Source organism: Heterocephalus glaber, unplaced genomic scaffold (assembly GCF_053883595.1).
Source record: "Heterocephalus glaber isolate CG9 unplaced genomic scaffold, H.glaber_assembly_v1.0 deba00001457, whole genome shotgun sequence".
Classification (NCBI taxonomy): domain Eukaryota; kingdom Metazoa; phylum Chordata; class Mammalia; order Rodentia; family Bathyergidae; genus Heterocephalus; species Heterocephalus glaber.
The window spans coordinates 3,411,431-3,699,788 of record NW_028258305.1 but is presented as its reverse complement, the minus strand read 5'-3'; the positions used below and the strand labels follow the sequence as shown (position 1 = coordinate 3,699,788).

At 38.3% G+C, this 288,358-nt stretch overlaps 2 pseudogenes; one reads left to right on the top strand and one right to left on the bottom strand.

Moving 5' to 3' along the window:
* Positions 1-61,401: 61,401 nt before the first annotated feature.
* On the bottom strand, positions 61,402-183,701 carry LOC110350263 (uncharacterized; annotated as a pseudogene).
* A 66,864-nt stretch (positions 183,702-250,565) lies between these two features.
* LOC110350262 (chorion-specific transcription factor GCMa pseudogene) lies at positions 250,566-252,180 on the top strand (annotated as a pseudogene).
* The last annotated feature ends 36,178 nt before the right edge of the window (positions 252,181-288,358 follow it).

Genomic DNA, 288,358 nt, shown 5'->3' with positions numbered 1-288,358 from the left:
AAAAACTGCCTTTACAGAGACATCTAGATTGGTGTTGGACTGAACACCTGGGGACTATTGCCTAGCTAAGTAGACACATAAAATTAATCATCATAAGACTTAACTTTGAGAATATTGATTTTGGTTGTTTTTCCCCCCCTGAAATGGGTGCATAAGAAATCATAGAACCAAATTCATTCACCACACATCCATACATAGGCACGGGGATGTGCATACCCACCGCTGCTATATCCATGTAAAAAAGCAAATGGACCTTAGAGCAATAAAGCAATCAGTCAAGAAAGGAAATCAGAGATGCACAAATCCCTACATTCAAATGTTTTTCTGTCTGGATAAAAATGGATAAATTGGCCCTGAAAACTCTCTACAACCTTTGCTCTTTCCTGTTGAAATTTCCTAAGGTGAAAGTCTGATTTTATAAAAAAAAAAGTTGCAGCTCAAATATCAAGATGTCCAGGGAAGAAAGCTTTGCACGTGATACTCCCTTCTGCTTATGAAAGTCCTCAAGAATGATAGATTACTGTAATGGGAATTCTTTTCAAAGAATCCCAACTAAATGCTAAGGTGCAGCCGTGGTCCTCATTCCAATCCTAAAGCTTTCTAGGGAAGACACCCTTAATCTGAGAAAAGGACCAAGATTGTATTTTATACACCCATACATTTTTGTGGAATTTGTTATACTTTATAGTACATTTAATAGTAAATGAGGAGCTTTTTATTTTTTCTTAGCACTTAGAAGAAAGCATAGCAAATGTTGGTGATATTAAAAACAAAACAAAACAAAAGTGAAAACAACTTATCTGGGTTTTTTTCCCTCTGACTTTTGGCCAAGATTTGGACTGTTGGTCTGTAGGGCCAGCTCCTAGAGACTTAGTCTGTGTCTAGAGACCAAATAGATGTCTAGGGACCTATGTCCAGCCCCCAGAGCAGTGACCCCCCCCCCCAATCTTGTTACAACTAAGCCATAACCATGGCCATTTCTTTAAGATTCCTTCAAGGAATGGAACTAAATGGCTTGTTAGGCCTCTTCTCAGGCTCCAAACAATTGATTCTATTCTTGAACAGTCTGCTTTCAGCCTCCCTACATTTCTAATGGCAGCAGCATCCCATGCTCTTTATGATCATTATCAGTACACTATGGAGCATCTAACAGTGAGGTGGGATGTCTAGCACCCCTTCTCCACCTTAGAATGAATAAAACCTGCAAGTTGCCACCATGTTACTGGCTAATTGTCTCTTGAATAATCTGGTTGCCAGATTTATCAAATCAAAATTCATAATTCCCAGTAAAAATTGAATTTCATATAAAGAACAATGTCTTAATGTAAGTATGCCCAATACAATACTTGGGAATACACGGAAAGCATTTCTAATTTATTCAAAATTCTAATTTAACCGTAAATTTTATAGTTTATCTGGGAGTCCTATCTTGACAAGTCTCATTTTGATGGAACTCCAGGACTGTGCAGACAGGAAATTTCATTTTACCCGTGGGTTTTCTCCCTAGTTATTTTTCCACGAGAATATTTCACTTCTTACTATACCATAGAGATGCCTGGATTCTCTGCTGTTTCCCTATCTTGACTTGTTGCTTTCTTGCTTTCTAGTTACTGCCTAGACTCTGTCTGGGCCAGGAATATTTAAATCACCCACTTTTGTTTTTTCTTAGTTTCTCCTGAATGTAATGAAAATTTCATAACAGAGATTCTGTTTTGTGAAAAGGGACTATAAATGTAAATGCATTCAAGTGGCATTAAGCAATAATGTTTGAAGCATGACCAGTGACATCAGGAGAGAGTGGTGTGGGGTGTGAGGCTATGAGCTGAGAATAAACTCTTCCTAAAGACATTTCCAAAGATTGTATAAATCATAACATTGCCCAAATAAGGCACATCTGCTCAGCTAATCCATTGTCATCTTGTGTCTCCCAATTCATGGCTAAATACTTCCTAAATTTTTCCTGAGAACACTTGAAAACTATTGAAATAATTTGAGGAAAATATGGAAATAAGTTTGAGGAAAATTGCATATGTATCTCTTGAAAAGAACCCATGTAGTGGTAAATAACTAGGCCTAATCTTTGAGGAACCATAAGACATATGTATTGTGTTCATTGCTTTAACACCAGAGCCTGGTACGTAGAAGAATCTCAGTTAATATTTGTTGAGTGAATAAATGAAGAATGAAGCCTTCTCTGGGTTGGGGATGTGGCTCTGTGCTACAGTGCAGGGCCCTGTGTACACTCCCAGCCCTGAAAAAAAAAAAAAAAGAGAGAGAGAGAGAAAATGAAGTCTTCTCAGCCATTTTCTATCCTCACTGTCTCATTCATCATAAGAAACTAATACTTTTAACTATAAATTTTGGATGAAAACCAAACTGCATGAGATTATTAAAGATTCTTGTGGTTGAGAAATTAATTTAATTTAACATACGATACCTAAACTTTGAACCTAGGTCTCTCTAGCTAAATCTGGTTCTGGGATGTGTTTTATTTGGCTAGGACAGTGTTTTAGAAAAATGTGAACTTTTATGCCTTGAGACAGACATTAGTTGATAGCTCACCAATGTCTTCAGAACTCCCAGTTGTCTCATTAGCTCTCTCCCCTTACATCACATACCTTGCCTCTGGAGGCATTTGAGTTTCATTGTCTGCAAGGGATGATTCATCAACCTTAAGAACACAGGTTTTGATGTAAGACAGCTTCAGGTTTGAGTCTTCGATCGCCCACTTACTGATGGCATGATTTTGGAGAAGTTATTTACTTCTCTAAGTCTTAGGATACCTATTTGTAAATAAAACAAAAAGAGCTGATAGCTGATAATAATAGTATTTACCTCATAGAGTGATTGAAGGATCAAATGATAAATGTAACATGTTTAGTACATAGCTGGCACATAACAAATGTCCAACAAATGTTATTTATGGAATAAGAATAATTATTTCAGTTTCACATGAATTAAGACTAAGTTCTGAAATTAGCAGGATGATTTCAAGAAACTCAGAAATCAGAAGATGTCAATCCCTCTGGTGTTAAATGTAGAAAGAGGACTGCCATGAATGCACACCTGTCTTAGCCTGTGCTATACTAAATGCTTACACCCCAAGAGTGGTGCTTTTGGGAGGTTCTGTGAACCGTTAGGGGGAGGGGCTTTGTGGGAGGTCCTTAGGTTATTGCGGGGTTATGGGATCTCAGTTCCTTCTTTCTCTTTTGCTTCTGGGCCATGAAGTGAATGGTTTGCCCTGCCACTCGCTTCTTACCTTTGTTAATCTATATACCCACCAGGGACCTAAAGCAATGGGTCTACTTTATCTTGGACTTAAACCTTCAAAACTGTGAGCCAAAATAAATCTTTTCTCTATATAAGTTAATTATCCCAGATATTTTATTTAAGTAATGGAAAGCTGATTAGCAGCAGCTTAATGCTGATAAAATTAACAACTGTATATCCAAGATGAAGGTCAAGAAATAGAAGTTGTCTGAGTGTCCTTCTCTAGTTCTATCTGATGCTCTTTCAGATTAAAGTACTTCTCTAATGTTTGTTTTCCTCATTCCTTTGTTTTCTTCTTCCTTTTTTAGTAGTTATTTCACTGCTTCTGTGTTCCTGTAAAAATGTATGCACAGCGCGTGCGCGCGCACACACACACACACACACACACACACATGAGGAGCCATAAACTTTCAGCTATTGTAAGGAAAGCATACAGTCCACTGGCTGATAGGGTTCCCAGGTAAAGATAATCTGATTAAAATATCTGGGCTTTGCCTGGTTCAATCTTTGCTGAAAATTTACAAGATCCCTTTCCCATTATAGGGAAAGTCAGTGGCCTGGGCATCTAATAGGGCTGTTCTACAGTCAAATATATATTCAGAGGAATTATTTGGGGGTGAATTGTGTTCCCTACAAAACTCATATATTGAAGCTGTAATATCCAGCACTTCATAATGTGATTGTATTAGCCATTTGGGTGGTAATTAAGGAAAATGAAGTCATATAGGTGGGCTCTAATCCAGTCTGACTAGTGTCCTTATAGAAGGTGGAAATTTCAGCACACAGAAAGTTACTAGGGATGTAAATGCACAGAGGAAAGACCAGGTGAGGACATAGTGAGAAGGCAGCCATCTGCAAGCCAAGAAGAGAGGCCTCAGAAGAAACCAGAGCTGCTGACACCTTGATCTTAGATTTCTAGCCTCCAGAACTGTGACAAAACAAATTTCCATTGCTTACATCCCCAGTGTGTGGTGTTTTGTTATAGCAGCCATACTAAGCTAATAAAGGAATGGGTGCTCTTTATACTCTGATGAACCTCCAGCTCTCAGGAGAAGGTCTTCAATAGGCACAGTATTTGATCCTGGGAACAGGACCTGGAAAGGAGAAACTTGACTCACTCATAGTAAAGACAAGCTAAGTGCAGACAAGGATCTGGGCCAGGGGCACCTAGATACTTTGTCTTTGGGCTAAAAAGACAGCTTAGTGGTATTAGAGATCATTGTGACAAAAGCTTTCAGTATATTAGATATTTTTTCCTTAGCTCAAAGTCATTCCTGGCTGGAATGGTTTTACTATGTCTGTTTCTCAGGTGTTATACTGGGACCTCTTCTTTATCCTGAACTATCTTGGTAGAAGCTTGTGAGATCCACTTTCTGTTCCTGGTGTTCTGAAAATTTTCAGTGACATGCCTTGACGTGAGCCTATTTTCACTCCATGTGCTAGGTGCTTAGAAATGTTTTCAGCCTTGCAGTTTATTCAACCCTGTAATTATCGGCTTTTTCTTATTATTATTTTGTTGATCTTTTCTTCTGATCTATTTTATTTCTTCTCCCTTTGAAATGCTCATTGTTAGTGTGTTCAATTCCCACAATTAGCTTATGATTTTATTTTTTGTTTTCCGATTCATTTCTTGCTGTTTTTTCTGAACAGTTTCTTCAACTTTTTATTCCAGCTTGACATTAAGTTTTTCATATTTCTGCTTATATATTTTTTATTTTAAGAGCCCCTTTTCTGAGTGTTCTTTCTAAATAGCATTCTAGTTTTGCTTCATATATATAAGCTGTCTTATCTGTTTGAGGATATTATTGATTTTTTAAAGTTTCTTTAGTATACTAGTGGTACGTGTGTGTGTGTGTGTGTGTGTGTGTGTGTGTGTGTGTGTGTGTGTACATGTGATCTTTATAGTTTGGATCTTGAACATTTCCCAAGGCCCCATGTATTGAAGTTTTTGTCTCCAGTTCATCATGCTATTGGGATCTGGCGGAACCTTTAGGAAAAGGAGCCTATTGCAAGGAAGTTAGGTCATTGGGGTTGTACTTCTAAAGGGAATATTGGGACCCTAGCCCTTTCCTTTACCTATTTGCTTCCTGGCCTCCATGAGGTGAACAGACCTCCTTACCTGGTGCTCCCACCACAAGGTACTGTGCTGCCACAGATCCAAAGCAACAGGATCAAATGACAATAGACTAAAATCTCTAAACTGTGAGCTAAAAATAAGCTTTTCTTCCTTTTAAGTTGATTTATCCCAGGAATTTTTTCACTGGGATGGAGAACTGACTAACACTGGTTGTGTGTGTGTATTTGTGTGTTTTTGTGTGTTAATGTCGAACTTTCAATTATAAGTTTTCCTTAGATATCCAGTAACTCTGGTCCATCTGCTCATGTCTAAGATTGGAGAACTAAATAGATGATAGACATTCTGGGTTTACAAAGAGTGGCTTGCTCACTTTGAGTTTCACTGTATTTTGGCCTGTTTTGGGGAGGAGGGAGGAATGTCTGATGTCAATATCTGCAGATGTTTCTTCTTGAACTAGTCTGATTCCTCAGAGATTTTCTAATCTCTCATATGAGGATGAGAGTTTGGCTGCCAGGTTCTGGGATCCAGTGGAACAAGAAGGCTGGGAATCTCATCAGCTGCATGCAAATGGTCCTTTTGTGGAAATACTTGTGCTCCCAGCTGCGATGGCACCTCTAACCCAGAGACCCTCTGCCACATCTTCTTCAGAGAACAGTCCTCCAGGCTTCTTGCCTAGCCAAGGAAGGGAAGTTGTACAACAGCTTAGAGATGGGAAAAAATTAGGGATTGTGTATAATACACTTTAAAAATAAAACAAAAATAGTCATGAAACAGGTTTTTCCAGATCTTCCTTACATTAAGCCCTTCTTCATCCCCAGTTCCAGAGAGACTTGGTGTTGCCCTTCACTGAATACAGGATTTTCAAGATTCTTCAATATGAATAGAACTAGTTTCTATCTTTTTCCTTTGTTGGTATTAGGTCTGCTTAGTTACTCACTTTCTAGCCTTCAGGGTTTAATTGTCTTTGTCTATTCTTTATCTCTTCTGCAAAAGAAATCCTTTGACTCTGGTGTTAGGGTTTCAGGACAGAGTGAACCCAGAGTTGTATTCAATTCATTGTGTTAACCCTGTAGTCGTCCTCCTTCCTCTTTGTGTGCCCTCCTCACCTGGATTATTTCACTCTATCTTTAGCCATTAAAATCACAGCTATTATAAAGTTTCAGCTTAAATGCCACCTTATCCACAAAGTTTCCCAAAGTGTAAAAGCTTTGCTATTTTTCTTTTCTCATGGCATTTACTTTACTCTGTTTGATACCACCATGCCATTTACCCACACACACACGCACACAAAGGTGGCAGGTAAATAATAACAAATGGTTTATTGATGTTACATTGATACATGAACAAATTAGTATGTTTCTAGAATTTATGGTCACTAACTTGTTTATAAATTCTGAGGCTCATGGATACAGCATGAGGATTGAGTCTGGCTCCCAGATCTGACAATTTCTATTTGTGAATCTTTGGCCAAATAAATTAATCTCTCTGTGCACTTATCTCCTCATCCTTAAATTGGGCCTAAAAACTACAAAAAGGTAAGATGCAAATACATATGGAAGGTATGCCCTTGATATACTTACTATTATTATTATCCTCCTCTTCTCCATAGTGTTCAGGTGATCTTTTGAATGTAGCAGACACCATGCAAATGGTGAGAGAGATTAAGTGGACATTTTTATGACTCATCTGGATCCTCACTGAAGAACACTGTAGAGTAATTTTCACATAATAGGTGGCTGAGGAAAATTTGTTCCATTGACAATAGGTTGACAGTTAGATGTCCTATATGAAACCACAGATGCACTGTCATGCATGTGTGTTTTGGTCATTGGAGAGGCTGCTGTGCTCAATCTGTTCCAGAGTATTGAGAGAAACGAATTTTTGTGGCCGCTTAGCCTGTTTTATTTGAAGGGAAGATCTTTTAACTGTATGCCTTTGGCTCCAATGCTATACAGTAGTTCTCCAAACCCAGAAAACACAAAAAGCAGTTTGATCTGATCATGTGCAAAAGTAGGATAATAGCTTTCCACATTGTTTTGGAAGGGTTATAAACCTTGAAGTTTTGAAGATCATTTGCAACTTGGAAACACCTGGAATCATGATGTCACTCTCCCTCCCACCTCGAATGCATGCAATGGCTAGCAGTTATGGTTTCCTGTTTAATAAGGTATTTACAGGAACACAGGGACATTGGTGCTTAGGAACACATCAGCTCTTGTTGCACATCCTTTGGCTGCAATCTTAATTCTCAGTTTTTGAAATCATAGTCAATTGCTGTGGTGACATTCATGATGTCATAAGAAAGCACAATAACTTCAGATGGGTAAACAACTCAAGAAACAGATGGACATACAAGTGTCAAAGAAACTATGATCATGTAAATGTTCCAAGTAACCAGATTACAGAAGAGACACATAATTTAAAGACATTGGCACATCAGCTTCTACTGTGCTGCTCCATTCCATCATTGTCAAAGCTTTCCATGCAAGATCTGTGTATTGTTAACAACAGGTAAGAGGTAAAGGAGGAAACCATAATAAAACTATCTTTCTTTTTGAGTAGCAGAGTCCAAACACTCTGTTTTAAAGAGCCTGGTTAGTGAGTGTGTAAAATAGCCAAACCTCTTAAATTGTTAAATTTTCACACTTGGTTTTGTTTACCCATCATTTCTTCTCCTTGTAGTGCCTTAAAATAGTGCCTCTCACACTTAAATATTCACTTGAATCACCTAGGGTGCTGTTAAAAACAGATCCTGTGAAATGCTGTCTGCAGTGGCATGTGTATTAATCAGCGTACTCATGTCCAGGACCCAGTTCCCTACACCTGCAAGTTAAAGGAAGAGATCTTTGATTTGGCTCATGATTTCAGGGGATTCTGTCCATGGTCAGCTGCTCCAGGGCAGAAACATCATGGTGGAAGCCCATGGCAGAGCAAAGATGCTTGGTTCATAGTGCCTGGGAATCAGAGCAGGGAATATCTCCAGAGAAGAATGGGTGAGGGACCATATGTAGTACCTGTATCAGTCAGTGCTTACTAGAGAAACAGATTTAATGCAAGAAATACAAATATAATATAAGAGAATTTGCAAGATTGACTTACAATGGTCACTTATTGAGTCAGGTGTGGAAGAGTGCAAAAGGTCTGCCTGTGCACTGAAGATCCCAAGGATCCATTTGAAGGCCTGGAGCTCACTACAGTGTCCTGTGCAAGTCCATATCATGAAGTCAAAAGGTCTGCAATGAAAGGAAGAAGGGTCTATGCCTGAGGCTGAAGAGTCTGTGCTGGAAGCCAGGAACTGAGGTCCAAGGTGAAGGTGAAGACTGGAGCTCCTCCAAAGAAACAGAAGCGAGCCTTCCTTCTTCATTTCCCTTTTATACCATTCTGGTGATAATCCTCCCTAAGGTGAGTCTTCCACACCCAGAATTATGCTGAGCCAATTTAATTGGGTGTGTCTTACTCAATTTGACACAATCAGTTAACTATCACAGTACCCAAGGTCACATTCCCATGACCCACTCAAACATATCCAGAGGTGTGCTTTCCTAATCCCCTTTGAATTCCTCAGTAGTGTTTCTAATAAGCTTCCATCTGATGTGAAGCTACTGACCCTCAGAACAAAATGAGTGGTGAAATCAGAATCCAAAATTGAATCAAAATAAATGTCTGATGGCTGAAAATGTATAGGGATGCTTTACTTTCTGATTGCCATAACACTGCATTTCCAAGTCCTCAGTCACATGGTTCTTCACATTTTAACTTTTTGCAAATTAGTATGTGGGAATTATATAAAAATATTTTGCAGCAACTAAACTGAAGAGTAAATTGTGACATATGTGTTTTTACAATCATAAGTATGAAATGAGTGGTCTGTTCAATTTTTTTATCCACTTGTTACTTCAGTTATCTGAATTAGTACCATGCATGGGGGCCAAATTTTAACTTACATTTGTTCACAAATACTTTTATAAAATCTTGTCTCCACACTGAATTCCTCTGGAAACTTTAAAGATGTGTAGGTTTTGATGCACTTGTTCTCCCCAAATGATTCTAATATATAACAAACGTTTAAGAATTGAGGTGTGTTAGCTCTCTTCAAAATGATCATGCAATTAGAAAACACCGAAGCAATATTTCACTGTGTACACATAATACACCACTAAGCAGAAGAAAGCACCACCTCTTAGAAGATATCACAGATTTCTCAGTACTTGCAGAGGTCGGTTAGCTGGCTGGTAGGTTGAGCAGGGATCTCAGCTGGGTGTTGTTGATAAGACGCTTCCTATCTGTGCTTCAGAGATGTTTTACTCCCAGTGAGACATCAAAAAAGTTTAGTGAGTTTCATAAAGATTCTGGTTTTAAGCCTTCAAATCACATCAACTCTCAGGATGCAGAGACCAAAGTCATGAGCACAGCTTATGAAATCCACATGTCATTGTGATACTGTTATAGCTACACAGAGGCAACAGTGGGCTCAAAACTTTCTAATTTCTAAAGTGAAAAAGCTTGAATTCAAAATTAAATTGTGATACTAAATTAAACAGTCATGTGTCATCATACAGAAATATTCATCTTAATGTTTGCTAATAAAGCAGAGCATTTCCTTTCTGTTAAATTGATGGTATACCTTTGGATTCCTGATGTCTTAGATTTGGGGACAAAATGAGGAGCAGAACCTCACAGCATCAACATTTACAGTGTATCAGAGACTGAGCTAGTCATTTTACATTAAGGTATCTCATTTGAGTCTCATGACATTCCTGCTATGTTAGTAACGTCCCCTTTTTATAGAGGCAAAAATTAGGGCTCTGGGGATCCATTTACATTTTCTATAAAAATCTCCAGAAGCAAGCCATGCAGAAAGTGTTTATGGGTGGCTGAGATCCCAGCTGATAGCTAGGAATTATTCTGTGGTGAAGCTTGTTAAATCAGTCCTTTGCAAACTGTGCTCTCCAGAACTCTGAGTTTTGGAGGAGGCCCCAGGGATACAGAGAAAGGGCACATGGAGCAAAGAAAGGGCATAGTAACAGGTACAGAAAATCACTTACTTGCAAACACTTGCCAAGCCAGTGACTTAAAATACTCCAGCCAGACACTTGTCAATTCCCCAAAACTTTTTGTTTTCTTTATTCCAAGATCTATAGAAATTTGTGCCTGATATTTCTTATCATGTTGATTATTTTGCTGGGTATAAGAGGAGTTATCTTATAAAATGTATCCATAAAATTAATATAAATAATTAATGATGATCTTAAGAATAACAAGAGATTATGGAACCAAGAGGTACTCAAATTTATTGTGAAGCCAGGTGTAGTAATCCCAGCACTTGGGAAGCTGAGGCAGGAAGATCGCCGAGAGCTCAAGGCCAGCCTGAACTACATAGTGAGACCTTATCTCAAAAAACCAAAAAAGACCCCACAACAACAACAACAACAACAACCAAATATCAAATTTATTGTGAAGAGTGATGTATTTTTCTAACAAATCTTATGTAGAATCCTCATAGGAAAAAAGCATAACCCTGGTGAGGCACACAGCCAGATTTCCATCTCATCCTCTACTGCCTCTTTACCAGAGAGATAAGAGCTCTCTCCAAAAGTACAGGTCTCTCCTCCTTCTTGCTTAGTTCCTGGGGCTTACAATATTTGTGTGTGTGTGTGTGTGTGTGTGAAGTGTGCATGTGTGGACTTGGTTATAACATCTTACTGGCTGCATCTTTGTAATAAGAACATTAGGATTAATTTAATACTCTAATCTAATTCACAGTCCTTATTCTGATTTCCTCAGTTGTCAAAAAAAGGCTTTCGTAACTTTTTTTTAAAGCCATGATTCAATCAAGGTTCACAAATTGCATTTAGTTATCATGTCTTTTCTAGACTCTTTTAATCTAAAACATTCTTTGTGTTTCTTTTTCTTTTTGTGGTGATATTGATCCTTTTTGAATCATCCAGGCCATGTGCCAGTGAGAGGCATCCACTGAGATTTTAATGTTGACTATTTTTCATTTTCATAAATTCTATTTGTTTTTTATTTTAGAATTAGTCATTTGAAATTCTGATTCTTTTCTCATATTTTTGTTTTCCATTTTAACACATCTAAATATCTTACACAGTTTTTTATATTCTGTATTTGGGAATTCCATCATCTGAAATTCTTGGAATTCTAAGTATTTGTTCTTTTTGGTATCTCTTCATTTAGTAAGTTAGTAATTTTTAATCAAAAGCTTCTACTTCAATAAAGCAGCATCTCGAGGGAAGAACCTGAGTAGAAGGTGCATTCCTCTAAGAAAATCTATAGTTCCTTTTACAGGGATCAAAGGAAAAGACATAGGGCCATTTTAATTTCATTTCTTAGCTTGAAGTTTCCTTTCTATTCAGAATAGAATATATTTGAACTCCAAACTATTCTTTTTTCAACTGGACTAGCAATTGAGAAATCCAAGTTCCCATTGCGGCTGCTTTTTCTAGTCTGTTGTTTCACGGAGCTTTGAGGTTTTTCAAGCTCTTCTTCCCATCTGTGTGTATTCATCGGCTCTCCTGTCCCCCGTGTGACCATTAACCCCAGAGCTCTAGATGCCTAATAGCATTCGCTCCAGGGCAGACCCAGACTCCCGATTAGCTCACCATCCTGGTTTCAGTTCACCAGGCAGCTTTTCACCCGTGTAGATCTACCTTACTTTCATGCAATGTCAGCTATGCATTGAAAAATATGTTGTAATTGATTCTGCACTAGGGGTTCTGCGGCAGGGGTATTTTCAGAGTAGCTGATCTGCCACATGGCTGGAAGCAAAATCCCCTACCTAACTCTATGACCTTATGCCCCCTGAGTCCTACCTTCTTCATTCCACTTAGCCACACTGGCCTTTTTTTTTCTGTAATTCACACACATAAAAGCTCACGGCTGTCTCAGAATCTTTTCACCTGTTATTTGTTTTCCTTAAAAGGCCCTTTCCTCCAATTCTTCACATGGTTGCACTTTATCACCAGTCAAGTCTCAGCTCTAATGTCCCACCCCCTGATTCTTCCCTTACCACTCTCTGTTACTTTCTCTTACCTTAGCTTAGTATGTCCTCTGAATGGAACTTTCCAGGACATACAGTTGTTTTGCTTATTAAAATATTGATGTTTGATTCTCTCAAAAAGTAAACTACTTAGGGGCAAGGATCCTGTTCTGGAAAAGTGCTTGGCACACATAAACACACTAAAAGTAAATATTTGTTAACTAGCTGGGTGATATCCCTGCTCTTTATCCCTAGCAGTGGTTTCTCCATATTGTCTCTTGTAGGCTGGAAACCAGGACCACGTTCATGGCTATAATAGGCATCACCCTACTATAGCAAGGTCACCATGGAAGTGCCATTCTGTGCATTCTAAGGGGCAAATACTTAACCTCTGTTTGTGTGTGCACTGTAAGTCTAGAAAAAAAAACACATCTAGTCACATAACCCATGTCCATACCTTTTGAATAATCTGGCAATCAAAACGTATGATTTCATCTCTGCTTTGGCAGCCTAGGGAAAACTTAGGGAAGGGATGCAGTGGAATGATTTCTTCTGTAACTCATGTTAAATGCCATTATATAGATTTTTAGAATGCTCTAGTTATATCTACAAGGGAATCTCTTAATTTCTCCCAATGCACAAAACACTGAAGTCTTTCTGACTACAGCTAAGAAATTTACTCATTTTAGAAAATCTCTTTGAAACTTATGCTTGATTTCTGACTATGAATGAATAAATGTCTTTTCATTTAAAATACTAAATATTTTTGTATGTTTGTAATGACATCAATGATACTGATGATCAAAAGAATATTTGTGTTAGCTTTTCATTGCTGTGACAGAATACCAGGGAAAGTCAATTTAGAAGAGGAAAGGTTTATTTTCACTCATTGTTTCAGAGGTTTCAGTCCATGGTTGGCTGGTTCCATTGCTGTAGCCTTGAGGTGAGGCAGAACATCATGGTGGAAGGCCATGATGGAGGAGAGCTGCTCACCTCACGGCAGCATGGAAGCAGAGAAAGGAAGGTGAGAGAAAATGAGGGAGGGAGGAAGGTAAGGGAAGGGGCAGAGGGACACTTCAAGAGCTCACTCTCAGTGACTTGCTTCCTCCAACAAGGCTCCACCTCCTAAAGGTTCACTGCTTCCCAATAATGCCATCAGCTGGCAACTAAGCCTTTAGCCCATGGACTTTCGGTGACATTCAGGGCCAAACCATAGCAATATTTAATAAGAGTTTTGAGTCAGTGTAGATGTATGATCCATATCTTATACAGAAGTATTAAAAGTATTTAATAGCTATTGGGGTCTGGATGCCAGCCATAGCACAGGATCAGGAAGCTCCCTACAGTGCCAGGTTAGGCTGGTGGAGAGGCATCCATAGATTCAAGACAGCAGTTGCCCAGTAGTGGAACAATATGGAAGGGATTTTTTTTTTCTGATATTGAGAATTGAACCCAGGGTCTTTGTACTGAAATACATCTCTAGTCCTTTTTTATTTTGAGACAAGGTCTTTCTAAGTTACTAAGTTATCCAGGCTGGGCTTGAACTTGCAATCCTCCTGCTTCAGCCTCTCTAGGTGCTAGTATTACAGGCATATGCCATGATGCCTAGCTTATTTAAATATTTTATCGACAATATGTACTGGCCAAATACCAGCTCTGTTCTCATGGGATCATGGCTTGTCTGAGCTTCCAGGGGCTGTAGAAAACATATAGTTCTGAGGTTCTCATTTATTCTTAAACTATGAAAATTGATAAACTATAGTTTATATTTATCATTCTTAAAAAATTTTCAAACAATGCTTCTTGGTTCCTTCTTGGTTTTATCCATGTGTGATCATGAATTTGAGGTAACTTAGTTTTTATAAAAGGTTTCTCAGAAGTACGTCTGCTTTTAAAAACCTTTTTAAAATGACTGAACATGGATAATCATCTCTGCAGACAACCTACAAATATAACCTGCATCTTCTCCCATTATGGATGAAAATAGGGCACAGTAAGCCCCAAAGCCTCATTTTGGTCATGAATTTAAGTTTATGACCAAAACTGCACATCATAGAAAGAGTCTGGCTTCTAGAATCTGAAGAATTTTGGAGAAGACCAAAGAGGCAGTTCCTAGCACATACTTGCCATCTACAGTAGTCGCTCAAAAGTGTTTGTTGAATTTGAGGTATGAATGTCCAGGAAAAGGTTCAGCCAGGAAGAAGTGAAGTAACATAGACGCTCTCAACCATTTACAGTTTGATGCTCAGACGCATATGTGATATCCATGAATTCATTCAAACTTTCAATGGAATACAGGTGTGCAATAGGCTTACTGTGCTGTTGTGTGTATCTTATAACTGAGCGACTTTTCCTGAGTACCCTTGGGAGATCTTCCCCATGCACTAGTAGGGGTACAATTATATACACTTTTTTTTCTCAAAATTGAACCAACATGGGGGAGTTGTTTAATAATTGTATGTAGGGGAAATGGAAATATCTTTCTTATAATCAAACTGGATCTTTGGTTAAGAAAAGAAAATAACCTTTTCACTTCACCAAGTGCAGAGGAGTCATGAGAAAAGGAGATGGGTATTGGTTTGACATTTTATAGCAGGAAAGAAACATTTCAAAGTAATTCTCCATTTGTGGCCAGAGGAACCTCAGTTATAGTTTGAGACAGTGTGTGCTAAAGAAAGGGTAGGAAAAAGAAACTGTTTTACAGATGAGATTGTTTTAGCTTCCAGAAATAGGGAAAGTAGTTTATATACTCCTGCACATCTGTGTAGACTTGAAAGATGTGCTTTACCTAACTCTTCGGTTGTGCTGTTTATGCTGTTGTTATGCAGAAGACAAATGCCGTTTTAATATTTATGCCACTAAATTCTTGCCCCAGTCTGCCTACAACAGTGGATCAGAACAAGCAGTGGAATTTAAAAGATATCAAATTTAGAATCAGAAAGAATATTAGGTATCAACTCTTACTTTGTGGAGGGAAAATCTCTTTTCTAACTTCAATGAAAACTTCTTTTCATCTTTTAGGAATTAGAAGGAATATGATCACAAAACATATCGAAGGAAAATTTCTCTATTTGCAACTACAGAATTCTGTATTGAACTCTGGGCTTGGATATTCAGATCTACATTCAGTAAAGGGCAGATTAAGGTGATCATGAGTATATTTGTATAGAAAAGGAACTTCCTCCCAGATGAAATGTACCTTCTGGATTTTTCTCAAGTTGTTCTCATTGTTGTTAATTGTTTCCTTTTCAAAGATTCAGAGTACTGCAACAGTTTCAAATTCTTACTGTATTTCTCCTCCTCTCTTTGGGATGTCTTAATTAGGTATTCATGTTTACTTGTGCTCAGCTGCTTCTCATCTCATTGGGGGGCCCTTTGCTCCACATCTTTCCCTGACAATCATCAAAAGTTCCTCATCTTGACCTAGAGTTTCTGTGACAGCAAAGCTGGATCACTTGGCTACCACTCCTGTGCACCTCTTTAGGGAAGGCCCTCCCCGCACCTCATCTCCTTGATCTCACCCTATCATCGAACTGAATATCAACCTTGCTACTTGTGGGATGATGCCTAGACAAGACTGTCACTCTTTAAAAGGAGGACTTTGCTCACTCTGAGTTGTTCCATGATGTTCCGGGAAATTAGAAGGGAAATATGGTGAACTACTTAATGCATTTACCAGTTCATTTCACTTTTGATCGAACAATTATGTGTAATAATATAATGAGACATTTCGCAAAAGATTGTATGCAGTGAAGGGTTGTTCCTGTGTGTAAATAAAGAGCTGATGATCTCAAGCTTTGACAAGCAGCCTCTGCCTATGACCCTCCTCACCTCCAGCTACAGGCTGCCTTAGCGATGCAGTAGATCATAGGTTTTGCCTTGTTCATGTGTCTTGAATTATATTCACACATTTTTGTGGGCTTCACATTTCTACAACATTCCTCTCCAATCCTAAATTCCTTTTCCCTCCTATCCTCTATTAGTGCTTTATCTGGGAATAATTTGCAAAACAAATGAGAATAGCAGCAAAGCAACCGGGTCTTTCCTTTTCCTCACCTTTCTACCACTTTCCTGTTCTCTTTTGTTTTCTACTCTCTTTGTTTTCACCTTTGGTGTCCCAGCTTCTTCCTTGTTCAATCATAATCTCTGGGGTACATTTAAAGCTCATCATAGCAGTGCTGAGAAGGAGGCCAGACTGAGTGGGGAAGGTCATTTCTCTGACTTTTTGTCTCCATGAGGCTCACATTTAGAAGTTATCTCCCAGCAAGGACGTGTAGACACTACAGAGCTACACCAAAGCACTGAAAGAAGGTATGATGGCAGGGTCCCCCTGGAGAGAGCTATGAGTTAATTAAAACAAGTGAAAATGAAACAAAACTTTAGTTATCTTGTAAAAAGCACAATTCAAATACAAATATACAGAATATGAATTTTTGAAGCTTATTTTGATATTTATTCATTTATTTAATATATTTCAAGCTCCTGGATCTCCTTAAATTAAAAAAAGGAAACAAAGGAAGGCAGGAGGAAGGGAGGGAGGGATAAGGAAGGAAGGAAGGAAGGAGGGAAGGACAAAAGAAACGAACTGTTTTTCTCTGTAGTCTGAGAGACCCTGGGAATGCAGGAAGGGGGACAGGGAAGGGTTGGCTGACTCAGTGGTCCTCCAGGCTCTACCACGAAGCAGCTTAGGACCTTGGAAATACCTTCTGTGAGCCTCAGTGTGCTGAGGTCTGGATTGAGGTGATGGACTGGAGGTCCTCATGGTCTCCTTTAGAGGTGGCAATTTTCCATGTTTCTGATCAATCCTTTGAAAAAGTAACTTTCTAAAAATGTAACTTTCTGGCTTTACACTCCAAATTTTTGTGAAAAAGGAAAAAAAATGAACCCAATTATTTTTCTGTGCCTTGCTTTGGACACTGTTAGAGAGAAGGCACTTGTCAAACATCACTTGGAGCAGCAGGTTAGCAATATGGTTCAGAGAGGCTACAAGAAGTGAAACCATCCAAAGGATCGAGGCCTTAACTAAATTCTCCAGCTGAATCCTGGGAGACTCAGTCTTTGAGAAGCATTGACTGTATCAGGAATTGCAATGAGCTAGAGAGGCTGGTGAAAGCAGGATTTTTCATGATGAATGCAGATGTGACCAGCAGAGTGGTTTGTCTACAGGAAAATACAGAAGGAGATCCTTTGAGAGACATCCATCATACCTGCAAATACGTCCTTAAAAGCTACCTTTAAATAATGAAAAATGCATTTTTATGTACATGGACAATGGAGCTTGGGCAGGTCTCCTATTATACAGTGAGGAATAACTGAGCCTCTATGTCCATTGAGGGGCAGGAGGTCTGCAGGGACTAAAGCTGACTGTGAAATCTGGCCAGCTTCTCACTTTGTCCATCATAGCAATTCTGACAGTGAGTAATTTCTCATTCCATCTTCAGGCTCTGCCAATTCGACACTCTTTAAACATTCACCTGATAGTGGGTTCCAATGTTCTATTGAATCTTCCTCACCAGCCGCATGAGTTAGCCTGAAAGTGCTGGGGTGTGAGCAGAGGGAAGCTTACAGGTGCAGACAAATGGGATAGTAGTGGTTGGATGGGGTCATCTGAAGTAGGAGTCTTTGTGGAGCATATTCCAGCACTGTTTATACCGATGGTCTACTAAATTAGGTTGCCCATCAAGAAATCCTCAAATGAGAACAAAATGTGAATAAAATGAAAACAAATTAGGACCTGGGTAGGATTGAATGTGGCAATCATTATATCATTGTAACCACAATAATGAGACTATCTCCAGCTAGAAAGTGGAAGCCACACCTGGATATTCTATAGTCCCTTTAAAGGTGAGGATTTAAACACTCATCTGTATTCCTGAAGTCAGCCAGTGCAAACAGAAAGAAAATTGTATTTCTGTTTAATTTATCCAGGGCTTTCTTTTTTTTTTTTTTTTTTAAATCTTTATTGGGACATTTTAGGTACACAACACAATTACATTTCTCATTGGGAACTTGTACCTTTACATGATGCATCTTGGTTCTAATTTTTCACCCTTGCCCAGCCCTCCCTTCAACCCCTCCATTCCTCCCTATTTACAAAGATTTTGTTCCTATTTTTCCATTTTCTCATATTAATTCCATTCCCTTCTTTCCTTTCCCCTACCACTCCCACTGCCCCTTCCCCTTTGCCCCTTTTCTTCCTATTTCACATTACCTATTATACGTTTTATCAGTTTCTCACACCGGAGAAACGATTCGGTATTTATTCATGTGTGTCCTATTTATGTCACTTAAGAGTATCGCCTCAATGTGCATCCACATGGTTATAAATGTCTCTAATTTCTCATTTATTGTGGCTGAGTAGTACTCCATTTTATTTTTTAAAAAACCACATTTTCTTGATCCAGTCTCCAGTTGATGGGCATTTGGGCTGTTTCCAAATTTTAGCTATCACAAACTGTGCTGCTATGAACATGGGTACATATATATTACTGTGGTAGATTCTTTTAATTCTTTGGGGAAGATCCCCAGGAGTGGAATAGCTGGGTCAAATTGGACTTCCAGTCCTAGTTCTTTGAGGTCTCTCCATACTGATTTCCACAGTGGTGGCACCAGTCTACACTCCCACCAGCAGTGGAGCAGGATTCCTCTTTCCCCACAGCCCCACCAGCATTTGTTATTGGTTGATTTCATGAGAGCAGCCATTCTTTCTGGAGTGAGGTGGAATCTCAGTGTTGTTTTCATTTGCATCTCTCGAATGACCAGTGATGTTGAACATTTTTTCATGTATTTATTTGCTATTTCTACTTCTTTGTCTGAGAAATGTCTGTTCATTTCAGATGCTCATTTTTGGATTGGGTCTTTAAATTTGGGAGGTCTGATCTTTTTAAGTTCTTTATAGATTCGAGATAGTAGACCTTTGTCTGAGGAAAAGCAGGTGAAGATTTTTTCCCACATTGTGGGTTGTCTCTTCACACTGTTGGTGGTTTCTCTTGCTGTGCAGAAGCCTTTTAATAAGAAGAGATCCCACTTGTTGATTGTTTGTGCTAGTTCATGGGCAACTGAGATTTTGTTCATAAAATCTTTTCCTACACCGATGTCTTCAAGAGTTCTACCTAACCTCTGTTCCATCTGGTTCAGAGTTTCTATTTTAATATTTAGATCTTTAATCCATTTCAATTTCAATTTAGTGCTTCGTGAGAGATATAGTTCTAGTTTTAATCTTTGGCAAGTTGAAACTCAATTTTTCCAGCACCATTTATTAAAGGGGCTATCTTTTCTCCAGTGAGGGTGTTTGGCTCCTTTGCCAAAGATGAGATAGCTGTGTGTGTCTGGCCTTGTTTCTGCATCTTCTAATCTGTTCCACTGGTCCCCAGGTCTGTTTCTTTGCCAGTACCATGCTGTTTTTATCACAGGAGCCTTGTAGTATAGTTACAGGTTGGGGATTGTGATACCCCCTGCCATGTCTCTGTTACCTAGAATTGCTTTTGCTATTCTGGGTCTCTTCTTGTTCCAAATGAACTTTTGGATTATTTTCTAAAGGTCCATGAAGTATGATGCTGGGATCTCAATTGGAATTGCATTGAATCTATATAGCGGTTTTGGAAGTATGGCCATTTTCGCTATATTGATTCTTCCTATCCAGGAGCAGGGGATGTCTGTCTATTTTCTGGTATCATCTTCAATCTCTCTTTTCAGAGTGCTATAGTTTTCAGGAAAGAGGCCTTTGATTTCTTTTGTTAGGATGATTCCTAGGTATTCCAGTTTTTTGAATGCTATTGTGAAAGGAATTATTTGCCCTATTTCTCTCTCAGTGAGTCTGTCATTGGTGTAGAGGAAAGCTATTGATTTTTGTGTGTTGACCTTGTAACCAGCTACTTGACTGAATTTGGTTATTAAGTCTAGAAGACTTTTGGTGGAGTTCTTGGGATCTTCTGCATAGAGTATCATGTCATCTGCAAATAATGACAATTTTACTTCTTCATTTCCTGTCTTTATTCCTTTTATTTCTTTCTCTTGTCTAATTGCCGTGGCTAATGTTTCCAGAACTATACTGAACAAGAGTGGTGATAGTGGACATCCTTATCTTTTTCCTGATTTTAGTGTGAAGGATTTCAGTTTTTGACCATTTAGTATGATATTGGCTGTTGGTTTTTCATAGATGGCTTCTATCAGTTTGAGGTAGAGACCATCTATTCCAATTTTTTGTAGGGTTTTATCATAAATGCATGTTGGATTTTGTCAAATGCTTTTTCTGCATCTATGGAGATAATCATATGGTTTTTGTCCTTGGCTCTATTGATATAGTGTATTACATTGATTGATTTTCATATATTGAACCATTCCTGCATCCCTGGGATGAATCCCACCTGATCAGGATGTATGATCTTCTTGATGATCTTCTGCATTCTGTTTGCCATTATCTTATTAAGGGTTTTTGCATCTATGTTCATTAGTGAGATTGGCCTATAGTTCTCCTTTTCGGTTGTGTCTTTCTCTGCTTTGGGGATCAAGGTGATGCTTGCTTCCAGGAATGAATTTGGGAGTATTGCTTCCCTTTCAATTTCATTGAAGAGTTTAAACAGTAGTGGCAGTAGTTCCTCTCTAAATGTCTTGTAGAGTACAGCAATGAAGCCATCAGGACCCAGGCTTTTCTTAGTTGAGAAGTTTTTAATTACGTTTTCAATTTCATTGGTTGATATTGGGTTGTTTAGAATTTTTAGGTCTTCTTCGTTCAACTTTGGTAATTCCTATGTATCTAGGAATCTGTCCATTTCTTCTGTGTTTTCCATCTTATTGGCATTAGGTTCTGGAAGTAGGTATTGATGATCCTCTGGATTTCTGCTGGGTCCATTGTAATTTCACCCTTTTCATTCCTAATTGCATGGATTTGGGCCTTTTCTTTCCTTTTTCTGATAAGGTTGGCTAAGGGTTTGTCAATATTGTTGATTCTTTCGAAGAACCAACCCTTGGCTTCATTAATTTTTTTGTATCATTCTCTTAGTCTCCATTGCATTGATTTCTCCTCTGATTTTTATAATTTCCTGCCTTGTATGAGCTTTGGGGTTGTCCTGTTCTTTTTCCAGAAGCTTGAGGTTCAGCATCAGGTTGTTTAATTGGGCTCATTCTGTTTTCCTAATATGTGTATTCACTACTATGAATTTCCCTCATAAGACTGCTTTCATTGTGTCCCATAGATTCCAATATGTTGTATTGTCATTGTGATTTAATTGAAGGAATTGTCTGATTTCTTCTTTAATTTCCTCTGTGACCCATTGGATATTCAGAAGTGTGTTGTTCAATTTCTATGTGTTTATGAAATTCTTGCAGTTTCTTTTGCTATGGATCTCCAATTTCATCGCACTATTGTCTGATAATATACAGGGGCTAACTTCAATTCCTTTGCACTTACTTAAACATGTTCTATGTGTGAGTATGTGGTCTATTTTTGAGAATGACCCATGTGCAGCTGAGAAGAATGTGTATTCTGATTTTGTGGGATAGAAGGCTCTGTAAACATCTGTTCAGTTCATTTGTTCAAGAGTTCAGTTGAGTTCTAGTATCTCATTACTTATTTTTTGTCTAGTTGATCTGTCTATTTGTGACATTGGGTGTTGAGGTCCCCCCTACAATTGTATTAGTGCATATATGACTTTTTGTGTCCATATTTGTTTTATATAGTTGTGTGCACTAGTGTTTGGTGCATAGATATTTATGATTGTCATCTCTTTCTCTTGGATTATTCCCTTTACAAGGATGTAGTGTCCTTCTTCGTCTCTCTTAATCTGTGTTGGTTTGAAGTCTACTTGATCTGCAAAGAGGATAGCTACACCTGTTTTTTTTCAGGTTCTTGTCACATGAAGTGTTGTTTTCTACCCTTTAACTTTCAGTCTATGAGTTTCCTTTTGAATTAAGTGTGTTTCTTGTATGCAGCATATTGTTGGATTTTGCTTTCTGACCCATTCTGCCAGTCTATTTCTTTTGATTGGTGAATTGAGACCATTAATGTTGATGGTTATAACTGAAACGTATTGACTTATCATTGCCATGGCTTTTTCTTTTTGTTGGGTTCTCCCCCTTTACATTTAATTTCTTGTCATGCCAGATAGGTTCATTCTGCTTTGCTTCCTAGGGTTGTGATCCTCAATGTCTCTTCCTATGATATTGTGTAAAATTTTTTGGATTGCTGGTTTGGTATTCACGAAGTTCCTAAGGTGCTCTTTGTCATGAAAGTATCTTATTTCTCCATCCATTTTGAAAGATAGTTTTGCAGGGTACATCAATCTGGGTTGGAGGCTGTTTTCTTTTAGGGCTTGGAATATGTCACTCCAAGCTCTTCTTGCCTTGATGGTTTGTGTTGAGAAGTCTGCTGTGATTCTGATGGGCTTTCCTTTGTATGTGATTTGTTTCTTTTCTCTGACTGCTTGTAGAACTTTGTTCTTCTGTTGTGTTTCTGGAATCTTAACAATTATATGCCTATGTATCATTTTTTTTAATCAAGGCAATTTGGAGTCCTATGTGCCTCACTCATCTGTATGTCAAGTTCTTTTCCTCTGCTTGAGAAGTTTTCTGCCATTACTTTTGTGAAGAGTTTTTTTATGTTGTCTGCACTCTCTCCTTTTTCTTCTTTGACTCCAATCAGTCTTATGTTATTCTTCTTTGCATCTTCTAGCAGCTGCTGGATTGATTTATTGTGTTTCCTTATAATTTTAAAGCAATTTTTCTTTTCCTGGTCACTAATTGCAATCTTATCTTCTATATCTGAAATTCTGTCCTCACATTGGTTCATTCTGCTGTGTAGACTTTCAATGGAGTTTTTCATGTCCTGGAAATCTATTTGTATCTGTTTTATGGATTCCATTTTTTTCCTATGTTGGGATTCCATCATGTTCCTCAGCTCCTCTCTAGATTTATTAATCATGTCTTTCACTAGGAGCACAATTTCTCCTGTTATCTGAGAAACTATTTCTGATTTCATTTTTTCCAGATCCCCTTTTGTTGCCAGTTCATTGGGTCCAGGTGGTTGAGTATCAGAGTGTTCCATCTCATTTCCCTTTGGGGTTGCTGTAGGTGATCTGGAAGTCTAGTTTTGAGACTTATTTACGTGTCTTCTCATTTCAACTGGGGGGGGTGGGGGGTGCTGTTGGGGCCTGCATGGCTCACCTCCTCTGAGCTGGGAGAGGTGGGACAGGGGCCAAGGGTGGCAGAAGGGATGTTGGCCTGGAATCCCTTTCCTCTGGGCCAGGAGCAGTGGCACAGAAGGCGGCCCAAAAGCCCTTTCTTTTGGGCTGGGAGTGGCAGGAGGGATGGTGGCCAGGAAGCCCCTCCTCTGGACCAGGAGCAGTGGGACAGGGGCTCAGAAGCCCCTGCCTCTGGGCTCGGAGTGGCGGGACAGAGGCCCAAAAGCCCTTTTCTGTGGGCCGGGAGTGGTGGGATGGATGGCGGCCCAAAAGCCCTTTCCTCTTGGCTGGGAGTGGTGGGACGGATTATGGCCGGGAAGCCCCTTCCTCTGTGCTGGGAGTGGTGGGCTGGGTGGTGTCCCAGAAGGCCCTTCCTCTGGACCAGGAACAGTGGGACGGCAGCTCCGAAGCCCCTACCTCTGGGCCAGGAGCTGTGGGACAGATGGCGGCCCAAAAGCCCTTTCCTCTGGGCTGGGAGTGGCGGGCTATCTAGGGCTTTCTATGAGCCAGGCATCTTCCCACTTTATCTTTCTCCATGAATTTTGTACAGTTATTGTCTGTCTGGAAGAATGCTTTCGTCTTCTTACATAGACAGGAAGGGGGAGATTCAGGACTCAGATCCAGGCCTAACTGTGTCGCTTTCCCTCCAACTGTGAATACTACCATGTCACCTTAATTCTCACATTCTTTCAGAGGAAACAGACTAGATTTCTGGAACCCAGGGTCATAATTGAGGGCCCACTTTGAGTTTCATCCTTGGGATATCTGCAAAGGGAATGAAAGGGCTCCTCAGTCACTTGTGATTTTTTTTTGGTACCAGGGATTGAACTCGGGTCCTTCCGCTTGTGTGGCAGGCAGTGGAACCACTGAGCTAAATCCCCAGCACCTGTCACTTGTGATTGTGATTCTGTTCTCCACAGAGTCTGTTTGAGTGATGCTGACCAGGACAATCAGTCTCCAAAGCAGGCTATCCAATCAATTCTCCATGCTGGTTTCCCATTATAAAACAATATCAGGTAGCAGGTAAACACCTGCCCATAACCCATCTAGTATCACAGGAAAGGCTTCAACTGGATAGGAAGAACAATTCTTTGGTAGTGAGCTGGTATAGGTAAGCAACAAAGAATGCCAATTCCATACCGCGAGATCTTTAAGAAGGGATAAGATACTTCTGCAGATTGAATGTGTCCCCTGAATGTCATGTATTTGAAATGTATCCCTCAAATTCATATGGTGGTGGTATTTAGAGGTGGTATTTTGGGAGGTAATTGGGTCATGAGTATAATGAGCTCTACCCTCAAGAATGGATAAATGGGTTACTGAGATAGTGGCTTTGTGATAAAAGTGAACTCTCACTAGGATGCTTGCTCTGTCTTGCCATGTGATGCCCTTTGCCATGCTATAATAGTAAGGGGAAGAAAGAAATCCCCCACCAAATTCCAAGCAGATCCCAACATCATGCTATTAGATGTCCTAGACTCCAAAAATTGTAAGCTAAACACACCTCTAGTTTCTATACACTATCCAGTCTATGGTACTCAGTTATAACAACAAAGAATGGAGTAAGACAAATACCGTCTGTTTACTATGGGACCCAAAGGCTAGGGGGCAGGCACTCATGTTCCTTTCCAGTTCTGGAATATTTCACCAAAACATTCCCATTTGTGCTCTGAAATCTTTAGTAAAGTTTCCTTTCTCTAAACACCTCTCAACATGATAATCATTGTTTAAGAGTCACCAATAGCTACACATATCTACTTCATTTGTTGTGACATTTTTATCGGCCACTTGATTTTTTTCATAAGCATAGCTTTTACCTTTTCATAAATTGTAAGGAACTATAGGATAGGGCCTATTTCTTAAATTCTTTTATAAGTATTATTCCCCAGTACCTAACATTTAATCATTTAACAAATATCTACTGCATGCCAACTATGTGGCAGGCACTGGGCTTATGAAGCAGAATAAGGTTTGGCTTCAATGATTGGAAAGCCTACATTTTAGACACAGACAAGAAAGTGGGATCCACTGTGATTAGCATTATGGATGAAAAGTACTTATGGCACAGGGGAGGAACTTTGATATTACCCAGAAAACAGATACTCAAGGGAAACATGCTAAATAAATGAAATATATGTTTGTGAAATATAACAAATAATGAAAGATGTGTTATGCTTGGGGTTATTGTATAAGAAAATGTTCTTTTTGGGTAGACAATAAAAGATCACAAGTTCATATCCCATGTATGCTGTGCCTCACAGGATTGTATCACTCTAAGGTTAGAAGGAGCTTTATAGTATTTAATTTAACAGCTTCATTTTTATGAAGAAGAAAAAGTGAGACATAGAGAAGTTGCCATGCCTCAGTTTACCACATCATCATAGCAGAAGTAGTATTTTTTCCTTCCTCACCTGTTCTATCCTCCAGATAACTCAAAGGACCACAGGCTAATGCAGCATCCTTAATAACCCTGGTTATTGCCTTGATTGAGCCTCCCCTAATCAAAGCACAGCCTTCATGGAAGGGAATTTCCAAAAAGCTGCCTGAGGCTGCTGATCAACAATTCATTTTTAGCATTTCTTTTTAAATCACTCTAAGTTGCTGCACCTGGGTCACAGTGACAGCTGAATAAGGGGGCTGAGCAGCAACGTTAGGGGTACCAGGTTGGTGAGCCCCCTCCTCCATGTATATGCATGAGCTCACCATTTGCATAAAGTGAAAAAAGCATCACTCCCATTAATCACCGCATTCATCTTAATAATTAGTGGCAATAATGTTGAAGAGCGGAGGTCTCCACATTGATCTCTGCGGCACCATGGGCTATTTCTGTTGCAGATGAATGATCATCGAGAGTGACAAGTTGATGTCTTTGGATCGACCACCCCAGTTTTACGTGTGCTTTACAGCTTGACAGCTGGTCGGGAAGCTCCAGTGATCTGTGGGGCTAATGCTGCTCCTCTAATAAGACCAGTAAAAAGGAGCGATGTGACACCTGGGAAGGGCTTGGGAAAAAGTCCCTGACCACTTTAAGGGGCACTCACTTAGCCATATGCATAGTAAACTAGCCGTAACTGCAAAGCAAGAGGCTCTTTGTCATAAAGATGATGACTCCACAACTAAGCACTTGAAAGGCTAATACTTGCACTCAGACCTTCTCCATAAAAGATTGGCTTGGGGTCTGTAATTTGCCAATACTTCTGGGTTAAGAGAAAGCCATATCAGATCAGAAATGTAATAGAATGTTTTAAGGCTTGTGGTACCGTGTCAGGAAGGATGGAAGTATTAATAATTTTTATAGGTTTAAAAAAAAAGCCCTATCAGGTAAAAACAAAACAAAAAAAAAACAGCAGTCACAAAGGAACCCACTGGAAGATTTGAAGAGAAACTACAAAAGACTTCATTAATACAAAAGGGGAGATTAGTCAGAGAACAAAAGAATAAAGAAGGAGGCAGCAAATGGAAAGCCTGGGAAGGAATTATAATAATGTGGGATGGGGAGAGTGGCAAGGAAAAACTGCAGAGGAATCCAAACAGAGGTGCTTCAACTTCTTCCATCCCAGAGATCCTCCTGGCTATTTCCCCTCTGTGAAGAGACCAAATGTCTGTGACTGGGAGATTAAAGTTTTAGAAGCAAATGTTTTTAAAAATGTAACAATTAAATTGCTCCTGTAATCTGGGTTAGCAGAAAGCTAGCCACACAGCATGTGGATTGATTTGGGAAATGTGATACTACTTTTTCTTTTGCTTTCTCAGTTTGTATTCACCACTGAGTGACCAAACTTGTCATCTCACTTTCTGCCTTCATCAGATGGGGAGGTTTGTAGCATCCATGTAAAATTGATAAAAAGCTCTTAGTTTGTTTCTGGTAGATGTTTTCTTAGGGGTATATTCAACTACAGCTGCCCACCGAGAATAGAAACAATCCTTTGCATACCTTCTAATGCTTATTTGGCTTTTGCACTTGCACATTCTCTGAGACAGGGACAATCCAGTCAGTATCTTCATATAAATCATCTTGGAGAAAGAAAAGGTTTAATTTAAGAAATTGCCTATCTTGTATGTAACTAGTTAATCTCAGCAATTCTTTTTCTAAGGTAAATGTGGGATGTGTGTGTGTGTGTGTGTGTGTGTGTGTGTGTGTTATAAGCAGTTATGTGTGAAATACAACTGACTCAACTTTTAAACAAGATATATGATTCAAAACAGCACGTGAGGATTTTTTGTCTGTTGCTACACATCCTTTTCTCCTCTTTGTAGCAGTATCTAGCTTTGGTATCTATCTGAGAGAGGCTCTGTTATACCTGGGTTTTGAAGGGAAGAGAAAGAAACAACTGTAAAGCATCCATAAATACATATGGATAAGCACCAGGGCTGATGCTCATCTTCTTCAATGAAGTCCACAAAGATCAGGGCTTGTACAATCCCCTGAACCAGTTCCTATTCTTCCCTGGAGCCAGAGGATGCTAAGAAGAATGGGTCTCTTATAGATGGGCTTGGAAATGGGACAAGGGTGCTGGGCTGTGAACAATAGTATCCCCTTGCTATGTAGTAGGAGGGAAAAGAGGGGGCTGAATGATGGCAGGACCTGGGCATCTTTGACCTCAAGAATTACAGCATTTGAACCAACAAAAGAGGAACACAATAGGCTCCCATCTGGGGTCAGTGGTCTGTCCACTCTGGCCTGAGAGTAGTTTGACCCTCATCTGCCAAAATGGATGCAGTCCATGGGAGGAGTACTTGCATTTCCTGGGTAAGGGTTGGGCATTTTCAAGGCTAGGTTTCCCCTTCATATCCTTCTCCTGAGCATGTCTTCCTGAGCCTGGTTTCTTTGCCCTGCCACTCAGTGTCTGGCATGTGTATGGGTGTTTTTAATTGGATCCTCTGCAATGCATCTCTGATACTGATTTGGTTACATTATATCCTATTCTGTTATCAAACAAATTTGCTGTCAAACAAAAGATCAATGTTATTGTAATGTCCTACTTGATGGATTAAATAGGGTATTATTCTACTCTTATTAAACAATCAAGAAAAACACACTGGGACACGCTTTCACTCACAGCTGCTAACAAATACAGTATATCTGATCTGTGATTAAGAAACAAAACAGGAGCAGTTATTTTCAGATTAATTAAACAAACAAGTAGGATTTAGGGACTAGGATTTTAAAAACCCAGTACAATTCTTTGAAAGATGTTTGGAAAAGGACATAATTTACTTTAACTACATGAGTGAACACTTAAGAATATAAAATCTTTCAGTGACGCAATTTTGGATTAATTGTCCAGAACTATCGCATTGCCATAAACAAAACCATTCCGGGGACAGACCTTTCAGTGCAGTTTTTTTTTTCTTGTGAGTAAATGTCCATTTAGAGAGCCCTTCTAAATTTAGAAGCAATGTTCATCAATCATTTATAATAAGCACGGAATAACTGCACTCAATGGCCTAAGATGCATCTCCCTTGCACAGGGTGCTCCCCACAGAGTGCTTATGTTGCCGGACTGGCACCCACTCCATTACCAGGGTCTGACCTTTCTGTTTCCCTGACTCCACTCTCAAGATGCCCAGAGAAAGCAAATATTAAATCAGTAGAAATCTCCCTCTTATCTCAGCCTGCCTGGCTCTATATTATCTTTAGACCTTCCCCCACCCCCATCACCCAGCTTTACATACAGTTGGCTACATTTTGGCTCCTTCTGTCTGATGCTGTTTCCGCTAATGGCTGAAGAAATGGAACATTACACCATTTAACGTGTGTGGGTCACATTAATCACAGAAAATTCTTTTAATGTCTCAGAAGTAACTGTCAAACTGGACATACTGAATCTATTTAAACTAAAGCATGCCATTTTTTATCTACAGTGATCTTTAATTCCCATAAAAGGGTCAAGAAAATGTGATTAAGTGACAGTTTTAAAATGTACTATAATATTAAATAGCTTGATTAAGTGACAACTATAAAATGTAATACAATATTAAGTATCTGGCTATGTCCCAAAAGAACTTTAAAGTATTTTTGAACGGTTTGGGAATTCACTAACCCATAATGGGTTACTAAAGAATTTTGTGTGTGTGTGTGTGGGGGGGGGGTAGAGGCATAAAAGCAGTTGGATTTAAAACACACTCAAAACAAAACAGAACAAAAAAACCAAACCAAACAAATCAAAGAAAGCTCCCAGCATATATAGGTAACATAGAATTAGAAAGTTTCAATTTGGAGCAATGGAGACTAATTTTTTTGGTCATATGGAGTGATCATTTCAGGATTCTGTGTATAGCAGTGTCTGACTGGACTTATAATGCCTACACCAGAAAGACCAGGATCAAAGAGAGTATGGTGGGGAGAACTCTGTGGATGGAAAGGCTACAGGCTAGCTTTGCCCTCAGGTATCTCCAAGGGGTTGATCCTCAGTTCTCCAGGTGCTGGGCTTACCTTGTATATCACCTCTCAGCTCCTATGGAAGACACAGTAGGAAGCACCAACTTAGCTGAGCTCAAGCCCTGGAGCTTGCCAGCTCTCTCCTAGAGAGTAAGCCAGGGGAGATGCTGAAATCCAAGATGGGGCTCCTAAATGGGCCTTGCAATGTCAGGACTTCAATGGGGCAGTCAGGGGACTCCCTAGCAGAGGACCAAGGCTGGAAGAAAAGTCTATGCAATGCCTGGGGTACCTATCTGGCTCAGGTGCACAGGCCACATGATCAAAGACATCCATGCCATTTCTCAAGACAATCTAATAACTCTTCTCCCTCACTTAGTTGGTCACACATTAGCCTGAGTTCCCCTGGAAAGTGGAACTCTAAACAAAGGTTTTCTTGCTATTACCCTGTTAGCAGGGACAACCTTGGGCAGTGGGATGAGGGGAAAGAGAGTGAGGCAATGAAGGAGGGAGAGCCAGTATGAAGATGTCTAACCCTCTTGGCTGCTACTAAGACTGGTTGTTTGCTTTTGTAGGACTATCCTCTGCCTGCAGGAACCATAAAAACCATGTAAGTGGACAGTCCATCTGGGAAGAGGAAGGAGAATAAATTTTTCCACCACCTCCCATTTCTCATGGGCAAATGTCTTCCCCACTGTTCATCAACTCATCATCATTTCCAAATCGCATATGAGTGTGTGCTTGGTGGGTATGTGCACATCCTGTCTTTCTGCAGCAACAGGGAAGCCCAGGTTAGTAGCTGAGGCAGGACCAGTTTAACCTGCAGGTTGATAGCTGGAGCTCATGCAGAACTGGTCCTTACAAGGGCACCTGGAGGAAAGAGAGTCTGAGAGGACCCATAGGGGCACATAAGAGGTTCACCCACCAGGTCAGAATCTGTGGTGCTCTGCAGGGGGCAGAACTCAGCAGAACATTTCGACAGGACATCAGTGGAATCATGGAGTATCCCCCTGGCTTTTCACCCAAAGATTAGCCTGTCTTCATTCCTAGGGAGATTCTGGGCTGGGTACAATGGGAAAGTGCATTCTATCTTCTCTAAAAATTGTAAAGTAGATTGTAAGTTTTGATGAAGATTATCAAGTGGCTATGTCTAGAATTGCAGGCATGGGCTATGTGCCCTTTAAGAGCCTTCCAGGACCCATAGAAATCTCAGAGAAGGGTTCATTTGGACTTTTAAGGATACTCTCTAAGAGAAAGATGAAAAGCTCAGCTAGATATCATAACTGGTCCCACAGTGACAGAGACAAATGGCCATGACACATTTATGTAGGCTCTATCTTTCTTGGGATGAGGATGAAGCTTCATTTAGAAGATTTGCTCATCTGCCTAATAAATCTGTGCAGAAAGTTGCCCTGATATTTACTCAGGACTTTCTTTCTCATCTTCATTTCATTCCATTCCTCTGATTGCTCAACCTCGTACCAGGCTACATAAATCTCTTCTCTTTCTTCTGCTCCTTTGTCAACCATTAGCCTACTCCCCCTCTGTCATTGTTTCACCAGACTATAGATGTAACTCTTCTAATCTTCCATGATAAATCAGGCTCTCGAATCACTCCTTCTTGTTCCCTCAAACTCCCTAGAGCTGGGATATAGGGCTCTGAGGGCCTGGTGCAGACGTTTCTTTTATAATGGGCCCTGAAAGGTTGTCAGCTGCAGATAATTAGGATCTCACTTCCCGCCATTGAGCTGCATATATCTTCCATGCAAAGAACCCCCATCACCTTCAAAAGAATTAACACATGCAGAGGAGATATATGAGGGGGCTGGTTGGGGGTTGGGTGACCAGAAGATGAGGCCCGCCCTTCTGAAGGCCAAAACTCTTCTTATTTTTTATGAGAGAGGCATTCTCTCAGGTCTTTTTACACTATTCATGGCAAAAACCTTATGCTGTGTGTCTGGACTGTGTGTCACAAAGTAGTGACAAAAATATCTTTTTAAGTAAATTATAAGAATGCTTTTTCTTTCTTTGTTCTTTCTTTCTGTGTTCTTCCCTACAATCTCTTTCTCTTTTGAAATAAAATTTAGTCTGGTGACAAGAACTCAAGCATACTTGGTGTTTTAAAATTTTCTAATTCTGATGATAATTGGCTTCCATCACTTTCAGACATATTGTTCAGATTTTCTGTAACAGTTTTGCAGAAATATCACTGATGTAGCTTCAGAATTTGGTTGGGTTGTCAAGTGGATATGACTTCAGAATACAATCTTGCCCCCAAACTCATCCTGGCAGAGAGAGAACTCTTCCCAGGAAAGTAATCCAGGAATCCTTGGGTCTGTCAGGGTTAGAGGTGGGGATGAAATCCAGAGAGGAGGGAGGAAGCATGTGGGATAGATCTGAGATTTTCCCTTCAGTTGGGTCAGAGCAGTTTTATTTGTATCTAGGTTATATGTTGAGATTCCCTGTAGCCATCCATATTTTGAAAGAGAGAAACTGCGACAATTGATGATGCCATCATCTCGAACATGGGCAAGGAGGCCCATAGATGTCACAGTCACACAGCTTATTAGCCCTATGCCAAAGTTAGAATCCGGGACCTCTAATTTATGATATTTTTCATTGTTCTCCACCCTTCACTATGAACATTATTATAATGTTCTTGAGTATTGTATTGGAATAGCTAGGAGACAGACAGGTTCAGATGGGCCCAGGAACTAGTGCTGATGATAAAGTGCTTTTATCATCTGAGATGCCCTTGTTGACCTATGCATTTGGAGTGATTTGTCTTTTTCTGGTGGTGGGGACAGTTGTGCACTGAATCATCCTCATGATCAACATCATTCAGGAGATGATTGCTGAGTCTCAAGGGTATGATATTTGACCATGAACCTTAGCAAAAGAAACTAATACTTTGAGGGAGAAAACACACTTTGGCCTGGCCCTCATCAGGGTTCCATGAAGTTTAACGGTTCATGACAGGATGGAGCTTGACTTTCCTATTTTCCTCCCTCTTATTCTCCCTGGACCAGCACAAGAGAATGGTGTGGGTAAAGGTGTCTGCTCTGCAGACTAAAATTTCCCTGTTCCAAAGTCTAGATGGAAGAGAAAGGGCATGCTGTGATTTATTAAGGATACTTACTTCTCACCCTCACCCATGATTTCCCTTGGGTGTTATCAATGCTGAGAATGTTAGGTCCTTTTTCATTGGGTTCAGGGGTTCAGTGAGGAAGAAGGCTGCCATTTATTGGATACCCTATACTCCAAGTCTCAATGTCCTATGTTTTAGTACTTATATTACCAGCAGTCTGTTTGTTGGCATCTCTGTGTATCTAACCCAACTTCCCTGTGGAGAATGGAACCAGTTGGTGTCATTCTTAGTAAGAAGCCCGGTGGTTGGTGTCATTCCTTGAAATGGGTGAAGACCAAAATCATAGTGGGTTTTGACTGAGATTCTTTTTCTTTTATAAACATTTCTTAAGAGTAAAACTTGAAACAAATGGGAGGACTTGTTCCCACCAGGACTTAAAATACCAACATGTGGATCAAGGAATCTATTCATTTTGATAAGCCAGTTCAAAGTGACCAAGAAATAACAACAAGAAGCCAGGCATGGAAACCAGCACTTGATGTTTAGTCAACATTAAACATCATCTGTACATAGGTTATACTCCAAAATCCTAAAGTTCTGAAGCATTTCTTTTTACCTTCTATTTTTTCTTTCTTGTCAGACATTCATTTACTTTTGGAGATGCAGAGAGCTCTCCCTGATTAGATCAAGCATACATACACAAACACATACACATCCAAACACACACACACACACACACACACACACACACACACGGGCAGTGCAAAAGGAGGTCCAGCCAACAACAAGGCATCTTGTCTTAAGATGGATGAAGGAGGGATGCCCTGGAGGTCATAAAAAGAGGGAGCAGCTAATCAGTAATTTTAAGTATCTCTGGGAAAGCCATGCTGCTGTACAAAGAGAGTCACTTATCATGGGGAAAGGTAAATTTTAAATGAATTTCCTCATCTGGAAGGATGCTAATAATAACTGACCCTTGAAATTGATAGTATGATTTAGATCTAAAATGCTCCTCAAAACTCTCATGAGTCAGAAATGGGACTGTTGGAAGGTGCTTAGATCATGGGCTTACTATATTTATCAGTGGATTCATCTACTAATGATTTCAGAAGCCGAACTTGCTGTTAGGAGGCAGGGTTCAGTTGGAGGTGGTCACAGAGAATGTGACCTGGAAGGGTTCATTCTTTTCCAGCTCCTCCCTTCTCTCTCCGCTTCCTGGCTGCCATGAGTTGAGCATCTTTTCCTCCACCAGGCCTCTCTCCCACCCTGTTTCTGCCTTGGTGCCAGGTGACCATGGATTAAGCTGTGAACCAAAATGAACCTCTCCTCCTTTAAATTTTGGGCGTCAAGTATTGTGTCCCAGTGGTGAGGAGAGTGACAAAGATAATTGACATCAGGGTAACATGTGATAGTTATGCTTAAATTTCACAAACTGGAAAATGCTGTAAAAATACAACATAGGATTATGAGTTGTTACTCAAAACCCTGAAAACACCACAGCCTCCTGAAAGGGTGGAGAAGGTGTTTGACAGTTTGTAGGGGATTCTATGAGCTGACTGGCCAGAAGTTTCTGGATCATCTTTCCTCTTTATAATTTCATTGAAAGTACAAAGCACCCATACATATGCCTTTGCTGGGAGCAGACACTACTGTAGTCTGGATCTTGAATGTCTTCCAAAGCCCCAGATGTTAAAGGTTTCATCCCCAGTTGATAACACTATTAGGAGGTGGGAAAACTTTTAGATGGTGGGCCTTAATGGAAGAAATTTATGCCACTTGGGGCCGGTGTACCCTTGAGGAAGATATTAGGATGTTGGCCACTTGTTTCTCTCATTCCTTCTCAAATGCTATGGGATGAACAGACTTCCCTTCTCCTCCACAATATCCTGCTGTGAGGTATGGTGCTGCCACAGGCCCACAGGAACAAAGCCACAGAACCATAGACCAAAACCTTTAAAACTGTGAGCCAAATAAACCTTTCTTCTTTTTAAATTGATTATTTCAGATATTTTGCCACAGTAGCTGAAAGCTGACTAACACAGGCACTAACTCTGAGTGTTTCTGTTATCTAAAAATAAACTTACTAAGAGCAAATAATAGGCCTGGTACCTTTGCATACTGCGAATTTCCAGCATCCTTGGTGGAACATCACCTTAGAACCTGGGAGATGGGAAGGAGTCTCCATAAATGTGAGCACTCAAAGATGCACAGGATCTGCAGTGCTGAAGTTTCAATGTAGTCCAGACCAACACCAGAGAAGATGAGTGATAGAACCAATAGGCAGGGAAGACTTCATTTGACTTGCTGTCTGTATTAAATCATAGCAGGGGTCAGGATGACTTTAGGTTTTATTTTGTTTTTGTTTTTGTCTTGAGACTAAAAATGGTATTGATGATAAATGAAATAAAAATATTGGTAACATTTAACAAAGATAGAACCCCTTCTCAGGACATAAAAGTTTATTCACACCACAGATATTTATCAAGCACTTAGTATGTGCTGCTTGCCATGATAGGAGCTGGGAAGATACAGCTGTGAAGGAGGACAAGAGCCCCCATGGATTATTTCCTAGTAGGATGACAAGAAGGGTGGCACTGTCCCAAACTGGGGCACAATCTGAGTTTCCTACAAACCCTGAAGGGAGTTGTTCTGTTGTTCTTAAGTAATGTAATCTGTGTGACTACATTCTTGCATCTAAGGCGGGTAAGATTTTTCAATTTTCTCCTGTCACCCATGTGTTCTTTTTTTTTCTTTTGTTTTTAAAATAAAAGAAAACTGTTAACTTTTCAGTGCTGTTTTAACTTGTTAAGAGTGAGTGAGCATCTGGCCTGGGTGTTTTCTATTAGCATGAAAATTCAGAAGGCTACAGAAGGAAATGCAACTAAACAGAGAAAGAGAGAGAGAGAGAGAGAGATTGAGATTTCATCATTCCCTCACCAGGCAATATGTCTTGCATTTATCTAGTGTAAATAAAATGATAATTCAAAGAGTGGTCCCCATTAATGAGTATCTGATTTAGAATAAAATAAAATCCATGCTGGGAAGTTGATGAGCTTGATTTTGCTGAATTGCTTCTAGCACGGAGTTCATATTTATTGGTCCTTTCCTTTTGACAACTGTACCAAGTTGTCTGCTGTTCTTTCCGCTGGAAAGGGAGAGGGCTTGCAGGTTAATTTTTGTTTGCTGTAACTGAAGGTGACATTTGAAAGCTCAAAGCTATTGAAAAGATAGGTTATTATTACAATGTAACATGTTTCTGTTTTCCTGATTGTGACCTCCTGGCCTTACAATTTGCTGCCAAGCACGTGCCAAAGCTGGAACACAGGTGGTGATGCATCTTCCCAGTTTAGGGAGAGTTTTAAAGGATTTTCCCCACCAACTTGTTCACCATTCCTAATCATTCTCAGCAGCATACATGCAGAGAGGGAGAGATACAGGGGTATCTATGGTGACTTTAGTGAAGAGAGAGGGAATAGATGGTTAGAGTCAGGGCAGGGAGAAAGTGAGAAATTTGAAGGGAAGGAGGGAGATGGGGGGGAGGAGAGAGACAGAGACAGAGAGAAACAGAGAGAGAAAGAGAGAGAGAATCAGAAATAACACTTAAAAACAATTAGTGTGGAAGGGAAAAGCAATTGCTCCCTCTCTGAGCCCACGTTCACTTGCATTAACCATATTCAAGTCAGTGACAATTTGTTTTTTTTTTCACATTCTGTATTGATTCCTGATTAGATTTCAACTGACCACTCTGATGTGCTGTTCAGAAGAGAATGCTTGGAGTAGGAGGCTCTGGAAATGCAGAATGCCATGTGTTACAGACAGCAGGAATCATAGTTAGGTGGGAAAAACATTTTGCTGGAGATAAATGATGGGTTCTCTGTACAGTTGCCTGGAATGCATGACCATGAGGTCACAGATTCCTTCTAAAAGTGCAGATGGAAACAAGTAGCCAATTAGAGAGCTGTTAGCACTGAGCAAGCTGAGCCAATGAAGAGAGCAGGAGCTTTGTCCTACTGCTAGCTAGCTGAGTGACGATTCTTTGCCTTCAAAAAAACCTCTGTTTCCCTATCTATAAGCTGGGACAAGCTATATTAATGGAATGAAGAATGCTCCCAAGTATTCACAGTAATTCCCGACACACTGTGTGTACTGGGTACAAAAATCTGATGCTTACTAGTTCTGAGGCTCTCTCCACGGAATATTTTAAAAACTCAACCCTTTGGTATTTCATCAACAGACAATTCAGATATATAAATCAGGGAAGGTTCCGAAACAGAATGTATCCTCCTACAGATAGTCTGTGTCTATAGGGACAAAACAAAAGAATCCATATCCAAAGCCTCCTGCCTTTCAGCCTGTTTTCTATTCTTATTCTTATTCACTTGATGATTGATTTATTCTCATAAATCCCAGACTCACCACCCATTCTTCACCCCCTACTAACCAATATCAAATTAAAAGTTACCAAGCTGTAATCTCTTCTGAATTGGATGAGGTGTGCAAAGACCTAGACCCTTTGAATAAATGCACATAGATACCAGGGACAAAGCTATTTCATACTTAGTTCACATTGCTTCCTCCTGTTTCCGGACCCAATGCTCTTTTCACACACAAGGACATGGACACTTTAGGAGGCTCTTCTGCACATCTGGGCAGGGAGCATGGGGCCCTTGCAGTTTTCATGTGTATCTGCCTTGGCTGATCAATCCTTCCCTCCTACACATTGTGACTGTGCTGCAGGCTGGGCCAGGCATCCCAGGAAAAGAGCATTACACGGGACTCCTGGAGGGAACATGCACACAACAAAAGCCACCCCTTCCGCGTAATCAGATCCATCTCTACCCCTTGGGGGCCTAGTGGCAGTTGAATGTGCTCAGAGATGGCATAAATCACTTGCAGAACTTCCAGAAACAAATAGTTCAGATTGAAAATAGCTACTAAGCTTTCACCTCCTTGAATGTTTATGTCTCTTCATTTCAGCTTTTAGTTTTGGAGAAAAGAGGCTTATAATTGTTTCAAGGGCCATTCCTTAGCGGTGGCATTTGTTTCCCATTCTAAGTAACGTGACCACTCACAGGTTTGCCTTAAAGTCAGTTTATGCACCTACCCTACTAGCCACATAAACACCAAAAGTCAACCTGGCAGTTTAGAGCAAATCAATGGATTTTAACATGGACAAAGAGAGATGGATAGATAGCTAGATGATAGATGAAAGATAGATTCCCCCAAAATATCTTCTAGGAAGAAAGCAAGCTAGGACCAAAGAAGACTTGCATGTTTCCCAGGCCCCATCCACACCCTTGTGACTCCTTCACTGTCGGCGACAGGCACCATGACATCACTCTCTACCATTGTCCAATCCAGGGAGAGCTCAGGAAAATGTTGAGGGCTGGAGCATGTTTCCTTTTGTACAGAACTATCCGAAGAGCCATTGCCTTTTGCTTGGAAGAGGTCTTAAGGATTTTTTTTCTAGTTACAAGAGCAATAGAAATTCATGAAAGAACTTTTGGAATACAAGTAATATTGTATTTTAAAACACAAGAATCATCTGTAGTTCTCCTCCCTGACATTTTGATGCATTTCTTTCCAGCTGGAAAGGCCTCACACACAACTGCAGTGGAAAGGAGCCGGAAGTGGATTAAAACTTTTGAAGGACTGGGTGAGGCTCAGGATCCTGACATCCTGCTTTCTGGTTGCCCAGCTGAGACTTTTCAGCTGAGAGCTCCTGACCATTTCTTTATCCAGAGGAGCATGCTTGGGCCACATTCTTCCCACAGTTCCAGCTCTTAAGGTCTGCAGTTCTTTTTTTTTTTTTTTACTGGGGGATCAAACTCAGGACCTTGAGCTTGCAAGGCAGGTGGTGGCACCACTAAACTAAATCCCCGGCCCAGTTCTGCAGTTCTTTATAAGCAGCTGTGATTGTCCTAGAGGTGAGGGAAAACTGAATCTGATGCTTAATCTTTATTGTTTGTTTTCTTTTCTTGGAACCCTCTTTTTTATACTCTTTGTTCTCTGGCATTACCTAAAAGCCCCTGTCTTACAATGGAAGGAATGCTTTGGTAGCAAAAGCATAGAGCTCTGGATGAGGGGTCCTGGGTTTCCCCAACCCAGGAAGTTGCATTCCTTTCTGGAGGTGGGCATCGGGATGGCAGGTAGAAATGAAGCCTAGGGTTCTTGCATGGGAATGGGAGGACAGCAGTATATCACAATCACCTGTGGAGCTTTATTCAAACTAAAAAGAAAAGATCTGCTAATGTTCTTTCAGGTAAAGCCCTTTGTGACTCATTGGGAGTGTGAAGTATGTGGAGCGGGAAGGAAGCAGCAGGTGGGAACATGGCTAGGAAACTGGGAGACCACAAGCTCCCAGGGAGGAGGCACTTACTCACTTCTGTTTCTGTTGAGCAGCTGTGTCACTGGGGCAACCCTCAGTACCAGCCATCTGAAAGTACCAGGAGGAGAAAAAGAGCAAAGATGCTGCTGTGAAGCAATTAAGTAGGAAAAAAGCCAACTCTCAACTCTGTTTTCTGTTGCTGTGCAGTTTCTTGCCTGGAGACACGGGCCATGGGGAAGGGTGAGAATCTTCCTTTCTCCTATGGCTTTAGTGCCCATCAAGACAGACTATTTCTTGACTCTGGTTTTGAAAATCTCTATGAAGAAAAGAAACTAGGTCTCTGGAGTAATCATTCTTATTTTCCTCGTGCTCTACGTTTTTTAAAGTTGTTCGTCTCCTTTCTCTGCTCAATAGGGTTGCAGAATCTAAGTTTTGTGGATGTTCCTTAGCAAGGCAGAGGAAGACCTAGCTGATGTTACTGGATGGGGAGTGTGCAGGACATAGGAAATTCAGGAAGAGAGGCACCATGGCCCATGTTATTTTGGGACCCAGTTATAAAAATCCAGGCTAATTTTGAGTTTAGCAGCTAGTTTTCCATTTCAAGATATGAAATATCTTCTATAGTCATAAAACATAACCTTGTTATTTCCACCAAAATAAACTTGTGTTCAATAGCTTCACAACTGAGGAGGCTGGTAGTGAGACAGGGAAGAAAGTTTTAGAATCTGCCACAATTCTTTTAGTTGGAGGCAGAAAAGAATAACTGGAGAAACAGAGCTTATAAGATCCTTGATTTTTGTAAGATTTCATGCTTTTTTCTTCTCTGAATGAAGAGTCCCTGGCCATTGTTTTGCCTCAGCGACAAAGACTAAATACTTAGTAACTTCTTAGTGATATTTATGCCTTGAACTTTTATATTTAAATAAGAGGTCTCTGATTTAGTTGCTCAGTTACAGATGTAGTTGGAGGCCCCTAAAACAACAATTCCAGGCAACAATTGTACATGCTTGGATGTCAAATCATGATGGGTGCCTCTGAGTGACTTTCAGTTCAGCTTGAACCAAGGTACTAAGACATGAGGCCACATGAAGGGGTCCAGTGACTGAATCAATGAAGAAGTATCCTGACTTTGGACTCAATGGGGAATAGATTTGGAAAGTAGAGTTACCAAATCCTTCATCATGTTATAGATCAGATAATCCAAAAATGATGGCAGGTAATTGTCGGGAGCAATTCTACATGATTTTGGGGAAAAATCATTTCACAATTACAATGATTTGGCCTAGTTCTCCTACCTACAGGCCAGCTATGGCATGTTGAGACATAACTCCATTTTGGCCTTTGACCTAAAACCTCAATGGTCCAGTGATGCTGTGATGTTCCAGGACAAGATTACACCAGCTGAAGACATCCTAGAAGAAACAAAATCTTCATCTGCATAGTTCCTCACTGTTCTAGGATTTTCACCCGCTGCTGCACTCTGAGTCATCTTTTACATTTGTTACTCTCCTGATGTACTGAACTCCCTGTCCTGAGTCATCTGTTACATTTGTTTCTCCTGATGTACTGAATAAAGGTGTGGCAAGCTTAGGGGCTTTCTGTTTGCTGCCCAGAGCAGCACTGATCAGGCCCAAAAGCTCAGCTTCATCTCTAAGTCTTATTTCTTCTATCTTTTCTGTCTAATAAGTTAATTCACCATGTGCTGCTGTGGCTTGCAGGAGACTAGGACTTACTGCAGAGGTTCTAGTAACATCCACTTTCCCTGTTCCCTACAGGTAATAAATTAAAGGATGTCAATACTGTATGGGGGTTAAATCACATGTCTATGCCTATATGAACTTCAGCAAATTATCTATTTTTCTTGAGACTTTTATATTCACTTATAAAGTGGAAGTAATACCAACTTTAAAGATTGTCCTAAAAGTAAAGTGATATGACCAGTGCTCTGCACTTGGCATCCAGACTGGTCAACAAATGCTCAAAGTGAAGATTATTACTCTTTGATTACAGATGTTAGTATTGATGTCATTCTTTATTCCCAAAGTCAGACAGTTGCCAGTCATGATGGGCTTACTTCAGAGAACTGCAAGAGCTTCAGGGTTTCTTTTTTCCCCAACTGGCATGGTTTCCATCTTGTATTTTCATCAACAAATTAAACCCTTCCACAGACTGCTAAACAAACAAGTACTGTGCTTGACAGTAGAAGATTGTCTCGTGAGACTTCTGAGTCTGTGCTGGACTTACGGGAAAGCCTCAGCCACTGATTCTATCACTTTAGTTTACAAAGCAAGAGCTGAACATGGCTCCAAGTGGACAGTTGTCTTGAAGTTGGAGTGGATGGCTGCTTCCTACCATTCAGAATGTCATCTACAAAAGTGAGCTGTGTGAAAAGCAGTAAGGAAACCCTTTCTGTTCTCACACGAGTCAAGGTCTCACAGCTCTCTCTGTGATGATGTCTTTATAAACTGAATTTTGATAGTAGGTTTTTTGTTTGGTGTGAATATTCTCCCTCAAGAAAAAGCTTACTCTTTAAACTATTTAATCATTACACACTTTATATGTATTGAATTATGAGACTATACCCTATGGCCTGAATAGTTAAAGGATCTCTTGCTCATAAATAAACTTTATTTTAGTTACATCTGTCCTTAGAGGTAATGCCATGATTGATCTTATAGACTTTATGCTGCCATACATTTTTTAAGTGAAATGACTAAGGAATATATTCAAGTATCTAATTCAATTCTTCAAAGCATCCTGGTCAAAACATTTTTTATTATTATAGTAGAGCTCCTTCACAAAATGGCTCAAAAAACTCCTAGTTGCATCACATTGAGCCTGGAATAGATTTTTGCTCATGCTGGTTTGTATTTATGTCATGACTTTGTAGATAGGTTCCTTATCTGAACTGTTGCTACTATACCTCATTATATCTTGAGAAAATGGACAAGTGAAAAGGGAAAAACATGAAAAGGTATGTCTACACTGAGTTCCCAAAGTCTTGTCACTCAACATTTTTGCTTGCATGAATGGAATCAGTTCAGTCAAATTAACACTAGAGTCATATTTTATGACTTCTCGTGATCACATTTCACTAGCTGAGACGTGGATTTTTATAACCAAGAGTAATATACTGTTTTGACATGGTGTGTGTGTGTGTGTGTGTGTGTGTGTGCATGTGTGTGTGGATGTGTATTTAAAAAATCTCTAATCTGTCAGACTAAGTTAGGCTTTGCCACTAGGAGCAAGGTGACTGAGTCGAGCCATTCCTGCCTGAGAGCAGATTGGACAGTGTGGGGTGTTCCCTTGAACTCCAGGAATGTTTCCCCGAGGTGGCAAGACGACCATACAACCATAAAGGAGACTCCTTTAGAGCCAACTAGCCTTGCATATGAAGTTTTACCCTCTGCCAATTGTCCAGGGTCACGAAGAAAATGAAACAGAAATTCTGACCTGACCTCCACAAGTACTGAAGTGCCATCACCTGCTATTTCAATGCTCCTTTGTCAAGTCATCCTCAGCATAGAAGTGCAGCAGAATTGCCTGGTGACATGTTACAAAGGAGATTCCCATGTCTCCTCAGATACAGCAACTTGAAGGAAGAGCTAGAAATTTGCAATTTTAATAACACCCAGAGTGTTTCTGATGTGTGCTGCAGATGAACTTTTGGAAGTATCAATCTAACAAAGTAGTACTCAAGCCAGAGCATTCATCAGAACCACCTTACTGGTTTGTTAAAACTCAGATTGCTGGGTTCACCCCCTAGCAACACTCATTCAATAGATCTGCAATGTGGCTCAAGGATTTGTGCACCTATCATATTCCCAGGTGCTGCTGCTGCTGCCACTGCCAGGTCCTACATTTTGAGAACCAGTAGCCTAGTAGATAACAGGAAGAATACCTTTTTTTAAAAAAATGTTGTCTAACTTCCACCTATGAGAGAGAACATGCAGTGTTTCTCTTTCTGAGTCTTTATTCCATCTGACAAATGACCTCCAGTTTCATTCATTTTGGTGCAAATGACAAGTATCATTGTTATTTATGACTAATATTCCATTGTGTACCACATTTTCTTTATCTGTTCGTCCTCTGACAGGCATCAGGGTTGATTTAATATTTTTTAAAATGTCAATTGGAATATATAATAGAGATTACTACAGGCTGAGAGGGGAGGGGAGATAGAGGGAAGTTAACTGATTGGTACCAAAACACAGCATAAGTAAGTTCTAGTGGTTTATAGCACAGTGGGGGGAAATGATAGGTTTCAGTGACCTATTATGTATTTTATGAATAATTAGAAGAGGGGACTTAAAATTTCCAAACATAAAAGTAATGATAAGGGGGTAGAAATGTTAATTATTCTAATTTGATCAGTATATACTATATACATGCATCGAAATACCATACTGTACCACATAATAAGTGCAATTATTGCATGTTAATCAAACATTTGAAGGCCCAGGTACTAGGGGAGCTACTGGTGTAACTCTCACTCCGAGGTAGAAGGGTCAAGAACCAGGGCTCCAACGTCTGAGGTCAGGAAAGGATGTGTGTACCAGCTCAAGAAGAGAAAGCAGAGCTCTGGGAAAACAGCAAATTGGAGCTAGCAGCACTCACAGGTTGCTCAGAGGTCACTCATCAGGATCTGTCCATACTTAGAAATGGGAATCAAAGAAAAACTCTTGTATGGATAGGCAACTTAAAAGAAGAACCCACATCCAGTATCAGTGGTGGCTAGATGAAAAAGCAGGGTATTTTCTCAGCTCTGGCATTACTTATAGCTCAGGTCCAGTGAACACACCATTTGGGGAAGATATCTAATTTCCAGACAAAAGAAGCTGAGGGTAGAGAGAAGCCCAGTGGAATAGCAGCAGCTGGTAGATGTGATCCACAGCAGTGAACTGAGCCCAAGGGGTGGAGATCTGAGCCCAGGCATTGGTGAGCTATACCCAGGCAGGTAGTGGAGAGCTGTGCCCAGGCAGGAGCAACTGGAGCCCAGGCCAGGTGGCAGGGCAGCAATTCAGGCCCAGGAACTGGTCAACATACTTGTCCTAGCTCCCTTCCCAATGGGAGACTGGGCCCAGTGACAGAGAATGACTCCTCAGTTTAGGGCACCTAAGAGGGCCAGAAAATGAACCAGACTGTAGTCATTGAGTTGAGACCAACAAATGCATGGGGCAGTAAGAAAGAAGGGCTTGGATCTTGATAAGGAATCAGAAATAAGCAGGGGTACACAGTGGCCATAATCAAAATGATTCAGGGATACAGAAGAGACATTTGAACAATGCCAGAGTGGGCACATTTCCATCAACACTTCAGATACTGCAAGGTTCTGTGTCCTCCCTCCCACTGTCTAGGTTTCCAGATGCCACAGAGCTTGTTGCTCACCTGGGACCCATTACACCAGCCACTAAAGAGTGATGAGCAAGGAGCCTAGGTGAGCACTGTCTCATTGAGTCCTAGACTCTGCTGAGTTCCATGCACAGGGGCCCTCCCACACCCAGCTCCGGGTACCACTTACTCCTGGGGCAAATAGAGATTCTGAGAGAGGCATGGTCAGAGAGCTTGGAGAAGGGAAGGACAGAGAGGAATGGTGGGGCTAGAGGGAGTTGTGTGCCATGCCCAACTGCAGTGGACTAGAGGGACTAGACTCAATTACAGAGATTGCCATAGAGGGAAGGGGGCTGAGACTGAAGAAGTTCCCTTAGAAATCAATGCAGGACCAAGTGCTTGACCAGTCCTACTTCACTGCCCCTCCCAACCAATGAAAAGTTTCAGTGCATAAGACAGAGACAAAGCATCTGGATAGTCATGCCCACAGGAACACAGCTGAAATATAACAGAACCCAGAGAGAACTTGCTACTTCTGTGTTTTTCATTTTTTCTTCTTTTCTGTTTTTCATGTATAATTTTCTTCTATTTTTTTTACTTTTTAAAATCTTTCTTTTTCTTTTTTATTATTTTTTTTCTCTTTTTTATTTCCTTGGTCTCCTTTCATGTGTGTGTGTGTGTGTGTGTGTGTGTGTGTGTGTGTGTTGTTTAGGTGAAATGGACAATAAGAATTAATTAGTGCATTAAGAAGATCTTTAATTGTAATATAAGGATAATTGACACAAAAAAATTGTGTATAGAGGATCCAAACACAAGCTTCTTATGAGTTTATTAATTGGTTACAATCCTCCTACAGCTTCTCCCAACCCCCAATCACTTTCCTCTCTCTCCTTTCTATACCCCCCAACAAAGAACTTCTCATACCTCCTCTCTGCCCTCCATTTCAGATATAAAAATATCATTCCAAAATTCTCTTTCTTTACTTTTTAGTTGCTGTTATCACTGTTTCCCTCTTTCCCTATTTCTGACATATTTTCTCCCTCTTTTCTTCCTAACTGCATCCCTCATTTTTTGCATACTTGTCATCAACACCAATCCATTGTCTTCCTGGATTATTGAAAGGTGAAAAATACGGAACTGTCAAAACAGGTTTTAAATTACGTGACTAACACAGGAGTGCTTCTGTAGTTGCTGATACAACTGATAGATGTTCTCTCCTTGTAACACAATGATTGTGACTGATTTTATTACGTTGTTTAGGTTGAAGAGGGGTATAAATAATAGAACATAACCAAAAATGCAAGGACACATCACAGAAAGAATTTAACTAAAGAAATACCAGTGGCACTAACAGAATTTCTCTGCCCTAACTCATCTTCAACCCACAGTAAAGCAGTAGAAACATGAGAAAGCAAGATGACTCTCCAAACCTTTAACTTCCCAAAAGCTGATTGCATAGGCACTGAAGTAGAGGAAGATATAGGCAAAGATCTGAAAAAACCCAAATCAAGACATATAAATACATTTATAAGATATTTGGTGAGTTCAAAGAGAATTTAATAAAGTATTTAACTAATGTTCAATGTGCTTAAAGAACAAGCAAACAATAAACTGAGTTATACAAGAAAATACAATTTATGAATGATTATTTTTATCAAGAAATAGAAACTATGAAAGGAAAGCAAGCAGAAATCCAACTTATACTGCATTTGATGGCCAATAAATGACTCAAAAAACCCCTGAGAATTATAGGAATATAGCATGTTAGAAGATGACTCACATATATAAAAATTTTAAGAACCAAGATATATCATATACAGGTACAAATTTCCAATGATGAATGTGATCATAATGTATACCTAAAATGTACCAATACATTTAATGAATAAAAAAAAATTTATGCACTGAATTCATAGCAGAAATATTCTATATTTAGGGAAGTAATTCAATATTCATGAATAAGGAGGATATAAAATGACCAGAAAAGTACCTTTCCATGACACATCATAATCAAAATTCTAGAAATTTAACAAAAAAGAGAGAATATTAAAGGCTGTCAGAGAAAAATAGCAAGTAACCTATACATGCAAGCCTATCAGAATGAAAGATTTCTCAGCATGAAATTTAAAAGCCAAAAAGCTTGGAACAAAAGAAAACAATTGTCAACCTAGATTTTTATATCCTGAAAAATCAGCCTTCAAAATTGACGGAAAAGCAAAGACTCTCCATGATAAAAAAATCCTTAAAAAACCCTACATAACCACCAAACCAGCATTGCAGAAAATAGAGAACAGAATCCTGGACAGAGACAGGGAGGCCACCAGGACTAAAGCACCTAAAGAAAAATACTTTATCTAACTGGGAGAGTAGTTAAACAAAAAGAAAAAATTAAAAAATCAGCACTGGAAAGTAATGCAATGACAGGATTCAGTAAATACCTTACAATAGAACTCTCAGTATCAATAGCCTTAACTCCCCAGTCAAAAGGCAAAGACTGGCAGATGAGATAGAAAACAAAAATAAACAAAAAAACTAAAACCCACTTTATGTTGCTTACAAGAGAGCCCCCTCATCCAAAAGGAAGAAAATAGACTGAAAGTGAAAGGGTGGTAAATGATACAACTGTAGCTCAAAGGCAAGTAGGAAGAGCTATCTTGTTTTCAGACATAGCAGACTTAAAAATCAAAACTAATCAGAAGGCTTCATTTCCATTTTTTTCTTTTCTCATAATTTTTCCCTTCCCTTCTTTCCTTTCCCCTTCCCCTCCCACTACCCCTAACCTTTTGGACCTTTTCTTCCTTTTTCAAATTATCAATTATTTATTTTAATCCTTATGAACGCTTTCAATTCTCACACTAGAGAAACTATTCGGTATTTACATATGTGAGTCCTATTTATTTCACTTAAGTCTATGTAAATAGGGAAGGGTGGAGTTGGGGGGAGGGGGGAAAGGCCCACAGGTAATGGGGAAAAAATAAGAACCAAGATACATCATACAGGTACAGGTACAAGCACCGAATGATAAAAGTAAATGTATTGTAAACCTAAAATGTACCAATAAAAGAATCTAAGCCAAACAACAACAACAACAACAACAAAAAACCCCAACTAATCAGAAGGGACAAAGCTGGCCACTTCATACTGGCAAAAGGAACAATTCCAAAGGAAGAGACAACAATTTTAAACATATATACACCAAATATTGGCACACCCAAATTCACAAAACAAAAACTACTGGACCTAAAAGGATAGAAAGACACCAATACAATCATACTGGGTGACTTCAACATCCTACTCTCACAATTAGGTCAACCAGGAAAAGATCAATGAAGAAATACAGATTTAAACCACACCATTGAACAAGAGGGTTTAACATATCTACAGTATTTCATGCAACAAAAGCAGAATACATATTTTTCTCAGCAGCACACAGAACTTTTTCCAAAATAGATCATATCTTATAAAGTATTCTTAAATAAATGTAAAAGAATTAATCTCTTGCTTACTATTGTATCATAGCAGAACAAAGCTAGAAATCAACAGCAAAAGAAATCACAGAAACTACTCAAACACATGGAGATTAAATAGTGCACTACTGAATATAATAGATCACAGAAAAACTCAGGAAATAAATTCAAAAGTTCATAGAATCAAATAATAGAAATACAACAGTGCTGGTCATGGTGGTGCACACCTGTAATCCCAGCACTCAAGAGGCTGAGGTAGAAGGATCACCATGTGTTTGAGGCCAGCCTGGGCTATATAGTGAGTTCAAGGTCAACCTGGACTACAAAGCAAGACTCTGTCTCAAAAAAAAAAAGTGTAACATACTAAAACCTGTGGGGAAAAGTTAAAGCAGTTGTTTTTTCTTGTGTATGTGGACATTTAGTATTATTGTAATTAAGCAACATGTATACTTTAAAATTTTTAAATTAATTAATTATATTAGTACGTGTTTGCAGTACATAATATTTGTATTTCTTGTGTGGATTTGGTACATGTACATAACACATCTTAATTACTCTTTTCATTCCCTTTTCCTTCCCTGCCTTCCTCCTCCCTCCGTCTCTTGATCCCTTTCCCATTTGAGAAAGATCTATTTCTCTATTTCCTATTATCTTTTTTTTTTGGTACGGGAGATCGAACTTGGGACCTTGCGCTTGTGAGGTAAGAGGCAGAACCACTGAGCTAAATCCCCGGCCCCCTATTATCTATTTTTAATTTTTGTCTTCATTTATAATTTGTGTTTCTCTTATAAGAGAAATCATGTGATATTTGAGCTGTGGGTCTTATTTATTTCACTAAACTTTATGGTATAAAGGTGCATCCATTATCCTACAAATGATTCCAGTTTTTCTTTATGGCAAAGTAGCATTCCATTGTGTGGAAATACCACATTTTCTTTATCTATTTATCCATTAATTGATACATAAGCTGCTTCCCAGATTGAACTATTATGAGTTGTGCTATTACAAACACAGGTATGCATGTATCACTATAATACAATGTGTTTAACTCTTTCAGGAAAATACCTAGAAGGGGAATAGATGGGTCAAATAGAATTACTACTTTTAGCTTTTTGAAGAATCTCCATACTGATTTCCATAGTGGTTGTACTAGTTTACGTTCTCACCAACAATGTCAATAAGTTCCTTTTTTCCCTATAGCCTCACCAGGATTTGCTATTATTTGATTTCTTGCTGATGGCCATTCTTTCTGGGTAAGATGGAATTCCACATTCAACTATTTGATCTTGACAAAGGGGCCAAAAATATAAATCAGAGGAAAGATAGCCTCTTTAATAAATGATGTTGGGGAAATTGACTATCCATATGCAAAAGACTGAATCTAGGCCCATGTCTCTCACCATGTAAAAAACTAAACTAAAGTGGACCAAAGAACAAATGTTAAAAGAGAAACACTTAACCAGGTGAAAGATAAAATAGGTAAAACTCTTGAGGTCAGGCATAGACAAAGACATTCTGAACAGAACCCAGGTTCCACAGAAAATAGTACTAAGAATCAACAAATGGGATCATGTCAATTTCAAATCTTCTATACAGCAAAAGAAACAATGAACAGAATGAAAAGACAACCCATAGCATGGAAATTTTTTTGCCAGCTATTCATCAGAGAGAAGACTAACATCTACAATATATTAAGAACTAAAACAATTATACTCCCAAAATAAAAGATCAATTCAAAATATGGGCAAGTGAAATGAATAGACACTTCACAGAAGTATAAATGGATATAAATACATGAAGGAAAGTTCAACATAATGGCCACTAAAGAAATACAACTTGTGTAATTTTAACACTTAAAATTGAGCATCAGCCATTCCACCGCTCCCAGTGAAGAGGAAGGGGCCTCCCGGCCGCCATTCCACCACTTGCAGCAAAGAGGAAGGGACTTCTGGGGAACCATTCCCCCTCTCCCAGCTCAGAGGAAGTGAGCCGCATGGGCACCAACAGCGCCCACCCCTGGGACGAAATGAGAAGACACGTAAATAAGTCTCAAAACCACACTTCCAGATCACCTACAGCAACCCCAAAGCAAAATGAGAAGGAATACTCTGATACTCATCCACCTGGACTCCCTGAACTGTCAACAAAAGAGGATCTGGAAAAAATGAAATCAGAAATAATTTCTCAGATAACAGGAGAAATTGTGCCCCTAGTGCAAGACATGATTAATAAATCTAGAGAGGAGCTGAGGAACATGATGGAATCCCAACATAAGAAAAAAATGGAATCCATAAAACAGATGCAAATAGATTTCTAGGAGATTAAAAACTCCATTGAAAGTCTATGCAGCAGAATGAGCCAATGTGTGGACAGAATATCAGATATAGAAGATAAGATTGCAATTAATGACCAGGAAAAGAAAAATTCCTTCAAAATTGTAAGGGAACATGAGAAATCAATCCAGCAGCTGCTAGACGATGCAAAGAAGAATAACATAAGACTGACTGCAGTCAAAGAAGAAACAGGAGAGAGTGCAGATGACATAAAAAATCTCTTCACAGAAGTGATGGCAGAAAACTTCCCAAGCAGGGGAAAAGAACTTGACATACAGATAAATGAGGCATATAGGACTCCAAATAGCCTTGATCAAAAAAAGTCTACACATTGGGCTGGGAATTTAGCTCAGTGGTTCTGGTGCCTGCCTTGCAAATGCAAGGTCCTGAGTTTGATCTCCAGTACCAAAAAAAAAAAAAAAAATCTACACATAGGAATATAATTGTTAAGATTCCAGAAACACAACAGAAGAACAAAGTTCTACAAGCAGTCAGAAAAGAAACAAATCACATACAAAGGAAAGCCCATCAGAGTCACAGAAGACTTCTCAACACTAACCATCAAGGCAAGAAGAGCTTGGAGTGACATATTCCAAGCCCTAAAAGAAAACAGGCTCCAATCCAGATTGATGTATCCTGAAAAACTATCTTTCAAAATGGATGGAGAAATAAGATACTTTCATGACAAAGAGCACCTTAGGAACTTCGTGAACACCAAACCAGCAATGCAAAAAATTTTACACAATATCCTAGGAACAGACATTGAAGATAACAACCCCAGGAAGCAAAGCAGAATGAACCCATTGGGCACCACAAGAAATTAAATGTAAAGGGGGAGAACCCAACAAAAAGAAGAAGTCATGACAATGAAAAGTCAGTACGTTTTATTTATAACCATCAATGTTATTGGTCTCAATTCACCAATCAAAAGAAAGAGAATGGCAGAATGGGTCAAGAAGCAAAAGCCAACACTGTGCTGCATACAAGAAACACACTTAATTCAAAAAGAAACTCATAGACTGAAAGTTAAAGGGTAGAAAACAATACTCCATGCAACAGGAACCCAAAAAAAAGCAGGAGTAGCTATCCTCTTTGCAGATCAAGTAGATTTCAAACCAACACTGATTAAGACAGACAAAGAAGGAAACTTCATCCTTGTAAAGGGAACGATCCAACATTTAGAGATGACAATCATAAATATGCACCAAACACTAGTGCACCCAACTGTATAAAACAAATACTAATGGACATGAAAAGTCATATATGCACTAATACAATTGTAGTGGGGGACCTCAATATATCAATGACACAAATAGATAGATTAACTAGATAAAAAATAAGTAATGAAATATTAGAACTCAATCAAACTCTTGAACAAATGAACTTAACAGATGTTTACAGAGTGTTCCACCCCACAAAATCATAATGCACATTCTTCTCAGCAGCATATGGGTCATTCTGCAAAATAGAGCACATACTCATACAAAGAACATTTTTAAGTAAGTGTAAAGAAATTAAAATTATCCCCTGTATATTATCAGACCACACTGAGATGAAATTGGAGATCCATAGCAAAAGAAACTCAAAAAATTTCATAAACACATGGAAATTGAACAACACACTTCTCAATAACCAGTGGGTCACAGAGGAAATTAAAGAAGAAATCGGACAGTTCCCACAATTAAATGACAATGATAATACAACATATTGGAATCTATGGGACACAATGAAAGCAGTCTTACGAGGGAAATTCATAGTAGTGAATACACATATTAGGAAAACAGATGAGCCCAATTAAACAACCTGATGCTGAACCTCAAGCTTCTAGAAAAAGAAGAGCAGGACAACCCCAAAGCTCATACAAGGGAGGAAATTATAAAGATCAGGGGAGAAATCAGTGCAATGGAGACTAAGAGAATGATACAAAAAATCAATGAAGCCAAGAGTTGGTTCTTCAAAAGAATCAACAAAATTGACAAACCCTTAGCCAACCTTATCAGAAAAAGGAAAGAAAAGGCCCAAATCCATGCAATTAGGAATGAAAAGGGTGAAATGACAGCAGACCCAGCAGAAATCCAGAGGATCATCAATACCTACTTCCAGAACCTAATGCCAATAAGATGGACAACACAGAAGAAATGGACAGATTCCTAAATACATATGAATTACCAAAGTTGAACGAAGAAGACCTAAAAATTCTAAACAACCCAATATCAACCAATGAAATTGAAAATGTAATTAAAAACTTATCACCTTAGAAAATCCCGGGCCCTGATGGCTTCACTGCTGTACTCTACAAGACATTTAGAGAGGAACTGCTGCCACTACTGTTTAAACTCTTCAATGAAACTGAAAGGGAAGCAATACTCCCAAATTCATTCCTGGAAGCAAGCATCACCTTGATCCCCAAAGCAGAGAAAGACACAACCGAAAAGGAGAACTATAGGCCAATCTCACTAATGAATATAGATGTAAAATGCCTTAATAAGATACTGACAAATAGAATGCAGAAGACCATCAAGAAGATCATACACCCTGATCAAGTGGGATTCATCCCAGGGATGCAGGGATGGTTCAACATATGCAAATCAATCAATGTAATACACTCTATCAATAGACCCAAGGACAAAAACCATATGTGTATCTCGTAGAAAAAGCATTTGACAAAATCCAACATGCATTTATGATAAAAACCCTACAAAAAATTGGAATAGATGGTCTCTACCTCAAACTGATAGAAGCCACCTATGAAAAACCAACAGCCAATATCATACTAAATGGTCAAAAACTGAAATCCTTCACACTAAAATCAGGAACAAGACAAGGATGTCCACTATCACCACTCTTGTTCAGTATAGTTCTGGAAACATTAGCCAGAGCAATGAGACAAGAGAAAGAAATAAAAGGAATAAAGACAGGTAATGAAGAAGTCAAATTGTCATTATTTGCAGATGACATGATACTGTATATAGAAGACCTCAAGAACTCCACCAAAAGTCTTCTAGACTTAATAACCAAATTCACTCAAGTAGCTGGTTACAAGGTCAACACACAAAAATCAATAGCTTTCCTCTACACCAATGACAGACTCTCTGAGAGAGAAATAGGGCAAATAATTCCTTTCACAATAGCATCCAAAAAACTGAAATACCTAGGAATCATCCTAACAAAAGAAATCAAAGACCTCTTCTCTGAAAACTATAGCACTCTGAAAAGAGAGATTGAAGGTGATATCAGAAAATGGACAGACATCCCCTGCTCCTGGATAGGAAGAATCAGTACAGTGAAAATGGTCATACTTCCAAAACTGCTATATAGATTCAATGCAATTCCAATTGAGATCCCAGCAGCATACTTCATGGACCTTGAGAAAACAATCCAAAAATTCATTTGGGACAAGAAGAGACCCAGAATATCAAAAGCAATTCTAGGTAACAGGGACATGGCAGGGGGTATCACAATCCCCAACCTGCAATTATACTACAAAGTTACTGTGATAAAAACAGCATGGTACTGGCAAAGAAACAGACTTGAGACCAGTGGAACAGATTAGAAGATGCTGAAACAAGGCCAGATACACTCAGCCACCTCATCTTTGATAAAGGAGCCCAACACCCTCACTGGAGGAAAGATAACCTCTTTAATAAATAGTGCTGGAAAAATTGGGCTTCAACTTGCCAAAGATTAAAACTAGAACTATATCTCTCACGAAGCACTAAACTAAAATCGAAATGGATTAAAGATCTAAATATTAAAATAGAAACTCTGAACCAGTTGGAACAGAGGTTAGGTAGAACTCTTGAAGACATCAGTGTAGGAAAAGATTTTATGAACAAAATCTCAGTTGCCCGTGAACTAGCACAAACAATCAACAAGTGGGATCTCTTCTTATTAAAAGGTTTCTGCACAGACAGAGAAACCACCAACAGTGTGAAGAGACAACCCACAATGTGGGAAAAAATCTTCACCTGCTTTTCCTCAGACAAAGGTCTACTATCTCGAATCTATAAAGAACTTAAAAAGATCAGACCTCCCAAATTTAAAGACCCAATCCAAAAATAAGCATCTGAAATGAACAGACATTTCTCAGACAAAGAAGTAGAAATAGCAAATAAATACATGAAAAAATGTTCAACATCACTGGTCATTCGAGAGATGCAAATGAAAACAACACTGAGATTCCACCTCACTCCAGAAAGAATGGCTGCTCTCATGAAATCAACCAATAACAAATGCTGGTGGGGCTGTGGGGAAAGAGGAATCCTGCTCCACTGCTGGTGGGAGTGTAGACTGGTGCCACCACTGTGGAAATCAGTATGGAGAGACCTCAAAGAACTAGGACTGGAAGTCCAATTTGACCCAGCTATTCCCCTACTGGGAATCTTCCCCAGAGAATTAAAAGAATCATACCACAGTGATATATGTGCACCCATCTTCATAGCAGCACAATTTGTAATAGTGAAAACTTGTAAAGAGCCCAAATGCCCATCAACTGGAGACTGGATCAAGAAAATGTGGTTTTTTAAAAAATAAAATGGAGCACTACTCAGCCATAAAAAATGAGAAATTAGAGACATTTATAGCTAAATGAATGCACATTGAGGTGATACTCTTAAGTGAAATAAATAGGACACATCTGTATAAATGCAAAATAGTTTCTCTAATATGAGAAACTGAAAGTGTAAATAAGGACTAAAAGGTATAATAGATAATGTGAAATAGGAGTAAAAGAGGCAAAGGGGAAGGGGAAATGGGAGGGGTAGGGAACAGGAAAGAAGGGAATGGAATTAATATGAGAAAATGAAAAAATGGAAACAGAGTCTTTGTAAATAGGGAGGGATGGAGTGGTTGAAGGGAGGGCAATGAAAGGGGGAAAATAAGAACCAAGAGAGATTATGTTAAAGTGCAAATTTCCAGTGATGAATGTAATTATAATGTATACCTAAAATATACCAATAGAATAAAAATTTTAAAAAATAAAAAAATAAAGTTGAGCATCATTTGCCTTTCCAGTGAAAAAAAAGAATTTAAAAACAAACGAACAAAATTACAATATAAATTCCAAATAAGATCCTGTGGATTCTGAAAATTCTCCCATTGAGTGGCACGGCTCAAGTCCTCATTAGCAGAGAATTTTATTTTTAAAATGTTATCTTAAATTGCAAGGATGTCCATTAAACATCACATGTAAACATGTCAAAGGAAAAGCTATGTTGTGAAAATGCCCACTTAACTCACCCAAACAGCTTATAACTACCCTTTGCTGACTTTCTATATCCCCATTTTAAAGGTTTTTTTTAAAAAACCAAACAAATAAAGTAGATACATGTTGATACTTGCTAACTCTCCATAATCACATGAAGACACAGGGTAATCTCTGAGCCCGCTATACAGAGAAAGGAGGAAAAAAGCTAGAAATCTATGTACTGCTCCAAGGGGACCTAGCACTCTGCACCTTCTAGCAAGGTGAAGGGAGAAGAAGGTTTTTCACACAGAGCATGATGGTAGTGATTCTAAACAGTTTTTTTTGAGACAGAAAGGGATAAAGTGGGTTTAGAACAGAAGATTGTAGAGATTCTTTTTCCATTGCATTCTGCTTGTTATCTCCCCACCAAATAAGTCAAGATCCATGGTGTTTGAGAAAAGAGACCTCAAGAACAGGGCGACTGAACAGAAGAGGAAGGAAAAAGGCTATAACATACTCCCAGGGACTAGAGAAAAAGGTTTTAAAAAGAAAAAAATGATTGGAATCCATCAGTGTTCAATTAGTCATGTCCTTTATCTTTTCCTTCCTCCCCTTCAGTTATCATCATCTTCACTGTCATCCTTATCCCCTTCCTCATCAAGACCTTCCAATTGTCCTTCTTTGTCTTTCATTTTCTTTCCCCCTCTGCTCCCTGTCTCTTCTTCCTCTTCCTTCTCTTCTTCTCCCTCTTCCTCCTTTTCCTCCTCCTCCTCCTTCTTCCCCTTCCTCATCATCAGTATCAGGAACCAAGTAGTACTTCAATGGATTTGGCCAAATATCATCTTTGATGACATCTTACTTATCTGCACCTGCATCAGAATTCTCAATAAACCAGGTAAAGAAGCTCTCCAGTTCTTCATGCTGCCTCTTTCTACTGGGTTTATTCTGCATTTGATCAAATCCTCCCCAGATTTCCAGTTTTCACTGGACTTTGAAGCTGGATCACCATTCTCATTCAGATGAAATTTTTTGAAGAGAACTTTATTTTCAAAGTAAGAATTTTCATCAAATAAATTAAATATATTACTACTTGAAAATTTAGCTACAGCAATCAGGCAAGAGAAAGAAATAAAAGTGATATTTATAGGAGGGGAAGAAGTTAAATTGTTCTTATTCACTGATGACATGATGATCCTTTAAGTGAAAGTATCATAAAGAAGACTCTTAGAGCTAATAATCTAATTCAGTAAAGTAGCACGATACAAAATCAACACCCAGAAGTCAACAGTTGCTGTATACCAAAAAATGAGCTCACCAAGAAAGAAATCAGTAAATCAATCAAATTCATGGCAACTTAAAAAAATTAAGTATCTAGGAATTAACCTAACCATGGATGTGAAAAACTTCTATCATGAAAACTGTAGTATGCTGGAGAAAGAGATTGAAGAGAATATTAGAAAAAGGAAAGACATCCCGTAATCCTGGATAGACAGAAATAATGTTATCAAAATGGCCATATTGCCAAAAAATGATATATAGATTTAATACAGTCCAATCAAAACACCAATAGTGTTTATCACAGAACTAGAAAAATCAATCCTAAAGTTTATATGGTACCAAAAGAGACTTAGGATGGCCATAATAATCCTGAGTAACAAGAGTAAAGCAGGAGGCATTATAATCCTGCTTTTCAAGTAATATTACAAATCTACAGTGATTAAAAAAAACAACAACCAGTACTGGCACAAAAGCAGACACAGAGGATCAGTGGAACAGAGCTGAGGATGCAGAAACTACTCCAGGCACCTATCTTCAACAATGGTGCCCAAAACAAAACAAAACACCTCTGGGTGAAAGGTAAACTTTACCAAATGGTGTTGGGAAAACTGGATATTCACATGCAAAAGAATGAATCTAGATTCATATCACTCACCCTGTACTAAACTCAAATCAAACTAGATCAAAGACCTACATGTTGAAACAGAAACACTGGCTGCTCTAGAAGACAAAATAGGTAAAATTCTTAAAGATATAGCCAGAGGCAAGGACTTTCTAAATAGAACCCCAATTGCACAAGAAATCTCATTAATAATCAACAAATGGGATCATATCAAATTAAAAAGCTTTTGCCTAGCAAATAAAACAACCAACATAGGGAACAAACAATCTACAGGATGGGAAAATTTTTTCCTAGTCATTCATCAGACAGAAGAATATTATCTAAAATACTTAAAGAACTGAAAAACATTAGACCCACCAAAATAATAGGCCTAATAAAAACTGGACAATTAAAATGAATAGACACTTTTCAAAAGAAGAAGTACAAATGGTCAATAAGTACATGAAAAAATGTTGAGCATCTTTGATCATTAGAGAAATGCAAATCACTCCAACACCGAAAAGTCCATCTTACACCAGAAAGAAGGGCTATCTTCAAGAACTGAAAAAACAAAAAATCCTGGTGTTCTAAGGAAAAGGGAACTCTTCTACATTGTTGATGTAAATTAGAACAGCCACTAGGGTAATCAGTGTGGAATTTGCTGAAAAAGCAAGTAGAAATTCCATTTGACTCACCTATATCTCTTTTGGGTATCTTCCCAAAAGAGCTAAAGCCATTATATTATAGTGATACATGCATACTCATGTTTATAGCAGCAAAATTCATAATAGCTAAATCTTCAAAGCAATCTATTTGCCCATCAACAGATAAATGGTTAAAGAAAATTATCCCTCTATCTATCTATCTATCTATCTATCTATCTATCTATCTATCTATTTATCTATCTACTACTCTGCCATTAAGGAGGATAAACTTGAGTCATTTGTAGGAAAATGACTCAAAGGCACCTGAGATCATAATGCTAAGAGAAATAAATCAGACACTGAAGGTAAAATATCACATGGATTCTCTTATATGAGAAACCTGAAGTATAAATAATTTAAAGAGTAAAATATAGAAGGAAGGAAACAGGGAGGTAGACTTTGTAGAGATGGGAAGAGAATCTGGAGATGGGAGAAAATAGAGGGATGGGAGAGGAAAGGAGGTAAAAAGATTGAGATGTGATACATATATGCAGCAATTCCCATGATGAATATATTCATTATGTATCACAAATATATTCTAATAAAAAAGAAGATAGGGCAAGTTTGACAATTGTAGACTCTGAGCAATACAAAATCCCTGCCCTTCTCCAAGACCATCTTCTCTCCTAAAGGACTTGTTCTGGGACATAAGAAAATATTCTATTTTCTTCCTTCATTATCAAGAGAGAGAGCTTCTGATGGGCCAAGCTTCATTCATTAATTTATTCCACCACAATCTCTTCAGGGCCTACTTTTTGGCATAGCAAATGTCTTCAAAGTTGTGAGGGATCACCTTAGTAATTATGCCCAAAGCAGGCGGTAAGCAGTGCAGGCTGTAAAGAGTTCACCCCACAATTAGCTTGTTTTTAGAAACAAGTCAGGCCAAAGCCTACGTGATGAGGTCAGAGTGAATCAAACCCAAATTCTGTTCCCAAAGTTAAAACCTTCTTTACTAAAAAGACAAAGCTAATTATTAACTACAACCTATATGTCTGTTCTGTTCCTAATTCAAGAATGCTTTGTTTTTTCCTTTACAAGTCTTGCCTGCATAAGTAACATGTCCATAGCAACTACATGTCCTCTCACATAGCTAGCCCCTTTACCTTAATCTAATTATGATGTCATCAATAAATATCAGCAGCTCAGGGTGCTCAGAGCCTTTGCTTGTTCAGCCTTGCTTGCGTGAGCATTGGTCATCCTGGCTCCCAGTATCTCTGCCTCTTTAACTCGGTCTCTAAGTCGCTCTTCTTGGCATGCATCATAGCACTGAGTAGATCATCAGAACCTACTGCAGAGATCTCTGATAAAAGTGAAGCTCTTTATTGATTGCTCAGATGTCCATTAAAGCTCATAGTTTACTATCAAACCTATTGTGTGGCAGGTTGTAATCCATTTTACTGCAAGCAGATAGAGGGGCCTTCAAGAGCCCTGTGTAGTAGAATGAGTTCTGGGTTTGTGAATTAAATATGGCATCAGAAGAACAAGGCAACAAAGGATTGTGACCACTATGGAAGGGGTCAGGTGTAAGAGGCCTAACAATCCAGGAATGTCAACTGAAACAATGGTACCAGTGAGGATCCCAGATGTAGACTCCTGTTCAGGGTCAGGATCTTCTTTGAGAAAAAGAGAAACCAACAGAGTAGGGCAGGACCTGAAGGACCTGGGGAGCAAACGTGAGTCTCAGGCAAGGATTGGGCATAAGGATCAAGCAGAGGTCCAGGTACCTGATATAAGGAGCAAGAAGAGCATTGATTTCAGAAAAAGGAAAAGTACCCTGCCTTGATCAGGAATAAAATTTAGGTAGAAGCAAGGAACTTGCCAATAATCAGAACGTTGAGATAGAAATGCTTAAATTCTACTGAGATCAGAACCCTTTCTTTGTGTTCCATGAAACTGTACTTATGTATTAGGGTACTGAAGAAAAGTAGAATTAATTGAAACTGTAATTATTAGGTAGGCTAATAGGGTCATAGATAGGAGAGTCCACAACAGCTGTCTAAGCACTAAACAGCTAGTGGATCTAGTAGTTGCTCAACACAAGAAGATGGAAGCTGTAGAACATGATTGAGGAAGGATGCAATGCCTATTGAAGGTCAAAGGCCTGGAAGTTTAGTGGAGGGTCACCACTGCAGTTTGCGTTAAAAAGCTGAAGAAACAAGAAACCCATGTCCAAAGGCATCAGTAACCACTGGAGCTCTTTGGAAACAGGGACATTTCTGTCTTCTTTTCCTGTTTATTCTATCCAGGCTATATGTCTATTGGGTGTGGGTCCAAGGTGGGTCTTCTTCCCTTAGTTTGTTGACCTACATATCAATCATCCACAGATGCAACCAGATCTGTGCTTTACTAATCTTGTAGGCATTTCTTATTTCATCCAAGTTGACAATTCATCCCTTGTCAACTTGACAAGACACATCTCCTTAAATCATACTTAATCTCCATATACAATAGTAAGTTAATAATTACACTTAGCATGATGCAACTGTACTGTAAACAAATGGGAATGGACTAATTCCCTCTCCAGAATAGAAGGCAGAGTTTTCTTCGGGTGATACTTATTTTTCTCTTGACATTCCATTACTTCAACATTATACTGTGAATTTAACAATACATAACTACAAATATTAAGTCAATTAAAGTTACGTTGCAAAGGAAGAAAACAAGGATATCAACTTGATATATGTGTATATATGAACAAGCATATTAACACTATATGAAAGAAATAAAAACAATTAGCCTTAGTTTTGTAACTAGTTATGTGGTCATAGCTAGTATTTATAACTATCTTCTACTACCTCTTCTGTATTGTCCTGACCTTCAGCAAGCACCACACCAGGTCTTGTTTTTTTCCTGGTGGGTAATGCATACCTTCATTCCTGAAGGTTCTGAGCCACTTGACACTCTGCCTAGATTGGGTTGTTGTAGCTTTCCACTGTCCTTAATAACAGAGCATTGAAAGATTCCCTATGGGATCTCCTGAACTCCAAACATATTTTTCCTTATCTCCATTGTGGAGTAGTAGTTCAGTTTCTCTTTGGTAGTCTGGATTAGTAATCCTTGCCAATAGTGTTACTCTCTCTTTTTAGCCTGTTAACTCAGAGGCATGAGGAGCCCAAAATAGCCAGGGGGAAATCTTAGCTTTCAGTTCAATGTAGTAATTGTTCTACCTCCTGGTAGAAGCCTTCCTCACTCTGTAACTAAAATTTCTAGGCCATCAGAGCATAAGGTGGCAAGAACAGAAGGCAAAAATCTTGCTAATAGGCCATTAGGACTAATGGTGAGTGTTAAAAATTCCATTTGCACTCCTTGATTTCTGGAACCATGAGTCTTAGCTATGGGAGAAAGAGTACCATATATTGGGCACTGATTATGAGCATGTACCACCTGAAGAACAGAGCATGTACAGCCTTCTAGAGAACACCACCTAGCTGGCACTGTAATTGCATCTTCAAAAGATCACCTTACTGTTCTATCAATCCAGTTGTTTCTGAATGGTGTAAGACCAGTGAATTCCATAAGTATGACCCCATTGCTGCACTTCTTTGGCCATGAAGTACATTCCTTGGTCACAAGCAATGCTGGGTAGAATACCATGATGGTGGATAAGGTATTCTGTAAATCCATTCATGGTAGTATTAGCAGAAGCATTACTTGCAAGAAAGGTGAATTCATAAGTGTCTATTCCCATAAGGACAAAGTTCTGCCTTTTCCATGATGGAAGTGGTCTAATATAGTCAACCTGCCACCAAGTTAAAGGATGAGAACCCCCAGGAAATGGTGCTATATCAGGGACTCGGTGTTGGTCTCTGCTGCTGCCGGCATCAGGCATTCAGCAGTGGCTGTAACCATATCAGCCTTCGTGAGTGGAAGTTCATGTTGTTTAGCCTATGTGTAATCTCCATCATGCCATGATGGACACTTTGCTCATGAGCCTATTGTGCAATGATGGGGTGACTCAGGACAGTGGTTGACTTCTGTCCACCGAATGGACCATCCTATCCACTTGATTATTAAAGTCTTCCACGGAGTCTACCTTTGGCTGAGCATTCATCCTCCTCCATTAGGAGGAGTATCTTCACATCCTTCCTCCATAAGGAGAGGCCTATCTATGTACTTTTCCCTCAAATGTCCTTGTCATCAAATTTTTGGTCATGTTCCTCTCAAATCCCACATCTGGCAATTTTTTCTTCTAAGCAAAATGTACAACAGGATACACAGCCTAAAGTTTGGCTCACTGTGAAGAATTCCCTTCCTCACTGTCCTGAAAGGCTGCCCTAGAAAGGGGCTGTGGTGCTTCAGCTTCACTTTGGGTGGTACTTGCATTACATGTGGAACCATCTGGAAATGAGACACTAGTCTTTTCTTCCCTTGACAACTGATCATAGAGTGCACCTTAGGAGGCCATAGGTGTATGCTGTGGGACAGAATGCAGTATAACAAAAAAGGAAACCATAGGGATTTGGGCCACCTCTTCATGTAACTTACTTATACATTCAGGACCTGTTTGAGCCCAGTCATTTATATAACCACTTCCATTTGATGATGGACTAAGGCTGTGCATGTCCAACTTTATGACTCAGTGGGTTAGACAGTAACCAGTTTATTATGGGCAGCTCAGGTTGCATGGTAACCTGGTATTTCATGGTCAAGCATTCAGTTTCCACTATGGCTCAGTAGCAGGCCAGGAGCTATTTGTCAAAGGGAGGGTAGTTACCTGAATATGATGGGATAGCCTTGCTCCAAAATCTTAAGGATCTCTGCTGTGACTCACCTATGAAGGGCTACCAGAGTCTCCTTATCATTTATTGACAGCTCAAATACCATTGGATCTGCTGGTTCATATGGTCCAAGTGACAGAGAAGCCTGTACAACAGCTTTGACCTATTTCAGAGCCTTCTCTTACTCTGGGACCTGCTCAAAACTAGCAGGCTTCTGAGTCACGTGGTAAATGGTTACACAGCCATGGGAGGAATGTGTTGCTTACAAAATCCACATAGAGCCACTAGGTATTGTGCCCCTTCCTTAGTTGTAGAAGGGGCTAGATACAGCAAATTATCCTCCCATTAAAAGGGCTACCTCTTGATATGCCCCACATCACTCTACTTCTAGAAATTTCACTGGGGTAAAAGGCCTTTGAATTTTAGTTGAATTTATTTCCTATCCTCTGACATACAAATGCTTTACCAGTAGGTTCACAGCGATTGCTCACCACTTGCTTGCTTGGTCTAACCAGCAAATGTCATCAATGTGATACACTAGTAGAATATTTTGTTGAAGACAAAGACAATCACATTATCTGTGAACTAAGTTTTGACACAGGGCTTGAAAGTTGATACAGGTAGGACAGTAAAAGTGTATTGCTGGTCTTGCCAGCTAAAAGCAAATTTCTTCTGCAGGGTCTTATGGATAGGTATGGACAAAAAGGCATTTACTAAATCAATAGCTGTATACCAGGTCGCAGAAGATGTATTAATTTGTTCAAGAAAACAATCACATTTGGTATAGCAGTTGCTATTGGGGTCACTACTTGATTAAAATTATGGTAATCCATCATTGTTCTCAAAGATCCATCCATATTCTGCACAGACCAAATAGGAGAGTTAAAGGGGAATGTGGTAGAAACCATCTCTCTTGAATCTTTCAAGTCTTAGATGGTGGCAGTACTCTCTGGAAGCCTTCTAGGGATGCAATATTGTCTTCGGTTTCCTATTTTTCCAGGTAAAGGTAAATCTAATGGCTTCCATTTCACCTTCTTCACTATAATAGCCTTAACATCACAGGTTAGGGAATAGATTTGGGGATTCTGCCAATTTCTAAATATAACTACCTCCATTAGGCATTCTGGAACTGGGGAAATAACCACAGGATGGATTTGGGGACCCACTGGATTCACTGAGGGCCAGACCCTGGCCCAGACTCCACAGATCACCTGGACTCCATAGGCTCTTACTTTCACTGGAAGGCCACAGTGATTTTTCAGAATGAGAGTTAGTTCAGAGCCAATGTCCAGTAGTGCTCCAAGTGTCTGACCATTTTCTTTTTCTCATGCACCATTACTCTGATAAAAGGCTGTAGGTACCTTTATGGAAAGATAGGAGAAAGAGTGATAACATAATTTTTCATTATGCATGAGGGTCTTTCCTCAAGAAGACCCAGCCTCTTCTTTATTCAAAGCATTTGGAGCCTGTAAACTAGCTCATCTGAGATTGGTTGAGGAGTTGTTTTTCCTTGTTACTATAATTTGAAATATATTTTTGTTCAGTTGCCCTGAATTTTTTCTGTTGATATGATAAATCTAGTAAAAATTTAGCGGGCTTTCTCTTTCGCTTTTGGGAACACAATGCTTATTGTCCAGTGCCATAGGTTTACACATAGGCCATTCAGGTCATTGCTTTGCTTCTGCTGTCTAGTACAGTAACTACTCCCACCTTTCCTTTGGCAGTTGAGCACTGGCACCTGTCCCCTGCCACTCCAGGATATAATTATACCCATCACATTTGAGTTTCCCAATTGAGTGACTGTTGTCTTCACCATAAAAGTCTAGCATAGAGAGAAGAGTAATAGAGCTTTCTAAGAATTCTGATGCTCTTCTCACAAATCTTTCTTCTGGTATCAGTGAAGAGTATGTGTTCTGGACCCTCTTGTTGTGGAGGATTATGTTTTACCTGGCAAATAATGCCACCATTTTAATTTCCCCGAGCCTTTGAATACCTTCATTGACACTAAACCAAGGAACATTAGACTTCACCAGCTCATTTGCCATGAGCCATGCTTTCATCAGTATCTCAACCAACCAACTAACCAACCAAATAAACTATTAGCACCTGTTTTTAAACTCCACAAACTGTGACATTCAATCCAGAATCTTTATTTAATGGGCCCACATTGAGAAATTCAGCTGGATTCACGGATATATGTCTACCACCATTATTTCACACCATTAAAATCCATTTTTATATTTGTTCTCCAGATCTCTGTTTTTGAAAATTAGAAATCTAAAAAAGTTCTTTAAGAATATAGCATCCCTCTTCTTGGGTTATGCTATGTATCTCACCGTTAGAACCCTTCTGAGATTTGACCCTGGTTATAGACCTAGAGATAAAAGTGGGTGGAGAGTATGGGTCCTGAGAAGCATCAACATTATCTCTCTTGGTACCTATATTAGGAAAAGTTATTACTATTTCCATAAGCAACACAGGGTTAGCTTCTCCAGGGAGAGGTAGAGTTGCCAGAGCCATAAGGGGTAAGGGTAGAGATGCCTCTGCCAATGAGGGTGGGAAGAGTTCTTTGTCTGGCAAAATTATTTCATCAGAATTTAGGAGTTCAGTGTTCCCAGCATGGTCAGGTTGCTCCTCAAAATCTCCATCCCAGTCTTTTTAGGGTAGCTCTCTCACTTTAACTGCAGATACCCTTCGAGACTGGGTATTAAACTTGCATTGTAATTCAGATAAGATCAGGCACTTTTAGGTTAGTATGGTTATAGACTAGGCTGTAATTCAGCAAATGACATTATGTGGGCTTATGTTTGGGTTTTGGCACCTTCAACCCTATGACTAAAGGAGAGAAGATTCTCCTTCAGGACACTTACAAGTCTTTAAATTATTTATGCTTGTCTGAAGCTAGGAATTTGAATCTTTGAGCTCATTATTTTCCTTTGTATTTTTACTCATCCAAAAATGTACGAAAGTATTATATATAGAGTCACTAAACTCTGCTCTTCTCACAAGTGGCAAATTAGGATAATCAAATAGATCTCTGTTGCGTATTGTTTTAAATATTTCATACCATGGGCTATCAGTACTTTTTCTACATTGTCAGAAGGAGAGATCATAGCAACTTCAGGTCTCATCAAATTAGAGCGCTATTTCCAGGAACCACTAAGCTGGTAAGAGAAATGCATCCTTAACAATTCTGTTTCTCTAGAACCACTGTCACTACCAAGATCTGTATTAGTTAGGGTTCTTGAGAGGAACCAGATTAATTGAAAATATATGTAAAATTATGTGAAGGGATTCATCAGGTAGGCTAACAGGATCAGAGGCAGGAGAGTCCACAATGGCTGTCTAAGCCCTGGAGAGCCAGTGGATCTACTAGCTGCTGAGCCCAAGAATATGGAAGCTGTAGAACAAGAAGGGTCAAGGATTCAGTGCCAGTCTATGGCCTGAAAGCCCTCTGGAGGTCACCAATGTGAATCTTCATGAAAAAGCAAAAGAACCTGGAAACAGATGTCCAAAGGCAACAGGAAAGACCAGAGCTCTTCAAAAACAGGGACATTTCCTTCTTTTTTCCCTTTTTATTCTGCCTGAGCTACAAGACTATTGGTTGATACCACCAAATCTAGTGTGGGTCTTCTTCCCTCATTTTGCTGGCCTGTATATGTCAATCATCCACAGATGCAACCAGAACTGTGCTTTACTAATCTGCTAGGTGTATCTTCATTCATTCATTCATGTAGAAGTATCTTGATTAAAAGAGCCAGATGGCATGGATGGGAGCTGGGCAGGTCCTGCCATTACTATCAGCTCCTTTTGGATTTTCATGATCCTAGACTTTTAATGACTGTTCCAGGCATTGAAAATGATTTCCATTGAGTGAATCAATCCAATCAGACTTGATATTTGGAAAATTTACAAGGCAGAAAATTTTAAATTTCACTCAGATTGGAGAAAGAGAAGAAGGACTGGGCTTCCTCTGGAAACAGGGATTTTTTGTTATTGAGCAAAGAAGCAAACTAGGAAATGACCTTGAAGGAGGTCACTGAAACCTGATCCTAGTTGAGTTAGGATACAGGTAGGCATTTGCCAACCTGAAGTGAGGTCTGCTCTCCCCAGATAGCAAAGCTCTTTGCACAGCTAAGGGCTCACTGGAGGAGCCCTGATGGGCACAGACCCTGCAGATGAGTGAACAGGAGATAGTCCCATCACTGGCCCATAAGCCAAGCAGGCAGGGTCTTCAGTGGTGCAGGAACGAATTGCCAGCAGGTCCTCCCTTCTGGGTCCCTGAGGTCAGCCTTCCAAGCAGCCAGACATGTCTCTGGTGTTCAGTGATGGTTATCAAGCTCTTCAGAGCATGGAGCCATCCAAGCACAAAGATCAGCCTACGGATGAGTACAGGTAAACAGAAATGCTGGTGCCCAGCACTGGCTTGAGGGGCTAGATTAAAGATGAGGAAAAAAACACCCAGAGATCTGAGTCTCCTCTGAGAGGGGAGGAGCCAGTGAGGCAGTAGGTGGTCCTGTGCCTTCAAAGGCTATGGAGAGCAAGAGTGATCCCCTACCTCTTTACTGAGTGAGTACATATTTGTGGCAGCAACTGGACCTTGCCCTGATGCTTTATTCAGAGAAGTCATACATCCAGCCCTGGGTCAGAAGAGTATCTAAGATATTACACACTCTTGGGACTTGGGTTGGTATCTTTAAATGTTTACAAATAGGTATTTACAGGTGAGATGTGTGAGCTCTCCCTTGCTGTGACAAAATACCTGAGAATATTAACTCAAAGGATGAAAGGTTTATTTTGACTCATAGTTTCAGAGGCTTCAGTTTATGGTTGACTGGCTCCATGGTTTTTTGCCTGTGGCAAGGCTGGAGGAAAGCTGCTCACCTCATGACAACCAGAAAAGGGAGAGAGAGAGAGAGAGAGAGAGAGAGAGAGAGAGAGAGAGAGAGAGAGAGAGAGAGAGAGAGAGAGAGAGAGAGAGAGAGAGTGCCTGCCTTTCCTGGAGGATTTCCTCCTCCTTCTGCTATCATTTCATCCAGGTCCCACATTCTGCCCTCCTGGCAGTTTGCTGTTCCTTATGCCAATGACCACTGGAAACTCCCTCACAGACATACCCAGAAGGGTGCTTTACTAATTTCCTAGGTGTTTTTCAGTGCAGTCAAGTTGGCAATCAAGATTAACCATCAGCTTCCCTTAGGAGCTGTGATGACCACTTACATTACATGATCTATAAAGGTCACAAAACACATGTATTCACATCTTTGGATGAACAGCTACTCCAGGTAAACAGCCAGGCTGGCCCATCTCATGCAATGGCCAAATTCTGCTGCTCTGGGGCTGGAAGGCAACAGACTTCAGTTCAACATTCTGGCAGGCAGAGTCACTGTGGTTGTGCTTTATTCTCACATGCTGAGCCAACTTAGTGCTCCAGACTGGAATGTGTTAATACAATGTCAAAAGATGCTTAGACTAGGAGAGAGTATAATAAGGTAGTAATCCCAGACACCTGCCTAAGTCTTTTCACTTTTTAAAACTATAATGACAACTAATAGCTCCACTTGATTCTCATAATAATCCCATGGAGGAAGTCAAGTCATTATTATCTTAATCATTTGAGGGAGCTAAGGCCCAGGGGGGTTGAATAACTTGCTTGAGGCCACACAGCTGACACAGCTCAGGTACTTCTTGGCACACTGGAGACTCCAAAAGGCAAGGACGTATTTCAGACCCTCATGGGTGCTTGTGTGTGTGTGTGTGTGTGTTTGTTTGTTTTGTACTCTCTTCCATGAGATCATTTAGGAGAAATGAGCAGTGTTGCTGGCCTCATTGCCTACACTGAGACCCCCATGCTGATTTTCTACAAAGATTTTGGGTTTTGGATTCTTCAACTGAAGGATGTTGATGCCTGAGACTCTTTTCTCTTTCTCATTTCATTCACAGCTTTAATCCTTGGCAAGAACCTTAATTTCTATCTAAGCTCTTGTTCTATGTAAGACACTGTTACTAGTGCTATACTAATTCTTACTCATTTAGATTTTATAATAACCCTCTGAGGGAAAATGATCATCTTTATTTTGCAAGTATAAACCCAGGCCAAGGACATAAACCATCATCCAAGGTCACACAGTCAGGAAGTTGCAGAGGTGGGATTTGCATGTAGTTTGGCAGGCTTGAGAGTCAGCTGTCCTAGCCACCATACTCTGTCAAGTCTTTTACACTGAAGCAGAGGTTTGTAAGCCACAGTGTTCCTTAGAGTCTCCTCTCAGATGTTCTATCTAGCAGGTTTGAAGTAGAGGCTGAGAATCTGCATTTCTAAAGAAGGATCCTATTCATGCTGGGGGTGGGGACCTCACACTTTGAGAAGCACTGATGTAGGAGATCCCAGTGCAGTGACTTGTGAATCAACTGGGTGGGTTTTTGAAAACCGAAGACTGTAAGACCCATTCTAGATGCTTTGGTTTAATAGGAGGAGGGCCTAGGAATCTTTAGGTTTACAAAGACCCACAGGAATACAACCTACTGTAGAGACTTGGGTTGACCTCTTAATACTCAGTTGCCCATCTAGAAGGTAAACCTAAGAATTGGTCTACCTATGTGGGGTTGTTGACTAGCTCAAATGAGGAAAAAATGTGAAAGGTCTTTGTAAAGATCATTCTTCATCATAAGGACTAGTTACAATAATGCTTCTACCAAGTTTAGCACACAGTGATTGCTCAGTAGAGTGTGATCTATGTGTTTTAAAAATAATTATGATATATTGTCTTTCATTCAGGCTACTAGTTGTATCTGGAATCCTTGGCTGATTAACCCACCTTGATAGACTCCCTCTCACTTCTGAGAGCTTCTCTGTTCCTTGAACTAGTTCAATTCTTTCTCTACTTCACTATATGCTGGTTGATCTTGTTTTGAGCATCTGTCCATGTATCTATGATGTCAGACTCTTGTTATTTATCTTGTTTGTCTAATTTTTGATAAAAGCAACATGAAAAAATAACAACTCTTGTGCCTCTGTTTAGAATTTTGCAAAACAGTTTAATATGCTCTGTCTCACTGGACAAAGAAGCCATATAGAAAAAAAAGTCCTTTGCATTAAATTTCCAAACTCTAGTGTTGGAGTGAGGACTCACCTGGTCTATATGCCAGTCTTCTACTGGACTACAGAGAGAGAAATGTTTTCTCTGTTTTTTCCTTGGGATAAAGTTTGATTATTCACACCAAAATTTTAAATTGAATTCTAGTAAGTTTTTCAGTTACTTTTTGCCGTACCAAATCTTTCTAACCAAATATATAGTTTGCCTTATCACTTATTCAAGATTTCTATACACTTTGGTCAAACATTATCATTTTTTTGGATATGTGGCATACATATTCCTTATGAAGTTTATTTTTAGACATCTGATATCATATATATACATACATATATATACATATATACATATATACACATACATATATACACATATACACATATATATACATATATACATATATACATACATATACATATATACATATATACATATATATACATATATACATGTATACATATATATACATATATACATATATACATATATATACATTTTTTTTTGGTACCAGGGATTGAACTTAGGTCCTTGTGCTTGTGAGGTAGGCAATGGAAAAACTGAGCTAAATCCCTGGCCCTGATATCCTATATTTTATCTTTATTATATGGGCTCATTTTCTCATTTTGTTCCCCTGGATGATTATTGCTGAATTATAGAAAATTTATTTATTTTGTAAATGTATTAATTGTGATAAAAATTTTATAAGCAATTACTTTAGCTAAATCCTATTTTCAAATAATCATTTTTTCTATAAATTCTCTTACATTTCATAGGCATAAAAACTATATAATTTTCAAATAATAATAGTTTTTTATTCTTTCCAACAATTTAATCTAAACTATTTTCTTATTGCTTTGGCATGAATACTTTAAAGAATTTGAGAAAATGAAAAAATTGACTTCACTTTACTTTTTATTGGCAAGACTAAATATGCTCTGAAGACTAAGTCACTTGGATAAAGTTAAGCTTCATGTCTTGCCACAGTCTTTAAAACAAAACGTTTTGAAAGGCCAGCTTGCTCTGGTAGGTTCTTAATATGTGGTTGGGATATTCTTTAAACTTGTTCAGCAGCAAACAGGAAACAAAGAAGATACACTTTCCACATCTAAGTAGCCAGTGTTCCCTGGCTTGATAGCAGGAAGTAAGCAAAGTTTACTTCTGGAACATTGAAATAAATCTAACTGAAATTAATTTACTGACTGAAATAAATTCACTGACAATATGATCAAGTTTACCTTTCCTCGGGGAAAAAGAAGTACTGGGGATTGAACCCAGGGTCTTCACCCTGAGCTACATCCTCAACCTTTTTTATTTTGAGATAAGTTCTTGCAAAGTTGCACAAGCTGGGCTCAAACTTATGATCCTATTGCCTCAGCCTCCTAGCATGCCAGTATTTACCACCATGCCTGGCTAAGCTTACCTATTTTTTTTGCATTGATAGTAGTTGGTGTGTTTTTCATAAATATAGCAAAAGTGTAATTGTGTGGCACTTTGTTTTCTGTGTTCTTTGGAATGATATGATTGTCAATTTTAGGAAAAATAATGATTTCTTTTGATGAATATTTGAACATGTGAGTAATTAAAGTATAGGCAAGTACTGTAGAAGTTTAAAACTTTAAAGGAGGCCAGAGTTTAAATGAAGAAACTGAGGCCTAGAGAGCTGAAATAACTTAGAAAAGTTCACACAGGCAGCAGTTATAGAAGATAAATAGGAGCTGGATTTCTTGACTCGAATTCATCTATAGTATATTCCGACAATTTCTAAAACACTTCTTGTAGATGATTACCATTTTGTTGACGTAAGATATGGGCAAATAGGCTCAATTCTACTGAATAGGGCCACCTCATTTGTGACTTGGAGAAATAAGGAATAGCTATGCAAAGAGAAGTTGGATCTTCTGGGTAAGAAGGCTTCTTCTGAGGTATCAGAGGCCAGGTTTTTGCATGTGGTCTCACCTGTGGCCAGAGGCTGGACGTGGGCAGTGGAGTTTCACTGGAATAGTCTTGAATTAGAGTTGCAGGTGTTCCTGGCTGTTTTGGCTCTGGCTGTATAACAAGGAAGCCTGCGCTATGATTATCCTGGAGAGTCGATGATGTTCTTAATATTCTTTAATGTCCCTTTTTGTGTAATTTGGCTAGACTCGACTCTCTTGATTACAATAAAGAAGCATAATTTATTCAGTTTTAGTAATATAATAATAACCAATATTGTAAGGTATTTTACATTATATAACATTATTATGTACACAAAATAATAGTAACATTGTTGTGCCCGGTACTCTTCTAAGCTTTTATCATGTATTGATTTATCTAATCTTCACCTCCATCCTTAGAATTTTGCTACTATTATCCTCATTTTAACAAAGAGAAAACCAAAATTTCGAGATGATAGGGTGCTTGAAATCACAGCAAACAAGAGGAGTTTTGAATTTAAACTTTGGAGCTTTGATTTTGTGGTCCATGATTTGATGCCCTGGGACTCTGCCACCTGCCAATCTTATGAGATAGGTGCTGTTATTATTACCATTTTCCAGAAGCAGAGGTAAGGTACATTCAGAGAAGTTCATTGGAGGTAGTTGTTTGGCTGGTAAGTAAGAGGGCACAAATGGACTAAAGATATCCACACTCTACATCCCAGAGGTCTTTTCCTTATACCCACTGCTGGTCAGAATTTCACTCTATTATTTGTACATTCATTTATTCATACTATCAACTATTCAAACATCTATCCACTCATTCAGCTATATTATTCCTTTGAAAATACTCTGGTCTTTTCTATTTGTAGAAGAATATGGAGCTTGTGGTCCCAGGGCCGCTTGCTATAATGTGCTGAGACCCACACCTCATTTCCTTTGGGGCCCTATAGAGGTGTAGCATGGCCCATAAACCATCTCTGCTCATATCTCATGATTTTTGCAAATTAATGATCTAAGTAAAATGGACCATTGGCTTTAAAAGTGTGTAATAAAAAATGATAATAAATGCTAGGCTGAGGATCATAATGGAAAAACAATTGTTTGGGGTATTTTGCCATGGTACAGTTCTCCAGCCTGAGTGCATTATGTAGAACTGGCTGGGGTTTTTTTGGGGGGGGGGGTCCTATGTTCAATGCCTTGAGTCTTCACACTTGGCTGGGTGCAGAATAAGAACTGCCTGTGGAGTCAGAAGAGGCTTAAATCCAAGGCCTGCCAATAGGCATATCAATTAGTCAGTGACCCAGAAATTCTTGGAAGAATGATTTTTGTGCTTCCTTCTATGTCCTTGAGGGCTCCTTCTCTACCTTTCTTCCTTTCACCATTCCTTAGTAAAAAGTTGGAAGAGCTGGGAATTTTGCCAAGGAAGGTTTAGAAAAACAAAAGTTAACTGCTATAGCCTTGAGAAATAAATTGGTCCATGAGGCAAAGGAAAAAAATCAAAGATCTTGGGAGAAAAATGAAGAGACAGTTTCAATTATAACCGTTAGCAGGTTTAGATCCAACTTTGGGCCAAAATGTCAAGCAGACAGATGTTCTTGTAATTTGGTTTCCATAATAAATGTTGTACTTGTGAAAATATTTTAATGACATTTCAGCTCTTTACCAGCTCTCAAATTCTAGAAGATTTTCCAGGTCAGGCGAGTACTATTTGCACCATCTCACCCACTGACCTCTTTCATTCTGTTGGGGCTCATGGAGAACATTAAACTTGAAGATACAATTATTGCCTAATAAAGTATTGATTTCCTAAGAAACCCTATAACATTTTCTCCTTCATAATTAGCATTTACAAGGAATACATCCAAGAACTTTTATAGAGGATAACCACCTATTGCCACTTGAATGAGACACTGAGTACTTTAGTTAAAGAATAAACAACATTAGAAAGTAGTTTCAATTCAAAGATTTGCAAATTAGTTGCGTAGTATATATAAGGGTTCTCACAATGTCTTAGCTCAGATTAAAAAAATTGTTCTATACGTAATATAAGCTAGTCTTGAAGATATCATTTAAAGGCAAATTCAATTATCTTCTCACAACTGATAGGCACTTCAGTTTTGGTTGGCGATGTGACAGCTTACTGAACAGTTTTCAGTAGTTAAAGCATTAGAAACAAGAGAAATGTGCACTTATAAAATGAAAGACCTCCTAAAATAAAATATATTCAAGTAAAATTTAAAGTTAATTTCTGCTATGTAGTGGTTATTTAGTGCCTCTAGTGAAGACTTTGAATATATCCAGGGGAGGAAAAAGAAGATTTATTTAAAAAGTTATCTTGACAAGACATTTTTCCATGTGTTTCTGGGTTTCTCCTGATGAAATTGAGGGAGTGCTTTAATGTCCTTCATATATTGTGTTGAACTTCTCTCCTGAATGTATTGAAGTTAGAGTTGGGAGAGCTTCAGACCTAGGATTTCTGGATCTTGAGAAAGAGCGTGCTAACCTCAATAGACCACCAGCCAACCTGCACTCCACTTCTGATCACACCAATGATAAATTCTGCTACTTAAATATAGTGCTTGCCTTTGGCTCTGTACTTCACCTCTGATGTCTGGGCAGCAACTTGGAATTGGCCTTAAAATCAAGGAGACATGATATCATTTATTCCTTCTGTATACTGACCCCCCTCTGTAGAAGGCATTAATTCAATTAACAGAAGGATTGCTGAGCTTTCCCCATGTCCTCAGGACTATGTTGAGTGGGGTGTGGAGTCAGTGTGGGACTGGAGACTCCTGTCCTTAGGTTGTGGGCAATAACAATCCAACTTCATGTACACAGATGACTGATCATGCAGCTATATAGGTAGAGATTTTGTTCATCCTCTCTGGGCCTGAAAGGGTGGCTCCTTATTTCTTTAACCAACTAACTTGAATCATCCTTTAAGATATAGTTCAAATCCTCTTCCTTCCAGGAAGCTTTAGCTAAACCTGAAACACATAGATTTAGTATTTTCCAGATATGTTAGGATGATCTTTTCTTAGGTATGGCTCAGTTATTATAATCTGGCTCAAGGATTAGTTATAGTCCTCTTCATATCCCAGGACCTGGCAACTATCTCTTCTTTCATTTTTTATTTTTGGTAACTATCTCTTAATGGCAATAGATAAACACCTGGTGGGTACTCACGTCCACCCTCTCTGCACACCTATGGAACAGTCTTCTTGAGGCTAAGGACTTATGACTGCTTTACATTATATTATAGTTATATGGTTATATGTTGTATTTCTAATATAGTGAAGGATTAGCAGTTCTTCACAGCAAAAAGTCACATGTTTGAACCCAGGGCCTACCATATGTTGGCCAAGGGACTTGGGCATTTTACTGACATGACATTTAAAAATTTATATGACAGCATTTGGTAAGGATCTATATTATGTAACTATTATTCTCTATCCCTATCACACCTTGATGGAAGGAAAAATATCTAGAATTATGCACCTTACACATGGTAGATACTAACAAATAATAGATGAAAAGATAAATTTATTGTACAGACAATCAGTGTAATATAAGTTCAGAGAAAAGCAGTCCATAATTAACTAGCCCATACTCTTCTGTTGTATTGTGGGAACAGAGACAAGGAAATTTCAGTATCTATCACATCACATGTGCTAATATTTGATTAGCCACAGCAAGTCACATGGCTAATCCCATAATCAAGGGATGAGTAAATTCATGCTACCTACTATGCAGTCAAAATAAGGGAATGGACATTTCCCTGTTGTAGGCAAGTAAGGTATGGAATCAATAATTCATTTCCACAGGTAATAACTGGCAGAGCTGGCAATGAATCTACATCTGTTTGACATTAGTACACAAGATCTTATTCTTTATCATATACAATCTCCAGAAAGAGAGAAAGAGGTTTCGGGTGGAGGAACAGCACATAAAAAAGGAATATTAGAAGGAGGACGAAGAGGCTGACCACTTGGAACAAAGAAAATGGTGAAAATATTAGAGTTGACCAACTACAAAGTGCCTTGAAAGCAGTGGCTACAATGCAAAATTTGTAAACCTCATAATTTTATTAGTGAGCCTGTCATGAAATCTCAGACATCCTTCAGTGACGTGGGTAACATTTGTTCTAAATTTCATGTACCCAGAGGCTCTGCTAGTCCATATGGCTCATCTATGGAGATTAGAAAAAGGTTTCCTGTATTTGGCAGTCTCTCAACAAGAAATTGATGACAGAGTCTAAAGGTTCAATTTAAGAGAACTGAATAAAAGGACCATTTGCGGAGGTGTGGCCAGGAAAAGAGAATCCACAAAGAAGATGTCCCCAGGCATTAAGGGATGTGCAAGAGTGAAAGACAAGGCTATCCCTAGGCCTAGGAGGTCTATGATGGGGAACAGTGTCACTGGAACCCAGTGAGAGCTGGCGCGGAAGAAGGGCTATGCAACAGAACCACAGCCACTCTCTTAACACCAGTGAGGCAGGGAGGAAACACGTAGTGTGGGAGTGGGAAGGGGGTGTGTGGCAATGGAAATAAGTAACTTGACCTCTTTTTTTCTCCACATTTCTCATCTCCTATGGGTGATTTTACTTGGCTAAGCCCAGCTGGAAGCTAGAAGAAAAGGGTGCCTTCCGGTTCATTTTACAGAGAATAACAATGAACGAAGATTGGAAAGAATGGAGAATACTCAGCATCTAACCCCCTGCCCTGTGGAATTAACAAACATTTCCTCTGGATAGACACAGTCCCAAGGATGAGTAGCTTAGCAAAAGTAAACCACTAAGAAACAAAATACCCAGCAAATGGACTCATGACTTTGTGAGTGGTGACCAGGCTGAATTTCAATCCCCTCACCTCCTAGTAGAAATTTATCCTAATACCAAAGCATCTAGTTTAGGTGGTGCTAGCTTTAAGTCTTTACTAATCTGCACAAAAAAGCCTTGCTTTTCTGGTAGTGATTGCATACCTGCTCAGGTTCTTGGGCTTTAAAATGTAGGAGTGTTTCCACTTGTGTTTATTTAGCTGCTTCTGAAAACTGCTCTTGGCTGGGTCCTTTGGTATGCAGAATTGTCTGCTTGAATCTCATTCTTTGCCAAAAAAGCAAAGCAAATCAAAACAGAAAACCTCTGTTAATTGGGTAGCTGCAGTGTGGCTTATTTGCAAGAATGCATGTTTTTCCTAGGCATTATAATTATATTTATTTAGTTACTTATTTAATCTAACATGCATGAGTCCTTACCATGTATCAAGTACTGAGGTTACTGAAATAAATTCAATATCTCTGCCCTCATGAGCCCATAAAAATATACCTTGAATTCTAGATCTTTGAACTGAGAAGAACTTAACAGCTCTAGTGAGTTAGGCTCTTTTCAGCTTTAAGATTCTGTCTCCACTTATAGATAACCCATGGAAGGGTCAGAAAGTTAACAGTTTAACTAGTGCAAAGCCTGGTAGCTGGTTAATGGTAGAAGGAAAGTTTGAGCTCTATGCTTTCTCTCTTGCCACGAGACCTTGGTTAACAGGAAAAAAGTATTACCCTTGAATGTGCTGAGAAATTCCCATTACCTAGGTGGGAGTTACTAAAGCCTATGTCACCTCATTCACAAATGGAACCATACACAGGCCATGCCTGTTTAAGGTTGCATTGCTCTGTAATACTTTAAGATTTAATAGGAAAATCCAAAAATCTGAACTTGGTAGTGACCTCATTTTCGAAGACAGATGTAAAGCCTGCAGTAAAATATTTCTGGCTGGATGTATTTCATACACTTCACTTTTTGGGCTACAGGGGAAGTGACTTTTGGCTTACCTGGTAGACCAGCTGCCTCTGAGCTGCCAGCATTGGCTCAATTCTTGGCCAAGGGAAGGCACTTGACAACCTCTGACCTAGAATCAGGTCCCTGACCCAAATAATGCAGCCCTTACAGAGGATCTGCCCTCCTTCTCCCCTAGTCAACTGTTTGTGCCCCAATGCCCTTAAAACAAGAGCAGAAAATTGCTCCACAACTATGTGGTTATACTTAGTTACATAGCAGTGTAATTAATGCCACTTAATGTAAAATGAAAACAGAATTTCTGCAGCTGCCAACTTCCTCTGGCTCAGCCAGTACTGTATGCTGACTTCATTTATAAGCATTATTTTCTTTTCCATCATGCTGATTGCAGAAAGAAAATCAGTCCAAGAAAGAGAAACAGACATCAAACTTCAACTGACAACACACCAAATACAAAATTTAGATTGTAAGTATTGATTTCCATGTAGCATCATGCCAGTTGCTCCATAAAATTGAAGCCCTCCTCATATCTTAGTCAATGGTAAATTTGAATGCATCAGGCCCATGAGGTCTGGTGGACCCCAGGTAGGGACCTCACCCAGCCCGGGCATCACACTTCCTATTTCTTGAATTCATTATCTACTTTCATGCCAGATTCTCTGTTGAATGTCTGAGAAAATCTTCATGAAAATGAATGAACGTTTGGTTTTCTGATCATTTAATCATTGAATGGTTTCACCAGCAAGAGCCTGACAGCCCCAGAGGCATTTTTGTACATCACATCTCCTGTGCTTGAGTGTGGGATCCATGAGTCAGCAAAACCTGATGCAGCAGAGTCTAGTGTGCCTCCATGGGAGGCAGTGCTATCTGTGGAAACCTTCAGAGTCAGAACAAAAATATTTAATGCTCGGAAAATAAAAATAAAGACTTCCTCAACTCATGCCTAATAATAACAGAGAAGATATAAATTTTGACATAAGGTTATGATAAGAGCGAAGTTGATTTTTGTTTGAGCCAAGCTGCTAATTAATGCATATGGCTTGGTGTTGGAGAGATGACAGGGAGGGCCTTACAAATATATAATAGCATTTTGTTCATAGAAGTCAATATTGTCTCCAAAAATAGATGACATTTGACTGGGCACCATGTTTCCAGTCAAAATCCCAAATCTAGCTTTAGTTCTTTTGAGCAATTCTTGATATATCAATTGCTCCAAAACAACTTTATTTCTGCAGTGATGACACAGGCTTAGACAAAATGATTAAAATACAATCATCAGCATAAATCATAGTCTGACTTTACCATTCAGCATCTTTTCATTTACTCTCTGAATCCTTTGAAATCAGTGGAAGCTTTCCTGGCAGAGCAGATATACCAGGGTGGGAGTGTGGATTGAAAATCAGGCCATCCCTGGAAATGAAACACCACCTATAATTAAATTAAGCCCTTTGTCAATGCACATTTTCCAAAAGTACTGGAAATCTCTGAAGAGTGCAATTAAAGAACTCTGCCCTTCAACAATTGAATTTCCCACATCTTGCTTTAACTTTCAAGACATATGAAAACACTAATGCCTATTGTTATATAGAGAGAAAGATGGGAAAATTCCAGAGCAGACTCCAGAAAATAACAAAAAAATGGCCTCCACGCTCTCCCCCAGCCCTTTGCATCTTAATTGGTGTATCATTAGAGTTGCACAGTTTATGGCTGCAGTAATCAGCTGCATTCCAACTTTCATCATTGGAGCCCCCAGATCCAGGGCAGACCCAGAGCAGGCTCCCAGAGCAGCTGAGATTCATGCAAGAGAAGTCACAAATTTCATGATAGCTATCTCCACATTAGAGGAGGATTTTCCTGTCATTTTGAATGCATGTTCTGTGAGAGAATTCAGCTATGCTTATACAAAACTGAAACAATGTCCTGCACCAGCAAAAATGGACAAATTTCCTTCTCCATGATCTCCCATACCTGTAGGAGATATAGTTCTGTTTGTCTTTCCCTGCCATCCCTCTTGCTTCATTCTCTTGCTATGGAATTTTGTTGTATTCATATCTCTATATGTCCAGGAGCTTTCCTTCTGTTCTTTTACCCTGGTTTTCTCTCTTGCAGCAAAACATGCTTCCCCCACCTCTTTCTTTTATTCTTGCTTCCTTCAACTCATTTGATTAAATGATGTAAGGTAAATATTAATGGCTGAAAGTGGCTTAAGTTATTTGATGATCTATATATGAGAGAGATTGAAGATTTTATCATCTTAGCTATTAGCACAATCTCTCTTAGAGAATGGTCACAGTTTGAGGGACATAACTTATTAAAGCATTCAGGGGTAGAAGGTAAGACTCTGAAGAAAAGTTTTAATAGAAGCAAGTTTTTGTGATGGAAAGAAGTTATGGTGATGGATAGTGGTGGTATTAGGACAACAATGTGAATATATATACTGCTTTCGGGCTGTACACTTAAAAATTATTTTATCTCTTTTCCCATCAGAAGGAAGATATAGAGAAGGTCTCTGAAGAAGAGTCAAGAAATAGTGTAGGAAGAAGATATACACAATAGCAAATATCACAAATAGGAACACAAATTTTTAAAAGGGTCCTTAGAGTACTCTGCATGATAAACTAATGAAATATATGTTGTTTCTGAGAGCAAGAAGAGAGATGAGAATAGATGAGTAGAAGTAGAGTGGAGGGAGGAAGACAAGGCTACAACCTGGGCACTTTGTGAGATAAGGAACTAGAGAGATCTCCACATAGGAACAGGGCACAGTAGCTCTCAAGAATGAGTATTGAATTTAATATTTTTTCCCCATTAACTTTATTGGTACATTTTAGGTATAAAATACAGTTACATTCATCATTGGGATCTTGTACCATTACATGAGTCTCTTGGTTCTTATTTTCTTTCCCCTTCCCTTGCCCTCCCTTCACCCCTCCCTTCCCTATTTGCAAAGACCTTGTTTCCATTTTTTTCCTCTTCTCATATTTTTTCCTTTCCTTTTTTTCCTTTCCCCGTCCCTCACAATTCTCCTGCTTTTTTAGACCTTTTCTTCCTGTTACACAATATCAGTTATACATTTTTTAAATTACAATATTAAGATCTAGAAGACATTACCACAGATTTTACAGAAGTTGAAAGGATATAGAAAGCATATTACAAAAATCTTTTTTGAAATAAATTTGACCACTTCTAAGAAGTACCTTGGAAGACAAATAATGAAAGTGACTCTGGAGGAAATATAAAAATTGAAGAGCACCTATTAAAGAAAGTATATTCCTAGCTTGAAAACCTACCTATAAGACAACAGCAGGCTCATAAACATTTTAACTGATAAATTATATCAAACAATTAAAGCAGAAAAAAGAAGGAACACTTCTCCCCTCATTTTAGGAATTCAACATTGTGCTAATCCTAAAATTGAATAAAGATAATAGAAGAAAAAAGCATGAACATAAATAGAAATTTGTTTAACAAAACAAACTCTTAGAAGTCAGATCTGACAGGATGTAGAAAGTGGTTTTGTTATAGGGATGGCAGTGTTGGTTCAGTATTGGAAGATCCACCCCCCCAAAGTCATCATTTTAACAGAGGAAAGGAAAAAGCCATATGATCCTGTCACTAGTTGGAGAAAAAGTATTGGACTAAATTCTACAGCTATTCATGGTAAAAGCTATCAGGAGACTAGAAGTAGAACAGAACCTTCTCAACAGATTAAAGACATGTACTCCATACTTCTGGTGAGAACGCCTTATAAGAATGAAGAAGATACAATGCTTTCTCCTTAAGGTGGGGAACAAGGGAAGATATGCTTACTCTTTATCTATCCATTAAACTTTGAAACCTAGGCCCTACCAAAATAGTCTGGCAATAAAATGACACAACTAGGATAGGATTGGCATGGCAGAAGCAAAATCTTTATATGTAGATGAAATGATCATCTACAGAGAAAATACTAAGAAATCTCTAGGAGTCCCTAGAACTTGGACTTGAATTTAGCAGGATTAGAAAACACAGGGTATATATAAAAATTCAGGTCTGTGTATACTTGCTATAAATGAAGAATTGGATATTGAAATTTAAAAGTTATGTAGGAGTACAAAGGACCTAGAAAAGCTAGAAAACAAAAACAAAAACACTGTTTTAAGATGTTTAGTACCTAATTTTAAGACTTCTTCTAAAGCTACAGTAATCAAGGCAATATTGGTGTAAGGAAAGACATATAGATCATTTGAATAAAACAGAGAATCTAGAAATAGAACCACACATATATGGTCCACTGAGTTTTGAAAGATTATTTAACATTAGCATTTTATAGAATATAAACTCAATTCAAGAGCCAAGGAAGAGATAGTGTTTTCAGCAAATGGCACTAGAACACCTGGTATCCATATATAAAAAATTAACCTCAACCCTTTTTTCCATACATGAAAATAACTTGAAGGGATCTATGAACCTAAATAAGAAAGTCTAAAAGTATGAAACTTTAAGAAGAAATTATAAGGGAAAATATTTATGAATTCAGGGCAGGCAAGAACTACTAGTATACAAAAGACATGATGATGTATAAAAGAAAAAAAATTGATAAATGAGATTCCATCAAAATTTAGAACTTTAAATGACATCATTAAAATGAAAAGTAGTCCTTAAACAGACCATATTTCCAATGCATATAACCTATGACCAGAATATATAAAGAACCCTTACAGCTCATTAATGGACAACCCAATTAAAATGTAGACATAAGAAGATGATAAATAGCCAGTATAGCACAAGGAATGGTGTGCAACTCTAGAATCAGAAAAATACTAATCAGTACAATAATAGGATTAAATTGCACACTCATTAGGGAGATGAAGTTAAAAGTTTTAAAAATCTTGTCATGACTTTTTCTTTTTTGTTGGATTCTCCCCCTTTGCATTTAATTTGTCACTCCCAATGGATTCATTCTGCTGGGTTTCCTGGGGTTGTGATCCTCATTGTCTTTTCCTAGGGTATTGTCTAAAATTTTTTGGAGTGCCAGTGGTTTGGTATTCATGAAGTTCCTGAGGTGCTCTTTATCATCAAAGTATTTTATTTCTCCATCAATCTTGAAAGATGGTTTTGCAGGGTACATCAATCTGGGTTGGAGGCTGTTTTCTTTTAGGGCTTGAAATACATCACTTCGAGGTCTTCTTGCCTTGAGGGTTTGCATTGAGAAGTCTGCTGTGATTCTGATGGGCTTTCCTTTGTATGTGATTTGATTCTGTTTTCTTACTGCTTGTAGAATTTTGTTCTTCTGTTGGATTTCTGGAATCCTAACTATTATATGCCTATGTGTAGATTCTTTTTGATTAAGGCTAGCTGGAGTCCTATATGCCTCACTTATCTGTACGTCAAGTTCTTTTCCCCTCCTTGGGAAGTTTCCTGCCATCACTTCTGTGAAGTTTTTTTTATGTCATCTGCACTCTCTCCTCTTTCTTCATTGACTCCAATCAGTCTTATGTTATTCTTCTTTGCATCGTCTAGCAGCTGCTGGATTGATTTCTCGTGTTCCCTTACAATTTTAAAGCAATTTTTCTTTTGCTGGTCACTAATTGCAATCTTATCTTCTATATGTGAAATTCTATCCTCACATTGGTTCATTCTGCTGAGCAGACTTTTGATGGAGTTTTTAATCTTTTGGAAATCTGTTTGTATCTGTTTTATGGATTCCATTTGTTTCCTGTGTTGGGATTCCATCATGTTCCTCAGATCCTCTATTTTTTTTTAATCTGTGTGCTCTCTAGATTTATTAATCATGTCTTGCACCATGAGCAAAATCTTTGCTGTTATCTGAGTAATTATTTCTGATTTCATTTTTCCCAGATTCTCTTTTGTTGCCAGTTCAGAGTGTCCACGTGGTTGAGTATCAGAGTGTTCCATCTCATTTCCCTTTGGGGTTGCTATAGGTGATTCAGAAGTCTGTTTTTGAGACTTGTTTATGTGTCTTCTCATTTGCATGGGAGGGGGTGCTTCTGGCACCCATGCAGCTCAGCTTCTCTGCCCTAGGAGCTTGGGATGGCAGCAGGAGAGCTTCCTTCTGGGTGCTGGGACCAGCTGAGCTTCTCTGCCCTAGGAGCATGGGATGGAGTCAGGGAGCTTCCTTCCGGGTGCTGGGACCGGCTGAGCTCCTCTGCCCTAGGAGCCTGGGATGGAGGCAGGGAGCTTCCTTCTGGGTGCTGGGACCGACTGAGCTTCTCTCTGAATTTAATATTTTCTCCACTATTGTAAAAACTGTTTTCCAGCTCCCTCTGATAAACCTTCATTTGCATCTATTACATCCACATACTTTCTGCAAGTGAATTTGTGTGTGTGCACGTGGGTGTGTGTGTGTGTGTGTGTGTGTGTGTATGTGTAAAAGGATTACAGAAAATGAGGCTTCCTCTAGGAGACTGGATCACTGAGGGGGCTAGCCATTAGCTTAAGGGTGTGAGACCCCTTGATATTATACACAAACAAAATTGTGTATCTAAATGAAAATATCTTAACTTCCCTTTTATTATCAAAGGGATAGTTACTTCTTGTGAGTTGTGAACTCACCTTCTAGAGCTTATGAAGGTCTGGAAATACAGCATGTTAGCACTGGGAGCAACTCTGAGAGAGGAACTCCTCTGTGTATTGACCTAGACCCCTTCTCAGTCTGTTCTCTTCTGAATGATTCCATGACTCCTTTTATAATCAAGATGCATCCTCTAATGATTATGATTCTATAGCCAATGCCCTTCTTTAAAACTCCTTTTCTGTGTGTAAATGCAACAAGTGGCAAGAAGAAACTCTGGATCTTTCCTTTACCCTCTATCCTTTTTAGTCTTCCAGCTGTACTTTCTGGGGATCAAGGAGTTGTCCTTGATAACTTACTGCTCCTCCTCACCTTCCCCATATTCATTTCATCACCCAATCCTGTTATCTTTCACTTTCTTCTCCTCATGTCTCTTTCCCTCACCCTAGACCCAGCTACTGTTACTCACATGGGTTAACACTGAGCCCTCTCCAGGTCATTTTCCACCACACTCGCAGACTGTCACAGGTTGCATTTCCTAAGAAGCAGACTCAAGATGGAGAGTTATATGTAAGAAGTTTATCAGAGAGGTTATTTTAATGGGAAAGAAGGGAGTAAGTTTGACCAAGAGGGAAACTGAGTTTTAGTGAAGTCTTAACTGAAGCCTCAGCCAACATTGTGAGGTTTTCTGAAGCTAGACGGACCCTTCAGAATTGTCCCAAGTTTGGAAGAAGAGGCCAGGGCCTGTATACCTTGCAATGATTTGAATATGAGCTTCAGAAAGGGACAAAACTTTGGTGTACCACAGATCAGGTAATTCCCTAAGGAACTGACAGCCTAAGGCTACATTCTGGCCATATATCCAGCAGTTGGAGTAAAAGATTTTTCATTTTTTAAGCTTACTCTGTCTAGTACAGTGACCTTTTCAATTCAATGATCACATCATCCTTTTCCTTAAAAGTCCTCAATAACTTTCCAGTCTCTTAGAAAAAGCTGAAACCCTTTAATGTGATCTGCAAAACTGCATGGTCTGACCCCTATTTGACTTTTCCAGCCTTATCTCTATTCCACTAAGTTTTGCCCTCCAGGCTCTAGCCCCACTGGCTTTTTTAGAGGCCTTCATATTTATATTGCTTTCTCCCACCACTGGGCCTTTGCACTTCTTCTGCATTTGTCCTATACCCCAATCTCCATATCGTATGGTCTTTACCTGCATCTTTACTTGTCACCTCAACATCTCTTCCTTAACCTCTCCTTCTATGTAGACTCACAGCATCAGCTTCTTTGTGCAGTAGCACATGTGTTGATCTCAATTTTTGCATTGGGTTGTGTGACTATTTCATACCAATGCATATCCCCCTTCTGGAGGATAAGACTATCCTCCACAAGGATGGTTCTGTGTCTGTATTTTTGTTCACTGAATTAGGGGCTTCTCACAGTTCCAGACACATAGTGAACACTCAGAGAATATTGGTTGAATTAAAAGTAAAGAATGCCCTTATTTTATGGATCAGGTAACCAAAGACTGAAGATACTACATGGTTGTGCCCAGAGTCAAACAGTTGCTTATTATCAAGAAAGGATAAAATCAGATGTGTATCTGCATATTATTTGGAGGGGGAAAAAAGAAGAATCAAGATACATTATGTACAGCACAAATCCCCTATGATGATTGTGTCTATTATGTATATCTAAAATGTACCGATAAAATTAATTTTTAAAAATAAATAAATTTACAACTTAAATATGGGCACAGCCTCTTTCCTCTTCTCCACTCTGGAACAGGACCAGTGCATTTTCTATTCCTAGTGCCTACCCATGTTAGCTGTTTCTTTCAGTTAAACTGTCACCAATTTTGATTTAAAAGAAAACCCTGGAGTAAATTGATAAGATTAAATCCATTCAGACAAAAAAAATTTTTTTAAATGTCAAATGCTTGGTTTGATCAGTTCCTTTGCTTTTCATCTAGTTGCTTCAACATGATGGGGATACAGTCTATACTCTATCTAGATATCCCCCACAAACCCCGAGGTCCATATTACAGGGCAAAAAAGTAAGAGGAACAGACAGGAGAAGAGGGAATTAAATCATAAAGCGTATTTCTGGCCTCAAGTTTAAAGAACAATGATTTGGAATCCTGGGCTATAATTCACCAATCAGGCTACACATGCAAATGAGAACATCCTGACTTGTTCATAATAGTTTTGTAAATAATATTTTTCATCTCCTAGAAGCAAGTCATATTTTTACTGGACTTTTTACTTCAGTCCTGCATTACTAATGAGAATATATATTTTTAAATCTCTGTTATTTATTTCCCTTCTGCTTAATATTTCAATCAAACATACATTTACTATATTAATCACAGAACATGATAGTTTTAGAACCTCAGAAATCATTTTAATTGACTATCTCATGCCTGTTTAATCTAAAGTTAATAAAACTTTTTAACATCATTGTATCCAATTTTAATATCTTGCTGTAGTACATTCACCCCTCCCCTCTCTGAATTTCTTTCTCAGAATCAGTCCTTAAAAAATCATATTTTATTTTGAAATCAAAATTAGTCTTTTTATGTTAGTAATGCTAACCTGTTATTTACTAAAATCTGAGCAATAAATAATAAAATGGAGAATGTATCTCAATGATAATATTTATAGCGTACTGACTCAAAGTACATTTTGAAATAAGTAAATCTCATCTTCAGGTATAAACACAATTGGATGAAGAAAATGTTCTGTTATAAGACCCTATGTATCTATCTATTGGTGGTGTTCTGAAGGGGTGGTTGGGGGTAGGGAGTTGCACATGGCACCAAGTGGCATTTCTTTCGTTAGTTTGGCTAGAAATAGTGGGGGAATCACTGTCATAGATTTGTGTATCCAAGCAATGGAATTCATTGTTTCACATACCTCCAACATTCCCAATCTTTCTCATGTATTTTTAGAGTAATATGTTATTCTTTATCTATGGGCAAAAGACAATGACAAATGATTCTTCTGTTACTACGTTGATCAGAATTCTCTGGTTCTTTTATGTTAGGGAAGTATGAATTGAGAAAATTCTGTCTCAGAAACATTTGGCACATATTTCCTTAGGGGTTCATGTGTTGGGGTCTAAATAACTGGGTAAGACTTTTCTGTCTCTTCTATTTTGAATCCAGAGATGTCTAATAGAGAGCTTCACTTATGGCTTTTCTTATATGCATACATGCTTTCCCTGGCCAACCATGTGCAAGGTTAGTGAACCCATTCCTTTCGGAAAAAAAAATGTCATATAGCTAGGGTGATTACAGTATTCCTCTACCAAACTGGGACAATTTTTAGCATAAAAGGAAAGGCGCTACTGAGTCCAGCCAACAGGTGCAAACTTCAGGCATCTGTGGTAAAGCAACCCATATATTAACTCTATCTGTAGCATATCTAAAGCATCAGAAGAACTTACTTTGCACAAAACTTCTTTGCAAAAAGAGTTTAATGCATGTTCTTATCCTGACTCAGAATGCTTAAAAATCACTAGACTATCAGATCATGAATCTGATGTGGTGAGAAGTCCTGAAGTTCTAAGAAATGGCTTGATCTACATTAGATAGTGAATCTTTCAGTTCTTCTGCCATAGTCGTATTCATGGTCTCACAATCTCTGAGACTCATAGCTCCAGAACACTGAGGACAAAGTCACTGGGATCAACTTTCTTAATGGAATAACACAACAGCTCAGGTCATCATTTACTTACTTATCCTATCATTGCCCATTTGAAGTTGTTTTCATTTTTCCCAAGCTTGGAACATCTGCCTCCAAGGATGCAAGGATCTCAAAGAAGGATGTCATAGAAAACCATTAGACTTTTTAGGTTCTTATTCCCTAATAAAATAAAATGAGAAATTTAAGAAAATACAGAGCCAATGGAGTGTGAGTCTTGCCCATTATATTTTAGGCCATTCTGTTCTTCAGGAGACAAATTGAGGCAAACAGACCTGCTTATCACCGCCTTTCCTAGAGTTACACAATCTTGAATATTTGATCCAAAGGTCAAGTAATAAAATCTTGATTTTTTTTTTGAGGGGGATATTATTTAGGAATTTTTCTTCTTGAGAGAATCTTTTGTACGGAAGTCACCAGAAAGGATGAGTTATTGAACGAGTCTTATGCCATGCATGGTTCAATGAGCAAAGAGAAAGCAATGCTTCTATTACCAATGGACATTCACGAAGACAAATGCAGTAAGGTTGGAGATACTTAACTTGCTCATAAGCCAAATATTACAACAAATCTCATCAGTCTGAAGCCCTGGGGCAAAAGGAATGCATTTTGGAAACTAAACTGTAAATAGAAGAGAGAAAAATCGGAGTGGAAACATTTGGCCAGTATTTCACACGATTTTTTACCCAAGGAAAACTCTAGCCCTTGAAGAGTTTTCTCCTTGGCATGCAGATCTCTCCTGAGATGAATAGCAGACACTTGACAATATTGAACATGAGATAATTCAGATTATATCCCTGCCTCACTTCGGAATAATAGGTGCTAACGTGAGTTCTATAGTGTTCCAGAAGAGGAGATGTAGTGCAATGCAATGAGTGCTTTATTATTTCAAGCAGCAAAAACTTTTTTCCATAAGAGATGTGGAATGCTTCTCTCAATATTGCATAGACAGGACACTGAGTAAGGCAGAAAGAAGTAAGATGTAAAATTCATTAAGTTTATTGGCACATTTTAGGTATACAATATGGTAACATTCATAATTGGGAATTTGTACCTTTACACGCTATATCCTGGGGTTTTTTCCCCATTCCCCTGCCCTCTTTTCTACCCCTCCAACCCTCCCTTTGTTTCCATTTTTTCCCTTTTCTCATATTTATTCTTTTCCCTTCCCCTGCCCCTCCCACTTCCCCTTCTACTTGGGCCTTATCTTCTTATTTTATATTATCTCTTATACATTTTGATTCATTTTTACTAACAAATAGTTATGCTGTTCCTAATCATTTGCAGAACATGTTGGAAGGAAGTAGAATTTTTCAAAGGTAAAAATTGGTAAAGTTTTTGTTCCTATAAAATGGCAAGTGCAAGTAGAACCCCCACCCCACCCCGTGATTAGTAAGAGACTTGTAGTAAAAAAATTAGTCATTTTAGTGCAGAAAGCTTGTAATAAAATCTGGAGTACGGAGAAGAGGCTAAGAGATGATTCTTTTAGTCACAATCAATAAAACTATCACGTTTCTTCATGAGTAGGAAGTTGAGATTGGACTCTAGATCTTTTTTAGTAACGTTCTTATCACTTAGTATTATTTAATTATTCTCACATGACTTTGTTTTACATTTTAAGGTTTTATTTTGTAAAACAGTTTTTGATTCATAGTAAAATGGAGAGTCAGTACAGAGATTTGCCATATGCCCCTACCTTCACATATGCATAGCTGTGCCCATTTATCAGTCCTCCTCCCAGTTTATCAGTCGCCCCAGTGGTACATTTGTTAAAATTGAAAGCCTACATTGACACAATATAATCATTTAAAGTTCATAACTTGGGGTTCATTTTTAATGTTGTATATTCTATGGGCTTAAGTGAATGTACAGTGAGATTTATCCATCCTTATTGTGTTATGTAGACTTTTTTCAAACTGCCTTAAAAATTATCTGAGCTTTACCTATTCCTCATTCCCACCACCCAACTCCTAGCAACCACTGATCCTTTTAATGTCTCCACAGTTTTACCCTCCCCATACACATACATGTAATGTTAGCAAGATTCTAAAGAGACATGCCAATATTTACATTATTCTACAGTTTAATTAATTTCAAATTTTTCACATATTTGTTGCTAACTTTACTCTTCTGAGGAGGTCAGAAAAGCCCAAACAGTTCCTATTTGAGGGAAATAAGGCCTGTGATAGTATAATGCCCTGCCCCACTATTCCATATCTACTCTTGGTTGTTAGTTTTCTGTTTATCACACTACCTACACTGAGGCAGAGGCCGGGCTTCCCCTTTTGTTTCTCCTGGAAAAAAGAGGCATGCACAGCTAACATTGTCAATATGGAAAGTAAGAAGATTGAATAGTAAATGTTAGAAGCCCGTTGGGTGAGCTCATGAAGATCTTTGGAATCACGTGGCATGTTGCCTAATGAGACTGTAAAACTTTCCAGGACAGAAAAAAAGAAAGAAAGAAAGAAAAAGCATCCTGGCACAGAAAACTATTCAGAAAACTAACACAGGGCAATTTAATGTAGACATCAACAATGAATAGTGACAAAGAGGAAAGACAGAACAGGGCAGTACATAGACTAGAATGGGCTTGAGAAGACCTGGATTTTATTTGTGACTACCTCACTCACTGTCTTGGAGATTTTGAGCAAGGTGTTTAATCTCCCCATGCGTCCATTTCCTTGTACATTAACCTGTGTATCTTCCTTGCCAGGTTCTGCCATAACCAAATGAGATAATGAATGTGATTTTTACAGTTCTAAAATACTAGACAAAGGTAAGAAGTTATAGACCATTACACATAGTAGGTACTTAACAAATATTTATTGAACTAAAAAGGCCAATTCAACTGGAATTGATTACCTCTATTCATGATGATTCCTAAGATTTTATGCCAATAATTATTGCTTTAATGGAAGTGGCTAAGTGGACTGACCTGCTGCCAGAGTTATAGATCCAATAACATTTTAGAAAATTGTTATTAGTCTCCAGTCCTGAGATATCTGAGAAAGGAATGCAGTTCACAAACATGCAGATTCTGGCCAACAGTGTGGGTGTTTTTGCTACTTGATAAAATTGGAATGCTTTAACAGAGTTTTTCCATTTGAAAGACACAGCACAAAAATCTACCAAGACAAGTTAAGTATGTGTTTTTGGCAAATTAAACAAATTCATAGAATGAGAAACATCAATGCAATGATAGCTATTTCAATGCTTGATTATCATGCACAGAGATTCTTTACGGAGTACAAAAATTCCATGATTATAAATTCCACATATATGGCCTACCTAGAAGGCTCTGTGTTGCTAAGAACATATTAATATGAATCTTTAAAACTTACTAAATAATGATCATAAATCTCCATCTAGTATCTGTGTATACACACACACATGCACACACACACATCATACATGTATTTTCATAAGAAGCAATTACTGCAGTAAAAAATAGTATTGTTTTCATATACTCTGGTAATATTTCCCAAGTAATTCTGCCCAAGAGGACATCTTGGGTGTAAATGGTTTCCTGTGGGTACTGAATTGCTTTGCTTTTGACCTCTGTGTAGGTCTTTTTTACTTTGCTGTATGGCTTTGTGAAGTAAAGTTCAGGTACCACCCTCTGCTATTGTTTACTCAGATTAATCTAGGAGTGAATTCCTGGCTTCTCTAAAATATTCCAGGGTGCATATTTTCTAGACATCTCTGCTCTGTTCATAAAAACACCAAGCACTGAAGTACAAATGGACCCCTGACCTGGGATCCTAAGTTTGAGGGAATTATTTAGTTTCTTCAAGGACATGGCTAATGCTTTTGTTATAATGTGGAAATGCAGCTCTATCACAAAGGCTGGCCAGAGTTGTTGCAGCCTCTCTGGAGGCAATTTAGAGGTTTTCTGATTGTGAGCTATTCCTGGATAACTAGATTTGGCCCCTGAGGCTGTACCCACAGACTTTGCTTCCCGTAAGCCACAAGAGGTGATGTTGTCCTAAGTAGTCACTTTCAAATACCAGTCTACACAACACAATGCGGAAAATAAAGACAATTTCATATTTTTAACAGTGGTGTTAAATGTATAAAACATGAGTTTGCCATTTTATTCATTTGTAAATGTAAATTTCAGTGGTATTATTTATAGTCATATCATTGTACAACCATCACTATTATCCATCTTCAGAACTATTTTATCATTCCAAACCAAAGCTCTGTACCAATTAAATACAAAATATCTATTCTCCTCTTGTATCAGCCCTCAAAAACCACCATTCTTTCCAATTCTATGAATTTGACTACTCTAGAAACCAGTAATAAGTGGACTTGTGCAAAATTTGGACTTCTGTGGCTACTTTATCTTACTTAGCTTCATTGGTGTTATAAAACATTGGGTTGAATGATATTGTATTTTATGTACATACCACATTTTGTTTGCATACTCAGCTGTCAATAGGCTGATTCCACCTTTTGGACATTGGGAATAATGCCACTATGAATATGGGTGTGGCAGCTTGGTTGAATTTTTGCAAAGCTAAATGATATATTCTTTCAGTTCTTTCCTTTTGGAAATAATGTTATCAACCCATTCCTTTAGGAAATAATGTTGATGGCAGAGGCTATTGTCTGAATTCATATACTGACACCAAATCTCCAATGGGACAGGATTAAGAGATGGAGCTTTTAGGAAATGACTAAGTTATGAGAGCAGAGCTCTCATGAATGGGATTAGTGCCCTCACAAATGAGGTTCAGATGGCTTGTTTTCCCTTTCTACCCTGAAAAGACACAGGAAGAAAACACTATCTATGAGGACTGGCCCCTCTTTAGATACCAAGTCTGCCAGTACCTTGACTTTGGACTTCTTAGTCTCTATGACCGTGAGAAATAAAACTATGTTGTTTATAAGCTACCTAGTTTTATTAGTTATTTGTTATTGTAATGAAAAGCCTGAGGTTGGGTCACTTTATAAAGAAAAGAGTTTTATTTAGTGCACAGTTCTGAGCTGCAAAGGTATGGTGCTTGTGTTGGCTTACCTCTGGTGAGGGCTTCTGGGCTTCATCGTATCCTTGCAGATTGCATCATGGCAGAAGAGCATGTGTAAGGAGGAAAATTACATCGCCAGACAGAAAACCAAAGTGGGAAGGGCCAGGCTCACTCCTTCTGTAACAACCTCTCATGAGAACTAACTCTGGGATCCCCTGAGAATTATCCTAATTCTTCTGAGTGCACACCTCAATAATCCAAAGACCTCACATTAGGTTCCATCTCAGCACTGCCACAGTGATGGCCCAGTGCAAAACATATGACCCATCGGAGGACACACACCACACTCACACACTGATTTATGGAATTTTTGTCATTGCAGGCCCAGAGGATAATGACAGCAGGTGATAGTTCTTTCTTACTTGGAAAAGTAAAAGGTAAAAAAGTAATTTTTGTTTTTAAAAAATTATTACCTCATTTTTAGAATCATCTGGAAAGCTTTAAAAAAGACAGTTCTCAGGATTTCTTTTAGCTCACAGTTTAGTATATTTTTGATATGTAGTAAACCAATTAAAACAGAACCTCCAGAAGTAAAGCTGAGGGCATCATATTATCTTAAAGCTCTTAGAGTTATTCTGATTCATGGACAAAGTGAAGAATGACTTATGGATTTCCCAAACTGCCTTACATGTCAAGAAAGATGCATTGTTTTGGCCAGCAGCCAATGGTTTCTGTCACCACCAAAGCCATCAGATGAACACTACCAAATTTTAAGCATGTCCAGGACAACTAACAAGGAGAGTCCTAGGTAGACCAAAGGCTGCATAAAGATTTAATCAATTGTCTACAGTGCAATTTTTATTTCCAAATCAAAGCTGGAGTTTGTGTGGTTTCTACACAGCTGCCTCCACCTGTTCAGGGGCGCAGAGGGAATCAGTTTCCATGATTTCTCTCCTTTCTTCTACCTCCTCGGACTTATTTAACTTGGTCACACCATGCTTCCAAAACTACACTTGACCCAAATTGTACAATATCTGTCCTTGCTGGTTTTGATCTTTTCTGAAACTATAGCCCAGACTGAGGTGGGTTTGCTTTCGCTCACAGATTTATTGATTTTCTTTTCACAGCTAAATAGTGATGGATTCTTCCACCTGTCCAAAAGGTTAATAAATCAAATAGAGAAGTATGTCAAAAATGACAAAGAAAGTTGGTTCTGCCAAGCATCTTTCCAGTGCTATCCAAGGAGCAAATGCATCCACATTTACTGTTCACCTTCACAGCCTCCCAAATACCAAACATCAGTTGATGGCATGCGATTAGTGCAGGAGCTCCCGAACTGATTAAATGTGGTGACATTTTGAGAAAAGCAGGACATTTCTCATTATCCGCAAATCCGTGGGTATAAGAGAGACAGCACAAGCTTGCACATTAGCATTTCCACATACAACTCCCCTTCCTCTCTGCAACCTCTTGTGAGGCAGCTTGCCTTATTAGTAACATGTTTGGGATTAACAGCTTTGCCATTGTGTTAGCATCTCTGTCATTACCCAGGAAAGGGAAATGGCAAGTGCTAAGCCGGTTACTAACAGACCTAAACAGTGCCCAGGATGGGATTGTCATGCAGTGACCAACTTCAGAGCCAAAACTTCCCCAGCTACAAGGGAGGTGTGTGCACCTTTAATAAAAACGAGCCTTATAATTAGGGTAGGGAAATTTTTAAACGTGCTAAAACTCTCATGTTGCATTAAAAAGAAATGCCATTCGGGCATTTACAAAGTAATGGAATCCCTTCCCATCTGCTCTGGCTTCCTTTCAACACTTCTCCTTTTAGCAGTGCCAAAAGGAGAAAATTTTAGGGCAACAGCATGAATTGTAGAAAAGCCAGCCTACAGCTCTGCTTGAGAGGGGCTAGACCCTGAAACCCACTGGGTGTATTCAAAGAGTCTGCTGGGTACAGGGAGCACCTATAGGCTCAGTGAGTTGTGAGCTGGCTTTTTGCAACCAGTGAGCACTAACTAAAATCTTTGGTCAGTACAGGACAAAATGGAGAAAGCCCAAGTAGAGAAGCTGGGCCAGATGTGTTTGCACTGCAAGTCCTATCTGATATTTCCATCCTGTGGATAGTCCCATCCCTATATCACTTTCCCTTAAGTTATGTGAAGTTGTCAGCAGGAGACACAGGTGCTGGGGAGACCCACACTCTTTTATCTGGGCATGTGCCCACATTTCCCATCTTGATTATCACTTGGTGTTCTGCTTTGGGTTGTAAAACATAGAGTGAGCATCTCCCATTGTAACCCTCTTTGCCTCTTACGGCAGCCAGATCTATGATATGGGAGTAGAAATTGAAGGTCTGGAAAAAAGGGAAAACAAGGGGAGGGAGGAGAAATAAAAAGAGAAGACGAGGAGAATGAGAAGGAGGAGGAGGGGGAAGAGGAGGAGGAGGAGGAAAATGAAGAAGAAGAAGAAGAAGAAGAAGAAGAAGAAGAAGAGAAGAAGAAGAAGAAGAAGAAGAAGAAGAAGAAGAAGAAGAAGAAGAAGAAGAAGAAGAAGAAGAGGAGGAGGAGGAGGAGGAGGAGGAGGAGGAGGAGGAGGAGGAAGAAGAAAGAGGAGGAGGAGGAGAAGGAGGAGAAGGAGGAGAAGGAGAAGAAGGAGAAGAAGAGGAAGAAGAGGAAGAAGGAGGAGGAGGAAGAGGAGAAGGAGAAAAGAAGCTCCTTGGCTATTAAACTAATGAATCAAACAAGGAATTTGCCCTCCATTTCTAAGTGAAGCCTCCAGCTTCATGTTAGCCTGTCTTTAGCCTGGGTTCTCAAACCTTCCCTGGCATCAGTGGAATGAATGTTGAATGTGAATTTTTAATCATGATGTGGCCTTTTGTGCCCCTGGTTTCTTTTAATACTTTCTCTATAGATAAAAGCATCCTTTCATTGTTAGAAATAAGGCTTACATTCAACACTCCCAAGTTCAAACCCCAGAGGGACCCTGTTATGACCTCCAACATGGTCCCTAGGAGCCTGATGTCACTGGAAGCTCTGGGGATCGGGATGGTCAGGAAAGCCAGGCCATGGGAAGGGAAATGAAGGAGGAAAGGCCAGGTGATGACTGGGAAGGCCAATTTTATTTGCTTTATAATTTTGCCTGAGGCAGGTTCTATTTCTGGTTTCTAGATCTGGTGACAAAACTTTATAAGGCAGACATTTGAGAAAATGGCCTGATAGAATTTTTCTGATTTCTGTCCTTTCTCATCTGAAAAGTCTTACAAAGCAGTAATAATCCAATTCCACCAACTGACATATTTAGTGAATTGCCTTTGTGAAAGGAATATAAATGTGTGACAAAGAGGCTGAACCACCAAGTATAGGACATACCTTTGCACACTGAAACATGGCACATGTGTCCAGGTCTGCAGGGTCTCAGATCCTGTTTAGTTCACAGGTAGATGTGATGATGACTTGCCTTATGGCCCCTGGACTCTTTCCCTCTTCACTCTCCCTGACCCTTTCCTTGAGTGTTTTCCCTTGGGACAGGCTGCGTGGTGGGCTTTCTTGGTAGAGGTGGACCAAATTTAATTAAATCCCACCAGATCTCACCACATTGCTTCTTTAAGTACCTGTATCCACACACTTTTATCCACACACTTTAATGGGCCTGGCAGGTGGGTCCTTTCTGATTCCAAGGAAGACATGCTTAGTTAACTAGGTGAAAACTCTACTAGCTGGTGGGTGCCAACAGTTTGAAAACAGTGACCTGACCCCTGGAATTTACACTCACACCATCCAGTCCCTTCTATATTTTACCTTGCCAAGCTTGAGAAGACAAAGAAATTTGTATCCATGAGGGGCTGGGAGCCCAAGATAGGTAACAATCTCCTAGTATCTCTTTTTATAAGTAATCCTTCCTAGTATCACTTTTTAAAACTTTGAATAGTCATCTGATTAAAATAAAGTAGGCCTAATTTGCTGACACAGGATTTGGGTTCATAGACACCTAAGTAAAAAAAAAAATTTTTTTTAAATCACAGGAGACTTGAGTGGAGAAATAGGTAAATTGAAACTATGTTGGGCCTCATCAACCCCTCCTTTCCTCCCTCCCTTCTTCTCTCCTTCTGTCCCTTCTTCCCTTCCTCCCTCCCTTCCTTCCTTCCCTCTTTCCTTCCACTTCACCTCCCATTCACTTTCTCTCCTTCCTTCTCACTTTCTATCTCTGTCCTTTTTTGTGTTCTCCATTTCACACAAAATGTCAAATGTGTTTTTTGAGTGTGTGTGTGTGTGTGAGAGAGAGAGAGAGAGAGAGAGAGAGAGAGAGAGAGAGAGAGAGAGAGAGAGACTTCTCAGACCACAATCCCTGGGGCATTTGAGGCTGAAGCCTGCACATTGCATATATTGTTCACCTATGTCCCTGGGAAAGAAGCACATGGCTCCTGTCCTTTCTCCCAGGGCTTGTACACTCCCCTTCTCTGGTGCTCGAAAGGAGAATTGCAAAAGCAAAGCACTGTGAGTTCTAATCAGAGAACTGGAGCTTCCAAAAAGCTGCTTATTCCTCCAAAGTGCTGTATTTCCTCTTATCTTAGAAATCCATCTTTTCACCTTGCAGTCCCCCTTGGCAGAACTTTGGGAGCACTTTACCTTCCCCTTAGAAGTAGGCCATGCTTTAAGTCTTGTAGGAAGAGACCAGAGGTGGAAGGGGCTCCTCTGACATCCAGACACCAAAAGCAGAGGCATCCATGGATAGAACCTGGAGCACAGCCACCAATACACTGGTTGACACTGGACTGTGAATTGAATCTTCTGTGCTAAAAAATGATGTGCTGTTTTTCTGAAATCAAGTTTAAGGGAAAATGTAGAGGACATTTACATTTATGGATAAAAGTTATTCTGTGCTTTCCAGAGTCTGACATGGCAGAAACACTGACAGCATGTCTATAGGGCACTGAGATCTCTCTTGGAACCATCAAAAATATTGTTATTGTACTTGTCTGGGGATATGTTCAGAGGAAAAATGAGAATCCTTCTCTCTTCTTTTACACTCACATCTGGTTCCATATCATTTATTGTTTAAGCAGGGATTTTTAAGAGCAGCAAGTATTCTGGAACAAAAGGTATAAACCAAAATATTTCCAAGAAAATTAGGCTGCATGTTCATTGTAAATAACCACCAAATTCAATATTAAATGATGCTCTGTCAGCTACCAATCCCTCCAAGACAAAAATGTCTGAATGATTCTTTGTTAATCACAATTGAAAATCGCTTAACTCCCTCCCCTATCTCACACTACTTTGTCACCAATTTGTGGGTTTTCAGATGTTTATCTGCCCGTACACAACCTGGTTGTGGGTCCAAACTTCCTTTACACCCATGAGGTAGGCTGACAAGAGAGAGTTCAGAAGGAATCAACTTTGGCTTACTGAGCTTTATGGCTTCTTTATACCTGGAAATCAATTTCTGAAATGAATGTATCTGAAGAATTGAGTCTTTTAAATAAGACATTCTCCACAAAAGCTGAATTGTGTTAACTGACCAGTAGTTCTGAAAGCATAGATACCTAAGAGCAACATGTAGTTTCAATGAACCAAATAACTTTATTCTGAAAAGTGAGTTTCTTAGTCAATTTCCTATTGCTGGGGCAAAATACCCCACACCCACAATGTAAAGGAGGAGAACTTCATTTTGGCTCATGGTTTTAGTTTGTCACCTGGCACCAAGGCATAAACAGGATGGCAGAGGAGCATGGCAGAGGAAAAGATGCTCAATCCATGGCAGCCTGGAAGCAGAGAGAGAAGGGAAAGCTGGAAGAATACACCCTTCCAGGTCAAGCCCCAGTGACCCACTTCCAACTAGGCTCCATCTCCTAATAGCACATTTTGCTATTGAACTCATCAATGAGTAAATCCCCTGATGAGTAGAGGATCCTCCATAACCCAATCACTTTTTCCACACATGAGACTCTGGGGGACATTTTAGTTCTAAACTACAGCAGTGAGAAGAGAAATCCAGCTCAAGTCAGTCAATAAATGCTACCATTTGACCCTTTTCCCTGGTCTTCATCCTCACTGATTTGATTTTTATCCCTTAACTGCTTGTTTTATCTCCACAAATTTTTTCTATGTACTTAAGGACCAAGTCCCTACAAACCTCTCCCCTCTGGTAAGCAATTTGAGGAGGAAGCAGCTGGGAGCTAAGTCATCAGTGTTCTCCAATTTTGTCTTGTTTGCTCCCATCACCCATTCTGCAACAAGGAGCCCTTCCACACTATGGGTTAATTGGACTCATACAGACAGCACTAGAGCTATGAAAAAAGAAGAGATCGGCTGCTTCTAGCTGTTCACCTGTGAGCTGTTCTCTGAAGTTTTTCATTTCCTTGTCATTTTCTAACAAAATAAAATAAAACAAAACAAAACAACAACAAAAACTGGAGGGCCAAATGCCCTGTCATTAGATACCCAATGGAGAGGGAAATTTACCCTTTATTTGGGTTTGTTTGTTAAGATGAACAGTCTTAAGATATAGTTGGACCAAGTTATTGAACCCATTTATCCTGGAGGAGTAAGTTGCTGTATGTAAGATAAAGTTAATTTTCTTTTATTTTTTAATTTTTCCTCCATTAAGTTTATTGGTACATTTTAGGTATAAAATACATTTACATACATCATTGGGATCCTGTACCTTTACATGATGTATCTTGGTTCTTATTTTTTTCCCCTTCCCTGCCCTCCCATCACCCCCTCTGCCCTTCCTTATTTGCCAAGATTTTGTTTCCATTTTTTTCCTTTTCTCATATTTTTTCTTTTCCCTTCTTTCCTTTCCCCTCCCCCTCCCACTTCCCCTGCTCCTTTAGACTTTTACATCCTTTTACACAATATCAATTATACATTTTTAAAATTACAATATCAAGATCTAGGAGACATTACCACAGTTTTTAAAGAATTTAACAGGATATAGAAAGGATATTTCAAAAATCTGTTTTGAAATAAATTTGACAACTTCTAAGGAGTACCTGGGAAGACAAATTAATGAAACTAACTCTGGAGGAAATATAAAATTTGAAGAGCACCTATTAAAGAAAGTATATTCCTAGCTTGAAAACCTACCTATATGACAACAACAGGCTCATAAACATTTTAACTGATAAATTATATCAAACGATTAAAGGAGAAAAAAGAAGGAACACTTCTCCCCTCATTTTAGGAGCTCAACATTGTGCTAATCCTAAAACTGGATAAAGATGATAGAAGAAAAAAGTATGAAGATAGGTAGAAATTTGTTTAACTAAACAAACTCTTAGAAGTCAGATCTGGCAGGATGTAGAAAGTGGTTTTGTTATAGGGATGGCAGTGTTGGTTCAGCATTGGAAGATCCACCCCCCCAAAGTCATCATTTTAACAGAAGAAAGGAAAAAGCCATATGATCCTGTCACTAGTTGGAGAAAAAGTATTGGACTAAATTCTACAGCTATTCATGGTAAAAGCTATCAGGAGACTAGAAGTAGAACAGAAACCTCTCAACAGATTAAAGACATGTACTCCATACTTCCAGCAAAAATGCCTTATAAGAATGGAGAAGATACAATGCTTTCTCCTTAAGGTGGGGAACAAGGGTTGATATGCTTACTCTTTATCTGTCCATTAAACTTTGAAACATAGGCCCAAACCAAAATAGTCTGGTAATAAAATGACACAATTAGGATAGGATTGGCAAGGTAGAAGCAAAATCTTTATATGTAGATGAAATGATCATCTACAGAGAAAATACTAAGAAATCTCTAGGAGTCCCTAGAACTTGTATTGGAATTTAGCAGGATTAGAAAACACAAGGTATATATAAAAATTCAGGTCTATGTATACTTGCTATAAATAAAGAATTGGATATTGAAATTTAAAAGTTATGTAGGAGTACAAAGGACCTAGAAAAGTAAAAAACAAAACAAAACAAAACAGTGTTGGAAGACGTTTAGTGCCTAATTTTAAGACTTCCTCTAAAAGCTACAGTAGTCAAGGCAGTGTTGGCGTAAGGAAAGACATATAGATCAATGGAATAAAACAGAGAATCTAGAAATAGGACCACACATATATGGTCCACTGAGTTTTGAAAGATTATTTAACATTAACATTTTATAGAATATAAACTCAATTCAAGAGCCGAGGAAGAGATAGTGTTTTCAGCAAATGGCACTAGAACACCTGATATCTGTATATAAAAAATTAACCTCAACCCTTTATTTTCATACATAAAAATAACTTGAAAGGATCTATGAACCTAAATATGAAAGCCTAAAAGTATAAACCTTTAAGAAGAAATTTTAAGGGAAAATATTTATGAATTTAGGGTAGGCAAGAACTTCTTAGGATACAAAAAACATGATATATAAGAGAAAAAATTGATAAATGAGATTCTATCAAAATTTAGAACCTTAGGGATTGGAGGAGAGGCAGGGAAAGAGAAGGAGAGGCCGGGGAATGGACCGGAGCGAGTGGGTTTGCTGCACTAGTCAGTGCGACCCCAGACGTGGGGGTCCAGGGGGAAGCCGAATTAAAGTAACGTTCTTTTCTTCTCCGTGTGCCGCTCTTCTGGGGTGATTCTGGAGCGCTCTGCTCACTTTGCAGAGTGGTGCTGCACCTTAGCTGCACGCCGGGGAGGGACACACAGCTTGGCGCCCTGGCGTGGCGTGCGGTCTGGGGCCCCGGCCTTAGGGGTAGGAGTGTCTGGGAGGTCGTGAGTTCTGGGGGGACGGCAGAGGGACGCCGGTGGGAAAGGAGAGGGGCTCATTAGAAGAATAGGATTAATCTTTGACCAAGTACCTGCAAGAGGGGATTGAACTTGGGACCTTGTGCTTGTGAGGCAGGTGGTGGCATCATTGAGCTAAATCCTGGACCTTCTACATATTTATTGTAACACTTTCATTAGGATGAAAGGCTGCTGACCATATGAACTAATGAGAATGAGAGCCTACTAAGTGTTAAACCACCTTATTTAGAACCTAGTTGACATTAGAATGTCTTATACTATTGCTTTTTGGCTACAACCTTAAGATCTGCCTAGTCAAACCTTGATGTTCCACATAGCAAAACATAAACTACCATACTAATCCCAAAAGACTTCTCAGGTTTTTAGTTCTACTTATAAATAGAAGCATTAGAGGAAGCATTTAACTTGTAGGCAGATCGAATTAACAAATGACTAGTAAAGCTAATATTTCTCTAATTTGTGGAGATCACAGAATCATTTAGAGCAGTAGAAAAATATCAATAGCTAAGTAACCTTGAAGACCTATTTAATTTCTAGAGTTAGTTTCATGTTTTTCTTATGCTTTCCACATGAAATGAGGAAAAATATATCCTACATTTATCTGTCCCAGTAGTTATTAGCATGTGAAACTCTTTAAAAAGTATTAGTTCGAGTCCTGTGGAACACACCAAATCAGCCCGCTGCAGACAGGCAGGTCTGTGCACGCCCTACTGAGGTCCCGAGTTGCACGGAGGACACCGAATCATCCCGCTGCAGACAGGCAGCCACGTGGTTCCACACTACAAAGACGCAGAGGACACCAGACCACCAGACCATGGTACTGAGTCCTGCTGCTCTCGGCCCAGAGGTAGGGGCTTCTGAGCTGCTGTCCCACTGCTCCTGGTCCAGAGGAAGGGGCTTCCCGGTCAGCATCCCTCCCGCTGCTCCCAGCCCAGAGGAAAGGGCTTTTGGGCCACCTTCTGTCCTGCTGCTCCTGGCCCAGAGGAAGGGGCTTCTGAGCCATCATCCCACTGCTCCTGGTCCAGAGGAAGGGGCTTCCCGGCCACCATCCCTCCCACTGCTCCCAACACACAGGAAAGGGCTTTTGGGCCACCATCCCTACCACTGCACCTGGCCCCTGTCCCACCTCTTCCAGCTCAGAGGAGGTAATCTGTGCGGGTACTTACAGCCCCCCACCCCAGTCAAAATGAGAAAAAACATGAATAAGTCTCAAAACCAGACTTCCAGATCACCTACAGCAACCCCAAAGGGAAATGAGATGGAACACTCTGATACTCAACCACCTGGACCCACTGAACTGGCAACAAAAGGGGATCTGGAAAAAATGAAATCAGAAATGATTTCTCAGATAAAAGGAGAAATTGTGCCCCTAGTGGAAGACATGATTGATAAATCTAGAGAGGAGCTCAGAAACATGATGGAACCCCAACACAGGAAACAAATGGAATCCATAAAACAAATGCAAATAGATTTTCAGGACATGAAAACTCCATTGAAAGTCTATGGAACAGAATGAGCCAATGTGAGGACAGAATTTTGATATAGAAGATAAGATTGCAATTAGTGACCAGGAAAAGAAAATTTGCTTCAAAATTATAAGGGGACATGAGAAATCAATCCAGCAGCTGCCAGAAGATGCAAAGAAGAATAACATAAGACTTATTGGGCTCAATGAAGAAACAGGAGAGAGTGGAGATGACATAAAAAATCTCTTCACATTTCTAAAGGCAGAAAACTTCCCAAGCAGGGGAAAAGAACTTGACATACAGATAAGTGAGGCATATAGGACTCCAAATAGCCTTGATCAAAAAAAATCTACACATAAGCATATAATTGTTAAGATTCCAGAAACTCAACAGAAGAACAAAGTTCTACAAGAAGTTAGAGAAAAGAAACAAATCACATACAAAGGAAAGCCCATCAGAATCACAGCAGACTTCTCAACACGAACATTCAAGGCAAGAAGAGCTTGGAGTGACATATTCCAAGCTCTAAAAGAAAACAGCCTCCAACCCAGATTGATGTACCCTGCAAAACTATCTTTCAAAATGGATGGAGAAATAAGATACTTTCATGACAAAGAGCACCTTAGGAACTTCCTGAATACCAAACCAGCACTCCAAAGAATTTTACACAATAGCCTAGGAATAGACCTTGAGGATCGCAACCCTAGGAAGCAAAGCAGAATGAACCCATCTGGCATGACAAGAAATTAAATGTAAAGGGGGAGAACCCAACAGAAAGAAAAAGTCATGGCAATGACAAGTCAATAAATTTCAGTTATAACCATCAATGTTAATGGTCTCAATTCACCAATCAAAAGAAATAGACTGGCAGAATAGGTCAAGAAGCAAAATCCAACAATATGCTGCATACCAGAAACACACTTAATTCAAAAGGAAACTCATAGACTGAAAGTTAAAGGGTGGAAAACAATACTGCATGTGACAGGAACCCAAAAAAAGCAGGAGTAGCTATCCTCTTGGCAGATCAAGTAGATTTCAAACCAACACTGATTAAGAGAGAGGAAGAAGGACACTACATCCTTGTAAAGGGAACAATTCAACAGGAAGGGATGACAATCATAAATATTGATGCACCAAACACTAGTGCACCCAACTATATAAAACAAATACTAACGGACATGAAAAGTCATATATGCACTAATACAATTGTAGTGGGGGACCTCAACACCCCACTGTCACAAATAGATAGATCAACTAGACTAAAAATAAGTAATGAAATACTAGAACTCAATCGAACTCTTGAACAAATGAACTTAACAGATGTTTGCAGAGTCTTCCACCCCACAAAATCAGAATACATGTTCTCCTCAGCTGCACATGGGTCATTCTCCAAAATAGACCACATACTCACACATAGAACATGTTTAAGTAAGTGCAAAGGAATTGAAGTTATCCCCTGTATATTATCAGACCATAGTGAGATGAAATTGGAGATCCATAGCAAAAGAAACTCAAAAAATTTCATAAACACATGGAAATTGAACAACACACTTCAGAATAACCAATGGGTCACAGAGGAAATTAAAGAAGAAATCAGACAGTTCCTTCAATTAAATCACAATGACAATACAACATTTCGGAATCTATGGGAAACAATGAAAGCAGTCTTATGAGGGAAATTCATAGCAGTGAATACGCATATTAGGAAAACAGAACGAGCCCAATTAAACAACCTGATGCTGAACCTCAAGCTTCTAGAAAAAGAAGAGCAAGGCAACCCCAAAGTTCATACAAGGGAAGAAATTATAAAGATCAGAGGAGAAATCAATGCAATGGAGACTAAGAGAACGATACAAAAAATCAATGAAGCCAAGAGTTGGTTCTTTGAAAGAAAAAACAAAATTGACAAACCTTTAGTCAACCTTGTCAGAAAAAGGAAAGAAAAGGCCCAAATTCGTGCAATTAGGAGTGAAAAGGGTGAAATTACAACAGACCCAGCAGGAATCCACAGGATCATCAATACCTACTTCCAGAACCTATATGCCAATAAGATGGAAAACACAGAAGAAATGGAAAGATTCTTAGATACATATGAATTACCAAAGTTGAATGAAGAAGACCTAAAAATTCTAAACAACCCAATATCAACCAATGAAATTGAAAATGTAATTAAAAACTTCTCAACTAAGAAAAGCCCAGGCCCTGAAGGCTTCACTGCTGAATTCTACAAGACATTTAGAGAGGAACTGCTGCCACTACTGTTTAAACTCTTCAGTGAAATTGAAAGGGAAGCAATACTCCCAAATTCATTCCTGGAAGCAAGCATCACCTTGATCCCCAAAGCAGAGAAAGACCCAACTGAAAAAGAGAACTATAAGCCAATTTCACTAATGAACATAGATGCAAAAATCCTTAATAAGATAATGGCAAACAGAATGCAGAAGATCAGCAAGATGATCATACACCCTGATCAAGCGGGATTCATCCCAGGGATGCAGGGATGGTTCCATATATGCAAATCAATCAATGTAATACACTCTATCAATAGAGCCAAGGACAAAAACCATATGATTATCTCCATAGACGCATAAAAAGCACTTGACAAAATCCAACATCCATTTATGATAAAAACCCTACAAAAAAATTGAAATAGATGGTCTCTACATCAAACTGACAGAAGCTATCTATGAAAAACCAACAGCCGATATCATACTAATTGGTCAACAACTGAAATCTTTCACACTAAAATCAGGAACAAGAAAAGGATGTCAACTATCACCACTCTTGTTCAATATAGTTCTGGAAACATTAGCCATGGCAATTAGACAAGAGAAAGAAATAAAAGGAATAAAGATAGGAAATGAAGAAGTCAAACTGTCATTATTTGCAGATGACATGATACTCTATATAGAAGACCCCAAGAACTCCACCAAAAGTCTTCTAGACTTAATAACCAAATTCACTCAAGTAGCTGGTTACAAGATCAACACACAAAAATCAATAGCTTTCCTCTACACCAATGACAGACTCACTGAGAGAGAAATAGGTAAATAATTCCATTCACAATAACATCCAAAAAACTGAAATACCTAGGAATCATCCTAACGAAAGAAATCAAAGACCTCTTCTCTGAAAACTATGGCACTCTGAAAAGAGAGATTGAAGATGATATCAGAAAATGGACAGACATCCCCTGCTCCTGGGTAAGAAGGATTAATATAGTGAAAATGGCCATACTTCCAAAACTGCTATATAGATTTAATGCAATTCCAATTGAGATTCCAGCAGCATACTTCATGGACCTTGAGAAAACAATCCAAAAATTCATTTGGAACAAGAAGAGACCCAGAATAGCAAAAGCAATTCTAGGTAACAGAGATATGGCAGGGAGTATTACAATCCCCAACCTGCAACTCTACTACAAAGCTACTGTGATAAAAACAGCATGGTACTGGCAAAGAAACAGGCCTGAGGACCAGTGGAACAGAATAGAAGATGCAGAAACAACACCAGACACACTCAGCCATCTCATCTTTGATGAAGGAGCCAAACACCCTCACTGGAGGAAAGATAGCCTCTTTAATAAATGGTGCTGGAAAAATTGGGCTTCAACTTGCCAAAGATTAAAACTAGACCTATATCTTTCACCATGCACTAAACTAAAATCAAAATGGATTAAAGATCTAAATATTAAAATAGAAACTCTGAACCAGTTGGAATAGAGGTTAGGTAGAATGCTTGAAGACATTGGTGTAGGAAAAGATTTTATGAACAAAACCTCAGTTGTCCATGAACTAGCACAAACAATCAACCAGTGGCATCTCTTCTTATTAAAAGGCTTCTGCACAGCAAGAGAAACTACCAGTAGTGTGAAGAGACAACCCACAATGTGGGAAAAAATATTCACCTGCTCTTCCTTAGACAAAGTTCTACTATCTCGAATCTATAAAGAACTTAAAAAGATCAGACCTCCCAAATTTAGACCCAATCCAAAAATGGGCATCTGAAATGAACAGACATTTCTCAGACAAAGAAGTAGAAATAGCAAATAAATACATGAAAAAATGTTCAGCATCACTGGTCATTTGAGAGATGCAAATGAAAACAACACTGAGATTCCACTTCACTCCTGAAAGAATGGCTGCTCTCATGAAATCAACCAATAACAAATGCTGGTGGGGCTGTGGGGAAAGAGAAACCCTGCTCCACTGCTGGTGGGAGTGTAGACTGGGGCAAGCACTGTGGAAATCAGTATGGAGATACCTCAAAAACTAGGACTGGAAGTCCCATTTGACCCAGCTATTCCATTCCTGGGGATCTTCCCCAAAGAATTAAAAGAATCATACCACAGTGATATATGTGCACCCATGTTCATAGCAGCACAGTTTATAATAGCTGAAACTTGGAAACAGCCCAAATGCCCATCAAGTGGAGACTGGATAAAGAAAATGTGGTTTTTTTAATAAAATGGGGTACTACTCAGCCATAAAAAATGAGAAATTAGAGACATTTATAGCTAAGTGGATGCACATTGAGGCAATACTCTTAAGTGAAATAAATAGGACACACATGTATAAATACTGAATAGTTTCTCTGGTGTGAGAAACTGAAAGTGTAAATAAGGACTAAGTGTATAATAGGTAATGTGAAATAGGAAGAAAAGGGGCAAAGGGGAAGGAAGTGGGAGAGCTAGGGGAAAGGATAGAAGGGAATGGGATTAATATGAGAAAATGGAAAAAAAGGAACAAAATCTTTGTAAATAGGGAGGACTGGAGGGGTTGAAGGGAGGGCTGGGCAAGGGTGAAAAATAAGAACCAAGAGAGACTATGTAAAGGTGCAAATTTCCAATGATGCATGTCATTATATTGTGTACCTAAAATGTACCAATGATTAGAATGAATAATTGATAATGTAAAATAGGAAGCAAAGGTCCAAAGGGGTAGGAGTAGTGGGAGAGCCAGGGGAAAGGAAATAAGGGAAAGGAAAAATGCTGAAAAATGGAAAAAATGGAAATAAAGTCTTTTTAAATAGGGATGGGTGGAGGTGGTGAAGGTAGGGCTAGGAATGGGGAAAAAATAAGAACTAAGATGCATTATGTAAAGTTACAATTCCCAATGAGAAATGTAATTGTATTGTATACCTACAATGTACCAATAAAATAATTTAATAATAAAAAATAAAATTTAGAACCTTAAATGACATCATTAAAATGAAAAGTAGTCCTTAAACAGACCATATTTACAATGCACATAACCAATGACAAGAATATATAAAGAACTCTTACAGCTTATTAATAGACAACTCAATTAAAAAGTCGACACAAGAAGATCATAAATAGCCAGTACAGCACAAGGAAAGGTGTGCAACGCTAGAATCAAAAAAATACTAATCATGAGCAATAACAAGTTTTAATTATGAAGTCATTAGGGAGATGAAGTTAAAAGTTTTAAAAGCCTTGTCATGACCTTTTCTTTTTGTTAGATTCTCCCCCTTTGTGTTTAATTTGTCATGCCCAATGGATTCATTCTGCTGGGCTTCCTGGGGTTGTGATCCTCATTGTCTTTTCCTAGGATATTGTCTGAAATTTTTGGGAGTGCTGGTTTGGTATTCATGAATTTCCTAAGGTGCTCTTTATCATGAAAGTATCTTATTTCTCCATCAACTTTGAAAGATAATTTTGCAGGGCACATCAATCTGGGTTAGAGGCTGTTTTCTTTTAGGGCTTGGAATATGTCACTCTAAGCTCTTCTTGCCTTGATGGTTTGTGTTGAGAAGTCTGCTGTGATTCTGATGGGCTTTCCTTTGTATGCGATTTGTTTCTTTTCTCTAACTTCTTGTAGAACTTTGTTCTTCTGTTGGGTTTCTGGAATCCTAACTATTATATGCCTATGTGTCGAGATTTTTTGATCAAGGCTATTTGGAGTCCTATATGTCTCACTTATCTGTATGTCAAGTTCTTTTCCCCTGCTTGGGAGTTTTCTGCCATCACTTCTGTGAACAGCTTTTTAATGTCATCTGCAATCTCTCCTCTTTCTTCATTGACTCCAGTCAGTCTTATGTTATTCTTCTTTGCATCATCTAGCAGCTGCTGGATTGATTTCTCATGGTCCCTTACAATTTTAAAGCAATTTTTCTTTTCCTGGTCACTAACTGAAATCTTATCTTCTGTATCTGAAATTCTATTCTCAGATTGGTTCATTCTGCTGCACAGACTTTCAATGGAGTTTTTAATCTCCTGGAAATTTGTTTGCATGTGTTTTGCAATTCCATTCGTTTCATGTGTTGGGATTCCATCATGTTCCTCTGTGCCGACTTTTGATGGAGTTTTTAATCTCCTGGAAAGTTGTTTGCATGTGTTTTGCTGTTCCATTTGTTTCCTGTGTTGGGATTCCATCATGTTCCGCAGCTCCTCTATTTTTTTATCTGTAACCTCTATAGGTTTATTAATCATGTCTTGCACTATGGGCACAATCTTTGCTGTTATCTGAGAAATTATTTCTTATTTCATTATTTCCAGATCCTCTTTTGTTGCCAGTTCAGGGAGTCCAGGTCATTGAATATCAGATTATTCCATCTCGTTTCCCTTTGGGGTTGCTTTAGGTGATCTGGAAGTCTGTTTTTGAGGCTTGTTTATGTGTCTTTTCATTTCTAAGGGTGGGGGATACTTCTGGAACCTATGCAGCTCACCTCTGCCCTAGGAGCATGGAATGGCAGTGGGGGAGCCTCGTCCTGGGTGTTGAGATTGGCTCACCTTCTCTGCCCTAGGAGCCTGGAATGGCGGTGGGGGAGCCTTTTCCTGGATAAAGTTAATTTTCAAGGTGAAAACTTGAGGGAGGCCAAGGGACAGACTCTGGGAATGCTGATAGAGACTATAATTTAAAATATACATTGCAAATTCACGGATTTTTCCAGGTGTTTTAAGCTTTAAAGATGTTAAATTTGGTGGTAGAAAACTATGTGTTCTCAAAAAGCTTGAATTTTATAAAAATTCCAGCAATTTGTTTCCTCTGGTATAATTTAGCTTTTAAAATATGGGCATCAGAAGCCATTGGTTGTATTGCACATAAAAGGTAGTCGTGTCAGCTGGACTGAGTGAAAGGTAAGCTTTTCTTAGGATAGCCAGAGTTCACTGTATTGAAAATGAGTCTACATTCATCTCCTTGAGAGTTTTCACTGGTGACTTGCAAGATCAGAATTAGGAATGCCAGATTTCCTTTAAAATTTTATTTTATTGGTACAACTTAGGTATACATTATAATGACATTCATCATTGGAAATTTGCACCTTTACATAATCTCTCTTGGTTCTTATTTTGCCCCCTTCTCCTGCCCTCCCTTCAACCCTGCCATCCCTCCCTATTTACAAAGACTTTGTTTCCATTTTTTCATTTTCTCATATTAATTCCATTCCCTTCTTTCCTTTCCCCTACCCCTTCCACTTCCCCTTTCTCTTTGCCCCTTTTCATTCTAATTCACATTATCTATTGTACCATTTAGTCCTTATTTACACTTTCAGTTTCTTACACTAGAGAAACTATTTGGCATTTACACATGTGTGTCCTATTTATTTCACTTAAGAGTATCACCTCAATGTACATCCATTTAGCTATAAATGTCTCTAATTTCTCACTTTTTATGACTGAGTAGTACTCCATTTTATTTAAAAAACACATTTTCTTTATCCAGTCTCCAGTTGATGGGCATTTGGGCTGTTTCCTAGTTTTTGCTATTACAAACTGTGCTGCTATGAACATGGGTGTCCATATATCACTGTGGTATGATTCTTTTAATTCTTTGGGGAAGATACCCAGCAGGGGAATAGCTGGGTCAAATGGGACTTCCAATCCTAGTTCTTTGAAGTATCTCCATACTGATTTTGACAGTGGTTGGACCAATCTATACTCCCAGCAGCAGTGAAGCAGGGTTCCTCTTTCCCCACTGCCCCACCAGCATTTGTTATTGGTTGATTTCATGATAGCAGCCATTCTTTCTAGAGTGAGGTGGAATCTAAGCATTGTTTTCCTTTGAATCTCTCAAATGACCAGTGATGTTGAACACTTTTTCATATGTTTATTTGCTATTTCTACTTCTTTGTCTTAGAAATGTCTCTTCATTTCAGATTCCTATTTTCGGATTGGGTCTTTAAATTTGGGAGGTCTGATCTTTTTAAGTTCTTTATAGATTCGAGATAGTAGACCTTTGTCTGAGGAAAAGCAGGTGAAGATTTTTTCCCACACTGTGGGTTGTCTCTTTACACTTCTGGTGGTTTTTCTTGCTGTGCAGAAGCTTTTTAATAAGAAGAGATCCCACTTGTTGATTGTTTGTGCTAGTTCATGGGCAACAGGTTTTGTTCATAAAATCTTTTCCTACACCAGTGTCTTCAAGAGTTCTACCTAACCTCTGTTCCAGCAGGTTCAGCATTTCTATTTTAATATTTAGATCCTTAATCCATTTCAATTTTAGTTTAATGCATGGTGAGAGATATAGGTCTAGTTTTAATCTTTGGCAAGTTGAAACCAAATTTTTCCGGCACCATTTATTAAAGAGACTATCTTTCCTCCAGTGAGAGTTTTTGGCTTATCAAACATCAGATGACTGCATGTGCCTGGAGTTGTTTCAGCATCTTCTATTCTGTTCCATTGTCCCTCAGGTCTCTTTCTTTGCCAGTACCATGCTGTTTTTATCACAGTAGCTTTGTAGTATAGTTTCAAGTTGGGGTTGTAATACCCCCTGCCATGTCTCTGTTACCTAGAATTGCTTTTGCTATTCTGGGTCTCTTCTTGTTCCAAATGAATTTTTGGATTGTTTTCTCAAGGTCCGTGAAGTATGCTGCTGGGGTTTCAATTGGGATTGCATTGAATCTATATAGCAGTTTTAGAATTATGGCCATTTTCACTATATTAATCCTTCCTATCCAGGAGCAGGGGATGTTTGTCCATTTTCTGATATCAGCTTCAATTTCTCTTCTCAGAGTGCTATAGTTTTCAGAGAAGAGCTCTTTGATTTATTTCATTAGGTTGATTCCTAGGTATTTTATTTTTTTGGATGGTAATGTGAGAGGAATTGTATGCTGTATTTCTGTCACAGTGAGTCTGTCATTGGTGTAGAGGAAAGCTATTGATTTTTGTGTGTTGACCTTGTATCCAGCTACTCTACTGAATTTGGTTATTAAGTCTAGAAGACTTTTGGTGGAGTTCCTGGGGTCTTCTGTATAGAGTATCATGTCATCTGCAAATAATGACAATTTGGATTTCCTATCTTTATTCCTTTTATTTCTTTCTCTTGTCTAATTGCCATGGCTAATGTTAGGAATGCCAGATTTTAACTAATGGTAGAAAAAAAGGGAGGAAAGAAGAAATTTTGGGTTTAGTAATTGCCAGAGGAGCAAATAAAGCCATCCCTTGGGCCAGTTTGGGCTTGAAGACAATCAAATACTTCTTGAAAGTAATAGCCTATATGGGTATTTGTAGTTATTTGATCTTGTTTTCTTAATTAGTTAGTTCCTAACATCGAAGGAGAGATTCATTTTTGCATAAAACCCCACATTTCTGACTTGTTTCTCTTGAAAATGCAAAATATTTATTTATTAATTTTGGGTCTCTTTTCTGGATAGTAGCAATGTTCTGGCACAGAGGAGAGGCTGTTTCTTTTAAATAGTTCTTGCTCATGTTGCAAACTGGCCTAAAGAATGTGGACACAATGTCAGATTTTTCTGGGTCTCTTCTGCTCCATTACTTCTTAGTGCCAAAGCCATATAGTAGTTGCTGGTTATCATCGTATTTAAGTAGATAGTTATCTTATACTCAGGAGCTTCAATCAGTTGTGCTACCTGGTTGAGCCCTGTCATCATTAAAAGGGCAGTGTGATTAGATTTGTCCCCATGTATTTCGTTCAGGTATGCCTGAAAATCCTCCATTACCACTTGTTACTTTGGATTAGCTAATATTTCATGTGATCTTCCATTAAAACCAATGAAGAAACTCCCAAAAGTGGAGATGTAATGTTACTTCCCATCTTCAACTTTGTGAGATGTCTTAGTTACTTTCTCTTTTCTGAGATAAAATACCCAACACTCACAAGTTAAAGGAGGAAAGGTTTATTTTAGTTCATAGTTTGTAGAAGTTTCAGGGCATAGTCAGCTGGCCCCAAGGTAGAGCAGTATGGCAGAGGGGCATGGAAGAGGAGAAACAGTCCATGGCATAGCAGGTGGGCAGCTGATAGACTTCCTTCTTCTTTCCTTTTTCATCCCATCTAGGCTACAAGCCTTTTGGTTGGTGCCACCCATACCCAGGACAGGTCTTCCCTCCTCAGTAAATCTATCATCTACACCCAGAAATATGCTAAACCAATCAGTGGACTAATCCATTATCACCCAACCATGATTCAGTCACTCCCAAAGCCCCATCTATGAGCACATGAGGCTTTGAGAAAACATCTAGATATAAGCCATAACATAAAGATTTGTTCAGATCACTGTTTTCCTACTTGTGTCTGAAAAGAAATGTTTCTCTAGCAAGATATTGGATTGGATGACAGACCATCAGTAAGAACTTCCAGGATGAATGGAACAACTCTACACCTGTTTTAGGGAAACTGCCTCCAAGTAAATACTATAAGAGAACCTAGAGTACAGATTGGATGGGAGAAACAAGCACCATTTACAGGGTAGAGGGTGTCAAAGTGGCAGGGTTTTAAGGAACTCAGAGTGGCAGCCTTCTTCCTTTCCAGAATTCAGAACCAGGTAACAATAATTTACAGACAAGTACAGATCTACCTATTAGCTTTTACTGATAAAAGCTGGATCAAAGAGTGTGGCCTGGGTTTAGGGCCAATTGCTCTTCCTAACACTCTGCTACACTAAATCTAACCTACTCCATTGAACGACGGACCTTGTCCCCAGGAGCAGGCCCCTTACTCACGACCCACAAACAGACATCCTTTTGCAGGAAGTTGGATGAAGAGGAGAGAGAACAATGGTCTGAGCCAAGAACACCAATTTATTTTTTTTAACTCATGATAACTTCACCCACCATTCATCAGGAAGTGCATATGGGGAGGTTAGTGAATGAGGGATGGAAGAAAATCCTCGGGGTTGGCCTATGGTGAGGAATCCTGCCCCATGTATTTACTAGAATGAAGAGTAAGTGTTCCCTCCAAAGATAACCTGCAGAATGCATCCCACTGGAGCTACAAAATTATAGCCTTGCCATCTGAACTTCTTTCTTGGTAAATGGAAGTCAAGGGTTCAGGTCCAGGTAAGATTGTAGAAAAGACTGAGAGATTTCAGATGGGAAGACAGGCTTGGGACAGAAACTGGACATGCAATGGATAAAGATCACAGAAACCATAGGAAAGATCCGTAGGGCTATGAAGGGCAGGGAAGTGCAGGATAAAGCCTGATACTTGAAGAAAATTCTCAATGGGATCCTGTGACAGCTTGATGGTTCAACTTGATTGGCTTAGGAGCAATTCAAGAGATTGGTGGACCACACTTCAGGGTGTGTCTGTGTGGGTCATGGAGGTATGACTGTGGGTCTCTCACCACTTCCTCTCTGGCACTGCCTCCCTGCTTTGCTTCCTGGAGCACATGAAATAGTCCTACCATTATAAAATAGGCTGCTTTGCTCTGCTAAGCCCTTCTGCTGTAATGACCCTGCCTTGAGCCTTCTGACATGGACTGAATCCTCTTAAACTGTTAGCTAAATGAAGCCTCTCCTTTGAATTGTGTATGTCAGGTATTGTGTCCCAGCAATAGGAAAGCTCACTGACACAAAATCTGTAGCCACTCCTCTGAGAAGCTTTTAAGAGAGCTGAGGCAACATTTGCTTATAACTTTCAAATGGACATAGTCCTCTATTCTATACCTAATGAGTGTACATTAAAATAATTGATAATTATCTTGAACCTTATTTACACTTTTAGTTTTTCACACCAGAGAAACTATTTGATATGTAAAGGTACGAGATCCCAATGATGAATGTAACTGTATTGTATACCTAAAATGTACCAATAAACTTAATTTAAAAAATGATAATTGAATCAAAGAGAATCTTCTAAAAATTACTGAAGTAAAAAAAGGTATGCCAAAATAAATCATGCATATGCTTACACTGTCTAAGGAATGTTCACATTTTAAAAGAGTATCTTATTATATCAAATAATGTGTAACTGATAAAATACACATAGCATGTTTATCTCAAAACTCTTAGGGAAATATCCGATTTCTTCCCAGCACACACATATTCCCCAGGAGCCCCACATTAGCTTCTTTGGTAGCTCACATTATTCAAGTCCCTGCCATAATCTAAACTGTATGGCTTCTTTTAGGGAAGATCAGTTCTCCTCTTATTTTTGCTATTAGTTGATATATAAATACCCATAAATGTTTCTTAAAACTGGAAATACATATTTATGACAATACTTACCTGAAGGGGGTTTTAAAGGAAATTTTATGTTTGTTATAGGGATAGACCAAAAGTAAGGCCAACATCCAAAAATCCAAATCTTACACAAATACAGAATCCACATAAATCACAGAGCTGTCTTTCATGACAAATGTAAAGCCAGTGGAATGTGATACAGTAGAGGTGGATTTTATATTTATTTTGCCTTTTGTATCAAGAAAGTGGAGAGTTGCTGATGTCAGGAAAGACCTGAATCGAGGACTGTAATGCACAGAGTCCTGATGGATGACGAGCTCCTCTGCCAGCACTGACGACCACACAGGCTCCTCTTCATGACCAGGGTCACCGTGGAGCCATTTCTCATTGGATTCTTATTGTAAATATTAGATTTCAGCTTTTGAGCCTATATTGCTGGTTTTCAGTTACGTGTAGCTTTAGAACATCTGTTTTTTCATAGCAAGAAAGAGTGCTGAAGAAGAGGACGGAAAAAAAGGTGAAATATCTTATGGAAGTGTTTAAAAGTCAAACTGACAGATTTGGCAATTCTCATTTGTGGCAGAAGTCACGAGCTCCACAGGGGCAATATGACTTCAATATTAAAGAATAAATACTTTAATATTATTAAACACATTATAGCAGGTTTTATAGCAAACTTCATAGTAAAGTTAGTAAAAAGGCACACACATTGCTTTAATGCTATCTACATGTTATGGATTGTAACGGACTGTTATGACATCATCTGTTGGGAATTTACTCTGAACACTGAGAGGGGGAGGTTTCAAAAGCTCCTTCTAATAAGATGCCATGAAGTGTAATTCTATCTAATGACAATTGATCAATTATGAATAAAGTAGTTTCAAAGAGGACCATGGCTTTAAGCTCTATTAAAACATTAATGGGGCTTAGCAAGAAGTCTCATTCCTTGCCTGCTATTCCCTCGTCTGTAAAGCCACAGTCCAGTGTGACTCTCCCAAGCTCCCAGACTACACAGATCAGAAAGCAGTTGAGCATCATTTTGTCTGGGCACAAAGATTTCAATTCCGTAGCAGAATCAACAGGGGGATCAATGCTTGGAGCCTAGTGGTGATCAGATGTGCTGTAAGTTTTCAGCTCCTTTCTGCTCATTCTATTGTATTTGTCTCTCTGCTTCTGGGTGCCAAGGAAAGAATCTGATTAAAAAGGACCCCAGTTTTTTTCTAAGAGAAAAATTTCTTGGCTGGTGACATTCAAGTTGGCTGTCCTCAGAAAAGGCATTTTATCTAATTCTGGGTGTGGTGTTGAGCCTTAAATTCACTGTCCTTGAGTATAACCTGGCCTACAGAAATGTTTTGTATGACAGGAACAGTGCTTGAATTAGAGTGATATGAGTATCTGCATGTGGGGTGTACCCTTTTCAGTCTATGTGGAGCCCACCATTTCCTATTTTTCTACATTAAGCAGCACTGTGTATTAGCGGTTACTTGCAAGACCTTGAGAAACTTAAAAATCATGTGTGCCAGTGGCACACTGTGCATGGCTCAACCCTCCTCTGTGCCTTCGGTTTGACTGGATGTTTCTCATTCATGCACTACACAGCTGGGCCTTGTTCCTCACAGAGTTCCTGGTGAAACCAGAGTCATAAAGCCTGGATTAAGTGTAAAGTCCAAGGAATCTCAGAATCTAAGAGCTTGCAGGAAAACTTAAGAGTTTGGGATACTGCTACCCCAGAGGAGCAATCTGAGACACAGAAGAGAGAAATGCCTTGACAAGGTCAGCCCCAGGAAGAACAGAGCAGATGGAAAGCCATAATTTCTGATTCACATCCTGTGTTCTGTGCAAGCCACACTACACAGCTGCCTGAATGGTGTCTACTTTATAAAGTCCTTCCCTACATTCTGAGAGTGTGTCTTTTACAGACCCACCATCTACACACACAGGATGGTACCAGCTGTCCAGTCAAACCCTCTTCCATCCCACTATGTCTGGGGATATGAAAGTGAAGACAAATGTGGTCCCACTAAGCCTATTAGATCTTAAGGAAAAGTGCTTCTCCATTGATGACAGAAAACTTTGGGCTGGAGACAGATTAAGATTTAAAACTAATCCAAGGCATCAACTTTGCAGACCACACAGGTTATTCAAGTCCCAGTTCTTTCTTGTTTCATTGTCAACTACATTGAAATTTTCTTTCAGGGCTGATCTTGGAAGTAGGTAGAAAAGCCGTTGATCCCTTAGGTGTCAGGCTTCCTTCAGCCAAAAATCGCCTAGTAGCTTAGCCCTCCTCTCCCTAGCCAAAGCAAAAATGCTTGTAATTCAATTAATAGCAAATTTACTCATATGAGTTAAATATTTCCCCTATCAAACATGTACTTTAAAAAAAACTGTTCTGGAAAAGGAGAGCTTCTAGGTTACTTTGTTCAATGACATTTCCTTGTGAGTGGAAGGGACTGAGGGTGAAGAAAACTCTGAGCGTTAGGGTTCATCAGGGCAGAAGAAGAAAGATATGTTGGGTAGGGACATTAACTAATAGAGAAGCTAGAGCTAAAGGGGTCAGGAGGGAGATATCTGAAAGAAACCACTGGCACTAGACAACATTAGGAGGTGTCTTTCGGAGGAGAACTGGGTCAGGACCACTGAGTTTATTCCATCAAAGTTTGGCTGTAGCCTGTTGTCCTGTAGCCCTGATATTTCTAGCCCCCATCACCAGCAAATCCTCCAGATTCTGGAAGAAAGAATGTAAGAATTCCATGTAGTAGTTCAGTGACTGGCATATGAACTCAATAAGTATTTGTTGAATGAATTAATCAAATATGTATGGTGTATACTTGTGCAGCCTTATCTATGGATAAAGCCTCTGACTTGGTCTGTAGAACACATAACTAAGGGTTTAGTGCTAGTGAAATAGGTTCGAAGCCTAGAAGGTATGGAATGGAATGGACCTGGAATTAGTACTTTGCATATTATGGGATTATCTCTGAAGACTTTTCTTACCTCTCATAGAAGAGGGTGTACATTCACACTGCATCCATTTGAACCATGTGTGTTAAGTTTCCCTTAAAAGACAGGTGAGATTCTCAAGAGTAACTAGAAAGGAAAGCAAGTCTCTCAGCAGAGCAGGACAGTAATCACTGGTAGAGGTGTGGTATTAAATTAATTTTTCTAGTTAAGATAATGGAAGGACCATTGAGTTGCAGCTTCCATTGGTTACACAAGATAATGAGAGGCCCATAACAAAAGGTGATATAAATCTTACCTATACAAGATGTCTTCTGGGAGTATGTGCTACAGGAATCAGAGAGGGGGAAAAAGTTCTAGTTGAAAGGCTTCCTCTTTCTTCAGCTTTTACTTCATTCAGGACCTGAGCCTATTGGATTGTGATGCCCACATTCAGTGTGGGTCTTCTGCCTCAGTTTCCTTGCCTGTATGTCAGTTGTATCTGGAAATACCCTCAAAGACCTAAAAGTGGGTTTTATTAATTTTCTAGTTGATTTGCAACCCAATCAAGTTGAAAATAAAGATTAATCAAAACCACCCCAAAATGAGAAAAGGCTTCAAATGACTATGAGGCTGCTTATTGTACTGGACTGAACTTGTTGTAGAAGGGGCCCAAGCCAAGATTCCAAGGTAGAAAGGAAAGAGTAGATCTAAGAGTGTGTGTGTGTGTGTGTGTGTGTGTGTGTTCATGTGTGTGTGTCCAGGGATGGGGTGTGGATAAATCATCAACTAATTATTTGGCTGTGGTAGAGGAGAGAAGAGAACTGTTCAAATGGTGAAGACAGTTATCAGCAGCAAAATCTGGGCAAGTCAGATGGAGAGCGTGAGTTGAAAATGTCTTTGGATAATTTAGCACAAAATGAGCATATCTTGTTTGACTTTTCTTTCTACTTCAGTCATTTACCATGGTTGAAAGTTATATGCATTCAGTGGAATTTTGTATTAGCAAAGTGTTGAATGCATCAAAATTTCCACATGGGCCAATGGCTCATGCATTAGGGCATTTATTGGGTGAGGGTCTGAAATATGTACAAAAATGCCTATTTCTTAGTTCACAGTTTTATCTTCCCATCATTTCTGTTATAGAGCCAATGTCTTCTCAGATTTGGAATGCTTTCCTCACTATGTACATATATATATATATATATGTGTGTGTATATATATATATATATATATATATATATATACATATATATATACACACACACACATAAATTAATGAAACTCTTTTCAGACACATGATTCCAGGAATATTTATGCCTTTGTTATTAGTCCTTTGATAAAATTTTCTAATTAAGTCAGTGTGAACTCAGCCAAAGAACAGAATTACTTCAGAGTATCCTCATATGTTCCTTTCTGTGGTATAGTTTACCCTGAAAGTAAGACAAAGAAATCAGTTTCAGCTGCTATTAGAGGGTTTTAGATTGGACGGAGAAAAGAACTCCCTCACTCCAAGAACCTGGCTGAATTGTTATGTGGGGAATTTAATCCTCATCTCTCTAGAGAATTCTAGAAAAAAGCAAAACAACCATTCACATATGGAGTTGCCTCTGTAAAAATAATCAGGTCCAGGAAAATCCTCTCTGCTTCACAAATTTTAATGATCTTCAATCCTATATTGCCATACTATGCCATAACTTGGCTTATAGAGTATGAACATTTTTCACTGTATAGTGTGGAAGATTTGGGGCTATCTGTCCAAACCCCTTTCCCCAAATCCTCACCAGCACTGAAATGGGCCCTGAAATTCATGCTGTGTCATGTGGTCCAGTTGCAGCTGCCCTAAAATCAAGGTGAGGACTTGAGTAGGATCTCCACCCAATCCAAGAGATGCCAGCTATACTTTCTCTCTTGGCAAATGGCATTGGGACTGAGCAAGCAAAACAGCCATGGTTAAGAGCACAGACTCTGGAGCCAGGATGCCTGGATTTGAAACTCAAATCTACTATTTATTTACTACATAAATTTGGAAAGTCACTCAAATTCTTGGCCTCAAGTGTTTAATCTGTAAAATGCAGATAACTACAGGTTAGATGGTAAGATTAGATAATAGAATATGTTAATTGCTTATAGTGTGGAATGTGATAAGACTATAAGAGTTAGCTGATTTGTGATATTGGCTGGTCACTTAAAAGGCTGCAGACTTGGAAATTGGAGACACCACTATGGAATGAGCATGTATAATGATGAACCTGAATAAGGAGAGAAAGCCAGTCTACAGGACAAGATGAGAGGTGCAGACTGAAATGTGAAGGTAAAGCAAGAAGCAAGAGAGGCAGGCAGACAGAGCAAATGCCATTATTTTTCATGGATTTCTGTTTCCTGGTTCTGATTTTTCTTAAGACTCACTTCACTTTGGCCTGTTAAATTCCATGAGCCATCCCTTATGAGAAATGTTGCCTTATTGGCTTACACTAGTTTTAGTGAGTTACATTAAAGATCCTTACACTAAAGATCTTTGGCTAGGAGGGCTAGCTACATATACCCTCTGTTCCCCTTGAGCTCAAATTTCCAAGCAACCAGAACAAAGACAGAATTTCAAGGATAAGGTATAGTGTAATCTATTTCCTTTTAGTCCTCTTTTTCCTCATTCTTGAAGTCAGAGATGTCACTATTTTTACTTATTTTATTCTTTTCAAAGAACATTTATATTCTCCATAAATAACTTCTAAATGCATGGACATCTTCAACTACAGAAACTTATGTTTCTTCTACATAAAAATCACTTTAGAGCAGCATGAATCAGATTTCCTATCTGCTAACTCAGCTGTATTCAGCAATCCAAGAAATAGTGCCCTTTCCCTGGTCTCTGATGCTGTGAGTGCCCAGGGAGCTGTGGGATGCAAAGCTCACACATTATTTGGTATTTTCCACTGTCAAATCCAAATGCACAGACTCAACCTGCTAAACCCTTGGACTTTGGTTATGAAAAATGACACACATTACCATGCCTCCTGACACATCTTCCAAAACCTTTCCAAATAACCAGCCAGCAGGCAGGTCTGCTGACTTCACCATGGATACCATCGTTTTTTTTTCCTTCCCTGTCTGGCTCTGAGTTTTGGAACAGAGATGAAACTTAGTCTTCCTAAACAAAGACCGTTTACTAGGCAACATAGGGCCAGTAATTAGCTCACAGATCAGAAGGTGACAGAGAGCTGTTTGCAAATCACTTTGGACTCCTTTTTTTTGTGTAGAAATTCATCCTTTTCTCAAGAACCTAGAATCATTTACCACCAAATGAAGAAACTACACTTATTATAAGAGTGAAACATTTGAAACCTCCAAGGATGGCCAGACAACTTCATAAATCATATTCTCCAAACTGGTGAGTTTGGGATGGGAAAGTCATGTGTTGACATATTTAGAAGCCAACAGGGTGCTGTGGTTTCTCAGCTAGAAGGGAAACTCAAACTTGTTGAAGTTGGACCTTACTTGTATTTTTATTTATTCAATTAATGAAATCTTGGCAATAAACTGTGTATTACTTTAGAGAAGATGCGATTTTTTTCTTTGCTCCTACTACCTCATCTCTCTCTGTGCTCCTCCTACTGGGTAAGCAGACTGAATCTTAATAAAATCAAGATGAAAGAATCAATACACAGAGATGTGGCTTCCATTAAAATCGACATTTAGGTGTTAGAAGAAAAAAGAAACAGTATGAAAGTAAATATTTTCAAGGAGTTTAAAGGTTGCTGCATTCTAAGTGTTTGCACATTTATCAATCTATGTATCAGACTATCTGGTAACTATCAGGTTCAAAACCATGGTTCACCAGAATGCTGTTAATTTAGCTTATGATACTTCCTCATTTTTGGGTGAAGACTCTTATCATTCTCACTGTGTGTGTGTGTGTGTGTGTGTGTGTGTGTGCTAGTAACTTAACAATAATAAAATCATTAGCATGGTTTAGGGTAGGAGATTTCAGCACCAACTATAAATTAGAATCACCTGGTAGATTCTGAAAGCACTCAGGCATCTGTACTTCTCAAACACTTCTCAGCATATCAGTTATGGTCCCAACCAGAAATCAATGGCACAGTCAAATAGGGAAGTCCAAAGAAAGTTTAATAAAGGGAACTTTTACAAAGGTAGCCAGCAGACAGAGGGAAACTGGAAGGAACAGGGCTGTACCCTACCTGGATTTAGTAATGGGGTACTATTCTTATCCCTAGTCTGAAAAAAGGAAAAGATGATTAGAGCTCAGAGTAAGGAAGAGCCATATGGCCTCCAGTCTAGGGATGCAGCCAGCTCCTGGTAATGTGACCTTCTCTTCCATCTTATCTCCTACTAGTGCTCCTCCCTGATGGACTCTACTAGAATCTGTAAGGGGTATGCTTTTTGATGCAGTTAATACAAGGTCAATCCTCCTCTCTTCCCCTTAGGACAATGCAGAGTGGAAAATGGTGGAGAGTGAATCTGAGAAACAAATAAGAGATGTCCAGCCCATTAGGAGATTCTCCTTCAACCAGATTTTCTGGTCTGCTGTGAAATTAACATTGCTGTAGAAACTGTTCCCCACACAGCGGAGAGACCCTGAGGTAGCAGGTAAGTCCAGGGTGGTCAGCACTCTCAGGTGTGATCATTTGCCAGATTCTGAAGTTCTATACTGAGAGGCCCATTGTTGTCACATATCTGAGGCAGGATCACCCTTCTCGGTTTTATAAGCAAACCAAACTAATATTGTCATTTTCATATGGCTGAATATTTATCTCACAACTGGTTAAACTCAATCAGGAAAAAAGACCTTCTAACCCCAACAATAAAGAATTACTCTTCTCTGAACTTTTTGTAGCAACTAGCAAAGTTCATTGCACAAAAGACTAGAAGATACAAAAACAATAGGCAGTTAGGGCAAGACCCTGGGTAAACTGAGATAAACCCTGAGAAGTCGGGGTACAGGGGAAGTCTGCACTCCTGATGTCAGGGGCCTACTGAAAAAGCCAACTGCATTGTTTCATTGTTCCGTATTCACACCAAAGTCCATATATAAACTCCTGGACTTAGGCCCTTCACAGCCTCCTCCCTTGGAGCCCCTCTCAGCTGGAGAGCACTTTTCTTTGTTCTCTCTAATAAACTACACCCAATGTGTCCCCACTGCTGTGTCTTTCAACTTCATTCTTCATCATCCTCAGGACAAAAGCTCAGAGATAGAAGGAAATTGATGACCCTCAGCAAAAGAGCTCAGAAGTAGGAGAAGATTGGTAACACACAGACAGGCACTCAAATAAAATTATCAAATTAAATGAAAAGATATAATCAAGCCAAAGATGATGATACACATCTATAATCCCAGCATTCTGGGAGGCTGAGGAAAAATAGCAAGTTCAGGTCTAGCTTGGGCACCTTAGCAACTTAGCAAGATCCTGCCTCAAAATAAAAATAAATAAATAAAAAGCCTGGGTATACACCTAGTGCAAAGGCCCTGGGTTCAGTCTCCAGAACTGCAAAAATAATAAATAAATAGTGCATGAAATTCATGGACTATAATTTCTCCTGTGCTATGTTCCCATAATTTAACTATATCTTTGTAATGTTAAAAAATAAGTTATTCCATATGTAACATAAAATATTTATTTCCTATTTCCATTTCCATTTTATGTAAATCACTGCACATCATATCACATAAAAAAAAGAAAAGGAAAAAAGCAAATATGAACCTTAAGAGCAAATGAAGAAAGTGTCACACTGAATGACATTTATCAGCAGTCTTGGAGCTCTTGTTTCTTGCCTTTTTTTGATTTCATGGTTGTTTCCTGACAAATGATATCATACTCCAATATGGCCATTCTGGAAAGTCTCTGCAAGTACTCAGATGGTGCTCCAGTGAGAGGGTCACTGAAGCCAGAATCTAGAGGGAGAAAGTCAGCTACTAAAATTAAATTAAGCACACATGAATAATTCTATAAAACATGAGTGAAATATTTATTCAAGAAATGACTATATAACACCACTAGATCTTTGTATAATATCTACTTTGAAAAAGAAGTACCAATGCCTACTTTCTAAAATGCCTACTGTGACTATGATAGCAATTCACTTCCAAAGATATTTAATAGAGCTATGGTGCATGCTTGTATTTCCAGCTACTTGGGAAGCTGAGGCAAGAGGATCACAAGTTCAAGGCCAGCCTGGGCAACTTAGCACCTTAGGGAGAATGCTGTCTCAAAAAAAAAAAGAGGGGGATGGCTGGAAATGTAGCTTAGTGCAAAGGCCTTAGGTTCAATCCCCAGTACCACCACCATCACCACCAAAACAAACAAACAAATAAAAAATAATAATAGGATAACTTCAATCATTAAGGAAAACCATTTGACAAGATTAAACTCTCATTTGTGCAGAAAAAAATTAAAGGGAACTTTTTTCACTTACTAAAGGACAGCTACTCAAAACCTACAGAAAGCATCATTTTCTTTATAAATTTTATTTTAATTTATCCCATTCCTCCCCTTAATTCCCCTCCCCTCCCTATGTACAAAAGCTTTGTTTCCATTTTTTTCGTCCTATTTTCACCTTTTTTCTTGTCTCTTTCTGGCTCTCTCCCTCTTTCGTTCCTGTTATCCTTCCCATTTGAACACTTTCTTCCCATTTCCCAACATCCATTATATATCTCAGCCCTATTTCTACATTGGGTTTCTCACACCAGAGAAACAATGTGGTATTTAAACATATGTGTCCAATTTATTTCACTTAAAGTTATGGTCTCAAGGTCCATCCATTTAGCTATGAATGTTTGAAACTCATCCTTCTTTAAGGCAGAGCAATAGTCCATTGTAAATTAAAAAAAACCCCACATCTTCTTTATCAACTCGTCAGTTGATGAGCATTTGGGCTGTTTCCAAGATTTAGCTATTACAAACTGTGATGTTATAAATATGGGTGAAGATATATCGCTGTGATAGGATGCTTTTAATTCTTTTGGAAAGATACCAAGAAGAGGTATAGCTGGATCAAAAGGAATCTCTAGTTTTAGTTCTTTGAGAAATCTCCACATTGGTTTCTACAGTGGTTACACCAGTCTACACTTCCACCAACAATGGAGAAGGGTTCCATTTTCCCCACAGCCCCTCGAGCATTTGTTATTTTTTTCAGCATTTGTTATTGGTTTATTTCTTCATAGCAGCCATTCTTTCTGGAGTGAGATGGAATCTCAGCATTGTTTCAATTTGTATCTCTCAAATGGCCTGTTACTGAGGAGATATTAAAGGCATTCCCTTTGAAAATAAAAAAAAAAAAAAGAAAGAAAGAAAGCCAGACAACACATATGAAATAGTATTGGGATATAGAAAGAATATACAGTACTTCTGATCTTTGAGCAAAAGGAGAAAATCAGCTTTTCTGTGAGATAGGCTTTATGATTCAACATGGGGAGGAAGACCCTAAAGAGAGCCCAATAGTCTTCAGTTGAAGAGACATAAATCACAGTTTGCAGAGGTTAAGCTGTCTAGCTTTGCACATAGAATACAGGAGATGGCAGGAGATAAGAAGAGAGGAGATGTAGGGAGGGGATGGGAAAGGAGGGGAGGGGAGGGGAAGCCAGAAAGACAGATATTGCACAAGGTTCTATCTGGTCTTTGGCTGACTGTTGGTCTTTGCAAGTGTTAGAGGAAACTATGTGAGGCCAGGGAAAGAACCACTAGAAAAATGTGAGTGAGACCATCCCTCAACTCTTAGAGTTGGAAATAGTTTGGATATCTAAATGTAGGATACAAAGATCTCATAATGTACAGGGTAGCAGGTAGAATTGTCATAAGGTATTATTCTGATAATAGGGTTAAATTATCCAGAGGTAAAAGGATGTTCTTGGTCTGCCCTAACAATTTTGAGGAAAGCCTCAGCATAATTCAACAGATTCCAACTCACTCCACAAAAGGACAAAAAACATTATTTTTTAAAAGTCAATAAAATTCAGCATCCAACAATGTTTTGAAAACTACAAAAAGTTACCTAGTAGATGTTTGCCTTAGAGAAATGAAAACATAGCGCCATGCATAAATGCGTGTACTCAAATATTCAATGAACTTTAATCATGACAGCCAAAACAGGAAAAAAAATCCCAAATATCCATCAGTATGATGAATGGATAAAAAGAGGAAAAGAGGCTGATACATCCATACAATGAACTAGAATATTGATACATGCAATAATAGTGGAGCATTATGAGGGAATCCAGACACAAAAGGTAGGACACTGAATAATTTCATTTATATAAAATTCTAAAAGACAGCAAAGCTACAATAACAAGAATCAGATCCGTGGTTTCTAGGGCTAGAGTGTTAAGAAAATGAATCTAATATTATGAGGTATAAAATGACTTTTTAAGGGTAAAGAAAACTTTCTGTTTCACAGTTAAGGTGATAAATACATTGCTGTACACATTTGTTGAAACTCATTAAAATTTATACTTTTAAAATCACCAGGTACAAGGTATTCCAGAAATACAAAAATATGACACTTAACCAGTGGAATCAATAGAAACAGATACAGAAGTAATGGAGATGGTAGAACCATGAAAGTCTTTAAACAGCTGTGATAAATGTACATATATTTAAGGAGGTATAGAAAACCCACAGATGCAAGAAAATCAAAACTATTCCTATTCATTCAGAATAAACCTAAAAAACTAGGCAAATGTACCTCACAGTAAACTTTCTGATAACCAGTGACAAACAGTCTTGAAAACAGCCAGAAATAAAAGACGTGTTATATATGGAGATGAACAAAGAAAAGAATGATACACTGACATAGGAAGAACAAAGAAGTCAGAGAACAAAGGAAAGTCATTGTAAAGCACTAAAAGAAAAGAAGCTGCCAACCTACAATCCTTTACCAGTAAAAATATCTCTCACAATTTAAGGAAAAACCATTCAAACAAAGGCTGATAATGTGTATTTTCAGCAGACCTGTATTGTAAGAATTGTTGAAGGGCGTTCTTCAGGAAAAAGGAAAATGACATCAGACAGAAATTTGAATCTACACAAAGGAATAAAAGCTCCAGAGTGTTAAATATGTCAGTTAATCTAATTTTAAAATATTTAAACTCATTAAAGGACAATAGACTAATTAAAGCAAAATTAATAAGCATGATTTGAGGATTCATAGCAGGTATATAGAAAAATGTATTAAAACAGTACGAGAGTAAGAAGAGCAACTGCATTGTGTAATATTTTTACTTTATGCTTGAAAGGTAATATTACTTAAAGGTGAAATAAGTCATAAATTATGATGTCATTGTTTCTATCTCGTGTCTCTCCAAAGCCTCCTGTGCTGGGGTGCTGGAGAGGGAGGGGTGGCGTGGAAGGTGAGTGGAGACGCTACAGCTATCTAGGTGTTGCGAGGTGGGGCTGGAAGAGGTGGGTCATTGGAGTGTGAACTGGAAGACTGTATCTCCCTACCTGGCTCCTCTCTTGGCTCTCTGCTTCCCTTCTGCTTTGAGGTAAGCAGCTTTCCTTACCCAGGCCCCTCCATCATGCCTTACTGTGTTGGAGCCAGCCAACTACAGGCTGAAAATATGAGCCAAAATAAATCTCTCCTCCTTTAAAGATGTGCATATTGTGTATTGTGTCTCAGCAAGGAGAAAGTGACTAAGACACTATATATTCTAACAGCTACAGTAACCAATGAAACAAAGAATAGCAAGTAATTAGTCAATGTTATAGATAAAATTATGGTAATTAGCCAATACTATAGACAAAAGCAAATAATTACAAAGCTTGATTAATCAAAAAAATTCAAGAAAATATAACACAGAAAGGTACTGGTACAAATACACAAAGAGTAACAAGATGATAAATTCTGGTACAACATATCAGTATCTATATTAAATACAAATGGTCTAAATACATCAAATAATAAGTTGTGCTTCTTAGTTTGGATAAAAAGACAAGAACCACCAGTACCTTGCTACAAAGCTCTATTTACTTATTTATTTAACACACCGAAATATTTATAATTTGCTGTAAGTTGATGAGATTACAAGTGAATATTTTTCTTTTTTGGACTTTGCTATGTTTTGCATTATCTACATGTGTAAGATTTTTATATTCAGAAAATGTCAGAAGATTGAACAAAGGACAAATATTTTTTAAAATCATTATGAATGATAAATATTAATATTGTTCACTTCTTTAGAAAGAAAATAGTTCATTAAATACAAAGTTATAGTGAAAGTGTAGATATTTAAAAAGGAAACACAACATTTATTAAGTGGCTTCTATTTGCTAAACATTATGGAAGGTAGTCACTTTCATGTATTATCTCATAATATGTTTGAGTTTTTCTTTCCAAAACTCACTTTAAATGCAGAAGTAAAGACTGAAATAAATGTGTGAAAAAAGATATATCTTTCAAAAACTAAACATAAGAAATTATAATGGCTAAATTAATATGAGACAAATTAGGCTTTGAAAGAAGTAATATTACCAAGAATAAAGAGGAGCATTTCAAAAGAGAAATAGAGAAATTCAGTTACAGTTGGAAATTGCACACTTTCAGTTACTAATAAAACAAGTGGACAGAAAATCAGTAAGAATACAGAAAATATGAACAATATCACCAACTAACTTGTCTAATTGACATCTATAGAATAATTCATTCAGCAACAGCATAATGCAGATTAATTTCAAGTGCACCTGGAACATTCACCAAGGTAGTCCACATTCTGAGCCATTAAAAAAGGCTCAATATATTTAAGAAAATGAAATAATTATAAAATATATATTGTGACACAGAGAGATTAATAGAATGATATGTGTAAAAATAATTCAATTAAAAATTAGATAACATAATTTTAAATACAATTTGGATTAGAGAAAAATAAATTAGAAATGACTTTTAATGAATAAAAATGAAAATATTGAATTTTGTGAGATGCAGTTAAAGCAAGGCCTAGACCAAAATCATTAACATTAAATGCTTATATTACAAAAGAAAATTGACCTCAAATCAGAGAACTAAACTTTGTGTTTAGAAATGGAGAAAAATAAAAGCAAATTAAACCCAAAACAAATTGAAGGAAGGAAATAATAAGATAAGGAGAACAACAAATGAAACTTGAAAACAAATAAAAACAATATACACAACTCAACAAAAATTTTATTTTTGAAAATATTAGTGAAATCAGTTAATCCTTGGCCTGACCAAGAAAAAAAGGACAAAATCAGTCAATATCATAAATGAGAGGGCTGGAGATTTAGCTCAGTGGTTCCAGCACTTGCCTTGCAAGCGCAAGGTCCTGAGTTCAATCCCTGGTATCAAAAAACAAACAAATTAAAAATAAATGAGAGACATCATCACAGATAGTAAGAGAATAAGAATGGATTATTCCAAAATAGTGCTAGAGCAACCTGGTTCTTTGGTTCCAGGAGAGAATTATGCCCTAATGCTTTAAAATATTCATTGTAGGATAAAATACAACACCCATTCAGGATAAAAACCCTACAGAAAATTGGAATAGAAGGTCTTTATCTAAACCTGATTAAGACTATCTCTGAAAAACCAACAGTCAACATCATACTAAATGGTCAAAAACTGAAAACTTTCACACTAAAATCAGGAGCAAGACAAGGATGCCCACTATTACCTTTTCTGTTCAATATAGCTCTGGAATCATTAGCCACAGCAATTAGAAAAGAGAAAGAAATAAAAGGAATAAAGATACGAAAGGAAGAAGTTAAACTGTCATTATTTGCTGATGATATGATACTTTACATAGAAAACCCAAAAAACTTGGCCAAAAGACTTCTACACTTAATTGACAGATTCAGTAGAGTAGCTGGATATAAGGTCAACACTCAAAAAACAATAGCCTTCTTGTACACAAATAATAGACTCACTGAGAGAGAAATCATGGAAACAATTCCTTTTACAATAACATCCAAAACAATGAAATATCTAGGAATCAATCTAACAAAGGAAGCAAAAGACCTCTACACTGAAAACTACAGCCCTCTGAAAAAAGAGATCAAAGAGGATATAAGAAAATGGAAAGAAATCCCTTGTTCCTGGGTAGGGTGAATTAACATAGTGAAAATGGCCATACTTCCAAAACTACTATATAGATTTAATACAATGCCAATTGAAATTTCAAATATATGTTTCACAGAACTAGAGAAAGCAATCCAAAAATTCATTTGGAACAAGAAGAGACCTAGAATAGCAAAAGTAATTCTAGGCAACAGAGATATGGCAGGGGGTATCACAATCCCCAACTTGAAACTATACTACAAAGCTACAGTGATAAAACAGCATGATATTGGCAAAGAAACTGACCTGAGGATCAGTGAAATAGATTAGAAGATGCAGAAACAACTCCGGACATACTCAGCCATCCTATCTTTGACAAAGGAGCCAACCATCCTCATCCTGGAGGAAAGATAGCCTCTTTAATAAATGGTATTGGAAAACCTGGATTTCAACCTGCCAAAGATTAAAACTAGACCTGTATTTATCACCATGCACTAAATTAAGATCGAAGTGGATTAAAGATCTAAATATTAAAACAGAAACACTAAACTTGCTGGCAGATAAGTTAGGTAGAACTCTTGAAGACATTGGCATAGGAAAAAACTTTATAAACAGAACCTCAGTAGCACAGGAACTAGCAGAAAGAATCAAAAACTGGGATCTCATCTTATTAAAAAGCTTCTGCAGTGCAAGAGAAACCACCAACAGAGCTAAGAGACAACCTACAATGTGAGAAAAAAATTTAACAGCTGTACCTCAGACAAAGGACTACTGTCTAGAATCTATAAAGAAATGAAAAAATCAGACCCCCCAAATTTAAAGACCTAATTCAAAAATGGGCATCTGAAGTGAACAGACATTTCTCAGACAAAGAAGTAAAAGCGGCAAATAAACATATGAAAAAATGTTTAACATCACTGGTCATTCGAGAGATGCAGAGGAAAACAACTCTGAGATTCCACCTCACCCCACAAAGAATGGCTGCTACCAAGAAATCAACCAATAACAAATTCTGGAGGCGGTGTGCAGAGCAAGGAACCCTTCTCCATTGCTGGTGGGAGTGCAGATTGGTGCAACCACTGTGGAAATCAGTATGGAGATACCTCAAAGTACTAGGGCTAGAGGTCCCATTTGACCCAACTATTCCCCCGCTGGGAATCTTTCCAAAAGAATTTAAAGAATCATACCACAGCGATATATGTGCACCCATGTTTATAGCGGCACAGTTTGTAGTAGCTAAAGCTTGGAAACAGCCCAAGTGCCCATCACCTGGAAACTGGATAAAGAAGATGTGGTATTTTTATGAAATGGAGTACTGCTCAGCCATAAAGAATGAGAAGCTAGAGACATTTATAGCTAGATGGATGCATATTGAGGCCATACTCTTAAGTGAAATAAATAGCATACACATGTATAAATACCAAATAGTTTCTCTAGTGTGAGAAACTGAAGGTGTAAATAAGGGTTAAAATGATTAAAATGAATGATTGATAATTTGAAATAGGAAGAAATGGTCCAAAGGGGTAGGGGAAGTGGGAAGGGAAGGGAAAAGGAAATAAGAGAAAAGGAAAATTTATGAGAAAAGGAAAAAACGGAAACAAAGTCTCTGTAAATAAGGAAGGGTGGAGGGGGTGAAGGGACCACAGGGAATGGGGAAAAATAAGAACCAAGATACATCTTGTACAGGTGCATGATAAATGTAAATGATAAATGATAAATGTAAATGTATTCTATACCAATGATAAATGTAAATGTATTCTATATCCAAAATGTACCAATAAAAGAATTAAGCAAAAAAAAAATTCATTGTAATGAATTAACTTTTTTCCTAGGCATCTAGGATGGCACTGATTAAGTACCACTTTGAAAGAATGAGAAAATAGTCACTCAAAACATTTTCTGTGTTCAGTGCTTCACATGAGGAACCCCAGTAGCAAAAGTAGCTAAGGCTTTGATGGATTGCTGTGTGAATCTGCTGATGTCTGCATGTTATCTGTGTACGTGTTTGTGTGTGTGTGTGTTTGTGTGTTTTTATAGGTGTTATGATGGGCGAAAATTGCCTTTGATATAAACCAGATGTACCTAGACAATGAATTGTTCTCTAGCAACATAAGCTGTGCCACAGTGTCCTTAATTTTTTTTTTTAATGGGGGGAATCTTTTCCCCAAGGAGCAAAGCTTTCATTCTCACACTGCAGGTGCATAACTTGAAGTTGTTCTCATGGACCCTGAATGAATGGATGATGTTCCATCATGAAAGGAGTTGTGTGTGTCTTGGGGGCGGTGGTAATTTAGTGTGCAGATAAATTTGGAAACTGCCAGGCTCACTCAACTAATTTCTTAACTCCATGTGTCTCAGTGCCGATAGCATGGTAGATTCATTTTGCTATTCATGAAAGGTCTTTAACAGCATTTTCTAAATTTTATATCTTTAAAACTCTTTTGTGAGAAGATACCTCACTGGACTAATGCTCCAGAGACAAAGAATGAAAACCACTATATCTAAGTGTACCATTCATGGAGACTGTGTATTTTTTAGTAGAAGTTAGAATCTTGAACTCACTCTCAGACAGCAAGTTAGGAAAATTCTCTCGGCCAGTGGAGGTCACACTGGCTAAAATCCCACTGTGCGAAGTGGTTGCTTCTCTGCCTGTAGGTGAGACTGGCCCTCCCTCATCACTAAGGGTACTCATTACCTGCCTTCTAAGGCATGGTTCATTCCCCCACCACCCACCACTAGAATTTACTCTTTAGATGTTCTTTGCGATTAAATTCTAGCAAACAATGCTAAGAGCTTACCTGCTATTTGGAAGCAGCCCTTGACCCTCTGTCCCCTAAAGGTACAGGCAGGAAACAGACATCCTACCTATACTGCAAGAAGTAATTCCTACCCAATGACCAAAACTTTCTATGAGAGAATGCTTTCTTCAACCATTGTTTCTGCTGCAAATGTAACCAGTAACCCTGACTTTATTGCATTACCCCCAAACCAGTGAAAACAGAAAGAACAAAAATAACAATGACAAAATAAATGGAGTGGCTGTGAATACATAAGCACTTCTATAAGAAAATCAAACAAATCCTTTAAATAATTCCTTATAAATGCAAAAGTGTTATTATTTTTCTAAATGATGCCTCGGTTTTTAAAAAAGTGACAAATGTATTTCCAAGTCAAAATGAATAGAAAAATTTTACCCTAGTGTCTTAAGTGAGAATCCAAAACCTTAGTGATCTTAGCATTTTATTCATAAAGAGATGTTTATAGTTGCTTGATCTGTTGATGTAAGCTTCATATGTGAAATTATTTTATCATATATTATCATATTTGTATTGATCTGTGAGCACTAAGGATCAAGAAGCAAAGGATACCAATAAACCAGTGGCATTCAACAATAAAATAAAATCCAACCCTCTGCCTACCCTAGACCAACTCTGAAAGAGACATAGGGAGAGGCCTTTGATGAACAATTGGGGACCTGACCAAGAGCCCCAATTTCAGTTTCGACATGTCATCAAATACTATATGAGCCAATTACATAAACATTGGAATTTCCCAACATCTGATTCCAATAGCAGGAGAGCAGCCCAGGTTCACAATGGAGATTTCTCAATAGGCAATGCCGTTTTCCGGGTAATTAAAACTGTTTGTATAGGAGAGTAGATTTATCTTCTGAAACCATTTTAGCACTAGTGCTCTCCTGAGTGGTATCAGTTGACACACTGCATAATCTAGAACAGACTAATTGCAGCACGATCTCTAATTTTTCTGCAACCATGTAAATGAGCCGAAGTCTGTGCAGGTGGAGCCCATTAGAGTGAGTGATTTCCCTCTCATGTTGTTATCTTCATCTGCCGTTGTCTTATCAACTCCAAGTAGGAAATCCGCTGTCATGAAAAGCAGGCGAGGGAACAATGTCTGGCTGAAAAGTCTTGTTTCATTATTTTTTAATTCATACAGTCCTACCTGCTTAATGCAATTTTCTGATTAGCATGCTAGGGAGCCAGTAATGCAGTTTTATTCAAATAAGGAGGCAGAGCTTTAATTTACACTAAGAAATCATCTCCATTTCTTATCAGGGAATAAGGATTCATGATTCAATAATACATGAATTTAATAATGCATAGTGATAGACTTCATAGGTACTAAATAGCAATAGTGGAGTGGGTTAGTATGCTCTGTGGCTCGTCTGAAACTCCCAATCTGGTTTATCCACACCTCTCCCTTCATCTCTTCCATTATTTCCTTTCAGCAAAAGAGTTGTGCCATTTGCCATATTTTTCTGACACTGCCAAGAGCCCAACTCGAAGGTTGCATCTTCACTTTATGACCATGTTTCATAGCTGTTAAGCTGCTGGACTTTAGCCTTTGTAAGAATTCCCAAATTGGGCCCAAGGGCAATTTGAGAGGCCTACAAGGGAGGGAATGCAGAAAGGAAAGTAAAGAACTTCATTCCCTACCACTAATTGCTTTTTCTACTGAAGTATCTATCCATCACTTTATTTTAGTGAGGAAAAACTGTCCATAGTGTATTCACAATATCCAGGGCCACATAATCTCTATATAACTCTGTTTCACAGATCACAGACACCTAAGCCTGCCACAATGATAGTTTGACTCTCCATTCCTTTATTTTAGGATTAGTGTGGTTCTTTTTGCCATGAATGGCTCAGAGGATGGCATGCCTTTCTGCCTGATCTTGAAAGTCAAATATGCAAAGAATTTCTGGGGGCCCAACTGAATTACCTGAGTGGTTTGACCTACTGGAAAGCCAAGTAAATCCAACTTACATTGCTTTTCATCATCTGTTTATTAGTTTTTAATTTTATTTAATTTAGAAAATTAGATAAAGCTGGTTCACTTCATTTTTGTACTATTTTTGTATGAACATAATGGGTTAATCTTTTTTTTAAAAAATACTTTGGAAAACTTTATTTAGGGGAAATTTAAATGCACATGTGGAATCTTGTTGGCACATGTACATTGAGCAAAAAATGTGCTAAGTTTGTAAGAATGATTAATTAAGCTTTTAGAGCTTTTTTTCATATGCTACAAAATGTTTCTCAATAAGCACAAATGTGTGCAATTGGGTGGCCCAAATAAAACTACAAGCTGGCTTCAGTAAATTTGTGAAACTAATATGTAAGGTAATCCCTAATACTATGGATTAATTCTACTCTGCTTGTTTTGAGTAAGTACTGATACCATGAAATTATTATAATTTTCTTGCAGGTAGGATGATATCTGAGACCACTGTATACCTTGCAAAATTACTATTGTAATAAATGCCTGTTGTATGTCAGTAATCACAGGAAAGCTGAGCAGTAAAAAGATAAAACACAAATCTACCCCCAGGAAGCTCACAGCTTGTCAGGAAAAGTGAGAACAGAAAACACACACAAATGCTATATGACAAGTAGATGATAGAGACTTGTTTGTAGAGGTTATTGTAAGAACTCAGAAGAGAAACACCCCTAGAAACAGGCATGTGAACCATAACATTAAGGGTCTGTTTCCTAAGGTGTTATTGAGTTGATGGCACCATATTTGAGGTAATGATTTATTTTCTAGTTGATCATGTATAGCAGTTGATCTGGTTATTGATACTTTTGATACATTTCTTTTGCCCAATATAGCTGAATAAACTGGGCAAAAAGGCTCCAGTCAAAGTAATTCACAATATTTAAAAAATCCTGTTCATCCTTCCTTAATTTATGAGTTTGCAAAACATGTAGGAAAAGAGATTATTCTATGTTTAGTTTTATGCCTTCGTAATTTATATCCCACAACCAGCCTTTAAGGTGAATTACAATACACACACACACACACACACACACACACACACAGGCCCACAAGAAGTAAGGTAGTAAAATAGAAGTAAAAATTTCAGAAAGAAACAGTGGGAAAAATTGTACTGGGTCAAACCCTCTAATGGTTAATTATGACAATTAAGCTTAAAGCTTCCCGGAAGCTGAATATATTTTTATGTAAATACATTAGAAAATATAGTTCAAAGTATAGTTCTTTTCACTGATTGTTAGCCTATTTCTCCTGCTTGGGTGAGGTGGGAGGGAAGAAAGTAATAGGACAGAATACCCATAAATCAACACTAATCTCTAATGGCATTTTCCATGGAGAGTCTTATAGAAGGTCATAGAAAAGATTTTTCACCCTCATCAGAATTTTGTTGCCTATATTACTCCCACTTAAAAAGATTGTATCCTGGGAACTTTTCATAGGGAGTCAAAATGGGATGTCAAATTCATTATCCTGCACCCTGCTTGGAGCACTAATTCAGATTCCTTCGCTAAGAAACCTGCCTCACAGGTGGTTGCTAAAGTTATAGTATTTTTCTTTATATTTAAAGTTAGTCCAGTTCAGTATCAATAGCAAATCCTCTTAAAACATGCACATAGGAGCCCAAGCAAGTATTTTGACATTCCTAGCTGTGAGCTATGCCATTAATACCTTCCATTAATCTCCATGTTAGGTCATTTGAAGCCCAGATTCAAGACTGTATGTTCCCATGCCCACTCATAGAGTCAAAAGGGAGCAGTTGCCTTAGTTACAGCACTGCACATCTCACCTGCAACAGAGATGGAGAAGGGAGCTCCCTGTCTCACCACTGAGCTGGGATGTCAACAGTTTTAGACCTTTATGAACTTCATTACTGTCAGTGACAAACAACAGAAGAGAGGGGAAAAAATAAAGATCCATAGAGGAAACTGGGTTGCAAATTTGCATCTTAGGGAATTGCCTACTATATTTCCCGGAATACTATAGAAGACAATGGGCTTAGTGTCAGGAAGAACTGAATTCTAATATTTGTTCTGCATCTATTCAGGTATGTGACCTAGAAAAAAATTTACCTAACTTCCTTGTTCTTTGGAAGGAGGGTATTGCAGGATCCCAGAATTAAATTGGGGATGTTATCAAGTGAGATAATACATACAATTATATTTGAAAAGTAAACCTCCTTTTATAAATTCAAGGTGTGCTCTATTTTTATAAGTAACAGATTATAGTTTCTTTGGAAGAGTATACTATTTGCATGTAATCCCTGTTCAACAGTTTGAGCTACTGGCCAAATCTATTAAAATAATCTATTATAGGGGTCAAAATTTCTTGATTATAAGTCATTTGTCAAGAGGAACCACCATTTGAATTGTTTCCAATATATGATAGACTTGGAGTTTTCAGCAATGTCGCTAAATTGTATGGTATGAAAAAGAACTGCTTAAACACAGGGTACGTACCCAAGAATGTACATGGAATTTATACAGGACTTTTATTGCCATTTACTGAAGTTGAATTTTTTTGAAGGAGTCTACAATATTTACTGAAAAGCCCTTGGAGGACTGATTCACAAGCATGCATCAGAATTATCTGGAGGAATTGCTTAAGCACAGATTCTTGGATTCTGCCTCCAGAAAATCTGGAATAGGTCCAAGAATTTGAATTTTTAACAAGCTCTCAGGTAAAGGTGATGCTGTCCTCAAGAGACCAGACTTTAAGATAGCACTGCCTATTCTAGTTATTTTGAAAAATACCAGAAGAGACTGAAGATGCTCAATACATAGAAATAATAAATATTGAGGAGGTGAAAATGTTAATTACCTTTATTTGATCATTACACACAGTATATGTGTATAATATTATTGTCCTGTACCTCATAATATGTAACAATATTATGTGTCAGTTAAATAAAAACAAGATAGTGCTGCCTTGTCCTCCCCTATTAGGTAAAATTTAGAGATTTGATTTTCAATGGTGTTTCAGATCTGAGAGTTTCCAGAAGTGTCTCAGGATTCTTTTTTCCTCCTCCACTGCAATGATTAAAACTGCACTTTATTCAAATGCATTTGTTGTTGTCCAGTACAGAATTTATTTGATAAAACTTGCTCTGCATCCATCCCAAATAAGGTGGAAAACCACTGTATTCAAGGATTTCTATGCTTCCCATAGACTCTAATCTTCTACAAATATCTGTGACTCAGTGACCCCAAAGACCCTTGAGTAGCTTCCTACCTTGCTATAGGATTTAGTACAGACCCTATTAAACGGTGTAGACATTCCAAATGTACCTCAACTTTTAGAGAGGCTCAAAAGTACAGGAGATTTCATAAACCTAAGCGACCCAAACACAACACAATGTGTCATTTCAATAACTGGAGCATGAACAGTGTTCTATGGAAGGAAATGACTCACTTACAGGAGGGGAGGTGATGCTTTTCAAGATTTAAGAAGCCTCAGCTAGGTTTGCCTTAGTACTTTGAAATCAAACATTTGCTGCTGCTGGATCTCTATGCATTTTCTTCTTATTATGTTCTTTGTTAGGGACAAAATAATTTCTTTGGGACTGGCAGTACCACTTACAGGAAGCAGAAGAGATAGTGAGCCTAAAGACAAGACAATGACAGTAGATGACAATCAGGAAGTGGCTTCGGAGAGTTCAGCTGGTCCCCAGAACACACCACAGTCAAGGTATCCAAAATTCTGATTGTCTTTCTCCAAGAAAATTGCTAATGCCCTGCATGTTGAGATCTTGTTGATATAATTGTTCATCAGTCCCTGGTGCCAAGCACCCTGCAAGGATGACCTGCCATTTTCATAGTATGCATTTCCTCCTCTTGATTTCTCCAATTCTCTCCATAACACCCAATATAGACTTTTTCCACCAGAAGAAGAAGCTTAGGGTCCAAGTGATTAAATATTCTTCCTGGGGTGCCTCAGAAGGGCTTTTGCACCCAGGCAAGTTGGTTTTAAGGATCAGCTTGGTGATGATTATCAGTTTGCAAACTGTCCACTTGTCCTTCTCATCTATAGCAGCAATGGCTTCCTTATTTCCTGGAGCCTGAAGACTTAACACTGTGAAGACTGGTGGTCATACCTCACATTTTGCAATTACTCCTTCAAACAGGCTTCGTTAAGTTCTTTTCTAATTTCTTTCAGACTCAGATTTCCCAGGCTGTGCTGAGCTGGTGGCTGCCTTCCCAAGTGAGCACAGCTGGACTGAACAAAGACAAGCTCTTCATAGTCCACAGCATTCAGAAGTAGGAATCAATGAACTCTTAGGACAGGAAAACAGATCACTTGGATTGCTGAAGCAGGAATCACTTCTGTAGCAGCTAAGAGAAAGGTATCCAGAAAGTGAATGGCCATGTTCACAGCTTGGGAGCTCTGAGGGTTTGCTTAGTAGAGTGCTTTTAATGACCAAGACCAAGGATGTTAATCGAGGCGCCTCACCCATTCAGAACATAGTGTTCATAGTGCTTGAAAAGATGAGCTAGAAGGTGCAAAAGATATCCATTTTATTCTTGGGACAATTCCTTAATGATGTTAAAAGTGCAAATGAATGTCCCTTATGTGCTCTTGCTATATATTCTCAAAATACTTCCTATACTGCTGGGGGAGCAAAAGAGAAACTGACATAGAACAATTGGTGTTGTCCCATGAAGGGACCATAAAAATCATCCTGGTACTTCATTTTAAATTAGTTGTGAATCATGTTTGTTCTGTGAGGTAGGTGGTGTGTTACTGAAAACACTAAAATCCCCGATATAAACCTGGCAATAGCCATGGGAGTCGAAAATGCCCTTGCCAATCAAGATGCCATGCAGACATAATGACACATTCTACCACATGCCCTGGAGACAGATGCCACTTTCCAGAAAACTGAGAAATCCAGGGCCATTAATACAGCTTTGCTATAAAATGTGGGATGCAATGTGTGCTTCTATCTTGCTGTAAATCCTCACAAGATGCTACTTCATTCTAAATTGTGGCCTCAATTCTCAGTCTAGATATAAGAATTTTTAAATGACTTTCAAGTATAGAGCTTAATGCATACCACTGCTGGGCCAGGCAGCATTTTTTGTTTGTTTGTTTGTTTGTTTGTTTTGGAGACAGGGTTCAGGCTGTTTGCAGTTCAGGCTGGCTTTGAACTCATTAGGTAGCCTGGCCTGGCCTCAAACTCACTGTGATCCTCCTGCCTCCACCTCCCAAGTGCTGGGATTACAGGCCTGTGCCACCATGCCTGGCTGGGCAGCATTTTAAACAATTAAAGTTAGTCATAGATTTTAAGGAAAAAAATCAATCAGCTCCTATTGAGAAACATGAACGTATCTCTAAGATACAGTATTACATGAAAAATGTTTACACTTTCAGGAAGCTATTATGATAATTATACTGTGGAGAAGACCTAGCAATGGAGGAAAGGGTAGAGAAAGGAGAATTCTACCTTTCACTTCACACATTTTTGTAGGCTCTGAATGTTTGGCCATGTGTGTATATTTTTACTTTCAAATTTTGAAATAAAAACGCTCTCTCTCACTGCCATCGACTCATAATAAAAAAGACTTTTTTAAAAAATAAGAAGTATGTAGTTTTATAATAAAGGGCTGTCAATCCAATCAAGTTTTAATTATCTAAAACAAAACAATAAATAAGCATAAAAGAATAAACACACACTGTAATGCATAGTGTTTAAAGATGTGTATAAAAGATTATTCTAAGAGTGCCATGTGAAAAAGTAAAAAATAATTTAAGAACAAAAATGTTCCCCCAAATTTATCTTAGTGATGGCTTGTGTAACTCCAATTGTCCACTCCAAGATGGCGGTAATTTTACAACCTGTCTGGGTATTTCAATCAGCAATGGATGTGGGTAGAAAGCTATGCTAGTGTACAATTTCCACTGGCTGGAAATGAAGTACTTTCTTCTGTTGGAAGAGAAAGGATACCCTTCATTCATACCAGAAGCAGTGCCACCCACCAGGCAGCCTCCTGAGCGGACAGTTATCCTCCTTGTGCCTTTTAGGAGGACTCTCTACCCTTTGTAGCCTGTAATTGTTGGGGTGGGGTGATGTGTTTACAAGGTGGGGGACACACACACATGTGTGCCTGCCAAGTTCTTAAGACTCCTGCCAAAAAAGGAGCATCAAAGGATGACAAGGGATGTGGAGGTGCAGAATCAGAGATAAAATGGATCAAATTTACTAGCAATCACGACAAATATCCTAACTTGCATAAGTGAAGCCAATTACTTTATTATTGCCTCCTTTTGCACTGTGCACAGTAGGGATGTCACTGGATAATGGTTTGCATGTAGAGTTAATCACTTTGATGCATTTCTGACTGATCCCAGCAAATTATGTTTTGGTTCCACTATATTAAACACAAGAGCCGGGGATTATCATTAATAAATCTAAGGCACAGCATGCATAAATCTTGAATAAATCAAATATCAATTACATAGGCAGTATCTGCTGACATCTGCTTTCATCAAATAACATATTTGAAATAGGTGTTATTCCAATTTGTCGAAGTCAAAGGGATCTTAGTACAGGAAGCACAGACCTGGGACCCCAAAGAGGGATGCAGCTGAGCATTGCTGGAGGCTGCTTTGTGGCACTCAGTTTTAATCTGTGAAGACTACAGTGAGATCACTGCCTGGAGATCCAGAGAAAAGCTGTCTGCTTTGGCAAGGAAGTCCAGCTGAATGCTGTTTTCATCCAGGTGTTTTGAAAGTGAAGCAGGAGAAAGTGAGGTGAGAAAGGAGGGAAACTTCCTAAGAATCTGACAACCGGAATAGGAACTGGCAATTAAGGGGACTCAGGCGATGATCACAGTACAAGAAGTCCCAGTCTGTCTGGATCTGAGGAAAGAACTATACTCCAGGGGAAGACCTTTGAAACAAGTGCACCTTCTAGGATTGGCTCCAAGAGAGATGGAACTAGGGGTGAAGGGAAGGGGAACTGACCTTTACTGAATACCAGGTAGTGAACAAAACTTCATATCCTCCCTTAATCTCTACAACCTGCCCTCTAAGCAAGGTTTATTCTTACCATCTGAGGAAATTGAGGCATGCAAAGTTAAATAACATGTCTATGGCCACACAACTCTCAAATGGCACAAGGGTATTCAAATAGGGATTTACTTGGATCATACTACAAGACACCGAGGGTAGTGGTTATGGTGGTGGGGTGTGTGTTCACGTTTCTGCGTATACAAAAGAGAGAAAATGTATACACATGGGGCAGAAGGGAAGTATTGAGAATATGCTCTTTTTAAAAAGGCATTGAATGTTTTTAAGTTTTGTGATAATAGAGCAGAGGAATAACTGCTACATCCTCTTCCTTCTGTGCATATGGCCTTCCATCCATGGTTAAAACCCTTTCTCCTTGGAGTGGTTGTTCAAGACAAGGCCTCTTCAAGGAACTTTCTAGGGTTAAACTCATGCTCAGAGAGGGTGGAGCTGACTTAGGAAATGTTCTCCAGTGCAGTGGCTCATCCCAGCAGGTAGAAAATAATTACTTCATCTATACTCCCCAAGCAAAGCAAGAGTCAAGACCAGAATTGAAATAAGCCAAAATTGGGCACCCAAAGCTGTTCTGAGGCCTCCACTAAGGGTGGAGATGGTGCTTCAGGGGGGCAGGTGGAGTGTTTCACACACTGCTTGTCTCAACCTGTGTAGGCGAGCCTTGCAAATAACCCCAAGTTTTTAGACCATTACTTTTATCATCTTGGCATCAAAGGAAAATATGAAAACCAAAAGGCAGACTCCCAAATCTGGCCATCCAGAACCTCTTAGGTTTACATTTTCAAAGCCAGGGTAGATGAGTCTCAAAGCCATCTCCTTTGGGGCCACAGAGCTCATGAGATGAAGCACTGAAAAGAGGCAAAGTAGAAACAGCTCTGAGACTTCATTAGGCTGCAGCTCCACTGCCAGCCAGCTAGCCCACATCAGACCTGCCTGGTTCCTCATCTCCCCCTTTTCTGCACCCTGATTTCTGTATCAGAACCTGCTTGGGGCTACTGAGAACACACTGTTGTCGACAGCTAAGTGGAAACTAATGTAACATCGCTGGAGAGATGAACATGTATTTTGAGAGTTGTAAGCACACATGAATTATACAATATTATTACATGTGGGTACAAATTCTAAATAGTTTAAGATATAGTATTGTTAGGATTTTAAATCCAGTTCTTAGGTTACTTTTCTTTATATCCATAGAGACAGTGGGTTTTGTCACGATAGCTGTTAGATTTTTCTAATCAGCATCACAGAGGAGTATAAGTACATCTTCAGATGGTGCATCTGATTCAGATGCAGTAAAAGGCATCATCATCTCATTGGTAAAAGAGGATTTTAGGCTACAAAATGACTTTCCAACACTCATGCAAATCTGGCCAAAGGAGTATTATCAAATGTCAACAAATATAGAATAAGCTCAAATCTCCCACCCTTTTGCTTCACACACACACACACACACACACACACACACACGCACATGCACACACACACGTATATGGAGTACAGGGGGCTGATGAGTGAACAAGGAAGCCAGAAACCTTGTTCTCAATAGTGTCCTCTTCATGCAATTCTATTTTGCTCAGTTTAAAGGAGTACATGTCCTGAGCCAATGGGAAGCCCCAAGAAAATGACCAGAGAAGCCCAAGAGCCTCTGGTTAATTCAGAACGAGCTGGATTAAGCTTGTAAGTAAGACAGACTGGAGATAGCTCCTTTTACTCCGGTTCCACCCAACGGTGCTTCCTCTGCACTTAAAGAAAGAGGAACTGCATTAATTCATTTTCTACCTTAAAACTCAGCCTTTGCACATCCACTAGTGAGGAAAAGAAGGTGAGTCCTGTGTCATAAGGCAGCCAGCACTGACAGATAACAACCATGAGCTCTAGAAAGACAACTGAAGAAGAAGCAGAAAATTTCACATAATTTGTGGTTGTTGGTATTAGCAACAGTCACAGCCATAGGTAATGATCCACTCAGAAAGACTACCTTGGAAGAAAATTGGATACTAAGCCCTCTGTATAAATACTGATCCTGCAGTATTATTTACCATTTTTAATTGGTCCTTGTGGGAAGCTGACCTTGCAAAAATAAAATTGAATTTGGCTTTGTATGTAGACTGTGGGAATTAAGGATGATCATCGTGATGATGTCATTGGTAGGGGCTTTGCTGATTGTGAGTTTGTGTAAAAAAATGAACATTTAAATTGTACTTTATATTTTAAAAAATAAGTTGCCATTCAAAAAGAATGCCCTGATGTAAAAATGTACTGAATGTTTGAAAAGATAATTGATGAACAAGATTCATTTGGTAAATATTGTAAAAATTGTTTTCTGACCATTTACTTTCTTCCAGGCTAAAGATTGAGGATATGGGAGATATGGGTTAGTAGTACCATCATCCAAACAAATATGTCAAGATTAAGTAACTAGGGTAACATAAATCCTGCATGTTCCTGTACTTAGAAGACATGCAGAACAAGAGCCAATATAGAAAGTGTCAAGCTGGAGTCTTATTCTCAATTTTCTGGTTCTGCAATCAACTAACTGTATGTGACTTTTGAACAGCATACTTAACCTCAGTGTTCAGTATTCTTAGTGATAAAGGTTATTTTATGTGGTCCTAGAAAGTCGATGATTTGGAAATCCCTTCTTAAAAAGCCCATTGAGTCTCATATGACCCAGGAATATCAGTTAATTTGTTAAAATTAAAAAAATAGGATGAAGCCATAACTGCTAATCAAGGGGGCAAAGTTGGGCACGTTTTTCAGTTGTTTACATCTGTGTCTTATTACAAGAGTTTTAATGTCACTGTATGTTGTTATGTCTCTATATAACACTGAATGTTTGCCTGTTTTGGAAAGGTCAGAGGATGGCTGTCCCCAAAGCCTCTTTGATCCTCTATCACCACATACAATCAGTCTGTGAGGACCTGAGTGTGGAGAGGGTACAAACTCTGCAGATGTGTGGATATGTGTATCATTTACCAAAGATCCCTGTGTGCATACTTACATTTGGCAATCATTTTCTGAGCCATTTTATTTTCTGATATTATTGGCTCATTGCCAGACATCCTGATAGCAAAAGTCATGTTGTCCCAACACATAGTCAGCACAAAAACATACACACAGAGTCCACATTTAAAATGTCTGCTTCCTTCATGTTCCCCCTGTAGGCAGAATAGATTTCATCGTCTTACCACTACATTAGCAACCTTTCAACACAACAAGGTCATTTAGGAATAATTATATGATTCTGTGTGAATGACCCAAGAGCTCTGGTATTAGACTCATGGTATAAGAATATGAAAATTCACATTTCACACATTCCCTGTACCTACTATATGCTGGAGCTTTACGGCATTTTGCTTATTTGAGCAGGAATCAAATTGGATTTTTGGTTTTCTAAAAAATATTAATGGCAGAAACTCTATCCATCTCCCCCAGAACATCTCAAGAAATCAACATGGAAATTTCCTTGGTCTCAGCTTAATTTTGCAGAGAATGCATCTCTTACCAACCCCTCCTCTCCTATTTCTCCTGAGCCTCCCTGGTAACTCCTGGACACTTTATTTCCACAAATTAGTGAGGAATGCTGACCTCATTTGCATGTTTGCTTTACTTCCACTGGGAAGAAAATATATTGGGAAAACAGAGTTGTGAGGTCACCGTCTCTGGGTATTTTCAAATGTGGCTTAGTTTCTTCCAGGCCCTATGGGAATTGGATGATTTTCTAACCACCTAGATTAAAACAAGTGTGCCACTAATTTGGCATGGACCTTACTGCATCATTTCATTTCGTGATGATGCCATTTGTTAAGAGGCAAAACCCAAATAAGTGGCACCATGGCTCACCTAATTCAATAATAAGTGGTATCCATATGTTCACTACATCATTTGCTCTCTGAATATTATTATTTGTTGAAATTTTTCTGCATGTCCGCGTGGCTGTGAGAGAATAGTTTGAGCAAAGAGTGTAACTCAGGACCTTCATTACCAACTTCTACAAAATGTGGTCACCATTTAGTTGACATCCTTCACTCTGTTGATTAAGAATGATGAGCTGTGTAGAAAACCGGTGTTTCTACTTAACTTATTCATTCCAGGCAGTGTTTCCCAAGTCTGAGCCAAAGGCCATCTGCATCAAAATCATATGTGGGGACCCATTTGTTGAAAAAATTCACATCTCTGGGCTCTACTTTAGACCTACAAAATTAGTGTATCCAGAAAGGACCAACCATCTGAATTTTTAAATAACTTTCTACATGATTCTTCATAGGCATTAAGGTTTGAGAAATCCTGCTATCTGGTAAGTGGACAAACTATAGTTCTTAAATAAGCAAGAGTACTAATTTGATAAAACAAGCCCAAAACAGGAGAATTATTGCAAATGAACAGTCTCACATTTTTAGAATTTTTAGTTTTTGGTAGTCAGAGTCTGACCCCTACACCAGCTTTATAACCATCAATTAAGACCTAATAGAAATTTTTAATCTCAGGCCTTGTCTCAGAACAAATGAATCAAAATCTACATTTTAACATGATCCTTAGGTGTTTCATGTGCATATTAAACTAAAAATTTTGAGAAGGACTATTCTAAATGACTTACAAATTCTATCATCATGTTTATTCTTCATTTAGACATCTCATCTTTCTCTTTACTAACTTTAGAAAACTGGAACAATGTCACGCAATAAGATATGGAGAGAATAAGTAAAATCTACAGATTAGTTTCTTTGTGACAAAGGAATTAATGTGCAATAACATATGCATTTGTAGATGAAAGGGAGTTAAAGAGATCTTCTACCCCAGCATTTTGCCTTCTATTAGAATCAGCAGGCAGACACCCCAGGAAGTTAACAGAGTAACATTAGAGTTATAGCTACACTGCTATTTAGTGTAAGGAAGTTCAACAATAGAGCCATTTTAAGAGGGATTAGCTTGCTCTGAAAAGCAGTGAGATTCCCATCCCTGGAGGAGTTTAACTCAAGTGTGGGCGATCATTGTCAATGAATGTCTTATAGAAGGGACCCACTACACTATGGGGTTGGTGTTTGATCTAGAAGACTTTTACACTTGAGATTACTGTGTTCCATACACATGCAGCCTTTTGTTCTAAATTTTAAATAAATATCCATATACACCTAATATGTGTACCCATTATGTATGCTACTACTAATTATCCTGCCCTGGCTCTTGGCTGTAAGACATGGCCTCTTTAGTCAACTCAACAGTCCTTGGGAGCACTTCTAGGGGGACTCTGGAGCAATACAGAGCCACTCTCCCAGCAAGGGTAGTGCAGCCCAAGGGAAGATGGAAGGGAGGAATGTTTCTCTAAAAAGTAGATGAACTGATTGCATTAGTGAATGGGTATCCTTCCTCCAAAAAGGAGAGAGGGAAAAAGAAAATAAAACACTTTTGTTGTATCTGCATACTTGATTTCACCACTCAGAAGCAAAGTGGCTTATCTGGTCCTACTGTCAGTCTCCCTGCCAAACACTCAGATCTCTGACAATGAGGCCAAATGGCAACTTTGACTAGGTCACCTATGGCTTCTCTGCAGTATGTTCCTATCCATAACATCTCTGTCTCTACTACTCTTTTCTCATGCCCTCCTTTAGGAAGCAAAAAGGAAGGCTTTTTGTTGGTTTAACTTACTGGAGGAGGTTCTGTTGCAGACTGCAATTTTCATATTCCAAATTTTACCTGCAGCCTGACTCATCTACGTGACAGCGAAAAATGAGACCTTTGGGTCAGAGCAAAAGTGGTAGTAAGGGGAAGAATGATGGCAAAGAACAATTCAATTTTAGCTATCAGGGCAATGTCAGCCAAAACTCACAGCAAAGCCATGAGGCAGCGCTTTCCACTGACCTCTTCATCCACATTCCCTCAACCTCTGGCTCTGGTGTCCTAAATAAATGGGGACACATTGTTGAGGAGTGGTGGGTGAGTTGTTTCCATTTCAATCCATGTCCACAAGAGGTTTCCTTCCTGGCTTCTTGCTGACAGGACCTTCTTTTACATTCTGGATTCAGTTTAGCCTAGCTTAGCTAAGTCCTGAGCTGGGAAGTGGGCTGGCTGGGGGCCAGGCAAGGGGACGCACACGAAGGAGGTGTTGCTTTAATAAAAATGGATAAGACTGCAGCTCTGGCCTGTCCTCTGCTGTACCTGAAACAGCAGTCTAATTCTTGTTCAGTGTCACCTATAAACTATTAAAATCCAAGTTACTGAATCACTTTTGAAACACTCAAATTCAGGGTGATCAGCCCAGGATAGAACTCTTTTTTGCCACATTCCCCTAGCAAAACAGTTGAGAAAAGATCTAAGAAAAAAAATCTACAGAATGAAATGTGGCAACCACTTTTATGGCAAACTTAATATGTTTTATTTCCCATTATTTATGATCACTGTGACAAATTATTATTATTTTTCAAACATGTGTTGGGTTCTCTTCTTGTGTCTCCCTTAGGAGTTTGGTTTGAGTCTGGTTTGGTCATGCTGAGAGCATACATTTCTGTACTTATTTCACCCAAGATGTGCTAGAGAAGAGAGACTCTCCACTAACCTTGCTCTCAAGGAAATTCAGACTAAAGCATAGAAAATATGATGAGTGTGAGCAAAAAGCCTATCCACTGCTATCAAAATATCATGTCTGGGCATATGAGATATCTGATTTTCAGCTCAGGGAAACACCATCTGAAGGAAAGGCAGTGGCTTGATATGGTTGTATTTTATGCTCTCTTTCCATCTGTCCAGGATAAATTGTGTGTGTCAACTTTGGCAAGCGCGGGGGAACTAAATGGAGCTCTTAGCTGTCTTTTCAACATATTTATCTGTTTCACAGCCTACTTTAGAATGTTTTAGTGATCACTATACAGGGATCATAGATAATAGACCATTTAAAATCTTAATTCAATTAAAACTTAATCCTCAGATGTGAATAGCAGTGTCTTATATAGAAGGTTACAGTGAAAGTGGTATCTTTTTGTATATAATTAAAACAGAAAAGCCAGAATGAGAAATGACATGAGCACTTCTGAAAACGATACCTGACACTACCTTATGAACTTCTGTCACTGTGATAAAACCATGGTTATATTTAATATTTAGACAAGGGGACAAAGTCATATACAATTTATTAGGGGAAAACATATATTTATTATCTTTCTACTTAAATCTATTCACTTTTATTGGCTTTTGTGTTATATGAGAGAATTGACTGCAAAAGATGCTTTTTAAGAATACATCCAATAACCAAAGCAACAAATAAGATTTTTGTGGTTACAAAGTACCCAAAATAATGTAGAAAATCAGTTAAAATTAGCAAAATTGGCACTCCTAGAAAGTCTCAGTCATTCCTCTGAAGTTCTTGTACACTAAAGAGAAAAAAAGTTCAATTGCTGCCCCAATCTTTGTACTTGCTCTCAGAAAAAATTGGTTTAAACTGCAATAGTGCACGTTGAACCATCCACTTGATTGAATGCCTCACCCATCATAAATGTTAGCCTTTCTATACCAGGGGCTATTTACATTGACCTACATAAGTTACAGCCTTGAATAATGGGCTCCAGGTCTCTCACAGCCCAGCTCTAATGCACTGCTGCCTATTAGGAATGGTCTTGCTGACAGAGTGAGTTTATCATTTTGTTTTTCTTTTGTTTTCTGTTCCTCAAATAGTCTTGTAAAACTGCCTTTTGGATGAGCAAAGAGCAACTGAGTATGAAGCAATCAAACTTTGACATAGAGGGTAGAAAGAAGAGTCTCTGGGGAAATCTGTCTTTAACCAAAAAAAAAAAAAAAAAAGTAAAAGAAAGGTGCTGTACAGTAGGTAGAGCTCACAGGTCACATAATGTCTCACTTTACCTGAGGCAGAAGGATGGCAAATTCAAGATCAGTCTAGGGAGGTTAGTGAGGTCCTGCTTTAAAAGTAAAATTAAAAATTAGGACTAGGATGTAGCCCAGTGGGTTCAGCTGGGGTGGACAGCAGAACTGCACCTAAGAATAGGTCTCATCTGCTTCTACCGCTTAAGCTATAAAACCACACTCCTTCAAGGATTGTGGGAGTGGAGGAGGAAAGACAAAGAACAGGGTTATTGTACATGTACCATTGAGTCCTCAGAGTCACTTTCTCCTCTGTCCCCCAACTAAGGCAGTAGTGAGCTTAAGAACCTCATTCAAGGGCCAGGGATTTAGCTCAGTGGTTCCGGCGCCTGCCTTGCAAGCTCAAGGTCCCGAGTTCGATCCCCAGTACAAAAAAAAAAAAAAAGAACCTCATTCAACCCAACTCTGTGCACATACAAGAGAAATGGTCATTGTTTCTATCCATAGCCCAAAAAAAAAAAGGTCATCAAGGGTGTTAAGTTTGATTCTGTTTTATAGCTTCAGAAAATAGAAAAACTGGTGATATGGGCTAAATCATTGGAGGGGGAGAATGGGCCTCAAAAAAGGGGGCTTGCCTGTTCTGGATGGAGTTGGGGTATATGTGTTCAAATCCTGGCTTCATAACTTCCCAGTTCCAGGGTCCTGGATCAGTAGGCAAATCTCACTTGGCCTAATCTGGAATGGATGTACTATTATGCCTACCTATAAGTACTGTTGTAAGGATTAAATGGGATAATAAATTTAAATTGCTATACCAGTAATTCAATTCATTTTAACTATTGTCATTATTATGAAGAAAAAGTGTAGCGGTTTCTGCTGAGAGAACAGTGCTGAGTGGCCTTCGTGTGTTTGCCATCCCTGCAGACATCCTCCTGTGTTCCTTCAAGCACACAGAGCCTGCTCTTCTGAGTGACTGATTCCACTCTATGAGCACAGAATATAATTATGTAATGCATCCTCACTCATCATTTAAGTTCTTCTCCCAATAGGATCTCAAATTCTTCCCCAGCAAAGGTTACACCCTTTGCCTCTGTTAGACTACTCCCCTGCACAGCACGTAAATGAGTTTCAAACACTTTCCACATTATACGCTAATGATCTATTTTCATGTCTGTTTCCCCATTCAGTTGCCATCTCTTTAGGAAGAGAGATTGTGCCTTTGAAATAGTTTTATCTTTGATGGCTCTCATGATGCCCATAGCACTGTAGATACTAAATTGTTTGTGAGTTAGAATATAAATAAATGAAGAGAAAGTTCAATTATTGCATAAAATACATTTCTTAGGATATCCTTATAGGTGTGTCATGTGTATTATTATGCCTTGGCCAGAGGTAGTCTGAGAGTCCACAGCAAAATCAATCAGAAAGTATAGATATAGTTGTGGTCACCCCCCCATATCTCCCTAAATATTTCTCTCCCTTCCCTTTCCTTCCTTTCCCTTCACTTCTTTTCCTTTCCCTTTTCTTTCCTTGATTTTGTGTATGTGTGTTGTGAGTTTTCCAGAGAGTTGCCAAAGAATGTATAGGTGATTTCATAGGAGAAGATATAAGTGGCTTTGGTGTGCCACGCCTCTCATTTTATCACAAATGCCTGTGGGTCTTTTCCTATATCTTGACTGCCAACTGGAAGAATGTCTCCAAACCCTGTAATTTACTTGGTCTGGGGAATAAGGAGTGTTGCTGTCCGAAGGCATTTAATTACAAGAGATAATTCTAGGCCAAAGTGGAACATTGGTCCTTGGGAAATAAATAAAATAAAATATCTTTTTCATAATTGTACAAAAGAGTTTCATTTCTTGGTACCCAATGTAGTAATCTGATGGTGCATTTTCCCCTTTCCAAAGCACATGGAACAACTTCAAACCATTTCTTCCAACCCTACTATAAAATGTGTTCCTATTTCTTATCTCTAATGCCGGTCATCTCTTTCAGAAAAATGGCATCATTCTTCTTTTCTCCAAAGTTATTTTGAGCTTTCAGGATGGTCGAAGAAGACACCAAGAATGAAGTCATTATCCAAGGTACAGTGATATATCCTCACTGTCGGAGACTAGCACAAGTAACACATAAGAATAAGCAAATAAATCTATGTCCCATAGTGAGCATTGGGTGGTGGGGTCAGGCTATTTAAGGAATGTTTATAATGAAATACCCTGGACTTATATATGCCTTGAATAACTTCATTCATTAACCTATTTGTTACCTCTTCCTAGCACCAATAAGCTCTCCTCTGGACCCAAGAGGTGGTGTTATTTCTGGGTCTTCTTTGTTTACTACAGCTTCAATTTTTGAGCCAATTCCCTAGGAATGGCTTCCTGATCTTATAAAATATGAAAATACTAGGGGTATTTTTACAAATGCAAGCAGTAGGGCCAACCCTTGTATTCATTTGGTAATATTACATTTTTACTTTTGATATTAACTTCAAATGACTACTATATGCTGTCATATGTCTATATAGAATCACAGTAATATACATATAGGATTGAAAGAAATTATACAAATGGAAACTGTATTATTTACTGGGCCACTCTGTCTTTGGGATACAGGTATTAACATATATTTTGTTAATAAATCCTATAATTATCTTCCGAAGAATACAATTACGTTGCATTTTTCTTAGAGGTGTTAATTTGTTAAATGTAAACATTCAAAAATCTGCTACAATTCTTTGTAACCCTGTTTTGACATATCTTCATTATATATGAAATCTCAAAAGAATAAAAAGAGGAAGAAAGGAAATGAAGTGGTCCTACCTTCACTCATACTGTCTGCAGGATATTGTCTGCAGTGAAGACACCAGGCCCCTCAGGATGTGGCTGGCAATTTTGAGGGGTCTTGTGCTTCATTTGTGAAGGAGGCATTGCACCAATTTGTTACAAAGGCCCTCTGCAGAAAATAAGAACCCTTACAGGTGGCATGAGACCAGGTCCTGTCAGACTCTTCCATTTCGTACTCTCAGAACTTGTGGAAAGCTGACACCTAAACATTTTAAAATAAGTTACTTGAAGAATTAGGAGATGTTGAGCTATTCTGCTTTAAAAGGGTGTGTGTGTGTAATTCTATGGATTCTAAAAGCAAATGGTGGACTATAATATAAAGAATTAGGCACTAAATTTCTATTAATTCATAAAAACTGAAATAGAATCCATTAAGAGTGGTGGATTATTGGTGCAAAAGAAGATGTAAATTATCCACGATCATGCTTGAAATGCAAAACTTGATCATGTTTGGCAATGGGCCAGCTCCCATTAAAGTAATTATTTTTAATCATCAGCACTTGGTGACATGAATACTCATATTTGTTGATTTACTAAGAAAAGCACTTTATATTGTAAATAAAAAGGATGGAAAATATACATTTGGGTTTTAGAACAAATAACAATGATTATCTTTGCTTTATAAGGGTTTTTCCTTTGACAAAGCTATGAAAAAAAATAATAAAAAGCCCGTTTCCATGTGGTTCAGATATGGTCCCATTGTAAATGTCAGTGCAGGCAGGTGTGAGCTTATTTTTACGTCCTGTTTTCTAATGGGGTAGTTGGTTCTATTCTTAAATAAAGTTCAAGGAGTGGAGGATTTCTGGTGATTCTTTAGTGGTAACCAAAGGAGACAAAGAAAATGGCTATTAAAATGCACCCTAAGAACTGCCATGAGCACTCTCAGAAATCGTGAGACAAATAATTACTTTTCTTCTACCCTAGTTTTCCAGTCTCTGCTGGAGTTGAAAAGTGAATCCCATTCACTAAGGAGACAGGGACCAGAGGGACATTCCTGGCAGAACAAAGATAGATGAAAAAAAAAAAATCCATCAAACAGCCTTGTGAGTGTCAGAAGAGAGAGAAGCACTGCAATAGAACATGAAGCTTGAGAGTGACCAAGCTGAAGAGGGAGGAAGACTGTACACCAATGTAAGGGAATGGACTTTATCTTGTCATGCAGTGCTTTTCACACATAAATGCATTTAAAAAACACCTAAACTTGCTTTAAATTGCTAATTTCCGAGGGTTATCTATTCCTCTTCTCCCAAAGAGTAAGACTGCTTGCTCCAGAGCAAGGCCCAAGAATCTGCACTTGAGCAAGCACAGCCTTGCACCTTCTGCCCTGGTCCATGCACTGATTTAGAAACAAGAGGCCTCGCTTTTGGGAAGCCTGGTGGTAAGCTAGGGAGAGCCCCTGAAAGGTTTTGAACAAAGGAACAATGGTTTGGTAACATAGCAAGTGAACTGCCTGGGGTAGGTAGGAAGCCTGGTTATTGTAGTCACTGAATTATTGCAGTAGTGCTAGGAATGGAAAAGAGGGAGCAAGACTGACACATCTGATAGAGAAATTTGAGAGGAGGTAGGGGTTGATTCTGTGTGGAGTCCAGGCAGAGAATTCAAAGTGGATTCTAGTACATCTGGCTCAGGTGCCTGGGAATGAAAGGGAAGGATGCTATGGATGAAGGCAGAAAGAAGAGAAGGGCTTGCTTTCCTTTGTTTTCTGGGAGAGATGGAATTGGGAAGAACTTTAAGAAGAATGAGTATGTGGTGGACAAATATCACTTGATTCATCTATGAGACAAGTCCATGAGAGGCGTGAGGTAGTTCTGAAGTTCAGAAAGATGGTGTGAGTTGAGGATCAAATTTAAGAGTTAACAGCTTATAATCAATAGGTGAATCCATGGGTGAGAAAAAAGTCACCTGGGGAGATTCATAAAGAGAACCAGAAATGATGTAGGGTTACACAGTGAGAAAATATTGCAAGAGATCCAGCATTTCCTTTTGCCTCTGGAAAACCTCCTTTGCTTTGGGCTTCCTCTACAAACTTTGCATTTGTGATCCCTTTATGGCAGACAGCTCCAACAACAACAATAACTACAACAACAAAAATCTGTTCATTTTGATTGGAGTGTAATTTATAAATCACAGTGACATTAATTTCCCGACCCCTGGAAGTCCCTGGAAATGCTGCTCAAAATCTCCATGTAACCCCTCCTAAAACCTTTTTGTTCAATTTTCCCACATTTTCTCCAATTTACTCACTTTTTCTCACATTGAAGTTAAGTGGTTCTTTGGAGTTTTGTTTCTTTTGATGTGTATTTTTTTCTCTAATCTTGTTTCCATCAATCCTTTATTTTGCTCTTTACTTGTACTTTGCCCTGTCATTTTATCTCAATAACTTCTAAAACTTTTAGCTTTTACTTTGATCATTGATCACTTAAATATTATTATAGTCTTTTTCTTCCTTTTAATTAGTACAATTGTATGGGCTAGCCTAGAAATATATCACATATTGGGACAGGGATTTAGCTCAGTGGTTTCACCGCCTGCTGTGCAAGTGCAGGGACCCGAGTTTGATCCCCGGTACCAAAAAAAACACAAAAAAACACAGAAATGTATCATATATAGTAAATTCTATGGTGAACTATGTCCCAAACTGCATTTATGGAATACAAATAAATTCTAGTTTATGGCTGCCAGTATTGAGGAATATCACCATATACTATTTAAAAATATGAAAATGTTATTGTCCACAAACTGATAGGGTTTGTTATTTTTTTAAAAATTATCACTTTTAAGGAAAAGTATCTTGATTTGGTAGAACTATCACACTTCATTAGGAAAATATATTTGGACAAAAGTGACTTGGAAATGCAAGCATATGACTTAACCAGAGGATGTTAAAATTGGAAAGAAAATTCTACCTGCATTTTCCCATATGTGAAAACAGCATGGTCAAACTCTTGGGAACAGGCCTCAGAGACCAAAAAAGATTCCCTATTCTTATGGCTCTCACTAAATCCTTAGGATGCTGCCCTCAAATCATTCTATTAAAAAGGCTGAATTCTTACTTTTTAATCCCCAAGGGAGCTCCTGGGCCTGTGTTAGAGAAGAAAGGGGACTTATGCCTAGCAAAGAACATTAAGCTCAGTTTTTAATCCTTTCATTTTCAAGTTCTTGGGCAAGAAGCCAGAACAGTAATGTGAGTGCTCAAAACAGAGAGGCAGGATGGGGGTTGAAAGATGGGGTTTGGAAAGCCTTGGTCTTGCAGAAGTCAGCTCTTCCCATAATTTAGCCAACCTCCTTCTGTGACCTAAATTACCTTTATTTGCTGCATACCAGCATTTTCTACGCTGTCTTTGAATCCATGCATAATAATGGCGCCAATGTTTTTCAAGTATGGTTCTCCTTTCTGACTGAAAAATAAACTGAACACCATGTGTGGATTTCAGATGTAATTCTTTATATTAATTTTTCTCACAATTAAACAGAAGACACAGCCACTCTCTCTTCTTTGCTGATGATGAACTGAACTGGATAACGTTTTTGTAGGACTTGGGCTGAGAACAGAGTTAACAGCTGCTACCTCCTTGTCTTTCAGGTTTAGGGCAGGGAATGTTCTAAATATGCCTATTTACTCAAAGACAGCTATGCAGATAAGCACAAGCCTTCCTGCTTGGAAGGGGCTCATAAGAGTACAGTGTGATGAGCAAGGGAAGGAGGTGTCACTTAGTACTGTTTACAGTACATGAAGCTCACATTGATCTGAGGGAGTAGGTTCATGTACATAACACTTCTCAATTCCTTTTTATTGACCTTCCCCTCCCACCCACCTCCCTGTCTCTAACTCTAAATCCCCTTCCCCCATTTTCATTATTATTGTTATTTTTAGTTTGTGTTTCCAACAGGTAATGTTTTAATTCTTTGGGGGTATTTGGTACAGTACATGTCATGACACATCTGAAATAGCTTTACTCCACTCCCACCCTCATCTCCCTTCTCCTTTGGTCTCCTGGATCCCTTCTCATTTGCAGAAGATTCATGTCCTTGTTTCCATCAATCCTTTATTTTGCTCTTTACTTGTACTTTGCCTTACTCAAATAAGAGATACCACATGGTGTTGGGAACCATTCTACATAATTTTAGGAAAAAAATCATTTCACAATTAAATTAGGATTAGGGCTACATGAGGCCTAGTGTTCTTGTGGGCCGGCTATGGCATGCCAAAACATAACTCCATTTTGCCTCGGTCACAGCTGAGACCTCAATGGTCCCATGATGCTGTGATGCTCAAGGGCAAGATTACATCAGTTGAAGAACTTCTGGGTCTTTGAGAACCAAGTAGAAAGGTTTCACCTGGAAAGGTACAAACTCCTTATCAGTTTAACTCATATCACCTACTGTTGTAAGAACATCTTGGCTCATTTTACCGTCCTAATCAAAATAAGCTCCTCATCAACCTGAGATCTCATTAGCATAAGATCCTTGTCAATTTAGGATTACCACCACCCTCTGAGATACTTCCTCTGATTATAAGATCCTCTGCGTCCTAGGATTACTGCTGCCCTCTGAATCATCTGTTACTCCCTATGAATCCAATAAATAGTGGCAAACTCAAAATACCTTCATCTTTGCTGTCCAGAGCAGCACTGATCAGGCCAGAACCCAGTTTCTTCTCTAAGTCTTGTTTCCTGTCTTAATTCTTTAATTTGCCTTGTGGTGTCATGGCTCACAGGAGACCAGTAGCCACTCCTGGGGTTCTGGTAACATCCCCTTTCCCTGTTCCCTACAATATGACATTTAAGCTTCATTTTATTTTATTTTTTAAAATTCTTTTATTGGTATATTTTAGGTATACAATATGTTTACATTTATCATTGGGTGCTTGTACCTGTACATGATGTATCTTGGTTCTTATTTTTTTCCCCATTACCTGTGCACCCTTCACCCCCTCCACCCTTCCCTATTTACACAGATTTCATTTCCATTTTTTTTTCTTTTCTCATAACTTTTCCTTTCCCTTCTTTCCTTTCCCATTCCCCTCCTACCACCCCTACACCTTTGGACCTTTTCCTATTTCAAATTATCAATTATTCATTTTAATCATTTTAGTCCTTATTTACACTTTCAGTTTCTCACACTAGAGAAACTATTCGGTATTTACACATGTGTCCTATTTATTTCACTTAAGAGTATGGGCTTAATATGCATCCATTTAGCTATAAATGTCTCTAGTTTCTCATTCTTTATGCTTGAGTAGTACTCCATTTTATTAAAAACAAAAACACATGTTCTTTATCCAGTTTCCAGTTGATGGGCACTTGGGCTGTTTCTAAGCTTTAGCTATTACAAACTGTGCAAGCTATAAACATGGGTGCACACATATTGCTGTGGTATGATTCTTTTAATTATTTGGGGAAGATACCCAGAAGGGGAATAGTTGGGTCAAATGGGACCTCTAGCCCTAGTTCTTTGAGGTATCTCCATACTGATTTCCACAGTGGTTGCACCAGTCTGCATTCCCACCAACAATGGAGAAGGGTTCCTTTCTCCCCACACTCCCACCAGCATTTGTTATTGGTTGATTTCTTTATAGCAGACATTCTTTCTGATCTGAGGTGGAATCTCAGTGTTTCATCTGCATCTCTTGAATGACCAGTGATGTTGAACATTTTTTTTATATATTTATTTGCTGCTTTTACTTCTTTGTCTGAGAAATGTCTGTTCACTTCAGATGCCCATTTTTGAATTGGGTCTTTGAATTTGGGGAGTCTGATTTTTTTCAGTTCTTTATAGATTCTAGATAGTAGTCTTTTGTCTAAGGTACAGTTGCTGAAATTTTTTTCCCACATTGTAGGTTGTCTCTCAGCTCTGTTGGTGGTTTCTCTTGTAGTATAGAAAAGCTTCATTTTAAATATATTTTATTTACTCTTATTTTGGGAGCCTTCTAAAATTTTATGTGTGATATTTTATTACTCTAATATGACCTTCACATGTACTTGGCAATTTTAGGCAATTAAGTACCATACTTCTATTACAGTCAACCAGTAATTACATTGCATTACCAAAGATTCTTAACAAAAAAATCTCTCTCTTCCATCATATTAATGTCTTTTCTTCTGTTCTCCTCTCTCCTCTCCTCTCCTCTCCTCTCCTCTCTTCTCCTCTCTTCTCCTCTCTTCTCTTCTCTCTTGTTTTCTCTTGTCTTCACATGTGTATAGAAAAGTTTTAATAGTCAGGATTATTGAGGTCTGATTTATATACAATAAAATTCATCCTTTCTAGATGTGCAGATTGTTGAATTTTAAGAGGTATATATGGTCATGTAACAATCAAGGTATAGAGTATTTAAAGATTGAGGGGTTAGCTCAGTGTAGAGTACTTGTCTATCCTGTACACTTGAGTTCAATCCTCCACACTGCAAAACAAACCCACAAAGTTATAGAGTGTTTAAGTTATACCAAAAAGTTTCCTCATAACCCTGTGTAGTCAGTTCCTTCTTCCCACCAAGAACTCCTAGCACCACTGGTCCATTTTTTTTTTTTTTTTTTTTTTTTTTTTTTTGGTACCAGGGATTGAACTCAGGTCCTTCTTCTTGCGCAGCAGGTGGTGAATCCACTGAGCTAAATCCCCGGCCCTGGTCCATTTTTTTGATTCCAGTTTTCTTCTTCTGTGATATGAGATGGGTGGAATCATAGTTTACAGCCCTTTTAATCTGATTTCATTCACTAAGAATAATGCATTTAAAACCTGACTGCATTGTTCCACACATCAGTTCCTTTATACTGATGAGTAAAATTCCTGTTTGTAGATGTATCATTTGTTCATTCATTTAAACATTTTGTTGTTTCCAGCTTGTGGAATTTATGAAAGAAGCTGTTATAAATACTTGCATTTAAAGCTTTGTGTGTATGGTTCTTTGTCTCTGTTTCTTTTCTTTCTTTCTTTCGTTCATTTATTTATTTTTTTTGTGTGGTAACAGGGATTAAACTCAGGACCGTGGGTATACTAGGTAAGTATTCCACTGCTGGAGTTTATCACTAGTCCTTTTTAAAAAATGCTATTTTGAGACAGGGTTTTGCTAAGTTGCTTGGGCTGACTTTGAATTTCTGAATGCCCTACCCCAGTTTCCCAAGTAGCTGGGATTATGGGCATGCATAGCTTTTAAAAAATATTTAATTAACTAGCCTGTGAAGATGTAAGAAAGCAAAGAAACATTGGAAGAAATCAAATCTAATGAATATTTTGGGAGACAGGCTGAGATTGATAGAGAAGGAAACATTGTGCATTAGAACATGAATGAAAAAGCATGTTGTAAAGTTTGTCTATGTGAAGAACTTTTATTGCTAGGAGGAAGGTGGGGATGTAGACAGATTCTCAGAGGTTGGTGGGACCAGTTGTTGTACTGTCACACAGAGATACAATCCTACAGTGAGGTGCTGTGATGCATTAATATTTGTTGAATAAACAAAAAACTTGACCAATGTCACAGAAGTTTTTTTTTCTTAAATTCTTTTATTGGTACAGTTGTTTTTATTTAATTGAATTTAATATCAGGTGTTGATTTTGCCAGTATTCTCATTAAAATATACATAGTTTTGGATACGTGGCTTCTTTTTTAAAGGTTACAATTAAATAAATTTACCACAAACATTACATTAAAGATAATAAATCTTTCTTTGTTGAATCTAAATTATGAAAATTAACATTCAAACATACAGCCCTGGTGGTAAATGGCACGGATGAGATGTTGTCCACCTAGACACCTACTGAGTTTCCTGCTCCTCTCCCCAGGAGTCCCACTTCACTGGTGGTACCAGCCCTCTTCCCTTCTCAAGACCCACACACTTCTAGGTGTTCTGATGCCCTACCCTCCTACCTACTGTGTGACTGAGGTCATCTCTAGTGGGAGCTCCAACTATTCCACTTCTTGCACAGAATTTCCTTCCTTCCTTCTTTTCTGCTCATGAAGCCCTGTGTAGTGACTATACAATTTCTCCTTCAAACCAGGATACTTCTGAGAGTAAAAGGAGACACAAGGACGTGACACCCTAGAACTGTACACATGGAGTATCCCAGAACTGTCCTGGGCAAGCTGGAACTGTGGCCACCATGGCAGGAAATGACTTTCCTTGCCAAGGGTACTGTGCTACCTTGTCATAGTTTTCTACAAAGAAATCTGAAGTGTTTACTTAGTTGAATATATATCAATCTCTTCCTCTGGGATTTCTGCATTTAGTGACATTGTAGAAAGCGCTTTCCTTCCCAAACAGCATATGAATATTTTCTCTTAATGTTTTAATGGTTTCATTTATATATATTATAAATTATAACTGAGTTTAAAATTTGGATCTAAAGGATTCTCTCTTGAGGAAAAATTGCTGTTTCACATTAGTTTATATTTAAATATATGAATTATATGAATTGCTAAGTTTACTAAGTTTATTATATATTTATTATATATTTTAAAGCTCTTTAAATGATTTTTGGCATGATGTGGATATTTAATTTCAATTTTGAACTATTTTTACAGTGTACAAAATTGATTTTGAATAATTCATCTTTACCTTGGTGATCTTAAATATCTTATTTATCAAGTTAAAACTTTTATAAATACTTGGATACATTTCTAGATTTTTCATTTGGTTCAATTATTTTCTTTGACTATTCTTGCACTGTGTATCATAATAGTATACTTATTACATTTTAAAATTGTTAATTTATGGAAAGATAGATTTCTCCTCATTGCTTTTTTCACAGTTTTTTGTCATTGTCAAACATTTATTCATCCAAGTAAACTTTAAAATAATGTTTATTAAATTTCACAAAAATTCACTAAGCACTTTGAAGAAAACTGCATTACATTTATAGATTAATACAGTTATAATTCACCTTTAATGAGATTAAAGCTTATCTTTAAAGTCTATGGTAATCCAGAGGCGAATTGACATAATCTTTATTATCTTACTATGAGTTTTTTTGGGGTTTTTTTTTGCTATGGTTATTAAGGTCTCTGATATATTTCCTATATAGGTTATTCAACACGCTTTTTATTTTTGCCATTTTAATGGAATATTATTTTCATTATATTTCTAAGCTGATTTTTACTTTGTGGGAAAGCTATGCTTTTAGTATACATATTATTGAAAAGAGCCAACTCATTTAAGTTTCACTCCCATACAGGTTTTTCTCTTGAGTTTTCCTGGTAGCAAAGAGTCTGAAAAAGGGTGATAATTTGGACTCTTCCTTCCCATACTCATTTCATTACCCTTATTTAGATATACTTTTGTCTCACATGCTGCAAGTGTTTCCTATTACTTCTCCTTACCCCTGTTACTCCTCATTCTAATCTACTTTAGATATTGCTGACAGGTCTAACTGCTCCTTCTAACATTTATTCACTTATTTAGCAAATCCTTGTTGAGCACCCAGCCTGTGGCAAGCAATGTCATTAGTGAATAAAAGGATATAACCTCTGCCCTGTATACTTTACACCAGGATAGAAGAGTGACAGATGTTGAACACACCAACCAAAAAGGAAGCACATTGTTATAAATAGTAGTGAGTTATTTAACCAGAACGACTAGGCATAACGAGCAGAGAATTCTAGGTCAGAGATTTCCTAAGAGGACACAGCTTTGGATTGTGACAGGAAAGAGTACTAGCATTTGGGCAGGGGAAAAGTAGGAGAGTGTGCCTGAATGACGGAAACCAGGTACAAAGACCCTAAGGCAGAAGAGTGCATGGTTCTTCTGGGAAATTGGAGAGATGTCAGGACTCCCAGAGCATTGAGTTAAGGATGGGTAGGAAGGAGCTGGAACCAGGCTATCTGGTCATTCCAAAAATGTGTTTTTTCCTAAGTGCAATGGGGGAGGGTCATCAAAGACAACAAAGATGGGATGGTATGTTTAACATTTCAAAAGGCTCTTCTGTTCTTGAATTAACCAGTCATTTAATCAACTATAAATTTGTATTTACTACTTATACCCAAGTTTGGTGGTTCTCCAGTAAATATTATGTAGCAATTAAAGATTAGTCCTTATTAAAGACTTGTTGACTTATAATCAGCTTTAGGAATTCACTGAACATTTATTGAGCCACCTGATCTCTTTGAACCATTAGGATAGCTCTAGGGATATAGATATATAAAAGAAAGGAGTCTGTGAAGGAATTCACACCTGAAAGGGGAGAAAGGGAGCACAAAATATAATTAAAACTAGATTTAATTTGAATCATATTCTAATAGCCTACAGAATCAGAAGGGCTATAGCTCTGCCATAGCTCTGCTAAGGATAGAGATGCAAGAAGGAGGCAGGATATAACGAGAAGAGGACAGAGTCCCAAAGGAAGTGATGTTGAAATTGAATTTTTACAATTAAGGCTCTTAGATGTAAAAACCATGGACTAAACAGAGTGCAGTGAATGTCCTTCAGAGGCATGAAAAAGAAGTTATTTATTCACAACAATGATAAACACTTCAGTAGGCTAGATTTTAGAGAGAGTAGGTGAGAAAATAGAAGTAAATGAATCTAGATATGAAAGTAGTAGTGTAAAAGAGGAAAGAAACTGTGTCCTTGAAAAGAAATCTGTTTTATCTAGGAGGAAATAGGTATCACTGAGGGATTCTAAGTAGATACATGACATGATCAAATTTGCTTTTATAAAAACATAAATCTGGTGGTTAGAAAGAGATATGAGACTGTTATGATGGATGGAAATGGGGAGCCAGGAATGTGGTGGGGGACACAAATGAGGAGGAGAGAGGTGTGAGCAATGTCAGGTCTGAGAACAGGTCTTAGGAGAGGAAGAAAGGTAGAAGGAGCCAGAAGGAATCCAAAGTAAGTGGGAGAGTCATCAACTCTAATGCATTGTGTAGTTGATTTGGGAGAGCAAAGGATGAGTTCATCTGGGAATAAATTGGCTCAAGGCAAGTTTATACAGTTTTTTTCCCATAAAAGACCAGATAGCAAATATAGGCTTTTGTAAAGTCCAGCAGTCTCTGTCACAATTACTCAACTCTGTCTTTGTAGGGAGAAGGCAGTCATAGACAACATATAATGTAAGTGAATGGGCATGACTGCCTTTCAATATATGGGGAAGGATGGGTTTTATTTGGTCTACAGGTTGAAGTTTGCCAATCCCTGGTTTAAGACATCTGGGGAACATCAGATGCAGATGACTTACATATTTAGAAAAATAAATCTGAAATTCAAGAGGAGAGCTTAAATTTAGAGAACAATGTTTGAGAAAAGACAGTATATGGATTATAGGTTATTCACTGATAACCCAAATTCCAGCCAATAGAGGTAGTTTGTTGAGCCAGAAATGTACACACATGTTCAAACTTATGGTTGAATGCCTTTAGAAAAGGAAGAACTCTTTTCACCACACATTCTACTACTCTTTATTGTATCCTATCTACTGATTCACATTGCCATGTTACTTTTCCATTCCCTGTGGTCATTTGAATTTTCACCACCTAGTATTGATAATGGTTGAGTTGGAGAGTAGAATCGAAGGATGATTACCTCACAACTTAGAGAATACCAGCACTTAAGGGGGAAGTAGTACAAGAATCTACAAAGAAGTAATAGTCTTGGTTTGAAACAGAAATGGTTTAAAGTAGTTTTGTTCTACCTAAGATTGTTAAGAAATAAATCACTTGAAGACTTCGGTCAAATGCCATCTTATTGTAAAGCCTTTGAAATCATATCAAAGTTTCCACTAATAAGAACCCCCACCTTCATTAGTTCCCTTGTCTCCATAAAAGTTAGCATTTGCTCCCATACAGCCTTTTATTGTATGTAGTTCTTGTCTTCCCATTCAGTTAATAAATCCCTTGAGGGCTGGGGCTGCTTGTTTCTTACACTTTAGTGTTGCCCATAAATCCCAACATAGTAATAAGTGCATCACAGATATTCAACAGAAAATTGTTGATTGGTTATGACTTGCTTTCAATATAGAATGAATACTAGGTGGTGCTTTAAGGAAATATCATATTTTCCTTTATGTTTAGGTTTCTGGAACATCCATTGCTTAGCCAGGTTTCCATCAGTAACTTGCCTGTCCTCCCTTTGCCTGCCCTCTCTATAGATTTATTTTCTTTTGGCAATCTCATGTAACTCTAGACCCAATCCATCCCACTACACATGGGGTTCCTGTCAAGTGTTCTATTTTCTCTGTGATAACTTCTCTTATTTCATACTTATTTATCCTAATGCATTGTCCTTTTGACCCAAAGAATTATCTAATGGTTTTCACAGGAGATGTGCTTAAAAGTAACCTTCCTCACTTTAACCATAATTGAGCACTGAATATATCTTCAACTGCTTTTCAAGAAAGAACTAATTCACTGCTAAATGGTTAAACAACTGAATCTCCACGGGAAAGCTGGTGAGATTAAATCCATGGGTTAAGGGCTTGACTGAACATCTCTGAGGAAGTCACTGCCTCAGACTCTGTGAAGTGCTTCCTGTCAGGCTCCCATCATCCCTCAGCACTTGGAATCATGCTGACTGACTCTCCATTAGGCACAAGACTTGGTGCAGAATGAGTTGGTGCTAAAAGGCTTCCATAAGGAAACTTTCAATGAAGTAATTCCCTTTGTTTTTAATAGTGCGTTTACCCTTTCTAGAGTATAAAGGTATCCCTTGCCTAATAAGCCCCCTTAGAAGTAGACTTTCATATCTAGTGGCATAAAAATTAGTGTACCTACTAGGAAGTTTACTTACCTTTATATAATTGTTTGATGCTCTTCAGAAATTCAAATTTGAGAATAGAAATCAGTGACTGCTACTTCAAGGAGTTGCTAACAAAATACTATTTCAGACCTTTTACCAATGAAGAGTAAAGGCATCTTCTTGCATAATAAGGTCTCTCTTACACAAAACACAAAACCACCCTTTTGGAACACAGCAACCCACTCAGGGTTTAACCAAAAAGACAATCTTCTTCTGAGTAATTTGTAAATCTAAAATATAACAGATGGAGAGACATATATTAATAAACATAAGCCTAGCCTTTCAAATAAATTCCCTTTAACTGTATGCCCACAGCAGCTCGTAACCTTCTGACATTCTTATCTCCTAAACTTTTTGTTTTCTATCCATCTGTTAAGTATTAAACGATGTCAATTCTGGCCTCACAATTCTAGCTCTGCCCCCATCAAACTAGACTAAATAGAACTAAATTCAATTACTACATTAAGATATATTCTCCCTTACTGAAAAACAAAATATCTCCTTTTCACTTTAAATCAAAAGGCATGCATGAGCTAAGTCTCTCCTGATAACTGTGGCTTCTAAGAAGCAGGAGGTAAAGTCAGAGGTACAGGAATTTCTTCTACGTACATTCTATGAAATTTTGTCTTGGATACTTAAATCTCTTCCTTCAAGAGATTATCAAAGCTAACTTAGGAATGTGCCTATTTTGGCCACAATCACATCATGTGGAATCTCATATAGCAAAGGTGGTTTGTGCTTTGATACAGTTTGAAAAACCCCAACTGGACATCTTGGAATAAAAGCTGTGTTATAGAAGCATGTCATTGGTTTGGCCAATAAAATCTGAGAGTTGGTGCTCAGAAAGAAGAGGCAGAGGTGTTCACAGAGAGGATGGGAAGGGTGAATGTCAGCTCTCTTGAGCACCTATCTGCATGGTATGACCCAAGAGGAGTAGGGAAAAGATCCTGCTCAAGGCTCCCATACTATTTTACATACCCTGTCAAGAACCACTGAAGCCATTCCTCCATCCAGAAATAAGCTATGATTGTGGATTAGTGATAGTAATCTGACACATCCAATGCATACAATTCAGGGCCATTAAGCTGCCCCACATCAAGTCATGATAGAAGGTACGGTCCAACAGGGAAATTCCTTCATAGACTAGCAGGACTAGGTACTAGTTAGAGTAAGAGTGAATAGCATCCCATTGCTGGGAAGAAGACCAGAAACTCTTGCTTTTTCATTCAAAGTATGAGATCAGGATTTCTTTTAAATCCTACTTGTAAAATGAAAAGAATTGGACATGGCAGAAAATCATGGAAATAGCACATAAGTGTCAAAAGTTTGACAGTAAGGCAAAAGAAGAGCTAAGAGGTGCCTTAGACTGACCTTTAACTTCCTACCAGGTGACCCCCTCTCGCTTTTCTCTAGGCAGCCTCAGGTGTGTGAACTGCAAGCTGGAGCTCCAGCTGGGTTATGTGGAAACTTAAGAGATGTCTGCCTTTCCTGACCCCACCACCAGTTCCAGTACACTTCTGGGTGTAGATCACAAGAAATCTAATTTCTGTTGAGCTATGGGATACTGCTGCTCATGTGGCTTGGCTCTAATGATAAGATCCCATTGTGGAAGCCAAGCTGAGAGAAATCCTCTTGTGTGTAAATGCTCTTGGATGGGAAGCTCCAGCAAGGCTGCCCTTTTATGAGGAATCTATACCTCTAGGTCACCATCTACACATTTCTCAGGCCACTGGAGTCACCTTCAATATGGAACCTTGGACAACGGGTGCATGCAAAACCCAGATTGGGGGAGGTGCCCCTCCTTACTCACAAGCCGCAGGCACCCCCTGGGCTTCTGAATCCCCAGCCTCTTGATGGTGATCAGAGCACCAAGAAGGGACTAATTTAGAAACCAAACAATGTGGTAATTGCCCCTGGTCACCAGGTTGCCTTGCTTTTGGAGGGCCGCTGTTTCCGATTAGTGCGGCCTGGATCTGATGAGGACTAACAAAGTGTAACAAATGATCAAAGCGATAGTTACAACAGTGCGAGTGCCCAGTGATTGATCTGGATGACATAATAATGATAAGCAATGAGGTGAGGCAGGGGGTGGTCCCCTCCAGGTAAGGATGCAGTGGGTCCCGGACGGGTCAGGACTGCCCTGTGCATAGGGAAAAGAGGTCATAGCCTGGGGTCAGATGCACGTGGAAAGGAGAGAAGGAAGAAAGTATTCATACCGGAAGCCTCTGGACAGGAAAAAAACGGGTTAGCCAGTGGGTACGGGTAAGTCCTTTTTCAGAGACAGGGATAAAGATTGCTAGTCCTGAAATATTACTAACCCAACTATTAGGGTTATTATGAAAAAAGTCAGCTTTCAGTAAAAAATTTAAATACAAAGAGGTCTCATTTTAAAATTATTTTTAATAATCATGTTTTCTGAAGAGCAGAGGGATTGCCTCTGTAAAAAAGCAATAGAGGTAGGTTTCAAAGAAGCATTTGTCCACCCAAATTCTCAAAAGATAAATGGATAAGCAAGATGTGGCATAACATGCCATGGAATATTATTTAGCCTTAAAAATGAAACAAATTCTGGTACATGTTGCAACATGGATAGACCTTGAGAAAATTATGCTAAATGAAAGAAGCCAGCCACAAAAAGGAAAATATATAATTCTACTTCCATGAGGCATTCACAATAGTCAGATTAATAGTGTAGTGATAGGAGCTAGGAGGGAGGGGAAAAAGGGAGTTGTTATATAATGGGTATAAAATTTCGGTCTTACTATGTGAAAAAGTTCTGGGGATGGGTTTCTTAGTCACGTACCACATAAGCCCACTGCAGCCAATGATGGCCACATATATGATTGTGATATCAGAAGATTATATAGCCTAGTGCCATTTTAGCCATCTTGGTTTGTGTAAGAACATCACAAGAATTGCACAGTGACAAAATCTCCAGCAACCCATTTCTCAGAACATATCCCTCATTAGGTGACTCATGACTGTACTTAGCACTACTGCACTGCACTCCTAAAAATGATTAAGGTGGAAAATTTTATATTATACTTTTTACCATAATATAAAAAGTAGAGGCTAATAGACGAATTTAGGTAAAAATCCATTTTCAATAACATACTCTTCCTTGTTTTTAAAGTATTATGTGATAAATCTAATTTGAGCCTGCCTTTGGGGTTCAAGTATTATATGGAGTAGTAGTGCTCATAGCCTATTGACCTATGTGGCACCAGAATGATGAATATCTGTAGTTCTTATGTCTGTGCCTGGGAGGCTTTTTACTGTTTTAGTCATCAGGCTCTCCACTTTCCCCTTTCTGTGGACCAGTCTCTGGGCTTCTCTAAATTTGCTCAAAAATCTTAGACACATTAATCCGCAAGCTGCATTTTAAAAAACAGATAAAGAGATGCTAAGCAAATGCTCCTGCTAACCACCTGTGCTTTGAGACTTGGTCTTGGGCATTCCTGTTTTTCTTCTTCAAAGCCTGATGTGCTGTGCACTGCCCACCTCTCTCTGGTCTGCAAAGACAATGCTGCCAGCTCTAGAGCTGTGGACAGAGAAGGCAGCTTGCCTTGAGAAACAGCAGACACAGATATACTGACTCTAAGGTTCATTTCTGTTCAAGATTAAGAGATACTGTCACAAATTCATCTAAGAAAAGACTGACCATCTTGCTCAGCACAGAATCAATGCTATGAACATATATATAGAGAGACTTTCATGTTCCTCTACTTCTTATTCAATAAGGAAATAATGTAACTATGAAAAATGCTAATATTTTAAAAGAAGAAGGCCTACTCTCAAAAACATGTCTTAAGAGACACGCGGTGAAGAAAGATGCAATGTCTTCTGATTACTGACCCAATCCACCCATGGAGATGGAAGCAGAAATTTTCTTTTCAATTTCTTTTCTTTATTTTATTTTTTGTTAGTCAATGTTTGCAGTACATGACAGCATGCCTTGTGGGGAGTAGCTGGTACATGTACCTAACATATCTCAAATGTATTTTAATCCCCTTCACCTCATCGTGCTCTTCCTTCCCTCTATCTTTTAATCACCTTCCCATTTGAAAAAAATCTATTCTCTTTACTTCCAATTATCTATCTTTTATGTTATGCTTCATTTGTATTTCGGGTCTCTTATATGAGAGAGCCATGTGGTATTTAAGCTTGTGTGGCTGATTTATTTCACTTAACATTACGGTGTCAAGGTGCATCCATTTTCCTATAAATAACTCAAATTATTTTTTCTTTATGGCAAAATAGTACTCCATTGTGTTTAAATTTCACCTTTTCCTTATCCATTCATCTATTGATGGACATGTAGGCTGATTTCAAGATTTAACTATTATAAATTGTGCTGCTATAAACATGAGTATACCTGTACCACTGTAATATGGTGTCTTTAACTCTTTCAGGAAAATACTTAGAAGGGAAATAGCTGGATCAAATGGAATATCTAGTTTTAGTTTTCTGTGGACTCTCCATACTAATTTCCAGAGTGATTAGACTAGCTTTCATTTCCACTAACAATGTAGCAGTGTTCCTTTTCCCACAGCCTTGCTAGCATTTGTTCTTATTTGATTCCTTGATAATACCATTCTTTCTGGAGTAAGATGGAATCCCAGTGTTGTTTTACTTTGCGTTTTTCTAATGGCTAGTGACATTGACCATTTTTTCATATATTTATTGGCCATTTGTAGTTCTTATGAGAAGTGTATTCATTTTAGTAGCTGATTTTTTAATTAGGACTTTTATTTTGGAAGGTTTATTTTTTGAGTACTTCATACATTTTAGAAACTAGTCCTCTGTCCAAAGAATAGCTGGAAAAAATGTTTTCCCATTATGTAGATTATATCTTCACTCTTTTGGTTATTTCCTTTGCTGAGCAGAAGCTTTCTAACTTGATATGACCCCTTTTGTTGTTCTTGGTACTATTTTTTGTAGTATTGGTGTTCCATTTAGAAAGTCCTTGCCTACACCTATGTCTTCAAGAGTTACCTATTTTACCTTCCAGCAGATTCACTGCTTCTGTTTTAACAAATTAAGGTCTTTGAAACATTTTGATTTTAGTTTAGTACATGGTGAGAGACATGGGCTTTCATGGTAAGACTGGCTAAGGGTTTGTCTACTTTGTTTATTGTTTCAAAGAACAGGTTCTTAAAATTATTAATTCTATTACTTTTTTAGTCTCAATTTCATTGATTTATGCTCTGATCTTTATAATTTCCTTCCTTGTACTAGCTTTGAATTTGGATTGTTCTTGTCTTTTTTTAAGACCTTGAGGTGCATCATTAGACTATTTATTTGAACTCACTCTGTTTTTCTGATGTGGGTATTCATCGCTATAAATTTCCCTCATAAGAGTGCTTTCACTGTGTCGCAAAAGCTCTGCTGTGTTGTACTGGCATTTTGAGGCCCACCTGAAATCTACTGTCTTACTCAGCACAAGACTTAGAAACTCAGGTGTCTCATACTGGAGTTATTGAATGTGGCTTCTGCTGTAAGGCTTATGTATGTTCCTTGTACTTGTTTCCAGCTGGAGGCTGCAGATACAATGCAAGGGACAAAGTGAAGGAAAGGGAAGGAAGGAAGGGAGGAAGGAAGGAAGGAAGGAAGGAAGGAAGGAAGGAAGGAATAAAGACAGGGAGGAAGGTAAGAAAATGGACTGCTGTGTCCTGAGGAGCACAATTTCAGCTTCTCACCCCTTTATCTCACAGAATGGCCTCGCTCTTTGCCAGTGAACAGCCCAGTAGCTGCTCTTGGGGAAGTGGTATGGTCTGAGAGCTGAGAGTGGTGTGATGGGCAGGTATGAATCAACACTCTAGCTCTCACTAGCTTTGTGATGCTGTATGAGGTCCTCCTTCCTTCTAAGCCTCCTTTCCTCATCTTTGAAATGTCACTGGCTAGCTGCTTCCTGAACAAGTTTTCCAGAAGGGTCCACTAAAGCATAGCTGTGAAAAGATGCTGTGAAGTGTTAGGTCTCTGCACAAATGTGAGGCACTTCTTTGCTGACTACCATTTGGCAGATGCAAAACCTTGTAGTGTTGACACAATTGTCCTTATAGCACTTGGCAATTTGGACTTTGCTGACAAACAGTGGAAAGGTAGGGACATTTGCCTCTATCTTCAGTTTTAAAAAAAAAAATTAAAAGGTTTTTTCCACAAAACTAGCCAAGTGAGAGGAGCCCATGCTTGGCACATCTCGCTGTGCTTCCTGGCCCATTTTGCCTGAGCACCTTCTCAGGCTTCCCTGACCCCTCACTAACCTCCCTCTCCAGCCTTCTTTCAAAACAAACAAACAAGTAAGTAAACCACAATCCCTCCTGTTGGTAAACCAAGTGTAGTTCTCAGGAGACTGGTACAGCCTGACAAAAAGGCCATTGTGTGGGAGTGGCCTCTCTGGCATCTCTAGGTCTCATCTTGTCAGGGCTACAGCATTGATGCTACTCCTTAAATCAGGTGATACCAAACTTACTTGCAATCACCCAGGTCCCATGTCACCTCTGATATTAGTTTAGGAATTGCCCTAAATAGTCTTGCCTTATCACTCTTCTTCTGAAGCATCTTGGAAAATCATTAACAGTGACAAAGTATTTTCTAGAGTGCTGAAGTTTTTCTTCCCGGTGACTTTTAAGTCTCTCTGAGACTCCCTGATCTATCAGTGCCCAACTTTTGGAGCTCTAAGCATATTTAGCTTTAATAGTTCAACCACTTACATAGTTAACAGTAGAATTTAGACCTGGCTGCCTCCTCTCTCTCATCCCACAGATTGCCTAAGTGCCCTAGGTGATCAGACAAGACCAAAAATTATCTCTAGTTGTTTCCAGACAATACATGACATTCTTATTCTGCGTGAGAATCAGCATAACTTACATTGTGACAGAAGTCCCCAGGTCACTTGTGGGAGATTCCTGCAAGTTATGCTCCTTTGTGCACACCGTCTACCGGAAAATAAAACCATTTCAGAGCTGCACTGGGAATTCTTACTCCCTCTAGATCATTCCTGGGTGAGTACTTACAAGTTGATTTTCTCTTCTTTTCACAACTTAATTTTTTTTCAGACCTTTATAGATTTCCATCTTGGATTTTTATGCCAGAAAACAAGTGCCTTGGCCCAGAGCAGGTGACAACTGTTCATGGTAATACAGCGAACACAGATTCCTCCGCACCACTTTAGACTTGACAATTATTCTATATGGTGTTCTTTTTCTGTTTTAAGGAGTATCACCTTCCACAAGAATATCCTCTATGGAATCACCAAAAGATTCATTCATTTGTGAGAAGTTCCACTGATTTTCAGAAACTGTACAATCAGAATACAAATATTGTTGTTGACAGTTAATGCCATAGCAAGACTTTGATGAACCAAGTTTCCAAACTCTGTTAGAAAGAGACTTTGGGGTAAAGAAAGCTGAGGAGTATGTTAGATTTTCGTCACTGTGACAAAATGCCTGAGAAAATCAGCTTAATAGAGGAAAATATTTATGTTAGCTCACAGTTTCAGAGGTTTTAGTCCGTGGTCTGACTCAGTTGTTTGTTGTGTCTATGATAAGGCAGGACATCATGGCAGAGTTACTCACCTCCTAGCAGCTGGAAAACAAAGAGAGAGTAAAAGAGGTCAGAGTGCCCTATCTTCTTCAAGGCCATGCACCTGGTGATCTGACTTCTTCCTTCCATGAGGTCCCACCTCCTAAAAGGTCCACTGCTTCCCAATAGCATGGCAAGCTGGTGATCAAGCCTTTAACCCAGGGACAATGGGAGATATTTCAAACCCGACTCATGAAGGGGGAAGAAAAGAAAGTGAGAAAACAATGAATCCTACATTCATTCACACCTACTACATGCCAAGCACCTCCTATTCTCGACTTTGTATAATCTTCATGGTATTCCCATGAAGTAGGTATTGCTAAGCCCATTTTACAGATCTGCAGACTATGATTCAAAATCACACAGAATGTTGACTTTAATCTCAGTGGTTTTTCCATCAGCACATGTAGATCAGATTCCAAAATATTTTTCTTTCAATCAATCCATGATTCTTACAGTATGTACATTTTTCCTGTAATATATATTAAATTAATATATGATTATTAAGTTGAAGAGTGTTTATTTTTATGCCACCTCACAGTTCTGAAATTCTTCAGGAAATACCAAGTACAATTTAAAGAACAGCCTCACATGAAAGACTAACAGCTCTTGAGAACAAGAAAGGAACAGAGCACAAGATGAACCAGCCCTCCTGGGCAGTGTGTCCAAACCTGCCCAAGCTAACACTCAGTTTGGTATTTCTACAGGAGATATGAGGGTGTGTGTCTTAGTCACTTTTCTTGTTACTGGGACAAAATACCTGACACCCACAAAATAAAGGAGGAAAGGTTTATTTTTAGTCCATAGTTGGTGGTTCCATGGCAGGACAGCTTGGGAGAAGGACATCACAGAGGAGTAAGAGTTCATGGTGGGTCTGGCAGGAAGCAGTCAAACAGTGGGTCTTCCTTTTCTTTTATCCCATCCAGTCTACAAGCCTATGTGTTGGTGCCACCCACACCCAGGGTGGGCCCTCTCTTTATCCACACCCAGAAATATGCTAAACCAATCAGTAGACTACTCCAGCAATCATGCAAACTTACTCCATATTCACACACTCTGGATCCAGCCACTTCTGAAAAGCCCCACCTATGAGTGCACAAGGCTTTGGACAGACATCTAGATACAAGCCATAACAATGTGAATAGAAGCATCAAGCAGGTCAGGGGACAAGGAAGGAGCCACAAAGACCTAGAATCCAGGGGTATCAGCCTTCTGTCATTTCCTTTTGAAGCCTTATTTGATGGAAGTAATTGCATATGTTTATGGTGATACAGTGTCTTTGATACATGTGCACAATTGTAGTGAAGCTCATTTATTTTTGAGGTGGACTTAAGCAGTGATTGTCCAAATCAGATTCTTGTACCAGGGCTCATCTTTGATGAAATTTTCACTGATCTGGTTAAGGTTTTCACCTATCCTTTCTTAAAATAGACCTTTTTTTTGGAAATAGTCTGTAATCATGTCCCTTTGGAAATATATACTTGTCCCCTTATATTTTTATTTTAGAAAATAAAATGTAAACTATTTTATAATATAAAATATAAACTAAATATAAACTTGCTTTTCATTAGAGCCTTAGTTGGAAAAAATGGAAAGCTGTCAACCTATCTCTGTGCATATGTGAGAATGTTTCTTTAGGGTGCCCACACACAAACAAAAAAGAAGCCCATTCAAGGAAATGGGGAATATTAAATAAACCATGGTAGAGCTGCATGACAGAATTAGGCACAACAGTTTAAAAATAATGAAAAAGAGCTGCATTGATATAGAAAAGTCACAAAGATTTAGGAAAAATAAAGAAACCAAGCACAATTAATGTACTGTTTGATGCCTTGTATATAAACCAACATCCAGCATGAGTAATTCTATGTGGACGTCCATATGTATGCAAATGTGTAGTGAAAGATCTGGAAAAAGGCACTACAAAATGATTATGGCAGTACCTTCTTTGGAAGACAGTGAGATTAGGTGAATATCACCAGAGATTTCTGCTTCATCTGTATTATTTGACATTTTTTAAAATAAAAACAATGTATTTAGCAACTATATGTGCAATTATAAAATGAAAATTTCAAAGTCCTAAACCTTATGTCAGTCCTCACTTATTATGTTTATTACACTTATTATTTATTTTAATTTTACTAGTCTGTGAAAGCCAAGATCTGTGTATCACTGGGCTGGAAAGTCACTTTAATAATTATCACCATAATCATCACATATTTAAAAAGGCAGTATAAAAGCTAGTTTTGTATTTTAAGCACGATACCATTACTTTTTCACATGATGTAAGTGAATTAAAGTTTAATTCTTTGAAATTCAGTTTTGCACTATTTCATGTATAATAAGTGTTAACAAATTTTGTCTCTTACCACTATTCCTTTAAGATTTTCCAAAGCACCTAAGATTATCTTTCCCTTGTACATTTGCATTTGGAGAAACTGAGGCACTTATTTTTAAAAGGATGCCAATTCTACTTCATTGCAGCAGCACATGCATTCAATTTTGCATGGATAAACCATTGAATATACTTTGTGTGACTTTTCCCCTCATCATACTCTAAGCACCTCAGACCTCTGAAGCAAAGTCTGGCCATCAGCTCTGACACAGACTTCTGAAAAGGGCCCAATTCCAATTTTCAAACATTTGTCTCTTACATCATCGTCAGCACTGTACACTACACTTGGAATCAACATCAGGGTAAGCCTTGGGGAGAGATCAGGTTTGTAGAACTGGAAACTTTAGGCCAATACGGCGGCGGATCCTTGGACATTCAATCCAAACCTCTGGAGGGGGGGTGGGGATTGGGTTGGAGAGGGGGTAGTAGGCTGGCAGATCTATCCCAGAGATCAGCTTGCCCTGGAGCTGTTCCAGGCCCTGATGCAACCAATGGTCACGAGCTTGGTAAAGGACAAACATCTCTGCTGCTCACTGTGCATCAATCACTGACATTAGCCAGGCCTGGGCTGGGGGCCTGAATTCTTAATGCAGATAACCAATCACTTCCTTTTCCTGCAGCCTTTGGATTGTGACTGGTTGGGGGACTGTTTTGTTCCCTTAGACCTCAAACTGAGACCCTAAAACTCTGTTACATTGCCTCTTAGAAATCAACCAGAATTCCACCCTTTTTCTTTCTCCCTATTAACAAGTGTAAAGCAGATGTTAGCTGAGTCTCCTGGTTCTATAAAATCTAGGGAAGATCAGCACAGATATACATTCCTAACACTGTAGAAGCCCAAAGAGCTCACTAACAGTTCTGTAACTGGAATGTTAACAGGGATCAAGATGATGGATTTCTTTCTGATGCCCCGTCTACATTTGAAAACTGATCCCACCTTCTCCACAGCTCTGTGATCTCAGGCAAGCAGTGGAACATCTCTGTGCTTCAAGTTTCTCCTCCATGTAATAAATATGATAATACTATCTCACAGGACTATTACAAAGATTAAGGGAGAACATGCCTGTAGGGTACTTAGCATAGAACCAAATATAGTAATCATTTTATAAACAGTAGCTATTTTATTGGTGTCAGGAGAGGTCCTTGGTGACAAATAGCTGTGATAAAGCAGTAGCATCAAAAAATAATCCACCTTGTTTCCCAAAGTTCCGACCATAAAAGCCAGATAAGTGGAATTGACAGAGATTAAAGCCTGACATTTTACAGTTGAGGGTCTATTAGCAGAATTTCTATTACCAATCAGTTGGTAGTGAGCCTGGGGAATCACTCTTAAAACCATTTCCAGTTTTATACCAGCCTTTTTTTGACTCCTATAGGCTCCCTGTAATATTTGGTGAGAGGTAACACAAGCTCTTCCCCGTAGAAACCATAAGCTGGAGACTCAGTGGGTGTCCCATAGACATTCCTGGGCGGGTGTGTCTCCTTAACATTTATCCTTATATTCAGCAATTCCCTGTGCTCCCTTAATAGTGCCACATAATCTTCACTGTCAACTTGATTGGATCAATAGACTCCTGGAGAAGTGAATGGATCATGGTGACACCATACTCATTAGTGGACTAATCCACTGATATGCATAGGCAAATGTGGTATTAGAAGATGGGGCTAAGTTGGAGGAAGTGGGTCACTGGGGCGTATCATTGGAGTGTACATCTCTAGCTGGTGCCTTGTCTTTATGCTCTGTTTCCCAGCTGCCATGAAATTGGCAGCTTTGCTCCACCATGCCTGTCTGCCATGATATTCTTGCCTTGGAGCCAGGTAACCATGATCTGAAACTTCTGAAAACATGAACCAAAATAAATGTCTCTTCTTTGAATTTGTGGTTACCAGGTATTTTGTTCCTGAAATGAGGATGCTGACCAATTACACTCATTGAGACTCATGAGCACTGATTTGCCCCAGGACCCTCACAAGAGACCCTGAATGCCATGTCCTAACCTGTGCTTCTCCAAGTCAGACTTACTTTTCTAGTAAGAATCCAAAAACCATGTCCATTAACATTTGCCACTGTGCCCAAATACCTGAAAAATAACATCGTAAAGAGGAAAAGTTTATTCTGGGTCATGTTTTAGAAGTTTCAGTCCTTGGTCTGTTGGTTCCATTGCTGTGGGCCTGAGGCAAAACATCATGGCAGAGGTGCATGGTGGAGCAAAGCTCCTTACCTCATGGTAGCCAGGAAGTAGAGAGAGTCTGAGAGGAAGGACAGGGACTGGGTATAGTCTCCAAGGTCACAACCCCATTTGCTTCAACTAGTCCTCACCTCCTATTCATATCCCAATAATTACATCAATTTATGATCTCATCAATGGGCCAATCTACTTATGAAGTGAGAGCCTATATGATCCAATCACCTTCCAAAGCCCACCTCTGAACATATGAGTGTTTGGGGGAATATTTTAGGTCTAAGGCACAATATGATGTAAGAAGGAAAGGGACTGCTATTGCCAAGGTAAAAGATCTAACAGCAGCAATTAAAAATGATCTTTCATTTTCAAAGTTGCAAGACTCCAGTTAAAAAACAATGTTTCAGCTCTTGCTAATGTGGTGATACTCCCTCTAGAGTAGGGAAAGTTTCAATTGAGTCAGATGGATACTTCTCTTGCAGTTATGTCTTCCTGTACCTTTTGGATTTTAAACCATGGCATCACAGAGAGTAAGCCACTTAAATATTTGATAAGGGAATAAGCAGTCTCTAGGTAAACTTAAAATTACATTTCAAAAACCCTCTATGTATTCTCAGGGCACATTATTAACTAAGTATAATAACTGATAGCAATAGCACTATTAACTGCACATCAATGAATAGTATTTTGCATTGAGACTATGTAACAAGTTTCAATTATGTTTCTCAACTGTAGCTTATTTAAAAGAGAAACCAAAACTGAAAAAAGAAAATGGTCAGAGGAAATGAACTTGTTTTTGGAATTCCAGAAGTCTATAAAAATAAAATCACGAAGACAAAATTCATCTTTAATGATTTAAAAAACTTAGCTTCTTATCTCTCTCTGTTCTGGGCCCCGGTACCCTTGTAGGCCATGGGGGAGGGGTTAGTTGTCCAAGAAGCAGCCTCCTGGGGAGGGGTGCGGATAGGGTGTGAACAGTGGACTAAAATACTCACACATGTGTGCCTAGGTCATTTGTGCTATGTCAAGTAGAAAGGGAAGGGGAAAACTGTGGGGAGGGAAGGTTACACTTCAGCATAGGGCTCCACATTGACCAAAAATTCTAAATTTAAACACTCCTTTATGAACATGCGTTTGTCAATGGAGAAAGATTGAAGGTTTTACTTCGCAGTGCTTAGTAACTTTTAGAGATGAAAACTTATGGTATGTGGCCTTCATTTATTCTCTTGCCTCAGACATCACACAAGTTAGAAGCAACCCTGACACTGACCTGTTGAGATAGCATTTTACTACTTATGAAGCCCTTTCACACATGATGCCATCAAATCCACCCAACCACTCTGTTCTGCAGAAGAAAACAAAGACAGCACACAACGAAGTCCCAAGGGGGTTCAATGACATGTCCAAAATTACATGGGCATTAAGAAGTGTTAATCTACTACTTCCAGGCAAGAAGAACTCTGAATCTGTGGTAAGAAGTAAATCAGAAACACAATGGGATCATCACAATAGGGGATGGAGCTTGGGATTTTATATGAGCATCAAAGTAGAAAAGTCTGGGAAGCGTCCATGGCTGGCTGGTGGTTACACTGGTGATGGGCATACAGGGCAGACAGAGCAACCACGGAGTGCATGCAAGTGAAGGCCCAGGGACACTAAAGGGATTCAAACTCTGAATATCAAATTCATGGCTTCAATGTCATTGTCTTTGATTTACTAATTGTTAAACAAGTGGCTTAACAATGACTTAGCTGTTTACACTCCATATTTATACATTAGATTTAAAACTAATCAAGAAGCCAGACCCTGGGGTGACTGTCAAGGTAGCCTCTTATCCACTTCTTTCTCTCTTGCCTAGAAAAGTACAAAAGATGCAGGCTATACTACAAGGCCTCAAAGGAATAAAGCCTCCAGTCACCTGGAGGCAGTGCCACTCTACTCATCATGGACCACCTATTGAATTTGAGGACACCAAATGGAACTGTAGAGACTGATGTTCTCATAAGTCTCATGGGTCTAAGGCCTTTGGAGACCTTACAGAACTAAAGACAAAGATGTCTTATAAAGTAGAAGAAGGAATTGTATTGCTATTTGAATAAAACCAGTTAAACCTTTAGAAATAAATATTTTTCCTTTAGAAACTTTGGAACAAAAACCCACTTTGTTGGGTCAAGAAATGTCATAGACTTTAAAAGATTTCCCAAGATCAATGATATATTTTAAACCACTTTCTTTAGGCAAATCAGTCTTATAATGTGACAGAAGGAAACCTATGGAAGTCATTCCAGTGGGGGTCAAGGAGAAGATCATAGTGAAGAGTCAGGCAAATTCCTATTTTCATCAAATATAAGTCAGAATGTCTGGAGAGCCAGGCTCTAGACTGATGTCTTTGACATCACTTGCAGGATGGTTACGCCCACACAACCACTCCAATGCTCTAGCTCCAGTTAGAATCTACTTGTAAGTATTAGAAAACAAAACACTTGAGACAAGACGCTTTTAGAATGCTCTTTGTGGTTCACAGTTGATTGAAGATTTTTAATGTAAGTGATATGAGCAAGATTTTTTCCTGCAGTCTTGTATTCATCCTTCATTATCTTAAATAGCCACTGTTCTTTATGTTTCTTTCTTCTCCCCTCTGTCCATTAACTCCTTTACATTCTACTACTTTCTTCTCCACTTTAGATCCTTTTGATTTTCCAGAGAACTCTTTTCCCATTTTCTGGTGGTCATTTCTGGCTCACCATAGAATTACCAAAATTTTCTCTTGCCCCTGTTCTTCCCCATTTGAGATCTATATAGAGAGCTGAACTATACCCTATGTTTGAATGTTTCTTTAGTCAGAATGATCATTCCCATGTACTTCTACTTTATGGTTAGCTAATTCCAACCAAGAGCAGCTCCTCTGAGGCCACAGCTGTCATAGCCAGGCTCTAGACTGTTATAAACTGATGTGCCTCCTACAAAATTCTAAAGCTCTTTCTTAGAACTCTTAAGAAAATTTATGTTTGCCTTGTTCTTTGTGACAACATAGCTTCAATTGCTAGCTTTAATGAGGATCTCAAAGGCGTCTGATCTTTACTTCCATTCTTGGACGTCTCAGATCCCAAGCAGGCTTCGTTGGCCATTGGGCCTTTAATTGTGCAAAGACACCAGCTATTTGGGAGAAACAATGCTGAGTAATTTGAGGCTGGTGGTAGTGTTTCTTTCTTATGAAAGAATGTTTCTTATATTAGGATTAAGAGCAACCCCTTAAAGTAATACAGGGGTTTAAATACTATGACAAGGCTTTGCTAAGAAGGGAAGGGATCCCAGAAAAAGAAAAGCAGGTCTCCCAAATGTAGGGATGAGTTGAAAATTGTTATGCCCCACCCTGGGACACAGAGTGGAAAAAGAAGGCCACGTAAAAGAGGAAAACTGACTCCACTTCTAGCAGTAAATTAATCACATGTCAAACACCCCCAAAACTACAATTATTATGTAATAACAGCACATACTTCCTGATTGACGACTACATGGTACACTAAATGCAGATCACTTCAGTCCTAAAAATAAGATAGGTACAAACTTAGCACCAATTTTCTAGAGAAAAAGATTAAGTCTTGTCAGAGTTAGCACAAAGTCAGAGTGAAAAGATGGCAGAAGACTTTAACCTTTGGGTTCTGGCTTCACTGCCTAAGTTGGTGATCACTAACATCACTGAGTGAAGCAGGTTGAAACAAGGGTTGCTTGTAACATCTTCTTGGAGCAGATTGGGGTGAGGGGTTGGAGAGCAGCTCCCAGCAGAGAGCTGCTAGAACCAGGATGAGTGGGATCCTCATCCTCAGCCTTTCAAGGCTTAAATATAACAGCTGAGGAATCAGCAATGCTTGAAGCAGCAGTGAGGCACCCAGAGGAAAGGAAACTCCACACAAGAAGAGAGTGGGAAGTAGCTGCCTAGCTAGCATATTTGGAAGCCTTAATATCTAATCTTGACAGTGATAAGACTCTAATGTCTTTATTCTTCATCTTTGAATGTGGACTGCTTGTATCTTGTCTTCCCAGCTTCTTTGCATTTCAGAGAGGGCAGTACAGAGTTTTTCCCTTCATTAGCTCTCCCTAATGAAGACAACCCACACACACTTATTTGTTTACAGTTTAAGTATTCAACCATATTTTAGAAAGACGTTGGCTCTATGCATTCATTATATCTGCCTGCTAGGAATTGTTGCTTCAAAAAAAAAGTAATGGATCCTTTGACAATACTGCCTTAAAAATTATTCCAGGGTATGGATTTGTGTATCTGAGGAAGGACAGAAGTGTAAAGTTCATTGGGCACTTACTGTGAGTCAGGCACCATTCCCGCACACTGAAAACGTTAACTCATTTGCTCCTCCAATGATTGGGTAATGTAAGAGAAATGATTAATATGCATCATGAACAAATGCAAAATTGTAGGGTTCCAAATTTAGATGATGAATGAATCATGTGTGAGCCCAGGTCATTCTGGTTGTAAAACCCATTTCCCCCATATCCCCCATTTCCCTGAGTGATTTGTCTAGTAGAGAACAAATCTTTGTGGTTTAAAACTCCCTGCTTCCATAAGTCTCTATGGCCACTGTCTTTGGGCCTCCCTAAGTAACTTCCCAAATTCTCAGTTTCCTATTATGATGCTGAGGCTGCTTTCAGTGGTGCCGGGTAAGAGCAAATCTCAGCACCCTAAAATTGATGTTTACATGTGGCATATGAAAGAGGGACCAACAGCTCAGTGCCCTCTTTTCCATACTCGAATGTTGACATTCTTGGGGTATATTTTCAAGCACACTTTGCTGCCCAGCTATTCATTAGGTTTTTGAGAAGGTGCAGCAGCCCCTTCCCCTTTACATAAAGTAGTCTGCTGCCTGTCCTTACAGTGCCTTCTACCCTGAGTTAAAGAGTGCTTCAAACATTCTTTCAAGCCTGGCCCACATCATACTGCAGAGCACCCTCAGGATTTGCCAAGGACACTGGAATTTTCTGTCCATAAAATTACATCATGGCAGTGGATCTCTCTCTGCGGTCCATCTGCTTTGACCTCAAGTGTTACAGTAAAAGAAAAAAAGTAGGACAATGAATAAACCAAAAGAAAAAGAGAACTCTCTCATTTTCAGGAAAACTCTGAGGAAACATTAAATTTAGTTCACTTGTCCTGTTTCTAACATCTTAACCAAAGAACTATAGGGAGCCTAATGGAACTTGCATTTTATGACCAGCTGGGTTGAAGACAGTGATACTCAGAGAGCCTGAGATGAGATGCTGCCAAATAAGCTTTCCACATTGGATGGAAAAGTGAAGGGGAGTCCCCAGTAATAAAGAACATCAAGAGGTTGCTCCTAGCAACCACCACCCAGACTTACCCTCTCCCTCCCGATCTCCCACCAGTGCCCTGTGACCTCCATCCATGACTTGTTCTTAGTTCAAGCAGCCTCAGTATAACTTCTGGACAGAGAGAAGACACTTGTTGGCACTTGTGTGCTCATGGGTATCTTCCCTTTGCCTCTGAGGGAGTGTTTTGCAAAGCAGTCACAGCAGGCAGGAATGATGGGTGAGGAGGAAAAAAGGCAGAATGTAAGAAGGGTCAGCTCAAAAAAAAAAAAAAAAGAAGGGTCAGCTCTAGGTTTCTACTTACACAGAGCATTTCAGAAGTGAGGACTTGATTTATTTTTTGAAATTACTTCTCATTGCGTGGACTGCATTCTTTCAGCTGTAACGCTTCTTTGAGACCAAACCTCATGGGGCATGACTTTATAAGCATTACCCTGTGCTGCCACAACAAGGCCTTGTAAAAGGTTGTGGGTGGTGTGATGGGGCTTGGTGGAGTGCCCAAGAGTGAGGAGAACCCTATCCAAAGTGAATTAGGGTCCCGTGCCATAGTCATAACCAAAACCACCAGAGAGCTCAAATCACCAGTGACTTTAGGGCAACCCAGCACATTTTCATTTCTTTTTCTTTTCAAAAGTGATGAAGAGGTGGTGAGAATCTTGGAGGCAGGGAATGATGAGAAAGAATTATAAGAAAAAGTGCTTAATTAAAGCTATTCTAATGTAATGTCCTTATCTTTTTTTTCCCTCAGGTTCTGAAATTGAGTTGGATTGATAAACTGTAGTCACTATCTCACAGATCGGCCAACACTGCAGGTGACATGGTGACAGTGCTCTGTGAAAACCAGGCCCCAGTTGGTGAGCACCGTGACATGCCATTCCTCTCCCACAGGGGTCCTCTGGAGTCCCCTAGGGAGCTGTGCCCCATGCTGATGCTGGGTACTACCCTCAGAGATCCTGATGTCAGTGGAGCAGGCTGCAGCCTGGGCACCCAAACTGTAGAAAGATCCCTGCAGGGGTCTAATTACCACTCTGGAGAGCTTTCTCTGGGGAACAACCAGTAAGCACTGGCCCCCTTTTAAAGCATGGGTGAAGAGAGACAGGGTGAAGCAGAGGGACAAGCTCCTTCAGTTAACCCAGGCCCACGTTGTTGGCTCTGTCAACTGCAGAGTTGGAAGACCTCTGCTGCTCCTTCCAGCCTGCAATTCTGTAACTCTCAGGAACCCTTCTCAGCACCAGGCCCTGGTTTCTCAAGACTAGCTTTGCATGGCTTCATTTTTCCCCTTTAATCACATTTTCCCCCTTTTCTCAGTTCCTGCTCCATTTTCCACAACTCATTCAATGGGGCCTGTATATACCAAAGTCAGCTACCCACAGCTTGGCCAGGCTGTGGACCCACAGAAAGTCACACCAGCAGTTAAACTCGCCTCTCACAAGCTAAAGTCCCCTCAGCTCAAACAGAAAGTCTAATCTCTGTGGTAGCTCTAACAATTTTGTCTGGGGGCTTGTCACTTCCCTGGAGAACTCCCACAAGTGCTCAAGAGCCAGTTTGCTCTGATCACTTCATACTGAGCAAGGTTCCTTCTTTGCTGGAACTCCATTCTTCAAGTCTACCCAGAAGCCACGCAGTTTTACTATTGCCAGGGTGAGCTGTGAAAATAGCTCTGTTTAGGCAGGATGCTATCTGGGGAAGCAGCTGAGGCTGTCAGTCCTCCAGAGCAAGTGTGGAGCAGGGTTCACTCAAAAGTACAGACAGCATTTCTCCTCCATGGGCCTCTCTGGACCCCTAGGCAGTGCTCCTTACGCATGCAGAGCCACTAAGTCAACCCTAAAGGCAACTCTTTCATCTTCTAGCATCGCATTCTCCTGGAGGGAGATCAGAACCAATTCAAGGTTAGTGGGGTGTGACTGGATGAGAGACCGAATTTTTCTCCCTTCTCATCTTGTTCAATATAGATATATACATACACAAACAGATATATACACTAAACATAGGTAAATAGAAATGCATATTAGGGCACAGATATACCTACCTGTTGTATAGATAGTGCACAGATCTATGCAATGTACACATATAGTATTCCCTGCTTTATGATGTGTTAAGATCTATCCCTGACCACAAAACCCTCATAATTTAAAAGTATGGCCCTCACTTATCAAGAGTTCTTAAAAAGATGTTTTAGGAAAATAAAATAATCCTACCCTACATAAATAAAATGCAAACAAAGCTATTTATTGTGATGTTGAAAGAGAAGAAGAAAGTCCCTTAGTTCCAATGTTATAGAAAACCTTTTAAAATGATAGTATAAGCATTTTTAAGTAGGAAATAACACATGGTAAAATGCTTAGGGATTATGTGTTAGTCAGCTCTCCTATTGCTGGGACAAATTACCAGATGCCCACAATTTAAAGGAGAGAACTATTTGGCTTACAGTTTCAGAGGATTCCAGTTATGGTTGGGGGGCTCCAAGGCAGGAATATCATGGTAGAAGGGTGTCAGAGAAAACTCACCGAATGCAAGGTACCAGGGAAGCAGAGCAGGGGAACAATTCCAGACAGGAAAGGGCCAGGGATGTGATATAGTACCTAAGGTCATGCCTTCATGAACCACTCAGACAGTGTGTTTTAATAATCCCTTACTTAGGCATCTCTGAAGCCAATGAAATTGACAATTAAGCTGAGTTGTCACATCCCACCCCTTGCAAACTTGACACCGAAACACATCTTCTTAAACACAAGAAGACAATAATTGCATCTAAGATGATTCAGTATATTGCCTACAACCAAAAATGTAATCTCTTCATCAAAGACTCAACAGTTCCAGCTTTTCTTAAAACTTCAAGTCCAATCTCCTCTGAGACTCAAGGGAAGCCCTTAGTTGTGAACTTTAAAAAGTTGTAAAATTCAAAAAGCAAGTTACTTAATCCCCAAATCCAAAAGCATATGGTAAATATTACCATTCCAAAAGAGAGGAATGAGTGAATAGAAAAGGATTAAACCGAAGCAATACCAAAACCCAGGAGAGCAAACATTAAGTCCTAGAGCTCCATGTCTGGCATCTGGGGCACATGGTGGTAAGACATGAATTCAAGAAGGCTGGAGTGGCTCCACCTTTATGGCCTTGCTGGTTACTGCCCATATGGCCTCTCTCTTGGGCTGGCCTGACTCACAACCTGCAGATTTCCTCAGCAGACATCCCATGTTCTTGATATCCCCAATTGCTTGGGGTCTCCACTGCACCTTTGGCTTCATGTCCACAGCTTCACACACTGCCCTCTTGGAGGCTTCTTGCCTAGATTCTCAGGCCCTCCTTTGAAATCTCTGTGGAAGTCACATTAACATTACAACTCTTGCATTTTGTTTGCCAGTAAAACCAGTATCATATGGATGATGTCAAGGTCTACTGCTAACACAAGCAGTAGCCAGGGTCCCTAGTACCATGGCTACAATGGCGTCTGAGTGCCTGGGTAGTTGAACACAGTGGAATGAATCCCAGGGAAACAATTTTCTAGTAGGGCCTTCTTAAGTAGGATTCCCAAGGACTGTTTTGTCAGATGAGAGGTTTATACTTTTACACACTCGATCCAGAGTTGTGTATAGTCTTGCTGCTTTCTGAGATACCCTCAAGTCATCCTTCTTCTTGTCTTTGTACAAAATATTTTGTTTCTTTTTAGTGATACTAATCTCTTCAGCAATCATATGTCCTTTAGTTACAACTTTACACATTGTTCCTTCTGGATCAATATTAAAGTTTTCAAAATTTCCTGCTCTGTTTTTCACCCTGACTATAAATCTGACTAAAAGCAGCCAGCAGTGCCCATGCCACAGCTTGAATATTGAGCTGTCTTGAAATTTCCTCCACTAGACTAATTAGCCCATAGCACTTACTCTCAGCCTTCCCACAAGGTCATAAGACATGAAAAAATGTACTTTTTTTCCCCACAGGGTGTAAAACACATGGTCTCAAAGTCTATATTCAATATAGTCTTTGCTTCCAACTGAACCCTCCTGAGTCTGGCCTTTACTGTCTATATTTCTATCAGCATTCTTGTTCTCTGATCTGACCAGAATCACCCATTAGGCTCTGCTTACAGCATTCTATGCTTATATAGGCTACTCCTCCCAAAAACCAATTCCAAAGGCTTCTGAATTTACATGGCTATTATATTCACAACCATAGCTCCATTCTCAGTCTAATTTTCTGTACTAGCTTTGCCATTGCTGGAATAAATTACCTGACACCCACAATTTAAAGGAAAAGAAGTTTGACTCATAGTTTCATTGGATTTAGAGCATGCTCAGCTGGCTCCAAGGCAGGAACATCATGGAGGAAGGGCACGATAGAGCAAAGCTGCTTAGTTCAAGGTGGCTGGGAAGCAGAATTGAGGAACAGCACTAGAAAGGAATTGGCCAAGGACCAAATATATGTAGTAGCCAAGGTCATGCTTTCATGACCCACCCAGACACACCTAGAAGTGTGCTTTACTAAGCCCCTAGACACCTCTCAAGCCAATCGAGTTTACAGTTAACCTTAACCACCACAATATATAATAATGTCCCAATTTAATAATTTAAGACCAAACCATAGAAAAAAGACTGGAAGGAAATATGTCAATATACAAAGTGGCCATTTTTAGATGGAAAATTAAAGTTGTTTTTTGTGTTTTCCTCTCCTCAAAATCTCTATAATATTCATTTGATAATTAACAAATAAAGACCACATATTTTTGTAATTTTTAAGTATGACAATCTCAGAGCAGGTATCATTTATTTCTACAAAGAAAAACTGCAAGCTGGGAAATCTAAGAGTATTGCTCCCCTGACTTCTGGGTGGGAATCTCACTGTGATTCCCTATCCCCATAGCAGCCAATACTTGCTGATCACATACTGAGCCACACAACCCAGAATTATAGGCTGGACTTTACTTATAGTTGTTTATTTATTCTTCTAAGTTGACTTTGGGGTAGACACTGTTTTTAGGGTTCATTGACAGCTGAGGAAACCACTGCTTGGAGAGATAGAATTGTCTTGGTGATAAGCTGTGGAGCTAGATCCAGAAACCCATACCCTCACTCCATCACTGTAGGATTCTAGTGGGCCCCTCCATGTTCTCTCCAAGAGAAATCAGCTTGACATTATAATCAAGATTGCTTCAAAAAAAAAAAAAAAGATTGCTTCGAAGATGAAACTTATAAAGACTAGACAGCAATAGAAAAGAGTGACCAGGGAAAAGGCATCTCACAGGAAGGAGGATGAGGGCTGTGTTTGCTCCTGGCTCCCCAGGACAGGACCCCAGGTCCTTTTGCTAAGGTGCTATTTGCTGATCTGTGCGAGATGCCCTGCCTCCTGCCTCTCTTATTTAAGTAAGAGACTGAAGGAGGTGCACAAGTGTCTCCAGTCCCAAATAAGTGGCAAGTACTAAAATGCAAGTTTCTTTCCTAAGATCCTAAGTTCAAAACCATAAGCAAAATCACCCAGTGCAGAACAAGAATAAAAAGAGTCTCATTGCCATTGCCAGCTGGATGACACCCTGCAACCCCAAGAAACAACATTTCTCCTCCAATCAAGACAATCCAGGGTTCTCTGCAGCCTGAATTGACAGAGGCACAATACTCTCCTTTCCAGACATCCCCAGTTAATTTCTTTATTTTTCTGACCCACATTTTGAAGTCTTTCCAGGCTGATGGACTAAAGTGGAAATTACAACCCAGTCGGCTATGTCCAAAACAGATGCCATATAATCACAGTCATATTAATAAAGCTGGCAGCAGTGAATATGAAGAATTTGAGGGGAATGGAGGAGGGGGACACTAACAACTTCCAGAATGTGTCCTGCCTAGAAACAGGTTTCTCTGAGCTGTCCAAAGTTGGCGGTATTCTATCTAAAGTCCAAATAAATCCTTTTTTTATTTAATTTTTTTTTTTTTTTTTTTTTTTTTTTTTTTTTTACAGTTTGGATGAAGAGACCGGGTAGGGGAAGGGAACATTTGTGCCAATCTTTCTGGGCTTTGCAACACTCCAGGTCTTATTTATGCATGGGTTTCCAGCTGTGGATGACATAAGTCACTGAAAACTGGCACATCTTTCCATCCGCCAGCGCAGTGCAACCACAAGCTTGGCAAGCAGTTCATGTTGCCAGATGCCTCCACTCTTTCTTTAACTATGTATTCAAGGCACTCCACTTTTTTTTTTCTTGCTGGAAATACTTTCAAAGAAGAACACAATGTTTTAGGTTGCCTAGCCAAAGTTTAGCTGTACTTTTGCATCTTTGCCAAACTTCCTGTTTTTAGCAAAACAATTTATTATCATGCTGGTTCCTTAGACCCAAAAGGATTTGCAAGCACAAATAACTACTTGGTTTTTCTGTCTTTTCTGAGAAGAATCTCATTTGCTTTCCCGTAATTATCTTCTAGGTGCTAGAACAGAAATGTATTTAACCTTTGGGAGTGCTACCAAGGTGTAGAAAAGGTTTTAATTATTCAAACCTTTAGAGTCTGAACTTTAAAGAACTGACAATTATTTTTTGTGTGCAAGGAAAATAATTCTTTTCAGGTGGTTTGGCAAGATCACAGATCTGCTTCATGTTGAATTGTAGCAGCAAGTTTGGAGTGAATTTGAGTTTGGAGTCCAAGGTTATACTAAAGAGATTCGATTAATCAACAGCAATCAAAGAAAGCATTCAGTCAGACACTTTTATGAATACTTCATCTCTGATTACTAAGTCACACAGACACACTTTTGATACTATTCAAAAACAAAACAAAACTAAAACAGCATACTAAGAATGAACTTTACCTTTTTCCATTTCTCAGCCTACTAGCCTGACTGCTAACCTGTAAATAGATTGAGAAAAATTTTCAGTTTTCAACTAGATTAGACTGAAGTGGTTTTCTTCTATTAAAAATGGTAGATATAAATAGAATATATCTTATTTATAAGCAACACACAAGTACAGAGACATAATCATTTAGACAGGTTTTCCAGTAATGACCTATACTATAACAGCAACATAAGTGAGAGTATGGTCAATTCTTTAATGAAATGCATTTCTAGGGTAGAACATAATTCAACTTAGACCTGACCACACTTTCTCCAAGTCTTCAAAATTACTTCATAGTATCTGCAAAAGCCCTTGAGCTGATCATGTTGATTTCCTGTATGCTTTGAAGATCCTAGAATTCTTTGATGGTGACTTAGAAACCGCCATAAAAGTAACAGCTTCTTTTAAAACTAAGTGAGACATTTTAGAGGAAATGGTTAATATTAATGACAGAGTTCTGTGTAGACTGACAATACATCAGCATCAGCACTTTGTGACAAATGCATCTAACTTCAGCAAGAAACAGATCAGAAAGGGGCAAGTTCAGACTTTCCATTTATGAACTATTTTTCCACATTAAAACAGAAAAAAGACAGCATCTATTAGGTAAGTTAAAAGATCAATTGATTCATAGATAAGTGATAGCTAGGTAAACAGAAATGGAGATAGGGATGTGCACTTGTTCTATTTGTGTCTTCTTTTCCTTCATTTTCCTATTTTCCTCTCTCACTCCTCCATTTTCCTTCCCTCTCCCCTTTTCCCCATCCCCCCTCCTCTTCCCTCTCCTTCCCCTCCTTCTTATTCAACTGTTGCTTTGACTATTGTGGCCGTTAGTTGACGGTCAACTTGAGTGGGAACGCCCTGGTGAACTGAGTTAGGGGATCTGGGAAAAGGAGAATAGGAGGGGAGGCTTTGTTCTCTTGGGCGGAGCTCCAGTCTTCCCAGGCTTCTGAGGATGGGTGTTATTCTATGGGGAGGAGCTCTGGTCCTCACCTTCACCTTGAGGGCATCTTCGGGCCTTTGGCACAGACACTTAGGCTGGGAGCTCTGGTTTTTGCATTTGCCTTGGGCGTCCTCTCCTGGTTCTCGGCGCGGATTTTTGGACTTACAGCACTGGTCGTTCAGCCTGCCGGCGCAGACGCTCTTTCCAGCACACATCCTCCGGTCTTCCATCGTGGATTCCTTGGCCTCCTGACACTGCACCAGACATTGCCTGGGCTCGAGGCTTCTGGATGGACTTGTGCGGGACACTGCCGTAGGACTCAGGCCTCAGCTGCGTTTCTCCGATCTCTGGTGCACGGACAGATCTCTTGCACTCTCCTACATTTGACTCTGTGGGCAAATATTAGGAGCTACTCTTGTAAATTTCTGTGTCCTGCATTGAATCTGTTCTTTTGAAAAACGCTAAAACAAGATTTTTCTTGAGGAAAGTCTGCTCAAAACAAGAAAAAAGTCAAGTTAGCAATTCAATAGGCTAAAGCACATACATAGAGGAGAAAATTGAAAGGGAATATTTTCATAAGGAGTTCAATTCAATTCAAGCCCTCTCAGGCATTACCACTTAAGGATACAGCTATGGAAGGCAGCCCAACATTTCTTATAAACTTTTCTAAAGGTGAGAATGTGCCTTTATTATTTCCACATGGCCTGTATTTTTAGAGTTATTATTAACATTTAAACATAAACAATATCAGTGCTAAATATAGGATCAAAGAAATTCTGTTTCCATGTGGAGTTGCCGAAGAACAGAAGCATGGCTGGAAAGTACAAATTTCCTTTGAAGAAGATGTTGCTATCAATATTGCTTACTTAACAGTCTATTAATATTAAAATAAAGCGAACATACAATAAATGTGTGTGTTCATTATATCCTTCCTGGTGTGAAAAAGTTTCATTTGTCCAGACTTTACAAGAAAAAAATCAACTTCACAAACGAAGGCTTTAAGAGTCACTCACTTGTTTTTTTTAAAAATGAACATATTTAAAGTAATGTTAGAAGCCTGTGCTATTAGAATTTATTTCTACAAAGTTAACTCTATTTAATATCCTTGGCTCTAAGCTTAATTTGCTAAATCGTGCTGTTTTTGAAATTTATTGCAAAATTATTGTTCTCTCGGGAAATAATTATCATTCCTCTTATTTCCATGGCATTGCTTTCTTCTGCCTGTGAATTTAAGTAAAATGATTTAAAAAGCAACTCTGTGTTTTGTATAAGTATCTGTCAGGACAGGGTAATTCTGATATTATATTTGAATTTAAGAGGATGCATTTTGTAGACAAGTATCAAAATTGTCTGAATGAGAACAATAGGACATTAAAATTAGAAAGAATCCTAAGAAATCAGTGCATATATCTATTTATTTATATAACTCCTTATTGTAAAATGGATTCCAGGCAGCTTGGGAGGATACATAAAATAGAATTACATTACAAAAATTATAAGTGAACATAAATCGAAAAAGAAAACAGAGTAAAGGCATAAAATGGAACCAGGAATAGAGTTAAGATAAGCTCATAGACTTCTATAAATTAAGTATAAACTTGACTCAGTCTTTTTAGTTTGAAGGTAAAAATAAAACTTGCACAAGACTATCTGATTTGTGACTAAAGTCTTCAGAACGTTATCATAGAAGTTCAAAACATCTTACAAATTACTGTGATGTAAACAATGGTTTCTAGTTTTTTCCTTGGATGTTTTAGTGGTAAATGAGATGTTAGCCACATTATGTCTATTTTCAGTATTTTGGTAATGCATTCTGGTTCTTATTTGGGAAGTCACCTTTCCACCATTCTATATGAAGTCATCCTGTCCCTATTCCTCCCAACTCCCAGTTGGTGAGAGTCTGACTCTATCCCACCCACCCATTGGCTCTTAAACTGAGTGATCAAAGCAGGAATAAATTGCCTTGTCTGATACCTCCCAGTGGCTGTGTGGTGCTGAGAAAGTGACTGGTTTGTGCTAAGGCCCTGGCTCTTTTCTATTTTAAGGCCTGCTTCTTCCATCTTCCCATCTATTCTTCAAGCCTTCTAATCATTCAGTGAATTTCTTTTTGGTTTGTGTAGGTTCTGTTGTTCACAATGAAAACAAAATGTGGGCTAAGCAACTTAGATGCAGATGGGTTAAATGATGTGTCTGGAGCCTATAGGAGATTTTAGATAGTTAAAAGCACGGAGGCCTGAGAATCTAATGCCTACTTTGCAACCCTTTAAATCCTACTTACTACAAATTGCATACAAAATAGAAATAGATACTGATGAAGAAAAGTTCTGTCCATAGCAATAATTTCTACCAAACAAATGCTATGTATCTCCTTTCATCATGAAAATGTTTAATATCTGTTTCTCTTCCCTGTACAGGCAGGCCCTGGGTGTATTTAGGAGAAAGTAGTGAGCAGCTCTTTCACCATCCACCCATTTTCAGTTTTATTAATATCACAAAATTTGCTATATGGTCTAATAATGTCTAATTTAAACATTATTAAATGCAACATGTGAGTAGTGCTTTATATGTTATACTTTTTGTACTGCTGATGAGAATTTTTTCTCCTTTTGAGAGTCTCAGACTGAAGGAGTATGGGATAAGAGCAACCGAGTATCCAGAATAGTCTGGAAGGCTTGTGAGCCCATGGGAGTTGTGCCCAGTGGTATCCTGGTAAATGTTTCACAATTGATATTCTAAAAATAAAAATAAAGCTATGGTTTTTGTTTTTAACTATCCATGGTACTCATGTAAGTACTCCTACCATGGCAAATGTCTGGCTATCAACATGATGTCACTGAACACAGAATTGGGAAGAGATATGCACAAAGCGCTCACAATCTGATACAAATGGGCTTTGGCCCAAGCCTTAATTCCTCTTCTCTGAGCCAGAAAAGGACCTCAAAGAACCAGCCACCCCACACTTTCATGTTCTTCATTTAGAAAGAGCATTTGAAACCTTTAAGGTGAGATTGATATCTGTAAATCAACAAATTAGCTAATTAGATAACTGATGGGTAATAGAAGTCTCTCTCTCTCCCCTCCTGTATCAGAATCTTCCTCTGAAACATTGGAGGGAACAGAAATGATTCATCATGAATAGACTGGCTGTATAAAGAGCACTCTTTAGTTTCCATTCAAGAGAATGTTTCCATTTAAAGACAAGGTAATCTGCTTTATCTATAAAAACAAATGAGTTGAAAAACATCTGTGCTTTTGTGAAGGAAAAAAAGTCACAATTCAAAGGCAACGTATCCTCAAGTGCAACATAAACCAGAGTAATGTGATGGTGAGGAACATGGGACTACATCCAGCAATCTGGATTTGAACACAGATTCAGTTTCTTACCAGATTGCATATACCCTTAGACAAGTATCTTGAGTTTCAGCACCTCAGTTTGCTCCTTTGCATGATGAAAATAACTATAGGTTTCCATGTAGACTCAGAAAATATTAGGCAAGTAAAATACTTAAATTGGAGTCTGGTACACGGCAAGTTGTTACTGCCATTACACTCTGATTTTCTGATCTTCCCTTTTGCAGGACTCAATGTGTTTGGACTCCCTTTTCTAAGATTCAGCAGCAACCTATAGACTTCTTTTGCTCCAGAAAAAGGGTCTGGCATATGGACTATTTGAAGAAAGCCAGGCCTGGTAGGGTGCTTCCAATGGCCAGAAGGACATGATGACAGGCACTGATGAGGCATTCCTCCCCATCTCGTGGGAAATAATACAATCCTGGAACAGGTGCAGTCATGGGGCCCCAGGAAGGGATGACCAAGAGGATGAAACTTCCATTATCAGGATTTGGCTGAAAACAATCAGAACTCCATTTCCAATGGAAGTTGTAGCTGCTTACTCACTGAAATAACTTAAAGCATGTCATCACCATTCCTGGCCACAGGAATGGATCTTACCACAGAGAGGAGATTTGTTTTCTTCCTTAAAACCCTCAGAGTATTCTGCTTCAGTTCCCTGTAAGGGAAGTAGATATATTAAATATAAAAATGACCATAAAGTGAACATTAAGGTTGAGAAATGAGGTCTGAGGATGCCAGGAAATTCAAAAGTAAGTGTTCCCCCAGCACCTCTAATTCAACTATCTTTGCAGTAATGGCATCCTTTCCGATTTCTGAATGCTCTGCGGAGTTCCCATTTCCTATGGACTCTAGAGCCTTTGGCTAAACCAGGGGAGGGATGTTTGTGGTCCCTTTTTCTCCTTTCCACTTCTCTAGGTCATGAGAAAGTCCTGTCTAGGACCTTCTACCAAGCTCCCAAATAAGGCCAGGCATGGCAAAGCACTCTTAAGAATCCAGGGGAGCAGCTGGGCCCAAGGAATCTGGACCAGTCCCTTTCCCAGCTCCCCACCCCTGAGATGCAGAAGACTACTCCTGACTCTACACAGTAAATGTATCCATCCAGATATCCAGGATGCATTAGTGGTTCGACACAACTTATGTGCTCAGGCACCTCCAGGGTACATTAGTTGAAGTGGCTATGGCAGCTGGTTGCTCCTCTTCAGGCATAATTTATCTATTGCACTTTACTTAATGTGCAAAATTAAATTTATGCTGAATCTATGTGTATTACCTACTGTGCATGAGCAGCATGGAATATACCATAAAGCAAATCACCACCGAGTGGTGCTCTTAATTGCTAATGGCTTTCAACACACTTCATTGTGGTTTAACCCAACTTAGGATCCATTCTACATTGAGAATCTTGTTCATATCAAGGTTGAAAGTGCTTATTCCCAGGACCTTCTAAAGAATGAAGGCTAAAATGAGCAATGCTTTTAAATTAATCTTTCTGGAGCATATGATCTTTATATCACATATTCTGCAATTTTCACTAATATCAGGATCAATACAGTCACTACAAAGGGTATGAGTTTGCTAAAAAACTGGCAACTCAGTATGAAATATTTTAAAAGTAGAATATAGGAAATGACCCAAGACTCCATCCTAGTTTTGTTACTGCCAATCCATGGGACCCTCTTTGAGTGTTTGGTTCCATATGTTAAAATATAGTTATTGGGATCATTGATTTCTGTCCCTAACTAGGTAAAGAAAATCTATGCAACCAATTAGAGTGGCTTTTACACAAACAAGTCTCAAAAGAAGCTTTAAAAAAATCTGGTGTACTATGCACTTCATACACTATCACACATCTAAATTCACAGAGTAAAAATTAATTTCAGTTTGAAACCTGATTCCAAAAAGCAATTTAGTTGAGAAATCAAAAAGAGAAAGAATAAGTACATGGGCAAAGGAGAAACTTAAACACAATTATGTCTCCGCCAACAATAATTATTCAAAGTGTTTTCCATGTTCCTTGTAATTTTAAAGTATGCTTTGCACAACTAGAGTTCATTTCTCATGAAAAGAAAAGATTATTTGTTCTGCAATTTACATTTGTGCTGGAAAGTACCCATCTGTGGAAATGTCATATTCCTCCCTTAAAAATAATTTGTAACTTTCTTCACCTAAATGACAGTGGAAAGACAAGAAAACCAGCGATTATATTACTTCTTAGATGTCATTTTTACATGCTTTTCTGTAGGTGACAGCATAAAAATTTAGAAACTATACCAGGCTTATAAAGCACAGAATTTTTATAACAGAAGGAATTTCTGCTAGAAGAAGGCATAGTGGTAATTTTATTTGTTCTTTTCTTCCTTGATCTTTTTTTTTAAATGAAAATCAGGATAGCATTTTCCAAGAATTTTATTCCGACATTTGAAATGTTTTGTTCAGTTGTAGTGATTTTATGTGGTTTGTGGTTGAAAAACTAAATCCTAGATATTAATTTTTGGCATTCATACATAAATAAATACACATACATGAGTGTGTATTCTTTTCATTGACCTAGTGAATTATAATTATTTAAGTAAATATACATATAGAAATGAGTTTTCCCATTACTTCTGTTTTTTCTCATTACTTCTATTTTTGAATGCATAAATTCTTTTGTTTAACCAACTATTTAGTGTCGATAAATATACTCTTTGAAAATACTACTATATCTGGTTTATTTTTTATTTTTAATTAAAATTTAAATTTTATTAATACATGTTCATAGTACTTAATGATTACATTCATCATGGACAGTTACTGCTTGTACATAACACATCTTAATTCTTTTTATTTCTACTTCCTCTCCTCTTCCTCCAGCAAGATATGTTATTAACATTTAGATTATTTTATGCTTCTGGAAAAGATATGTAAAATCACATTTCACTCAGCAAGATATGTTAATTGAAAAGGCAATTGAAAATTTGCCAAATTTTTTATTAGGTCTTTTATTTGGAGGGGGTCTAATGTTTTTGAGTTCCTTATATATTTTCGATATTAGTCCTCTGTCCCAGGAGTAGTTGGAAAAATCTTTTTGCATTTTATAGGTTGTCTCTTCACTGCTGGCTGCTTCCTTTGCTGTGCAGAATCTTTTTAATTTGATATAATCCCTTTTGTTGATTCTTGGTATTTTTGGTGTGTAATTGGGTTTCTGTTCAGAAAAATTCTATATACCAATAAAAACAAAAAAAATTATTGAGCAATAAGTAGGTATAAGATTTTGATTTGGAAAACAATAAAAATGTGGTAACTGCCCTATAGGAGCAGGCACTTAAAAGACAAATATTGACATATATACAAGAAACTCTAATACAAAGTAAAAATTAATGTCTTAGATAAGGTAATGAGGTGAGCAGGCTATGCTGGGGCTGTGGGAGGCATGAAGGCTACATTGGAATCAGAGCTGGGTCTTAGAAAATGGGTAAAACATGGGCAGGAAGACAATTGGAAAGAGTGAAGATCACATCAGGCAGAACTATTCATTTGAAGAACAATCTGGATGAAAGAAAAGAAGATCAAGTATTCAACTATAAAGTTTCTAACATACACCCAAAGCTTCTGTCAGAGCCTGCACTTGCCTGGCTTATAATGAGGCTTTAAGCAGGCACACAAACAGCAGCTCTGTGCTCTTTTCTAGCCACAAGGACTTACTCAGATCTTCATGGTCACAAGTTTACTTTGCCAAGGAAGAAAAAATAATTTCCTTTGAAATCTACAAAGGTGGTAAGCTTTTACCCAGCAGTCTGTCCTTACTTTCCTTATTTTAGATGGCTTAATAGTAAGGGTGGTTAGAAGAAATGAGGTTACAGCTTTACTGGACAGTGGTCCAGTTCACTTTAAAAATTCCAAATGCGATACTATAGTAGGTATCTTTTGTAACCAAGTTCTTGCTAGAGTAAATCTTTGCTTTCCAAGAAATAAGAATTCTGCCCCCGCCCCCCATCAAGCGCTGTGAATTTGAGCCACAAAATAAAGTTGAAAGATATTGTCTTAATATTTGCATGATACAGATTTGAAAAATCAAGTAGATTTATTGTCTTAAAGCTTTGATGAAATTCTTCCACTTTCTTCTTTTCTATGACAGAATGCTTATTTACTAGATTGCCCCAGGCATGGTCTTCCCATCTCATTCAACACCAGAGTTTGTCAAAAGAGGTCACTAACCTCTTGGAATCTTTTGGAGATTGATAGAGGCTGGTAATCATTTCCCACAATGAGGTTATCTGCTATCTGCCAGGGTTGTTTTCCTGAATGATATCTGATCAAACTACCCTGGAGTCTCTGAAAGTACCAAGGAGGTCTCCACTAACTTTTTTCTCTGCTTTCTATCAATCAGCTCAAGCCAAGATAATACGAGATCCAGATATTTTTTGAGTGTCAACAGAGATGATGATTGGGTCTACAATTAGAGAAATCTCCCTTATATTCTCTAACCTAGTTCATTATCCCAAATGGTCCCACTGATTTCTATTGTGTTATTCTTAATGTCACGCGCCAACAGCAGGAAGGCCAGCACATTCATATTCTTTCCTTTCTTTTTTTTTGATTCAGGCACATTATTTATTGAAATTCAAGTGATAAGCAAAGGAAATAAACTACCTTGGAATTCACTGTTGTCTGGTTCTCAGACCCAGTACAGGGAAACTTAAACTTCTAATCTCCAAAATGCAAATGGCTTTGAAAACTAGAAGCAGTGAAATTTCACTGGAGGAAATAAAGCACCCATAAATAGTAAAATGGAAAGTGTCCATGAAGAGCATTATTCTCGTACTTTCCATTCAGATATTCTGATATTATCCTTTTATAAAATTAAGGATTGAATTTCTTTTTCATTTTCCTTTAGATTCATAAACATTTCATGCCCAAATCCCTCCATTTAATATTTGACATTTTCCATATCCATTTGACTAAAACCAATCTACCAAATTCCTTTCCTGTTCCTAGACAGTGAGGAAGATTCAGCAGAGATCTAGGGCCTAATTCGTCTAAATCTGACCTGCAGTGTACCTCTCCCGGCATCAATCATTTTCCTAGATGATACAGGATAGCCACCAGCCACGAAGCAAACTTCTGGTTTTCCCACACAGAACCTATCCAGAGATCAGCAAGCACATTCCTGTCTCAACCCTTCACAGCAAATCATCACAATGCCTTTCATCAAGTTAATTATAGAACCAAGGGGCTGGCAAGGGAGCCCAAGACACCATCTCATCCATCCCCCTAGCCTTCTGGCACAGCCACATTTAAATCATCCCAGACAGATCGAAATCTATCCCATTTTAAAAGACTTCCAGAGGGGGAGATTCCACAAGCCTGGTCAGTCACCCACTCTGCTGTTTAACAACGCCTGTCAGAGAATTCCTCTTTATCTCCAGTTTAAATCTCACCCACTGCACTTCAAGCCAATTTCTTCTTGTTCTGTAAGTCAACCCTTCACATACCTGAACATCATTATTAGAGAATCTCTTCAACTTCTCTTCTCTGGGCTGATCAATCCCAATTCCTTTCACCTCTCCTCATAAATCTGACTTTCTAACTTTTAATGATCTCTGTGGCTTTGCACTGAACTCTGAGAAATGCAAAGATTAATTGGAGATATAGGTGACTGTGTGTTTGAGGCAGCAGTTCTCAAACTCTGCCCTTGGGACCTTGTGTACACTCAAACTGGAAGACTCCAAAGAGTCTTGGCTTGCTCAAAGAGGCATGGTTTTTGTAGGTTATATTTACTGATGATTGCTGTATTAAAGATTAAGCCAGGGAAATCTTTACGATCTGGGACTTGCAAGTATGCTGTCCATTATTCAACAGAGCAATGGTATCATCACCTCACAGAACCTCTAGAAGTTTCCATTATATGCTTGTGAGAGAATGAAAGTGAGAAGGTAAATAACAGATTTATTATAAAATAGTGTAGATTCTGAAGACCTCCTGAAGAGTCTCAGAGATCCCCCTGAGTCGAAGACCACATACTGAGACCCTCTGGTTTATGGGAAGCCTGGCTCTATTCTCCGAGTAGACCTGGATGTACAAGCAGTAGTCAAGAAGTTGAGCCTAAATTGGCCAAATCAAATCACACCACATTATAGAGCAAATTAAAACCATGAGCTACCAAAGCATCCATCCTATCTACCTTTGAAAAATAAGAGAGACCAAATTTGAGAAGAGTAAACTGATTATCATAATTTTAATGAGAATACATGGTAATGCCTGAGGAGATGGAGGCTACTGTTGTTTGTACCTTAATAGCAAAAGCAGATTCCTTGACATGTCCCTCTTAATTACATACGAAAGCATTCTGTTTATATATTATTGATTTGGGTGCAAATAAATTGCTTGTGCTTGAGCTCCTCAAATTCCTTGTGTTATCACAGCTTTCATAACTAAACCCAACCCTGTCTGTTAGATCCTCCTTGGGTCTGCCTATCACTGCCTACAAATGCTTCCAGGAAGGACTGTCCCCAGGGGAATGGGAATGTCCACATAAACTGCTGTTTCTGGCCTAATCCTAAGCTAAATCAGATGTTCAAATGCCTTCCCATGTCTTTCCACTCCTTTCCTCAAGTTTACATTGTTTTCTTGTGTACCTGAAACCCTCCTGCTTTTTCTCTACAACTTTGAGTTTTAGAATTGTTGGCCTAAGTCTTACTGAACATATTTATAAGACACTGTAGGTCTGTTTATCAAGCAGTGACTATTAGCTACTCCATATTTAAAATTCTGCTAATCACAGCCAGTTCATACCACAGAGGTATATGTCTTATTTTTATCTCTAGGGACTTGCAGTCTAGTTGGAGACAAAATAAAATAAAGCAAAACTCCCATAAAACAAAAGTACACTGTAAATAGTAGAATATAATTAAATTCTAAACTGCACAGCATGGACTAAGTATTATAGCAGTTGTCAGAATGAGTATCTTTATTAAGATGTGAAATGCACCACACAAATTCGATAACGGAAATATTTCTGTTGTGGTATAGGTGAATTTGAGTTGGAGCCTGGAAGATATTTCTTGGGAAACCTTGCATAGTCATTCTTACAAGCAGAACTGGGCCTGGTGTTTTCAGGGTCCAGAGCTAGAGCACAATTGGTTCCTTCCTCCTATCCCTTCACCAGCCTAAGGTCTGCCTCCATCTCCTTCCATCCTTGGCTCCCTTCTGGACAGGAAAGCCTTATATGTATGAATGGGGCACCCCAGTAAGCATACAAACAGTCCACAACACAGCCCTCAAAACAGCCACCCTTGGTACTACTTGGGCCTACCAGTGTACACATGCCAAGCCTGGTCATCCTTAATGAAGATGAATGAGGTACTGAGCAAAAGGCCACATAGGCCCTGGGAACAGGCTCAGTCCTTTTGGGAAGAAATCCCAGGTCTCTGGAAGCTGAGATGTCCTTGAAAAGCGATGGTCTAGTGCAGGCTCCAGGTGGGCTCTCCTCTTAAAGCCTTGAAGTTCTCTCCTTGGAGAAAGGAAAACACTTGGATTTGGGAAAAAGCAGGGTCTCTAAAGTGTGGGATCCAAAATAGGGAATCCAGATACTGAGATCTAACAAAGATCATTTTAAATAAAGGACTTATACTAGAAAAATCAAATCTTTTCTTTAAAATTTTTATTAGTGCATGGTTGCAATACATGAGCTTTACATTCGTCTTAGGGAGTAGGTGCATGTATATAACACAGTTTAATTCTTTTCTAATCTCCTTTCCCTTCCCATTTATTTTCCTCCACACATAAATCCCATTTTCCCATTTTCATTGTTGTTATCATTATTCCTAATTTATGTTTATGATATATCATGTTTAGATTCATTGTAGGTACATATTTGGTCTCTATACAGGACACATTTTAAATCTTACTTCCCCTCCTCATCTCCTTAGTCTTCTAGACGCTTTCACATTTACAAAAGATCTATCTCCTTGTTTCTTTCTATCCATCCTTTATTTTGCCTTACTCAAATGAGAGACACCACATGATATTTAAGCTTGTGTGTCTGATTTATTTCACTCAACATTATATTTTCCAGGTGCATGTGTATTTTCCTGCAAATGTATGGAATATATCTTTATTATACAGTAATTTCCATATGTAGAAATACAATATTTTCTTTATACATTTATTTATTGATGTGCATACAGGCTGCTTCCAGGATTTAGCTATTATGTGCTGCTATAAACATTGGTATGCGTGCACTGCTATTGTATGATGTCTTAGCTCTTTTGGGAAGATATCTAGAGAGGTCACACAGTATGTAAGCTTGTGTATCTTAGAAGGGGAATACCTGGGCCAAATGCAATTTCTAATTTTAGTTATTTGAGAACTCTCCATACTGATTTCCATAATGGTTGTACTAGTTTACATTCCCATCAACAATGTAGGAGGGTTTCATTTTCCACTGCAGCTGTGCCAGCATTTGTTATTCTTTGATTTCTTGATGATGGCCATTGTTTCTGTTGTAGAATGAAATCTAAGCATAATTTGAATTTATCTAATGGCCAGAGATGTTGAACATTTTCTTATAAGTTTGTTGGCCATTTATTTGTACTTCTGAGAAGTGTCTATTCATTTCATTTGCCCATTTCCTGACTGGCTCTTTCATTTTGGGTGATTTAATTTTGTTTGGAGTTCTTTATATAGTCTAGGTAGATATTAGTCCTCTGTCTAAGAAATAGCTGGCAGAATCTTTTTCCATTCTGTAGCTTTTCTTTTGACGCTACTAATAGTCTTCCTTGCTCGGCAGAAGGCTTTTGGTTTGATATAATCCCATTTGCTGATTCTAGCTGTTATTTCTTGTGCAATTGGGATTCTGATAAGAAAATCCTTGCCTACACCTATAACTTCAAGTGTTTTACATTTTTTTTTATCTTCCAGTAAGTTCATTTTGATCATATTGATATTGATCATATCAACAGATGTAGAAATGGCTTTTGACAAAATCTACCATCATTTCATGATAAAAATCATAAGGAAAATAGGTATAGAAGAACCATACCTGAACTTGATAAAAGCTATTTGTGACAAACCAACAGCCAATGTCATATTAATGGAGAAAAACTGAAAGCATTCCATCGAAACATTAATTGAAAATTTTAGCCAGACCTCAATGCTAACCTTTCCTTATCCTTCTGCCTATGTATCCCTCCTTCCACAACTCCATCTAACTCCCCATTCTGAAGGCTGAAGTTGCTATACTGAAGAGTTTATTCACTATAAACATATGTTGGGTTGGTCCTCCATTTTGATTTAATTCACACAGTTAAAGGTGATAGATTAATAACTACCAAAAATTGTCATTTACTAAGATGTACTTGATGCTATGGTGTTGCTGATTGCATCACTTGGGCTAAGGTGTTGTGATTGATCTAATCAGTTGTCCTTCCTGGTATAGTGAAAATGAGACAGCCTCAGAGTCATTAGAGACGCAAAACCTAAAGACCAGCTATATCTGGAAGACACCTCTGAGAAGCAATCATTCCATAAGGGTTCTAACTACAAGCAACAAAGATATTTACAATAAGAAACTTTGAAGTATCAACCCAGGAATTAAACCAAGGACAATACCAAAAACAAAAATGAGAAGACATTTAAGTAAGGCACCAACTCAGACTTCCACCCCACAAAAGGCAAATTCTGGGGGAAACGAGATGGAAAAGTCTGATAATCAACCACCTGGACACCCCAAACTGATAGCCAGGAAGTAACAAAACAGACGAATGAGGCTCTACAAAAATTCAAAACAGAAATAATTTCCTGGATAACTGCAGAGATAGTGAGCAGAATAAAAGACATGATTAGAGGCTCTAGAACAGAAACAGATAAAAAAAATAGATGAGCTCTGAAACGTGCTGGAAGCCATGAATGCCCAGCATAAGAAAGAAATGCAATTCATGAAACAGATTCAAACAGATATGCAGGAGATGAAAAAACTACATTGAAAGTATGCACAGAAGATTAAGGGAATGTGAAGATAGAATATCAGTTATAGAAGACAGGATTGTGCTTAAGGACCATGAGCACAGAGATTTCTTAAAAAGAGTAATGGACCATGAGAAATCAATCCAGCAGCTGCTAGATGATGCAAAGAAGAATAACATAAAACTGATAGGAGTCCACGAAAAAACAGGAAAAAGTTCAATTGACATAAAAAAAAAACTGTTCATAGAAGTAATAATAGAAAATGTCACAGACAGAGGTAGAGAATTGGATATACCAATAAGTGAGGCATATAGAAATCCAACTAGCCACAATAAAAAAAAAAATCTATACCTAGGCATATAATAGTCAAAATCCCAGAAATCCAACAGAAGAACAAAATCCTACAAGCAGTTAGAGAAAAGAAACAAATCACCTACAAAGGACAGCCCATCAGAACCACAGCAGACTTGACAACACAAACCCTCAAGTCAAGGAGAGCCTGGAGTGAAGCATTTCAGGCCCTAAAAGAAAATAACTTCCAACCTAGACTGTTGTATCCTGCACAATTATCTTTCAAAATCAATGGGGAAATTAGATGCTTCCACGACAAAGAAAACCTGAGAAATTTCATGAACAGCAAACCAGCCCTCCAAACAATTCTAAACAATATCCTAGAAAAAGACAATGAAGGTCACAACTCCATGAGGCCCAATAGAGGGAAGCCACCAGGCAAGGAAAGAAACTAAAGGGAAAGGGGGAAAAATAAAAAATAAAAGAGCCAACAACAGTAAAACATCGTGACAAGGATGAGTCAATATCTATAACCATCAAAGTTTTATTTTTTGAATATTTCCTCTAGACTTTATAATATTTTTAAATTTTTTTGTTAAATTCTTTTATTGGTACATTTTAGGTATACAACACAATTACATTTCTCACTGGGAATTGTACCTTTACATAATGCATCTTGGTTCTTATTTTTTCCCCATTCCTAGCCCTCCCTTCACACCCTCCACCCTTCCCTATGTACAAAGACTTTATTTCCATTTTTTTCATTTCTCAGCATTTTTCCTTTCCGTTCTTTCCTTTCCCTTGCCCCTCCCACTACCCCTACCCCTTTGGACCCTTTCTTCCTATTTTACATTATCCATTATTCATTCTAATCATTGGTACATTTTAGGTATACAATATAATGACATTCATCATTGGAAATTTTCAACTTTACATAATCTCTCTTGGTTCTTATTTTTCACCCATGTCCAGACCTCCCTTCAACCTCTCTATTCCTCCCTATTTACAAAGATTCTGTTCCTATTTTTCCATTTTCTCATATTAATCCCATTCCCTTCTATCCTTTCCCCTAGCCCTCCCACTTCCTTCCCCTTTGCCCCTTTTCTTCCTATTTCACATTACCTATTATACATTTAGTCCTTATTTACACTTTCAGTTTCTCACACCAGAGAAACTATTCAGTATTTATTCATGTGTGTCCTATTTATTTCACTTAAGAGTATTGCCTCAATGTGCATCCACTTAGCTATAAATGTCTCTAATTTGTCATTTTTTATGGCTGAGTAATACTCCATTTTATTAAAAAAACCCCACATTTTCTTGATCCAGTCTCCAGTTGATGGGCATTTGGGCATTTCCAAATTTTAGCTATCACAAATTGTGCTGCTATGAACATGGGCACACATATACTACTGTGGTATGATTCTTTGAATTCTTTGGGGAAGATCCCCAGGAGTGGAATACCTGGGTCAAATTGGACTTCCAGTCCTAGTTCTTTGAGGTATCTCCATACTGATTTCTACAGTGGTGGCACCAGTCTACACTCCCACCAGCAGTGGAGCAGGGTTCCTCTTTCCCCACAGCCCCACCAGCATTTGTTATTGGTTGATTTCATGATAGCAGCCATTCTTTCTGGAGTGAGGTGGAATCTCAGTGTTGTTTTCATTTGCATCTCTCGAATGACCAGTGTTGTTAGGCATTTTTTCATGTATTTATTTACTATTTCTACTTCTTTGTCTGAGAAATATCTGTTCATTTCAGATGCCCAGTTTTGGATTGGGTCTTTAAATTTGGGAGGTCTGAGCTTTTTAAGTTCTTTATAGATTCGAGACAGTAGACCTTTGTCTGAGAAAAATCAGGTGAAGATTTTTTCCCACATTATGGGTTGTCTCTTCACACTGTTGGTGGTTTCTCTTGCTGTGCAGAAGCTTTTTAATAAGAAGAGATCCCATCTGTTGATTGTTTGTGCTAGTTCATGGACAACTGAGGTTTTGTTCATAAAATCTTTTCCTACACCGATGTCTTCAAGAGTTCTACCTAACCTCTGTTCCAACTGGTTCAGAGTTTCTATTTTAATATTTAGATCTTTAATCCATTTTGATTTTAGTTTAGTGCATGGTGAGAGATATAGGTCTAGTTTTAATCTTTGGCAAGTTGAAAGCCAATTTTTCCAGCACCATTTATTAGAGAGGCTATCTTTCCTCCAGTGAGGGGGTTTGGCTCCTTTATCAAAGATGAGATGGCTGAGTGTGTCTGGCAGTGTTTCTGCATTTTCTAATCTGTTCCACTGGTCCCCAGGTCTGTTTCTTTGCCAGTACCATGCTGTTTTTATCACAGTAGCTTTGTAGTAGAGTTGCAAGTTGGGGATTGTGATACCCCCTGCCATGTCTCTGTTACCTAGAATTGCTTTTTCTATTCTGGGTCTCTTCTTGTTCCAAATGAATTTTTGGATTGTTTTCTCAAGGATCATGAAGTATGCTGCTGGGATCTCAATTGGAATTGCATTAAATCTATATAGCAGTTTTGGAAGTATGGCCATTTTCACTATATTAATCCTTCCTACCCAGGAGCAGGGGCTGTCTGTCCATTTTCTGATATCATCTTCAATCTCTGTTTTCAGAGTGCCATAATTTTCAGAGAAGAGGTCTTTGATTTCTTTTGTTAGGATGATTCCTAGGTATTTCAGTTTTTTGGATGCTATTGTGAAAGGAATTATTTGCCCTATTTCTCTCTCAGTGAGTCTGTCACTGGTGTAGAGGAAAGCTATTGATTTTTGTGTGTTGACCTTGTAACCAGCTACTTGAGTGAATTTGGTTATTAAGTCTAGAAGACTTTTGGTGGAGTTCTTGGGGTCTTCTATATATAGAGTATCATGTCATCTGCAAATAATGACAATTTGACTTCTTCATTTCCTATCTTTATCCCTTTTATTTCTTTCTCTTATCTAATTGGCGTGGCTAATGTTTCCAGAACTATATTGAACAAGAGTGGTGATAGTGGGCATCCTTGTCTTGTTCCTGATTTTAGTGTGAAGGATTTCAGTTTTTGAGCATTTAGTATGATATTGGCTGTTGGTTTTTCATAGATGGCTTCTATCAGTTTGAGGTAGAGGTCATCTATTCCAATTTTTTGTAGGGTTTTTATCATAACTGCATGTTGGATTTTGTCAAATGCTTTTTCTGCATCTATGGAGATAATCATATGGTTTTTGTCCTTGGCTCTATTGATATAGTGTATTACATTGATTGATTTTCATATATTGAACCACCCCTGCATCCCTGGGATGAATCCCACTTAATCAGGGTGTATGATCTTCTTGATGATCTTCTGCATTCTATTTTCCAGTGTCTTATTAAGGATTTTCGCATCTATGTTCATTAGTGAGATTGGCCTATACTTCTCCTTTTCGATTGGGTCTTTCTCTGCTTTGGGGATCAATGTGATGCTTGCTTCCAGGAATGAATTTGGGAATATTGCTTCCCTTTCAATTTCATTGAAGAGTTTACACAGTAGTGGCAGCAGTTCCTCGCTAAATGTCTTGTAGAATTCAACAGTGAAGCCATCAGGACCTGGGCATTTCTTAGGTGATAAGTTTTTAATTACATTTTCAATTTCATTGGTTGATATTGGGTTATTTAGAATGTTTAGGTCTTCTTTGTTCAACCTTGGTAATTCATATGTACCTACGAATCTGTTCATTTCTTCTGTTTTCCATCTTATTGGCATATAGGTTCTGGAAGTAGGTATTGATGATCCTCTGGATTTCTGCTGGGTCTGTTGTCATTTCACCCTTTTCATTCCTAATTGCATGGATTTGGGCCTTTTCTTTCCTTTTTCTGATAAGGTTGGCTAAGGGTTTGTTAATTTTGCTGATTCTTTCAAAGAACCAACTCTTGGCTTCATTGATTTTTTGTATCATTCTCTTAGTCTCCATTGCATTTACTTCTCCTCTGATCTTTATAATTTCCTGCCTTGTATGAGGTCTGGGGTTGTCCTGCTCTTCTATTTCTAGAAACCCGAGGTTAAGCATCAGGTTGTTTAATTGGGCTCATTCGTTTTCCTAATATGTGTATTCACTGCTGTGAATTTCCCTCATAAGACTGCTTTCATTGTGTCCCATAGATTGCGATATGTTGTATTCTCATTGTCATTTAATTGAAGGAACTGTCTGATTTCTTCTTTAATTTCCTCTGTGACCCATTGGTTAGTCAGAAGTGTATTGTTCAATTTCCACGTGTTTATGAAAGTTTTTGAGTTTCTTTTGCTATGGATCTCCAATTTCATCCCACTATGGTCGGATGATATACAGGGGATAACTTCAATTCCTTTGCACTTACTTAAATATGTTCTATGTGTGAGTAGGTGGTATATTTTGGAGAATGACCCATGTGCAGCTGAGAAGAATGTGTATTCTGATTTTGTGGGATGGAAGACTCTGTAAACATCAGTTAAGTTCATTTGTTCAAGAGTTCGATTGAGTTCTAGTATTTCATTACTTATTTTTAGTCTACTTGATCTATCTATTTGTGAAAGTGGGGTGTTGAGGTCCCCCACTACAATCGTATTAGTGCATATATGACTTTTCATGTCTGTTAGTATTTGTTTTATATAGTTGGGCGCACTAGTGTTTGGTGCATAGATATTTATGATTGTCATCTCTTCCTCTTGGATTCTTCCCTTTACAAGGATGTAGTGTCCTTCTTCATCTCTCTTAATCAGTGTTGGTTTGAAATCTACTTGATCTGCCAAGAGGATAGCTACTCCTGCTTTATTTTGGGTTCCTGTCACATGGAGTATTGTTTTCCACCCTTTAACTTTCAGTCTGTGAGTTTCCTTTTGAATGAAGTGTGTTTCTTGTATGCAGCATATTGTTGGATTTTGCTTCTTGACCCATTCTGCCAGTCTATTTCTTTTGATTGGTGAATTGAGACCATTAACATTGATGGTTATAACTGAAACGTATTGACTTGTCATTGCCATGACTTTTTCTTTTTGTTGGGTTCTCCCCCTTTACATTTAATTTCTTATCATGCCCCATGGATTCATTCTGCTTTGCTTCCTGGGGTTGTGATCCTCAATGTCTGTTCCCAGGATATTGTGTAAAATTTTTTGGAGTGCTGGTATGGTGTTCACGAAGTTCCTAAGGTGCTCTTTGTCATGAAAGTATCTTATTTTTCCATCCATTTTGAAGGATAGTTTTGCACAGTACATCAATCTGGGTTGGAGGCTGTTTTCTTTTAGGGCTTGGAATATGTCACTCCAAGCTCTTCTTGCCTTGATGGTTTGTGTTGAGAAGTCTGCTGTGATTCTGATGGGCTTTCCTTTGTATGTGATTTGTTTCTTTTCTCTGACTGCTTGGAGAACTTTGTTCTTCTGTTGAGTTTCTGGAATCTTAACAATTATATGCCTATGTGTAGATTTTTTTTGATCAAGGCTGTTTGGAGTCCTATATGCCTCACTTATCTGTATGTCAAGTTCTTTTCCCCTCCTTGGGAAGTTTTCTGCCATTACTTCTGTGAAGAGGTTTTTTATGTCATCTGCACTCCCTCCTGTTTCTCCTTTGACTCCAATCAGTCTTCTGTTATTCTTCTTTGCATCTTCTAGCAGCTGCTGGATTGATTTCTCATGTTCCCTTATAATTTTGAAGCAATTTTTCTTTTCCTGGTCACTAATTGCAATCTTATCTTCTATATCTGAAATTCTGTCCTCACACTGGCCCATTCTGCTGTGTAGACTTTCAATGGAGTTTTTCATGTCCTAGAAATCTATTTACATCTGTTTTATGGATTCCATTTGTTTTCTATGTTGGGATTCCATCATTTTCCTGAGCTCTTCTCTAGATTTATTAATCTTGTCTTGCCTTAGGAGCACAGTCTCTCCTGTTTTCTGAGAAATTATTTCTGATTTCATTTTTTCTAGATCCCCTTTTGTTGCCAGTTGAGTGGGTCCAGGTGGTTGAGTATCAGAGTGTTCCATCTCATTTCCCTTTGGGGTTGCTGTAGGTGATCTGGAAGTCTGGTTTTGAGACTTATTTACATGTTTTCTCATTTTGACTGGGGGGGTGGTGGGTGCTGTTGACGCCCATGAGGATCACCTCCTCTGAGCTGGGAGAGGTGGGACAGGGGCTGAGAATGGTGTTATGGATGGTAGCCCAAAAGCCCCTTCCTCTGGGCTGGGAGTGGCAGGACAGAAGGTGGCCCAAAAGCCCTTTCCTCTGGGCTGGGGTCACCAGAAGGGATGGTGGCCAGGAAGCCCCTTCCTCTGGACCAGGAGCACTGGGATGGTGGCTCATAAGGCCCTACCTCTGGGCCAGGAGTGGTGGGACCCAGTACCATGGTCTGGTGGTCTGGTGTTCTCTGAGTCTTTGTAATGTGCAACCAGGTGCCTGCCTGTCTGTGGCGGGCTGATTCGGCATGTTCTGCATGACTCACGACCTCTGTAGGGCGTCCGCCTATAACCATCAATGTTAATGGCCTCAATTCACCAATCAAAAGTAATAGCCTAGCAAAATGGATTATGAAGCAAAATCCAGCAATATGCTGCATACCAGAAACACACCTTACTCAAAAAGAAATTCATAGACTGAAAGTAAAAGGATGGAAAACAGTTCTCCACATGACAGGAACACGGAAAAAGCAGGGGAAGAAATCTTACTTGCAGACAAAGTAGATTTCAAACCAAACCTATCTAAGAGAGCCAGAGATGGTCACTACATCCTTGTGAAGGGAACAATCCAAGAGAAAGAGATGACAGTCATAAATATATATGTACCAAATAGGAATGCCCCAAGTATACAAAACAAATATTAATGGACATGAAAAACTAAATAAGCACTAATACAATTGTAGTGGGGGACCTCAATACCCCACTATCTCAAATACACAGATCATCTAGAGAAAAAATTAACAAGGAAATTCTAGAACTGAACCAAGCTACTGAACAAATGGACTTAATAGATGTTTACAGAGTGTTCCACCCCACAAAATCAGAATACACATTCTTTTCAGCTGCAGATGGGTCAGTCTCCAAAATAGACCACATGTTAACTCACAGGACATGTCTAAGTAAATGTAAAAGAATTAAAGTTATCCCCTGTATATTATCAGGCCATAATACAATAAAATTGGAGATCAATAACATAAGAAACAGCAAAACCCCCACAAACACATGGAAATTGAATAACACTCTCCTAAACAACCAATAGGTCACAGATGAAATTAAAGAAGAAATTAGTTTCTACAAGTAAATGATAATGCCAGTACAACATACAGGAATGTATGGGACAAAATGAAAGCAGCTATATGAGGGAAATTTATAGCAGTGAATGCCCATATTAGGAAAACAGAGAGAACTCAAATAAACAACCTAATGCTGAACTCAAGCTCCTAGAAAAAGAGCAGCATCACCCAAAGAAGAGCAAACCCAAAGCTCGTACAAGAGAGGAAATTATAAACATCAGAGCAGAAATCAATGCAATGGAGTCTAAGAAAATAATACAAAAAAATCAATGAATCAAAGAGTTGATTGTTTGTGCTAGTTCATGGGCCACTGAGGTTTTGTTCATAAAATCTTTTCCTACACCGATGTCTTCAAGAGTTCTACCTAACCTCTGTTCCAGCCGGTTCAGAGTTTCTATTTTAATGTTTAGATCTTTAATCCATTTTGATTTTAGTTTAGTGCATGGTGAGAGAATTTTGCTTTGAATTTTTCTAGAGCCTCATTCATCTGTTTTGTTATTTCCGGTGCTATCAGTTCCAGATGTCCAGGTGGTTGATTATCAGACTTTTCCATCTCGTTTCCCCCAGAATTTGCCTTTTGTGGGGTGGAAGTCTGAGTTGGTGCCTTACTTAAATGTCTTCTCATTTTTGTTTTTGGTATTGTCCTTGGTTTAATTCCTGGGTTGATACTTCAAAGTTTCTTATTGTAAGTATCTTTGTTGCTTGTAGTTAGAACCCTTATGGAATGATTGCTTCTCAGAGGTGTCTTCCAGATATAGCTGGTCTTTAGGTTTTGAGTCTCTAATGACTCTGAGGCTGTCTCATTTTCACTATACCAGTAAGGACAACTGATTAGATCAATCACAACACCTTAGCCCAAGTGATGCAATCAGCAACACCATAGCATCAAGTACATCTTAGTAAATGACAATTTTTGGTAGTTACTAATCTATCACCTTTAACTGTGTGAATTAAATCAAAATGGAGGACCAACCCAACATATGTTTATAGTGAATAAACTCTTCAGTATAGCAACTTCAGCCTTCGGGATGGGGAGTTAGATGGAGGTGTGGAGGGAGGGTTAGATAGGTAGAAGGATAGGGGAAGGTTAGCAGTGAGGCCACAGGACACAGATGAGAGAAGGAAAAAGAGAAGAAAAGAAAAATAAAGAAAAAATATGAATTAGGGCCAGAACAGGAACACAAAACGAGATGAAGAACAATGTGGGACAGCAAGGGAGTGAGGGAGAGAGAGAGAGATAGAAAAGAGAAAAGAAAGAAAAAAGAGAAAAATAAAAATTTGAAATGAATAGAAAAAGAAAATAAATTAAAAATAAGAGCAAAAAAATGGTGATGATTTTGAAAATAATAAAAGTTAGAAGTGAAGGGTCTTCTTTAGTGTATGTCTCTGCTGTCACAATAGACAATGTGGGCAGAAGTGCGCAGATATATGTTAATGAGTCTCAGCAAGCTAGTCACAGTCCCATGAGATTCAGGCAAATTTCTGGCTGCAAGTTCCATGTTGAGCTCCATGTCCTCCTGCAGGGTTCAACTCTGCAAGGTTCTACTGCAGGTTCCAGCTGCCCTTACCCTGAAGATAATCCAGATTCCAATGGGAGGTGATGATCCCTCCAATTTACCAAGTACGGTGGTCTGGTGTGCCTTTATTGCAGAGATTCTCTTCACTTTTCCAATGGGCTTCAGTTTTCATCAAGCTTGAGAGAGGCCCTCTATCTGTTGTTCACATCTGCAGTTCAGGACAATGGCCCTTATGCCCGCCTGTGCCTCTGTAGTGTGGAACCAGGTAGCTTCACAGCCAAGAGGCCAGGGGTGGGGTGGGGGGTGGGGGTTGCAGGCACCCTTGCAGCTAAGCTGCTGTCAGCTGGTGGATGTGCCTAGGAGTCCTCAATCTTAATTTATCTTTTCGTCTTTGCATACATAAAAATTTAGTGCACTTTTCTCAGAATTTTCAGATGTGTCTTTATTTAAGAAATAGATGCAGACATGAGAAAATATCTTTGTGTAAGTCAAACCTATGTGAGTCAAATAATATTTTTAGAACATACTGGAAGTGAACAAAACAATCCTTTTTGATAAGGCAAATTCCCAATTCTCTTTCTACTTTTAATGGTACTTAGTCATCCTCTAAATCCATTATTATGTTATATCTAACATTTATGCATCAGATTTTCTGGATTCCTTGATGGGGTCAGACTTCCAATCAAGCCACATTTCTTTGAACACACCCTTGGGTGTGCATTTTTCCTTTGACACATCCTAGCCATTTATTTCCTTTTCTGCTTATCAGTTGGAATTAGTAAAATTGTTTTTTCTTGTCCCTGGTGAAAAAGAAAGGTAGATATTCCTGGAATAGAGGCCTAGAATATGGAAGATGCATTATAAAATAACAGGACTCTTTTTTCTTGAGTGTTGTGTTGTGGCCCAGCACAGCACAGCCAACATTCACAATAGCTAGTAAGTAATTTAATTTATTACTAGTTTCTCATGAACATACAAGAAGGAGAGAAGACACAACGCAGAGAAAAACTTCAAAAGCTCATTTTCTAAATGAGTAAATGACTTTAAGCGACATTTGTCCAAAAAGAGAATATAGGTGGCAAAGAACACATGAAAAGATGTTCATCAGAGAAATACAGATTAAAGCTACAATGATATACTGTATAAATCTTCACACTTATTCAAATGGCTAAAGGAAAAATTGATAATATAAAATGTGGATGTGGATGCAGAACAACTGGATCTTTCATCCTTTGCTGGTAGAAGTATCAGATGACACAATTACTCTGAAAAAGCTTCTCAGTTTTTGATGCAGTTAAACATACACTTTCCATGTAAAAATAGCAACCACACTTATTTCTCCTAAGGCATGAAAACATATATGTAAACAAAAGCTGTACACAAATGCTCACATAAACTTTATGTGTAATAGCCAAAAGTTAAAAACAACCTAAAGGCCCTCTGATGAGTTAATTGATAAACAAAAAGAAGCATATCTGTATAATGGAATGCTACCCAGCAATAAAATGGAATAAATGGTTGATATAATCAACTACCTAGATGTATGTCAAGAGCTTTATGCTGAATGGAAATTCGCTCTCTAAGGGTTATATACTGTGTGATCCTATTTATATAGCATTTTCAAAGTGACAGAATTTTGTGATGGAGACAAGATCAGGTTGGGACTGGATGGAGGGTATGAGTAATAAGGAGTAACTTGTGGGAGCTTCTTAATGATGCTCCACACCCTCTCTGCTACAACTGTGGTGTGCCCTGATTGCACTGGCTAACAAAGCTGTAAAATCTATTGCCAAAAAGAGAAGGCTTCAAAGACAGCTGCAAGTAAGCCTTTTCCCAGAGGGCAGTCATTACTTGATTACTTGCATTTTGATCATGGATCTGTTTTGGGAGTGCATTCATTTGACTGTGATTCTTAGTCTAGCCTTCTAGGGTAGAAAGGGCAGTGTTCCTACACCCCCTTTATTCAGTGAGTTTAACCATCACCTAAGTGGCCATTGCAAGGAGCAGATGGAAAATTCCCAGGCTCCTAGAGTTTTAGTTTGTTTCTCTTCTCACAATTTCACCTCTCAATCAGAATCCAGGTAGGGAAGTAGGAAGAGAGGGTGAACCCAGCTCAGAAGAACTGTCCTTATTAGTGACAACAATGATCCTGAGACTCCCTAGAATTGACTCTTCCAAACTGAGCCCTCACATCTTGATCAGAAACTGTCCTACACTTGTGGGTTTTTACTTTCTCAACATCAATAGATTCTATGGCTTTTCATTTACAAAACTTGTCATCCCCTTTTCAAGGTAAGGACACAACCCCTTGCTAGACTGTAAGGCCCAATATACTGTATCTTGATAGCTTCAATACATGTGGTATTTTCCCTTCCATTCCTGCCATATCTACCTAACATCCAAACAAAAACCTATCAACAGATTGGGTTAGCCTCCAGTAAAGGGTGCTTTCTCTTTGTCTATTTAAAGTGCCCTTGTTATTTATGAAAAATTACATTCTATTAATAACAGATGCTTGGAATCATATTTCTGTAATATACTGTAATTAACAATGCAAATGTGAAATAAAAATCTCATTATTTATCAGGTAGACATGAGCAGATGATTATGTACTTAGAGGTATAAAATGCATAATGAAAATGCACAGTGCTAATTGTTCCAAAAGGGCTTCTCCTGAGCCACAGATAGAATTTTAAAGTTAAATATAAAGATTGCCTGCTACTCTCCTGTTCTCTAGTCTAGTGCTGCACATAATATTTCTTCTCAATTTGTCCAGGCTCAACTTAAATATTTTAAATTTTATAGCTTCTTGTTTAAACTCACAGCCAACTGAGAAAAAATGTTAGAAAGCCCATGCAAATGATACATTTCTAGCTTTCCAAAATACTCATGTAACTCAGGAAAATTAGACTGATTTTATTAAACATTTTAAAAATTCTATTTGAAAGGAAAGCACTCTTGGATGAAGAGCTTGTATATCAAATTTCAGACCTAAATAAACTTTTATAGTCTAGCTGTAAAAATAGTTATTTACTATACAAACACTGCCAAATTTTTTAACTATAACCCTGCCAATGGGTGACTATAATAATCCAACAATAATCATCATCATTACAAATAAACCACCTGAGGGGCTTCTGCCCTCTCTGGCTGGGCAAAAAAATCCCTCAAATAAGCTGTGTTCCCACTGAGAACCTCAACCTGCGGTCAGCCAAGTCATGAGCCCCTTCCTTCTTCCTGGGCATTATAAGGGCATAGTTCAGGAATAAATGAGCCAGGGAGATCACCCTGTCTCTATTCCAAAAGATTTTGCATCTGAGATCCCCTAAAAATTACTCCCTAACTGAATTATCTTTTTCTCTGTCCTATTATACCATCAAGCTTGAACCCTGAAATAAGAAGCTCAGTTCCACTTTTCATCTGTGAAAGTGTTCAATGTAAAGGAAAAGAATCTGCTAGAACCTGCTTAACTCAAACAAGAATTGAATTCTATTCCTGGGCACTGCTGAGTTTTTCACTACCCTGAATGGGATCTCGAACACACCAGTCTTAAAGGGCCAGGGTCTCAACTTGGCAACTCTATCCCTTCTGCCCCCAAATCTCCTAAAGCCTCAATAAAATGAAGAATTTTGTTAAGGAAAGGATGGGATAGAGACAGGCAGTTCAGTAACAAAAGCGATACAAATTCTTTAAGGTAGCCACATCTTTATCCTTGTGCCATAAGCTTAAAATTGCCCACCTGCCACAGCAATCTGACTTCAGACAAATGGGGAGGTATAGGGAATCCTTGGTGGGTTCATTGTCATTATAACCACGAATTAGAGAATATTATACAAAATATCTATCTCTACTTCCACAAATGAATAAAACTTTAAAAGTTTATTATTGTCTAGTTGTGTAAAGATTCCAATGATCATTTCCATGAATAAGAAATATTATTAACATGCCCATTGTTTTATGTGCTATTAAGGTAATTTAAACTTCCACAATGTAAGCATTTTTCCTTCCAAAATAACTGGAAAATTTTTGAGCTTTTGAATTCTTTAGAGAATTTTTGTCACATTAAAAAATGTTTCTCAGTCATTTGAATATGAATATATGACTTTTTTTTGATATTACCAAGGAAATATCTATTTTCTTATATTTATTGTCAAGGAAATGTTTTTTCTTAATCTTCATGTTATCATGTGAAGTAATTTCTATGGCAACAGTTGTTTTCTTCCTTCCTAACCATTATTTTCTCAGGCTGGTGAGTTAGAAGTAATGCAGCAGGAATGTCCCAGCACCTGATGACACTCTCCTATGGAGTTGTCTTTATGTCAAGATGGCTACTCTCCCCTTCTTCATGCCCTGGGGTGGGGGTAGCACAGAGGGGACCTATGACCCAGTGAGCATGACCCTAATACAGAAGTAAAATGTTAGCAAGCCCAATTGTTCATGAACCTAAACCTCTCTCAAAACGGATGCTTTGATTTCCACCTGTCTCACATACACAATGCCTCTTTCAATTGGTACTAAATTGGAGCCTGAACATAAAAAGATAGAATTATTTTTTACCTGTTCTAATTGTAGCATGTATCAGGTTATATATAAGTTCTTGACTTAGGGAAACTATACTCTGTCCCTATTTTCAGGGAGGAAATATTTAAAAAGAAGTTTTATGGTACAATGTTTGAGGTCCTGCTTTCTATACAAGACATAAACTAAAATCCTCTAATAATTCACAAATCTAGACATTTTCACAAATCAGACTGAGGAGATGTGGTCAAGAGCTATCAGGCTCAAAAGCTTATAGATAACATCCTTCACTTCATAAAAGTGTGGGTTCCTTAGAAGCCCTCTGTTTTGGCCCTATCTGACCACTCATACTTCCCATTGCCTACAGCACACATTTCCTTCCATGTAACACTAAATCAGACTCCTAACCAGCTCATTACCTGAGGGCAAAATCCATATTCCTCAGCATGCTGAGAGGTACAGGATGTGTTAAAAATTTTCTTCAAGATAGATGACATTTCATCTTTCGTCATTTTTAGAGCTAAAATGTGACCTACCATGTTTAATCATCCTACTTAGGCCTACACAAGAGTAGTAATAGGCAAACATTAACAAACAGACAGTGATGTTTATTAGAAAATCAAGTGAGTAAAAATTCAAATTTTAGAAGAAACCATAAAATAAATTTACTCCTATTAAGATCAATATATATTCAAACTCTTAATATAACACAACCAATGTTGGAAAACAGTGACTTCAGACTATAAAACTTGTTGAGCTAGAGTATTTGATACCAAGAAGTGGTGCAATAGAAAAAGGGGGGAAGTCCTGCAAATGTCATTGTGGTCCAATCAAATGACAATTTGGAGGAGATCTGCTTTGTAGTTTTCAGGGTAGGTATTTCTTAAATAGTTCCTCAGAGGTCTATTTGATCTCAAGTTCTACTCTCAGAACATTTTAGAATTTTAAACTTTTCTAATGTGTGATTTGGGACTCAGAAATCTCCTAAAACCTAGTGTTATGATCTGAACATTTGTTTCCTCTGTAAAAAGTATATGTTTAAACCTAAATCTCAACTTGATGGTGTTAAGATGAAGGACCTGTGGGAGTGAATGGGATTAGTCCCTTTATAAAAGAAGCCTGAAGGTGCTTGTGAGCACTTGCCCTTCCAACATGAGAAGATACACAGCTAACAGGCACTAAGCTTTTTTAAAAAATTTATTTTTTATTAGTACCTGTTTGTAGTACTCAATGATTACATTCTTTGTGGGGAGTTGGTACATGTACATAAGAATATTAATTATTTTTTCACCCCTTCCCCTCCTCTCCCTCTATCTTTTTTCTCCTTCCCCTTTACAAAAATTCTATTTCCTATTGTTTATTTTTTGTTTTTTAAAATTTTTATATTTTTTCCCCCATTAACTTTATTGGTACATTTTAGGTATAAAATACAGTTACATTCATCATTGGGATCTTGTACCATTACATGAGTCTCTTGGTTCTTATTTGTTTCCCATTCCTTTGCCCTCCCTTCACCCCCTCCACCCTTCCCTATTTGCAAAGACCTTGTTTCCATTTTTTTTCCTCTTCTCATATTTTTTCCTTTCCCTTTTTTCCCTTCCCCTACACCTCTCAATTCCCCTGCTCTTTTAGACCTTTTCTTCCTGTTACACAATATCAGTTATACATTTTTTTAAATTACAATATTAAGATCTAGGAGACATTACCACAGATTTTACAGAAGTTAAAAGGATATAGAAAGAATATTACAAAAATCTTTTCTGAAATAAATTTGACAACTTCTAAGAAGTACCTTGGAAGACAAATTAATGAAACTAACTCTGGAGAAAATATAAAATTTGAAGAGCACCTATTAAAGAAAGTATATTCCTATCTTGAAAACCTATCTATATGACAACAGCAGGCTCATAAACATTTTAACTGATAAATTATATCAAAAAATTAAAGCAGAAAAAAGAAGGAACACTTCTCCCCTCATTTTAGGAACGCAACCTTGTGCTAATCCTAAAACTGGATAAAGGTAACAGAAGAAAAAAGTATGAACATAGATAGGAATTTGTTTAACAAAACAAACTATTAGAAGTCAGATCTGGCAGGATGTAGAAAGTGGTTTTGTTATAGGGATGGCAGTGTTGGTTCAGCATTGGAAGATCCACCCCCAAAAGCCATCATTTTAACAGAGGAAAGGAAAAAGCCATATGATCCTGTCACTAGTTGGAGAAAAAGTACTGGACTAAATTCTACAGCTGTTCATGGTAAAAGCAATTAAGAGACTAGAAGTAGAACAGAAACCTGTCAACAGATTAAAGACATGTACTCCATGCTTCCGGTGAGAACATCTTATATTAATGGAGAAGATACAATGCTTTCTCCTTAAGGTGGGGAACAAGGGCAGATATGCTTACTCTTTATCTCTTACTCTTTATCATTAAACTTTGAAACCTAGTCCCCACCAAAATAGTCTGACAACAAAATGACACAACTAGGATAGGATTGGCACAGCAGAAGCAAAATCTTTATATGTAGATGAAATGATCATCTACAGAGAAAATACTAAGAAATCTCGAGGAGCCTGTAGAACTTGGACTTGAATTTAGCAAGATTAGAAAACACAAGGTATATATAAAAATTCAGGTTTGTGTATACTTGCTATAAATGAAGAACTGGATATTGAAATTTCAAAGTTATGTCGGAGTACAAAGGACCTAGAAAACTTAAAAACAAAAACAAAAACAGTGTTTTAGGACATTTAGTACCTAATTTTAAGACTTCTTCTAAAGCTACAGTAATCAAGGCAGTGTTGGTGTAAGGAAAGACATATAGATCATTGGAATAAAACAGAGAATCTAGAAATAGAACCACACATATATGGTCCACTGAGTTTTGAAAGATTATTTAACATTAGCATTTTATAGAATATAAACTCAATTCAAGAGCCGAGGAAGAGATAGTGTTTTCAGCAAATGGCACTAGAACACCTGGTATCCATATATAAAAAATTAACCTCAACTCTTTTTTTCCATACATGAAAATAACTTGAAGGGATCTATGAACCTAAATAAGAAAGTCTGAAAGTATAAAACTTTAAGAAAAAATAAGGGAAAATGTTTATGAATTCAGGGTAGGCAAGAACTAGCTAGGATACAAAAGACATGATGATGTATAAAGGAAAAAAATTGATAAATGAGATTCCATCAAACTTTAGAACTTTAAATGACATCATTAAAATGAAAAGTAGTCCTTAAACAGACCATATTTCCAATGTATATAACCTATGACCAGAATATATAAAGAACTCTTACAGCTCATTAATAGACAACCCAATTAAAATGTAGACATAAGAAGATGATAAATAGCCAGTATAGCACAAGGAATGGTGTTCAACTCTAGAATCAGAAAAATACTAATCAGTACAATAATAAGATTGAATTATACACTCATTAGGGAGATGAAGTTAAAAGTTTTAAAAGCCTTGTCATGACTTTTTCTTTTTGTTGGATTCTCCCCCTTTGCGTTTAACTTGTCACACCCAATAGATTCATTCTGCTGGGTTTCCTGGGGTTGTGATCCTCGTCTTTTCCTAGGGTATTGTCTAAAATTTTTTGGAATGCCGGTGGTTTGGTATTCAAGAAGTTCTTGAGGTGCTCTTTATCATGAAAGTATCTTATTTCTCCATCCATTTTGAAAGATAGTTTTGCAGGGTACATCAATCTGGGTTGGAGGCTGTTTTCCTTTAGGGCTTGAAACACATCACTCCAAGGTCTTCTTGCCTTGAGGGTTTGCATTGAGAAGTCTGCTGTGATTCTGATGGGCTTTCCTTTGTATGTGATTTGTTTCTTTTCTCTCACTGCCTGTAGAAGTTTGTTCTTCTGTTGGATTTCTGGAATCCTAACTATTATATGCCTATGTGTAGATTTTTTTTGATTAAGGCTAGCTGGAGTCCTATATGCCTCACTTATCTGTATGTCAAGTTCTTTTCCCCTCCTTGGGAAGTTTTCTGCCATCACTTCTGTGAACAGTTTTTTTTTTTTTAATGTCATCTGCACTCTCTCCTCTTTCTTCATTGACTCCAGTCAGTCTTATGTTATTCTTCTTTGCATCATCTAGCAGCTGCTGGATTGATTTCTTGTGTTCGCTTACAATTTTAAAGCAATTTTTCTTTTCATCCTCACTAATTGCAATCTTATCTTCTATATGTGAAATTCTATCCTCACATTGGTTCATTCTGCTGTGTAGACTTTTGATGGAGTTTTTATTCTCCTGGAAATCTGTTTGTATCTGTTTTATGGATTCCATTTGTTTCCTATGTTGGGATTCCATCATGTTCCTCAGATCCTCTATTTTTTTAATCTGTGTCCTCTCTGGGTTTATTAATGAGCAAAATCTTTGCTCTTATCGGAGTAATTATTTCTGATTTCATTTTTCCCAGATCCTCTTTTGTTGCCAGTTCAGAGAGTCCAGGTGGTTGAGTATCAGTTTGTTCCTTCTCATTTCCCTTTGGGGTTGCTGCAGGTGATCCAGAAGTCTGGTTTTGAGGCTTGTTTATGTGTCTTCTCATTTCTATGGGGGGCAGGGTGCTTCTGGCACCCACGTGAACTCACCTTCTCTGCCCTAGGAGCTTGGGATGGAGGTGGGGGAGCTTCCTTCTGGGTGCTGGGACTGGCTGAGATTCTCTTATTGTCTATTTTTTATTTTTTTCTTTATTAATATATGAGAAACTATGCATTATTTAAGCTTATATGTCTGATTTATTTCATTTAACATTGTGAGCCTTCACTAGACACTGAATCTGCTGGTGTTTTGACCTCGGACTTCCCAGTCTCCAAAACCATAACCAGTAGATCTCTGTTGCTTATGAGTTACCCAGCCTAAGGTATTTTGTTATAGCAGCGCCTGTGGACTAAGACAATTGTATTCATCTCATATTTCACCCTAACAAGGGAAGCTATAAATGTGAATAGGCCACATAGAACCTCTCTTAGTAAAATAGTCATGCTGTCACAGAAATTGTAGTTTGTCTCTGAAGAGCCTTTGGGTAAGAATGCATACCAGATTTGTGAAACTCAGGGCAAAATGAAAATGCAGAACCAACTCTTTGCTCGAACATGAAGAATTTCAAGATGGTAGAAGGAGAGCATTAACAAGCACGGGACCCTGGACCCTGCATGACTACACAGTTTGGATGTCCTTTGAGGTCAGTCCAACCTCCACAAACTTCTTATGGAGAGCCACAAAAGGAACTGGGAAGTGTCTCTTTTTTGTCCCAAGGATCTGAGAGCACTTTATAAAGTGTTAAGGTTAGAAAAAAAATCTAAGTTCACAGTTACCTATCACCCTTTCCTTTCAGCACTGTTGGCAGCCAGTCATTTACAATGCAAACATTGTCTTTAGGCTCCCACAGGCAAGAAAGCTGAAACATGCAGATTCAGTAATATCCCTGTGCTAGATCCTTCAGCCACAGGTAGTGGATATCACGATTCCCAGTTACCACCCAAAGCTGCCTGTCCTTCTATTTAGTAAATCCTGGCAATTAAGCACATAAATATATGTTCTCTGGGTCAAGTGAGTTCTGCTTCATCATTGGCACTGGTTTTTAACTAGAAATAATATCATCACATAGTGACAATATCAAAGGAAAACCTAGACATGTAGCTGGATGACTTTCTTTTATATGATGAGATACCTCCCTAACTCTGTTAAATATTCTTTGTTGTACTCTGAACTTAACACTAACATTGATATAGTAAGAAAAATCCCACTTACACATATTCTGGCTTCTCTCAAAAGCAAATGGCTAAGCAGAAAAAGATTTTACCTCTTTGTTTCTAATTTGTCAACCAACATGTTTAAACTACTTACAAGTCTCAAAAATGAAGAAAGCATGAATTTAGGAGTCGTTCTAAGCTTGTTCATTTTGAATGTTCCTTTCCATGGCAATAAGTAAAGCTTTCCTGATTCAAATGCAATTATGAAGTTTTCTGTGGGTGCAGGTGTATGAGGTTTAGTGACACGAATACACAAGAACAAACCAAAGATGATCACGGGACAAAAACATTCATATCCATCATGCTGAGCCATCTCCACTTATGTATATTTTAAAGTACACCACTGATCTCAGATGAATATTAGCTACAGGTGCATGGATATTCTATTTTTCTGTATGTTTGAAATTTTTCATAATAAAATTCAATTTTAAAGAGTAAAGCAGACAAAATAAAATCATCAATTTTGCTTTTGCTTTTTAGATAGCAATATCTCTTCCAGAAAATAGAAGACAAAGGAATGACAGAATAAAACTTACGGCATCAGGGAGCTCAAAATGACTGTGTCCCTTTTTTTCTTCCTTGCCAGTAAAGAGCACAGGATCCCATATGCAAGTGAGCCACTGCTTCCTGCCAGGCCACACCTTCCCTTTGCATAGACCAGAATTTGCGAGGCAAGAATTTCACTTAACTTTATTCACAATTGACAAATACTGTCTTAAGATCATCTTCCAGGTTCTGACCTGAGTAAAATGGAAAAAGTAACAAAAGAAAAGAAGAGGGACCATTACTTTTTTTTTGTTTTTTTTTTGGTACGGGGAATTGAACTTGGGTCCTTGAGCTTGCGCAGCAGGCAGCGAAACCACTGAGCTAAATCCCTGGCCCAGGGACCAATACTTTTTGAGCTGTTTTGCTAGCCATGCTTTCAGTGAGGTACCTGGCTCACAGTATTGTAAGTTACTCTTTTATTTTCCCCAGAACTTGAAGCTTAAGAAACATTGCATACTCATGGATAGACATATGTTTGGGTTTGAGGCAGAGCAGTGAGGAGGCTGGGAAGGAGCCATTTGTCCTAGGGCTCACATTCATGAAAGCCTCCAATTTGGACTTTTGATCTTCTCTTCAAATGAATTTAAACATATGGTCATTGTATTTCTGTGTGTTTTACAATTATTAGTTTGTTAAAAGTAAATATTTAGAATATACCATAGTTATCATAGTTATTTATCCATATTTTGAGCTTGCTTGCTTTTTAATATACCAAGGATCTCAAAAGAAAACAACAAACAAAGAAAAGAACAACAGAAAGCAAGTGCCCCGGGCCACTTTCTGCCTCTAAGCCTGCTTGGAGAAAAGAGCTGATTTTCTCCATAAATAGAGGTCACTAAAATTTTCTTCTCTTTGCCTCTACTGCTTCCTTCTGAAGTTTGTCATTTTTCCTGCTTTCTTAGGGTTACAGGTCTCTTTCAAAATAAGCAACAGGAAAATATATGAAGTGATCATGGCAACTATGTTATAGTAAAAAAAGGAGGAGGAGGAGAAGAAAGGGGAGAGGGGGAGGAGGAGGAGAAAAACAGGAAGAGGAAGAGGAAGAAGAGGAAGAAAATAAAGAAGAAAGAAAGAAAGAAAGAAAGAAAGAAAGAAAGAAAGAAAGAAAGAAAGAAAGAAAGAAAAAGTTACTCTTGGAAAACTGAGTGATGTTAGGAAAAAATAATTGTTGAAATTTCAGAGAACAAATGATACCTTACTAAGAGGCTTGACGAGGAGGATGGCTGAGTAACTGTACCTTACATGTGTTCTGTGACATGAGTGTCCAACTGCAAGCTTCCCAGACCCCATTTCTTTAGGGCTGTTCTGAGGTCACAGCCTGCATCTTTCATAGGTCTGCCCCTGCTTCCTTCCTTTACCCACTGAATGCCTCTTTTGCTTCCCAAGTCTCTTGTAGTCTTCCAGGCAGTATCAGAGTGAATGCATTCATTTTGATAAATCCAATTTCTAATTTTCACAGATTAGTAGACAAAAGGCTGAGGAAGAATTAAGAATCTATGTATTACCAAGTAAGTCACATTCCAATTTTGTTTAATTAAGTTTTCCTTCTATTACAAGAGCTGTAATCTCTCTAATGATATATAGTCAGTCTTGCTGAGGAAAATGGTCAGGAATTCAAGGGAGTCCAATTAGTTTCAAAGCTCTAATTGCAATGCTTTGTAAATCCCCGAAAGGGATACAAATGGTTTAGTATTAATCTCAGGGGGCCATTCCTGGAAGTGCATCCTGGAATGTCCTCACATGGAGAAGTCAAAGAGCTGAGCTGTGGTTAAAATTCAGAAGGCAGCAAGCACAATCAATCCAGATAGTATCTTTTCTCCATCCAGAGGTGTGAGCTGTAAAGCTGTGGTCCTAACAGTGGTGCACCCAAGCCAAGTGCCCAGTTTCTGGAGTGTGATCTTCAACGTCCAGTATTGGCCTTGGGAATCAACCCAACTTCAAAATTTGAAGAGATTCTTGGCACTTAATTGGGGCCCCTTTGGTATTGTATTATGACAAAATTATAAAACTGTTATAAAGATAAATTCAAAGGCCTATTTCATGTTCCCACATAGTTTTTTAATTGATTTAAATAAAAGACACCTGAAATTGTTGTCAGTATGTTTGGAATAAAGTAGGCCATAGATTAATTATGTCAGTATCAAAATGCCCCCCCAGTCTTGATCAAATCTAAGATCAGGGATGCATTTGTATAATTGACACTGAGTTAAAAAAATAATAATGGAAATCACCCTCCACCACCGCTGAGTTTTGGTTCTCAGATTAGTAGCTGAGTGAGTTGATGTGGAAATGTTCCTTATTATCACAGTTTTATTGCCTACCTCAGTACATCTGTTCCAAAATTCATATTGAAATGGCCAGACACTTCAATAAACCAGTATGTCTTGAAATTTTCATATAGTTCCCATTGCACTAAAATCTGGATGGAAAGCTTGTACTTTTAAAATTTATGGTCACACAGACTGAGCAACATCTGGATAGCTTTGCTCTATTGCTTTTCCTGTTCTTTTAGATTTGGACACAAGCTATGATGTGCATGAAAGGCCCACAAACCTTGTGTGTGGCAGGTGTGAGTTCAGGCTGACAAAGACCTAATATTATGTTCATATAATATTATGTTCAGTTCACTTTGATAAAGCTTTTTACAAAGCACATGGAGCACTGCTTCTGACTTTTACCAAAGAGTATAGCTAACAAGAAAGACAACAGAGAAGGGAAGGGGACTTATCTTTTTTAGAAATTGGAGAGATGGAATTTGTTATCTAAACTAGAGTCCTTGAATTAATTATCTCTCCTCACATTCCTTGTTAGTTTGCACAAGACCGATGTGTGTGTGTGTGTGTGTGTGTGTGTGTATGTTTACATAAGAGCAATATCTAACATATGGGGAGAAACAGCATCCAGAGTTCCCGACTACAAGACTCCCTTTCCAATTTGATCAATCTCCACACTACATTCTGGAATTTCCTTTTCAGCTGTTTCTATCAGTGATAGATAAAGCAAAAGGGGAAGAGAAGATGGAAAAATTAGAAGCAAAGAAGGAAAAAAGTGTTGGTATAGTGCATGTGGGCAAATGTAACTAAATACTTACTGATGACAATGTCTTAGCTCCTATGAATCTTTATAACACTCACTGTAAAAGCTGCTGAAATCTCCTCTTCCATGAAGCATTATTAAAAGTCCTATTGGAATTGCCTTGCATTGGTGCTCTGCTTTGGATCTGAGATAGGTAAAATGCTCTTTTGCAAGAATAGGTTAGATCAATCTGAATTTTCAACCTGACCTTCCCCTCACCCCTAATAACTTCCTGGTTTCTTGGTCACAGAGTGATTTATGACCAAGAACAAAGAATGATGTGTCTATCCCAGCAGAAGGGAAGCTAAAAAACTTATTAAAGGAGAGGGGTGTGCAGAAGGAAAGAAAGGGGAAGGGGCCAAAAAGAAAATACTAGTTTCAGAATGGAGCGCCTCAGCTTCCTGGGTGCTGTAATTACCTCATCACTGAAGAAATAAAATGTGGGATGCCATTTTATAAAAAATCAATATTTTAAACAATCTGAAGAGCTCTCATAATTTTAAATCATGCTACAATGCCTATGTTCAGAGCTCTGATCACCTTCAAATAGGAGGACTCCAATAATTTTCAATTGTTCTTCACTGGAAAGGAGCCAAGCCACCCTTCCCTTCCAAATGGAAGTAATCTTAAAACTATGAAGCACACCAATAATTTTAAAGAGCCCTTTTCCCATTCCTTGTGGTTTTATGCCCCATCTTTGTCTTTTCTCAACATATCTTAAGGCAATGATTTTTCCACTTTTAAATTAATTGTTTTAATTCACAATTGCCAATTGACCCTTGGTAACAACGGATTCTCATGTGTCTTTTTCTTAAATAAGTAAAGATACCTTTTTCAGATTAATGGTAAAAAAAAAAAACTATAGGACTTTACTTAGGAATCCCTTTTGTAGATATTTCTATTTAGCACATGAAAAAATAATGTAAATTTAATGAATAAAGATTTGATTATTTCTGACCTACAGTTCCATAAGGAATACAATTTTGTATTGAATTCTGGTCTCATTTACAAAGACCTTCCATAATTAAAATGCCTCAATCTTCTTCAAATTAGAAAAACAAATTGTTACATATCATAAGTAGGCGCTATCCCGTTTAATGACAGTCACTCGGATGATTTATGACACACATTATTTTATATCAAAGTAAAATGAAATAGGCATTACCAAAGGTAATCTCTGTAATGTCTGGAAAGGGATCAGAAACCTCAGTGCAACAATGAACACGGTATTTAAAATGCAAAACCCAAAGACATTATTATGGTTTTGATTTCTTACGGCACAGCTTTGCCTGATCAGTTATATTACCAGTGCTGCACAAAGGGTGTTTGCGTATGAATGCCGCTAAGATAACAGACGGGAAAAATGAAATATAAAGTCAATTTTCATGCAGAAATTGTTATCAAAGGAATGATAAAGTAAAACTGTATAATCACAAGAAAAAAAACAATTGATGAAGAACAATCTAAAATAGACCAAGCTGACTATGTCTGATTCTGGCTTTTAAACCCTTATCCCATTAAAATATGTCATAAAGTGTTAAGATAATATCCAAACAAATCCAACTAGAGCTCTATATTGATTATTATTTAGACACTGCCTTCCATGATCTCTCTTTGCCAATAGAATTGAGCAGCAGCTTAAGTGTGCATCTCAGGAAAGGGGATGAGTTTTCATCAAGCTCAGACTCCTCACTGAAATGAGAAAGAAATAATTGGGAGTTTTAAAACTCATAAGTTGCTTCCATGTACAATGAAATCACCAGGCACTGAGGGGAGAAGAAATGCATACACTTGTGTGCATGTGCAGACAACCCCCCGCCCGACACACACACACAAACAGATGCAACAAAATTCTTTTAGCATGAAAAAGTGAAAAGTCATAACGGTGAGGAGCATTGACCTCCTAGACTTTGCCTTTCTGGAATAAGAAATAAAGTCCAAACCTATTCTGTACTGAAGGGCTACCCGTTAGAAGAAAGGTCTCCCTACTAGAATGTTGTTTGCCATGTAGTTTGCAAGCAGAAAGGTGGCTCTTTCTAATTCTTCTTAAGACAGTTTGCTTGGGGCCTCAGAAATTAAACAGAGAACAGCAGGGAAGGGGTTTACTATTTAATGCTCTTGGCTGTAATTTTTAATTAGCTATGAGGAAGATGAAGGCAGGTTCAGACAGGGATGAATAGAAAGCTTTGGAAGAAATATGGTTTTCTGCAAAGAGCCCATGGAGATTACAGGAAAAACCCGGGACACCGGAGAGGTTCTCAGCACAGAAGGACTCCCAAGCCACTTCCTCACATCCCTTGGGCAAATCTAAACCTAGTTGTTGGAAAGCTTGGGATTTAATTGGATTTCCTAAAAGATATCATGTCTCAGGCTCAGATACTTGTGACTAAAAAAAAAAGACAAAGACAAAGATGCTGAGAGAACAGATATGGCTGACCCCAGGGTCTCTGAGCCTCTTGATGTGTTTACACACACCTCCACACTTACGGGACAGTTCCAGGGAAGACAGGGGCAATTCCACTATGGTTTGGTTACTGAGAACCTTGACCTATTGCTTATTCTCTAATGACAAGACTTGGTAAGATAGTGGGAAAAGGCAGAGAGGAAAATAACACAAAACACTGGAGATGCCAGAAGGTCAAGGGTCTATGCCTCTGTAAATAGTGAATCAGATCAAATGAACTCAAAGGCAGACCTGCTGAAAACCCTGAATAAAGACCTATTCCTGGAAGATGGAGCAGAGAAACTATTATCAGCATAGACTTGGAGTCTTGAGGTGATTTTAAGCAATAAGAAATGTGGAAAAATTATTGAAATATTGAAAAAATATTGAAACCAAGAAGACTCTAGTACTTTTAATACTTGGAAAAATTGAAGCTGTGAGTTCTCTAATTTTTATTATTCATGTCTTCATATTCCTCAGTACTGGCCACATTCAGTCACTGATGAGTCACTTTTAACTTTATCTCCATCTAATCAGAAATAAGATCTTGTCTATAGACTCCCAGTCACCTCCTGTCCATCCTCCTCCCCAACCCTACTGTCTAGGTCCAACCTCATTGTCTAGGATCAAGTCTTCTTTGTCTGTCTCTGGAAATTTATCTTTGCATTTCAGATTGTACCCTGACCTCTACCCTGTCTCTCACCCTCCCTTAACCCATCATTTCCAATGTGAACAGAGGGGATTTTTCTGAAAGTTCATCCTATTACATACAAATTCTAATTTAGTAGGCTCAGGTGAGATTCAGGAAGCATGTGTTTTATTTTGTTAACTTCTTATGAAAACTTCTAAATCAAGGGTGAAAAATACAAGAATTCAATCGCCTGAAGCTTGTCTTCAAAGTTCACCAACCATAAACTTTTCCCTATATTCATGCTATCTTATTTTTCAGAAGCTCTCTTTAGTTTTTGTCTTTTTTTCCCCAGGACTATTTGAAGGTAAATCCTAGACACTGTATCCTTAGAAATATAATAATACTTCCTTAATACTGTTAATTTCAAAAGTCCATCCCAGTATGAGTTCTATTGCTCTATAAGATAAGGTTGAAACTGCCTAGTAAGGCAAGAAGGGCTCTGAGTGATCCAGACCCACTTCCCCTCTACCCTCTTTTCTTAGGGTTCAGCCACCCAGCTTGCTTCCTACACTTCAGCCATTCTTGTCACCTTTTGGCTCCTCTAAGGTTCAGTGTTATTTCTCACTTCTGTGCCTTCACTTTATCATCCCCTCCACCTGTATGGAACATCGTTCCTCCTTTGCTCAAAACCTTTTCTTTGTGCAGGCTGTCCTGTCTTCTGGCCAAACAGAATTAACTATATATTTTCTTCTGTTACATTCAATTTTGTCCTTCAGGTCAAAAGGTCCTCTTCACCTTGCAAAAGCCACTCTGAACCAAGAGCCCCCGGAACAGTTCAAGATCATAGGCTTTCAATATACACTGTCCAATTGTGATTCTATTATGATCTAACACTTAGGACTTAAGTATAAAAGCTAGACTTGGAGTGTAATAACTTTTAGTTAGGGTGGCCATGTAATTTATTATCTGATTTAATACCTAAAAGGAAAGAGCACTATTAATAATCAGTCAGAACATAAATGCCTGGGATTGTGCTGTGAGTAGCCATATGGCCATATGATCAGGCTATTCTTTTAGCTGTATGTTCTCAAAGGATGAGTGAATTATTTGTAACCAGGAAACTTCCCCTCTCAAGGACTGGCCATCTTTAGGGAGGATCAGACCACACCCATCTGGTTTTGTAGGGAATAGCCTCAGCACCCACCACTCCATAATAGGCTGGAGCAGTAAATGAAGGGCACAAGGCTACCATCACACATATTGAAAACAACTACCAGAAATATATTCTCTCTCCAGAATGGACAAGACTAGTTCAATGTTCTGAGGTCCTACAGGATGCTAGAAGAATTTCACCTCCTCTGGAGTAACCAGAAAGTGTAACCCCTATGTCTTCTCTTTGGTAGGGATCTACCCTTTCTTCCTATTGAATGTCCAGGGAATAGGAGAAGGCAATACATATTTCTTACCATTCACAGTAATTCCTTGTCTCTGAGCCAAGGCCAAAGGAAACAAAGAACAGGATCCTGGATCTATATCTGTAACCATGCCTCCCTTTGACAATGTAAATCTGGTCTCCTCCTTTTTTCCATTAATGAAATTCTCTGAATAATCTAAGTCCAGGTTTCCATCTAAAGTGTACTTTCATCTTACTTAAGTCCTTTTTATTGCTTAAAGGTCTGGTAGGATTATTCCTATTCTTCTCAATAGGATGTAAGTCAAAAAGCAAGAAAGCAAGGGGAGTAGCTTAGTTCTCTGACAGAGTGTGGGTATGATAAACTGTACAATGTTATCTAAAATGGATTCAGAATGAAGTGTGGTGGTGCATGCCTGTGATTCCAGTACTCTGGGTGGCTGAGTCAGGAGGATTGCAAATTGAGCCTAATCTGGGCAATTTAGCAAGACCTTGTCTCAAAATTTAAAATTTAGTTGCTTTTCTTGTTGCTGGTACAAAATACCTGAAACCCAAAGTTAAAGGAGGAAAGATTTATTTCAGCATGCAGTTTTCAGAGGCTGGCTCCAAGGCAGGTTAACATGGCAGGGGGACATCATGGAGGAGAAACAGTCCATGGCAGAACAGGCAGGAGGAAGCAAGTGGCAAAAGCAAGTCATCTTTCCCCTTTTATCCCATCCAGGCTACAAGCCTTTGGGTGGTTTCTCCCACACTTACAGTGGGCCTTCCCATTATCCACATCCAGAACTATATTAAAACAATAAATGGAAACACATTTAATCTCAGAATCACATGCCCTAGATCCAGTCAGTTCAAAAAGCCTCATCTATGAGCATGTGAGGCTTTGGGGGAACATCTTGATACAAGCCATAATAGTTGAGAATGTAGCTCAGAGCAAAGGCCCCGGTTCAATCTCCAATAACCCCATCTCTCTCTTTCTTTCTCTCTCTCTGTCCCTCTCTCTCTGGATTCATATAGTCTTCAATTTGACACAAATCCCATTGCCTCACATGACACTAAACTAAAAGCAAATAACAACTTTGTACTGAACTATTACTGATATTTTGGTTTGTGTTTCAATTTTTCTTTTTTACAGGTTTGAATGAGATGATTTGTAATAATCTTGTGGCTATTTTGTGATGACAAAAATAGACTGATGTTTTTGCTGGGGGACATTTTAATAATTTTTATTTGTTTATTTCTTTGAGACTCTAGTTTTAGTGGCTAGATGTCAAACAAACTCCTGCTTCTGAATCTCAAGGAATAATCTCTATGGCACTGTATAAAATCACTTAAAAAATAACTTTTCATGGCAGGAAATACGGGCAGAGAGAGGATGGATCACCAGCATCAAAATACAGTTAGGTGGAAGAAATAAGTTCTAGTCCTCTGCAGTGCAGTGGGGTGAATAGAGTTTATTATATATTTTACTATAACTGAAAGAGAGAAGCTCCAAACACAAAGTAATGATAAGGACATAGAAACATCAATTGCCCTGATGTATCAGTTTTTGGTAATGTATCAAGTTATTACACTGTATCTCATAAATATGTACAACAAAATGATTTAAAATAAATAATGTCCTTATAGGAATTTCGAACACATACAGAATAAACCATATATTTTGATGAACTCCCATGGATCCCTCCTTCCTTCAACAATTCTTATTCTTTCGTTCTCCTGTCCATCTTCAATTGATTTCCACTTTCACTCCATGATTATTTCACAGTTTTGTAGGTATGATTTATAGACACTGGAATGCACACATCCTAATGGTAAAATTTCTATAAATAGATATATCCATAGCATTGCTTTTAAAAAATATAAAAATCAAGAAATGAAAGTTCCTCTACCCAGGGCCCCATGAATAACTGTAGTTTTCTGTGTGACCTTTTCAATAATTTTCCTTTGATAGAGTTACACCAACATATATCTATATCTATATAGATATATTTAAAGGGATTTCATCAGTATATGTTTCTTTATAGGACAGTTCATATTGCTTTACCTCATTTTAATGGCCATGTAGTGTTACCTTAATAGAAGTATACTGATTAATTATTCTCCTACTGTGTAGAGTTAGATTGCTTTCTACGTTTTGCTATCACAAACAGTGGGGTGATGAATATTATGTATATGTATCTTTAAGTATAGTTGTTATTATTCCTATAGGGCTGAGTCCAGAAATGGCTCTAGATCATTTTAGTGCTAAACTATGAGGCCATCTTTTCCTTCAAAAGAAAATGTTCAAAAGACTCTTCCATGAGAGTCTTTTGGTTCTACAAATTTTGTGTCACAAGGTAAATATTACAGAACTGCCTTCTTCAGAGTGTGTACATCTCTGAACAAGTAAACATTGTATGCTTTTGAAGCTGATGTGATCACAAGGAATGACAGAATCAAAGACATACACAGTCTAAGGGAAGGTAAAGACGTTTCACCTTATGTATCAAGTCTGACCAACTGCCAGTATTTTCTTGGCCTATTGGGTTGAGAAGAATTTAGCGACACAACCAGGCTCAGATATTAAGTTACAGTTGGTGAGCAATAACTGCCCAGATTTATGTGAGAAGAATTATGGTCAAATTTTGATCATCCTTGGTGTAAAATAACGAGACTTCAATTTTAATAATACTTTTATTACAAAATTTTTTTTAAACAATGAGAAAGTATCAATCAATACTTCATTTTTTGGGCTGTTTGAAAATTTACCCAGTGAAGGTTTTAGGGTAGAACTATCCTATTCTGAAAGAGGGCATATATGGAAAAATGAGCTTGACTCATGGGTGAGTCTTACCTCAAGTTCCACTTTTGAATTTTAGTCTTCTTTTAATCAAAAATAAATCCATGCTCTGAACATCCCGGTCACATTGGTGACCAGGATAAGGATGGAGTCTGAAATTGATCAGTTCTGGGTTACCTACATATTAAAAGTTAAATTGGGCTGGGGATTTAGCTCGGTGGCACAGTGCCTGCCTCACAAGTGCAAGGTCCTGAGTTTGAACTCTGGTACAAAAAAAAAAAGAGTTAAATAAATCAGTGGCCTCCAGGAAGTTTATAGTCTAAGCAACCACTAGCAGGACTATTCAATAGAGTCTGAGAAACCTCATCCAAAAAATGGTATGAGAAAAAGCAGAGAAACGCTTTGATTAGGATTCCAAGATCTCAGAATGGCTCTTTGCTCTTGGGATAGGTGTTAAGCTCTAATAATGGCTGAATTTCATTGTAAGGATAGAGATGAGGATCCAAGTGTACCTGGAAATTTGAGAAAGTCAACCTCAATCAAAAGCTCCAAGTCAAAAATTGCTGCTTTGAGAAAGGTGGTACAAGATAACTTGTCTTCTACCAACCAAACATGGATTGCCTTGTGACACTGGAATAGAGGAATTCATTGTGTGTGCTAGCATAAGTTTAGCCTTCTGCTTGGGAAATATTTTACTACTAAATCTGAAGGGAAGGGCATCTAAAGATTTTGTTTAAGTTAAAGAATTAGATCTTTTTATTTTTGACAAACTAAATCATGGCACACCTCCTTTGATTTTCTACCCAGGGATCAGAGCACATGTCACTGTAAGGGTTGACAGAAGCCAGCTCTCTGGGGGTGGGAGGTGGGGCAATAGAAAACATGGATAAGAAATACTAAGTCTCCTCCTTCTCAAAGTCAGTTTGGAAATATTTGTATTAGCCTAGATAAGTTCTGCTAGAAAACTTGAACTCATTAGTGCTTGCCAGGCTAAATTATTTCTCCTGTACATTCATAATCTTCTAACTTAGGAGTCAGGGAAGAAAGACCAATGGGCTAACATGAATCTTCTGCCTGGTTTTGTATATGCTGCACACTGAGAGTGGGTTTTACATTTCAAGTGATTGAAAAGCAAAGCAAAAGAATGTTATTTCATTCTGTTAAAATTATATGGAATTTAAATTTCAGTGTCTAAGATAAAGTTAAATCAGAACACAATCACACACATTCATTTACATTTTGTTTATCATTGCTTCTGTGCTACTGTGGTCCAGACTTGAGAGGCTGCCACAGAGACAAAGTGATCTTGAAAGCCAAAATATTTCTTATCTCTTTAGGGAAAAATTTCACTAGCTCTTGTTCTAATGCAACTGGCCCATGCACAAAGACATAATGGCCAAGTAAGGCAGGGTTGGATTTGGGATATCACATAGAATCCCCTTGCTCAAACTGTTTTCCCCAGGGCTCACAAATGTTAATCCACTAGTCCTTTCTCTGCTGCAGGATTCTAGAAATGTAGTGATATACCTTCTTACTCTCACATAACATTAAAGTGTTTCCATAGAGATAGGCACCTCTCTGGACGCAGTTAGAGGGTCCTGGCTCACGCAGAACTTGTAGATCCAGGCCGCCCCCTGGCAGCAATCCACTGGATCCCCCCCGCCCTGTGCTCCTCTGGCCTCTTGGCTGTACTGATATCTGGTTCCACACTACAAAGATACAGAGGACACTGGACCACCAGACCACTGCACTGGGTAAGTGGAGCGATCATCACCTCCCATTGGAATCGGGACTATTTTCAGGGGAAGGGCAGCTGGAACCTCGAGTACAACCCTGCAGAGTTTAACCCTACAGGAGGGCAGGGAGCTCAACTTGGGACTTGCAGCCAGAAATCCGCCCGAATCTCATGGGTCTATGACTGGCTTACTGAGACTCATTGAATTATATCTGGACACTGCTACCCACGTTGTCTATTGTGACAACAGAGACATAACCTGAAAGAGGCCCTTCATTTTTATTTTTATTTTTTATTTCCAAAATTACTATTATTGGTTTGTTTCTTTTTCCACTTTTTTTTCTTTTTTTCCTTTTATCTTTAATTTTTTTCTTTTCTCCTATCTTTGCAAATTTTTGTTTTTCTCTCCTTTTTTTTCTTCTTTCTCTTCTCTTTCCTTACTCTCTTTCTTACACTCACTCTCTTGCTATCCCATATTGTTCATCTTCCTTTTTGTCCCTGTTCTGGCCCTCATTTGGAGTTGTTTATTTTTCTATTATTCTCTCCTTCCTTCTTGCCTGTGTCCTCTGGCTTCACTGCTAACCTTACCCTATCTTGCTGCCCATCTGTCCCTCCCTCCCCAACTCCTTCTAACTCCCCATCCTGAAGGGTAAAGTGTTATACTGAAGAATTTACTCATTATAAACATATGTTGGGTTGGTCCTTGACCTTGATTTAATTCACAGTTAAAGGTGATAGATCAATAACTACCACAAAATGTTATTTTCTAAGATGTACTTGATGCAATGGTGTTGCTGATTGTATCACTTGGGCTAAGGTGTTGTTATTGATCTAGTCTGTGATCCTTCCTAGTATAATGATAATGAGATAACCTCAGAGTCATTAGAGACTCAAAAGTTAAAGACCAGCTATATCTGGGAGTCCCCTCTGAGGAATCATTCCATAAGGGTTCTAATTACAAGCAAAAAAGATACTTACAATAAGCAATTTCAAAGTATCAACCCAGGAGTTAAACCAAGGACATTACCAAAAAGAAAAATGAGAAGACATTTCAGCAAGGCACAAACTCAGACTTCCACCCCACCAAGGGTAAACCCTGGGGGAAATGAGGTGGAAAAGTCCAATAACCAACCACCTGGACACCCTGAACTGATAGCACAGGAAGTAACAAAACAGATGAATGAGGCCCTAGAAAAATTCAAAGAGAAATAATCTCCCAGATATCTGCAGAGATGGTGAGCAGCTTGAAAAACATGATTAGAAGCTCTAGAACAGAAACAGATAAAAAAAAAATAGATGAGCTCAGAAACATGCTGGAAGCCATAAATATCGAGCATAAGAAATGGAAACCATGATCGCCCAACATAAGAAAGAAATGGAATCCATGAAACAGATTCAAACAAATATTCAGGACATTAAAAACTCCACTGAAAGTATCCACAGCAGATTAAGGGAATCTGAAGATAGAATATCAGATATAGAAGACAGGATTACGGTTAAAGACCAAGAAAACAGAAATTTCTTAAAAATAGCAAGGGACCACGAGAAATCAATCCAACAGCTGCTAGATGATGGAAAGAAGAATAACATAAGACTGATAGGAGTCCATGAAAAAACAAGAGAAAGCACAATTGACATAAAAAAACCTGTTCACAGAAGTAATAGTGGAAAACTTCCCAGAGGTAGGGAATTGGACATACAAAAAGTGAGGTACATAGAAGTCCAACTAGCCATGATAAAACAAACTACATCTAGACATATAATAGTCAAGATCCCAGAAACCCAACAGAAGAAAAAATCCTACAAGCAGTTAGAGAAAAGAAACAAATCACCTACAAAGGAAAGCCCATCAGAATCACAGCAGACTTCTCAACACAAACTGTAAAGTCAAGGAGAGCCTGGAGTGAAGTATTTCAAGCCCTAAAAGAAAATAATTTCCAACCTAGACTGTTGTATCCTGCAAAATCATCTTTCAAAATTGATGGGGAAATTAGATACTTCCACAACAAAGAAAACCTGAGAAATTTCATGAACACCAAACCAGCACTCCAAACAATTCTAAACAATATCCTATAAAAAGACCATGAGGGTCACAACTCCATGAGGCCCAACAGAAGTGGAACCACCAGGCAATGTAAGACACTAAAGGGAAAGGGGAAAAAAGAAATAAAACAGCCAACAAAAGTAAAACATCATGACAAGGACGAATCAATATCTATCAAATGTAACCATCAAAGTTAATGGCCTCAATTCACCAATCAAAAGAAATATACTGGCAGAATGGATTAAGAAACAAAATCCAACAATATGCTGTATTCAAGATACACACCTAACTCAAAAAGAAATGCATGGACTGAAAGTAAAAGGATGGAAAACAGTTCTCAACACCAAAGGAACGCAGAAAAAAGCAGGGGTAGCAATTTTATTTGCAGACAAAGTAGATTTCAAACCAAAAGTAATTAAGAAAGACAAAGATGGTCACTACATCCTTGTGAAGAGAACAATCCAAGAGGCAGAGATGACAATCCTAAATATATATGCACCAAATACGAATGCCCCCAACTATACAAAACAAATATTAATGGACATGAAAAACCAAATAAACACTAACACAATTGTAATGGGGGACCTCAAAACTGCACTATCACAAATAGACAGATAATCTAGACAAAAAATTAACAAAGAAATTCTAGAACTGAACCAAGCCATTGAACAAATGGACTTAATAGATGTTTACAAAGTGTTCCACCCCACAAAATCGGAATACAGATTCTTTTCAGCTGCACATGGGTCAATCTCCAGAATAGACCACATGCTAGCTCATAGGACATGTCTAAGTAAATGTAAAAGAATTGAAGTTACCCCCTGTATTTTATCAGACCATAGTGGAATAAAATTGGAGATCAATAACATAACAAACCAGAAAACTCCTACAAACACATGGAAACTGAATAACATCCTCTTGAGCAACCAATGGGTCACAGAAGAAATTAAAGAAGAAATTAAACAGTTTCTACAAATAAATGAAAATCCCACTACAACGTATAGGAATCCATGGGACACGATGAAAGCAGTTCTAAGAGGGAAATTCATAGCAGTGAACGCCCATATTAGGAAAACAGAGAAAACTCAGATAAATAACCTAATGCCGAACCTCAAACTGCTAGAAAAAGAAGAGTATAACAAACCCAAAGCTCACAAGAGAAGAAATTATAAAGATCAGAGCAGAAATCAATGCAATGGAGACTAAGAGAACAATACAAAAAAATCAATGAATCAAAGAGTTGGTTTTTTGAAAGAATAAATAAAATTGATAAACTTTTAGCCAATCTTATCAAAAAAAGGAAAGAAAAGTAAGAATGCAATTAAGAAATGCAATTAAGAATGAAAAAGGTGAAGTCACAACAGATCCAACACAAATCCAGAGGATCATCAATACCTACTTTGAGAATCTGTACTCCAATAAAATGGAAAACACAGAAGAAATGGGCAGATTCCTAGATCCATACAAATTGCCAAAATTAAATGAAGAAGATATAGAAATTCTAAACACCCCTATTACAATGAGTGAAATTAAAAATGTAATAAAATATTTGCCAACAAAGAGGAGCCTAGGTCCTGATGGCTTCACTGCTGAATTCTACAAGGCATTTAAAGAAGAACTATTGCCATTACTCTGCTAACTCATCAAGGAAATTAAAAGGGAAGCAATACTTCCAAATTCACTCCTGGAAGCAAGTGTTACTTTGATTCCAAAACCAGGGAAAGACCCAACCCAAAAAGAGAACTACAGGCCAATCTCGCTAATGAACATAGATACAAAAATCCTCAACAGGATACTGGCAAACAGAATACAGGGAGTCATCAAGAAGATCATACACCCTGACCAAGTTGGATTTATCCTAGGGATGCAAGGCTGGTTCAACATTCATAAATCAATAAGTATAATACACTATATTAACAGAGTCAAGGACAAAAATCATATGATCATCTCAATAGATGCAGAAAAGGCATTTGACAAAATCCAACATCCATTCATGATAAAAACCCTACAGAAAATTGGAATAGATGGTCTTTATCTCAACCTGATTAAGGCTATCTATGAGAAACCAACAGCCAACATCATACTAAATGGTCAAAAACTGAAAATTTTCATGCTAAAATCAGGAACAAGACAAGGATGCCCACTATCACCACTCCTGTTCAATATAGTTCTGGAAGCATTAGCCACAGCAATTAGAAAAGAGAAAGATCTAAAATGAATAAAAATAGGAAAGGAAGAAATTAAACTGTCATTATTTGCTGACAATACGATACTTTACCCAAAAAACTGCCAAAAGACTTCTAGACTTAATTAACAGATTCAGTAGAGTAGCGGGATACAAGGTCAACACTCAAAAAACAACAGCCTTCTTGTACACAAATAACAGATTCACTGAGAGAGAAATTAGGGAAACAATTCCTTTTACAATTGCATCCAAAAAAATGAAATATCTAGGAATCAATCTAACAAAGGAAGCAAAAGGCCTCTACACTGAAAACTACAGCACTCTGAAAAAGGAGATTGAGGACGATATAAGAAAATGGAAAGATATCCTTGTTCCTGGGCAGGGAGAACCAATATAGTGAAAATGGCCATGCTTTCAAGACTAGTATATAGATTCAATGCAATTCCTATTGGAATTCCAACAATATACTTCACAGAACTAGAGAAAACAATCCAAAAATTCATTTGGAACCAGAAGAGACCTAGAATAGCAAAAGCAATTCTAAGCAACAGAGACATGGCTAGGGTATCACAATCCCCAACTTGAAACTATACCACAAAGCTACTGTGATAAAAATACCATGGTACTAGCAAAAGAACAGACCTGAAGATCAGTGGAATAGATTAAAAGATTCAGAAGCAACTCCAGATGTACTCCGCCACCTCATATTTGACAGAGGAGCTAACCACCATCATTGGAGGAAAGATAGCCTATTTAATAAATGGTGTTGGAAAAACTAGATTTTAACCTGCCAAAGATTAAAACTAGACCCATACCTATCACCATGCACTAAACTAAGATCGAAGTGCATTAAAAATCTAAATATCAAAATAGAAACACTAAACTTGCTGGAAGTTAAGTTAGGTAGAACTCTTGAAGACAGTGGAATAGGAAAAGACTTCATGAACAAAACCTCAGTAGCATGGGAACTAGCAGAAAGAATCAACAACTGGGATATCATCTTATTAAAAAGCTTCTGCACTACAAAAGAAACCACCAACAGAGCAAACAGAGAACCTACAATGTGGGAAAAAATTTTTAGCAGCTGTACCTCAGACAAAGGACTGCTATCTAGAATATAAAAAGAAATGAAAAAAATCAGACTCCCCAAATTCAAAGACCCAATTCAAAAATGGGCATCTGAAGTGAACAGACATTTCAGAGACAAAGAAGTAAAAGCAGCAAACAAATATATGAAAAAATGTTCAACATCACTGGTCATTCGAGAAATATAGATGAAAACAACACTGAGATTCCACCTCAACCCAGAAAGAATGGCTTCTATCAAGAAATCAACCAATAACAAATGCTGATAGGGGTGTCTGGAGAAAGGAACCCTTCTCCATTGTTGGTGGGAGTGTAGACTGGTGCAACCATTATGGAAATCAGTATGGAGATACCTCAAAGAACTAGGACTAGAGGTCCCATTTTACCCAGCTATTCCCCTGCCAGGTATCTTCCCAAAAGAATTAAAAGAATCATACCACAGTGATATATGTACACCCATGTTCATAGAGGCACAGTTTGTAATAACTTAAGCTTGGAAGCAGCCCAAGTGCCCATTAATTGGAAACTGGATAAAGAAGATGTGGTATTTCTATAAAATGGAGTATTACTCAGCCATAAAGAATGAAAAACTGGAGTCATTTATAGCTAAATGGATGCATATAGAAGCCATACTCTTAAGTGAAATAAATAGGATACATATGTGTAAATACCAAATAGTTTCACTAGTGTGAGAAACTGATAGTGTAAACAAGGGTTAAAATAATTAAAGTGACTAATTGATAATTTGAAATAGGAAAAAAGGTCCAAAGATGAAGGGGTGAAGGGAGAGGAAGGAGAAAGGAAGGGAGGGAAAGGAAAAATTATGAGAAAAGAAAAAAAAATGGAAATGATGTCTGTGTAAATAGGGAAGGGTGGAGGGGGTGAAGGGCACACAGGTAATGGAGAAAAAATAAGAACTAAGATACATCATGTACAGGTACAAGCACCCAATGATAAATGTAAACTAATTGTATACCTAAAATGTACCCATAAGAGAATTTAGAGAAAAAAAAGTGTTTCCATATCAGGAACTGTGTATTTTATGGAATTCAAATAGCGTTAGTGTCATATACATAAAAGATTTCAATACAACAATATGAAAAGTGCATATGTAACTATACTTTTGTAACTCATTAACACTGAGCTACAAGAAGGCCATATTAAACTGATGTGACAAAATGACAATGTAAGATCTTAAACTGCTGATATCACCGCAAGTTACCAGTGCCTTGCGATAGACTCTGAAGAACATTGTGATTAAACTTTCTCAGTCCTTTCCAGAGTCAGTTGGAACCCCAGTGACAAAAGTATAAATGACCCTGGTAATGTGTGTGCCAGGCTTCAACAAGCTTGGCACACCAGGTATGACATCAGGTCTCTTCAGAGAAGCCAGGGGCATTCTAGGAAAAGAAAATCTATGACTCACCAGGGGACCGAACTTTGGTCTTGGTTTTTGGCAAAAATTAACTGTTTTATTTCTGAAACCTTAAATACCAGAGTGTCTCACACAGTGACTACAAACATTGGTCCTTCCTTTTGTCACCAGTCTTGTCATAACTCTCACTTTTTTATTTCACTTCTTCAGAGTTTCCAGCCCGATCTCCCTCTACTTCCTCCAAAGCTGAGATCTTCCTTTTTGCTCATTTCTGTTTCTTTAAAATGTAAATCAGCCCATCTCCCTTTTACCATCACACTAAGTTTCCATGTTCTCTTACATTTATTTTTTTATATTCTTTTATTGGTACATTTCAGGTATACAATACATTTACATTCATCATTGGGTACTTGTACCTTTACATGATGTACCTTGGTTCTTGTTTTTTCCCCATTACCTGCCCTCCCTTCACTCCCTCCACCCTTCCCTGTTTGCAAAGACTTTGTTTCCATTTTTCATCATTTTTCCTTTCCCAAACCCCTCCCACATCTCCTACCCCTTTGGACTTTTTTTTCCTATTTTGCATTATCAATTATTCATTTTAATCACTGGTACATTTTAGGTATACAATATAATGGCATTCCTCATTGGAAATTTGCACTTTTACATAATCTCTCTTGCTTCTTAATTTTCCCCCTTCCCATGCCTTCCCTTCTACCCCTCCATCCCTCCCTATTTACAAAGACTTTGTTTGCATTTTGTTCATTTTCTCATATTAATTCCATTCCCTTCTTTCCTTTCCCCTACCCCTCCCACTTCCCCTTCCCCTTTGCCCCTTTTCTTCCTATTTCACATTGTCTATAATACATTTTAGTCCTTATTTACACCTTCAGTTTCTCACACCAGAGAAACTATTAGGTGTTTACACGTGTGTGTCCTATTTATTTCACTTAAGAGTATTGCCTCAATGTGCATCCATTTAGCTATAAATGTCTCTAATTTCTTATTTTTTATGGCTGAGGAGTACTCCATTTTATCAAAAACTACATTTTCTTTATCCAGTCTCCAGTTGATGGGCATTTGGGCAGTTTCCAAGTTTTTGCTATTACAAATTGTGCTGCTATGAACATGAGTGCACATATATCACTGTGGTATGATTCTTTTAATTCTTTGGGGAAGATACCCACCAGGGGAATAGCTGGGTCAAATGGGACTTCGAGTCCTAGTTCTTTGAGGTACTCCATACTGATTTCCATAGTGGTTGCACCAGTCTACACTCCCACCAGCAGTGGAGCAGGGTTCCTCTTTCCCCACAGCCCCACCAGTATTTGCTATTGGTTAATTTCATGATAGCAGTCATTCTTTCTGGAGTGAGGTGGAATTTCAGCATTGTTTTCATTTGCATCTCCTGAATGATCAGTGATGTTGAACATTTTTTCATGTATTTATTTGCTATTTGTACTTCTTTGAGAAATGTCTGTCCATTTCAGATGCCCATTTTTGGATTGGGTCTTTAAATTTGGGAGGTCTGATCTTTTTAAGTTCTTTATAGATTCAGTATAGCAGGTCTTTCTCTGAGGAACAGCAGGTGAAGATATTTTCCCACATTATGGGTTGTCTCTTCACACTGCTGGTGGTTTCTCTTGCTGTGCAGAAGCTTTTTAATAAGAAGAGATCCCACTTGTTGATTGTTTCTACTAGTTCAAGGGCAACTGAGGTTTTGTTCATAAAATCTTTTCCTACACCGATGTCTTCAAGAGTTCTACCTAACCTCTGTTCCAACTGGTTCAGAGTTTCTATTTTAATATTTAGATCTTTAATCCATTTCAATTTTAGTTTAGTGCTTTGTGAGAGATATAGTTCTACTTTTAATCTTTGGCAAATTGAAACCCAGTTTTTCCAGCACCATTTATTAAAGAGGCTATCTTTCCTCCAGTGAAGGTGTTTGGCTCCATAATCTAAGATGAGATGGCTGAGTGTAAGATGGCCGAGTGTGTCTGGAGTTGTTTCTGCATCTTCTAATCTGTTCCAGTGGTCCTCAGGTCTGTTTCTTTACCAGTACTATGCTATTTTTATCACAGTAGCTTTGTAGTATAGTTGCAAGTTGGGGATTGTGATACCCCCTGTCATATCTCTGTTACCTAGAATTGCTTTTGCTATTCTGGGTCACTTCTTGTTCCAAATGAATTTTTGGATTGTTTTCTCAAGGTCCATGAAGTATGCTCCTGGGACCACAATTGGGATTGCCTTGAATCTATATAGCAGTTTTGGAAATATGGCCATTTTCATTATATTGATCCTTCCTACCCAGGAGCAGGGGATGTCTTTCCATTTTCTGATATCATCTTCAATCTCTCTTTTCAGAGTGCTATAGTTTTCAGAGAAGAGGACTTTGATTTCTTTCGTTAGGTTGATTCCTAGGTATTTCAGTTTTATGGATGCTATTGTGAAAGGAATTATTTGCTGTATTTCTGTCTCAGTGAGTCTGTTGTTCATGTAGAGGAAAGCTATTGATTTCTGTGTGCTGACTTTGTATCCAGCTACTTGACTGAATTTGGTTATTAAGTCTAGAAGACTTTTGGTGGAGTTCTTGGGGTCTTCTATGTAGAGTATCATGTCATCTGAAAATAATGAGAAGTTGACTTCTTCATTTCCTATCCTTATTCCTTTTATTTCTTTCTCTTATCTAATTGCCATGGCTAATGTTTCCAGAACTATATTGAACAGGAGTGGTGACAGTGGACATTCATGTCTTGTTCCTGATTTTAGTGTGAAGGATTTCAGTTTTTGACCATTTAGTATGATATTGGCTGTTGGTTTTTCATAGATGGTTTTTATCAGTTTGAGATAGAGACCATCTATTCCAATTTTTTGTAGGGCTTTTATCATAAATCCATGTTGGATTTTGTCAAATTCTTTTTCTTCATCTATGAAGGTAATCATATGGTTTTTGTCCTTGGCTCTATTGATATAGTGTATTACATTGATTGATTTGTGTATGTTGAACCATCCCTGCATCCCTGGGATGAATCCCACTTGATCAGGATGTATGATCTTCTTGATGATTTGCATTCTATTTTCCAGTATCTTATTAAGGATTTTTGCATCTATATTCATTAGTGAGATTGGCCTACAGTTCTCTTTTTCAGTTGGGTCTTTCTCTGCTTTGGGGTCAAGGTGACACTTGCTTCCAGGAATGAATTTGGGAGTATTGTTTCCCTTTCAATTTCATTGAAGAGTTTAAACAGTAGTGGCAGTAGTTCCTCTCTAAATGTCTTGTGGAATTCAGCACTAAAGCCATCAGGACCCGGGCTTTTCTCAGTTGTTAAGTTTTTAATTACTTTTTCAATTTCTTTGGTTGATATTGGGTTGTTTAGAATTTTTAGGTCTTCTTCGTTCAACTTTGTACTTCATATGTATCTAGGAATCTGTCCATTTCTTCTTTGTTTTCCGTCTTATTGGTATATAGGTTCTTGAAGTAGGTATTGATGATCCTCTGGATTTCTGCTGGGTCTGTTGTAGTATCACCCTTTTCATTTCTAATTGCATGGAATTGAGCCTTTTTGTTCCTTTTTCTGGTAAGTTTGGCTAAGGGTTTGTCAATTTTGTTGATTCTTTCAAAGAACCAACTCTTGGCTTCATTGATTTTTTTCTATAATTCACTTAGTCTCCATTGAATTGATTTCTGCTCTGATCTTTATAATTTTCTCCCTTGTATGAGCTTTGAGTTTGTCTTGCTCTTCTTTTTTTAGAAGCTTGAAGTTCAGCATCAGGTTGTTTAATTGGGCTTGCTCTGTTTTCCTAATATGTGCATTCACTGCTGTGAATTTCTCTCGTAAGATTGCTTTCATTGTTTCCCATAGATTCTGATATGATGTATTGTCATTGTAATTTAATTGAAGGAAATGTCTGATTTCTTCTTTAATTTCCCCTGTGACCCATTGGTTTTTCAGAAGTGTGTTATTCAAGTTCCATGTGTTTATGAAATTTTTGCAGTTTCTTTTGCTATGGTTCTCCAATTTCATCCCACTATGGTCTGATAATATACAGGGGATAACTTCAATTCCTTTGCATTTACTTAAACATGTTCTATGAGTGAGTATGTGGTCTATTTTGGAGAACAATCCGTGTGCAGCTGAAAAGAATGTGTATTCTGATTTTGTGGGGTGGAAGACTCTGTAAACATCTGTTCAGTTCATTTGTTGAAGAGTTCAATCGAGTTCTAGCATTTCATTACTTATTTTTTGTCTAGTTGATCTATCTATTTGTGACAGTGGGGTATTGAGGTCACCCACTACAATTGTATTTGTGCATATATGACTTTTCATTCTGTTAGTATTTTTTTATATAGTTGGGTGCACTAGTGTTTGGTGCGTAGATGTTTATGATTGTCATCTCTTCCTCTTGAGTTGTTCCCTTTACAAGGATGTAGTGTCCTTCTTCATCTCTCTTAATCAGTGTTGGTTTGAAATCTACTTGATCTGCAAAGAGGATAGCTACTCCTGCTTTATTTTGGGTTCCTGTCGCATGGAGTATTGTTTTCCACCCTTTAACTTTCAGTCTATGAGTTTCCTTTTGAATGAAGTGTGTTTCTTGTATGCAGCATAGTGTTGGATTTTGCTTCTTGACCCATTCTGCCAGTCTATTTCTTTTGATAGGTGAATTGAGACCATGAATATTGATGGTTATAACTGATACATATTGAGTTATCATTGTTATGACCTTTTCTTTTTGTTGAATTCTCCCCCTTTACATTTAATTTCCTGTGACACCCAATGGGTTCATTCTTCTGTGCTTCCTGGGGTTGTGATCCTCATTGTCTGTTCCTAGGATATTGTCTAAAATTTTTTGAAGTGTTGGTTTGGTATTAATGGAGTTCCTAATATGCTCTTTGGCAGGAAAGTATCTTATTTCTCCATCCATTTTGAAAGATAGTTTTGCACAGTACATCAATCTGGGTTGGAGGCTGTTTTCCTTTAGGGCTTGGAATACATCCCTCCAAGCTCTTCTTGCCTTGATGGTTTGTGTTGAGAAGTCTGGTGTGATTCTGATGGATTTTCCTTTGTATGTAATTTGTTTCTTTTCTCTAGCTGTTTGTAGAACTTTATTCTTCTGTTGGGTTTCTAGAATCTTAACTATTATATGCCTATGTGTAGATTTTTTTTGATCAAGGCTGTTTGGAGTCCTATATGCCTCACTTATCTGTATGTCTAGTTCTTTCCCCGTGCTTGGGAAGTTTTCTGCCATTACTTCTGTGAAGAGTTTTTTTTTATGTCATCTGCACTCTCTCCTGTTTCTTCATTGACTCCAATCAGTCTTATGTTATTTTTCTTTGCATTTTCTAGCAGCTGCTGGATTTATTTCTCATGGTCCCTTACAATTTTGAAGAATTTTTCTTTTCCTGGTCATTAACTGCAATCTTATCTTCTATATCTGAAATTCTTTCCTCTCATTGGCTCATTCTGCTGTGTAGACTTGCAATGGAGTTTTTGATCTCCTGGAAATCTGTTTGCATCTGTTATGGATTCCATTTTTTTCCTATGTTGGGATTCCATCATGTTTCTCAGCTCCTCTCTAGATTTATTAATCACGTTTTGCACTATGAGCACAATCTCTGCTGTTATCTGAGAAATTATTTGTGATTTCATTTTTTCCAGATCCTCTTTTGTTGCCAGTTCAGAGAGTCCAAGTGGTTGAGTATCAGAGTGTTCCATCTCATTTCCCTTTGGGGTTGCTGTTGGTGATCTGGAAGTTTGGTTTTGAGACTTGTTACATGTCTTCTCCTTTGGACAGTAGGGGGGTTGCTATTGGCCCCCATGTGGCTCACCTCCTCTGAGCTGGGAGTGGTGGAACAGCTGCCCAGAAGTCCCTACCTCTGGGCTGGGAGCTGTGGAATGTGTCCTCTTGCTTTTCCATCAAACATGTACTGTAGCTTCTAGTTTCTTGGTTTCTCTCTTCCTACAACTGAGAACTGGACCAGTGCTGGAGCAGTAAAATCACCTCATGGATCAGCAGCACCATACACCAGTGTCTTTCAAACTCAACTGGGCATCAGTGGCCCCACAACTCTGTAAGTTCCTTCTCAGTCCTTCTCTTAGTCCTTGGAGTTATTTTTTTCTATCATTCCCCATTTATTCCTAAACTACTTGGGTCAGAGCCTTTCTTCCAATTTTTAGCAAATAGACCTTGTTGCTACCACACTAAGAAAATCAGCTTCTCAAATACAAACTATTCAGCTTGCTGAATCCTCAACTACTAACTCCTCTTTGCTAATTCCTCTTTTCCTGCTGTTTCCATGGAAGTACTGTCCCTCCTACAGTCCAAGGCTAGTCTTTCCATCTGTGCCAGGATCTTGCATTCTCTTGCCTCCTCATCAAGTGCCTCGATACCCCTGGCCTCCTTTTTCCTTTGTCATTAACTTCTCTTTTCTAAATCAATTCATCAATACACCAAATCTATTCTGCATTAAACATACAAGTAAACAATCTTTATTTGGCCCCCTCTTCTCTTCACCTTGGTTCCTTTTACAGCTGGATTATATTATCTTTCTTTACTGTCCCTCCCCTCCTACTTTAACGTATTGCCATCTTTATTTTGTTCTTACAGTCTTAGCTTTGATCTTCATGCTGGCACATTTCATGGGTGCTTTTATGTCTTTACTCATATCAACTTTCTTCTGTACTTGACATTGCCAGAACACCTTGTTCACATTGAAATTTTTTCCCCTCTCAGTCTCTAGAGCCTTACTCACATTCAGTCTCCTGATTCCCTTCTATCTCTCTGTCCATTCTGGCCTCCACTCATGGGGAGACCCATTGCCTTGCTCCTTATGTGTCAGTGTTCCCCAACTATAAACTTTGACACTCTCTTCTCACCACTTATACTCACCCTGAATGACTTCACACAAAACCCTAGTCTCAACTACTACTTTTATAGTATGAATTTTTTAATCTATCTTTTCAGATTCTTTGCTGTATCTCTTAGTCACATATTCAAGCACATTAGGACATCTTCAAGTGGCTTTCCAACTGATGACTTATATTCAGCAGAGGCAAAGGCAAGCCTCCCAGGTCCTAATCCCCAAATGGTTTCCTAGCTTATCTATCCTAACATTCACATCAGAACCTTAAAGACTCCAGCTGTTTCCTTATGCCCCACAGCAAATCACTAGGTCCTTAATATCCTCCTTATCTATGTTTTTCTGTTCATTTCTACCACTATTTTTTGGTTCAGGTTCTGATTGGCTTTAATCATAGATTATGCCAGAAGCCTCTTTCCTGGCCTCTTTTTCTGATCCTTTTTGCCCTTCAAATTTACCCTCAGCATGGTTGCCTGTGTGATCTTACAGAACTGGTGACATTGGATCAGATATGCCTCACCTGTTTAAATCCTGCAGTCACCTCCAGTGACATTCAGGAAGATTAAACAAGCCTTTCACAATTGGTCTCTGCCTGATTCCCGGTGTCATCCTCTACTTTGCCCCCTCCAACACACAGCATGTACCTGTAGAACTGCCTGTTACTGTTTGGTAGTTTCTTTTGACTCCAAGAACCTGAGCATCTCTCCAGTTATCTCTAAGGAAAAGGAGTTTAGTGAGAGTTGTTTATGTATGGAGGTGACCTAGATATAAAAAATTTTCAGGAACTGGGGATTTGTATGTGTGTGCATATGCATGTGCTTACACACACACATACACATACACACACAAGCATGAATTCACCTGTATATCCCATTCTCCACTCTCAACCAGTTGACTTCTCTGAACTTCATAACTTTGTTTCTCACTTGGTAACATGTTACTTGCCCTTCCCCTGAGTCTTTATCATTATCTTTACTCTCAGCCTCCTGGTTAATGGCCTAGGACTTTGACTGCCTGTTTCATAACTCTACTCTGATGGCCCAACTTGTCTCTTTGAATCTAGGTCACATAAATTACAGAATACTGGCTGCTTGACAGATGTTCCACCTAGGTCAACTGCCCATCATTTGTTTTATCACCTATGGCCAGGTGACCTAATTCATCTGAAGTTTATTACCTTTTAATATTAATTATAATAACTAGTACTCATGTAATTTATGTGCTAGGCATTGTTTACAAATCTTTATATGCATTCATACCCATGTTGTCTTCAAAACAACCCTAAGAAGTAGGTTCTGTTATTACCACCATCATTTTGCAGATGGGAGAAGTAAGTGAACTGCTTAAAACATTTGAGCTACCAGGCAGGATTCACTCCCAAGCAGTCTGTGCTCTTACTTGCTACCTTGGGTATGGATTCTCTTAGAAGTGTACTGTGGGAAGTCACTGATCAGCCTTGGAAAGCAGACAAGGAAATAGTGGTAGAAATGGATAGAAAAATATAGATAGAACATGTCTAAGTTGCTTGACTGTACTGATCCAAATAAAATAAGAGCAAAATTCTAGAGCACTTCTGAGGAGAGTTAAATAAAAAGGTGTGTGTGACCTGATCTTATCGTGAAACTGACAGCCTTGGACAAACAGAGGACACAGGAATGTTAAACTGGAATATTAATGATATAAAACCACCACAGATAATTAAAAATATCAATTTGTCCTGGGAGTGGCCAGATTTCCAGCTCAGACAATAGGAATGTACAACCATACCTGAGCATCTGAGTCACCTAACAACCACAACTTCTGCATCCTTGGAACATCTTGCCAGTGTGGTAGTGTAAGGTCACAACTGCTCTGCAAAGAAGGAGTGCAAGATCAACCTGAGACCTGCAATCTGTGACAAAGTCCAGCAGAAGCAGCAGAGGAAACACTGTTCCGACTGTGATGGGCCTCTGAAAAGTATTCCTTGCTGAGACCATGGGGGCTTTTCAGTTACCAATTTTTGGAGGCATGTTGGACACTTCATATTTGAGTATAGTCATCCAAAACCAGGAACCATGTTGAAATCTAGGGCAAGAAAAGCAATGAGAAAGACATGCATGGCATTTTCCTCTGTTTCCTGAAAGCTGAAGGGGAGCCAGAGGCAAAGTATCTTCAGGTGAAACACAAAGTCATAGAAGCTTACCTTTAACTTGGTCTTTCCAGAAACACATCCAATTGCCTGGCAGTTAGAGTGGACATTTAATAGCTAACATGCCTTAGCAGAACTCAGCAAATGATTGCTCATCCTTTTCCAAGGGTTATGGTTAAAGAGGAAATATTAACCTGGAAGACCCAACTTCTGCTTTGTATCACACTATGAAAAATGTAAATTGCCCATTTCCAAGATCTGCAGTAGTGGAGACCTGCATCAGCATTTTGCCTCTGGAATCTGTTCAGATTGCAACAATTTCCAAACATGGAATATAAATGCTACTTTGGAAGTCCTTTTAATGACAATTCTCATGCTAATTATCTTTTCACCTGACCAACTGGCCTTGTGACTTCTTTCTTTTCTATAACTTTTCAGAATCCTTTCCCCAGCAGATGCCATCAAACCACTTGCAACCCAAACCAGCAGATAGGCTTAATGTCCATATCCAGGAAGTGATCTTTGTAAAGACCTGGTGCCTGTGGATTTTAACAGCTATGTCCTTCCCCATATGCTATTTACCTCAAGGAGACCCCTTCCTCCTCATCCTTAGCAATAATGTTCACTGCTAGAAAATGGGATTTTGATGGAAATATGATGTACATGGGTTTGTATCATTTCAACAAAGAAATGTTTCTAAATCCCTGTCTTTTAAGATGATCCAAATCTTTCACAACCTTTCTCCCCAAATAGCTTTTTAGGAAACAGCTAGAAAAATGTCCTTAGAACAGTTTTCAAAATATAACTACAAATAAATGAGAATCACAACTAGCACTAAGCAATGCTTCTTTCTTCACACAAGGAAGCTTTTTGGTTCTTCCTCCTCCATCCTAGACAGACATTGTTAAGAAGGGATGGAAACTTGTTCAATCTGCAGTGTATAATGTGCTCTGCTTTTTTCCTTTCACAGTTTTTGGTGCTCTCGGCACCTTACCTGCATTGTCTGTTGGGGTTTCATTGTCATTGATGTATAACAAACCAAGCAGAGATGTAGAAAGCCCACCTAGGCTCTCATCTGAGCCTTCTAGGGAACAAAGAATGAAGGAACACTTGTAGAAGGTAGAAGAGCTGAAGAGGTGTAGAAAGCTGAAGATTCTACCATGAAATAATTAATACCTTGTCTAGTCATGGGATTAGTTTATAAAACATGTGTTTTCTAGTTCATTTCTAAGACTTGTCAAGACAAGAAATGTGACCTAACCCCATTTGATAAGGTAAAGTACAGCCACATTAAATGGCCCTATGAAGAAAAATTCCAGTTGTCTCTTCCATTACCCTTTCCATGTTTCCCCTTCCTCACTAACTTTCTCTTCCACCAGGGTTGACTTTGTGCCTTTTATCTTTATTCTTTATGGCACTAACTCAGTGCAAGGTTCTTAATAATGTGCAAAATATTTGCTTAGAAAAGTTTTTGCACAATTAACATTGCCATGCTGATCTACATCTGTTCCTCTTTACAATAAAAGTGAACATAGACATAAAATCCCAAAAGAACCATGTGATCAACAAGTATCATCAAAAACTTTTTAAATCAAAGTGTGTATGTGGGTATAGGAAGTGACAAGATAATAATTTAACAATTAACACTTTTTGTTTCCCCAAGGTAGTAGACGTCATGTAAGTTCCCACCTTTTTACTCTACTTAGAATTCTCTCTCCCTCTTCCTCTCCTTTGTATAAACATTTGAAGGTGAAGGAGCAAATACATTAGTGGCACAGCCTTGAGCTCATCATTTTACCTTTGTGAGTGTCAGGTATCTCATCTGTAAAATGAAGGGGTTGAACAAGATTCTTAAAGTTCTACAATGGTGTATCTTTAAGAGAAGAACAAAGGCAGCTCATAAATCAAAGGTGACAACAGTCAGAATTTGATATTCCTGTCATCTCGCAGCAGAGTTTCTGTTGTTATGTTTAAAGAGAATGTGAGCATTTCAGTCAACCTGTAAATGTTTAATGATGTGGGTAGCTCCTTAAGTGCAATACCCTAGCAAGTGGCAACCACTTGTTTAGATGATGGTACACTGAATGGCATCGATCTCCTTCTTACAGTAGATTTGGGTTTGTCTCTAAGCCTGAAGCATCTCCTTTTAACTTCCTTACTTCAGAATACTGAGGAGGCCAAATAGCAACTCCATTCAATCACTATGTGAATTTTCCTTGTTGAATCAGATCACTCGAGGCTTCCAACAATCATCTATTGTGGTGTAGCAGAAAACCAACTTTTATATGAAATTAATGGAAGTTTATAGAGGTTAAGGCCTCAACTGGAGACTCTCTTTTGTGGCTTTTTTTTTAGTGCATTATTTGTCCGAATTTTATAAGTACATTATTGCTTTAAGAAAAAAAATTAAACCCTGAGAAATTACTCTCAGTCTAACGAGTTCTTTTCACTGACTTCAGACATCATTAGGGGAAGGCTATAGCCTAGGGCTGTGCATGAACTTTTTCTTCTAACTGTACACTTTATGTATAATTTAGCTTTCTTGACTAAATTATTCAAGCAAATAGTGAGTGAAAATAATGGAGTTCACTGAAACCTTCCAGAGTATTAAAATAAAACAGTTTTTTATGTTGGTTTGAATTTTTAAGCCTTTTAATCATGGATTTCAAATGGAATACACATGTCTGGCTTTTCCTCACATGTCCCCTGTGTCTTTTACAGAAGCAGAGAAGAAAGAAAATGAACTTTAGTAAATAATCCATTAATTAATCTCTGGTGCTGATAATAGTTCAAAATTGAAGTAACAGTGTGTGGAAGCAACACATTGAGTGGTGGGAGATAGAGTTGGCACCTATTTTAAAAGGCAGATACTTATTTTCCCTATTTCTTGTGGCCAGAAAAAAGCTGAAATTGAGTGGCAAGTTTGAAAAGGAGATCTAATCTTCTTAGTTTAAATAGGAAATTACAGTAGCAGGATTTGTACTCAAATTGCTCCAAATTTATTTTTTTTAAAGAATCTAAACATATGATCTAGGAATGAATGCTTCATCCTTGATGTAAATGGCCTGAAAACCTATTTTTATCCTAGATAAACATCAAGGAAATTTGGAAGAATATTAATTTCTTGCATATTTAATGTGTTCTCCAACCAGGGAACGTGGCCCAGGATTAGGAATTAAATTGAGATATTTTGGTATTCCCAAGTATCATCTTATGTTGATTAGAGATCAGACGCAGCATCTCTTTCTACAGAATAAAAGGAAGTAGTTATATGACACATTGTCTTTGACACAGCAAAGGCAATAATAACAACTAAGGATATGGAAGGGAAATCAGGGGTTTCAAGCAAGAGTTTTCAGGATGATAGATAATGAAGAGCTAAGTGAAAGCTAGAGAGAAATGTCTGGGTAGGAACAGTTAAAGTTCTTTGTAGGAGAAAGACAATGACTTAGAATACCAAACCTAAAAGTTTAATTTACTGACATGATTAGACACTGGAAAGAATGATCACAAAATCAATTTTTCAACACATAAACCACAGGAGAGTATTAGGTAGTAGGTAGTATGATATTATTTTTTTTCCTCATTAACTTTATTGGTACATTTTAGGTATACAATGCAGTTACATTCATCATTGGGATCTTGTACCATTACGTGAGTCTCTTGGTTCTTATTTTTTTCCCCCTTCCTTTGCCCTCCCTTGACCCACTCCACCCTTCCCTATTTGCAAAGACCTTGTTTCCATTTTTTTCCTCTTCTCATATTTTTTCCTTCCCCTTTTTTCCCTTCCCCTACCCCTCCCAATTCCCCTGCTCTTTTAGACCTTTTCTTCCTGTTACACAATATCAGTTATACATTTTTTAAATTACAATATTAAGATCTAGGAGACATTACCACAGATTTTATAGAGTTTAAAAGGATATAGAAAGCATATTACAAAAATCTTTTTTGAAATAAATTTGACAACTTCTAAGAAGTAACTTAGAAGACAAATTAACGAAACTAACTCTGGAGGAAATATAAAATTTGAAGAGCACCTATTAAAGAAAGTATATTCCTAGCTTAAAAACCTACCTATATGACAACAGCAGGCTCATAAACATTATAACTGATAAATTATATCAAACAATTAAAGCAGAAAAAAGAAGGAACACTTCTCCCCTTATTTTAGGAACTCAACATTGTGCTAATCCTAAAACTGGATAAAGATAACAGAAGAAAAAAGTATGAACATAGATAGAAATTTGTTTAACAAAACCAACTCTTAGAAGTCAGATCTGGCAGGATGTAGAAAGTGGTTTTCTTATAGGGATGGCAGTGTTGGTTCAGCATTGGAAGATCCACCCTCAAAAGTCATCATTTTAACAGAGGAATGGAAAAAGCCATATGATCCTGTCACTAGTTGGAGAAAGAGTATTGGACTAAATTCTACAGCTGTTCCTGGTAAAAGCTATCAGGAGACTAGAAGTAGAACAGAACCTTCTCAACAGATCAAAGTCATGTACTCCATACTTCCAACAAAAACTCCTTCTATGAATGGAGACAATACAATGCTTTCTCCTTAAAGTGGAGAAAAAGGGCATATATGCCTACTCTTCATCTGTCTATTAGACTTTGAAACATAGGTCTAAACCAAAATAGTCTGACAATAAAATGACACAACTAGGATAGGATTGGCAAGGCAGAAGCAAAATCTTTATATGTAGATGAAATGATCATCTACAGAGAAAATGCTAAGAAATGTCTAGGAGCCCCTAGAACTTGTACTTGAATTTAGCTAGATTAGAAAACACAAAGTATATATAAAAATTCAGGTCTGTGTATACTTGCTATAAATGAAGAACTGGTTATTGAAATTTAAAAGTTATGTAGGAGTACAAAAGAACCAGAAAAGCCAAAAACAAAAACAGTGTTGGAAGATGTTTAGCACCCAATTATAAGACTTCTTCTAAAGCTATAGTAATCAAGGCAGTGTTGGTGTAAGGAAAGACAAATAGATCATTGGAATAAAACAGAGAATCTAGAAATAGAACCACACATATATGGTCCACTGAGTTTTGAAAGATTATTTAACATTAGCATTTTATAGAATATAAACTCAACTCAAGAGCCGAGGAAGAGATAGTGTCTTCACCAAATGGCACTAGAACACCTGGTATCCATATATAAAAAATTAACCTCAACCCTTTTTTTCCATACATGAAAATAACTTGAAGGTATCTATGAACCTAAATAAGAAAGCCTAAAAGTGTAAAACTTTAAGAAGAAATTATAAGGGAAAATGTTTATGAATTCAGGGTAGGCAAGAACTACCTAGGATACAAAAACCATGATGTATAAAAGAAAAAAATTTGATGAGATTCCATCAAAATTTAGAACTTTAAATGACATCATTAAAATGAAAAGTATGGCAGACAGGCAGGTCTGTGCATGCCCTACCGAGGTCCTGAGTCACGTGAAAGACAGCGAATCACCCCGCTGCAGACAGGCAGGTCTGCCCACACCCTACCGAGGTCCTGAGTCACGCAGAAGATGCCGAATCACCCCACTGCAGATAGGCAGCCACCTGATTCCACATTACCAAGGTGCAGAGGACACCAGACCACCAGACCAAGGTACTGAGTCCCACTGTTCCCGGCCCAGAGGTAGGGGCTTCTGAGCCATTGTCCCACTGCTCCTGGTCCAGAGGAAGGGGCTTCCTGGTCACCATCCCTCCTGCTGCTCCCAGCCCAGAGGAAAGGGCTTTTGGGACACCTTCTGTCCTGCTGCTCCTGGCCCAGAGGAAGGGGTTTCCCAGCCACCATCTCTCCGGCTGCTCCCAGCCCACAGGAAAGGGCTTTTGGGTCACCATCCCTACTGCTGCTCCTGGTCCCTGTCCCACCTCACCCAGCTCAGAGGAGGTAATCAGTGCAGGTGCTAACAGCCCCCCACCCCAGTCAAAATGAGAAAAAACATGAACAAGTCTCAAAACCAGACTTCCAGATCACCTACAGCAACCCCAAAGGGAAATGAGATGGAACACTCTGATACTCAACCACCTGGACCCAATGAACTGGCAACAAAAGGGGATCTGGAAAAAATGAAATCAGAAATAATTTCTCACATAACAGGAGAAATTGTGCCCTTAGTCGAAGACATGATTAATAAAACTAGAGAGGAGCTGAGGAACATGATGGAATCCCAACATAAGAAACAAATGGAATCCATAAAACAGATGTAAATAGATTTCTAGGACATGAAAAACTCCATTGAAAGTCTACACAGCAAAATGGGCCAGTGTGAGGACAGAATTTCAGATATAGAAGATAAGATTGCAATTAGTGACCAGGAAAAGAAAAATTGCTTCAAAATTATAAGGGAACATGAGAAATCAATCCAGCAGCTGCTAGATGATGCAAAAAAGAATAACATAAGACTGATTGGGCTCAATGAAGAAACAGGGGAGAGTGCAGATGACATAAAAAATCTCTTCACAGAAATAATGGCAGAAAACTTCCCAAGCAGGGGAAAAGAACTTGACATACAGATAAGTGAGGCATATAGGACTCCAAATAACCTTGATCAAAAAAAATCTACACATAGGCATATAATTGTTAAGATTCCAGAAACACAACAGAAGAACAAAGTTCTCCAAGCAGTCAGAGAAAAGAAACAAATCACATACAAAGGAAGCCCATCAGAATGACAGCAGACTTCTCAACACAAACCATCAAGGCAAGAAGAGCTTGGAGTGACATATTCCAAGCCCTAAAAGAAAACAGCCTCTAACCCAGATTGATGTACCCTGCAAAACTATCTTTCGAAATTGATGGGGAAATAAGATACTTTCATGACAAAGAGCACCTTACGAACTTCGTGAATACCAACCCAGCACTCCAAAAGAATTTTACACAATATCCTAGGAACAGACCTTGAGGATCACAAGCCCAGGAAGCAAAGCAGAATGAACCCATCTGGCATGACAAGAAATTAAATCTAAAGGGGGAGAACCCAACAAAAACAAAAAGTCATGGGAATGACAAGTCAATACATTTCAGTTATAACCATCAACGTTAATGGTCTCAATTCACCAATCAAAAGAAATAGACTGGCAGAATGGGTCAAGAAGCAAAATCTAACACTATGCTGCATACAAGAAACACACTTCATTCAAGAGGAAACTCATAGACTGAAAGTTAAAGGGTGGAAAACAATACTCCATGTGACAGGAACCCCCAAAAAAGCAGGAGTAGCTATCTTCTTGGAAGATCAAGTAGATTTCAAATCAACACTGATTAAGAGAGATGAAGAAGGACACTACATCCTTGTAAAGGGAAGAATCCAAGAAGAAGAGATGACAATCATAAACATCTACGCACCAAACACTAGTGCACCCAACTATATAAAACAAATACTAACGGACATGAAAAGCCATATATACACTAATACAATTGTAGTTGGGGACCTCAACAACCCACTGTCACAAATAGATAGATCAACTAGACTAAAAATAAGTACTGAAATACTAGAACTCAATCGAACTCTTGAACAAATGAACTTAACTGATGTTTACAGAGTCTTCCACCCCACAAAATCAGAATACACATTCTTCTCAGCTGCACATGGGTCATTCTCCAAAATAGATCACATACTCACACATAGAACATGTATAAGTAAGTGCAAAGGAATTGAAGTTATCCCCTGTATATTATCAGACCATACTGCGATGAAATTGGAGATCCATAGCAAAAGAAACTCAAAAAATTTCATAAACATGTGGAAATTGAACAACACACTTCTGAATAACCAATGGGTCACAGGGGAAATTAAAGAAGAAATCAGACAGTTCCTTCAATTAAATGACAATGACAATACAACATATCGGAATCTATGGGACACAATGAAAGCAGTCTTATGAGGGAAATTCATACCAGTGAATATGCATATTAGGAAAACAGAATGAGCCTAATTAAACAACCTGATGCTGAACCTCAAGCTTCTAGAAAAAGAAGAGCAAGACAACCCCAAAGTTCATACAAGGGAAGAAATTATAAAGATCAGAGGAGAAATCAATGCAATGGAGACTAAGAGAATGATACAAAAAATCAATGAAGCCAAGAGTTGGTTCTTTGAAAGAATCAACAAAATTGATAAACCTTTAGTCAACCTTGTCAGAAAAAGGAAAGAAAAGGCCCAAATCCATGCAATTAGGAATGAAAAGGGTGAAACTACAACAGACCCAGCAGAAATCCAGAGGATCATCAATACCTACTTCCAGAACCTATATGCCAATAAGATGGACAACACAGAAGAAATGGACAGATTCCTAGATCCATATGAATTACCAAAGTTGAATGAAGAAGACCTAAAAATTCTAAACAACCCAATATCAACCAATGAAATTGAAAATGTAATTAAAACCTTAACTAAGAAAAGCCCAGGCCCTGATGGCTTCACTGCTGAATTCTACAAGACATTTAGTGAGGAACTGCTGCCATTACTGTTTAAACTCTTCAGTGAAATTGAAAGGGAAGCAATACTCCCAAATTCATTCCTGGAAGCAAGCATCACCTTGATCTCGAAAGCAGAGAAAGACCCAACTGAAAAAGAGAACTATAGGCCAATCTCACTAATGAACATAGATGCAAAAATCCTTAATAAGATCCTGGCAAACAGAATGCAGAAGATCATCAAGAAAATCATACACCCTGACCAAGTGGGATTCATCCCAGGGATGCAGGGATGGTTCAATATATGAAAATCAATCAATGTAATACACTATATCAATAGAGCCAAGGACAAAAACCATATGATTATCTCCATAGACGCAGAAAAAGCATTTGACAAAATCCAACATGCAGTTATGATAAAAACCCTACAAAAAATTGGAATAGATGGTCTCTACCTCAAACTGATAGAAGCCATCTATGAAAAACCAACAGCCAATATCATACTAAATGGTCAAAAACTGAAATCCTTCACACTAAAATCAGGAACAAGACAAGGATGTCCACTGTCACCACTCTTGTTCAATATAGTTCTGGAAACATTAGCCACGGCAATTAGACAAGAGAAAGGAATAAAAGGAATAAAGATAGGAAATGAAGAAGTCAACTTCTCATTATTTTCAGATGACATGATACTCTACATAGAAGACCCCAAGAACTCCACCAAAAGTCTTCTAGACTTAATAACCAAATTCAGTCAAATAGCTGGTTACAAGGTCACCACACAAAAATCAATAGCTTTCCTCTACACCAATGACAGACTCACTGAGAGAGAAATAGGGCAAATAATTCTTTTCACAATAGTATCCAAAAAACTGAAATACCTAGGAATCATCCTAACGAAAGAAATCAAAGACCTCTTCTCTGAAAGCTATGGCACTCTGAAAAGAGAGATTGAAGATGATATCAGAAAATGGACAGAAATCCCCTGCTCCTGGGTAGGAAGGATTAATGTAGTGAAAATGGCCATACTTCCAAAACTGCTATATAGATTTAATGCAATTCCAATTGAGATCCCAGCAGCATACTTCATAGACCTTGAGAAAACAATCCAAAAATTCATTTGGAACAAGAAGAGACCCAGAATAGCAAAAGCAATTCTAGGTAACAGAGACATGGCAGGGGGTATCACAATCTCCAACCTGCAACTCTACTATAAAGCTACAGTGATAAAAACAGCATGGTACTGGCAAAGAAACAGACTTGAGGACCAGTGGAACAGATTAGAAGATGCAGAAACACTGCCAGACACACTCAGCCATCTCATCTTCGACAAAGGAGCCAAACACCCTCACTGGAGGAAAGATAGCCTCTTTAATAAATGGTGCTGGAAAAATTGGGCTTCAACTTGCCAAAGATTAAAACTAGACCTGTATCTCTCACCATGTACTAAACTAAAATCAAAATGGATTAAAGATCTAAATATTAAAATAGAAACTCTGAACCAGTTGGAACAGAGGTTAGGTAGAACTCTTGAAGACATTGGTGTAGGAAAAGATTTTATGAACAAAGCCTCAGTTGCCCGTGAACTAGCACAAACAATCAACAAATGGGATCTCTTCTTATTAAAATCCTCTGCACAGCAAGAGAAACCACCAGCAGTGTGAAGAGACAACCCACAATGTGGGAAAAAATCTTCGCCTGCTCTTCCTCAGACAAAGGTCTACTATCTCGAATCTATAAAGAACTTAAAAAGATCATACCTCCCAAATTTAAAGACCCAATCCAAAAATGGGCATCTGAAATGAACAGACATTTCTCAGACAAAGAAGTAGAAATAGCAAATAAATACATGAAAAAATGTTCAACATCTCTGGTCATTCGAGAGATGCAATTGAAAACAATGCTGAGATTCCACTTCATTCCAGAAAGAATGGCTGCTATCATGAAATCAACCAATAACAAATGCTGGCGGGGCTGTGGGGAAGGAGGAATCCTGCTCCACTGCTGGTGGGAGTGTAGACTGGTGCAAGCAATGTGGAAATCAGTATGGAGATACCTCAAAGAACTAGGACTGGAAATCCCATTTGACCCTGCTATTCCCCTTCTGGGGATCTTCCCCAAAGAATTAAAAGAATCTTACTACAGTGATATATGTGCACCCATGTTCATAGCAGAGCAGTTTGTAATAGGTAAAACTTGGAAACAGCCCAAATGCCCATCAACTGGAGACTGGATAAAGAAAATGTGGTTTTTTTATAAAATGGAGTACTACTCAACCATAAAAAATGAGAAATTAGAGACATTTATAGCTAAGTGGATGCACATTGAGGCAATACTCTTAAGTGAAATAAATAGGACACAGATGTGTAAATACCAAATAGTTTCTCTGGTGTGAGAAACTGAAAGTGTAAATAAGGACTAAATGTATAATAGGTAATGTGAAATAGGAAGAAAAGGGGCAAAGGGGAAGGAAGTGGGAGGGCTAAGGGAAAGGATAGAAGGGAATGGGATTAATATGAGAAAATGGAAAAATAGGAACAAAATCTTTGTAAAAAGGGAAGACTGGAGGGGTTGAAGGGAGGGCTGGGCAAAGGTGAAAAACAAGAACCAAGAGAGATTAAAGTTGCAAATTTCCAATGATGAATGTCATTGTATTGTATACCTAAAATGTACCAATGATTAGAATGAATAATCGATAATGTAAAATAGGAAGAAAAGGTCCAAAGGGGTAGGGGTAGTGGAAGGCACAGGGGAAAGGAAAGAAGGGAAAGGAAAAAATGATGAGAAATGGAAAAAATGGAAATAAAGTCTTTGTAAATAGGGAAGGGTGGAGGGTGTGAAGGGAGGGCTAGGAATGGGGAAAAAATAAGAACCAAGATGCATTATATAAAGGTACAATTCCCAATGAGAAATGTAATTGTGTTGTACACCTACAATGTACCAATAAAAGAAATTAATACAAAAAAAAAGTAGTCCTTCAAACAGACCATATTTACAATGCATATAACCTATGGCCAGAATATATAAAGAATTCTTAGAGCTCATTAATAGACAAGCCAATTAAAATGTAGACATAAGATGATAAATAGCCCGTATAGCACAAGGAATGGTGTGCAATTCTAGAATCAGAAAAATACTAATCAGTACAATAATAAGATTGAATTATACCCTCATTAGGGAGATGAAGTCAAAAGTTTTAAAAGCCTTGTCATGACTTTTTCTTTTTGTTGGATTCTCCCTCTTTGCGTTTAATTTGTCACGCCCAATGGATTCATTCTGTTGGGTTTCCTGGGGTTGTGATCCTCATTGTTTTTTCCTAGGGTATTGTCTAAAATTTTTTGGAGTTCCGGTTTGACATTCACGAAGTTCCTGAGGTGCTCTTTATCATGAAAGCATCTTATTTCTCCATCAATTTTGAAAGACGGTTTTGCAGGGTACATCAATCTGGGTTGGAGGCTGTTTTCCTTTAGGGCTTGAAATACATCACTCCAAGGTCTTCTTGCCTTGAGGGTTTGCGTTGAGAAGTCTGCTGTGATTTTGATGGGCTTTTCTTTGTATGTGATTTGTTTCTTTTCTCTCACTGCTTATAGAATTTTATTCTTCTCTTGGATTTCTGGAATCCTAACTATTATATGCCTATGTGTAGATTTTTTTCGATTAAGGTTAGCTGGAGTCCTGTACGCCTCACTTATCTGTATGTCAAGTTCTTTCCCTGTGCTTGGGAAGTTTTCTGCCATCACTTCTGTGAACAATTTTTTATGTCATCTGCACTCTCTCCTCTTTCTTCATTGACTCCAATCAGTCTTATGTTATTCTTCTTTGCATTGTCTAGCAGCTGCTGGATTGATTTCTCATTTTCCCTTACAATTTTAAAGCAATTTTTCTTTTCATCCTCACTAATTGCAATCTTATCTTCTATATGTGAAATTCTATCCTCACATTGGTTCATTCTGCTGTGCAGACTTTTGATGGAGTTTTTAATCTCTTGGAAATCTGTTTGTGTCTGTTTTATGGATTCCATTTGTTTTCTATGTTAGGATTCCATCATGTTCCTCAGATCCTCTATTTTTTAAATCTGTGTCCTCTCTAGATTTATTAATCATGTCTTGCACCATGAGCAAAATCTTTGCTGTTATCTGAATAATTATTTCTGATTTCATTTTTCCCAGATCCTCTTTTGTTGCCAGTTCATAGAGTCCAGATGGTTGAGTATCAGATTGTTCCATCTCGTTTCCCTTTGGAGTTGCTGTAGGTGATCCAGAAGTCTGTTTTTGAGGCTTGTTTATGTGTCTTCTCATTTCCACGGGGTTGGGGGTTGCTTCTGGCACCCACGTGGGTCAACTTCTGTGCCCTAGGAGCTTGGGATGGCAGCAGGGGAGCTTCCTTCCGGGTGCTAGGACCGGCTGAGCTTCACTACCCTAGGAGCCTGGGATGGAGGCGGGGGATCTTCCTTCCAGGTGCTGGGACTGGCTCACCTTCTTGGCCCTAGGAGCCTGGGATGGCAGTGGGGGAGCTTCCTTCCAGTTGCTGAGACCAGCTGAGCTTCACTGACCTAGGAGCCTGGGTTGGAGGCTGCAAGCTTCCTCAGTATGATATTATAAAGAATATTAAAGTCTTTTTCAAGCCCCTTACCTACTCATATAATGGTATAAAATATAATAAACTGAGGTAAATTGGAAAATATAATGTATATTGGTTTTAATAATCTGTCTGATTCTCTCCAACATGACATTTTAAACAATTATCTGGAAAAATTACATTTAGAATTCAATTACTTTCATTTTAAGCATAGATAAAAGAGTCATGAGACCTAAATTCAAATTTAGCTCTACCATTGAGGAATTATAGCCAAGTTACTTTACCTCTCTAAGCACTGAATACCTCATTAGTAATATGAGAGAGTCCGACATAATTATCTCTAAGATCTAAGATTATTTGATTATTCACCAAGAAATGTCACTTACTGCATGTGTTTGCATAAAGAACAAGTTATTTAACTCTCTAAGACTCAATTTCCTTATCCAAAAGTAAGATGATAATACTCTCAGGGTCCAGGTTTGTTAAGCAGTATCAGATGAGATGAAGGCTCTGATGCCCAGAGCCCTATACAAGTGACCCTCCTGTAGAAGTCACCCTTTGCAGTGTGACAGCAGAAGCCAGAACACCTGGGTTCCAATGTCAAATCTTCCTGTGTTCAGCTTTCCTTGGGCAAATCCTGCAGCCCTAATGAGACAAGATCCTTCATCAGGCAAAACAGTCATCAGTTAAGTGTGTCTCTTGACCCCACTTGGTCTTCAAATCCCTCACCCTCTACTCTCTTCCACTGAAAAGGTCTCTAATCCTTTTCAATGTTCTTCTGGTGTCCATTCCTTTCCTAAGACTTTAGCCGACACCTACGTTTTTAAAGTTGACTATGATCTTAACACGAATGAGCTTATTTCTCTTAACCAATTCCTAACCTCCACTGGTTTTCCATTCAGTGAACACAGCCTCTGTCTACCCATTTGCTCAAGTAAAAAATCTAGGCATCCTGTCTCTCTCTCTACTGCTATTTCAGTCTATCAGGGGATCCTATTGGCTCTAAATCACAAATATACCCTGACTCTGATCACCTTCTTCCAGCACCTCACCTGCTGAACTGCAATATCCCCCTAACTAGGTCTCCTGATTCTACTCCTGAACACTCTGCAAAGCAGCTTTTGTGATCATAAAACATGGCACAGGTAATGTCACTTTCTCTGCTAAAACAAAAACAAAAAAACACAAGGTCATTGTCTCCTACCAACCTATTTTCAGGTCCTTGGTTTTCAGTTCATGAGATTCATCCAGGGCATTTTCAAGTCTTTCTATTTTCATTTTTTCCTATTTCTTTTTCTTCAACTGTCAGTTCTTGCTAACTGACAATGTTGAGGTATTCACAATGCTTCTAACAACCATTACGCTCTAATTCTCTGATAATTGGCTAATATTGGATGAAACATCAGAAAATTGTTTCAAATTTAAGAACTGTTAGGTGAAGCAAAGTTAAAGAGTTCTTCATTGCATTATTTCTCAGGGCTGCTGCACTCACAATGGGACATGTATGTAAGATACAGGTTCACAATGGATCTGATCATCCTAAAACCATATCCCAGAACACCAACACCATTCTACATTATGATAGGAGCCAGCCCATTGATTTGCTACTATGAGAAAGACTAGGATAATACTTTTACAAACTACTTGGAGTTAGAAGAAGAGTAAAGAAGTAAGAGCATATTTCTCATACCAGCCTGCCAGAACAAGAAACTCAACTCCTCCACTTTCCACTTACAGAATCCTGGGCAAGTAACATAACCTCTCCGTGCCTGACGTACCTCATCTATAAAAAGGGGTTAATAATGGTATCTACTTCAATGAGGTCATTGAGAAGATTAAACAAATTAGCACGTGGAACACATTTAGAGCCCTGACCCACACTGTTCTAGAAGTGTTAGCCATATTTTCACAATAGTTATCACTCCAAAATAAAAATAATATTATGATGGGTCACCTCAAACAATTCCAGTAATGCTAAGAGGTGTCATTTCACTGATAAGTTCTCAGTTAGAAGGTAGATCCTGGGAGGTAAGAAATGATTTCAGTTCTCCCTGTTTGAATCTCTTTGCTTCCAGACTTAGTTTCTGGCTTTCTGATTCCCTCATGCTCATTTCCCCAGTTCCTCCCTCATGGCTCCTCAGCTTTTCACTGCTCCCTTAGGCAGACCTTTACCTCCATCTTTACTCTGGAGGAGGCTGAAACAAGGCCCCTCCATGGCTCCTTACAGCTTTCTGTCTGTAGTCTTTTCCTGTAAGGCTCGTTCCAACATTTTCACTTTAAGTGCCTCCATTAAGTGACTGCCCATTTCTCACCAACCTTTCCAGTGAGGAAAACTATTCTTCTCTCTTCTTTGGGCCCAGGGACTGAGGACATGGCTTGAGATCCATTTCTCTTCCCCTTGACATGTCCTGGAACTTCAGATCCTCATTCATTCCAAATAAACTGTCCTCTAGAAGATCCATGTGATCTATTTTAAATTACTCCCTAATTTTACCTACCATGTCTACATTTGTAATTCATTCACTTGGTAGGCATTTGTTAAAAAATGCCACATACATAGATTATACATCAGGCCAGTCTGCCTTTCCTCTCTCCTTCACTTCCTCCCTTCCATCCTTCTTTCCTGTTTTATTCCTCATTTTCATCCCCATGACTTCAGCACTCAAGTGTAGGACTCTAAAAGTGCCTTTACTACCTCTGCTCCATCAAACAGTTTTTCATTTTGGTGATGGGAGCCCATAGTGATGCTTTCCCCATCTCTTGAAAATAGTCAAATGATGGCAGCTTGGACCCAGTGATCAATCCTCCTCCCTATCTTACCTACTTACTCATTCATCTCTGCTTTTCCTATGGCACTTACAGCATCATCTTCCATCTAGTAGGTACTTAGTAAATATTTGTTTAATTGAACTGAATTGAATGAACTCAGAAAAACAAATCTAATAATAGGCACAGTGAGTGGAATACCAAGTATAAAACATGATATCAAACAGTTCTCTACTGTGTTACAAAGACTTTGCCTAGAGTACTTTCTTTGTTTTGGTCATTTTTAAATTTCACATTTTAAGAGATGAACTGACCCATTTTTATGCAACTAGTTTTATCTCTCTCACAAGGATCTAAGTTCAGAAACTTCTATGTACTACTTTTTTTTTCACTTAACATTATATTGCAATATTACATTAAATTTAAAGACAAATTTTTGAGACAAGTTTTTACTAAATTGCCCAGGCTGGGCTCAAACGTGTAATTTTTCTGCCTCAACCTCCTGAGTAGCTGGGATAACAGGCATGTGCTACCATGCCCAGCTATTAAATATTCTTCTATAATCTTATTTTAATGATTACATGGAGTTCTAGCACAGATCTACACACAAAAATCTTCAACAATTTCCACAGCAAAAAAATACCTATTATTTTCCAGTTTGTCATACTTATATAAAATGTGAGTGGGGCAGCATAAGTATTTGATTATACAGAATATTAAAAATATAAATACTAGATGAGAGGATATAAGTACTTTGATGACTATTCATACATATGGAAAAACACCCAAGAAATGTGTAAGAATGATTTTCAATACTGACTACTATTTTGTTTCTATATAGTACTGGACCTTGAACATGGTAGCCAAGTACACTGGCACTGAGCCACAACCATATCCCCAATACTTCTTCTTCCTTTTTTTTTTTTTAACCCAAGGCCTTTACATTGAACTAAATCTCCAGCCTTTTATATATTCTTTTTCTGAGTCAGGGTCTCACTAAGTTGCTAAATTGCACAAACCGAGCCCAAACTTGTGCAACTTGCAGAGTGCTGGGACTTCTGGCATGCACCATTATGCTTGGCAATCTTCCTTTTCTAAATTTCCTGTTTCATTCACCAAAAGCAATGCAACTCATGAAATATTTTTTAAATAACCATTTTACCAAAATAAAATTAATAAACCAAAAAAAATCACCTCTTTAAAGTGTAGTATCTAGTTTGACTTGATTTGCCCTCTGTAATGTAAAACCTCCTTGTGGACTCAAAATCTTAGAAAAAGTCTAACACATAGCAGAGCCTCATGTGATTACACGGGAGGAGGGGAGCGTCGAAAGGACTGAGTACGACTGAATGACTGGAAGAACTTTCAAAGGAAGAGAGATCCAAATGACACCAATAAATCACTGGAAGTGGAAAGTTAGTGTCAAGAATGGGTAAACATGAGCATTTGCAGACCCCAGAATCTCACAACAATCTTAGTCAGAACATGAAGAATGGTGCTTAAATTAATTTTAAAGAAATCTGAAAGGAGGAGGAGGCCTTGGATCCACCTTATTTGTCCTCCATGGTCTTTATTAGGTTAGTGTCTTACTGGAGTAATTATGACGGCTGTTGAGCTGAACCACCATAAGTGACAGAGAGGGAATATGAGATTAAATAGGAGAAGTGGCCACAGCCAGATCCTGTTAAGATCTTGTTGTCTATGACAAGGGATTTGAGGTTTGTTTTTTCCTACCAAAACACAAGAGGAAACTGTTGGAGAATTGTGTAACCATCACCATTAGTTTCAGAACATTTTCATTACCAGTTAAACATGAACTCTATAATCAAAAGTCATAACCCTTAACCCTCTTCCCCTGCTGCATGGCAACCACTATACTACTTTCTCTCTATACGGATCCTCCTGTGTGGGACATTTCATGGAAGTGGAATCACACATTATTTGTCTTTGGGGGCTAGTTTCTTTAAAATGCTCTAATATTTATAAAGTTCACCCATGTTGCAGTATATATCAGTATTTCATTCTTTTTTATAACAGAAGAATATTCCACTGTGTGGATATAGAATATTTTGTTTATCCATTCATCATTTAATAAACATTTGGATTGTTTTTGTTTTGGGCAATTAGGAATAATGCCACATTGAACATTCTTGCAGAAGATTTTTGTATGGGCATGTGTTCTGAGTTCTCTTGCATATACAGAGCAGAATTGCTGGGTCATATGGTAATTTGATGTTTAACCTTTTGAAAAACTGCCGAGTTGTTTTCCAAAGTAACTGCACCATTTTACATTTTTGCCATCAATGTTCCAATTTCTCCATATTCTCCCCAATACTCATTATTGTTTTTTATACAATATTATATTTTTATATTATACCCATCCTAGTGGGTATAAACTTGTATGTCATTGTGCTTTTGATTTGCATTTCCCTATTGATTAATCTTTTCATACATCTTTTACATGTTTCTTGACCATTGACTGCATTCTTTGGAGAAAGATCTACTCAAATCCTTTGTTTATCTTTAAAATGGATTATCTTTTTTATGGTTGAATTGAATGAGTTCTTTATATATTCTTAATACAAATCTGTTATCATATATAGTTTTTTTTAATATTTAAATTTTATTTGTACATGTTTGTAATACATAATGATTAAATTTATTGTAGGAAATTGGTAGATGTACACAACCCATCTCAAGTCTTTTCCCCCTCTTCTCTAGACTCCCACTTTTATTTTGCCAGCATCAGATTCATTTATTTATCTCATAAGTACTTGTAAAGTTACTTATCATATATACAGATTAACAATGAAACTAATAAGCCAAAAAACATTTCAACATATAAGACAATTAACTAAATCAAGGTAATTTGTGAATATTTTATTCCAATGATGGAGTTCATTTTGTCTACATTTTCCTTTTGTTGCATATGTGTTTGGTATTATATCTGAGGAATCATTGCTAAGATCCAAGGTCATGAAGATTTATATTTTCTTCTAAGAATTTCATAATTTTTATCTTTTATATTTACATGTGATGAAAACTATCACTTATTGACAATAAAATTATTATTTCTTTTGAAATAGTTTTCAAATAGTTAGCCCACAATCTGAGAAGCATTTTGTGAAAAAAAATTGTTTCTTTATTTATAGTATCACCTTTACTCAAATATAATTTTTGAACTCTTTTTCTTTCTAGAAATCTGTTTGTCGAATCATGAACTGGTATAACTATTTCACTATCTTAGAATTAAATATTTTCATATTGTACAACACAAATGCTTTTGCCTTTTAAAAGAAAATTTCTTCAGGATTTTTATCTACTCATTCTTCAAGATAAATTTTGGGTTCATGTTGGCAAAATCTACCTCCATAAAATGTGAATTGTCATCTGGATTACTTTTATAATTACACTAAGTTGATAGGTTAATTGAAAGAGCTTGAAAATTTCAATATTAAATCACCAAATGCATGGATGTAATATACCATCCCATTTATTTACATCTCTTTCATGAAAACCAGTGAAGATTTATAGTTTTTTCCAAAATAGATCCAAATTATCCTGCAAATTTATTTCTAGGTAATTTATATTTCATTGTTATTATTACTGTGAATACATTTTGTTTTAGGTTTTCTAAGCATTTTCTATTATAAATTATATGCAATTTTATTATAGATGCAGTTAACACATTATTTGAACTGACTTATTTGTTCTTAGTGGACATTTCTGTAATCTACAAATAATGATTGCTCTTATACCCCTTTCCAATAAACGTATTCATTTTTTTCACCAATTTCATTTGTCAGAATTTTAAGAACAATATTAAATATGCCTCCTCTGGGGTTCTTGATTTTAATGAGAATGCCTTTCTCATCTTACTCTCTCAATAAATGGCATTGTCGTTTGGTCTGGGTCCAATTTTCTATATCAAATTATGCAAAATTCCTACTATTCATTCATTCTTAAGAATCCGTGATTCCTAAGAATCAATAAGGAATATTCAACTTTAGCAAATGCTTTTCAGGGTCTGTAGGGATTGTCATATTATATATTTTTTCTTCTCTAATCAATTGTATTAGTGGATTTCTTATAGTAGGCATTTTAAAATTTGTTTAGTAAATTTTATTTGTTCATAGTAAATCACTCTTTAATACACTACTAGATTCAATTTACTGGAATTTATTTAAAATTATTACTTCTCCCTATTCATGAGTGAGATTGATTCATGGTTTTTTTTTTATGTCACTTTATGTCAGGTTTTAGAATCAGGAATGTGTAAGCCTTGAAAAATCAACTGCAATGGCTTCTTTCCTTCACTTCAAAACTGTTTATATGTGCTAGGGAGTTTCATTAAAACTTTTTAAAAAATCACTTGGAGTTATAATCTGGGATTAATTTTCTTTCAAAAGCAATTATTTGACAGCATTTTGGATTTATGCCTTATTTAATAATCCACTTTGAGTTACTGATTTTCTGGAGGCAATTCTGATTATTTGTATTTTCTAAGAGTCAGAAGGTTCATAATCTAACTCCAAGAATAAAAACAATTTATCAATAAAATTCTCCTTTCTGATAGACTCAAACACAATGTGAATCAACTGGACTCCATACTACAAGTAGATATAGTCAGTTTGAATTCTATGTTGATTAGGATGATGAATTGCTGTATGACAATTTCCACTGTCTCTGAGCATGTTTCAGTGTTCTTTATGGAAGCTTAATAGATAAAAATGATTCTGGAGAGTTTGTAAGTGCACCAAACTAAACAACTACTGCACATTAAATAATGCATGGATAACCAAGAGTATGCAACATTTTTTATTTAAAAGAAATTACTGACCTGACAACCAGCAAATATATGTGTGAAGTGTGAGTTAAATAAAGCAAAATGTAGACATTAAAAATTTTTCTGGATTAGCTTACATTATTTTTATCATATTTGAGCTCAAGTCCCATCCTTCATAGAGATTCACCCAAATAAATATTAAAGGTTCTATTGAATTTCTGACAAATGCAAATTGTCCATCCCGAAGTATGGCTCTAGGCAACAGAGGAAAAAATAACAACAATAACGTATGTTTTCCCACACAACCTAGAATATTTGTTGGTGGGGCAGGAGATATCATTGACCAAAAATTCACATCAAGGTTCATCTTATCTGAGGAGTTTGCTTTGTTCAAACCCTTGTCCTTTCTAGCCCTGACTGTCTGGTCAGTCAAGAAATCAAATTCAGGTGGGAATGGTGGCTCACCCCTGTAATCCCAGCACTTTTGCGTCTAAGGTAGAAGGGTCACGAGTTTGAGGCCTGCCTGAGCATCTTAATAACTTAGTGAGACCCTGTCTCCAATTTTTAAAAAATACCAAAAGGGGGGGGGTGAGAATGAAGCTCAGGGTGAAGGCCCTACTTTCAGTCCCCAGTACTGAGTAAGAAAGGGAGGGAGGGAGGAAAGGAAAGAGGAAAAAAACAAACTACTGTCTTTCCTTGCTGTTTTCACTGTAAAAAAATGATGTGTGGTGGCAGACAATTGAAAGAACCAGGATGAAGATTGATGTTCCAGTCTTGGGTCCTCAGTTACTAGCTAGAACAGTTTGTGCATGTAGTTTAGACCCTCTGAGCCTCAATTTCCACATTTGTGAAACTGAAAGCCTTATATTTCACAGGGAAATTTTTGGAGTCCTTCTCAGGCTGACAACCAAGATTTTAGTCTGGAGGTTTAGCCAAGCATCAGAGTCTTCTGCCCAGATTGCTATCCAAGCCTCTTCAAAGTGTGATTATCCATAGTCTTCACTTCCTTTGAACCTTCTCTTGGGGTTAAACTGGATAGAAAAATAATACACCTGAGTTCACCAACAAGTGCCATCTTGCAAGTTCTGCATTTAGGTATTTCCACAAACTGCCTAGAAGCCTTTCTGCTACTTAAAGAAGCTTGTTTGCTGGGGAAAAAAACCTCGAGGGTTAATGAAAGGTGACACAGGCAGGCTCCTGAGGGGATGGGTAGAAAATGAAAGAGACAACAATGTCTGCTTCTCACCCCTCCTCCCAATGACCTGGGCTGGAGTTCATCTGAGAGGGAAGGGAGCTTTTTCCAAATCTTGCTGTGTTGCAGTCAATCAGAGAGAAAAAGAAACACAGGTGTGCACTGTCTAGCCTCTAGGGCAGTAAAAAGAACTCAATGAAGACAGCCCTTTCCCAAAGCTCCTCTCCCCAAACTGTGCTATGCTACTAAACATACATTCCTAGGTTTTTTTTCCTGCAGTTGCAATCATCCCTTTGAAAGGAAACTCAATAGTTAAAAACTCATAATTGGACAGGAAGGAATTTGAGTCAAGCTTTTCAAAGGTGGGTAAGGTTCCTGTATTCATTCATTCAATCAAGTATATACAGAGAGCCTGCTGTCCACGAAGCACTGTTCTAGATACTAAGGAGACAGAAGGAATACAGAAGACAGACAAGATCCTTGTCATGCTAGTACTTATTAAAATAAATAAATGAAAAGGATTTTAGATTCTCTTCCATGCTACCTGGAAAATATGACCAAGCCATATGGTAGAGAGTAGAGCAGAGTCACAAGGGAGACCAATTGAATAGAGTGATTCTCAAAGAAAATTTGAAGTTATAAAAGATTCTCTTTTATCAGCAATAGCTACCATTTTAAAAATATTCCTTATGTGAAAATCAGATCAGATTTGTTATTTCATTTCATCTTAGCAGCAGCTTCCTGGGTAAGAGCTAGAGAGAGAATAAGCAGTGGAGGCCCCAGCTCCACAGCATTTAAGCACCTGAACCAGGACCTAAAGCCTATATTGAGGGACATATAGACTACTTTCAAGATTTAGCTATTATAAATTGTGCTGCTGTAAACACGGTGTTATAGTTTATATCTAGATGTTCCTCCAAAGCCTCATGCACTCAGAAGTGGTGCTTTGGGGGATGATTGAATTATGACTTGCTGTTAGGAGGTGGGGTCTAGTCAAAACAAGTAGATCATTGGGGTTGGCCTGGAAGATTCATCTCTTTTCTGGCCTCCTCCCTTGGCAGGCTCTTGTTCCCCACCAACATGCCATCAGCAATCTGTCCTCTGCCATGCCCATCTTCCAGGCTGTCCTGCCTTGGAGCTAGCTGACTATGGACTGAAACTTCTACTAACTATGAACCAAAAAAACCTTTCCTTCTTTAAGTTGCAGGTCTCAGTAACAAGAAAAGTGTCTAAGACACATGGATATGCATGTATCACTGTAATATGATGCCTTTTAACTTTTGAGGATGAGACCTAGAAGGGGAATAGGTGGGTCAAATGGAAATTCTATTTTTAGTTTTTTGAGGAATCTCCATAATGATTTCTATACTGGCTGTGCAAGTTTACATTCCCACCAACAACGTAGAAGTGTTCTTTTTGCTTCCACAGGCTAACCAGCATTTGTTATTATTTTATTGCTTGATGATTTCCATTCTTTCTGGAGTAAAATGAAATCTTAGTGTTTTAATTTGCATTTCACTAATGGCCAGTGATGTTGAACATTTTCGTATACTTATTGGCCATTTGTACTTCTAACAAGTATTTATTCATTTCAATGGCCCATTTTTTTTACTGAGTCTTTTATTTTGGGGATCTAACTTTTTTGAGTTCTTCATGTATTCTAGACAGTAGTCCTTTGTCATAAGTGTAGCTGGAAAATTTTTTTTCCATTTTGTAGGTTATCTCTTCATTCTTTTGGTTGTTTCCTTTGCTAGGTAGAAGCTTTAAAGTTTATTATAATACCATTTGTTGATTCTTGATGTTATTTCTTGTGCAATTGGGTTCTGTTTAGAAAGTCCTTGCCTACATTTATAACTTCAAAAGTTTTACTTATTTTAACTTACATCAGGTTAAGTGTTTCTGTTTAATATCCAGATCTTTGAATTATTTTTATTTTAGTTTAGTACATGATGAGAGATATAGCTCTAGCTTCAATTTTCTGCATGTGGATAGACAGTTTTCCAGCATCACATACAAAAGAGGTTATCTTTTCTCCAGTGTATGTTTTTGACCCCATGTCAAAGATCGTGTAGCTGAATATTTTTTAAAGGAATTTCATATTAGGCTAATTTGAACAAAAAATAATTGAAGCATCACTTTACAGTTTTCTCAGTACTTCTCCCATTATTATTTCACTCTATTCTTTTTTTTATTTCACTCTATTCTTATAGAAATAAGAATATGGAAATATTAGGATCTAGGCTGTAGTATTGTCTGCATTTTCTAATAGAAGCCCAAGACTCAGGGTAGTAAATTTTTTCTTCCATAGTTTGCCCTCTCAGTAAGTCATGGGCACAGGATGTAGCCTTTTCTCTCTCCAATTCTTACTTCCTTCACTAAATTAAAGATTCACAATGAAAATTATCTAAGGTAATAAATGATCACAATGTTCATGTACAATTTAACTGAATTAATAAGTAAGTAAATTTTAATGTCTTGACCTACACAAGAAATAAAAATATTACTCTGATAATTTATTCTATTGCCCAGCAATATTCACTCCCTTGTACCTTCTTCACCCACATTGCCCTCCTAGGGACTTGAGTTTGTCTCATGATGTATGGAATTAGATCTACTTAATACTGGTCTTGGAAATGTTGCTTCCTTGACTAATGAGATATTAATGAATATGACTCCAGGCAGAGTCATGAAATATGCTTGGAAAAGAGGACTTGCTCTTTGAGTTACCATTGAGTTAGCACTGAACCAAGGTAGATCAAATTGATATGGAATAGCTCTTGACTCAATCAGCAGCTTAAAGTCAAGCCCAGGTAAGCCAGCATAAATCAGCTCACTAGAAACTCATCCACAGATATTAGGTGAAAATAAATGTTAATCTTAGACATCTCTAGTATGGTTGACTTAAATGAATAGTTCTTTTTACCAGGGACTATTTAATCAGTGTTAGGAATTTGGAAAATATTGAGTTAAAAGAGCTTTCACAGTGATAAGAGCCCATGAACAACCCTCAGTACTCTTGGGCTTTTCTTCGATCAGGTGGCTTCTGCAAGATAGAAGATACTTGTCCCACAGGTAGCAGTGTTCCACAGGTCTTAGACCTCTTCTTTAAAGAATCAAGGCCTGACAGCTCCTTCAGAGAAACAGGAGTCAGAAAAAAAAAATCCCAACTTCAAATTTACCCCAGCCTAAGGGACAAACTAACCCTAGGCTTTTAAAAAATATAGATGGGATTTGAAGATGGGGGAAAGATGATTTAACACATAACATGGTGTAATATGATTCTGAGTCTTGGCCCTTTTCTTTCATGTCATTTATTTTCTCTTTTTGTTTGTTTTGTTTTGTTTTTGTTTTTTTTTTTTTTTTTTTGGTATTTTGAGACAGGTTCTCACTGTGTAGTTTGGTTTAAACTCACTCTGTAGCCCAGGATGGCCTCAAACTTGAGGTGATCCTAGTGCCTTAGCTTCCCAAATGGTTAATTATAGATGTGCAACACCACACCCGGCTTAAGTCATTCATTTTCAAGAATTACTGTGTAATCTTCTGATTACTACTAAACTCCAAACTATGCTTATTCTTTTTTAAAAGCATCATTCTGTTACAGCAAGAAATATGCAGTTTCTACTATTAAGAAGTCAAGGAGGCCCAGTGCCAAGGAACAGAGGTGCCCCCAGAACAGAGGAAGTGAACCTTCTGGCCTGCCATACCATGCCCCCCAGCACCAAGGAAGTGAACCACATGGACACCAGCAGCACACATCCCCCACCCCTTGAAATGAGAAGACACATAAACAAGTCTCAGAACCAGACTTCTAAATCACCTAAGGCAACCCCAAAGGGAAACGAGATGGAACAATCTGATACTCAACCACCGGGACTCCCTGATCTGGCAACGAAAGAGGATCTGGAAAAAATGAAATCAGAAATAATTTCTTGGATAACAGCAGAGATTGTGCCCATAGTGCAAGACATGATTAATAACAAATCTATAGAGGACACAGATTAAAAAAAAATAGAGGAGCTGAGGAACATGATGGAATCCCAATATAGGAAACAAATGGAATCTATAAAACATATGCAAAGAGATATCCAGGAGATTAAAAACTCCACTGAAAGTTTACACAGCAGAATGAGCCAATGTGAGAACAGAATTTCAGATATAGAAGATAAGATTGCAATCAGTGACCTGAAAAAGAAAAACTTCTTTAAAATAGTAAGGTACCGCAAGAAATCAATCCAGCAGCTGCTAGATGATGCAAAGAAGAATAACATAAGACTGATGGGAGTCAATGAAGAAACCGGAGAAAGTGCAGATGACATAAAAAATACTGTTCTCAGAAGTGATGGCAGAAAACTTTCCAAGCAGGGGAAAAGAACTTAACATACAGATAAGTGAGGCATATAGGACTCCAGCTAGCCTTGATCAAAAAAAGTCTACAGTCACAGGGAACCTGCCTCATGCAGCTCACACCAGGCACATCAGCAGATACCAGAGAGAGGTCCCGGGTCGAAGGGAACCCACCCTATCCAGCTTGTGCCCATGGCAGTGATCCATTTAGGTGCGTGGGTGCCTGCAGGAACCCCCACTCCTACCCCCTCAATGCTCCTCTGGCCTCTTGGCTGTACCATCACCTGGCTCCATACTACAAAGACACAGGGGACACTGGACCACCAGACCACCATACTAGGTAAATTGGAGGGATCATCACCTCCCATTGGAACCTGGACTATCTTCAGAGGAAGGGTAGCTGGAACCTGCAGTAGAGCCTTGCAGAGTTCAACCTTACAGGAGGACAGGGAGCTCAACTTGGGACTTGCAGCCAGAAATCTGCCTGAATCGCACGGGTCTAGGACTGGCTTGCTGAGACTCATTGACTTATATCTGCACACTGCTGCCCACATTGTCTGTTGTGACAGCAGAGACATACCCGGAAGGAGGCTCTTCATTTACATTTTTATTTTTTATTCAAAAATTAGTGTTATTGTTTTTCTCTCATTTTAAATTTTTTTCGACTCTTTGCAAAGTTTTGTTTTTCTTCTTTTTTTCCTTCTTCTTTCTTTTCTCTTTCTGTTCCCTCTCTCTCACACTCACTCTCCTGCTGTGCCACATTGTTCTTCATCTCCCTTTTCATTCCTGTTCTAGCCCTAATTCGGATTTCTTCTTTTTCTTTTCTTCTCTTTTTTCTTCTCTTGTCCTTGTCCTCTGGCCTCACTGCTAACCTTCCCCTATCCTTCTGCCTATCTATCCCTCCCTGCCCAAGTCCTTCTAACTCCAAATCCCAAAGGGTAAAGTTGCTATATTGAAGAGTTTATTCACTATAAACATATGTTGGGTTGGTCCTCCTTTTTGATTTAATTCACACAGTTAAAGGTGATAGATTAATAACTACCACAAAATGTCATTTTCTAAGATGTACTTGATGCTATGGTGTTGCTGACTGTATCACTTGGGCAAAGGTGTTGTTTCTGATCTAGTCAATGGTCCTTCCTGGTATAATGAAAATGAGATAGTCTCAGGGTTATTAGAGACCTAAAACCTAAAAACAAGTTATATCTGGAAGACATCTCTGAGAAGCAATCATTCCATAAGGGTTCTAATTACAAACAACAAAGATACTTACAATAAGAAACTTTGAAGTATCAACCCAGGAATTAAACCAAGAACACTACCAAAAACAAAAATGAGAAGACATTTCAGCAAGGCACAAACTCAGACTTCCACCACACCAAGGGTAAATCCTGGGGGAAATGAGGTGGAAAAGTCCAATAATCAACCACCTGGAGACCCTGAACTGATAGCACAGGAAGTAACAAAACAGATGAATGAGGCCCTAGAAAAATTCAAAGCACAAATAATCTCCCAGGTAACTACAGGGATGGTGAGCAGAGTGAAAGGCATGATTAGAGGCTCTAGAACAGAAAGTGATAAAAAAAATAGATGAGCTCAGAAACATGTTGGAAAACATGAATACCCAGCATAAGAAAGAAATGAAAACCATGATTACTCAACTTAAGAAAGAAATGGAATACATGAAACAGATTCGAATAGATATTCAGGAGATTAAAAGCTCCATTGAAAGTATCCACAGCAGATTGAGGGAAACTGAAGATAGAATATCAGATATAGAAGACATGATTGTGTTAAGGACCATGAAAACAGAGATTTCTTAAAAAGAGTAAGGGACCATGTGAAATCAATCCAGCAGCTGCTAGACAATGCAAAGAAGAATAACATAAGACTGATAAGAGTCCATGAAAAAACGGGGAAAAGTACAATTGACATAAAAAACTGTTCACAAAAGTAACAGTGGAAAATGTCCCAGACAGAGGTAGAGAATATTGATGTGAGGCATATAGAATTCCAACTAGCCACGATAAAAAAAAAAAATCTACACCTAGACATATAATAGTCAAGAGCCCAGAAAACTAACAGAAGAACAAAATCCTACAAGCAGTTAGAGAAAAGAAACAAATCACCTGCAAAGGAAAGCCCATTCCAATCACAGCAGACTTCTCAACACAAACCAATAAGTCAAGGAGAGCCTACAGTGAAGTATTTCAATCTCTAAAAGAAAATAACTTCCAACTTACATTGTATCCTGCAAAATTATCTATCAAAATTGATGAGGGAAAGGGTTAAAATGATTAATGAATAATTGATAATTTGAAACAGGAAAAAAGGTCCAAAGACAAAGGGGTGAAAGGGGGGAAAGAGAAAGGAAAGGAGGGAAAGGAAAAACTATGAGAAAAGAAAAAAAAATGGAAATGATGTCTATGTAAATAGGGAAGGGTGGAGGGGATGAAGGATGCACAGGTAATGGGGAAAAAAAATAAGAACCAAGATACATCATGTACAGGTACAAACACCCTAAATAAATAAATAAATGTAAACAAATTGTATACCTAAAATGTACCAATAAAAGAACTTAAAAAAATTGATGGGGAAATTAGATACTTCCATGACAAAGAAAACCTGAGAAATTTCATGAAAACCAAACCAGCACTACAAGCAATTCTAAACAATATCCTAGAAAAAAACAATGAAGTTCACAACTTCATGAGGCCCAACAGAGGGAAGACACCAGGCAAGGTAAGAAACTAAAGGGAAAGGGGGAAAAATAAATAAAAGAGCCAACAAAAGTAAAACATCATGACAAGGATGAGTCAATATCTATCAATAATAACCATCAATGTTAATGGCCTCAATTCACCAATCAAAAGAAATAGATTGGCAGAATGGATTAAGAAGCAAAATCCAACAATATACTGTATACAAGAAACATACCTAACTCAAAAAGAAATTCATAGACTGAAAGTAAAAGGATGGAAAACAGTTCTCCACATGACAGGAACACGGAAAAAGCAGGGGAAGAAATCTTACTTGCAGACAAAGTAGATTTCAAACCAAAACTAAAGAAGAGAGCCAAAGATGGTCACTACATCCTTGTGAAGGGAACAATCCAAGAGAAAGAGATGACAGTCATAAATATATATGTACCAAATAGGAATGCCCCCAACTATACAAAACAAATATTAATGGACATGAAAAACTAAATAAGCACTAATACAATTGTAGTGGGGGACCTCAATACCCCACTATCTCAAATACACAGATCATCTAGAGAAAAAATTAACAAGGAAATTCTAGAACTGAACCAAGCTATTGAACAAATGGACTTAATAGATGTTTACAGAGTGTTCCACCCCACAAAATCAGAATAGACATTCTTTCTGGCTGCACACAGGTCATTGTCCAAAATAGATCACATGCTAGCTCACAGGACATGTCTAAGTAAATGTAAAAGAACTGAAGTTACCTCCTGTATATTATCAGGCCATAATGCAATAAAATTGGAGATCAATAGCATAAGAAACCGCAAATCCCCTACAAACACATGGAAATTGAATAACACTCTCCTGAACAACCAATGGGTCACAGATGAAATTAAAGAAGAAATTAGTTTCTACAAGTAAATGAAAATGCCAGTACAACATACAGGATTCTATGGGACACAATGAAAGCAGTTCTATGCAGGAAATACATAGCAGTGAATGCTCATATTAGGAAAACAGAGAGAACTCAAATAAATAACCTAATGCAGAACTTCAAGCTCCTAGAAAAAGAGAGCATAACAAATCCAAAGCTTGAACAAGAGAGGAAATTATAAAGATCAGAGCAGAAATCAATGCAATGGAGACTAAGAGAATGATACAAAAAAAAATCAATGAATCAAAGAGTTGGATTTTTGAAAGAATAAATAAAATTGATAAACCTTTAGCCAACCTTATCAAAAAAAGGAAAGAAAAGGCACAAATCCATGCAATTAAGAATGAGAATGTGAAATCACAACACATCCACAGAAATCCAGAGGATCATCAATACCTACTTTGAGAACCTGTACTCTAATAAAATGGAAAATACAGAAGAAATGGACAGATTCCTAGATACATACGAATTGTCAAAGTTAAATGAAGAAGATATAGAAATTCTAAACACCCCAATTACAATGTGTGAAATTGAAAATGTAATTAAAAAAATTTACCAACAAAGCCATGATCTGATGGCTTACCACTGAATTCTACAACACATTTAAAGAAGAACTATTGCCATTACTCTTTAAACTCATCAAGGAAATTGAAAGGGAAGCAATACTTCCAAATTCATTCCTACAAGCAAGTGTTACTTTGATTCCAAAACCAGGGAAAGATCCAACCCAAAAAGAGAACTACAGGCCAATCTCGCTAATGAACATAGATACAAAAATCCTCAACAAGATACTGGCAAACAGAATACAGAGTGTTATCAAGAAGATCATACACTCTAACTAAGTCTGATTTATCCCAGGGATGCAAGGATGTTTCAACATTCATAAATCAATAAATGTAATACACTATATTAACAGTCAAGGACAAAAACCATATGATCATCTCAATAGATGAAGAAAAGACATTTGACAAAATCCAACACCCTTTCATGATAGAAACCCTACAGAAGGCCAGGGATTTAGCTCAGTGATTCTGCCACCTGCTGTGCAACCGCAAGGATCTGAGTTCAATCCCTGCTATAAAAAAAAAAAAACAAACTACCGAAAATTGGAATTGAAGGTTTTTGTCTCAACCTGATTAAGGCTATCTATAAAAAACCAACAGCCAACATCATATTAAATGGTCAAAAACTGAAAACTTCACGCTAAACTCAGGAACAAGACAAGGATGCCCACTATCACCACTCCTGTTCAATATAGGTCTGGAAACATTAGCTACAGTAATTAGAAAAGAGAAAGAAATAAAAGGAATAAAGATAGGAAAGGAAGAAGTTAAATTGTCATTATTTGCTGATGATATGATACTTTACATAGAAGATCCAAAAAACTGCCAAAAGGCTTCTAGACTTAATTGACAGATGCAGTTGAGTAGCTGGATATAAGGTCAACACTTAAAAAACAATAGCCTTCTTGTACACAAATAACAGACTAACTGAGAGGGAAATTAGGGAAACAATTCCTTTTACAATTGCATTAAAAAAATGAAATATCTAGGAATCAATCTAACAAAGGAAGCAAAAGACCTCTACACTGAAAACTACAGCACTCTGAAAAAGGAGATCAAAGAGGAAATAAGAAAATAGAAAACATCCCTTGCCCTTGGGTAGGAAGAACCAATATAGTGAAAATGACCATACTTCCAAAACTGCTATATAGAATTTTTTTTGTTTTGTTTTGTTTTTTGGTGCCGGGGATAGAACTTAGATCCTTCTACTTATGCAGCAGGCGGCGAAACCACTGAGCCAAATCCCCGGCCCACTACTATACAGATTTAATGCAATTCCTATTGAAATTCCAACAATATACTTCACAGAACTAGAGAAAACAATCCAAAAATTCATTTGGAACCAGAAGAGACCTAGAATAGGAAAAGCAATTCTAGGCAACAGAGACATGGCAGTGGGTAGCACAGTCCCCAACTTGAAACTATAGTACAAAGCTACTGTGATAAAAACAGCATGGTACTGGCAAAATAACAGACCTCAGGATCAGCAGAATAGATTAGAAGATTCAGAAACAACTCCAGACATACTCAGCCACCTCATCTTTGACAAAGGAGCCAACCACCTTCATTGGAGAAAAGATAGCCTATTTAATAAATGGTGTTGTAAAAGCTAGATTTCAACCTGCCAAAGATTAAAACTAGACCCATACCTATCACCATGCACTAAACTAATATCATTGTGGATTAAAGATCTAAATACTAAAACAGAAGGGCTGGGTATTTAGCTCAGTGGTCGCAGCATTTACCGTGAAAGCGCAAGGACTCGAGTTCAATCCCTGGTACCAAAAAAGCAAACAAACAAATATTAAAACAGAAACATTAAACTTGCTGGAGGATAAGTTAATTAGACCTCTTAAAGTCATTGGCATAGGAAAAGACTTTTTGAATAAAACCTCAGTAGCACGGAAACTAGCACAAAGAATCAACAACTGGGATCTCATCTTATTAAAAAGCTTCTGCACTGCAAAAGAAACCACCAACTGAGCTAAGAGAAAACCGACAATGTGGGAAAATATTTTTAACAGCTGTACCTCAGACAAAGGTCTACTATCTAGAATATATAAAGAAGTGAAAAAAATCAGACCCCCAAATTCAAAGACCCAATTCAAAAATGGGCATCTGAAATGAAAAGACATTTCTTGGACAAAGAAGTAAAAGCAGCAAATAAATATATGAAAAAATGTTCAACATCACTGGTCATTCGAGAGATGCAGATGAAAGCAACACTGAGATTCCACCTCACCCCAGAAAGAATGGCTGCTATCAAGAAATCAACCAATAACAAATGCTGGTAGGGATGTGGGGAGAAAGGAACCCTTCTCTATTGCTGGTGAGAGTGCAGGCTGGTGCAACCACGGTGTAAATCAGTATGGAGATACTTCAAAGAACTAGGACTAGAGGTCCCATTTTTCTGAGCTGTTCCCTTGCTGGGTATCTTTCCAAAAGAATTAAAAGAATCATACCACAGCGATATATGTACACCCATGTTTATAGTGGCACAGTTTGTAATAGCTAAAGCTTGGAAACAGCCCAGGTGCCCATCACTAGGAAAATGGATAAAGAAGATGTTGTTTTTTTATAAAATACAGTACTACTCAGCAATAAAGAACGGGAAACTGGATTCATTTATAGCTAAATGGATGCATATTGAGGCCATACTCTTCAATGAAATAAATAGGACACACGTGTAAATACCAAATAGTTTCTCTAGTATGAGAAACTGAAAGTGTAAATAAGGGTAAAAATGATTAAATTTAATAATGGATAATGTGAAATAGGAAGAAAAGTCCAAAGGGGTAGGGCTGATAAGAGGGGAAGGGGAAAGGAAAGAAAAGAAAGGAAAAATTATGAGAAAAAAAAATGGAAATGAAGTCTATGTAAAAAGAGAAAGGTGGAGGGGGTGAAGGGCACAGAGGTAATGGGGAAAAAATAAGAACCAAGATATATCATGTAAAGGTACAAGCACCCAATGACAAATGTAAACGTACTGTATACCTACAATGTACCAATAAAAGAAGTTAAGAATTTTTTTAAAAAATATACACATAGGCACATAATAGTTAAGATTACAGAAACCCAACAGAAGTACAAAATTCTACAAGCAGTTAGAGAAAAGAAACAAATCACATGCAAAGGAAAGCCCATCAGAATTACAGCAGACTTCTCTCAGTGTAAACCCTCAAGGCAAGAAAAGCTTGGAGTGATGTATTCCATGCCCTAAACGAAAATAGCCTCCAACCCAGATTGATGTACCCTGAAAAACTATCTTTCAAAATTGATGGGAAAACTGAGATACTTTCATGACAAAGAGCACCTTAAAAACTTCATGAATACCAAACCAGCACTCCAAAAAATTTTAGACAATATCCTAGGAAAAGACAACAAAGATCACAATGCCAGGAAGGCCAGCAGAATGAATCCATTGGGCACAACAAGAAAAAAAAGGGGGGGGAGAATCCAACAAAAAGAAAAAGTCATGACAATGATAAGTCAATACATATCAGTTAAAACCATCAATGTTAATGGTCTCAATTCACTAACCAAAAGAAAGAGACTGGCAGAATGGGTCGGGAAGCAAGATCAAACAATACGCTGCACACAAGAAACACACTTAATTAAAAAAGAAACTCATAGAATGAAAGTTAAAGGGTGGAATACAATGTGACAGGAACCTGAAAAAAACCAGGTGTAGCTATCCCCTTTGCAGATCAAGTGGATTTAAACCAACACTGACTAAGACAGACAATGAAGGACACTACATCCTTGTAAAGGGAACAATCCAAGAGGAAGAGATGACAATCATAAATATATATGTACCAAACACTAGTGTGCCCAACTATATAAAACAAATACGAATGGACATTAAAAATCATATAAGCACAAATACAATAGTAGTTGGGGAACTCAATACACTACTGTCACAAATAGATACATCAACTAGAAAAAAATAAGCAAGGAAATACTAGAACTCAATCAAACTCTTGAACAAATGAACTTAACAGATGTTTACAGAGTGTTTCACCCCACAAAAGCAGAATAAACATTCTTTTTAGCTGCACGCAGATCATTCTCCAAAATAGACTGTATACTTGCTCATAGAACATGTTTACGTAAGTGCAAAGGAACTGAAGTTATTCCCTGTATATTATCAGACCATAGTATGATGAAAAAGGAGATCAATAGCAAAAGAAACTGCAAGAATTTCAGTAACACATGGAAATTGAACAACACACTTCTGAATAACCAATGGGTCAGAGTGGAAATTAAAGAAGAAATCAGGCAATTCCCACAATTAAATGACAATGACAATACAACATATCAGAATCTATGGGACACAATGAAAGCAGTCTTATGAAGGAAATTCATAGCAATGCATACACATATTATGAAAACAGAGTGAGCCCAATTAAATAACCTGATGCTGAACCTCAAGCTTCTAGAAAAAGAAGAGCAGGACAACCCCAAAGCTCATACAAGAGAGGAAATCATAAAGATCAGAGCAGAAATCAATGCAGTGGAGACTAAGAGAATGATACAAAAAAATCAAAGAAGCCAAGAGTTAGTTCATCGAAAGATTCAACAAAATTGACAAACCCTTAGGGAACCTTATCAGAAAAAGGGAAGAAAAGGCCCAAATCCATGCAATTAAGAATGAAGAGGATGAAATTACAACAGACCCAGCAGAAGTCCAGAGGATCATCAATACCTACTTCAAGAACCTATATGTCAATAAGATGGAAAACACAGCAGATGTGGGCAGATTCCTAGATAAGTATGAATTACCAAAGTTGAAGTAAGAAGACCTAAACATTCTAAACAGCACAATATCAATCAATGAAATTGAAAACGTAATTGAAAACGTACCAACTAAGAAATGCCTGGGTCCTGTTGGCTTCACTGTTGAATTCTACAAGACATTTAGAAAGGAACTACTGACACCGTTGTTTAAATGCTTTAGTGAAATTGAAAGGGAAGCAATACTCCCAAATTCATTCCTGGAAGCAAACATCACCTTGTTCCCCAAAGCAGAGAAAGACCCAACCGAAAAAGATAACTGTAGGCCAATCTCACTAACGAACATAGATACAAAAATCCTTAAGATGGTACTGGCAAATAGCATGCAGAAGATCAGCAAGGAGATCATACAACCTGACCAAGTGGAATTCATTCCAGGGATGCAGGGATGGTTCAACATACTCAAATCAATAAATGTAATATCAATAGAGCCAAGGACAAAAAACATATGATCATCTCAATAGATGCAGAAAAAGCATTTGAAAAAATCCAACACACATTTATGAATAAACCCTACAAAAAGTTGAAACAGTCTCTACCTCAATCTGATAAAAGCCATTTATGAAAAACCACAGCCAGTATCATACTAAATGGTCAACAACTGAAATCCTTCACACTAAAATCAGGAACAAGACAAGGATGTCCACTATCACCACTCTTGTTCAATATAGTCTTGGAAACATTAGCCACAGCAATTAGATAAGAGAAAGAAATAAAAGGAATAAAGATAGGAAATGAAGAAGTCAAATTGTCATTATTTGTAGATGACATGATACTCTATATAGAAGACCCCAAGAACTCCACCAAAAGTCTTCTAGACTTAATAACCAAATTCAGTAGAGTAGCTGGATACAAGGTCAACACACAAAAATCAATAGCTTTCCTGTACACAAACAGACTCACTGAGAGAGAAATAGGACAAACAATTCCTTTCACAATAGCATCCAAGAAAGTGAAATACCTAGGACTCAACCTAACAAAAATAATCAAAGAGCTCTTTTCTGAAAACTATAGCACTCTGAAAAGAGAGATTGAAGATGATATCAGGAAATGGAAAGATATCCCTTGCTCCTGGGTAGGAAGAATAAACACAGTGAAAATGGCCATACTTCCAAAATTGCTACATAGATTCAGTGCAATCCCAATTGAAATCCCAGCAGCATACTTCATGGACCTTGAGAAAACAATCCATTTGGAACAAGAATTGGCCTAGAATAGCAAAAGCAATACTAGACAATACAGACAAGATAGGGGTATCACAATCCCCAACTTGCAGCTATACTACAAAGCTACTGTGATAAAAACAACATTGTACTGGCAAAGAAACAGACCTGAGGACTAGTGGAATAGATTAGAAGATGCAGAAACAACTCCAGACACACTCAGTCATCTCATCTTTGATAAAGGAGCCAAACACCTTCACTG